This window comes from Salvia hispanica, chromosome 4 (genome assembly GCF_023119035.1).
Source record: "Salvia hispanica cultivar TCC Black 2014 chromosome 4, UniMelb_Shisp_WGS_1.0, whole genome shotgun sequence".
Taxonomy (NCBI): domain Eukaryota; kingdom Viridiplantae; phylum Streptophyta; class Magnoliopsida; order Lamiales; family Lamiaceae; genus Salvia; species Salvia hispanica.
Genome location: NC_062968.1, coordinates 24,313,014 through 24,538,134, shown reverse-complemented (window position 1 = coordinate 24,538,134; position 225,121 = coordinate 24,313,014). Strand labels below are relative to the sequence as shown.

The following is a 225,121-nucleotide window of genomic DNA, read 5'->3' as shown; positions in this document are numbered from 1 at the left end:
GTAACATGATAGATGTCGAATTCATAAAGGCTGCATTTTTCTTAAGTCTCAAGTTCATTTGAACAAAAGACTAGATATGGAAATGGGAGAGCCTGAATTGTCAATCAAAGTTTGTTTAAAGCGAGAAAAGATGCTTTGTGAGTTGGATTGACCTATTTTATAGAAGGACAATGACTTACATGACAATGCAACTTCTAAATAAGAGATCTTGATCCAGTTAGGTTTTTGTTGCAGTGGGAGCTATTAATGCTCAACTATTGTTTTATGGTTGATGCTTAAGGCATCATAGTATTAAAATAATATAAGTGCGACAAGGTTGAGTATTCAACAACACATCAACTTCTTAATCATTGAATGATAAAGTATTTATGGCTCTTAGCCTTAAGGCCAAGAAAATACTTAGAAATTGTTCGAACTGATCTAGACTATCAAGATTTTAACATTTCGTTAAATAGCTTGACAGTTGAGAAAGTCTGTTTAATGCACTATGAGTTAGAATCATTTGATTTTTCAAGAGATTCAGAATACTTATAGAAGTGCAACATAGAAAGACTAGCAAGTCTCAATGGTTTACACCATAAGGAGACGAGCAAAGGGTTATGATCAGTAGTGGGAGTCTAATCTCCATTAACGAATCCAAGCATTCATCTAATGAATGTGATAGTTATGTAAGAAGGAATCAAAGTCTTTCTAAGACAAGTTTGATTAAGAGATGAGTTGTACTCATTAAAATCTTATCATTGATGGGATAAACATTAAAGAAATTACCAACATCAGTACCTTCTACAAAACACGAGTTGTGGACTAGAGTGTCTCTAGTCTAGGACATCTCAAGGTGTAATGTTGTTCCAACACATGTTGGAAAAGTGTCCAAGAAATTGGAGTTGAGTACTGAGGCATGTTTTAAGGTTTTTCCCAAATGATGTAAGGTTATAAGTTCTGTAATCTTCAAAGATATAATTCTTGTATGAAGATCAAGAGATGAACTACAAGCCTAACAACGTGATAACTCTCAAAATAAAGAGAGAGATATCGGATTTTCCACATTACCAAGAAGTCATACCATTAGAAACTTTTGCACTAATAAAATCAACTTCAGTACCTAAGATTGTAAGAACCATATCGTAGTGGGAGCGTTCCACTGGAACACAACAAGTTCATGGGTCTAAGAGTGTCGTAAGACTCAGTCTTAGATTAACTTGAACATAATCCCTTTAACTACAATGTAGTATTGATTAATTTGAATAATCATCCTTGAAAAGGTGATAGATTCCAAATTACAATCTAAGATAGACAACATGTTTTACAAGACTTGCAAAACTACCTATAGGCTGTGTCATTCAGTGGGAGCTAGTATATTTGCAAGTGTAAATATAGATCTCAAAAGGCTAGACAATGACAATGGGTTATGCCCAAAGAGAATTATCTTCTCGCTATCGTTGTGCCAGGATTTATTTGATCCTATTGTCTATTAGAACTTACATAAATTAGAATGTATGTATTATGATTGTCAAGACAGCCTTCTGTAAATAGAAGTCTTGAGGAAATCATCTACTAGAACATTCTAATGGATATGTAATTAAGGGCAAGAAACGCATGATTGGAAGCTTATAAAGACCTTCGTGGTCTTAGGCAAGCATCTAAATCAGAGTATATGTGTTTTATCAAAATTGTCAAATGTCTGGAATTTGACTTTTGCCCATTGCAGTGCTGTAAGCACCAGGAAGTTGAAAGTGCATTAAGTATGGTATTATTGGTACTCTACGATGATGAAATCTACAAAAATTGCAAACAACTAAGATTTGCATCTGGCGTAGCAAACTGGTTGTCTACCCAGTTTAAGATAAATGATTTAAGATAAACTAATTACATTCTTAGCATTTAGAGAAACTAATTATCATATATCTACACATTGCTTGGAACATTTTAGTATTAGAAATTCCATGAAAAGGTTTATACCTCTCAAGATGGAATTGTCTTGTCTCTAGTCAAGTGTCGTTTGACGCTTAGTGAGATCAAGAATTATGAGACTGGTTTCGGAGATAGTTGTCTCATGTATGTGACAAACTCGTATTTTAGTGTCATGATTGGTATGTTGATATGCTTAATTGTTGAGTTTTTGTGCTCAAAATGGTTATTTCCAGCCAATTACTATTTGTTTCGGAGTTCACGTGTTTGTTGAGTGTTTTAGGCAAAATAGGCAAAAAGGAAGTGAAACAGAGTCTCACCCGGCCGGGTGAGATATTGGGCAGAAAAGCCACCCGACCGGGTGGCATTGAGAAGCCGCGGAGAATACAGAGAGTTCGAGTGAAGCCCCAACCGGCCGGGTGATTTTACATTACAACAATTCTACCCGGCCGGGTGGAACATTTTGGCCTGCGTAATTCCAGAGAGTGCCAAAAGAATCCCACCCGGCCGGGTGATTTTCCTGTACAATAAATCCACCCGGCCGGGTACGTATTTCTGGCGATTTTCCAAGCCAAAACGCGATTTTCTGAAAGAGGGAAATAAGAAAGGAAAGCTAGGGCAACTCTACTCATTCTGGACCGCTGTGAAAGACACGACCCATCTCTCTCAAGCACTCTTGGAAGAAGATTGAAGATTCAAGCTTCAATTCCTCCGCCAATTGTACTCCGTATCATGTTTTCTATTGTTTTCCTTAGTTTAGACTTGTTTTCTTCCATGAATATGAGTAGCTAAACATTACATGTAGAATTCTTGGTGAAGATGCATTAATTTCATAGTTTTTATCCAATTGATTTTATTCTTACCTTGCTCTTGTAGTTATTTGATTATTCTTGGGTTTATTCCTTTCAATTGCTTGATCACCACTTGTTTGTGTAGGATTAATTAGATTAATCGGGAGATGAAATAATTAATCTGGAAATAGGAATAGTTCACACCTTAATGCAATAAAACTCGGGAGAGTTGAGGTTTTGAGTGAGGTCTTTGACCTAATCGAGCTTTTGGGAGTTAGGGGTTTAGGATTAGAAGGGGACTTCAATCCTAGCGCTTAATCTGCAGGTTTCTCACCTCGGGAGGGGGTTTAATCTATAAATGTGGTCGACTTAGTAACTCTAGAGACACCAAAAGGTAAGACAAATTGATTGGATAAGAGCTTGGAATTGTGCATCGGATCCTTGAGTTCTACAATTTTCTCCATATTATCTTTTCACTCTGTGTTTAATTACTTTTATTTATCTATTTTTTTTGCATTATATGCTTTTCATAGTGTTAGAACAAAACCAAACATTTCCTGATTCTCTGGATAGTAGTCAACATTGGTTCGTGGTAGTTAAGTGGATACGAATTTGTCTCTGTGGGATACGATATACTCTTGCTTGCTATTTGCTACAATAGCCCTGTACACTTGCAGGTATTATTTGGGTAAAATAAAGTTGAGTCATGTATGCTATAATGTGTACTAAGTTTGATATTAGTTGTGCTTATGCATAGCAAGTATATATCATATTAACCATGGCAAAGGATTTTGATTGAGGTAATGAATATACCCTAGTGCTTGAGAAAGACTAGTAACTATATTCTAGTTTATCAGTCATTCATGTGATGTCCTTGAGGTTACACTGTCTTCCATGATAGAACTAAGCATATAGATGTTAGGTTCCATTTTATTAGAGATGTTGTGGAAAAATGTGAAGTTCTTTTACAAAAGGTGCATACTGATCATAACCCTGCTGATATGGGTACTAAATGTCTTTCTGTGGATAAGTTGTTGTCATGCATCAAAAAATTGCACTTTGATTTTGGTTGAGCATGTGCATTGCATGTCCCGGGGAAAGACCTTGCTGACTCTTTGAAGTCACAAGGCAAGTGAAAGTCCTGCAAGACTAATTGGCCTTGCCATCTGGAGTCTTGTTCAGGCAACCTGGTTTCTCTCTTGACTAATGAGCTTTAAAACTCTCTGGTGTCTTGAGACAAACCTTGTAGGCTGTGATGAAGCAACAGCTGACTAAGGCTCTCCCCATGTGCTCCCAATAGGTCCAAGGTGGAGAATGTTGAATATTGGTGGACCTCTAAGAGTTGGACTTATGTATTAATCATTTGGGCTGGCCCCAATCTAATTAATATTTGAGCCCAAGACTCTGGTGCAGGCCCAATGTATGAGTTTGGCCCGCTACTTACCTGCTTGCCTGGATGGCCGCCACGTAGGTGTTAGGTTTGGTATACTGAAAAGCATGTTTCGAGCAAGTTTCGCTCGAATAGAATCTTGCTTGTATACGTAAAACTCTACAATCCACTTTTAACCCGATTCGGTATTATTCGAGCAGTTCGCACGAATAGAATCACTATTATTATTACATTATGTACTAGTATTGAAGATCATCACGTGGAGAAGGCGCGAGCAATCGTCGATTCTTTGGAGAATCAAATCGGTAACTCTAAACCGTAGAATTCATGTTTTAGGATTTATACTTTCTATGAGCATGAATTATTTGCGTTCTAGCATGCAATTATCTGTTTAACATGTGAATTGATTAATCGCATAATCGGTCAAATAGATCCTATCTGATTTATTTGTTTTGTACAAGTCTTCCGCTGTGCAAGGGGCACCAAACCCCAAAAGTAGGCAGCTCCACGCGGATCCTGGAGCTTAGCCGTTGGATCTGAAGTGTGTTTGTTAAGTGAGAAGAAGTCTTCTCACTTCCCTCATTCAGTTGAAACGTCTGACTCTCTCTCTCTCTCTCTTCGAACTTGCTCTGCCTTCTCTCTAGGTTTCCGACGGCTTTAGTCAGAGTTTTCCTTCAAGCTTGTGTTTCCACCGATGATTCTCAGTTTCCTAGAGATCTAGTGGTTAGTTTGAGTGTTAGGCAACTTCTTCGGTTTCCTTCTCAAACCCTAGGGTCGATCTTCTTTCTGTGACCGATCTGCTTGCTTGGAGGTGGTGTTGTGAGAGATATTGGTGTGTGATAGTGTTTGGAGAGCCTTGTGGTGGTCCGCGTGTTGAGGAGGCCTACTGTGGTGGTAACCGGTGAAACTTAGGGTTTCTGGTGTTATGATTTGGGAAAGATTTCTGACGAAGAAGAATGTTTGAAGATGAGAATTTAGGGATCAGAGATTTGGGGAAAAATGAGAGTGAAATCTTATTCAGTAGTGAAGGGAAAAACTTGTGTTACACATCTCAATCAACAGACTATATACTCCCCGTAACTAACTTCTACTAACCAAAGGAAAAACAAGAAAAGGGAAAAGAAGCTAAAACAGAATTTTCAACTACTCTTCTAACAGCTAGTTCAAGGGTTTGAACTCTACTCTCTCCTTTCTTCTTTGCTTTATTTCTTGCTTAATGGGCTGGGCTTCTTATGCACATTACTCTTCACAATTCTCCACCTTGCACAAGCAGCTCAGACCATAGCACACACATTTATCAACTCCTTACAATGCTCAAACTTCTCTTTTGGCAGAGCCTTTGTAAGCATGTCTGCCGGGTTATGCAAAGTGCTAATCTTAACTACCTTTGCATTTCCCTTCTCCACCTCATCTCTGATGAAGTGTAGCCGCACATCAATGTGCTTGCTACGCTCATGAAACACCTGATGTCGAGCAAGACACAAGGCACTGCTGCTGTCACAATGTATAGTCACTGCATCTTGCTCCACCTCAAACTCAGCTGCCATCCCCTTAATCCAAAAGCTTTCTTTAACAGCTGATGTTAGAGCTATGTATTCAGCCTCTGTAGTAGAAAGTGCTACAACACTCTGCAGTGAGGATTTCCAACTTATGGTTGATCCAAACATGGTGAAGACATAACCAGTTTGTGATTTCCTGTTATCAAGATTGGTTGCATAATCTGCATCACAAAAGCCTTGTAGAATTTCTGTCTCAGATTCATCACAACCCTTGTATAGAATACCAAAGTTTCCAGCACCCCTCAGATACCTTAGCATCCACTTCAAAGCACTCCAGTGCTCCCTTCCAAAATCAGACATGTATCTGCTTGTGATGCTAACAGCATGGGATATATCAGGCCGAGTACAAATCATGGCATACATAAGACTGCCAATGATATTTGCATATGGGATAGATTCCATTTCCTTAGATTCCTCCACACTACCTGGAACTTGAGCCTTTGAGAGCTTGAAGTGTTGGGCAATAGGTGTTGCAGCAGGCTTCACATTGATCATGTTGAATCTCTTTAACACTTTTTCCACATAATCTGCTTGAGATAGCCAAAGAGTACCCTTCTCTCTATTTCTCATAATATCCATGCCTAGGATCCTCTTTGCTTCTCCTAGATCCTTCATCTCAAAGCTCTGGTTTAGATCATCTTTCACAATCTGTACTTCATGTTTGGATGGGCCTGCAATCAGAATATCATCTACATAAATCAGTAGATATGCTACTGGAACTCCCTCCTTTTTCTTTATGTAGACACAATCATCATACTTAGATCTTGTGAAACCATTCTCTGTCATATGTGCATCAAATTTTCTGTTCCATTGCCTTGGGCTCTGCTTGAGTCCATATAGACTTTTCTTGAGTAGACACACTTTGTTCTCATCACCCTTCTTCACATACCCTTCAGGCTGGAACATATAAATAGATTCTTCAAGATCTCCATGTAGAAATGCAGTCTTTACATCAAGCTGCTGCATCTCCCAATTTCTTTGATTCACCACTGCCAAAAGAATCCTTATAGAGGCATGCTTGACTACTGGAGCAAAAACTTCGTTGTAATCCACTCCTTCTTCTTGGGTGAACCCCCTTGCTACCAACCGTGCCTTATACCTCACACTGTCAGTCCCCACTGACTCCACCTTCTTCTTAAACAACCACTTGCAACTTACTAACTTCATAAACTCAGCCCTTTCCACCAACAACCAGGTCTTATTTCTGATCAAGGAATCTATTTCATCATTCATAGCCTTGATCCATTTCTTGCTGTCACTACATCCCACAGCTTCACTATAGGTAGAAGGTTCAGAGCACTCCATTGCTTCAGCTGTACACAGAGCATAAGAGATGACACCAGCTTCAGCATACCTTGCAGGTCTTCTTCTGTTTTCTCTTCGAGTTCTATCCCTTGCAAGCTGATAATTGCTCAAATCATCAGTTTTTGGATCACTTTCTCCCTCTGCATCAGGGTCAGCTTCTACAGGCTTGTCAAAATTACTCTCCTCATCAGACACATGAGACTCCAGAAACTGGTCAGGCTCCACCTCAACTTGAGCAGTACTTTTCCTCCCATCTTCCACTGACTTTAGGTATGGCATGAGGTGCTCAACAAAGGTTACATCTCTACTAATCACAACTTTCTGCTTGCCTTCTTCAACACACCACAGCCTATATCCCTTTACTCCCTTTTGATAGCCAAGCATCACACACTTGAGGGCCCGAGCTTCCAGTTTCCCCTGCTTAATATGTGCAAAACACTTACACCCAAATGTTCTGATTTTAGAGTAATCTCTATGCCCTCCATACCATCTAAAATCAGGTGTGGCACCCTTCAAACTAGTAGAGGGACACTTGTTGATCAAATATGCAGCAGTTGAGACTGCCTCACCCCAGAATCTCTTGCCTAACCCACAAGCAAACAACATACACCTCACTCTTTCCATGAGAGTTCTATTCATACGCTCAGCCACTCCATTTTGTTGTGGAGTGCCAGGAACAGTTCTGTGCCTTTTTACCCCATTCTCTTTACAGAACACATCAAACTCCTTGGATAGATACTCAAGGCCGTTGTCAGTTCTCAAGCATCTAACCTTAGTCCCCTTTTCAGTCTCCACTTCCACACACCAATATTTAAATTTCTCAAAAGCTTCAGATTTCTCCTTTAAGATATACACCCAAACCTTCCTACTATAGTCATCAATAATACTCATGTAGTATCTTCCTCCACCTAGAGTATTAACAGGTGCAGGCCCCCATAGATCTGAATGAACATATTCTAAAGGAGAATTTGAATAGTGGATACCTGTAGGGAATGGAGTCCTCTTTGCCTTTCCAAGAACACAGTGCTCACATGGACCAAGATTTGAAGATGTATCTCCTGGGATAATGCCAGATTTTATCAATTCTTTCAAGCTCCCTTCTGCTGGGTGCCCCAACCTCTCATGCCATAACTTCAAATCATCAATTGATACTGAGTTTGAGTCACCACTTACTGCCTCAGCTAGAAGATAGTAAAGGCTGTTCCTTCTTTCAGCCTCCATCACAGTCAGCTGCCCCTTCTTGACTTCCATCTTGCCACCAGATGAAGTGAATGTATATCCCTTTAGTTCCAGAGCTCCCAGAGACACTAAATTTCTTTTAACTTCCGGGATATACCTAACTTCACTTAGCATCTTGATTGACCCATCATGCATTTTGAGCTTCACCATACCAATCCCCCTAACATTGCATACATGATTGTTCCCTAACAACACAGAGCCACTAGCTTCTCTCATATCATAGAACCAGGACTTATTGGGGCACATATGAAAACTGCAACCAGAGTCCATAATCCACACCCCACTCAAACCATTTTCCATGACATTCAAGATTTCTGGAGTATTAACCTCTTCAATACAATCAGAGCTAGGGTGAGGATTACCTTCAGCTTGTTTCCTCTTCCATGCGTAGCAATCCTTCTTGATATGGCCTGGTTTTTTACACCAGTGGCAAGATCTAGTCTCTTTATGATCTGGAGCAGTAGGCTTCGGTTCATCAATTTTCTTCTTGAATTTTGGCTTCTTGGCCTTCTTTACATAGAGGCTTTCTGGAACATTTTCTTGAGACTTCACAGATCCATTTTGTAGCTCCTTAGCACGTAGGGCTGACTGCACCTCTGTGAGGGTGATTGTCTTCTCCCTCCCATACACCATGGCATCTCTGAGGTGGTCGTAGCTCTTTGGCAGAGCATTCAACAGCATAATCGCTTTATCTTCATCATCGATTTGAACATCGATGTTCTCAAGATCATCTACTGCCTTGTTGAACTCCTCTAGTTGCTCACTGATCCCTCGATCTTCCAAGAAACGGTAAGAATACAGCCTCTGCTTCATACACAACCGATTAGCCAGAGACTTTGTCATATACAAGCTTTCCAATTTGGTCAAGATCCCAGCAGCCGTAGTTTCTTTTGAGACTTCCCTTAATACCTTATCACCAAGGCATAAGATAACCACGCTATGTGCCTTAGCGTGAATTTCAGCGAGCTTGCTTTTCGCCTTCTCATCAGGCTCCTCTCCGGCCTTCGCATCTGCTTGCTTCTCCAGAGCTGCAGATAGACCTTGTTGGATCAACATGGCCTTCATCTTCATGCGCCACAAACCAAAATCGTTCTTGCCGGTAAATCGCTCCGCTTCCAATCAAGCAACCATTTCTTCAATCGATTCCTTCTTCAGCCGTTCCCACAGACGGCGCCAAATTGTTATGATTTGGGAAAGATTTCTGACGAAGAAGAATGTTTGAAGATGAGAATTTAGGGATCAGAGATTTGGGGAAAAATGAGAGTGAAATCTTATTCAGTAGTGAAGGGAAAAACTTGTGTTACACATCTCAATCAACAGACTATATACTCCCCGTAACTAACTTCTACTAACCAAAGGAAAAACAAGAAAAGGGAAAAGAAGCTAAAACAGAATTTTCAACTACTCTTCTAACAGCTAGTTCAAGGGTTTGAACTCTACTCTCTCCTTTCTTCTTTGCTTTATTTCTTGCTTAATGGGCTGGGCTTCTTATGCACATTACTCTTCACAGGATTATATTCATATTTAGTTTTTTCTGTAAATAAAGATGATGACCTTTTTCACCGTGGTACTATACTATATAGTATAATGTGGCTATTTTTATTAATAATTTATCATATGATCATTGGAGTGGAAGAATAACAGGAATCAAGATTTCGTTATCTAATGCCAGCTAAAAAGCGCAAACACATTGTCCCTATATCTGTTTATTTCGTGGTCCTTTCAATGAAGTTAGACTGATTTAGTTGAGAGGACTGATTATTAGAAAGAAGGTACATTTTTTTTCTGACAGTTGATCATGCAGCGCCCCTTCATTTTCTTCAAATATTTAAGAGACTGAGTGTGATGTTTTACAATCATAACTACAACTGTCTATGCAGCATATTATTAAATTATTTTGATCATAAATCATTAGTAATTTGAAATTTGTTGTTAATACAAGAAAGTAGTGTAATTTTTGTTGAAACATGAAGTTGATTATGTATTACGATAATTCGTATTTAATTATATATAGGCTCGCACTAACCGTCCTCTTAAATTATAAGTAAGACCTATTTTGATTAATTGAATCATAAAATAAATGGTGGAGAGAAGTTATAATTAACTCAATTATGTTATTTCATCTAAGGTACTTATGTAATTTTTAAAATAATTATCACGTTAGTTATGGTTAGTGAGCGAGATACTACCAAGTACGCGACAATTTTTTTTCGCATTATAATCATATTTGGTAGGGGTGATAACATTTTTGTTATAAAATTTCATCCCTAGATAATTATCACCCCTATGATTATATCTTCGCTCTATGTCGTCGTAAAAAATTAAAAACATAAGAATATCATTGACCAATTATCATTATTATATCAGTTAAATGGAAACTAACGAAGTTCTTAAATTAAGGAAGAAATCAGACTGTTAATATTATGTACTTCAAAAGAAAACAATGTCCTAAAATTAAGGAAGTAAACACGCGTTTAAAATTACATAAATAACCTTTTCATTAGAAACTTATACTAGAGTCTAGAACAAAACTACTTGCCACGCTTCAAATTGACAAAACGTTGATCAAATAGTTAATCAGTTCTTAGTTCTTATGCGGTTGATCTGGGTTTGCTGGTTTTTTAAGCTTCTTGTAGTTGCTGTGTTTGTGCTAGTGTAAGGAGTAAGGTTCGCTAGGAGTTATTTTTTTGTCTTTGCTGGGTGTGCGTAGTGCTCTAAGTGGCTGTGGTCTGTTGTTTTGTTTTCTTTGTTTTTGTTTTGTAACTCTCTGCTCGCCTCTCGCCGGGGTTTTGAGCATTTTGGGGCATCCAATTAATGCACATATATAAAAAAAAAGTTCTTAATTTTAGAGTTGGTTCTTATTTAATCACTTAATTTCCTATGATATTATTAATTCCAAATTTGATACGTATTATATTGATGAAGAATGAACGCAAATAAAATTCCAAGATACAGTAGTAGAATCGCAATATGTACTATGCGTACATTTGATTTCACACCATCATTGATTTTTTTTGTTTTTATATTAGTTGCTACATTCTTCAAATATACAACTTCAGACCTTCAATTAATGAAATATTTCATCACTACTCTTAACAACATGTCGCATTCGACATTATTATATCTACGCGTGACACGTAATGGTGAAACGAAGAACGAAAGTAAACAGATCCCACGAGACGGGATCAATGAAAAAATTCTCAAAATAACTACTTGTACCTAATTAATTAATCATAGACACTAGATACTCAAAAACCTCTTCATCACATGGAATACTAAGGCCACTCCCATGATCAAAGCCAAACTCCTCTTCTGCTTGCTGCAAGAGGCTCTGAAATTGAGGGTTGCTTAGATACGAAATAGGAACGATATATCTGGTTCTGTTCTCGCCCACGTACACTGCAAAATGGCCTCTTGGCACATCCATTGGCAGTCCTTCTTCAATCTCACCAAAGCTTTCTTTCTTCACTATTCTTGTGCATCTCTTCATAATCTGCTTAACTTTGTTGGATTTTGTGATGCCCATTTTGGTTGGATATTTGAATATATTGTAGAGAGAATTTTGATTGTGATGAAGAGAAGTGAGGAAGAGTTCACCTATTTATAGTGTGGATTTTTGGGGAGGCAAATGTAAATTGCTACCAACGCGGTCGTAGTACATATAGAATAACTGAAGCCTTTTTATATAAAAAAAAATTACCTCACCGAAGCCATATATTTATGTTATTTAATTTATTGCAAAACCAATTTCCAGTTTTAATATTGCATTAGTTTCACACACACTAATAGTAGTTAAAAAAATGTGATATGTTGTATATTTATGCATGGCTTTGCTAAATTAATTACACAATTAGACATGTAGAATCAACCATTATATGTAATTAATCATGTGCAAATTTATAAGAAGGTGGTAGGGTGAAATTAATTGTAAATTCTTCAAGAAAATAAATTATGGGACCCAATTTCTCCTAGGAAAATATCTTTTCTCAACAAGTTTGTCCTTACTAGGGGTGGGTAGGTAAGGTATACCTTACCGAAACCACCATACCGTATACCTTACCGTAAATACGGTATGCGAAAAAGTCATACCTTTACCTTACCAAAGTTTTTGGTATATCGAACTTCGGTATACCTTATATTCGGTATGACAAATTTCATACCGATACCGTACCTCATTTTCGGTATACCGTACCGAAGTTCGGTATACCTTATTTTTGCGGTATACCTGACTTTCAACATCAATTAAAATAGAAAATTAGAGTTTTTAAAATATTATTTATAATTTATAATTTTAAAAATAAATTAAATATAATTTATTCATAATTATATTTATATTTCACAATAGATTTATAATTTAAAAATATATAAAATATATTTTATATACAATTGTGTTTATATTATTGTGGTATATACCTTAATTTACGGTATATACCGTAAACTAAGGTATATACCGAATTTCGGTATGCAGCGGTATACCGCGGTATTTGAAAATTCATATCGTTACCTTACCTCTTTCGGTAAGGTATCATATTCATACCGAAAGTCACGGTATACCAAAAAACGGTATTTTCGATATGTTTTCGGTTACGATAAGACCCAATTTTTCGGTATTTCGGTATTTTTCTCAACAAGCCCTAGTCCTTACCACTTGCTTTAATTTTAAAATAGATTACAATAATGTTTTATAAATTACTTAACCAAACTCTCACTGCGCCTGTTATAAAGGGGTAAAATTAATTTAATAATCCTATTATAAGGTATTATTTACCTTAATTTTTTAAATATGATCATACTCCTATAACATTAAATTTAAATTTAATGATATTATTATTCTTACTAATTCATATGTACACTAATATTCTACACTAATGTGTTGGGAAAATCCGACAATCGTTGATGACTGGTATATAGGAGTATTGATTAGACAAGATAGAATAAAACTACTATTATAAGTTTCGAAGTATAAAGCAAGATGGGCCAAAATTATCAAGTTTAAGGTTAGGGTTTTGTGATCACTACACATCAAACTGTGCTGATTTTTTGTGACCTCATCAAATTTAATTCAACTGCATTTTCCCTCAAATTTATTTTTGAAAATTAAGGGACTCACAAAAGGTGGAAATGGACAAAAGATTATACTTCAATTAAAAAAGGTAAGGCAATTACAACACTATATGTCAAGATTTATTTTCTAAGTTATTAAACACACACGGCTTGTTAAAAAATGTGCATACTATACTGTTAGAGATATTTGTTATAAAGAAAATAGAAGTAACGTGGAAGATAATATAATAGTGTAAAGTGCAATATGTAACGTGTGGGGTAGATTGTATTTAATTATTAAGTAACAAAATTGGAGGCAAATTGAGTTGGAATTGGAGATTCAATGTGTTTGATGCCCATTCCTTATGGCAAATATGGTCCCTCCTATTTTATTACTTTTGTCATTGTCTTCCAAAAATACACTTATGCTTAGTCATTTCACCCTATCAAAACAAGCTCTAAAAATGTCATATAGTATCTAAACATCAAAACTTTTAAATATGAATCATGTGTTATAGCCATAGAGGCAGTTGAATTATTTCGATTTATATGAATTCAGTAAAGGGGAACTAGTCATCAAAGTGATAGATTATGAAGAAAACATCTAACAATGTTATAGCTAGAAATCGAGATTAGAAGCCACATTAAGTGCTAAAACAACAAAGAACATGACTTAGCAACTAGCGTCTTAGTTTTCGTTGTCAGCTACAAAGAGATCTTCCATACTCCGACACATCAGTAGAACAAGTCCGATGTTTTTGAGATCATGTATTAGGTTGCTCGGAGAATTCTTGCTCAACGTGGGATTGAGGGTATTTTTAATCATTAGAATAGATTTACTATTGTTTTGATAGATGTAGTATTTTCCATACATTGGTCATGGAGTGTGGTGATGATTATTGACTATATTTATATATTAGAGAAGTCATGCAGATTTTTATGTAACTTATGAATTTAATTACAAATAATAATTATGAGATATTAGAATAAAAAATAATAGTACCATATAAATTAAATACTTATAATAATTATGTAACATGAATCTACGGCATAGAAAAGATAAGTGTAACATGGCGAGGATAGTTCTTCCCCAACATGGATCACTTCAAGGGGTCTACCGATTCACTTTTTAGTACACTTTTTTCTTCTTCTTCTTTTTTGGATCTAATAAAACTGATTAATATTTTAAATTCGAATAGAACTTTAAAAAGTCCAAAAAATTTCAATGAAAATGATACTATCACATAGATTCATACATCTTCAAAATTTGAAGTAAAAGTTGAAGGATGTATGATGGACACACGGAGGACTAGAGGAGGCTAGGTATGGGTCAGTAGGGGTGAAATCATTTTATTGTATATTGTGCCTAAAGTTTCGATACTAAAAATCTCAAGTTATTGTATCAATCTTTTTATCTTGTCATTGATTGGTCTACCAAAGTTTCAATATATATGTCACAGTAAGTATTGGTATAACGGTATATATTGAGGGTTTGGCAGGATAATAGTGTATCACATTATTTGAAATTGTTATCAATATTGTCCCGAAAATATGAGCATTTATTGGTATTATTCGAAATGCTTCTGACATTTTAATTTCAAAAGAATTATTCACACATTGTAGGAGTACATGATAGTTGTATTGATGTCTGCATATAGTGACATTTTTTGAAATTTTACACTCATTATAATCCCATATTATTATTATTTTTTTATAATTTCTATTTAGTTTTTGTTGCAGTGAGAGCGCCACGCACTTGAAGAAATATGTGGGCTGTGGAAATCTCCATTTTCCAGATGTTTGGGCAGCATAGCTCCATCTCTTACACAAGGTATGGGACATATAATTATATTTTATTTTATGGTAAATTCATGAGTATGGTATGTTAATGATTTATATGATAAAATAATATGCGAGATGCATATTTGTGACCATGACTATACAATGGGTGGGGAAAGGGAGACTTTGTCCCTTGTGCTTGAAAAGTGGTGCATCACAAATAATGTCCCAAATAAATTATCTCATTTCAATTGGATGAGAAGAAACCCATATATTTTTTAAGTATGTGATTGGCTGAAACATGGCCTCTCAATGATTTATGGTTACTGAGTGAGTACTAACTTTTAATAAAATTGGAATGTTACATTTTGTCCAAAGACAATAATCTTGAATTAGGGTTTACACCTCAATATTGCGAATATTTTTTCTTTTGATTATTCAAAAAGATAGTTTTATGTTTGTGCCTCAAGTGTCCGTTTATGTACACGATAAAGCGTATCTTAGTTGATAAGACGCTCCCTCTTCAATCAAGAGATCAAAATTCGAAACACCACGATATATTATTGGGACCATTATAAAAGTTGAGCCTTATGATTTTTTGGAATTTGGGATGGGTTGGACATTCCTTAATCTAGGAGAATAGTGAGAGTTGAAAAGATAAGGGAGGGGTCTCCCAACTCACACTTTTTAGCACCTTTTTAAAAAAATTCTCTTTCTTGGTATAGTTATAGAATCTATATTGCTTTCAAGAAATATATTGCATGCCTCATAATTCTTATCCGAAAAAAAACAATTTAATCTTTGAATTTACTTCATCTAGATAGCATACTCTCTCAACAGGACATTTAGATAGATTGATGTGATTTGTGAATTAGTGAATTCAATTATTAATAACAATGAAATATTAATTAGAATCAAAATTGTTTAAATAAACAAAAAAATTAATACTACTAATATGAACTAATTATTGGAAACATTCACACAAGATATCACTTTGCAAACAAGAATAATTAGGATTAGTAAACCTAGAAATAGTTAGAGTTTAAAAGATAAGGACAAGAAAATATCTTCTCCAGACATTCATCACGTCAAGGGGTCTCCCAACCTACACTTTTTAGTACAGTAGCCTTCAATTTCTTCTTATTCTTTTTTCTTTTTTTTAGAAAATTATACATATATTGCATGCCCCATAAATCTTAGCTAAACAAAACAATTATTCTTTGACAAGTTTATTAATAGTTTTTCTTCTTAATCATACAAATTTCTATTTAATGAATTAGGAGCAGTTCTGAAGGGAATGCAACGACTTAATCACTTTAAATCGATTCAAAACTAAAAATATCTTTTCAAATTTTATCTCAATCATAAAAAATAAATTTTACAATGTCCTCCTCTGACATATTTTTAATTTAGAAAGTCTTGTTAATTTTTTTTACGATTAATTGATAAAAATGTAATATCCCGATCTCAAACACCAAAACTCTAAAATTTCACACTTGAATTATTAGGAATATCCAAAAAGAAAATACGTAAATAATAGACATGCAAATAGTATTCTTGCCGACTTTCTAACCTCGTAAGACGTGAAAAAAGTAGGTTTATGTGACCCTACTTTTTTTTATTTATTTTCAATTAATGTCATAGGCTCCCAAAGCCAAAATGCATCTGACAGATCAATTTCTCAAGAATTATTTACACGGTTGTACATATAGTCATGTACTGTACTACTATATTTTATGAAATTTTAGAGTCGCAATTGAATTATAATCCCAATTTAATTTAATTTTGTTCTTTTTGTTCTCCACTTGGAGATGTATGTGGGTTGTTTTTTTTTTTTTTTTTTAAGGAATTTGTAAACAAATTTGATCTCTGGAATTGCAAATGAAGAGAGAAATGATTTTCGGAGAGAGAAAAATCTTATTGAGCTAAGAACTTGTGTATGGATTCAATTACAAAATCAAGAGCTCTGATTCAATCGGCTATATGAAAGGGGAAAACCAAAAACAAACTAAACTAATTGACAGATCTAACGGCTACAATTCGATCTATCAACTAACTAATCAACGGTCCAGATTTAACCAAGCTATTAAATCCATTCCTCACAATTTGACTAAGTATTGAGCTGGGTTTGACTTGAGCAAATACTTCTACAAATCTCCACCTTGCTCAAATCATCCAGCCGCATCACATGCCTTCAACATGATCAAGTCTCTGCATAGCTCCACCTTATCTCTTGGCAAAGCCTTTGTAAGCATATCAGCTGGATTGACCTTTGTGCTGATCTTGAGCACTTCAACCTCTCCATCTTCAATCTTCTCTCTGATGAAGTGCAAGCGCACATCAATGTGCTTGCTACGTTCATGATATACCTAATGTTTAGCAAGTGCTATTGCACTGCTACTGTCACAGCCAACAACGATGCATCTTTGATTGACTCCAAGTTCTGCAGCAAGACCCTTTAACCAAAATATTCTGCCTCAGTTGTGGATAATGCTACCACATGTTGCTGACTTGACTTCCAACTTATTGCAGAGCCAAACATGGTGAAAACATACCCTGTTTGTGACCTTCTATTATCAGTATCCCCAGCATAATCTGAGTCACAGAAACCCCTCAGAGCATCACCAATATGGCCCTTATTTCCTCCATACATGATTCCCAGATTTGCAGCTCCTTTTAGGTATCTCAAAAGCCATTTAAGTGCCAGCCAATGTTCCTTTCCATGGTCTGCCATGAACCTACTAGTCAGGCTTACAGCTTGTGCAATGTCTGGTCTTGTGCAGACCATTGCATACATTACACAGCCAATCATGTTAGCATAAGGGATTACCTCCATTTCCTTCTTTTCACTCTCACTTTGAGGCTTCTGGCTAGCTGACAACTTGAAGTGTTGTGCCATGGGTGTTGCACTTTCCTTCAAATTATCAATTTTGAATCTTTTCAACATTTTCAATATGTAATCATATTGACCAAGCCAAATACTCCCCTGCTTTCTATCTCTGACTATGCTCATTCCCAGAATTTTCTTGGCTGATCCAAGGTCTTTCATATCAAACCCAGACCTCAGATCCCCCTTCACCTGCTCCACCTCTTTCTTGCAAGCTCCAGCAATGAGCATGTCATCTACATATAACAGTAGATAAGCCACTGGCACTCCACCTTTCTTCTTAAAGTAAACACAAGAATCATACTTGGATCTGGTGAAACCACAAGCTAGCATATGAGAGTTAAATTTTTTGTGCCACTGCCTGCTAGCTTGCTTGAGGCCATAGATACTTTTACTCAACTTACATACCTTCAACTCTTCTCCAGGTGCTACAAAGCCCTCAGGCTGGGCCATGTAAATAGTTTCCTCCAGCTCACCATTAAGAAAAGTTGTCTTCACATCCATTTGCTCCAGCTCCCAGTTGTTCTTTGCTACAACTACAATTAACATTCTGATGGAACTGTGTTTTACTACAAGTGAAAACACTTCATTGTAATCAATCCCATGCTCTTGAGTAAATCCTCTAGCCACCAGCCTGGCCTTAAATCTAATGGATCCATCTGCCTCTATCTTCCTTTTAAAGATCCATTTGCAAGTGACTAGCTTCCTGCCCTCCACCTTTTCCACAAGAGTCCAAGTTTTGTTTTTGATCAAGGAGTCCATCTCTTCTCTCATTTCCTGCATCCACTAATCTTTATCCTTAATGATAGGGATCGATCTGGGGGCGATGATACTCCGTTCGGCGCGCCGGCCGGGAAAAACGAGGGGAAGGAAGGGGAAGGCGGCCGGACCCAGCCCCCCCCGGCCCCGGGGGGGAGGGGATGAGAGGGGCCCCGGGGCCAAGGGGGGGGGAGGTGGGCGACCCACGTTTGCGAACAACGACGTCCTGTGGCGAAGATGGGGCCCAAAAAACCCGCCCGCCGGGAAGGGACTCAACGGAGGCCCCAAAGGGGGGAGCCCGGGCCGCGGAGGCCGTTTGGGGGTTTTGCCAAACGCCCCCCGTGGGGAAAAAGTCAGGCGGGACGCGCCGGAGGATGGGCCCATGGCCCCTTGGAGGAAGTAAAAGGGAGTTCCCCTTGGGAGTGCTTCTTTTCCGGGGATTCGGAAAATTCGGGGCGGGGCACGGGGGGGCCGAAAAACCCGGCGAACTATAGCCCCCCTCCCCGGCGGCGGCGGCGGACCCCCGCCCCCCCGGATGGGGGAGTTTCCACCCCCTCCCATTTTTTGGTCGCCGGTTGGGGACGGGCGCGGGGTGCGGGGATCCCAATCCCCCGCGGGTCCGGCCCCTCCCCCTCCCCCGCCCCACTCAGTACACTCTCCATTCGGTAAAAAGGGGGCCCGGATTTCGGGTCTTTCGAGTGGAAAAACGCCCCCCACGGAGAAGAGGATTCCGAATGCTCGAGAGCGCGTTTTGTTTTAGGTCCGGAGCACGGGGGGTTCCCACGGGGCTCGGATACCCCGGGGCGGCACGGGGCGGCGCGGCCGGGAGGGGGCAGCGACGGAAATGAGGGAGATGGGGGCTGGTGTTGAACCCCCTTTTTTTTTTTTAAAAAAAGATCATGTATTTTTTTTTTTAAAATCTTTGTATTTTTTTTTTTAATGGAATGGATTTTTTTTTTCCCGTTTTGTGTCGTAAAAAAGATATCGAAATTTTTAATTTTGGTGTGTTATTTTAATTGTTTTTATTGCGGGGCCTATTGGGGAGAAGCATACAGATAGTACAAACTACCCCTCCTCTCAGCCATCATGACCACATCTTCACCTTTCTTGACCAACATCTTTCCCTCAGAAGAAAAGAAAGAACACCCCTTCTGCACCAGGGAACCCAAGGATATCAGATTTCTTTTAACCTCTGGTATATACCTCACTTCACTAAGTATCTTAACACATTGATTCTGCAGCTTGAGCCTAATGGATCCAATCCCCCTTATATCACACACTTGATTATTACCAAGAGTGACTGTGCCATCTGCATCAGCTAAGGTCTCAAACCATTCTTTATTAGGACAAATATGAAAGCTACAACCACTATCCATAATCCAAGATGCTCCATCAATAGTTTCCATTACATTTAACACCTCAGTTGTACTATTTGATTCAGTGTAGTCAGAGGTATTAATACCTTGATTTTCAGAAGTGGCTTGTTTCTTTTTCCACCCGTAGCAATCCTTCTTGAGATGTCCCGGTTTCTTGCACCAGAAACATACTCTGCTCTCCTTTTGATCGTTGCACGGTTGCTTGGTCCCCTCACCTTTCTTCTTGAACGGTTTCTTGGCCTTAGATCCTTTGATGTTAAGACTCTCAGATGCAACTTCCACCGTTTTGGTTGCAGCTCCTTCGCCCTTAAGGCAGATTGCACCTCCAAGAATGTGATAGTGCCTTCCCTCTCGTACATAAATGCATTGCGCAAATGATCATACGCTTTGGGCAGAGCATTGAGGAGGAGAATTGTTTTGTCCTCATCGTCAATTGAGATGTCGATGTTCTCAAGATCATCGATTGCTTTGTTGAAATCTTCCAATTGCTCCATAACACCTTTTTCCTCCAAGAATTTGTAGGAGTATAGCCGTTGTTTCATACAGAGTCGATTGGCGAGGGATTTTGTGAGATAGAGATTCTCCAGTTTCTTGAGAATTCCGGCCGCCGTTTTTTCTTTTGCGACCTCTCTAAGAACCTTGTCACCAAGGCACAACACCACCACACTGTGTGCTTTCGCCGCAATTTCAGCTCGCTTTGCCACGGCCTTTTCGTCAAGATCCGCCACGGCAGTTTCTTGCTCTCCATCAAGCGCCGCCGATAGCCCTTGTTGTATAAGCATCGCGCGCATCTTCATCCGCCATAGACCGAAGTCATTTTTCCCGGTGAACTTTTCTGCTTCCAGCCTCGCAGCCATCTTTCTTCTACAAATGCGATTCCCGAACAAGAACACAATCCCTTCCAATTACAAACTTCCCACAGACGGCGCCAATTTGTAAACAAATGTGATCTCTGGAATTGCAAATGAAGAGAGAATTGATTTTCGGAGAGAGAAAAATCTTATTGAGCTAAGAACTTGTGTATGGATTCAATTACAAAATCAAGAGCCCTAATTCAATCGGCTATATGAAAGGGGAAAACCAAAAACAAACTAAACTAATTGACAGATCTAACGGCTACAATTCGATCTATCAACTAACTAATCAATGGTCCAAATTTAACCAAGCTATTAAATCCATTCCTCACAATTTGACTAAATATTGAGCTGGATTTGACTTGATCAAATACTTCTACAGAATTAATACGTGGGTTGTTGAAATCTCCATTTTCCACATGCTTTTGTGACCAGGTATGTGACACATAGTGCCGTGTAGACCATAACTCAATATTTTTATTTAATTTTATTTTATGAAAAAATCATGAATATAATATGTTTATGGTTTCTATGATAAAATAATAGTAGTACTACTTCGTATATACTCCATAAGACTAAGAGTTGTATATAGTGAGACTTTTGTCCCTTGTGCTTGAAGAGTGGTACGTCACAAGTAATGTCCCAAAAGAGTATGTCAAGAATGATTGGCCTTTTTCAATTGGATGAAGTGAAAAGCCTTTATATATTTGAAGTATTTGAGTGGCTGAGACATTGCATCACAATATCTAAATGTTTTGATCATACTAGGGATCATAGGTTTTACTATAATTGGAATGTTTTTCGTTCTTTCCAATAGATTCTTGAATTGGGGTTTCCATATGGGTAACCACATCAAGATTGCGAATATTTTCTCTTCTGAATATTTAAAAGATATTTTATGTGCACACTTGTGAAATATTTGAGGTACACATCTATAAGATCGTGCAATAGTCGTCTAAAAAAAGGAAACATTTAAAATACTCCTAAACTCCTAATGATATAATTTATCATACTATTCATACGTCACGTTAATTGTTTTTTAATGCTTTAGAATAAACACCGAGAATCATCAGATCAGTAATAATACCATATAGTATTAATTATCATAGTCTTGCCATTTATTGTTTAGTTTATCTTCATATATTAAAATTTTGATACTTTAGAAATTAAATTCATTAAAATTATAGAATTGAAATAAAAAATTATAGAATGAAATAGACTCTTTATAATATCTATAATTCGACTTTATGCAAATAAAGTACATGGAGACGACAAATTAACGAATTTAGAAAAGAAGTGAAAATCCAAACAATAAATGCTCGTGACAATTTAGCAGTGTTTTTTCATATTTTTTTTATAGAATATGTATGTACGTGTTTATTGAGTATTTTTGCTTAAATTAGATTTCAACCCATATGGTGCATGTTATAAAGTATAAACAACTAGCCCGATATATTATCATGTATACAAAACCAATTTATTAATGGATTGTAACAATATCATAATATAGTGGAGTATCAAAAAACTAATAAACTAAAAACATAAACATGTATTATAAGATTTTAAACACTATCCCTTTATGGCCCAAACCTTTTATTTTCTCTTAATTAAAATCCGTTGGGCCCAACGTAACTAACCTTCATAGTTTTAGTGTCTCATTTGATTATTTTTTCTTGTTGCCCAATAAATATTTCATTAGAAAATATGAGAAATTACGAGATCCACCACTACTTGGGCCGGTAGAATAAAATTAGATGACCACATAAAATTGTTTTTATAGATGTTTTCCAAAAATTAATTTTCTCCTATTCCTTTCCTTAGTATTGTTATTTCTGGAGTAGTATTAAATAAAGTTCCGCTATTTGATTTTCTATATAATAGTATTAGACATGAATAAGATGTATGAAGGCAAATTATTAGAGGCAAAGAAGGCTTTATAATATTTTGACGTGTTATCATATCATGTAATCTCATTATCTCTCCAAACATATGAGCTTCTAAAGTTCTAATATTGAACTACTCAAGGGAAGAGACAATGAGAAGCCACAAATATGGAAACAAATAACCGGAAGCCAAAAAATATGAATTCATATTTTAAATATATTCATTCTGAAAAAACATGAAAACATGAAGTTTAGTCATATTATAGTTTATCCTGCAATTCTTAAAATAGGTGAGTGTAGGGATCAGATCACTCGGGATTCGCCAATTACTGGGACCTCTTTATTGATTGATCTCTGAGATGGCTAATCTCAGAAGTTACAAGCCTTGTACAAACGGTGATACAAGATTACAAGTAATCTAACCCACTGAGATATCTAACTATTATAGGTATCGAACCCTAATTGAAGCCCTAACTATTCCAAGATTTCAACCAATCTTGAATACAAGTCCTTGCCCAATTAGTACCTGCACACTCAAGTAGATAGATCAGTAAATCAACACAAGATCCTTTCGGATCTAAGTAACAACAAATAAATGCAACAAAGACAGAACAGTAAGGATATGGCTCAGGTCACAACAGTGACTACACTAGGCCAAGGACCTCCCCACACGCTTCTACCACAAGTCACACGATGAGAAACCTTTGAATACTAGGTCAGAAAACCCTAGCCACACCGAATGTCACCCAGACTATTAGAACACCCCACAATCACCAGGAACTCACAAGATCCTCTTAAGTTCTCACTTCTTGACCGCCGACCTTCACCAGATTCTAACCCTAAGTAAGAATCCTTCCACCACTCTAATGGAAACCGAGAAAGTCTCCAAACTCAAGATCTAAACCGATAGAACCCACTAAAACAAGCGTTAATCGGTGTATGCCAAAGATCAGAGGAGTTCACCGGCGAAGTTGCCTGAAAAACCAGAGAGAGAGAACGAAGAGAGAAGGCAGAGAGTTCTAGAGTAAGAGAGAGAGAAAATATCGAATAGCAGCAAGTGAGAGGTCAGCCTCTCACTTAACAAATACAAACACAGATCAACGTGCAGCCTAGGTAAGTAATGGGTCAAGCCAGGTTGGGCCATCATTACACAAGCATTCGGCCACAACATTTAATCAATTGGGTCAGGCCCAATACCAGACTAAATACTTAAGGTCCAATTAAAGTAGACCACAAATATTCAACATTGAGAAAACCATTAATATTTGATGTTCCCGATTATCTCAGGACTAAATTTTTGGTGGATTTGTATTTGATATGACAATCGGAAAATCAAACGTGAGTGTCTATTCATGAAAAACAATATCGTTTGATGGTAAAAACATTAACAATGTATTGCATGTTGATGGCTAGATTTTATCATCGTTGAGTAATTACAAACGTATCAAGCTTCATGTTTTTTTCCTAATTAACTTTTAAATTTACAAAATGGATCAATATTTCTCCACACCCCATGATTTTTTTGACAATTCATAGTTAATCTTCATTATTTGGTAAAGCCCACCTTATCTATTTCATTCTTATCATCCAACCGTGTGCATATGCCTTGACAACTGAGGTTGGTCGGATGGTGGGAATTTTAGTGGGCCATTTTTTGTTTCCCTTTTATTATTTGATGTGAAATTTACTTGTCATGTCAATTTTTGGGGTTGTACACAAAATGGATCTGGCAACTTCAATCATTCTTTCTCCTCTTCCCATGTTTATTACAGATTTTAGTGAGAAATAAATTTTCCAAGACATTCAAGAAAAAGGTCAAGCGTAGTCACTCCACTTTTGAGCCTTGAAAGCAGTCCTATTTACAGTGATGAATATAGCTAGTAGGAGCAGTCCTTCACAGATGGTGATTTATTTCCAAATATAGAAAATGAGCATATTGAGTGGAATAAACTAAAAATGGAAATGTAGACATCCTGAATGAGGCGAGGCGGGAGTATTAATAGTCAAATTATTGGGGTTATTGATTAATTAGTAACTAATTAGGATTAACAAATTAAGACTAAATCTTCACTATTAGATTAAGAGGTTTTAGAGGTTGAAATAATGCCAAGTGAATTATATTTTAAAGTGAATGATTATGTTCATATTTCAAAATTTATTTTAACAAAATATTTATGTAAATTGCTAAATTATATCCAACGGGTGGATAACATGCTATTTGTTAGGTAGTCCCACACCAATGGAGAGGACTTAGCTGTGATTGCATTATATCTCCACTCCACTGGAAGATATTTTATGGAGTATGTACCAACAACACTTGGTATTTTATATTGTGTAAAAAAACAAGTAAATAGAACTCAATATTTGCTTACATAATTACATTATTGAAGCATACAAATATATATTTATAATCTATATATTTAATAGCTTATATTATTTAATTAAATCGTTTAATAATATTTTATACAGACATGCATCAATTTTTTTAAAATTTATTTACAATAATCACCTTCCCCCTTTTTATAGAAATATTATTTATTATTGTTTACTTTATATATTATAAATATCAACATCGTATTATATATACACACAAAATAAAATAAAAGGAATATAGTAAAGAATGTGTACAACACCGTACATGCTATATAGAGAATAAAAGAATTGTTAGGCGATTAAATAAATTGCAAGCTTTCTAATTAAGTTTTGATGTTTGCATGAGGATGATAAGCATGATTTATTTAAAAGGTGTAATATCCATACGTCGGCAATCATCCTTACACACTATTTTATGACAAAAGAATTATAAAGAAAAACAATATTTAGTGTACTATATTTGTAGATTGAAGGCGTCTTTACCAGAAACAGTTATACGGAGTACTCCCTCCGTCCCAAGGTATTAGACCAACTTTCCTTTTTGGGATGTCCCAACATATTAGACTCATTTCCTTTTTTAGCAAAAAGCATCTATCTTATTTTATTCTCCACCTACTTTTTTCTCTCTTCTCTCCCCTACTTTTTCCCTCTCTCATATTTTACTCTCTCCACTTTAACTATTTAAATATCAATTCCTTAAATCATGTGCCCAAAAGAAGTGAGTCTAATACTGCGGGACGGAGGGAGTACTAAATTAAATAATTTTAATTATTTTACTTCCTTCTAGTATCTTGTTTGTCGCTCTCTCCCTTCAATCTCATTCTTTCATAAATAGAACTAAATCAATAAATGAAATTATTTAATTTTAATATAATACAATATTGTTTTACTAGCTATAATGTGACATTGTTTTAATTAATAAAATCATTACAAATCAATAGTTCATATAGATAAATTAGCCTATATAGAAAGTCTTATGTATATCTAGTTTCAATTAGAATAGTCACGACGTATATATACACTATGGTATAAACCCAATCAATGAAAATAATAGAGTACCACATAGGTCATACATGACGCATTTTACAGTAGTCACAATTAAATATTTTAATTTAGTATGACAAATACCGACATCTAGTAGTTTATTACTATATCATGAAAAGCGAGGAAGCCTAATTTATTTAATTATTGTTGCAAAGCTTGTATGACTTATAAATATGGGTATTGCAACGAATAGAAGTGGTTGCTTTCTTTCTATGCTCTTTAATTAACTACACTTTCTTTTCAATGGTCGTCGAAATATTTAAATAGCTTTGATTAGGTACAATAAGAAATACTATAGCTAGTTGTTAGTGTTCACTTACGTCATGATTTAATTTTATTTTTTCAGTTTTGATATGACCATATTGTACGTGCGAATGGTGTGGAATTATAAATTAAGGTTATTATCAGGAATTGGTAAATAAATGATGATAACAGTTTTTGAAAATTAAAATTGACTACGTTTCTTAACTGAAGAATGGAGGTGGGGTTGGGGCTGCGTGGGTCCCAGACCCCATCATCCCGTCGTAAAACTTTATTAATCTCGACAATCCATATTAGCTCTACATAATTTGACCTTTTGATAGTTATGAATTCTTCTTATTTCAATTCTATTAGAAATTATTTATTTTTAATAACGACTCTGAGCTTATTAATCTCTTCGTTTAGATTTTTCTAGCTGTTTCGTTTAGGGACATACTATATCTATATGGTTGCTTTTAGATTTACAAGATTCATAAATTTCTAATTCGACAGTCTCATAGCTTTTCCTTTGAATCAGAAAATTCGAAATTATCGTTTTTGTTTTCAATTGCAATCTTTTTATATTAGTTGTCAAACTATGAATTGTTTCTTCTATGAATTATTATAACCGAAAGTGTTATACTATGTGTTTTTTCTCCTTTTTTAAAGTCTAATTTTTTTGTTAATTTATTTTATTTTGCTTTGTGTAAAGACAGTGTACCTTAGTTTCAGGCGATTCTTTCATAATTTCTTATAAAACTATTATGCCATCTCCAACCATTTACACCAAACTCAAATTTATTTTTGAGTATATGTTAACACCAAAAGTAATTTTACTCCAATCATTTTCACCAAACTCAAACCCGAAAAAATATTTCATATCCATCTATTTTTTATACCTTTTCAATTACACCTACATACTTATTTAAATTACACATTAATCCTACAACATTATATCAAAAAGATAAATTAAATTAAATAATAAAATAAATTTTCTTATTATAGATTAAATATATTTTATATTAAAAAATACACTAACTTGAAAATTAACATACACTTCACATGCGATAAAATTAAAATATAAATAAAAACATATTTAAAAATATCACAATTAAAAAAAAAAAAAAAAAAAAAAATTGAAAAAAATTCAAGACTCGAAATTTGTGTTTATTCCAACAACTGATCAACTAGTGCAAGTCCAGGAGAGCATTTCATTTCTTTTTGTGTCATGTCAAGTACTTTTGAAATCGAGCATCTATATTTGTTATTGAAGTTGTTTTTCGTACGTTAATTCACATAATGAAATAATTTTCCATAAATTTTTGCAGTAACACCATATTTGGTGTAAATCCGTAGAAAATATAAAAAATGGGTTTGACTTTGATGTATGGATGGAGATGATTTTTACAGAAAAAATAGGTTTTGGTGTATGGTTGGAGTTGGTCTTAGTATCGAAAATTGATGGTTGTTGGTGGAAAGAAATAGAGGGAAAAATTCATTTTCTAGATCCATCGATTATGGACCGATCAACATAGCTTTTCTTGAATTGCCACATATCCCGGCTACTACTATGCATTATCAGTTAAAACAAAATAAAATATGTGGAAACTTCCTAAATGGACATACTCAAATGTTATACACTAACAAGGAACTAAGAAATGGCCAAATAAAGTGCCATGCTTCGAAGAATAATTGATGTGCGAGTCTAATTAATTAAAGTTGTGTAGCACATGTGGTCACATGAGCAACTCTATGAATCAAGAATGAAGAATCTCACACTTTTAAGGGAAAATACATTCGTTCGATCCTATTTATAAATCGAGGTTTAAATAGTTTTTTTTTTAAATTTATTGTAGTATTATTTGATTTGTAGTAGGATATAAAGTGATTGAGGAAAGTTGAAACAGTGTGACACAACATGACACGTGCGTTCGATCTGGTCACGGAATTCGGCGATTGACAATTGATAAGATATTCGGATGTGAGGTGGAATATGCATGCATACATTTTTATCCATTTATTCCTACAATTTTTGATGCAAGTTACTACCACTACTACTCTTAATATAATTTTATTAAATTTTAGTTTATTCTATAAATTTAAAAAATTATTAGAAAAATTAAAATAATTAAAATTATTCACAATTATTTTATGATAAAAATACGAGATCATCTACGTGTAAAATACTGTTCATAATTTGAATCGTTGTTTTCTTTATGAGTAAAAAACATTGATTTATTTATTATCGATGTTCATATATGATTTATAGAAAATCAACTTTATCGAACAAATTCAAATTTCATAATTGTTCTAACTACTACTACTAATTTTTTAAAGTTACGGACATATGAGAATTTTACCAAACATCATAGTTTTGTGACCATTTGTCCTTTTTAATTATAAATATTACTAGTTGTTATTTTAAAAATAAAATCCCATTTCGACTTAAATGTGAGTTTCAAGAATATTATAGAGAGTGAGTAGGAATAAATTAGAGAAATAGTAAGAAGTAAAATGTTAAATACTACTGTATTTCCACAAAAGTAGGAATGTGACAATTCTCCGAAGATACATTTATTGCAATTATTTTTTTTTAAATAGGTATTTATTTATTTATTTATGTTAACATCGAGTGAGTTCGTCGGTTTGATAGTGAAGCCATGCACCAGAAGACAAATATTTTACTCCAAGCGTACAATTCTCGTGAAAAAGCTTTGGACGCAAATCAACCAACCATAAATATTCAACCCATAATATCTAAATATACCCCCACTCTCATAATTTAATTATTTTTTTACAAACTAAAACTATTATTATTGCTTTCAAAGGAGTATATATGGAGTAAAATATAAAAATGATTAATTAGATAGTTCCTTGCACACTACGATTTGATTGAGTCAGCTCAAAGTCGAAACGTTGCAATTAAAGTAGTATTAATGTAATAAGTTGATTAACTGAAAATTAATTAAATACGTATCAAAGTATGAAGTAAGCATTGATGTCATGAAAATTGAAAATTGGCACGAAGATCTTGTGTTCGTTTGGAACAATATAATAGGATTCAGAGGAACACAATCTTATTTTCGATCCACATATATATTAGACATGTTTGAAAGAGCTCGAACATATTTCGATAACATTTTTGTAAGTATTTATTAAAATTTGTATTTACAAATTTTCATGAAAGTTTAGGCCACTTCCTCTACTTTACAACTTTAGCGAAAGTTCATTACTTATTCTTTAAAGGGTGAGTATGTCATATTTGCAAATTTATGATACATAATTTATTTATTTTATGAAAATAAAGAAAGAATCTTATCCTAGTGGGAACATGCATGAATGAATATATGATAGTCTTCATCAACCAAAAAAACAATATTAATGGGGTAACGTTTGGTAAAACAACTATTCATTTTTTCCTTTTTCTTGATGCATCATTTTCCACTCTTCTTTATTTCTTTCTTTCCAATCCCATTTTCAAACTGAAATGCTATTTAAAATTCATATTCCATTCCCCCTATCCCCTTTTGGATATAAAGTTTACTATAATCTCACTTATTCTATTTCTTTTCGTTTTCTATGAAAATGAAATAAATATATATAGTCATAGTCGACATTTTGTGGATGGAATATTCCTCAAAACTTGAAAGTCTAACGTAGTAGACTAATAGCAGTTGTGGCAGGAAAACATATGCCGTTCTTCACGCTACTTTTATGTTACAATAAAATTGAAAATGCAAATTGTTTATAGATATGTTTAGCATAAAAGCATAACCAGTTCCTATCATTGTCTCTATCAATTCTCTTACCTTTAGTAATTTTGTGGATGAGAATAATTAAGGGAAAGATAAAGGGGAAATGTATATCCACATTGTCCTACGAGAATGATCGAACCAGAGAGAATTTGCAGAATTCCTAGTTTTTCTAAGACCTAGTTTATCATCAAATCCAAAAACTGACGATGATATTACATAGAAAAGTACAATAAAATTAAATCCTCTCTAAATGACCTATGGCAGTTAAAATCCCTTGAATTAATGTCAGCATTATGCCGTATCCAAGTTTTCGCACGAATTTGAAGTCATCCTGAGACTGAATATATATAATTTACGTATACTCCCTTTGTCCCATTAAATATGCAACGTTTGCTTTTGCGCCCTTGTTTTGAAAAAATTATACTCTCTTCGTTCCACAGTAATAGAGACATTTCATTTTCTGCATTCGTTTTAAAAAAATGATAATAAATAGTTCAAGCGGAGAGAGAGTAAAGTAAGAGAAAGAGTAATGTAGAGAAGAGTCTTATCTACAATATTCTCTCTCTTACTTTACTTTTTCTTCACTTTAACTATTTATAATTATTTTTTCAAAACGAGCGCGCAAAATGAAATGTCTCTATTACTATGGAACGGAGGGAGTAATAAATAACTAAAGCGGTGAAAAATTAAAGTAAGAAAGAGAATAATGTAGAGGAGAATATCCCCTTTTACTTTTATTTTTTTCCACTATTCTCTTTTTTACTTTTATTTTTTTCCACTTTAATTATATATTATTATTTTTCTAAAATATGTATGTAAAAACAAACGTTTCGTAGTATTTAATAGGACAGGAGAGAGTATTTACTAAACCCAGTTAAATTTTGTTCTTACCTCAAGAAAGCCCCATGAATTTGCATGTAACTAAAATGGGAGTCATTAACAACGTGATGTCATCACCTACTAAGATTTCCCCATTTGGAAAGTGGAAGATGAAGAAGCAAATTGCTATTTGAACACTACTTGGTATCTTGTCTTTAACAAAAAAAGAAAGATAATAATACCATAAAAAATTAAACATCTTCAAAAAAAATATCCATTTTGTTGAAGAGAGTATCTTCTTGGAAGTAGCACTGATCATACCTTTATTTGGTCCACCTAATTATAGTCTAATCACTGAAATCAATGGTTAATATCCGTGACACGTCTATTAATTTATAGCAACATTGTGTAGAAAACTAAAAGTGGTGTTTTATTATATGCAAAATTACACATTATTGAAATAATGATAAGTATTATTGGTGTGAAATGTGTTGCCCCAGCAACTTTAAGCCAAGCCACCTGGAAACTTACAAGCTTGGTCTTTATCCACTTTTGATGAATTAATTGAGTGGTCAAATTATATTAAAAAATAAAAATAAATAATTGGTTGATTGTGGGGCCATTAGTAATATATGTATATACTCTACTCTACAGGTGTACGTTTAGAAAGAAATAAAAATATATCAAATTTTATAAATATTTTCAAGTTTACAAGGTTTAAATGCAGTGATTATAAACGGAAAAAAAATAGAGTATAAACAACAGCAAAACAATAATGAAAACAATATATATATAGATAAAAATAATCGATTTATTCATAACTAAGTACTACGGGGTACATAAGAAAAACAGTAGACGAATACAAGAAATCAAAAATAAAAGATTAATAGACACTTAGATGTTATCTACCAACTAAATCCGCTAAATAGAAGTGGTTTCACAACAACTTCAAGACATATGAAAAGTTTCAAACAACAGTCACAAAATCATACGGCAAAATAACGAATTTCGCAACCTTTGTTGATAGCCTTGTCGGGTCAAGTCATTCTGATTTTATCACCTCTAATAAGAGGTGGGCATACTTTGTGTGGCAATAGGTTTAAGTTCCTTCATTCTTTTTTATTTAAATTTTATATAAATTGTTATGCACAAGACTCTACAATTACACGCGCATTAAAAATATTTTTTTGAATAATATATGATTTTTTTTTGTAATCCAAATGTACTCTGAAATTTTCAAATATGGGTCTGAAATCAAATAGTAGTTCATTTAAGTTACTGTTAAGAACACATTTTTATTGAGAATAAATGTAGTGGTAGGGTTGAGTAAGAGAAGAATTTTGGTCTGAATAGTTAAATTAAATGATCCATGTGGATGGAGTCTAATTTCAATTTCAATAATTTCTCAATATTTGGAGTTTAGCACGTAAAAGGTGTGGCCTTCAGTCAACTGCACGTGCACTAACCTCAGTACGCCACCGTTTCACGAGCGGCATTCATTCCTTGCCCCCATCATTATTCTCTATAACACTTGTATTAAAATTTATAATTATAAATTGGGCAAATTCTCATCAAAATAATTATGTTTAATCAAATTTTAAAATTTCTACGTGTAATATATGGTACTGTAATATTTTCCAACATAATGACGGGTTGCAAATAATGACCGTGAGATAATTACAAATAAATTCAGATTTCATAATTTTTCTACATGATTTTATCAAAACGATGTCTGGTTTTCACAACTATCACAATTGCAAACAAATGCATAATACTAAGCAATTAAAGCTTGTACTTAAAAGTAGAGACATGGCCGGTGATGTTTAAAAAAACAAAAGGCACAAATTAAATGAATCGAAATAGACTGACTTATTTGATCATTTTAATTCGTAAATACGATATTCGGCGGAATATTTAATTGATCAATTTTGAATTCATTGTCACGTAGTATGTGTGTAGGTGAAGTGTAGGTGAACACGAGTATTAAAATATATATTTGGATATTTTGACCACGTATTAGATTATATTGAACGACGTTATATTAATAATATGGTATGACACAATATCGATAACCAAAGTCTTAATATGTATTTTATCATACTAAAGTAATCAATAAAGGCCCAAAGAACTCATTAAAAAGATCAACTATACTCTTATACATACATTTAAGAGGATTAATCCATATCGCGTGGAATTACATTATTCAGTTTGCCATTTTTAAAGTGCATATTTGACATAAGAAAATAGAAATTGACTTGGTCTAAATAATGTAAGCATGAAACAATAAAATTTACAAGCATCTAGTTTTTTTGGCTAATTATTTTAAGGATAATTTGTCCTTAAATTCTTAAAGTTTCATTAAATTTTAATTTTGCATATTAACTTAAAAAATTTACTTGTAAATTACTGCACTATTAATTTGTTCCAATTTTCAACCTATCAAGATTTGGATTTTGGCAGTGACACATAGCTTCATGAACTTTTGTGGCACTCTCAAATATCAATCAATACGATTTCACATTGTATAAAGCAAAATGGAGTCGTATTATATTAATTTACATAATTTCATTTATTAAATTAATGTTTATATTAATACATCAAGGATGAAGTAAAACATAAAAAGATCAATAGGCCATCACTCTGCAGACATATTTAATGTGATGTAATGAAAATTTAGAAATTTATAGGAAGATATATACAGTACCTTATTCAACTCAATATTTTAAAATTTGAGCAAAATTATTTTTAAAAAATTAGAAATTGAGTCGGGCTATTTCATCTTTCGTTTTCTTGTATAAATGTGTAACAATCAAAAGTACTATAAACATAGTAATTCCTATTAAGATAACAAAATAGGAAGTAAAACACTGGTACAAGACAGGTAGTTTAGATGATAACACATGGATTGCACACTTGCACTGCATCAAACAAAAAAAAAAGAAAAGAAAACATAGGCCCGTTTGTTAATTTCCTGCGGACTTTAGGCTGAAAACGACACCAAATTGGCAAATAATATAGTTTTATTTAATCCAAAGTAAAATAATAATAATAAAAAGTAGTGAGAAATGGTTGTAGAGGTGGATAGGAATTGGATATAAAAAGGGACCAATTGCTTCCCAATATTCCTATGCAATCTCCTCATTCCTTCCTTCCTATTCCTAAACCATTCATCATTCCACAATATATTTCCACAAAACTCAAAGAAACACAAACACCTCTTTATTAACTTCAATCTTTTTTCACACCAAAAAAAAATCAGTTTGAATTATTGCAATGGAAAAGAACACAAAGGCATCAAGATTCAACAGAATCTGTGTCTTCTGTGGAAGCAGTCCTGGTAAGAAGCCTAGCTACCAGCTTGCAGCTGTCCAGCTTGGAAAAGAAATGGTAATTAATTTATTTCATCATTATTTCATCATTATTTTGTAGTTTTTCTAATAAAAAAAAAATGTGTAAAAGGTTGAGAGGAACATAGACTTGGTGTATGGAGGTGGAAGCATAGGATTGATGGGTTTGATTTCTCAAGCTGTGTATAATGGCGGCCGCCACGTGTTGGGGTAATAATCAGATTATTTTTATTTATTTATTCTTTTTAATTCTTTAATTTATTTATATTTTGTTATTCCACAGGGTGATTCCCAAAACTCTGATGCCTAGAGAGGTAAGCATATTTTAAAAAAAATATTGTACTTATATAGTAAAATGGCATGTAATTAGAATAAATGGCGATATCAGATAACAGGAGAGCCAGTGGGAGAAGTAAGAGCTGTTTCTGGTATGCATCAAAGGAAGGCTGAGATGGCTAGACAAGCTGATGCTTTTATAGCCCTACCTGGTACGTCGGAATAATTATGAAATTAGATGAAATTCTAATTCGCCCCACAATTTCAAAAATCAATTGAAAAACATCACACGCAGGCCACCACATATTTTCATAAAATCCAAGCACGATTATTTTTCTGATTGATTGTGGATGAAGGTGGCTATGGTACATTGGAAGAATTGTTGGAAGTCATAACTTGGGCTCAACTTGGAATTCACGACAAACCGGTAATTTCTAACCATTTTATTCAATATTTGAAATGTGTGATGTGGTTATTTATGACAAATTATAATTCCTTTTGGTTCTTCTTTGTTAAAAAGGATAAATAGAAATATCAACAATATGATTCCAATATGAATTATAATTTACAGGTGGGTTTGCTCAATGTGGATGGCTACTACAATTCACTGTTGTCGTTCATAGACAAAGCTGTGGATGAAGGTTTCATTGCACCATCTGCCCGTCATATCATTGTGTCTGCCCAAACTGCCCATGAACTAATGTCAAAGCTCGAGGTACAACACACCCCATGCATCAACTATAAAACAAATTTATAAATATTTTATTAACACTATAAATTTTATTTCATCGATGATCATGGTGGAGTAGTATTATTTTGTGGTTGGTGTTGCACGTTTTGTTGCCTGTAATTAATAAATTGGCATTTAAAATGCAGGATTATGTTCCGAAACATAACGAGGATACACCAAAGCTTAGTTGGGAAATGGAACAACAATTGGGCTATACCACAAGATCAGATATTGCTCGTTGACTTGGAATTTATTAAGTCTTAATTTATTTAATTAGGCAAAGTACATATTTAATTTTGACACACATGCAACGTCACATGATGCTTAGCTAGGCCTAGGGATTTACATAGTTTAAAATACTCCATTGATTTTAAATTTAGTGGAATTTTTATTCCATTATTTTGTGCCTAGTGTTGCATTGTTCCTCTGTTTGATCCTTTTTTAAAGTGATAATCTCAATTAAATTTGTTAGAAGATGTTTATTGTGTGTACTTGTTGCAAGGTGTATTATTATAAATCAAATAAATTATCATTAGATACTACGGTGTGTATACATAGGGAATGCATGTGTTGCTACATTGTTATCACACTAAAATAATGAAATAAATCAAATCAAAATAATACCAAAAAGTTGGAGCAAAGTAATAGGGCATTAGCGCGACATAAGTGACACAACAAGATTAATATTGTCGCTCTAATCCTATGTTCATGTCCCCCATCTTATCCAATTAATGCATTAACTAATCGATCTTCTTCATGCTTTAAAAGTATTCACATTTATTATTTTATCTTATAGTTTCACAATTAAGAATGCTGTGGGAGAAAATCAATAAGTCTCGACAGTTGGACGTACGTTAGTATGATTCAAATTCTAATTTGTCTCGCAATTAATTATCTTTCTTTGTCTACTTGTTCGTACCAATTTTTCTTCTCTAATAATTCATTCGCCCATAAAAAATAGTCTGTTATTTGAAAATAAAAATTATTTCATTAAGAAGAAAACATATCATAAATAAATAGAGACTAATTTTTGGTTATGGATCAAATTGAAAAAAAAAAACACTTGGGGGGAGTATTACTAATTGGTCAATTTCATCCAAATTAACTTTTGCTATGTGAACAAAGGATTCAAACTACGAAAGATAAATAAAACTAAGGTGCAACTTAAACTTTATATTGGTCAATCCATGGGAGAGAGAAGTGTTGTCGACAGAAAGTGATGTTGAAGTTATAGATAAGAACTGAAATAGAGTGTTGATTAGCAAGTAGGCTCTCCACTTTGTTTCATACTCATGTAATAATTAATTTAATTATGTAGTTGATGCCACGCATGGTTACCACCACATATGTATGTCTTAAATGGTGTTGGAGGTTGGGTGGGTTGACAACACTATATGGATACTTTTGACTACTGCCGATAATTTTTGACATAATATATACGAACACATATAAAATTAAAAGATTAATGTCAATATTTATTGTTTTCATTTCCTTATCAAATTGATCCAATAAGAATAATACTATAATTATTTGATTCATGGTTTATGTTTTTATTGTTTCACTTTTCACATGTCATATTCTTTCCACCCCGCCTTGATCATCAATTCAGCAAGCCCCGCTAGTTCAAGCCATTATATTGTGTCAACACAGATAAGATCGTGTCACTATAAATTCGTGTAGTGTACTGATGGTGTTCGAGTTTGAATGTAGTAGATCAAATTCATATTCAAATTAAGAGTTTCCCTAATAGATCGTGATCGAATTGGACCTTAACAGGTGGGTCGTCATCAGATTGACCCGATAACAACCCAACCCACACAGGCCCTAGTTAGACACTCGAAATCCATCGTAGCATAACCAAAAAACATACGTTGGTGGAAACTTGGCGAAGGGTACCCATACCCGGATCCGAATGGGCTTGATCCAGGTAGAGGCACCGTCCGGCCAGACGGTCCAACACAAGTTCGTTTCAATAACAATTAGGCACTTGTATGCAATCAACTAGCATCCATGTAAGCATACATATATAGAACAAGACAACAAGTTCAAGCATTTACTACAAAATTTACACTCAAGATGGATAGATATGCACATAAAGCACATTCCCTAAGAAGCACTCTAAATATGAAAAAAATCTAAGCATGAAATGGTGCAGCAAGCGAACGAACGGTTTTCTACGTGAAAGATTGAGTGACGGACGATGTAGTCACCAGAGCTGAGAGAAGGCCAATTATAACTGCGCTGTTGTAGGTGCTCGGTTCAGTTTGCATCGAGTTGTTTCTTGAATCCACGAATGACTCGTTGAGAAATGGCCCACCGACTAGCGCCCCCATCGCAACGTTAGGGTTTGGCTGTTCCGACTCGAGCCATTTGAAACCGTCCTTGCAACCGGTCGTTGCATCAGTTGGAATTGAGGCTCCTCTGTGATGGACATATTGGGGATACTTATCTCCATAGCCCACAAGAAAACTCATTTTCAGAGGGTTGTTTCCCAATACAAAATCTGCCTGAAAATATCAATATATATGTAAGCAAATAATAGTCACATCTCAAATAATAACTAAGAACTATTAACATCCATTTGAGTTAGATAGTGCTGATATGTATATATACATAATATTGATATATTGTACCTGAGATATTGCGAACTTTCGCAGATCTGACGGCCTGAAATCTCTTCCGTTACAAGACAACTTTGCTGTTCGGGACGAGAGCATGTAATCGCTGTATATGACCGCAAGAAAGGCTGAGGCGACGGGATGCTGTAAGGCGTTCCATTGACTTATCCATACTAATCCACCTGCATAGATAAGATTGAGTTAACATTATAAGCTCACACAAGTTTGTATTTGCTCGAGACTCATCGATGAAACGAGTTCAAGAACAAAACAAGCATATGATCAGAAGGAAGATTACTGTGTGTTCTGCTAGTGGTAGCAGTTGGAGATTTGGGTAATAGACCACACATGACTGCTTCTGCCGACTCTCTATACTTGTTGAGAACGTTGGAATTGGAGACGTCCTTTGATCCGAAGAAGGAGACTCGAGACAGGAGAACCTGCAGTAAGGTGCTTCGTTACTTTTTGGACTGTCAATAAAGCCTATTGAAATGAGAAATCGGAAAGCAGAGATGAAACGTGCCTGCACTCCCGCCAGCTTGTTGTCCCAGCTAAACCACGTTGGGCCGCCCCAATCAGCGAAATCTTCGCCATTCTTTCCAGTCAGGTATTCCATGTATGATCGATCCCGTGTTGCATGAAAGAGCCAACTTGCTGCCCACAAGAGCTCATCACCGAAGCCAGTGGAGTTGTAGAATGTTTGCACTTCGGGAATGCTGGCACTATACGATCCTCTGTATTTGTCCGCGAAAGTAAATAATTGTTTAGCATGCTTGAGAAGTGTGGCTGAGTACGCAGAATCGCTGCTCCTAAACACCAGAGATGCTGATGCTAGAGCAGCTGCTGTTTCTGCAGCAACATCGGTTCCTGGAGCAGACGTGTTCACCTGCGTGAGAGGCCTTGCCTCGTTCATGTCCTCGGGTCTCTCCCAACAGCTATGGTCCATTTTAGGGCTCCCCACCTTCCAAACCATTTCAATATCAAGAAATGGCACATAGGTGTTTCAAAGTCGTAATGCACTATGTGTCACGAGCAAATCACAAAAACGCACGAAATTGGCTAGCCAATTCGACACCACACGACTACATTTGAGGGCGCTGACAAGCCAGGGACTTTTCGATAACATTTTTGGATATAAATACATGAGAAAAGACAGCTATTTATATTGAAAACACTGCACTATGAGAAGGAAAATACTGCAAGATAAACTATGCAAAAGCACCTAAAGCAATGAAAGCAACAGCATTACTCTAGTAAACAAACTTGAGATCTATCAGAATTAGGATGAACTATGCAAAGCAGGAAAAAAGGCAATTCACCTGAATGTATAACACATTATCAGTAGGATGAGCGTTAATGAGGAAGTCTGTGATCCACTTAAGAGAGCCTTGGACGGGCTCCAACTGATCTACAGCCTTCATTTGGTCGCCATACTCGAGGATGGACCACGACAACACTGTGGCAGTGAAAGCCATGGGAAATCCAAACTTCATATGATCACCGGCATCGTACATTCCCTTGGAAAGATCCAATTTTGCCTCACTCCCGTCATCCAAAGCCGAATCCCCCCTCCAAGTAATCCGATTATCCTCCAGCTTTCCAGCTTCAGAATTCAACAAGAAAACTCAAAAACTCCAGCATTATTTTTGCTTTAGCATTCTAACACAATTGATCAAAATTTCATCTTTCTCCACTCTTCAGAAATCTCACTGTTAACTAAGGATAACCTCAAATCTTAGGAAACTATTCCACTTCCAAACCCAGTTACAGCATTATCTTTTCTATAGCATATAAATCAAATTAGTCCAAATTTAATCACTCTCCAGCCTTGAAGCTTCATAACTAATCATTTCCCAATTCCCCAGTTATTTTTTCTTGAGCATATTAGTCAAATTATTCCAACCTTATTACTTTATTTCGACACAGAAGTAACTAATAAGGAGCTAAAACCACTATCATTTTTCCAACAAGAAATCAAAAAAAGACACACACAGAGAGAGAGAGAGAGAGAGAGAGAGAATGTACATTTTTGTATGTCGAGAAACTGGGTTGCAACCTTGAGAGCATCAGCATATTTCTTGTCAATGGCGCCGGGAGGGCCAGGAACAGGGGCAGGTCCAGAGTCAGATTTGTGAATCTTGGATCTAACAGTGAAGAAAACAGCCAAAGCCACAACACCCGAAACTATGAAGGCTATAAACCAACTGCACCAACCTCCTTTCGAACTACTCTTCTCCCCCATTTTCTTCCAGAGAGAGAGAGATATGAGAAATGTATGTCTTCCCGACTGCAAAAGATTAGATTTTGACAAGACCCAAGTTCTTGAAATCTCTAAAATTCAGCAAATATTTTATAATCGAGGGAAATGAAAATGCGTATGCACAAGTAGTAGTAATTTTTAGAGGAATATATTAAAGAACAGTAAAGGTAGAATCTTGTGTGTATGAAAATGATATCTTTGGATGGATTAGGCAAATTGTGTCAACCGACACTCGCAGTTGTTAAACATGTTAGTACTATATTCCTACAATTTTTTTTTTATCATTTCTTTCAATAAATAACGAAAAATTCGGAAACATACTTATACTAATAAGTTTATTAATTTTCTCGATCGAAACCATGACAAGTTAATTTATACCAACCTTGATAATGTGATTAGCCATATGATTGAGATTGCATTTGGATATGTGTCGGTCTTCTTTCATCTATAGTACTCCGTCTCCACTTAAGATAACACGTTTTCCTTTTTAGTTTATCTCAATTAAGATGACACATTTCATTTTTTGGAAACTTTTTCTCTCCAATTAATACACTCAACTACTCTTTCTCATTCCTATTAAAATATCCATCTTTCTTTATCTCTATACTTTAATATTTACACTCACTTTTTTCTCTCCAATTAAACACCTTAATCACTAACTCCTAATATCTCGTGCCGGCTAAGCAATGTGTCATCTTAGCCGGGACGGAGGGAATATTTGTCATGTCACCTTTGTCAACAATAAATGATAATTTATTAATATATTAAATAGTACTCCCTTCGTTCTATAGTAATAGAGTCGTTTTGCTATTTTGGTACGTTCCATTATATTATAGTCATTTCCCTTTTATTAAAAGTCAACATACTTTTCCACACCTCTTTTACCTTCTCCTATTTTTTTCTCTCTTCATCTCTCTACCTTTTTCATTTTCCACTTTATTTTCTCTTTTACTTAATTCACCTAACACAATTTTTCTTAATCTTCATGCCGAAAAGAACGCTTTCATTACTATGGAACGGAAGGAGTAGAATTTTGAATTTAAAATATGAAAATAAACTGTATTTACTTTAGTAATAAATGATCATTTTCATAAATTTAAATTATACTCCTTCGTAAAAGTACTTTCTATAAATATTTATTGTTTTTTTTTCTATTTACTTTTTTAAATTACAGGACAACCTAAATATTTACCAAATTTGTTGATATTTTTGGTAATTTTCCTGCAAAAATATATCGGCATACACCATTTTTAATTAAAATAAAAGTAGGAAATGAAAGTAAATAAAGAAATCCTTAGATAGCATTTTAAGAAAAGTAGTTTAAATTTTAAAGATTAATTTGGCCCCTTTAAAATGAATGTGGTGTGAGTGTGAAAGCCCAGTAGCTTTTCAATGACTAATGAAATGTGATGAAAATTGCTCTCACTCAAATCCTAATGCTTCAATGTTGATGCTATGGTCTGATTCTGAATAGTCTCGCTCTCTGATTATTTTTTTCCGATCAGGTAGATTTTCTTCCCGCCATACCTTCGTCTCCATTTTCAGCTGAATGGCGTTTAATTTTATTTTTTAATTGTAAGCGATTTATAAAGGTTTGGAATTTGGTGGGAGAAGATGGATTTCTCTAATTTGAATGAATCGCGAAAGGGTCTGTGATTTAGGGTTTATGGTTGCAAAGCAATTTCGGATTTACTCGCTTTCTGATTTTCCGGCGTTGAATTGTTAATTTTCAATGGCGATTCTTTGTAATGAGGCATGTCGCTTGCTTGTGTGTGAATCAACTTGTTTGTTTTTGTGATGAAATAGTGTGACCATGTTAGTACCTTTGCTCGAAGTATCTACGCGTGTTGATTAGGAAGCAGCAGCTGAACCTCATCAGTATTCATTTTCCCTTTCCTCATAGATTTAGGGCACTTAGGTGAATTGATCATTTATCATAGATTAGTGAGCAGCAGCTGTATTTGGCGTGATTATAATTACAGTGGCTTCTCCTACTTTCCCTGAGTCCGATTCCGAGTCCTCATCGTCCTGTTATTATTCATCCCGTGCTCATCTATGCAAGTTTTAGAAGTAAAACGGACTTGGTGCATTGTCGAGCTCATGTTTGTTGCTTTCTAAGATGGAGAACTTTATGAGGAGCAATTTGGTAATAGTATATGTTTTATCAGTGTGCAATGTTTAAAAAGTAGATAGTGATCAATATGAGTCCATTATACTAGTAGTATTTTTCAAACTGTTTGAGAAGCTGAGATTGGAGATGTGGCACATTTGGAAAATAGTTCATAATGTAGTAAGCAGTGAAATATGAATTCTCCTTTTTCTTAAGCAGATCATTGGTTCCCGTCTGTATTAGCGGTATTGGCCACTATGTTTCTCAGTTTAAAAACTCATCGTACAGGAACTTGGCATGTCGTTATGATGGTTTTAGCATATCTGAACTTAATTTGACCTTATCAAGACATTAAACGAGCATTTGGCACAGTTGCTTACTCACCGAGCCTAATTTTGTTTCCTCAAAGAATGATTAGTTTTCCTTGCATTTGAAAATTACTGATTGTTGAAGCAACCCAGTCTAAGGTGTAAATTCTACTACTTAACTGAGACAGTGTGATGTGGGACACACTTGCAGAGGAACATAGCCAGCATTTCAATTACATTGGTGAAATCTGGGGTGAGGATCTAACCAAGGTAAGCTCATCTCTTGCATTCAACTGAAAACATATTGATGATCCTTAGTCTGCTGTTGAGTAGTACCAGATGAAAGTTTGGTTATCTTCTTCAAATGGTTTTCTTTCATGCCTTGCCGAAAATATTTTTCTGATGTTATTCCTGTCTGATGCTACAGATGGATGGTGAATCTAACGAGCAACAAACCAAGCGAGAACGATTGAGGACGAGATGGACACCTGCTCTTGATAAAATTTTCGCAGACATAGTTGTGGAACAGATTCGACAGGGAAAGAGACCAAACAATATTTTCGACAAGAAAACATGGACTCAGATCCGCGAGGAATTCAATAGACAGACTGGTCTCAGTTTTAATAACAAACAATTAAGAAAGCATCTTAATGTTCTACGTACTCGTTATCATAGTTTCCAATCCATTTATACGCAGAATGATGCAATGCCAGATCCCTGCTACGCAGGTTTTGAGATGTGGGAAGATATCGGGGTATCTCTCTTATCTGTATGTATCAAGATGATTTTGAAGTTCTCAAAGAAATCTTGTTTGATAAATCCCAACTTGCGTGCAGGCACAAGCAAAGATGGAACCAGCGAAGACAAAGGAATGCCCTATTTACGAGCAGCTATGCACAATATTTGCAGATTCAGGCGTGGATGGAAAATACGCCCAATCAAGCCACTACGGAGGATTGAACAAGTCAGCTGGAATTGATCAGTTTAGTTCGGAAGGTGCAAACCCAAGTCCTAAAACTCCATCCAAGTCGAAATCTATGCTAGGAAATGGATCTTCGCCCCAAAACGTTAGCAAGAGCATGGCTGACAAAAAGAGAAAGCGTACTTCTGAAGTTGGATCCATCTCTGATCAAAGTCACGGGCTAATTGACACTATGGCTACAGCCTTCTTAGATATGATCGAGTCCTCTAGGCTTCGAACAGCCACAAAGCCTCAAATGGATGAAAGATTCACCATCACTAACTGCATAAAAGCGCTGGACAAGATTGAAGGAGTTCATGACAAACTTTACTATGCTGCCTTGGATGTGTTTGAAGAGAATCCTAATTTCAGGGAGTTGTTCCTTTCTCTGCAGAACGACTACCTTCGACTAACATGGTTGCAGGGAAAATGTGCTCCATTTAGCTATTGAGTTCTGGTTCGATTCGTCTTTTTGACTAAGGGTGCAGTATCTCTTTTGCTTGTAAAGTACACAGATCTTTTGATCCCTTGAAGCAGTGTATAGGAATGGGATTTCGTAACATGCTCAGGTGTATATAGCCCTTAGTTTGTAGTAGTAATTTGAATTGCGCTTATTTTTATCAATGTTCAATCATTTAGTATTTAAAGTACATTTCATGATAGAGATATTTCCAACAGTATGCTGCAAGAAAATCTAATTCACATTTCACAGTTTTTGAATTATACTCAATTAGAATTTAAACTGTAATTAATTTGGTATGTTATATAATTACATAACAAAATAACAATGTGCGAGGTTTATAATATGCAAGTTGAGATGGCCGAGTTGGTCTAAGGCGCCAGATTAAGGTTCTGGTCCGAAAGGGCGTGGGTTCAAATCCCACTCTCAACATAAGTATTATTTTTTTAAAGTTAAAACTTATTATTGAATAATTATATTGGACAAATAAAACAATTCATATTTTTTGTCAAAATATAAACCGACAAGGATATTACCATAAAAAATAATTAATGTATTGTTTTGTAATTTGAGATGTGAATCTAAATATACTTGATGGAAATATTTAATGGGTAAAAATATAAAATGGAAAGGACATTACCATTAAAAAAAAAAACAATGCAGTAATTGTGTAAATATGAAAACTTAAAAGGATTCAAACGTAAATAATGAAAAATCCGAATGACCAAAACCCTCACTATATAAACACCCTTTACTAAATAAAGGCTCCCTTTCAGTCTCTCTCTCTCTGTACTCCCTCGATTGATTGAGAGCTGAAATTCTGCAATCATGTTGGTTTATCAAGATCTGCTCACCGGTAATTTGCTAGTTTTGGGTTAATTTAGTTTTAATTTAATGGTTGTTAATAATTGTGTGTAGATCTGCTTGTGAGTTATATCCTTTTCCATTACTAGGTTTTGATTATTTATTTAATTTGGTTTTGTTAGCGGGTGCTTGATCTGTAGTGTTATGATTCTGATCTAATTGAATTTTGTTTTTAGAGGCTGGTTTCTGGTTTGTGATTTAGGTTTTGATAAAAATTAGATTTATATATTGGAATATGAATTATGATGTTGCCTTTAGTTTAGTGAATTAGTTATGATATTTTGGATTTTGAATATGATAAATACTGTAATTAAGATTTATTTGGATTGCTCTTGAAGTTCATAGTGTATTTTTTAATTTTTGTTTGTTAGTTGGTTGGGTGATGGATTTGTTGTGGATTTTTAGTTGCTCTAAGAAATACATATGGTTGTTTGTAGGTGATGAACTCCTCTCTGACTCTTTCCCCTACACTGAAATCGAGAATGGAGCTCTGTGGGAAGTTAACGGAAAGGTTAGAATTTGCACTTTGTAGGTCGATGTAATGTCATTATCTGTGACTGTATGCAAGTTTATTCTGTTTCTCATCTGTCTGAATTTTCTGTTACCACAGTGGGTAGTTATGGGTGCAGTTGATGTCGACATCGGAGCTAACCCTTCGGCTGAAGGTGGAGGGGAAGATGAAGGAGTTGACGACCAAGCTGTGAAAGTGGTTGACATTGTCGACACATTCAGGCTGCAGGTTTGCTCCGTGTAGTTTTATGTGTTACTCGTGTCAAAAATGTGATTTTTGATGTTCATGGTTTGAGCCTATTCTTTTATAGGAGCAACCTCCATTCGACAAGAAGCAGTTTATTGCATATATCAAGAAGTATATCAAGACTTTGACTCCCAAGCTTGACGCGGAGAAACAAGACGAGTTTAAGAAGTCCATCGAGGGAGCAACCAAATATCTTGTCTCTAAACTCAAAGATCTCCAATTGTAAGAATCCTATCTCTCTGTTTTACCATCCTTATAGTTGTAAATTATGTTGACTGTTGGGATTTTTTGGTTCATGTTTACACCTATGTATTTATTCATAAATACATCATTTCTGATTTACCTTGTAGATCTTCTATGTTTATGATGAAATTGTAGCATTTGCAATTGAAATAGAATGATGAGTGTGTATACATTTTCTGTTATCACAGTTTTGTCGGGGAGAGCATGGCTGATGATAGCTCGTTGGTGTTTGCTTACTACAAGGAAGGTGCGACTGATCCAACATTTTTGTACTTCGCCCATGGCTTGAAGGAAATCAAGTGTTGAGTGTCTGGAAAACTAGTCACTTACCCGAGTGTTTCTCGTGTTTATCTATTATAGTACTCTTTAAGACATTATTCGTGTTCGTCCGGATTTAACTTCAAATTTTCGTTATGTAATTGCATTTTTGACCTAATTACTTATATTTTGGTTGAATGTTAATTTCTTATGATTGTGATCAAATTAATTAGGACTTAATTATTTAGAATGAAAGCTAATGCCATATGTTTGATTTTCTTCAACGTCTGCAGGCATCTTTGTTTTTCTTTGTAGATATAAGGTTTAGTAGTACCATCTTTTGATTGTGGTATAAAGGATAGAGACAATTTATTATTTGGCCGATCATTTTACTGCGATGATCAAATTAAATTAATTCGATTTCATAATTTTCATTGGACTAATTTATTTGCCTGAAACTTGCAGCCAACAGTGGGTCAGACAACTGTCAATCACTCTCGAGATATGGATTGATCAAAATTGTTCTAACAATATAGTACTAGTGATATGAGTTATTAAGGCTAGTAGTCATGGTAATTTGTTTGAGCAGTACATTTTCTTGCCCACTCCTGACTGCTTTTTATTACTCCATGTTGGTGGGTTTGCCTTCAATATATCCCTTTTGCCATAAATACCAAATGAATACAGTACCATTACATTGCAAAAATAGAAAAAAAAACAATACTCAGATTAAAATTTTAAGTACAAAAACAGATTGCTGTCTAACCAACTCCAACCACACCACAAATCTCTTCACTTCCAACAAATTCTCTCTCTCTCTCTCTCTCTCTCTCTCATTGATGGCGGTCATCAAAGCTCCGAAGAAGGAGACTTCTTGCAACGGCTCCAAACAGAAAAAGAGACAGCCGCCGCCGCCGCAATCCAAACAGCCTTCTTCATGGGATCAAATCAAAAACCTAGTAACTTGCAAACAAATGGAAAATGCCAAAATCCATCACCCCTGCGCCAGGATTTGCACCTTCATGGACGTCGCCGCCGCCGATAAGTCGCCGGAGAAAGTCAAGAGAAGCAGCTGCGGCCCCCCTCACGGCGGTGCCATGCAGCTGAGGAAACTGTCGGGCTGCTACGAGTGTCGCGCCATGGTCGATCTCCCGTTGCCGAGAGCCAACGTGTTCCCATGCTCTCAGTGTGGAGAGATTTTCCCCAAAATTGAAAGCTTGGAGCTTCATCAAGCTGTTAGGCATGCAGGTACATCTCTCTCTCTCTCATCACTCCTATTAAATTAAATGCAAATAGCTGCAAAAGTTTGGAAGTTTGATCGAATTCTGGTATGTCCCGCAACTTCAAGAATTAGTCATAAAAATCATAATATTTGGTGTTGTCTGCAATTATTCAATGTCGAAATTTTTTGGTGAAATTATCTACTCCATGATCACTGATAAACTATACATGTATGTCTTAGTGAGTTAAACAATGTCTTCTATTTATATTGAAAGTGGCGTCGTTCGACTGAAAAATGTTAGCAGTACAAGTAGACAAACAGTTTTTTTCGCCCTACTCAGATTGCGAACAAATCCAAACTCCATAATATTTCTGCCTTGATTTTTAAGATTGATTGTTAAAATTAGAGGGACAAAACAAAATTTGACGAAACATAATGATTTTTTGGGAAATTTATCCATTAATATACCATGCATCTGAATATACTAAGTGTGATAGTATAAATCTGTTAATTCTATGTAAAATATCTAATTTTGGAATAAGATTAATTTAGAATCCCATATTCAGTCCTTTCTATGTCCATGATTGATCATTTTTCTTTATGGTATACATATATGTATCTCTGTAGCACACATGAAGGTGTGGAAATGTTTGATCACTTTTATTAATTTACTAACCAATGATATGTTTAATTAACCAACATATATGTTTGTATTTCGGTTGTTGGAAAATTTAAATTTGAACTTGAACTAACTGTTGCTCTGCCATTTCATTTGTAAATGGACCAGCTTATGTTAGTAAAAATATGCAGCTGTCATATCATATAATGCATAAAGAAATACATGGATACACGTGGCATTTGGTGATTGGTTTTACATGATTAAATTTGTGTATAAAAAGGGATTATTTCGACCCAAGCCAATTCTGTTTTATCATAGACCCCACTATCATGTACATGTTGGTGATGCTTTATGCAAACTTTATTTCTTTTACTTTCTTCAATATTTTAAATATAATTTTATGATTCGTATCGTTTATTTAGATAGTATTAGCTGAACTTTTACCAAAGTTTTTAGAGAGTCTTTATCAGTTCAAATTGAAAATGGTTGAGCATACACTAAAAAGTTTGATTTGTAAATTTTATGATAAATTCATACACTATTTCCAGTGTCTGAGCTGAGTCCAGACGACTCGAGCCGCAACATAGTGGAAATAATATTCAAATCCAGCTGGCTCAAAATGGAAAATCCAATATGCAAGATCGAAAGGATATTAAAGGTCCACAACACCCATCGCACCATCCAACGGTTCGAGGGCTACCGTGACTCAATCAAGCTACGCGCCAAGCGGAGCGCAAGGTGCGCCGCCGATGGGAATGAGCTGCTGAGGTTCCACGCCGCCACCATCACGTGCGCACTCGGCGCACGCGGCTCCTCGAGCTTGTGTGGCTCCGCGCCAGCTTGTGGCATCTGCGCAATCATTCGACACGGGTTCAGATGCAACAAGACTATAGGTGTCTGCACGACCGCCAGCAGCGGTCGTGCCGACGACTGCCTCGCTGTGGGCGGTGGTGGCCCCCGCAGAGCCATGCTGGTGTGCCGCGTGATTGCAGGGAGGGTGAAGCCGCGCGTTGAGGATGACGCGCCGGCTGGCTCCTATGATTCTTTAGCCGCCTCAAATACGGCTTATCCGAATATGGAGGAATTGTATGTGTTTAGTTCAAGGGCAATTTTACCTTGTTTTGTGGTAATTTACAATTTACAAAACGCTTGAGTAATTAATAGCCATATTTTACACCTTCTATTTAATTTATGTTCAATATGTTTTAAATATAGTAGTTGCATAATAGTATAAAACCGGGATCATCCATGAATATAGATTACTAATAGGTTTAATTTGTATGTGTGTGTTGGCCTAGTAGTAGAGTGATTAATTTTTGAAGTTAATAGTCTCGAGTTCAAATTCATCGTGATACAATCTTCAAATTTCTGATCACATACGTGTAATATATTATTGATGTTTTTAAATTAAGTGATGTTGTTTTATATATGAGTAAAATATATCAGTTAGTGACATTATTTTATAATAGATGACAAATTTCTTGATTTTTTTGTACTTTTATAAATAGTAAAAACCTTTTGGACTGTACACAAAAATAGACATACTAAACGATTATAATACAACTTAAAAAAGAATGTATTTTATTTAATTCTGTTTTTAATCAATCCATTGAGTTATGGTAGTGGTCGTTAAGCTGAATTTGGACACCTATCTTCAAGACAAGGACGCAAGTTTCAAATCACTACCTAAACTACATTAACTAACACAGATTCATTCACTTGATCCTTTTTGTAATGTTACAAGTAAAATTGCTTTATTTTGCATTTGATAATATGATTGTTGAATTAATTTATTAGGCTGCTTAATTAGATTGTTTAATTAATGGGTTAGGATTAGGAAAGTGATAGTTAGGAGACATGTCGCTTCGACCAATCGTCTCCATTGTTTTATAGTCTAAAGAGTAGGTAATCAAGAATTATTGTTTTAAACATTAATTAACATGCTGGAAGAGGCATAATTTAAAATTTGTCTTTAATGACTTGGTATTTAACCAAATTTTATGATTTAAATGGTTATGAATCTCTTAAATTAATTATAAACAGATTAGTGAATTTTAGTTAGTGGAGTAGGCTCAGTCCATTTGGTATTTGGGCTAAATTCGGATAAAGCCCAGTTGAATACTTGTATTTGGGTCCATTTGGAATTAAGCAAGGAAACTAAAATAGCAACAAACAAGAAGAATTGAAAGATTTCCTAATTTCAAACATGAGTAGGTCAATTTTGGTCCTAAATATATGGTCGAAATACCAATTATGTTCAAAATATTCACTTTTTGAAAAAAGGTCCATAACATATGAAATTTGTGTCATTTACGTCCATTTTTTACGGCTCCGTCAAGTTTTGACGGTGAACCGTCAATTAGTGAAATTTTGACCCGATTATGCTTAATCTCGGATTATTAGTCATATAATTATTTTGCTAATTATTTTTCTAATTAAATTGTTTTTTAAGACTTTTTTAATTTTTTTTCTATTTCTAATTCAAAAATATTTCTTCACACTACACTCCAAATACTTGGAAATGGATCGACTCCCTCCCAAGTCTCAACTCTCCAACTCTCTCTTCTATCTATCTAACCTCTTTCTCTCCACACAAAAACCACAAAAAACACTAAGTTTGATTCCGACCTACAACGCCGTCGAAGCCGCCGATTTTATCTTGTTGCCCTGAGGAAGAAGACGACGCAGGGAGGACGATGACGAACCCTAGTTCTTCCTACCATGATCGTGGAGCTCCGCCGTTCAATTTTCTAGAAATCGATTTTCCAGAACCCTAGTTCTTCCGACCATGACCGTGGAGCTCCGTCGTTCAAATTTCTATGACCGTGGAGTACTTCTGACCATGACCGCGAGCTGCCGCCATTGCCGGAACCCCTACTACACCTTGACTCGGCCATATCCGATGGGTCAGACGATTTATGGTGGTGTTGCAGAAATTAGGGTTCTTGAGAAAGAAAGGGAGAGATGAAATTTTAAGCTTTCTCCAATTTAGTCACCTCTGAAATTGATGCCTCAACATTTGTCCCACTGAAGAAGAAGAAGAAGAAGAAGAAGAAGAAGAAGAAGAAGAAGAAGAAGAAGAAGAAGAAGAAGAAGAAGAAGAAGAAGAAGAAGAAGAATTAATGGAATGGTGTTTGCCATTGTCATGTTGTCTATTTGTGAGGATGGTTGTGTTGTAATGAATACTCTAAATACTTGTTTATTATGTTGATGGTGTGTACTGGCTTTTTTATGGTAAGTACTTGTTGTTTTATGGTGGATACTTGATTTTGATGATGGTATTGATTGTGCCAGTCACACAGAAACATGTTTTTGACATCATACACTACTGACCTTTAATTCAGTTGTAAAATGTTTGGGACCGATTTGATCTTGATTATAAATATCATGGACTACTTTGACCTTTGCCTAATCGGGTTAAAATTTCACTAATTGACGGTTGACCGTCAAAACTTGACGGAGCCGTAAAAAATGGACCAAATTGACACGAATTTCATTTGTTAAAAGCATCTCCAATGCAAATAGGCCAGGTACTCTCTCTCCTGCCACGTCAGTGACCACTAAAAATCCATTTAGGCCAGACCAGCCATAGGCCAACCACAATAAAAATAATTCAAAAAATACTACATTTACGGAATTAAAATTACGATTAAATTACTTGAATTAAATTTACGAGACATATACGAGAAAATTCATTAATTGCATTAAAAAAGGTACATAGATAAAAAAAATTACATAATAAAGAAAAAAAACTATCGCCATGCAGTCCTCCGTGCCCACAACTCTTCAATTATATCCTTTTGGAGTTGAATATGAGCATCCACTTGGCGCATGTCGGCAAATTCCTTGAGGCGGCCGGCTTCATCGAGAGGTACCCCACGTCGTACGCTAGGGGTGGCCGTTTCGTGGCTTGTGAAACCGGCGGCGGTTAACGCCGATGACCGGAAAATGTAGCCGTCACGGTAGGTTCCTAGGATTGCAGGCGCAGGCCAAACGGTCGGAAAACCCGTTGCTGTCGAAAACCGCCGATTTCGACACAAACCGCCGCGGTCCCGCCGGGGGTGGGTTGCGGCGTAGGCGTAGGTTGGTTCCCAAAAGGGGTCGGAAACCGCCGGTTTTTGGTCGAAACCGGCGGTTTTCTCAAACCGGCGGATCGGTCGAAAACCGGGGTTTTGACCGTTTTCAAAGTCTCTTTGGGTTTTACTATAGAATTTAAAAGTTATAACTATAAGATTTAAATAAAAAAATAAAAAAAAAAATAAGAACCTACCCAACACTGAAACCGCTGCAGAACCGAACCCGACCGGCAAACCGGCGTTAACGAATGGATAACCAAATCCGGGCCCGTTACGGTTAAGCATTCGACGAACCGGAACCGGCGGTGAACCGTGGCCATGTCTATTCCAGTCGTCGACTCACCGATGTGGAGGTACTCATCCCACATGTCGCGCGCCCTCCGTAAGCAACGCTCCGATGGCCGCCGGCATTTTTGAATAGGGGTTTGGCTGGCCCGCCAACCGCACGGCCCGGAAACACAGATATCGACCCCATGCGCACGATACGCATAAACAACTCCGCGCATTCTAAAACGTTCGGAACATGTTCGGAAAACGCGGTTCTGTGTCGTTGTAAACGTTGATGCCCGGGCGTGATCCCGTCAATCACCGTCGGGGGTGGATAACCCGTGGGGCAGGTATCGCCCGTTCGTTCCCTGCGTACGCTCCCCATCTTGCGGCCAGGGGCATTCATGCTCGTTCATCCTCCGTTCGTACTCCTCAAGATCCCCACCACTCCCAAACCCCCTGCTACAACCAGTTACTCATCGCCGATGATGCTCTTGTACGAAAGAAAAGGAGGAAATCTCGTTAAAACAAGCGGTGCAAATGAAAATGAAACTAAAATCGCGTTTATATCATATATTTAGGACAAAAATTGACATTTACTCTTCAAACATTCCTACATAAAAAAAAAAAAAAAAGGGGAGAGAGAGAAAAATTTGGTACTTTTCAATCAATTGATGATGGAATTGAAGTCAATATAGTGAAACGATTACCAAATCATCCGCGCAATTAATCCATCCCTCTTCAAAATTTTGTTATTGGAGCTCAGCTCACATCAGTTGTTGAAGAAATGGTAAATTCTCTCTGCTTGATTTGTATTTTAATGATGCAATTATCCTTGATTTCCTGAATCACGAATTTGTGTTGAATCTCGCAGATCCGGTTCATACTATTGCAGAACAGGCAAGGGAAAACTCGATTAGCCAAATACTACATTCCTCTCGAGGAATCCGAGAAGCACAAGGTTGAGTACGAGGTAATTCTCTTCAACTTGTTCTGTGGATTGATTCGAATTTGTGATCCCAAGCTGTGAATCTTGAGTTATAATTCAATTTTCTTTTGCAGGTTCATCGTTTGGTTGTGAATAGGGATCCCAAATTCACCAATTTTGTAGAGGTCATAATATTTTTCAACATATGTTTGTGATCCTCAGTTTCTAATTTTGCCTATTTCTTGTAATGTGAGTGTAATTCTTGTTGTGTGTGTGTGTGTGTGGATATATGGAATTGTAAGGTGAAGAGAGTGTCACAAAGTTCCTTTTTTTCTTCTTTCATTACTTTCATTGTTCATACTCTTATGAGGTGTTTACTTTGGAAGATGTCATAATAAATGTATAAACATGTATTTGAATGAACAATCCTTCAAATGCTCAATCCTATACATGTTAGTGTAATCCATAAAGTATCCCTTTATGAAATTTATTCGCCGTAGGGTCTTGGTTGTGTTATAACGGCACGTTAAGAAGCTGATGGGATCTTTTATTGCAGTTCCGAACTCACAAGGTCATCTACAGGCGATATGCTGGTTTATTTTTCTCGTTGTGTGTAGACATTACGGACAACGAGTTGGCTTATTTGGAAAGCATTCACTTATTTGTGGAGATACTGGATCACTTTTTCAGCAATGTGTGTGAGCTAGATCTCGTATTTAATTTCCACAAGGTATGCTGCTGAACCGTTTGGTTTCAATAAGAATCTGCAGTGAAACTTTTGTTCTTAAATAACTACAACCTAGTTGCTTAATATATTTATTTATGTTTTATCAGTTGTAGCTGTGCTTTGGTATGTTTTGTTTTTTTGAGGGGATGTGTTGTTTTTGTATCTGGTCTTGATTGTCAACATAGCAATATTTTTGAAATATGTGTATGTACTAAGGATGAATGATGATTTTGCACCTGATTACATACCGAGCTGGAAATCTTTTATTCATGTGTTGCCCTAGAGTATGATCATGGTACATCTCTCGTTGGCTGGCTGCATGTTACCAACTACTTGAACCTAAAATCGTGTGAGCTATGATGGCCTACAGAGATTGATTTCTAATTCTTTTTGTATATGAGAAATTGTCTCAGTGGTGATAATTGAAAACTTGGCCTCTCAATAGTGTCAGTGTGTACGCTGTTTGTTTTCCTTCTCTTTTCCCTTCTTAACCCGTTCTTTGGAGGTGTTTTGGTACTGACATTTTGGAGGGTAATTGAAACTGATCGTATAATCTGAAAATTGTGTACTTCAAAACATTGATGGATGCATGAATTTAGTTCCTTTGGTTGCTTCTTTCTATAATGGTGCTATGTGATTGTGATCTGTGTATTTCTCAGCGCATTATTCAGAATATCGTGTTTACCTTTGTTCTCATTTAGCTGGTTTCAGACCTGATGAATATTCTGTACTGTATACTGTACAGGTGTATCTCATACTAGATGAGTTCATACTTGCCGGGGAACTGCAAGAAACAAGCAAGAAGGTAATACATTTTTTTTTATAACTGTACCACAGCAATATTATCAAGAATCCTTTTGTCAAATTTATTTTGTGGGCTTTTCTAATCCGAACACTATATTTGGTAATACCCTTACACCAATTTCGGCAGTTTATGTTCGAGCATGACATACCTCATCTTAATCTCATGTGCACTTTAAAGTAGCAGTATTGTTAATATTTTGCGTGGATTTCACTGGATATAGCCGCCACTTTTTGTATACACGAATGGATGTTATTTGAACGTATTTAGCTAGACTGTAGTAGCTAAATCTGCATTGTTCTATTCTTTGTCGCGTGTACAGAAAATGTTTATTATTTGCAGAGAAATGAAATGAAAAATGTTCGTTTTTTCCGTTTTCTATGGAGAATGATTTGTCATTCAAGGAATTATCTCATTCCATTTTGTTAATCATGAACTGTAGGCAATCATCGAGAGAATGGGAGAATTGGAAAAGCTGGATTAGAGATTGCTAGGAAGAGCACAAACGAGGCTAAAGAATACCAACGTTCAGCTAAAACATACTCTTGCATCTCTCTTACACCGTGCATGCTTGCATCAGGTTATTATACCTATCATTCGTGCATTTTGCTGCATTTACTGCATTATCGAAAAAAAAAACTACCATTCGTGGTTTTTAACTTCTTATTTGTAAAGGTCCTAAAAATTCTCTTTGTTTGGTAAATTTTATTTGGATGCTTGTTGATTCAGCTTGTACTAAATGTAAAAGGATGTAGTCTGCACAGGGTTGAATTATTCATAATTGGTGATAAAATATCAAATTTTCTTCCAAGAGACAATGTGATTCAGTCTTGTTGGTCTCTTGAGGCTCTTGTTGATGATTTTTGATATTTGAATTTTAAATTATGATAGATATGTTTGTTTGTTCGGATAAATATGAGATTGTGATGGATTTTGGTCAATCTTGAACTAAATATTTAAGTGATTGTGGACTTGTGGTATATATTTGAAATGTGTAATATGAAGTCAAATTATCAAATTATTCATTCAGCGGTAACAAGCTAGTATCTTGATTGGCCTTCCCTTTTAAGAGATTAATTTAATATCGTGAAAAGAGATTTATTTAATATCGTGGGAGCCAATGACTCACATATCAAATACTATTAAACTCATAAGAACATACACTATATTTGATCTTAGTCATAAGGCCGAGAAATGTATGCTTTTTTTTTCATTCTTCCACTCCGCTATGTATTTTACTGGATCACCTCAACTACTTAGTGATTACTTCCAGTGTGGATACTCTACATGTTTTATTATTTTGAGATACTAAAACATGAGAGTTAGGATATATCATAATATTGCACTAGATGTATAAAATAACCGTATTTGCCAATAAAAATACACATAATAAATTAAATCTGAAAAACAAAATTATAGACAAACCGAGGATCTAGGATCTCATATGAATATCCTCTCCTCCTCATTATTACTTCATTCTTATTTCAAATAATGAGAATATAGTAGTATTTCTCAATAATGAAGTATATATGCAGGTAAATCCGTCTCTAATCCACATCAAGGGCACTTTTTGCGGCCGTTGTGGGTGGTCAACGAGGCATAACACGGGCAGGCATCCTGGTTGCCGGAGGTTCCCGGTGGCACACACTGGCACCGACTGCAGCACGTGCCACACGCTCGGTGACACATATTTTGCCGAGACGCTAACTGGCACCTTCTATCGCATTCCATCCCACAATCTGTATTCATTCAATTATTCATCATAATTTCACAAACAATATGTATGTAATTCATATATCTATTTAACCTATTTTTGCTTCATCCAGATTGCCTCCTCCAATCCCATCCACACCTACACCCTGCAGTTATAGCATACAAACCAAAGTATTGAAAATATAGAAAGAAAATTGTTGTGAAAATCATTCTATACATACCGTTTCATGTAATTGAGCAATGGAAACAAATAAGAGAAGTGTGATAAAGCAAACAAGAAGAGAAGTGGACGTAGGCATGGCTATTATAAGGCTAAATATATTTTGTGGGAGATCATATGAAATTGTTGAAGGAAAAATTATGGTATTTATAGTGTGAGAATGAATGTGGAAACGTCTTGGAATCTAAAACCTTTTTTTCGTAATATTCTTATTTGCCTTCCTATATCAACTTGCAATAATAGAGGAATCAACCAGCTGGAACGCCCCTTTGTGTGTAGCTTGTAACATCCTTTTCAATAAGGAAAATTACCAGAATTATCGACGTGGTGCATACATGTATATAAATGAAAGACCCGACTGACTAGATGTATTAAATGGCGTCTTATAAGTAACCGAACGTTTCAATCACATAGTAATATTTTCCATCCACCACAGCATACATAATTTCACCTTAATTTGACACAATATACATAATTTCGCCCAAATTTGAGATTATAGGATAATGAAGAAAAATATAAATATTACGATAGTAATTGGCTATGAATTCATTCTCCTATCACCGACTTAAAAATTTGTTTCTAGTTGTTATAGGTGATGGAGTGAGAGTGAGACATAAAAGAGTTTGGCAAGAAACAATTATAGCGGTAATTAGAAATAATTGTTTTACATTCCTGCACGTATATCCCTTTTAACTGCCCTTTTCATCATAATAATTCAGTAATCAATTACTTTCATCACCGACTTTGCCTTTTTTTGGCTATATATAAAGTTTGATGCCCAAGTTGAGTTCCTTTTTTTCATTCCAAAATTCCTTAACAAACACAGAACACTAAATCTTATATAATCGAGACGGAATATTCGGTTCCAACTAAATTGAAATTTAAAATTTTGTTCAATTTTGGTGTTTTCATTTAAATTTGTGATAAATTTTGATTTTTCGGTTCGTTCAAATGTATAGAAACAGAAAAGAAAATGAAAACGAATGCACAGTTGTGATAGTTTAGATTTCGATTTTTTGATGATTCAATTTACTAGTTCGGTTTGATTTTCAAAATGATCGATTTCTTGTTTAATTCGATTTGAGCAAAAAAATTAAACCAATGTTCATCTCTTGCCAAAAGAATTTTATAGTAAAGTATGTTTCACTATGCCAAACTTTGTAAAATGAAATTATTTGTATGTGACATTATATATCTTGAAAATCGAAGGCATATTAATTATGTTATGATCATATCATAGTTGCTACAGTCTTCTGGAATATACGTGGTGCAACACATGGACGATATATATCTACTTGTGAAAAATTCAAATTATGAATAATGTATATATGTGATTGATAGAGAGAGAGGGAGTATTATGGTTTTATCGCAAAAAGATGAATATTCACTCTTTTCACCATTCCTTTGGGTTGGCAATATTATTCCAAGAGTGGAGCAACTTTTATTATTCCTCACTCGAAAAATAGATTGCTGCGGGGTCCGAATATTAATAGTTTTTGATAAGTCATTCCTACCATTATGAAATGAATTATTCATTTAGTTACACTTGTATGAACATCAAATTTTTAATAATCATATAGTATGTTAAAGTATCTCTAAATTGCTTTACTGTTCTTTTTCTAGTAGTGTATGTTCACTCAATACATGACGTTCCAAAGATTTGAGTTAAATTAGAAGACTGAAAACAAAACTTATCCGAAACTTAATTGGATAGTGGATTATAACCTGGTGTTCAAATTTCCCAATGCAACAGAATTGATCAATTAGTGGATTATAACCTGGTGTTCAAATTTCCCAATGCAACAGAATTGTCTATTGATCAAGTGAATGATATCAAAGATTGAGTGAAGATTGATACTCCCTCCATTTCATAGTAACAGAGGCATTTCATTTTATGCACTTATTTTGAAAAAATAATTATAAATAGTTAAAGTGGAGAAAAAGTGAAGTAAGAGAGAAAATATTATACTAGATAAGACTTTTTTCTACATTATTCTCTTTCTTACTTTACTTTTTTTCTACTTTAACTAGTTATAATTATTTTTTCAAAACGAGTGTGCAAAATAAAATGTCTCTATTACTATGGAACGAAGGTAAGTTTGTTGTCTTGGTCCCTGGTCCCAGTTGTGTTGTGTTGTGATTTGAGTAAATTCACTGTACCGGAGTTGTACTGAATTGGAGTAAAGATTGATAATATGTTTCTTGTCTTCGGTGTCCAGTCGTGTTTTTCTAGCTTTTGCTATTGATTATATGGTGTTGGTGCCCGAGAGTTCGGTTTTATTATTGTGTTTTATTTCATTAGTTGTTCCTATTTGTGTTTACTTTAAATTGATTAGGTTGTTGGTGTTGTCAGATGTTTTGTTATTTTGTAGGATTTCTATTTTTTTTATTGGAATCTTAATCACTTGTGTGAATCTTTACTCATTTGTATGACTAGCTCAAGCGTTTTTCTCTAAATAATAAAATCTGGTTTTACAAATTACAATGATTACATCTTTAATCGAGTAGTTGTTTGTACTTGTCTTGACCAGTAACATAATAGTAATAAATCCTATTTTTTTTTTCTTCACTTTAACTGCTGTTTCTATTATTACTTCAAAACGAAAACAGAAAATGAAACGTCTCTATTAACATGGAACGTAGAGAGCAATATCTAAGAAGCCAAATATCAGCTAAAATTTAAATAAATAAAGGCCTATACTTTTCTCCACTTACTAATAAATTCCAATAATGGGCCGCAATATTCAACTAGGATACATCTCAATTTGAATTTGGATTGTCCATAAAACAAAAATGCATCTTAGGCCCAATCAACAGGCAAAAAGGGTTTGGACACTTTTGTTCACCGTTGACGGCAAGTAGAAATTGGGAATTATGAGATTAATTAGATTAAATAAGTTATTAATTTAGGAGCTATAAGGATATATCGGTGGGTTTGTGTTAAAATGACAACACCTCTTAAAGTGATATTGTGACATCATGTATCCAACAATATTATAAACGCTACACAGCAATAGCATAAACGTTATAGATTGTTGTCTAAACGCTACACGACAATAGTATAAACGCTATAGATTGTTGTCTAGCGTATTTGATATTGCTGGCCGAGAAAATTTACCATTGAGCACTTTTTATGATTGCCACATGATAGCTGATTATTCATCCCCATATACAAATGATTGGCTAGAAATGATGGTATGGTGTTACTTTAAGAGGTGTTGGTCATTTTAACGCACCCTTACATAGGTAATCTTATTTATTAACAATATTTTAAAGAAGAGGCTATAGTGGACAGAACGAGGACTCTTAATAAATATAATGGTTTTGAAGAGTTAAATTTCAACTATTTTCGTTACGTCACTATAGCAAAGAGAATGCACGATACAACACAACTCTGAACCATTTAAAAAAACTATAGCATGATTTGTTGGAGTTAAATCGTATTTAACCTAAAACGAACGAAATCTTTTCCCATTTTAAAGTAGTTAGAAATTAACCTTTAATTAGAAGACTTATAATTGGCAAATTTGAAAAATAAATATGAGCGAAGAGAAATCTAAGCCAATGGTCGCCAAGTGTAAAAGGTTATATAACAAGGCTCGTTTTTTCTTATGGTAACTACTCCATGATTAACCATAGTATATATGGCATATATTCTTGAACGTGCTAATCAAATTTTAACCAAAACAAAAACTTACCAAAGTAACCGAATAAATATCATATTTATTATTTAGTCTCTTGTGTGTGAGAGAGATTGTTTTACTGTAGAAAGTGCGAAAATGTTAATTAACATTGAATGCTAATTTATACGCATTTAAATTCTGAGTCCCTAAGTGATCTCCAGAGTCCAGACTCCAAATTTAGATATATATGAATCTTGACAATATAATTATAATTTAATTTTTAAAATTTTTCCTAATCTTAATTTACCAAAAAATAAAATAAAATCATTCTGGTGAATTTGAGAGTTGTGAAAGATATACATAAGAATTAATATAATACTATAAGATACGTAAATCTATTAGCATATATCCTCTTCTTGGAATTTCTTTAACATTATCTCAATGAAATACATATATATCTATGAGAGAAGAGGAGAAAATAAATGCATACTCTATTTATAACAAAAAACTCGGCCTAAATAAAGTCCAAATCTTGGCGCAAGTCGCTATTTTAGTCAAGAAATGTTTTCACCATTTATTGCAACCCAAAATTTCACTAATTTGGTAAAAAAAAAAAATCTCTAACTATTGGCAAATGCCAATTGTACAACAGTTATTGCGGATCAAGCAAAATGCAAAAGTTTGTAGAGATGACATGTTAGTTATTATCAAACGTAAGCAAATTGTATGTGGCAACACGACTTGGATCATAGGAAATTTACCACATAAGTAAATATTGGATTATGTAAATTTCAAATAAAGTAATCAATGGGATTGACGTTGATAAAAAAAAGTTGCTTTTGACAAGATGAGAGTGACTCATCGGTCGGTAACTTTGAAACCAATTTTGAAAAGGTATCAATTGATTAAGCTCTATATCTAGATAGTAAAAATGAATATTCTATCACAATAGAGAATAATTGATTCGACTAATTCAAGAAAACTGAAACTAAATTTGGTAGCAGACAGGCATCACAATTCACTACATTATTAGTCATAAAAGATGTCTTCCAACACTTCCAAGTCAAAAAATAAATTTCAAAACAATACTTAAAAAACAAGGGACCGAATAATCACAAATAGCAAGAAACAAAAAATACGCAAAGATTAACATTTTGTACCTTGTCATATGTTGCACCAATGACTAAGATAGATGCATCGCCATCTATGATAGTACAACAGCGAGATTAAACATGACCTGATGGCTAATACTTTGTTGTGGTATTTACCTTTCCATCTATTAACATTTGACCGACGCTACTAGTTGACCCCGTTAAGGTGTGTTACAAATCGCAATGAAAAAATATACAGCAAAAGTAAGTAACATAAGCACAAAATGATCAGGTAGATAAGTATAAAATCATTTTTGTTAGATTTTTTAGGCTTTCTTGATGAACATTTTACGTTGTAATATCGAATAGAATTTCCATTGAGTCTATGAAACAAACCAAGTTCAACAAACTAAAAATTTGTTTTATTATTTTCAATTTTTGTTGCAAGTAGGCATTCGGATGACCGGTGGGGACCATAGATCGCTTAAACCCTAGCAGACTCTCCTGCTCTACTCGAGCGACACGTGTCACAGCCACGGCATTCTCTCCCCCATAATTATTTTTCATCCCCAAAATAAAAGAAAAACAAAACCTTCCACTCTCCAGCAACTAGCTCTCTCTCTCTTCAATTCATCTCTCCCCTCAAATCCATTATCACCACCAAAATCGAAGTTCGTTCACAGAGAGATGGAGCAGAGCGCGGCTCCGTGCAGTTCTCTGATTTCTTCGCCCAATGAAGACGAATTCGCCGTTTGCCAAATCCTGCTCGGTCTCAGGAAGCTGTTGTCGCTATCTGAATCGCTCTCCGATCACAACTGGGGCTGCAGACGGAGGAGATCCTGCCTTGGCTCGCCTCCGAGCGCTTCATCCCTACCGGAAAATAAAATTGAAGAGGCACGTCTTCCTCTCAAAGCAGAGGAGGAGGCGGCGGCAGTTTCGAGCCCCGAAACGCCGCTTTCCTTCCCCCGCAGCGAATGCGATGATAGGCACAAGCATTCGTCGAAGAAAAGGGTACATACTTTCTCCTTAATCTGTTTCCTCTTTGATTTGTAAATGAATTGATTTTGACGATCCCCTGTTTTCCTGTAAGTCAAATTGACGATTTTAACCCTTGGATCTGCAGTTGAGGGAAGGTTACTTGGATATGATAAACAGACTGACTGAGCGGAAGGAGCTGCTGTCAAGGGTAAATTCGTCATAACATAACACTTGTCATTCTTCTCTCATCACCACCTTATCTCCTTCTCTCTCCCAATCTAAACAAAACAGCAGATTAAAAAGGCGAACAAGTTCCACAACCAGCTCAAGGCCTACAATTCCCAGCTCAAATCATTCAAACAAGCGGTATGAAATGGAATTATCCTCTCGAATTAATCCAAATTTTTTTTAACTTAAAATCAACATTTTGTTTGCAAATCAGGAGATGAGAAGAGATCATGTGCTCCGATTGGGAGGGGAAAGGGATATTGATCTCAACCGCCCCGCAGAAGAGGCGTTCGGCGACGTGGAGGTATGTCAGCCGTTTGATGCGGCCGCGGATAAACGGGCCAGATCTGCTGAAGCAAGGATGAAGAGGATGAAAATCATCAAAAATAAGTCTAGATTTAGGAAATACTAAATCTTTTCATTTATTGTTTTCTTTTTGTTCCACATTCACCACTAGTTCTCCAATAGAATTGGGTAGAATTAATTTCTTGATGTTTGCCAAAAATATTGGTTTGATTGAGATTGTAAAGCAGCAACATTTTTGGGTAAATTTTTGTACTAATGAATTTATCTGCGGAAAGTTTTACTTTTGGAATGGATGGAAGAGATATTTTGTTGTAGTACTACTGATTCTCTTGTGTCGTCATATTATATTTCCATTTATAAGTAAACAAACTTGATTTACAAGAAAAATATGGGTGACAAATTTGATCTCAAGATTTTTACAATGTTGAGTTTATGATTACGAGAATAATTATACCAACAGTGGTAGTTGCAGTTACAAGAAATGAATTTACGATGAATAGTCACAAAAATTAATCAATCACTAATACAGAACAAATCCAAACATATACGGAGTGCTAATTCTATCAAACTCTTATGTGATGAATGAATATAAAGCATAAATTCAAAGACAAACATTAATAAAAAGGTATCCTCTACTACTGTTTTTTCCACGGAGATAGTATATCAATTCTCATAATCTTGAGCACCGCCGTCGTCGTAGTCCTCCTCCTCGTCGGCGACGGCGTCCTGGTATTGTTGGTACTCCGCCACCAGATCATTCATGTTGCTCTCCGCTTCCGTGAACTCCATCTCGTCCATCCCCTCCCCGGTGTACCAATGTAGGAAAGCCTTCCGGCGGAACATGGCCGTGAACTGCTCACTGACGCGGCGGAACATCTCCTGTATCGACGTCGAGTTTCCGATGAACGTTGACGACATCTTCAACCCGGTAGGCGGTATGTCGCAGACGCTCGACTTGACGTTGTTCGGGATCCACTCGACGAAGTAGGACGAGTTCTTGTTCTGCACGTGCAACATTTGCTCGTCGACCTCCTTTGTGCTCATCTTCCCCCGGAACATGGCGGAGGCCGTCAAGTACCGCCCGTTTCGGGGGTCGGCCGCACACATCATGTTCTTAGCGTCCCACATCTGCAGGGACAGCTCTGGGACGCTAAGGGAAAAGTAGTTTTGGGATCCACGGGAGGTGAGTGGGGCGAACCCCACCATGAAGAAGTGGAGGCGGGGGAACGGGATTAGGTTCACGGCCAGTTTCCGAAGGTCGGAGTTTAGCTGCCCCGGGAACCTTAGGCAGCATGTCACCCCGCTCATCGTCGCCGAGATCAAGTGGTTCAGGTCCCCAACTGCCGGAGAGATAAAATGAGTAGAAAAGTGAGTGGCATGTGAAACTTACTTTCGTATACTTATTATGTAATAAAAGTTTTATAATAAAAGTAAGTTAAATGAATTAATTGGATATGAGGTTCATTTACTAAATTGTCAAAATGAAAGTATGTATTTAATAGGAATGGCCCAAAATGAAGTATTATGTAAGACATATATTAGGAAACATAAAAAATACTTATTTTCTAAAAGTATGCACATTATTTGGCTAGTGATCAAAATTGTAGAGTTTGGGTGGGTAGTTAAAAATTGGTACTTACAACTTGGAGTGGTGAGCTTGAGGGTGCGGAGGCAGATATCATAAAGGGCCTCATTGTCGAGGACCATGCATTCGTCCGCGTTCTCGACTAGTTGGTGGACGGAGAGGGTGGCGTTGTAGGGCTCGACGACCGTGTCAGAGACCTTCGGGGAAGGGAAAACGGAGAAAGTGAGCATCATTCTATCGGGAAACTCCTCTCTGATCTTTGAGATTAGGAGGGTACCCATGCCAGACCCCGTGCCCCCACCCAATGAGTGGCACACTTGGAACCCTGATCACATAGTTGGTAACAACAATTAATCTTTCCGGTACGAACAAATATGAGGCAATGAAATAGGATTAGTTGTCTCTAAAATTACGAAATCAAGCCAAATTCTGGATTTTTTCCCCAAAATTTTAATGCAAACACAAAGTTTCAAAAAATCGCAACTATCCCATAACATTTTTATTTAGCAAAATACGATATGGAGTTGGTGCATATGTATGGATTTTGGTGATACAGATAAACAGTAATGTAAATGTGTATTGACTTGACAATACGGCTAACTAAACTTTCATTTTCCTACAAATTTGATCAAATGAGACAATTCCAAACTTGAAGAACTTTTGATATGTAATTCAATTTTTGAGACAAATTAGAACCGACATATATTTTGTGATTTTTATAGACAATGAAGCCAATAAAATAAAAAGGGTTTTCAACCTTGCATACAATCGCAGCTCTCAGCCTCCTTCCTAACAACATCGAGCACCGAGTCGATGAGCTCGGCGCCCTCAGTGTAATGGCCCTTGGCCCAGTTATTCCCGGCCCCGGACTGGCCGAATACGAAGTTGTCGGGGCGGAATATCTGGCCATAGGGGGCGGCCCGGATGGAGTCCATGGTGCCGGGCTCGAGATCCATGAGGACGGCCCTCGGGACGTACCTCCCTTCGGAGGCCTCATTGAAGTAGACGTTGATGCGGTCGAGCTTCATGCCGTCGCCGCCCTTGTACTTTCCGGTGGTGTCGACGTCGTGCTCATGGCAGATCACCTCCCAGAATTTGGAGCCGATCTGGTTGCCGCATTGGCCACCTTGAATGTGAAGGATCTCTCTCATCCTTTCCCGATTTCAATCTAATTGTGGGATCAAGCTGAGGATGTTTTCATCAAACCAAAATGAGGTGGAGAGGAATGTGAGGGACTCTGATTATTTCCACCAACCGCTATTCTCTCTTCAATCTCCACACATTAATGTAATATTTACAATTAGAGGTAAAAAATTAGCTCAATCCACATGTGGTTCACAGTTAAATCGGCCAATCCTTTTCAATTTGCAATAGCTCAACATATAAACGGTTTTAACCCCTCAATTCTATTTTATACCATGCCATATGTTTTTCTCTGTACGAACCCTCTTCTATTTGTTCACAACTTTTTTTGAACTTATAATTTAGGAGTACCTTTATTAAGTTAATTTGTCATAAAGAATAATTTCAATTGAGAATATGTCACAAAATTAGTTGTGTTGTAATGCATAATTTGTTTTAGTAATCAGGAGTAGTACGAATTAGTAATTACTCCATTCGCCCATGAGTAATTGACACTAACTTTTTTTTCTTCGTACGTCCACAATTAATTGACACTCTTATTAAGAGGGGGATCCTCTGCTGTGATTAAAACCACAGCACCCCATGTTGTGGTGTAAAACGCATAAGTTTTGTAATCAAACGACAGCAAACTATTTAATACTTATTCAATTCATCCCACCACCCCCATCCCCCCTACCCCCACCACCCCGTACCCATACCTAGGGGTGAGCAAAATAACCGAAAACCGAATATCCGAACCGAACCAAACCGAAATTTTGAAATTCGGTTCGATTTTTTGGTTTGGTTCGGTTTGGGCAAAAAAAAAACCGAAAAACCGAATTATATTTTAAATATATTATTATATATTTTTATCCTATTAATTTAGTTTATTATATCATATATATATATATATATATATAACATATATTCTTCTAATATATTTTTATATAATAAATATTATATATATATTATATTAATTTTATATTATATATATTTATATTCTATTAGTATATATAAAATAAAATAAATTAGATATATTAAAATATACCATCTTTTTCCGGTTTTTCGGTTTTGTTTTGAAATTTCGGTTTTTTCGGTTTATTTCGATTTTTTAAGTTCAATTTTCGGTTTTTTGATTTTCAGTTTTCGGTTTTTCGGTTCGGTTCGGTTTCAATTTTAACCTAAATTCGGTTTTTCGGGTTCGGTTCGGTTTGGGCGAAAAACCGAACCGAAACCCGAATGCACACCCCTACCCATACCCCAATTTCTTTGAATTCATCTACATTTTGTTTGGATATATAATTAAAGATGTGTACTACTAAATTCTTTAATTCTTTATTAAGATTTCTTTATTATACATTATGTTAAACATAATTCTTTTTTCTATATCTTTTTAATTATAAGTCATTTTGATAGCTAAACTAGATTTGTATTAAAAATATTAAAAGAAAACAAAAAGTGTATGTTGTGGTTTAACAGAAATTTACTTCCTCAATATTTTTATTCTTTTCTTTTATGGTATACTTTAATTTGTTTATTTAGTAAAAACCACCTTAAATTTAATTATCGATATAAGAAAATTAAAATGGCTAGCCAAAAAGTTACTTACTTTTAAATCAAATGCATATTATTGAAACTCAATCAATAAATAGTCAATTTACAAAAAGAATTATAATACGAAACATTAGTGTTACTAAATATAACTAAAAATATTAAAATAATAAATGAATTAAAAGAAATAGTTCATGGCAAGTTTCCTGCCAAATGATGTTAACTGTTAAGTGAAGATTAAAAGAATTGTTTATAAGGCCATCCACAGCGGCAAAAAAAAATGTCCCGATCTCGTCTCGGAGGGACGAGACGCCAGCGAGACGGCGTTGTGGGCGTCGTCTCGTCCCCATCTCGTCGCCAGCGCGTCCCGTCGCGGCGAGGCACCCCGCGAGACGTCTCGCCACGCGCTTGGGCGACGTGGCGAGCTCCGGTTCGTGCGTGACGCCCACTCGCCGTCCCGCGATTGGGCGTCGTTTATATCCATTAAAATTGATTTTTTTTTATTTTTTTTAAAAATCAGAAAAAATTCAAAAAAATAAAAAATATATATAAAAAAAATTCAAAAATTATACTAGCCGTTTATAGCCGTTTTTTACAAATTTTTAATTTTTTTAAAATTTTTTTTAAGCCCCAAATCACTTCTATAAATACCAAATCATTCCCACAAATTATCCACCATAAAAAACTCTCTATTCTCACTCAAACACACTACATTCTTCATCTCAAAACATTTTTCTTCTCCCAAATTTAATCAATTCATGGATCCATTTGAGCAAATGCGTCAACTAATGGAACAATCGCTAGAAGAAGATCGACGTAGGGAGGAGGAGGAAGCCGCAGCGCGTCAAAAGCGAACCCGGAAATACATCCATCGTGACCGGGAGCAAGCCGCCGCAAGGTTGGTACGCGATTACTTCTCTAACAACCCAAGATGGGATGATACCTATTTCCGTCGCCGTTTTCGTATGTCACGCCCGCTATTTTTGCATATCGCAAATACATTGGCGGCCCGGGAAGAGTACTTCAAAGAAGGTTTCGACGCTACTGGCCGTCCCAGTCACACGACGCTCCAGAAATGTACTGCAGCAATCCGTCAGCTTGCTACTGGACAAACGGCGGATTTGTTCGACGAATACCTACACGTCGGAGAAACCACTGGGAGACTTTGTTTGATGAACTTCTGCAAAGGCGTCCGGGCAGCCTTCACCGACGAATTTCTGAAGAAGCCAAACACCGCGGATTGTCAGTTTCTGCTCCAACTTCACGAACAAGCACACGGGTTTCCCGGGATGCTCGGGAGCGTCGATTGCATGCATTGGCAATGGAAGAATTGCCCAACGGCGTTGAGAGGGTCATACACGAGCGGCCACAAAGGCACCCACCCCACCGTTATACTCGAGGCCGTCGCCGACTACCGGCTATGGATTTGGCATGCGTATTTCGGGGTCCCCGGCTCGAACAACGACATCAACGTGCTCAACCACTCCGACCTCTTCACCGAAGTTCTGAATGGTAAAGCGCCAGCCATCAACTTCGTCGCTAACAACCGCCAGTATAAAATGGGGTACTATCTTGCCGACGGCATCTATCCGAAGTGGCCAACCTTCGTGAAGACGTTCAACAGGCCTGCGAACGAAAAACAAGTCTCTTTTTGCGCAGAAGCAAGAGTCTGCTCGCAAGGATGTGGAGAGAGCGTTCGGGGTTCTCCAAGCTCGATGGAACATTATCAAAGCCCCGGCTCGACAGTGGTTTATGGAGAATATGGTCGACATCATGTATACGTGCATAATCTTGCACAACATGATTGTCGCCGACGAAGGACCTGAGGCGGGAAATTGGTTCGACCCTGAAACCCCGGGAAGCTCAACCGCAAGTAGTCCGCCTCGCAGTGGATTGCATCCGTCTTTGGAAGAGCGGATGTGTATTCGGGAGCTAGGACACGTGATTCTACCGCCCACGGCCAACTCCAGGAGTGTATTTTTATTTTTTTAGGATTTTAATTATGTGTGTTTTTTTTTTAGGATTTTAATTATGTATTTTTTTTTTTAGGATTTTAAATTGTAATTTTATTTTATTTAATGAAGTGTGTTTTTTATTAGTTGGATTAGTTGAAAATAAAAATGAAAAATGAAATTGAATGAATAGTTAAGAGATGAGATGGTTAAGAGATGGATGGATGTGGGTGCTATCTCTTAGTTAAGAGATGGAGTGAAAAGTACAGTGGAGCCCATGAATAGTGAAGAGATGAGACGGTTAAGAGACGGATAAGAGACATTGCTGTGGATGCCCTAACTTACGGTGGGAGATTAATAGAAAACGTGGGTAGGGGTGTTGGGATGAATTGAATAAGTACTACTACATCTGTCCCTGAAAATTTGATACAGTTTACCATTTTGGTCCGTCCCTGAAAATTTGATACACTTCACTTTTATCATTTTTGGTAGTAGACCCCATATTCCACTAACTCATTCCTACTCACATTTTATTATAAAACTAATACTTTAAAAGTAGGACCCACATCCCACCAACTTTTTCAACTCACTTTCCATTACATTCTTAAAACCCGTGTCGGGTGAAAGTGTAGCAAATTTTGAGGGACGGAGGTAGTATTAAATAGTTTGCTGTCGTTTGATTACAAAATTTATGCGTTTTACACCACAGCATGGGGTGCTGTGGTTAAAACCTCAGCAGAAGATCCTCCTCCCTTTTGTTAAGACTCATTTTAATCATGGACCTCACATTTCATTATTTTATCATACTCACATTTTATTATAAAATTAATATTAATATTATATAAAAGTAAGACTCATATTTCACTAATTTTTTAATCAATTTTCAACTATATTTTGTAAAATCACGTTTTAAGTTAAAATGTTCAATTCATTATTGAGGGAGGAAGTAATACAATCCAAAAATTGGTTGAATCGGTCAACGCTTTATCGGCCCAATTTTTAATCTACAATTATTCAGGTTTGGATGAAAGCCCAATAGGTTTTTTAAGCTTGCTAAACTAATGGGCCTACTGGGCCGAGGAGAGTTTTACAAAGAAGGAAAGAGAAAACCCTAATTCAACAATTCTTCACCTATAAATCTGCTGAATTCAGCTGCTTTTGCATAACAGCTCCGATTCTTTGGTTATTCTCCACATCTCATATATTTTTGTTACAAATCTAAATTTAAGTCTTATTTTGAAGAATCTTCTATCACTTTTTGTTAACTTCAATTATATTCCCCCAAATGATGATTCTGGATTGAATATCTCACGACGGTCGTCTGAGATGCTCAGTGTCATCGTTGATGTAATCACAATCCTTTGTTTCTGATGGATTTTTTATTTCTTTGATTGTTGGTTTTTAATACCTTTCGATTCAAAAATGGATGGGTGGCTCAATGAGGATAATCCTTAAATTATTCCGATAGTATATGAATGGATAATTTACCTCCTACTCATTCTGAGAGCCTTCTGCCTATTTTTCTCCATTTTTCTTATATTTTTATTCCACTATCCAATTACGTTTAATTTCCAAATTTTGATACTACTGATTTCCATTATTTTACCTTTAAAAAAAATTGATTTTGTTTTGAAAATCTAATTTTTGCAATTAAATTGATTTCTTTAAATAGCACAATGAAGAAACGCATTTGATGAGATCAGCTGCTGGTCGCTGAAACTTTTATATATAATGCATAAGTCCTTTTCATTCAGAGTGCTGTTTATGAATCCGCACCTTTTTTGTGATTTTAGTTTTTATTCATGTTAAATATCTGAGTTTTTGACAGGCTGTCCTTCATAAACTACCTAAGTTTGGACATTTACATCCTAATTTTACTATCAATTTCCAAATAATGACTACTCTGATCATTACAAATTATCAGCTGGTAAACATAATTGACTTTTAAATTTTGAAAAAATGTTTTCGACTGTACATGAATAAACACACCATATCTGATGTTCAAACAATTATCTAATGAAAATATGTACAGTACATTGGAATATTACAAATTATATTCTTCGAAATAAGTACTAGTATATGACTATGATTCTGGTTTATTATTACAACAAATTATTATTAGTAGCTGTCTGTGCTTTTATTGGGCTTGGACTAAAAGCGAAATGCTATTGGGCTTCAAGTGTTTATCTTACAATTTTTAATTATAAAAATTCTAAAATTAAAATCTCTATTGTTTTATAGTACAACAATAAATTCGTAGTACATATCAACAAAACTCTTGATTCGTTTCGTTTGATTTTCAAAATTTGTAATGTCTTGATTAATAATCATAATGGCTAGTATTGCAAAATTACGTGATAACTAAAATTGTTTGAACAAGTTTAATAAATGTATACTGTATATGAAGTAATTAAAACAAAAGATGACTTCCAAAAACAATGTAGTTCGTTGTGACGTAGTACTAATTTGAATTTTGAGAATACGTTATTAATTGAGTACATAAAGAATCCATAATTATATACTACCTTAAATGAAACTTACATTGAATTGAATATACTTTTAAAAGGTGCGCAATAGTAAAAATTGGATAATTTTCGTGCAATCTCAAATTTACTAAGTAACCGTAATTGTGTTAATGCTGTCTGATTCAGATTAGATAACGATTACCAGTTTTAAAGAGGTAAGCAAGTTATATAGTACTACTAGTAATGTTATTATTAAAAAAATTAAACCTGCATGTTATTAACCTTTTCTTCAAACCCAATCAAATGGCTATTTTTTTGCCTTATGTGTGTATGAATGTGTGTTTACTTAAAAAAGGAAAGAAGCTGACAAGACGACAGATGACTTAGCTTAGAAGAAAATGAATTGGGTGATTAATTTACACATGCTTTTAACTATTATTGGGAGCAAAAAGTTATAGAGATAATATACTAAAATTATCTGGCATTTCTCACTTTGCTGACATATTCTTTGACTTCTTTAATTAATTAAATTTCTCCATGTTGTGATAAATTAACTACTTTAATTATCACTCTACATAGATAATTTGAAAAGTCTAATATATAAAAGTTTAAAAGGCTGTATAAATTGATTATATTTTTGAAGGCATATAGATCAACTGAAAAGGTCTAATTTAAAGGGGTGGATCTATTGATTAAAAATTTAAAACTGTGTAGGATACAATTGAACAGTTGGGATAAGCTGAAAGGTCTAATTATAAAGGTTAAATCTAGAGGCCTATAACAATATTTTTCTTTTTAGGATAAAATTTGACCAATCTATTTGGTTTGGTATGGTGCATGAAATGGATAAGATGTAGTGTTAAATTAATTAACTTTGTATTTGGATTAATTGATATTTTTCTACTGTATGATTCTTAATAGTTAATACTGATTGACGTGTAAAATCAACTAATTATATAGTACAAGCATAGTATTTTCTTCCAAAATACTCCGTACACTTTATTTGGTAATTATAGTCATTGCATATTTTGTAAGTTCTTAAAGGTACAACAAAAAAGAAATTCTCTTTTTTAATTTATTTAGACATAATTTTTGAAAAATCCAAAAATATGATTTAGTAGTGATGTTAATGCATTTATAACAAAGATCTAAGTAGTTCCATTAATAGTTTAAACTTTTGCAAAGAAAAACAAAGGAAGAAAAAGGGAAAATTGAAAAACATAATGTGAAAAGGGGAAAATATGTTCATGCACGTATGTTCTACGTGGTTACTTTCTGTCATACTTTGATGTATCACACTTCCATTTGTAATATTTCTTCCGTTCATTATCCATAGTTTTAGTATTCCTTCTCTCTCAAGTCAAGTGATTGATTTTCGTTTATACCATTATTTTGAGAACATAATAAGAAATAACTAAAATGAAGATAAAGTAAAGAAAAAGAGAATAATGTAGAAGAGAACATTATCATTTTCTTCAAACACGTATTGAAATGCAGTTAATAACTTGAAATGGGACAGAAAGTAATAAACAAAGCATATTTTATTACAAGATTAATGACGGAATTGTTAATTGCCAATCTTTGATGGATTACAGTTTCATTTATAGTGTTCCCTCCTTCTACTACTATCCACATGTGTTTTAATACCGAATTGATAATTAGATTGCAATAAAACTATTTTTTGGAATACCATAATATGATAAATTAATAACAATGTTCAATTACAAGTGTATATTGTTATATGAATGGGTCCAGGGTACAAAGATTATCCTGTTGAACAGTTGGAAGATTTGAAGATTAACAATATCGTTAGAAAAGTAGAAAAAAGGTAAAGAAAAAGAAAGAAAACAATCTTTTCCACTGCTCTTTTTCAAGATTGGTACAGCCTGCGTCATTCCTAACAAAATGTTGATCAACTTTTCTAGTAATCAATTTTAAAGAGGGTTATTGCTGAATTTATACAATGAATTTTGATATCAAGATTTTAATTGAATTTAAATACTATGAATACAGTAATGGGGTATGTATTTATCACATTTCTTTTAAATAGCCTGATTTTGAAGATTATTTTTTAGTATCGAAATCAGAATGTAGTCCAGAAACTCCTTTACAATGTCCCAGAAATAAAATACTATAAAACATTCTATAAAGTTAATTTGTGAGTGCACCACAATTAAATGAGATATATATGCATAAACATTATCAACATATATGCAATTCCTTTTGCTGTGTAAGCACCTCTACTTTTCATGTCACCACCTACTGATTCTTGACTTGTTGTCATGCTTTTTTCTTTTTTTATCTTTTACTAATATCTATACTAGTTTAAATTAAAAAAGTTTGCATCATCTTTATTGAAATTCTATGTTGTAAATGCAATCTTTCGTACACCTCCTTTATTCAAATCTTATCTTCAAAATATAAAGGCTATGCATCGAAACCAACTATACATGCATGTTGGCTTATTTAATTTTAATTTTAATTTTAATTTTTTCTGATAAGAGCTATTTCATTTTCAGTTCAAACCTCAATGTTTGAGCTACAACTTGTAGTAGACATTTTATGTAGATAATATTTTGTAAATGTTACACATTAATTTTAGCCAGCAGGTGGCGCAGATTCTGTGAGAGCCAGATTTTGTAAATTAGATGATGCAACTACAGTCAATTTCCTGAGGAATATAGTATAAGATTGGATGTTGAAAAGAAGCAAGAAATTGATGAGCAATGCATTGCTGCTTTACACGACAGAACCATGTGTGTTCATATTGATCACTACGATTTAATTAGCACACAATTTCTCTTCTTTTCTTTCTTAGAAAGCATTAGAAAAAAATATTTTTTTTAGCTCTGGTCCACTAAATCTGAGAGGATATTTTGACAAAAAATCATCAATTTTGAGTAGGCCCTTCAAATCTATTTATGTATATCGCCCTACCACCTCCGTTTGTATGAGACTGTTGCAAGTCAAAATATATAAGTTCTTATTTGATCAATCAATACATAAGACACAATTCAATCGGATATTACAAAAACAATGAGCATCTAATGATAGCTCTAATGCTCCTTTTTTTTGATAGAGAAATGCTCAAAGAATGTTAAACAACCCAATACACATATCGGATGGGAATAACCTAATTAACTCTGAGTAGCAACAAAGTCATCAATTGATCTTGATCTCTCGTGTATCTCCGAAACTCGTACATGTCATCTGTTTCGGATGGAATGGAAATTCCAGGTACCATCCTCTGTTCCATTATCCCAAGAGTCATAATAGCATTTTCTTCCTCTTAGAAGCTTACCTTATTGCGGATATTTCAATAAGTTCCTGATTCTCCTTTCTAAATTATGGAATGTTTTTAAAAAATATGTTCATTTAATATTAAGAAAATGACAGTGGCTGTCACAGTCGCACATGTGTGTTATAAACATGATGGACACGCACTCATAAATAGAAAAAAGGAATTAAAGAAACTATATAGCATGCCACAAGTAAATGTATATATATAGCTCTCTTCTTTGTCTCTTCATTCTCATTTCATCAATCACCCTTCTCTCTTCTCCAAAATTGTATGGGCTTTACACTTGCACTAATCCATCCATATTCTCAAAAATATTATTCAAAATCATCCAAATGTTTTGTACTCTCTATATCACCCTCACATTCCTCGTCATGATCCAAGGTACGTACTATCATAAAATCATAATTAAATTCGACTATATTATTAATCTATTAATATTCTTGTTTTATAATTTACAGGAAGTTTAGGGACTACATTCCAATTGGTGAATAGATGTGAGTACACGGTCTGGCCGGGTACACTATCCAACTCGGGCAGCCCCGGTCTAGCCACAACCGGTTTCGAGCTCCAACCCGGTTCCACCCGCTCCATCACAGCCGAACCGGGCTGGTCCGGCCGGTTCTGGGGCCGCACCGGCTGCTCGTTCGACCCATCCACCGGCCGCGGCAGCTGCGCCACCGGCGACTGCGGCTCCGGCCAAATGGAATGCAACGGCTCAGGAGCAGCGCCGCCGGCCACCCTCGCCGAGTTCACGGTGGGGTCGTCGGGGAGTCAAGATTTCTACGACGTGAGCCTGGTCGACGGCTACAACCTGCCGATGATCGTGGAGGCGAGCGGCGGACAAGGGGGCTGCGGGGCGACCGGGTGCGTGGCGGACCTGAACCGGATGTGCCCGGAGGAGCTTCGGGCAGGGGGCGGGCAGGGGTGCAAGAGCGCATGCGGGGCGTTCGGGACGCCGGAGTATTGCTGCAGCGGCGAGTTTGGGTCGCCGGATAAGTGCCGGCCGACGGCGTATTCTTCGATATTCAAGAATGCGTGCCCAAAATCGTATAGCTACGCGTACGATGATCCTACGAGTACGTTCACTTGTAGCGGAGCGGATTACACCATCACGTTTTGCCCTTCTCTCACAAGGTTACAAATTCTTCTCATAATAAATACACAAAAATAAAACCTTTTTTTTTTTATCTACCATGCATGGAAACTAGTTGCTTTTTATATCTAAATCATTTCTAAAACTTAACAAGACACTAATTTTTTTAAGTCTAAATTGGTTGCTTTGTGTTTGCATTCTCCATATTTATTTAGTTTTCTTGTACCCTAAGATAATAGTATAGTATATTGTTATAAACATTTACGATGACAAAGAATTTGATGAATTTTGTTAGTGCTTGAATCTCTATTTTTACTTTAAATGGACATTTCATTCTAGTGTCAACATGAAGAGTTTTATAGCAATGTAATAGCGGATGAATGGATCATGTACTAATATGTATCTATATTTTTTTGCAGTAAAAAATCTTCAAGTTGGTCACCAACTACAAATGGGCAACCGGCACCTGCGGTGGCCACTGCTGGTGGCTCACACTCTCATCCGGCTGAAGATAGTCTGTCGACGTGGCTCCCGACTTTTGTCACCGGTGGCTCAGCACATCTTTCACCGAACCCTAATCACATTATCTGTGTTGCGACGACAATTTTATTGTTTGCATTTCTTTTGTTGTAGAATTCGTATTTTAGTTTAGCAAATTGTTGTTAGGATTTGGAGCACATTGCCAAACAAGAGATTTTTTTATTTTTTTTTGCAGTTTTTTTATTTCTTCCTTGGGATGTGTTGATGATACTAGTTGTTGATGGTAGGTACATATTTAAATATTTAATTTAATTTTTGGTGATGTTCTTCTCACTTTCACAAGGAGAAATACCTATGATGCATATTGAACGAAGACCGTGCATAATATAGCATCCTAATTAGTAGTAATATTTTTTCTGTTCCACGAGAGTATGCATATTGAACGAAGACCGTGCATATATAAGTGCATACTTATATATGAGACGGACTAAATGGAAAAGATTCATACTCTTATGGGAATTAATCGATCTTATTAATACTTAAATAGTCTAATTAAACAACTATAATGAACCAACCTCTCAAAAGTATTTTACTTGGTTTTATATGGCTGCAGTTGGCATATTCCTAGACAGATAGGACTCCAACTCCTTATGACTGTTGTGAGTAGCTAATCACATAAAATTTTCTTAAAATCTTCTTTTGGTGCTCCTCTCGCATTGGTGATTTGATAGTTGTTTATAGGTGGACGGTTTCAAATTCCAATTAAAGGCATCGTTTGTGCCAAAGAAATTGCAAAACAAATCATTCCATTTTCACTAAAGTTGTCTCATTACTCTAAAGAGACTTTCCAGCTTCATCTCCTTATGCTTAAAACTTGGATATGCTAATTAAATGCACTAACTAAAGTTGGTAACATAATCCTTTTTTAGCTAAATATATGTAATTTTCAAATCAACGCGTCAAACCCGACAGATGTGGTAGATAAAACAAAAAAGGCAAATTACATGAAGTTGAGCTAAATTCTGAAAAAATATTCAGTGATCCTTCCACACCAAAGTGTCATGATGAGGTGGTGTACTCAACCATTTAATTCTTGACAAATGTCAAAATAAATGACTAGACATGCCAACTAATAGAGTTATTTATGAAAGATATTCATTAAATCACTTTTATAGTTTTATAGAAGATATGCATTAAATAACTTTTATAAAATAATGCATAATTATTAATATTGAAATTATCAATATTTTTTTTTGCCTCCTATGTATACACTACATACTTATATATATAATAATCATATTTTATATGTATTCATTATCTTTTGGCAAAAAAAAAAGTAGTATAATCACGGAGTGCAATACTTTGTTAGTATTATTTAAATTTTATGATTATATGTAAGTGAAAATGCACACAAATAAAAAGTATGATCATAATTTAATTTTTCTATTTTTGTATTGCATTTAAAGAGTTATATGTACTTAACAACTTGATATGAATTTAAAAACTAACTTATAACTATTTAAGTACGTAATTATATTTATACATAGGAGCAAAAAATATTGCTAGCAATTTTTAGATTTTAAAATTATACTGTATTACGTAAAAGTGGTTTAATAAATTTTGTAAGATTTAATGCATTAAATAGGTTATATATATGCTTAGTAACTTAATATAAAAATGAAAATTAAATTATAACTATATAAGTGTGTCATTATATTTATATATACTATAAGAAGAAAAAATATTGACAATTTTCATATTTTAAGAATTAAGAATTTAAGATTATGCAATATTCTATAAAAGTGATTTAATAAATATCTTCTAAAAATAACTCTATTAGTTGGCATGTCTAGTCATTTACTTTTCCATTTGTTAAAAATTAAATGGTTGAGTACACCACCTCATTATGACACTCCTCATTATGACACTTTGGTATGGAAGGACCACTGAATATTTTCTCTTAAATTCTGGTCCGTTCCGTAACTCGAAAAATTATCCGGAAGAAAACTACTACGAGATTTGGATTTATTCACGGACACCACATAACTGAAAAAACTGATAGCCTACCATTAATATAAAATGTTGGCTCGATGAATAGATGACATATGAAATCATTTTACTCACCAATGATAATATCTGAACATGATTTTCAAGCTCCATATCACATCTTATACAATTTTATCAAAATTCTTCAATGGAATTATTGCATTTATACTTTTTTTTATCTTTAATATTGCAAGTCGAATCAAAATTGAGGTAATACAAGTTCCCTAGAAGTAGTGAAAGTGACTGGAAGTTAAAATTTAGCTTATCCCAATGATTTTTCGTAAGTTGAAATACACCATTGTAGTAAAAGCACTCGCGTGTCACGAGAATTCGCACATCATAGCTCGGTTCAACCTCGTATTTGCACTACGTTACTTACTAGACAAGAGAATTTCTAAAGATAACAAAATGAAAATTAGAATCTCCTATCCAGATAACAAAAAAAAAGACAAAAACTTGATCACAGCCTACAGCTCATCCTTCACATCCTCATCCACTGCCTCTTCCTCAATCTTGGGAGAACTCTCCGTTTCTTTTGAACTAGTCTCTGTCTCCGTCTCCGTCTCCTCGACATCGTCCTCCTCCTCCACTGCTGCATCCGGGCTGATGTTGAGGCTGTTCTTCACCGAGCTGTATATCCGGGAAGCAAAATCTTTCGGTTCATTGAGAACGAAGCCGCTCTCCATGAGGGCTGTCTGGTAAATGAGCTTCGCTGTTTCTTTCACGGTTTCATCCTGAGCAAGAGGACGGCAAACCAACGGATTACAATCAGGAAGATGTTAAAAAGACGGAAGAAGCTATGAGTTCGTGAAATGTGGATATACCTCAGGATCCTTGGCTACTCTGGCCTGAAGCTCTTTGATGATGGGGTGTCGGGGGTTGATTTCAAGGACCCTCTTCCCACGCATGTAGGCTTGCTTGCTTGCGTCAGAGAGCGTTTGAGACTGCATAATTCTCTCCATGTTCGAACTCCACCCATATTTGGATGTCACCACCACGCACGGGGAGTCAGCCAGACGGTTGCTGAGCTTCACATCGTCAACGTTTTCACTAGCAAGAGCGCCTTTCCACCATTTGGTCAGCTCCTTGAACGACTCCTTGAGTTGCTTCAGTTTTGATTCCTTCCCGAGTTTGAGCCCCTCCTTGGATACATTTTGGAATTTCTTGTCTTCATAATCCATCAGGTATTGCATCAAGTATTCATCCACGGGGTCGGTGAAGAAAATGACCTGCACAACCCAGGTCAAATACAGTGCTTCGAGACGAACAAGGATCTTTCGGAGAGGAGCTTACCTCGTAACCTTTCTTTTTCAGATTTTCAAGGAATGGAGAGTTCTCGAGCTGTTCCTTGCTTGTTCCAGTAATGTAAAAGATATCTTTCTGTCCTGACTTCATTCTTGCTATGTATTTATCCAGTGAGGTTAATTTACCATCAGATTTGGTACTGCAGAAGACATTAAAACACCATTAGTTTACCATGCATCGAATTTTTCTCCATAATGTAGATAATATGCTTACGTTTCGAATCTAAGAAGTTTTGCTAGGCGATTTCTGTTGGTGGCATCCTCGATGATACCAAGCTTGATTGACTTGCCAAACTCATTCCAGAATTTTGCATACTGGCCCTTCTTTTCATTGCTGTCACCGGATTCTTCGACTTCTGGGATCACATTACATTCCAAAGCAAAAGCAGAACCAGTTAGGCACATAGGAAGAACTTACAATGCAGAAGTTAGCCTACATCGGTCAATAATAACATCTCTTTCAGATTACCCTACCTTTCTTGTCTGTGTCGCTAGCTTCATCAGGGTCCTCCTCAGCAAGCTTGCGGATCATATCAAGGGCTTTACGGATGAGTTTCTTCTTGATCGTTTTCAAGCTGCTGTGCTGTTGTAACATTTCTCTCGACACATTAAGTGGCAAGGTGTCGGAATCAACAAGACCCTGGTAACATGCACAAGTACTAGTTAGAACAGGTCCCATATCTTTATTATTACTCCATAACTTAATACTAGAAAGGTTCAAGGAGGCAAGATTTACCAGTAAGAAGTTGAGATATTTGGGCAGAAGTTCATCGAATTCATCTGAGATAAAGACACGCCTGACGTATAACTTCAAATTGGATTTGTTGGCGTTGTAGTAACTCTCATACAAATCGTGAGGAGCCTTAGGAGGCACAAACAGCACAGCCTTGAATTCCACATCACCTTCAGCATTGAAGTGACTCCATGTCATAGGCTTCTCTTCGCCAAAGTCCTGTCAACAGAGATTAATGTTAATTCAAACAATTAAATTGGTGTAGAAGAATATTAGGTTGCACATTGTTCATGGTCCCCACCTTAGCCAGAGAGTGATAGAATTTTGTGTATTCTTCATCGGTCACCTCCCTTGGACTCCGTAGCCATATAGCTTTCACATCATTCAAAAGTTCCCACTCAGAGGTAGTTTTCTTCACTGTCTTTGTTTTGGGTTTCTTCTCGTCCTCTTCTTTCTCAGCATCCTCTTCCTCTTCCTCGGAAGATTTACTTTCAGCTGTTACATTTCATATGTGGATTAGATGAGCACCAAGAACTATATGCATGGACACTTTAATTATTGTCTTGTAATGAACCAGTAACAAAATTGCACAGTTCGAATATCAAGAAGCAGCTTAAACATGCACGATTAGTACAAAGGGTCACAAATGATGCATGTACCATTATCCTCATCATCACTGGTATCATCTTCCTCAGCAGGGACCTCCTCCTCCACTTCTTTAGTAGCCCAAAGAGATATGGGGAAGTTAATGAATTCAGAATACTTTTTCACCAATTCCTGCAACAATAAGAAATATGGAGAAAAAAGATCAGTGTTCTGAAATAGATAGTAAATCAAACACAAATTCAATGTCACTTTACATCTCTTGAAGTAGTTAACTTGCGGCATTAAGCCCCAAAAAAGTGGATAAACAACAGCACCTCCTCCAACCCACTATAAAAAGAGATGTGAGATCTACAACGGAAAAAACCAAAACGAAATAGCTAGAGCCATTTACTCCGTGCAGGATGGTTATGATGACCTTCTTTGCATACTTAAGCCAGACCATCAAACTACCTAGGTAATACGTATCTCCTCACACGGGTGGTTTTAACAAATCTTCTATGGGATACTATATCTTAACAACCCCTAAATAAATAATGGGGTTACAAATCAGAATCAGAAACCACTAGAGCGCGCTCAGATATCCAAAGAAGAAAAAGGCAGGAGAGCAAACAATCATAGATCACACACAATGAAATCACTACACCTGAAATGCAGTTCTATAGAGGGCAAAAGCAAATTCACACAATTTTTAGAAAAAAAGAAAATAACTAGGGAGTATAGCAAGTCATATGGATAAAGAAAGGCAAGGTAATCAGGGATGAATGAAAGTAATCCTTCAAGCCACCTAGTTCAAAATATAAACAGACAGATAGAAAGAAATAAAAAAAACATATAGATCTTCATGTAAACTACTAACCTTCAATTTGTGCTCTTCCAAATACTCCTGTGCTTCCTCTCTGAGGTGCAGTCTAATTTCAGTTCCACGACCAAGTGGTTCGTTCCATGTATCTTCTGAGATTGCAAAAGCTCCATCTGCCTTCGACTCCCAAACGTGCCTAGAGTTGGTCATAATTTTAAACATCAGTCATGTTATTACATTGTGCATAGGAAATTAGTAGTATAGGATTATGGTGCAAAAGAGCATACTGTTTGTCATCATTATGTTTGCTAATAACTTCAACGTAGTCAGCAACAAGATACACAGAGTAGAATCCAACACCAAATTGCCCAATAAGGTTAAGATCTCCACTTGTCTGCATCTTTTCCACAAATGCTGCATTGACAACATATTATGCCACTTTAATAGAGAAAATTGATCAAACAGAGACACCAGCAACTCAAAGAGCAATTAGCTTTAAAACAATCACCCCACTAGCTGTAACTTGAAATTGTACCTGAAGTTCCAGATTTAGCGATGGTACCCAAATTCTTGATTAAATCCTCCTTTGTCATACCAATACCTCTGTCACGGATTGAGAGTATTTTCTTTTCTTTGTCCAACTTAATCTGCATAGTCACATGAAAATATTATTAATCTCATATTACAATTCACCCTTTAACTGCTCAAACATCCCAGTCACTAAAACAAAAGTCACTTTGCACTGAAGTACCACCAGTTAGTGTAATCTATTTTATTAGTTTACGATGCTCAACATTCTTCTTTGAAAACATTTAACTAAATTACTATTTCAGGTAAATCTAGATATAGTACATTATATCTTAAGTTCTTAACCCATATCAAAAGCTTACTACACAAAATTAGATCAAACATATTCTGCAACAAAGCTTACCTGTATCTCAAGCTTGGCATCATCACCTTCTCCCAAAATTTCCTTATCAGTAAGTGATAAGAATCTGATCTTATCCAAAGCCTGAATAATCATAAAAATCACACATCATTCTCGTACACTTCATTAGATCTGCTGACCAAATACCAAAAAACACAAAAACAAGAGAGATATACTCACATCTGACGCATTGGAGATCAATTCTCTTAAGAATATATCCTTGTTACTGTATAGAGAGTTGATGATAATGTCCATAAGCCGCGACACCTCGGCTTGGAACTCAAACTTCTCCGCGCTCGAGCGGAGAGATTTCCTCGACATCGATTCAGCTTCTCTGCACCACCAGAAATAAATAAATTAAAACGAAAATCACTAAATCATCAAATCACACACTACGAAAGAATAAAACGCAAACTACCTCTTCACAACATCGGAATCGGTGGACAATCCGTGCGGTACGGCGCCGATTTTCTCCTCCACCTTCGGAGGATCGACTGGCGCATCCGAATCAGCTTCGGCATTTGCGTGTAAATTCCTACCTAAAATATTCCACAGATTTATAAAGCAAACCTTCGATATTCGAAAATCACAATATTTCAACCAATCCTAGAGCATAAAATGATTAAACACTAGCTCATACGCCGAATCAACAAAATGAATCTAAATCAATAGAATGAGTAGCACATTTTTACCAAAAAATCGTGAAAAGGAATCAGAATTTAAGTACCTTGATCTGGTAGAAGAAACAAAAGGCAGAGTAGTAACAAAAAGGAGCAGATCGTCCATTTCCTCATTTTTGCTCGCTGCGGTATCTGTGAGTGAGGTTGTTTTTGCACTCGAGTGGAGAGTGAGATTTATTCAGCTCGGGGGTTTAGGAGACTGGTTGACGAGTGCCACGATATGGAGATTTCTGATTGGTTCGATATTCCACGTGTAAGTATCTCATTGGTTGGTTCTGCTTATTAGACGTGGAGTAGCTCTGGTTGTTCTGGAAGCTTCGTCTTTGCGTTTCACATAAGGCAAAATGATTGACGAGAACATTATTTAGACCTAGGTACACGTTATTTAACGCACTAAAATGAATTAAGTATGTAAATTTGCTTTTAAAATAATTAATTAACAGGGTGTTTGTTGTATATACAACCTCTTTTGCCCAATATTTAGGTATTTTATGTAAATTGGTATATAAAATCATCAATTTTGATTTTATGAGCAAATTTTTAGGACGAGTCTTTCCATTTATGGTTTAAATTGATTATAACTTATTTAAATATGTGGTGAACAAAATGTAGATCCACTTTTTCTTTGTATTTTTCTAGGTTCAAATTCTTTTTCTCCCGCTTTTAGTTTATCTATAACAAATGAAGGTAGAGAAACTTAAATAAAAAAAATAAGTTATACATGGCAATGATTGGATTAACACAACGAGTAAACAATCGAGTCCATAGTAATGGTTGTGCAAGCAAGGCGAAAGAGAGTTGCAGAGATGAGAGTTCGGTTGAGTTGGCGACCCACGGGTGGAGAAAAATTGGTCAATTGAGAAAGTTTAGAGAGAAGGGTACATAAGCTTAGATACAAAAATAAAAATACACTACTTAGTAACTAATTTTAAATTGTTGGTGGACAAAAAATGTCTTTGCAGAACAATATCTGTTTTTTAATTTGGGGAATATAAACAAGTCGGATCCGATTGAGAAATTTGCACAATTCGTTAAATTACTAGGTGACACTTAAAAATTACGAAAAATACAAATTTCACTCAAAGATCATGGTGTTTCCAATAAATTCCCCTTAATAATAATACTATTTTATTTTATTTTTATGTATTCAAATCTATTTTAAATTTTTGTAAAAAATAATTAAATAAGTACTCCAGTATCTTGTGGCTATTGACATAAGTTCCCTTAAACAACTAGCTTGTTGAAATCAAAGTATGTGAGTTTCTCAAAAGTGATTAATGATTAATTAACCAAAACAATAGTGAAATAATAATACAACTTACATATAATATGTCAATAAATCAAAGATAATGAAAGATGGTATTGAAGTGTGATGCAAAGTAGCTAAAGATTATTTTGGCAATATATACCATTGGGATCTCCTTAATATCATTTCAGAATTATTTTAATATGTTATAAGATGGGTAAAAGTAATTTAAAATTTACAAAAATATATCCATTTAATATTTTTGATATAAGTTGTGATGAATTGAATGCACCCCCACTCATCTTCTTGAATCGCCCCCAACCCAAGCATTAAATTGCGAATTCCCCCACCCTTACCCTTACTTCACCCCCAATTCTTCCATTTTCTAGGTCACTCCCAATTCTCTCTCAAACCACCAGCAAGCTCTCATGCTCCAGAACATTCCGAGGCCATGGCGATTTCCGACGCGGTCGTGGCTAATCTAACCACTCTCTACCTTGTGGTCATTGCCGCCATCAAGGCCTACGGCATGGCGGCCAGCCGGAGCTTCAGCGGCAGCTGCGTAATCGTCCTCTCCACCGCCGCCGTCGCCCTGATCCTCGTCGCCGCCCTCGCCTGGGACGTCTCGCGCAAGGCCACGCGCGCGCTGATGATGAGCGCCGCCGCGCCCGATCCCGGCCACGAAATGTGCCGCGGCGGCATCTGCTGGCACGGCGTCGCCGTCAAATCTCCTGCGTCTCAGGTCCGATTCCGCCTCCCTCAGCACCAAAACATATGATCAAAAATCACCTCTGCTGCTATGCTACTGCACACCTAAATTATACTTCCAATTTTGGTTTTTTGTTTCTTATCTTAAACATATATTTTGCATTTTTTTTGTAATTAAAAATGCAGTAATCCTTTTAGCCTTGTGTAAATTAAAGTGTAAAGATTTTTGGGGTGGAATTTTGTGTATATAAATAATATAAATAGTGTTTTCCTAATATTTTCACCAAACTTTAAATGTATTTATTTAGTTGGTTATTGTTTGTGGGGTATTATGGTAATTTTCAAAGCGGATTGCTTTGGGAGATAAGATGTCAACATTTATCCTAGTTGTTTGTTTGTGGAATAAGAGATAATTCCAAACATTATTTTAAGGAAAAAATTTCAACCATTATTTAAGTTGTTAATTCTAAAGTATGAGTACATTATTAGCATTTTATCTCTCATTCTTACACTTTACTTAATTAAAATAGATGAAGTTGACATTATAGTTTATTTGCTTGGTATAGAATATTTCTATGTACTTTATCCCTGAGATTGTGCAATACTACTATTCAACTAGAATTCGTTCAATTCACATGATGTTGTATATATTTGATTGAAGTGAAACTCATTCAATCCGGGTGAAACTTTGGTTAGCATGAACCATTTATTCTAAACTTGAAGTGAAAAATCGAAAATCATTCAATTCGTGTGATCATATCAACCTTTGATTCGTAATGAATTTGTACTATCACGCAAAAATAATCCTGTTCACATGGTTGCATGAAACTTTGATTTTGTACAAAGCTTTTCTTTTTGAGATATTGGCGCTTAATGTCATGAAACTTTTCAAAAAATTTATTTTTTTTCCACGAACTTTAAACTTAGCATATAATATCATAAACTTAAATAGTTGTATAATTTTTCTCACCATCGACAAAAACTAACTGCATTAAAATGAGATGGATAACCAAATTTGACTTCTAGGGACTTTGTAATCTTATCACTATAATTTTTCAGTGATTAGAATATCGTATTTGATGTAATAACAAATGAAATGTAGCTGAATTTTATTCTTAGTGGAAATAATTAAAAAACTACTATTTAAATAGAAGTATAAACTTTGCACTATCACTTGAAATCATTCAATTCGAACGATCGCATGAACTCTTAATTTGCACTACGCGAATATTTTTTTTTTACAATCACAAAACGATCAATATTGCATGTACTCATAAATTTTTTATAATTAACTTACTTTTTAGTAGTATTAAATTTTGACAATATTTATATATATCCAATAATCCAATAGCAAAATAGCTATTTTTTATTATTACTACATACTCCTACGTTGCTAGAGAACCAATCTCTCTTCATCTTTGGATAGGGCATATTCAAAACTCTAACATGTACTAGTACGTACTTTTTATATATTTGTCACATTACCAAAATTTAACAAACGAAAAAGCCATAATGTAAAAAATACACTTCTTTCTAAAAATCAGGTTAGGGCCTTACATCATATTTCCGAAAAATGTAACCAGATGCCTTCACATTTGGGTTAAATACAAGATTTTGTTTCCATACTTTTGTGATACAACTAACTAGAAGTGGAATGCCCCTTAAAAAAGGAAAATCAGTGAATGAAAATTCACCATAACAATGGTCGCATGCTTTAGTTTAGATTAGTAAATTTTAGTTAATTGTAGGTGTTTTTTTTTAATTTCTTTTATGAGTAAAATTAATAGGGTGTTAGTATTTATGTGAGAACTTAGAAATTGAATGGGTCATCGACGTGACTAATAAGGGATAGGGGACCAGAGTAGTGACACTAGGAATTAAATACTAGTAATTAAATAATTCTGTATATCTCTACTAAAATCTCATAGGTTACTTTTGTGTGCAATCTACGAGAAGTCTCTATTGGTGAGGATGTTAAATTATTAAGTTTGAACAAAATTTTGATATTGAAGTTACTTTGATATTATCTATGGCCTTCACTATTGATAATCTATAATAGTGCTGATTCATATATATAAATATAGTATAATGCTCATTGGTCGTGACTTGCGAGTATCCATTGGAAGCACCGTTAATATTGCTACATCCAAAACTGTGATAAGATTCTTCAAAAATATACTCCCTCGTCCCGGCTAAGATGGCACATTCCATAATCGGCACGGGATTTTAAGAGTTATTGGGTAAAGTGTTTAATTAAAGAGAGAAAATGTGAGTATAAGTATTAAAATAGAGAGAGAAAGAAAGATGAATATTTTGATATGAGTGAGAAAAAGTGGTTGGATGTAATAATTGGAAAGAGAAAAATTTCAAAAAAGGAAATGTGTCATCTTAGTTGAGACAAACTAAAAAGGAAAACGTGTCATCTTAAGTGGGACGGAGAGAGTACAAATTATACTCCACAAAAGTCTAATTTTAAAATTTTTTGATATGTTTGATCTGAATAAAATTGGTCACCAAATTTTATTCTATATTTCGTACGAATCACGAAAACACAATTAGATATTGTCTCTTGCTATAAGAAATGGATTGGATTACTTGTTGTTGCTGGCGAAGGCCGTCGATAATGTAATGAGATTTGCCTCCGCTACCGATTGTGACTCTCATGAGTTTTACCACTAAGGTTGATTTGTCTTCATGAGTTGGAATCATTGTAAGGGTGTCTCTACCGTCGCCCTTCCCATTCGCCCGTCGCGGACGGGCGACCTGACGGGCGCCATAGTGGGCGGGACGGCCGCCCACGCCCGTCCCTTGTGCCCCTGCGATGGCCTCGCCCCTCCCGTCGACGTCCGACCGGACGTCCAAGGTCGGACGTCCGACATTTTAATTTTTTTTTCTAAAATAAACTCTATAAATAGGGCTCCCCCAACTTCATTTCATTCACACAACTTGTGTTGACAAGTTTCTCTCTCTAAATCTACAAATTTCATTTATACTACAATGGAGTATAATAGAAACTCCCCCACCACGAGCGGAGGGAACACACCCTCGATTCCCATCGGATCGGAGGGAAATTTTGCGGGGATGAATCCCCGGATAGGCGGGGATGGGCGGTATGCCGGCGATGACTCCCCAAATGTTTTACAATATGTACACTTGGATGAGTCGAGATGGGTCAGATGATGCCGGGGGCAGCGGGTTTACCGGCAAATATGTCGGGGTCGGGTGGAACTATGCCAGGGGCAGCGGGTATGGGCGGTATGCCGCAAAATATGGCGTGGGTGGGAGGGATGATGCCCGGGCGGTGGGGATGGGCGGTACGCCGCCGAATTTGTCGGTGGGTGGGTCGATGCAGCACAGGAGCCCGAGGAACCCTAGGGAATATGTCTATCGGCCATATATAGATTTGTTGGCCGATGATTCCCCTACTGCTGTTCCGGAGACTCGGTACGCCGGCATCGAGACTTTCTCCTTTGAGCAGCTGGGAGTGGAATTGGGGCTATCGCCGATCCACGAGACTCCGGTGAGGCGGGGCCTGCCTGCAAGGGCGGCGAGGCAAAGGCAAAGGCCAAGAGAGAGCGGAGGTAGGGGCAAGGGCAAAGTCCCGAGCTCTTCCTCACACACAGGGGCAGAAGATGAGGAGGGTGAGGATAAGACTGAGGGGAGGACGATCTGGACCGTGTGGGAAAATGCCGCGCTTGCGAAGGCATGGATCGGTGTTGTAGAGGATCCCTACGTCGGAGCGAACCAGTATGTTGACCGAATGTGGCATCGCATCAGTGCCGCCTACTGGCGATTTAAAGCTGCCTCCCATTGATGATTATGGCGTCGAGATCGGGGGCGGGGACGTCGGAGGCGGCAGCGGCACGGGCGACGGGGACGAGGACGAGGAGGAGGAGTGAGAGCCGATGGTATTATGTAATTTTATTTTTAAACTATGTTTTTTTTTAAAAAATTATGTAATTTTTTTAATTATGTAATTTTTTTAAATGTAATTTTCGTATTTCCCGTTCGTATTCGTATCGGATTATGTCTTCCGTGAATTTTAATTTTAATTGTGAATTAATTTAATTGTGGGAAGGGCTAGTGCAGTGGGAAGGGCTAGTGATGTGGCAGTGGAATGGGAAGAGCTAGTGCTGACGTGGCATGCAGTTTTTATTGAAAGGGCTAGTGGAGGGGCGAGTGGGAGGGGCGCCACCGGAGTTACCCTAATATTCGTTCCTAGTTATTTTTTTTAAGTTATTTTTTTTAAGTTGCTGAATCTTCTAACATCTTTTTTAGTTTTTTAAAGTTTTAGGTATGTCTTGTGTGTGGCTGATTTGCTGCCTAATTACGTTATGAGAAAATTATTGAAACAATTATGATTTAAATATGAGTTTACATAATTGCAACAGGCTATGGTACCATATTGAATCGTACATTTGAAATGCGGTCATGCAGCTTAGATAGATCTCTCATTAGGTCGTTGAAGATGTCGAGCCCTGGTCTTCAAATTGGATCTAGGTGTTCTTTTTCTTCTATGCGGGGTTTGTATATATTTGCATCTTTGCCCGATAAAATTGGTTTAATTCGCTTCATTATATGCTATCTTGGATAAAGTTGACTCATTGCTCGGGTCACCTCTCGTTCTGTTTTATGGTCTCATTTTCTCTTCTAATCATCACTCTTTGTTTTGTGGCAAATGTTATCTAGTACTTGACTTGTTCGAGTCTCTATTTTAGGGTGCACATTGTATCGATTCTAAACTTTGCCTTTTTCGTGGAAGCATTACTATTATTGCTGTTAATACTACATTATCTGTCTAGCCGTCCTTATTGCCCGATGTGTCTCCAAGGCACTACAACCTATCAGTGCTACAATACATTTTATGAATAACTATTGTCGCCATAGAATGAGATGCTATTTGGCAATAACATCTATCCCAAAATAACTAGTGTTAATCTAGTCCTTTTTGTGTCAATTAACCCTAAAGATTTATGTAGAAACATAATTTGACGCAAAAAAATGAGGAGCATATATTTGAACATACTTCATTCTCATCGGAGAATGATTAATACTTTTATTATGGGGGGAGTGTTATATTGCTAACTCAATGCTTAATTGCTAACTACAACTCAATAATAGCCATTAGCAAATTGTAGACCACTCGTTTTTTAAAATCAAGTGGCCTTAAATTAGTTGTAGTTAGCAATTAAATGATGAGTTAGCAATTGATCACTCCCCTTTATTATGGAGTATATAACTTTTTCTGATTATATGATGTAATTTATTTATATTTTGTTATTTCAATTATATAAAATTTAAAAATATAAATGAAAGTCTTACAGTATTTTTTATTATTCATACATAAATTTAATTAATAAGAAAAAGTACTACACGCTCCATTCCTGAAAATTTGTCACATGTCACGTTTCATCTTTCACCTACATTCCACTAACTCTTTTACATTCACATTTTATTATAAAATTAATATATAAAAATAGGACTCACATGCCACTAACTTTTTCAGCGAAATTTCTATTACATTTATTAAAACTCATGCCGATTCAAATGGTTACGAATATTAGAGAGGAGGAAGTACTAAAAGATAAGACTATGAATAGGGTTGGTGATGATCTGGACGTCAATTAGGAATGCTGGGCTCCACCCGCACCAATCCTCCAATCACCAACACCCTCAACTTCGAACTACGCCTTCCACTCTAATTGCCGATAACTTGATCCCACCGAACCGTAGAGAAACCCGCCTTCAACAAATTCCACTTTGAAAAAAAAATATTAATGAAAAAATACGACGATCCATAAATTCCTTTTCACACACAGAGAGAGACGCTCTCTGCTCTGTTTTTTGGGCCCCAAAATTTTGTCGACGAAAACCTAAAATCATCGGAGAGCGATCTCGATGGCAGAAACCCCAGCCGATCAGTCCCCGGCCCGATCCCAGCCCGAAGCCCGCCCCGGATCGGGCAATCAGTACTGGTGCTACCACTGCGACAAGCGCGTTGCCGTCGAAACCCTCGGGGATCTGCCCGACGTCGTCTGCTGCGACTGTAAAAACGGATTCGTCGAGCTAATTGCCGCCGCAGCCGTCCCCTCCGCCGCCGCCGCGGTGCCGGATCCTTTGGAGGATCCGAATTTCGGGAGCCAGTTCATCCAGGTGCTCCGCTTAATCGCCCAGGCGGCAAGGGAGGAGGACGCGCCGCCTCCGCTGCCTTCCGATCCGTCCAGCAACGATTACCTCCAAATCGAGCTGGACGAGTGGGACAACGACGATGAGGAGGAGGAGGAAGAGGACTACGAGGATGAGCACTCTGTGGAAGTCGTCCGCGAAGAGGAGGATGAGGAGGTGGAGAATCGCGAGCGCGGGGCGGGGAATAACAGATCCGTCGGCAGCGGCGATGAGGATGAGGAAGGGATTGAAGTGGTTGCACGCGAGGACGACAACGACAACGAGGACGAAATGGTTGAGATGATGCGCCGGCGCCGCGATGTGCTCCGGCTCCGATTGAGGGATTTCGCCTCTCGCGCCGCCAGCAGGCGCAACCGTATTCTCGATTGGGCGGATGTGCTGATGGGGCTGGAGGACCACTCGATCGAGCTGACGCTGCAGGTTCCAGATTCGGATACCTACGTCGGGAATCCGGGGGATTACGTCGACGCCTCTGAATACGAGGCTTTGCTGCAGAACTTAGCCGAGAGTGACAGCGGAGCGCGGCGTGGGGCGCCTCCGGCTGCAAAATCAGTGGTGGAGGGGTTGGAGGGTTTTCGGATTGACAAAGAAGAGAACGTAATTGCCTGTGCTATATGTAAAGATACGGTGAATGTGGGAGAAATTGCGAAGAACTTGCCTTGTGGCCATGGATATCACGGCGACTGTATTGTACCGTGGCTTGGGGCGAGGAATTCGTGTCCTGTTTGTAGGTTTGAGCTGCCAACAGATGATCCAGAGTATGAAGAGGATAGGAAGAAGAGAGTTGTGTCGGCCGGTTTAAGGGTGGCTTCGTCCAGTTCTTCTCCCTCCTCTGCTGCTGCTGCTAGCGGTGGTGATAGTCCTGATTCTGCCTTGGCGTAAATTGTATTGGTATGCCGCTAAATTTATGCACTTGATTTACATTTGTCTTGTTAGTTGTAGCTCTGCATTTGGTGATGGGTTTTATTAGTTTTTCCAATTGGGACATTGGTTATGAACTAAGCTTATCTGTAAATAACAAACTTTCTGGTTGAAAAATTCCCAATAAGTTCCGTATGATACAGCATTTGTCATCATTTCTTGATTGCGCTCATCTGTGTTATTTGTGCTGCTAATTTGAGATAAGACTTAGATGTGCATCCATTGTGATTTACTTCTAAAATCACTACTTTGAATGGCTGTGCTGTCAGTGGAAAGCTATTTAGTTTGCGATACTTTACATTGGGTCAAGGATGTGACGCACTATGCCAAACTTTGGGAGTAGTTCATTATTTATTCACTATGTAGGTTGTATTATATGTTTGGATGCTATATGTTCTATGTACTACCAACCAACATAGGTGATTAGTGATTTAGATACTGTTTTATGGATTGAACTTGCTAGCTGAGTGAATGTAATAACTTTGCCGAACTCGAGATTTTTGTGAAATAAAGTTAATGCAGGTTTTGAGGCTTGCAATGGTCATAAGTGAATCGCAACTTGGGTAGGAGATTGTTGGATTGAGAATTTTCAGATTATAGTAGGAAAGGAAAAGCATGTTATGTTTCTTGACCTGAGTGATATTGGATATTGTTGGAAGTTCTTGTTTCAGTTTTATGTGTCAGAGATAGCAACTGAGTATATCTCCAAAAATAAATAGTTGGGACCTGACAGCTAGAGCTATTTAACATTTGTGAATGTCAGAGTTCTCTGTGGGATCTGAATCTGAAATTTTTTGAAACTAGGATTTTCGAGTAGAGGCTGAAATTGAGACTCTTTAGACATTATATATGTGAACATGGTCTATATATGCCATAAGTTACAGAAGGTCAGAAGGTGTCGTGGCTCAACACTTAAAGAGATCTCTATCTTGGTGTATATGCGACAGTTCAATTTGATCCTTGTTTTCATGAGTTTGCAGCTGCTGATGATGTTTTGTTGACTGGAGGGCACAAATCAGTCTAATATTTGTACATATGTGGTTGTTTATGAATTGATGAAAAGGGAGGGAGATAAATTATGGTGTGTTCTGAAGATAGATGAAACTTCCAATGCAAATCCTTGGAAAGCTTAAGCTTTGTATGTTTTTGATTATGTTTTCTGTTTGCCTATCGTTCTATGTATACACCCTTACTCTATATCTATTTTGCATTTACTATGGTAGTAGTGATTTGCTGGTTATGGTGTTCATCTAAATCTTTGGTGCTGGCATTAAAGCATAAGCAGATTTTAACATTTCTGTGTGGTTTGACATTTTGCTTTTGAAAATGAGTTCTTTTCTGGAGTACATAACACCAGAATCTTGTATGTGGCTGTTGTGTGAATTATGTATGTGGAAGGTGGTTTTCTTTCATTGCTTCTCATCTCAAATGCTAGCAGCAGGCATGTAATGTCATGCAAGGAACAAGCATATTCGTTTTATGAATGCTGCAATTAACTATGTGCGTGGTTTTGTTACAAGACAAATTTACTCTTTCACTAAATGAAATTGCATGCTATATCTTGTTGGGAATAAAAAATATTCTGTAGTACTCCATCTGTCATCTGTCCTAAGTTAATCGCATTCGTTTTTGGGATGTTCTTGGGATTCAAAGAGGAAAAAATCATTCTATGATGAAAATAGAATAACCACCCCTTTATTTATCTTATGTACATAGCAGGTATACAATCCACTATAAAAAACATTTTATCAATCTAGAATAGAAGGGTGAGGGAAGGGGTTTGTTGTTGAGAACTCTAAAGCCGGAAAGAATTTTGAGAATTTGTAAGGTATGGAATCGTAGTCTATATAGCATTATGATAGAAAGGTATCTATTAACCCTAGTCTAAAAAACCTAGACCTATCAATATTCTTTATTAGATGATGAGATGAGTATTCGAACATTAGAACACACACCTGGTGCAATGTAACCGTAGGAGCCGGCAACCATGGACATACACTCAGAGGCGCCAGCGTCGCGCCAAAACTTGGCTAGACCAAAATCAGCGACATGAGCCTCAAAATCAGCATCAAGCAAGATGTTGTTGGACTTAACATCCCGATGAATGATTGAGGGCGAGCAATCGTGGTGCAGATAGCTGAGCCCTCGAGCGGCATCGAGTGCAATCTTGCACCTAAGATCCCACTGCAGATGAGCCCCCTTGGACCCATGGAGCATATCACCTAAGCTCCCATTCGGCATATACTCATACAACAAAAGATTTGTATCCTCATTCGACACGTATCCGAGGAGCCGCACGATGTTCCGGTGGCGGATCCTCCCCAGCGTCCGTATCTCCGCCCTGAAGCCACGATCGCTTCCACGCCCAACCACCCTCTTCACCGCAATATCCGTGCCATCAGGCATGGATCCACGGTACACAACACCGCCCCCGCCTTTTCCGACCACGTTCTCTTCCTTGAGGCAATCCACCACGTCTTCGGCTCTCATCATATCCACCTTTTGAAACGTGGTGAGTTTCCATCTCCGTCCCTTGTTCGCCTTCATTCTCCTCACCACCATCCAGATCGCCGATAGCGCGAACAAAGCCACTAACACCGCCGCCACTGCGATCAACAGAGTTAACCGCAGTGGTGGCGGTGCACGAGCTGCAGCAGCGCAACTTGCGTTGCTGCTGCAGAGGTGCGGATTCCCAGCAAAGCAACGGTCGTCCATGTCTTTCAACAACCCGGCCGTCGGCCTTCGCCCCGAGAAATCATTGTAAGACAAATCCAACAATGTCAAGCTTTTCATTAGCCCAATCTCACTCGGAATTGAACCAACCAACCTGTTCCTCGACAGATTCATCACATTTAAATTCTGAAGGACAGAGATGGCCAAAGGAATCTCACCGTCAATCTCGTTTCGACTCACGTCGAGGAACGTCAAACGGGAGCAACGGGCGACAGAGGCCGGAATCTTCCCCGTCAAATGGTTGCCGCTCAAGTTCAGCACCGATAACTTCTTCATATCAGAAATGGTCGCCGGAATGTCACCGGAGAATCTATTGGAATCTAATGATAGAATCTCGAGATTCCTCAAACCCCCAATTCCTTGTGAAATGTTCCCAGATAACCAATTGCCGGACAGTGCAAGAGTGCCGAGATTCGGAGCAGAGATTCTTGCCGGAAGCTGACCTGTCAGGTAATTACCACTCAACTCCAGCATGTCGAGCTCCGGCAAAGCGAAAAATCCCGCCGGAATCGTTCCGTTGAAGAAATTATTCCGGATTCGAACTCGGGCTAACGACCTGCATTCGCCGAGTTCCTCCGGAATCGGTCCGTAGAAATAGTTATCCATCAGAATCAAAGTCTTCAGCCTACCGCCTCTGCATAAATTCCTCGGGATTTTTCCGGTGAGATGATTGTTCTTGACGTCCACAAGCACCAGCCTCCCATTGCTGCCGAGATTCTCCGGCAGCTCAAGCGTGAAATTATTGCTCCAAATCTGCAAAACTTCGAGATTCGGCAGATCGCCGATGAAGCTAGGAAACGGCCCCTCAAATTTGTTCCCGAACAAATTAATCAATGTTAGTTTCTTTAAACCATCGAACCTCGCCGGAATCCTGCCGGAGAGGTTGTTGATCGATAAATCCAACGACATGAGGCTAACCAACCCGGAGAGCTCCGCCGGAATTTCGCCGGTGAGATTATTCACCTGAAGAAACAAGCTGTGCAGCCGTGTAAGCGACCCGAGGCTCGCCGGAATCCCGCCGCTGAGGTTGCATTTCCCTAAATCGAGCAGCTCCAGCGTCGAAATCAACCCGAATTCCGGCGGAATTCCGCCGGAATACGTGTTGTAGTATCCGAGAGAAAGTTCTAGAAGATTCGGAATCTCGGATAGACCAGGTGGAATCATCCCGGTGAGGCTGTTTCCTTGCAAGGACAAATGCGTGAGGCTCTTGAAGCCGGAGTAGACCGCCGGAATTTCGCCGGAGAAGTAGTTTCCGGCGAGATTCAGCACTCTTAATTTCTTCAATCGCACGAATCCGACCGGTATTTCACCGGAGAAACTATTATCGTACACGTCGAACACCTCAAGTTCCGTCAGTTTCGCCACCATCTCGTCGGGAATTCCGCTGCTGAAGGCGTTGGAGCTGAGATTGACCCGCTTCAACGACGAAAGCATGCCGAATTCCCTCGGCAGAGCGCCGGTGACATTGGCGGCGGTGAGTGTGAGATTCACGAGCCCCCGCAATAGCCCGATCTCCGGCGGAAGATCGCCGAAGAGGGGAGTGTTTGTGATTTCCAGAGAAATCACGCGGGCGTCGGCGCCGCATGTTACGCCGCTGAATGAGCAGTGGGCTGCCGGAGAAGAAGGAGAAGGAGCAGCCCAGTCGTGGAGGCCCGAGCCCGAGGGCCCTACGAGGGATGATTTGAGCATTAGTAAGATTTCGAGATCTGATAATGGATGAGGATATACAGGTTGGGATAAAATGAAGAAGAAGAAGATGGAAACAAGACTACACTTTCTTCTTTCCATTTTTCTTTTGTGTAGCAGACGAGATTCTGCTGTCTGTGTATGGCTGTAACAATCTTTACTTTATTTAGAGCAGGTTCATGACAAAAATACCAGTTTTGTCAAATTATGATTTGGCACATTTATTTAACTATTCAAATAGTAAAAACTAAACATGATTTTGGATTTGCAATTATTAAACTACTACTTAAAAATGTGGTAGTTTACTTGTAATATGTTTTATGTTAAGAATGGTCGACTACCACGTTAATGCTGCTCCCTTCGTCCCTGATTAATTGTTACTCTTTGATCGTGCACACATTTTTAAGAAGAGTGAATTACATAAATGGTACCTGATCTTTCACTTTCACACGAAAACGGTACCTGATCTTTATTTTATATCGTTTATGGTACCTCGTCACTAAAATACCCCCTTTCCAATTCAGAATGACATCCATGTCCCATAGGGTAGGTTTGTAATTCCAATTGATGTCATTATTATTGTGGCAGATTGCCTCACTACTATATTTGGATTTTAGCACCAAGTTATATCAAACTTTTTTTTTCCCTTTCTTATATATATTTTACTCAACTCACCTTTTGTCTATTTCTTCTCTCATTTCCTTCTTTCTTCTTTGTTTCTTCAATGTCTAGGTTGTCAAGTACTTAGGAAAGTTACTCGGGTGAAGGAAGAAACGGGTGTCGTTGGCTTAGAGTTGAGTACGAAAATTGTTGGTGTCGCCAAAGAGCAAGTCTCAAAATAGTGGCTGACGCACGACGAGAATCTTACGGTATGTTGTACTTCGTTTGCGAGAAGAAAGGTAAGGTTGGGGGTTGTCATTTTTTTCGATGGTGTTATCCAAAGTCGATGGACAAGGATTCTGTTGGGCAGATTCGTCGAGAAGACGTTGACGAAGTTGAATCACAAAGTTGTGAAGATCGAAAGTGTGGTCGGACAGTGGGAGCTGGATGTAAAGGGAAAGAATTTTTTCTTGTATGTGTTGCTTGTTGTTCTTTAGTTGTTGCAATTGCTGCTATGGTTATTAGTTTGGTAAATTAGATCCGTCTATTGGAAGCTTAGTGTAATACAATTATGTTCAGTTGATTTGGGGAAGACAACTACATTTGTTATTATTTTGGTACTACATTTGTTATTATTTTGGTAGTAATGGTGTTAATTAAATGCGAATAACATTTAGTACTATTGGTTTTGGTACTGCAGTTGTTATTATTTTGGCACTACATTTGTTATTATTTTGGTAATAGTAAACTACGACTAATTATTTTGATACTACATTGTTATTATTTTCGTATAATGGTGATAATAAAATGTCTATTGGTGTGTTAATATTTTGGTACTACATTTGTTATTATTTTATTACTGATGGTGATAATAAAATGTGAATTATATTTGGTACTATTGGCGATAATAAAACGTAAATTAAATTTCGACACCCTAAAATGATTGCGAAAAGTAAGACATATCAAACATGAAAGCCAAAAATATCTATGCAAAGTTCATAACCATAAACTGTAGATTGTTATGCTTACAACAAACGAAAGTTGGATCATAGATTCACTATAAACCTGACAAAAATCATCACCAGTTTGCCATCCCCATGGGGATACCATGTCCAAAAAATCAAAAACCACCTGAAATGCTAGGCTTCAATCGAAGTCCGTAAAGTTCAAAGTTCATGACAAAACAAGGCAGACTGCACGTGATTTTCACAAAATGAAACACAACACCACAACAAAATCCCACAATGACACCCACAAGTTTAAATCGACCGCATCACCCCGTGATCGGGGTTGCCCGTAAGTTCTTCGACCCCTTTACGATTTTGGGCCCGGCCCAACAAGCAAAATTATGGTAACTTAGTGGCATTCCCTGTTTTTTTGTAGCATAAAAAGATTTATAAAATTTAAAATGTATGGTTTTTCTTTCATTTAAAATTTGGGAAAAAAAGGGGAATGGAATGTGAGAATATCAAAAATGATGTGGCAGGGGTTAAAAGGGTTTAGGGAGTGTAATTTCCCCAAAACTTGTTTGGATTTCACTTATTTAAAAGAGGATAGAAAGCATACTTATTTCAAATTTAAATTAAATTACTCAAAGATGTATCTTTATGGTAACTTAGGCTCATGATTTTGTTCTCTTAATTTTTGGGGGGCCCATTTCCTTTTTTTAGGGGGGCCCAACTCGAAACCAACTTGATGTCTAGGCCAATTTTCCACCCCGTTGATGGGATCAAGACATCTCGTAGAGGGCCATGCGGACCCGGGAGTAATCGGCCATTTAATGGGATAATCCGTCTTAAAATGGAGGGCCTTGCACACATGGGATACCTCGAGTTGCCAAACCTCCGTGCTTTTCTTTGTTTGCAAATTCACCACAACCCACCATAAGGGCCGGGGTTGGTATTCATGCTCAAATTCCCAACGATCTCCCAGGTCGCCTAGCTTTATCAATAATCCCGATCCGGGGAATTTAAAAAACATAGTTCTTCCCCCGACCTTTGATGAGGCCCATTCGTTTCGAACTCCTCCACATTTTTTTGGCTTCTCTCAGCAGAACAATTTTTTGTTAAACGCTCACACATGTTGTTGAGTACCGACGTGTCACGATTAAAATCTTGAAATGTGAATATATAAAGGAATACCTTTCGCTTGGGGAGTAGGTTACCCCTTTTATCAAAAGAGTGTGCTCGGAAGAAGGCCTTAATCCCTTTCTCCTTTGGGGGGATCTATCGATCGGGGGTGCTTGTGTTGAACACTTGATTGCAGTGGAAGGGAGGTAGAGTGAGAGTGGTAGATGAAACGGTGGAGGTTTTAAGTGAGAGAGTGAGAAAGTGAGATGAAGTGGCATGGTGGAAGGATGTTTAGTGAAAATGAAATTGTTGACGTGTCAACCATCCATTGAAGTAAAACATAAGACAAAAATAATGTTACTGTGCATGAGATCAAATCATCAAAAATTCGCTCCTAACACTTTGCATCAAATCTTCAGAAATTCGCTCCTGACACCCTGAATATCTGCAAAAATCAGACATTTTTTATTTCCAAAATTATCCCCATCTACCTAATTTGTCCTTACGGGGTAATTTGGGGCGAAATTTATGCTAGGTACCGAAATTGTGATTAATAGATACCATAAACGATATAAAATAAAGATCAGGTACCGTTTTCGTGCGAAAGTGAAAGATTAGGTACCATTTATGTAATTCACTCTTTTAAGAAATATAAAGAAAAGTTAGTTGAAAAGGTTAGTGGAATGTGAGACCCATTTTTTTATATTGGTTTTATAATAAAATGTGAGTGAAGAGAGTTAGTGGAATGTGAGACATACTTATCATTTATGATAAAAATGAAGCGCGACAATTATTAAGGAACGGACCAAAATGGAAAAGAGTGATAATTAATCGGAGACGGAGGGAGTATAATATTGTCCGTTTTGGGTCAAAGCTGCAGAGAGTTGTTTTTGGGACACTTCTAATAAGCCTCAAACTAATTGGGATTGGACATGAATTATATATATCTTTCAACTTCTCTCACTCATCCAATGTGGGATGAGTTTGTATCCAACAAACCTCCCCTCAAACCGAGACCACATCGGGAACGCAGTCATCCAGGGCCCGACTCTAACTCGAGTCTCTCTGGGCCCGATCCTAACCGGGGATCATCCGGGCCTGACCCAAAGCCACCTTAGCTCTGATACCACTTGTTAGAATCGACGACTGCAACATTAGTTTGATATTGTCCGCTTTAGGTCAAGCCGCATATTCAAGCAAACGATATTTGTTTTTTTAATGAATTGACGATATCGGTTACATTACTCAAATTTTAAAATCAGATGAAAAAAGTATAAATTTGGATCTGTTAGCAATTACTCTCCCTTTGTACCATGTTAATAGATGCTTTTCATTTTCTGCAATTGTTTTAGAAAAAATAGTTATAAATAATTAAATGAAGAAAAAATAAAATAAAGAAATACATAAGGGAGTATCTAATGGAAAAAATTCTAATTATCTGATGAAAGATATTGTTGATATTTTTACTCAACATTTTATGTCCCAAAAATTTTAATATTAGTTAGGAAAACTATAAATTTAGTAAAGATGGATGGTTTTTTTTTGTGCCAATTTAGCCTTTTATTTAAACACTGGTTTCGCTTGTCTTGGTGTGAGGATGATGAGGCGAGTGGTTATTGGATTGCTGTCAATGAAACGGGTCGGTTGTGTCGTGACGTACCCTTACTGACTCTAATTTGGACGATAATCAAAAGTCAACTTTCATTTTTGTTTGTGTCAATCTTCATATCTTCTTGCTCAACATATTATTTATGATTTCATTATTACTTCTTGTCTCTTCTCATAGATTTGGAGCAATTCCTGCATGTGAATGCTCAAGTATGGGTTTGGTTGTATCCTCACTCTTAAATTTCAAAGTATTTTTTTACCGAGCACCAAATTAGTCAGTAAATAGACAAAAGTGCTCGTCAAAGATAACATATACCGAGCACAAAAAATGCTTTGTACAAGCCTAGCTCAAAAGTTACCAAGCACGAACTGAGTAGAAGCTCACAAACATACCGAGTATTGTCGGTGCTTAGTTATAAATAACACGACCATACCAAGACCGGCAAATTTCCGAGCATGGAATTATTTCCAAATTACTAAAAGAATATTTAAATAAAATTGAAAACAATTCAGATCACCCAAATGCTTAGAAAATTCTAAAAAATACATTTAAACTAAACTAAGCGTAATTTTGAATTTTTTTACAAAACATCTAAATGCCATTGTGCTATTAAAAAAAATTCCGACCATACAAGTGCTCGGGAAAATTTTAAAAAAATATACAATTAAAAACAACTCCAAGCACCCTCAGAAAAGTCTAAAAAAAATATTTAAATAAAATTAAAATTAATTCTGAAATTTATGAAAAATTATTTATATTAAAGTTTGGTCTTCATCTTCATGTGCCTATTATTTATGATTTCATTACTACACCTTGTCTCTTCTAATTAAATAGGAGCAATTCCTGCATATGAACAGTCAAGGGGTGGGATTTGGTTGTATTCTTCATTCTTAAATTTCTTATCTTTACCAATTTTACCAGCTGGAATTTTTATACGATTGTGAAACATTTTATAAAGCAATAAGGATTACATTTGTCCATTACTGGGATTTAATTGTATAAAAGGTTGGTAGATGGTTATCTTAGCTTTTTGATAATGTTGATTCAAATTCTGTAAAAAAACATTGCCAAAATAATCATGAAACTTATTTCAAATTTTGATATGTTCCACTGCTTTTAAAATTGTCAGAAAAATAATAAATTTTAGATTTATTCTAAATTATTCTATGGTGAAAATTTTTGGCCACTCTGTTAGTATAGCATGTTCGGTAGAATATATAACTCATCTAGGGATGAAATTCTATAAACAAAAATGTCATTTTTGCTCATAGAATTCCATCTCTAGATGAATTATCTACTCGTTTAGCACTTACTATTTTATTTATATTTCTCACTAGACCACTCTGTTTTCTTGAAGAATAGGCAAGATTATTTAATTCACCATCTTCGACATTCGCATATGATTATATAATACTCCCTCCGTCCCGGAGTATTAGACTCACTTCTTTTGGGCACATGATTTAAGGAATTGATATTTAAATAGTTGAAGTGGAGAGAGTAAAGTATGAGAGAGGGAAAAAGTAGGGGAGAGATGAGAGAAAAAAATAGATGGAGAATAAAATAAGATAGATGCTTTTTGCTAAAAAAGGAAATAAGTCTAATATGTTGGGACATCCCAAAAAGGAAAGTTGGTCTAATACCTTGGGACAGAGGGAGTATACAATTTCAAAAAAACTCACCATAAGATAACTATAAATAAATCATAATAGTAACTTCTTAGTTTTTGTGGCAGATTTCAAAATCGTGGGACATACCAATATTGTTGAAGAAGCTTTATCATTAAGAGTATGGAAAGGAAGTTTTAATCCCTGGATTGACTAGTTAACTGGAGTGGAGTAACTGCTAACTCAATTCTCAAACACGATTTTGTCATGATTAAGGGAAGACATTTTAATAGTTAAGAGTATGGAATGAAAGTTTTAATCCCAAGATTGACTAGTTATATGTGACGACATGTCTAACAAAAAGAGGAAAAAGTTGCATAGACTTCTGTGACATAACAGATCAGAAGATGGTCCAACGTTAATCCCTATGCACCAATCAATCTATTGCGTCATGCATTCAATGTTGACTATTTTATTGTACGTGTAATAATGATATGTGTCTTATTTTTGTTAGAAGATGATAAATATTAAATAGGGATTGCAAAAAATTAGTGAAACGGATCCATCCATTAAACCAGTATATACTTCTTCCGTCCCAAAAAGAAAATATGCACTTTGAGTTCGACATGGATTTTAATATGAAATTGATAAAATAAGAGAAAGGTAGTGAGAAAAAAGTAATTAAAGTATTGTTAGTGGAGAATGAGTCTCATCTCATTAGAGAATGAAGACTTTCCAAAATTCGAAAGTGCATATTCTTATGAGACGAACTAAAAATAAAAGAGTGCATATTTTTATGGATCGAAGAGAGTATAATATTAGCCATATCATATATAATTGGAATTTGATACCCACATCTATACATCTTCTCATGCAACCAACCTATCACATAAATAAACAATAAAGTGAGTATGTTAATGACACATTTTTCTCAAACTCCTATTATTGAAAATAATAAACAAATATCATGTCAATATATTATACACCATGTCTTAGACTACATTTCCTAATGGTGTAGGATAAATCTATAGAACTTAGATCAGCAACCTAATTCACATCTCCATATTTATCTAAACTAGAAGAAAAACTATTGCAGCATAAACAATATCTATGACCTCATTCAAACCAATTCCATCAATTCATACTTACTCGGATCATCAACTATCAAGCAAAACAGCCAAGAGCATCTATGTCGCGGTTCGCCACTGCATCTCAACCTGAATCCGGCCATTCCTTGAGTCGATAAGGTGGTACCTCTCGTTGATCCTCTTGTTGCTGACGACGTCTGCTAGGTTTATATCCGCGTATCCAAGTGTTTCCTGTTGATCATGTAAGAAAAAACACCTCAGCAGATGAAAAGCATCTCAACAAAAGCACTTGGAACGTCGAGAACCATTACCTTGGGGTATCGAAAGCCTCCCATTCTCTTCGAAGAGCTGGTTACTTCAATATGGATTCTTTCGTTGCTAGGCGGCTCTTCCAGTACGAACTGAAACTCCTCTTCCCACCTCGGATCTCTGTTTTTTCTCAGTCTCTACCACATTTAGAAATAGAAACACATCATGAAACTGCATATTCGAGGAGAGCTTAACAGATCATACTAACATGGTACCTTAGTTTTTCTCATCTCCCCACGAAAGTGTAGGCGTGCGGACGGATTGTTATGGTTCTTGCCTTCCAAATCCTCAGCTTCGTGCACGATAACAACAAGCACGCCACCACCCTCGGGAGTTCCCTGAGGAGCCTTCTCGACTTCGCCTATAGCAATATTGCAGCTAGCCAGTTCCTGTTCACCAAAAGGTTTGTAATTGACCTCGACTACAAGATGTCCCCGCGCCTTCTCATTCTGAGGGTCGTCCGGATTGAGATTCTTAAGCACGTCGAGAGTTACGAGCTTTGGCTCCTCAGGAGTTAGGTCCTTCAAGTGAACTACATTCAACCCCATCTTTTCATGCGATCCAACCTAAAGACGAGTGCAAGTAATCACACGTGTCGTGTCAAATCACAACGAAGAACAGAAGCAAACGAGCAAGACACACCTTTTCCCAGTCGTACAACGTGATCACCAAGTCTTGAGCTTGAGGGTCCTTGACAACGAGGCTGAACTCCTCGTTCCATTCGGGGTTCAAGTTGTTCTTCTTCACAGATGTCTGCTTCGACTGCATCTTGTCATCGTGTAGAGCTAACTTCACGTACGGATCAGCAGAGCCTAAGAGATCCTTCTTCTTAAGATTCATTGCTCGGATAACGTTCACGTGCACCATACCAACTGGCCTCTGCATTGCTCTGTCAATTCACACATCATAAATCCATGAATTAGGCAATAATAACATGTGATTAATTTCGAAATATAGGTAGAAAACAACATTGAAACTTACTTCATTGGATCCATTATTTGAACTTCAAGCCTCTTAGGCCATAAATACATGTTTGCAACTTGATCTTTGATGATTTCCTAAACAAGCATAATAAAACACTGTGTCACAAAAATCGACAGATCGCCTTAACATCAACTTCAGAAAATCGACAAATCGCCTTAACTAACATCTATACCTGCACCATTCTATACGCACCGGGGATGGACATTGCATCAGCACCGAAAAGCTTCACTCCAAAGTCGACATGAGGCTAGTAAACGATAAAACATAGCCGAACATCTGATCTTGTTACCTTTAGGAATCTAAATTTTCACTAATTAAACAAACTGATAAGCCCATACCTTCTCCATCAGAGAAACGAATATATTCGCGAAGCAAGGAAAGGTTGGGACTAGAGGCTTCATGGTGATGCGCGGAGAAGCAAAAACTTGAAAGTCGATAACCTAAAACACCCCATAAAGACAGGACAAATCACTTATGGATGGATATCAAACATATCAGTGAGAGGAATGACACAAAGGAACGATACCTGCGCAGTGGCTTTCAGCCCGAACGCCTTGACAGCAACGAGTATGTTAGGCGTACCTGCCCACTTCAAGCCTAGCTCCATCATCAGTTCCTTTTCCTCAGTGGTGTACACCTTCATTCCTGTGGATAAACTTCAAGTTTAAAACGACGAAGCAGCAAAAGAAATCCACGGCCTGACCTTGAAAAGTCGGAGGCAGGCCACCCAAAGTAAGCTGTTCGAATTCCACACTGTCGATTTTGTACTGAGGAATTTGCTCAGCTATGATAGGCTCCGCGATTTGCTTAACTGTCTTGCATATGGCCTGAGAGCTTCGTCGTGTCATCATTGTAATCGGATTGCAAATTAAGAGATGCAATGAACCAAACATACCTTATCTAAATAAGGCCACATACACTCAATGAATTTGTTCAACCAATCTAGCTGCAGCAGATGCCTTTATATGAGGCTATGAATAGAAATCTCTACAAATTTGACAGAGAAATGGAGCTCACTCTGTCATAGTCTGGATTTTTAATCCAAAGTGGTATTTCTGGAAGCAGAGTTTGGAGAAACTCGGATGATTGCTCGACTAATGGACGGACTTGGGGATCCTGTAGATTAACGCGCATACGATTGAGCATTCGAAGGATTACATATCAACACAATCTCAACACAATGTCGATCAATCCACGAGTAAACCCTCCCTAAACAACTGATCAGTTCCCCAAAACATAACTCTAAGAAATCAAGAATCAACAATGGGGTAGAATCCTAAAATAATTCAATCAAATCACCACCATGCACATTGCAATGCAAATTCACATTTCAGAAAGAAATCAAATCAAATTAACCACAACAAAAATGATATTAATCCTAAAGCAGAAAGGGGTTGAAAGCTGAGATTTCACCTTAACATCATTTGGTAGAACATAGATTAACAAGAAATATCCAGCCACAAGCCCAGCTGAAAAACCCATCCCAAAACCAATCATTCCCATTATTGTGCTCACAACACCCATATCTCTAATTTAATTTATATAAGCAAAAATCTCTCAACAATTATTGATCAACAAATTCAAGAACCAATTGCACGATACCGGAAAGGGTTAATTTATTATGTTTTTTATAGAAAAATTATGGAGAATCTGAGAAACGAAAGTTTGACAAATGGAGACTGAAGTGAGGGATTTGGAACAAAATTAGCAGGTGTTGTAATAAAAGTAGTAACATAAAAAAGGTTTCCTTTCTTGCATTGAACAACCCAGGATGGATCCATACTTAACGGTTTTCTTTTAACTAGTACTATTATAATTAGTAATCGGTTACAATGTATGTAATAAAATGGCATCATAGATGTGTGTAAATTGTAATAATGGGAACAATATACATTTATCTCTTTGCCAATGCCATTGAATAAGAGAAAGAGTGGGAAGTGTTGGATTATAATTTAACTAGTTGTTGGGCTACTATCGTGTCATCTTACTTCCTTCACTTTGATAAAAGGGAACTGGTCGTGGATTTTAAAACTATTACGTTAGGGACCTAACTGATGCTGCCAATTAAAGATTAGTTGAATTATTCTACGAAATAAAAATATATATTATTCATAAAAATAGTACTAGCTACAACATTCCTTACAAAACAACATGACGACGTCTCCTATAAAATTTAAATAAACATTCAACTTAATCAAAACTCAATGTCAGATGTAAGTTTACTATTCATTATATAGTACTACTAATCTTTATAACTTTAATAAAAGAAAGTGTGCATATCATGGAGTAGTATTTATTTTGATATAAAAAGATACTGTATGTTTCTTGTTATTTTTCTGGTTTATATAATTTGTTTGTTTTAATGTTCAATTTTTGCCATAATTTTTTTATATTATTTCGGTCTCATAAGTTAGCAGGAGATCACATTTTAATTTATTAAGGAAAATATATAGCGTAAGTACATAAAAATTATTAAAATAGTTAATATATTTTATTTATGATTAATATGAACTGTTTTCAGTAAACAAATTAGTTAATTAAAGCAATTGGGCAGTATATATTTTTCTTGTTTTTTGTGGAAATTTCAATATTTTTTCCATGAAACGCGAGGTCAGGGATTTCCCAAAAAGTCCCTAGAAGAAAATCAACGGTCAGCATCTGCATCACCGATATTTCTATAAACAGCCAAAATCCAGTGGCTTCCATCGCCTCGGCGGCGCCGCCCCACGCCATTCCACATCACTAAATCTTTCATCACCAAACCGCCTACTGTTGTCGGCTCATTTCTGTGCGACCACATTAAAATATACTACATCTCAATGCACCAATCAAATTGCTCTAATTTTAATTTATACTATACAATTCCCATCTCTCTCTCTATATAAAGGCCATCTATGTATGTGTGTGTAAAATTGTAAATACAAGAGTTATGAAACCTTTTACTAGTAATTAGTGTTCGATTTGTCTTAGGTTGTAGTAGTAGTAGTAATGGAAAGAGATTCATTGCACGATCATGTAATGGATCTCTACAAATCCCATCACAAAAACACAAACCCTAAACCTAATCACTACACATCCAAAGGCCTTCTAAAAGCTCCACCTCTCTCTCTCCTCCACTCCGCCGCCTTCTCTCTCCCTCCGCCGCAGCTCCCCCGCCGCGCCTCCTCCTCCCCCTCTAAAAACAAGAAGAAATCGACAAAACCTTCCACTTCCAAAAAAGAATTGAAAGAAATTACACCACCAAAGAATATTGCAAGATTTGATAATTCAGTGAGAGATGTGGTGAAAGACCGAGTGGATATGCTCTTGGGTTCCGTGATGTTTGCTATCTCTCCGCCGCCGCCTAGCAGCTTGCCGTTGCCCAGTTTTTGTTTGAGGCCGAAGCTAAGCTGCAATGTGGATGCCGGAGCCACTGATGATCTCCGCCGCCTTCTACGCCTAACCTAATTCATGCAAATGGATCAATAATGATTTCTCGTTTACCTGCTTTCACTTGAATCCTGATATATTGAGTGATTGAAAAGGAAACGTCTTATCAACTAAGTTGCATTTCCTCGTTCCTCCTCCTGATTTGTTGTTTTTAGAGATATATAATTAATACTACTATCTATGTAGTTTTAGAATGAGATGTAATATTCTGATTATTGTTTTAAGTTGTTTGATTGAATACTATGTGACCGACCAGGTCCACTGCCTCTATTGTTTTTATTAAACGAGGTGGTGTCCAACGGTATTGAATGTACCAAATTACATTTATATAATGCAAATGATATCGTTTTATAGAAGCTTTGTGTTTATAGAGTATATATCTCTTGTTAAAAGACGTAAAGTTTTTTTAATTGGATGAGTTCAAGCGACCCTTTCTTCTATCTAGCTAAGTCATCTTTTCCTTGATTCAATTGGAGGATCGGATTGATTATTATTTATACAAACACGAGTTTAATTAGTCGATTTATTAGTGAATATGAAAAAGTATTATCTGGACGAGTAAATATGTTGACCATGAAATACTACAACTATTAATTAGAATTGCTGTACACAAACTCGTATTTGAATTAGAAAGCATCATTGCACACCATGGTTGCATATAGACTAAAGTAATATTGATATAAGAAATTATAACTATTTATAGTGTATTAATTGATTGGTGATTCTAAAGGGTTAATACTATTTACTTATTATTTCAATCTTCGAGCATTTTTATGTCTATATTCCAAACTAAAAATAATCATACACTGATATTTAATCTTTTCAAAATTCACACATTAGATTTTGGGGCATTCGATCTCGTCCCATGTTTGATTTGCGGAATTGTATTGTTGTATGGAGAGATGCATATTCACAATTAATTAATTAGTTAACATTTGATTTACAATTTTTTAGTTAAACAACTTTTTTTATATCAATTTTGCAGTTTACTAAGTAGTACTACTATACATTTGGACTACTAAACACATCACTACAAATCTTAATCCTATCCACCAAACTACATACAAAAATATAAAGAGGGAACGTCTTTTTTGGTCTACGAACTTTGCTACAGTATAATTTTAGGTCCGTGAACTTTGATAATATCATTTGAGGTCCGCCAACTATGAGTTAATATCATTCGAAGTACTTTTTTACTATTTCCAAGATTTTATGGACGAAAATACCCTCAATACCTTGAAGGGTACATATTTTTAATTAACTTATCGCATACTCATATTTTTCGACTATTTTTCTAAATATAATTTGGCCTTCAATATTATCACTTAATTTTGTGACATGTAAGAAAAGTTTATTCAACATTTTATAATTAAAGAATTTTAAAAATATTTTTGAGGTATGGATACATGTAAAATACCAAGGTCACGGTCAATAGACGATACTTGAATGTTGATATATTATTTAAAAATAATATCAATATATCAATATTCAAGTATCGTTTATTGACTGTGAAATTAATTTTTACGAGTATTCACATCTTAAAAATATTTTAAAATTCTTTAATTACAGTTGAACAAGGAACTTTTCTTGCATGTCACAAAAGTGATATTATTGAAGGTTAAATCATATTTATAAAATTCGTCAAAAATATATAGTGAAGATATTTATAAAAAGATATGAGTATGTGATAAAGTTAATTAAAATACCCTTCAAGGTATTGAGGGTATTTTCGTCCAAAAAAACTTGGAAATAGTAAAAAAGTACTTCAAATGATATTAACTCATAGTTGACGGACCTAAAATGATATTTTCAAAGTTCATAGACCTAAAATGATACTTTAACAAAGTTCGTGAACCAAAAAAGTTGTTCAATCAAATATAAATCAATACTATTGAATCTTCATTTTTATCTCTAACACCAATAGAGCACTATTTATGGTATAATGAGTCTATAGTCAAAGGTCGGTGTTCTGCCGGCAACCTAAGAAAATAACCATGATATAATAGTAGTATAATTTATGCAATAGATTGGATAGTTTTATACGGACATAATTGTATAACTTGGACGGTTTAGAGCTTCTTTGACAATGTAATATAATCCTCTGAATTCTCATACCCAATCAGTTACATTGTCAAAATCTAATACATCACCCCAAAATAAAATGGGAAATCATCGTCTGTCCAAAACTACTACTATTATGATACATACAAGAGAGGGCCTCCTTTACGAGTTCTCAGTCTGTTTGTGGGCGCATACAGGGCAAGAATAGAAGATCGTCTGTCCTTCATCAGCTGATCGAATCTGAAAAGGACAAAGAAAAAGAAGGCGGCAAGCTGGTCAAAATAGAAATTGTGATATAAACAGCTAAATGTGCTTGTATGTAATAGCTGATAGTTTACCTGTCTAGCAACGTAAGCAAGGCCCAAGTGCTGGCATGCTTTGCATTTTGCATTGTAATCCTGTATGACGAAGAAAAACATGACATGAGCACTAGTAGTTTTATACGTACAACATAAGAGACAGCACGTATATGAATATTTCTGACCATTTGTTTCAGTTCCCTCTCCTCTTCTACATCCTCAAGGGTAGACACTCCCATCTCCCTCCTCAAATCCTGCAACATATATGGTTTTTCAATTGCATTTAAATGATACAGGAAGATTGTTTTCTGCAAGCTATATGGTTTGACAATTGCAGATAAGCGATGTAGGAAGATTACTATCCTATGTTTTCAACATCCAACTAAATAGAAATGAAATGAGGAACTCTGTAGCAGCTCGGAAGTAACAAAATCTAGCATATCCAAGGCTATTCGCACAAAGCACTTCTCTTTTTAGAAAAGAGCATCAAGTTCTTAATTCACATAATTACTAAAGACCATACGCCTGCATCCTTTCACAGCTAATTACAACACTGAAAATGATCAAACTCTTTACTTCTTAAACCACAAATCCTATGACATTAATGAATGACAACCCACACAATCAAACCAAACATCATACCTCAGCACTGACTGTATAGCGGATCGTTTTTCTCTTCATATCTGAAGACAATATAAAGGAAACATTCAATCAATAGGCAGAAACTACTAGCTCCAAGTTCATAAATGAGAAACATAAAACTCAATAATATATCTGCCACTCTTAAGAAATCAAAACTAATTATATTTCTCTCTGCAGTTAGTACACCAATTCTATAGCCAGTACAATACCACTAAATCATATCATCCTTAAACTCATGCACTACTATATCAAGTATAAGTCCAGCATCAAACCACTATGTTCAATATTTGCATCTACCTGTAAAGTGATCATATCTAAAGAGTTTAATAAGGTAATCAATCTCCTATTATATTATTATTAAGATCACTTAAATTGATCATCCCCATAATTCAATATACAAATTTCGAAGTTAATTAAAGCTGCTGTTTTATTGATTCCAATAGAACTCAAAATTCAGCAAAAAGAAACTAATTACAGTAAAACTCCAATCGTTCCTCAAGAGTTAAGACGATATAGTGGCAATGGAGTATGAAGAAAAGAGAAAAAATTGACCTTTGAGACGCTTCTGGGATTTACACAATGGGCATCGAGCATACTTGGGCGAGCTGAAGGAGAGCATTGTCCCGCACAATTCGCAGAACATGAAGTCACGCTGACGGCAGTACTCCGACATACTTTAGATTTTCCGAACGAAAATTGAATGATAAAAGTGATGTGTTGGGGAAGAAGAGAGCGCTGGGAGAAGGGATTTAGGAATAGGGTTTATCAGAAAAAGGGGATGACTGAATTCTTCAAGAGAAAAAGCGGCAATGGCCCCAATTACCGGCCCATTTTTATTTTAGCCCATTTTGGATTGATAAAAGACTTTTATTTATATGGCCTCTAAATTTATCAATTTATTTGAATCGACGTGCTACTTTGGAATTTGGGATTTAAAATTATTTCTTCATCATACTTCTATCCTTATCTAAATACCATAATTATAATTATACTACTTCTTCAAATAGAAAAATATATTAATGCTTAAAATAGATAGATATATTTCCTCAAACATTTTGTTAATTTGGTTATTCAGTCATTCGTGATTTTATTTCACTCATATAGGAAAAATCTTTTGAATGCCCAATATGCGTATGCGCATTGTGCACCTGTCACGCCCCCTCCTCTTCCCTCACTATCGCCACCTACATTCCTACCTCTCCATCCTCCCTTTCCTTAACAACCGTCTCTCACCTTCTCATTGTCATTGTCTCTCTGCAAATCCACCGACATCACCGCTGTGAGTGTAATTGTAAAACTTAGAGTACCTAAGAGTGATGTTTACATTTGATTAATTTTTTCAGCCACGCTCTTTTGTTTTTCTTAAATTAAATCAGCAAAAAGTGACACGTTTATTGATTGATAGTCATAGATCATGTACTACTTCTTCCGTCTCATTAGTGTTGAGTCGTATTTCATTTATAGATCATCTGTCAATTTTAATTGCAAAGTTGTAACATATTAATAATCTCTCTTATTCCATTCCCACTTCACTAATTCACTTAATATTTTTGTTAAATCTCTAAGAAATGTCGCAACAAGAACATTTAAGTCCAAAATGAAAATAAAAATAAAAAGGGCCAAAGCCAAAACCCATAAGCCATTTGTAAGGTGAGGTGAGGTGTACAGAATCTAAAACCCTTGTATAAACCACATAATTCTAAAAACCCTTTTCTCCAACTTTCTAGTTTTTTCATTTCACACACCAAAAAATCTCCCCATGTTTCCTCAGATGCGAAGGGCCGCCGGACTCGCCGCCGTTCGCCGCGCCGCTGGAGGCATCGCCTCCGCGGACCAGCACCACCGCCTCTTCCAGGCGGCGCTCTTCACCTCCAGCAGCGCTAACTCCTCCTCGAGATCTCACTGGTTCTCGTACAACGGCATCGCAGGCGACAAGGCCGCCACACACGCTGTTTTCGGAACAATGCTCTTCTCCACGGCCGCCACTGCCATCGTCGAAGAGGCTCACGCCAAAGAGGCCGTCAAATTCCGCCCAAAAGATGTCGTTCTCTACCAGTATGAAGCTTGCCCCTTCTGCAATAAAGTTAAAGGTATTTGATTTCGATTCTGCCTTCAGCGGTTTTCTGTGTACTGTTTCCTTCAATCAATCGGGAATTATCCATCAATAATGTTAGAATTGCAATTTGGATCCGTTATTGGTGTGACTTGATTAGTTTGTGAGCCTTCGTTATATTATACTATTGCTGAAAGTCAAACTAAGCAATTGTTAGTTTTGATTATCTGAAATTCAAAGATCGGCTTGATAGGTGTTATACGATGTATTAATTGTGACACTGTCGAACTATTTGAGCTCGATCCGTGTTGTTTATTGAAATCCAGTGTATTGAGCACCAGACAAGCTCAAACCTAATTTTGGAGCTCAATAACAGTTGAACAAGCATGTACAGTGTATTTTCTGTCTTTGTTAGAGAATGATGGATCGCAGGTTATAGACATGTCATGTTGAAAATTACTAGAACTGTTTGTGGACTGAATGTTAATATAATTCTCCTTACACATGCAATTGTTTAAGTTTCATAGAATCTGGAGGTTTTCGTCGATTGTTTTTTAAATAAGAACTTTTAATCAAGTTATTGTTCATATTTGCTTTGCCTACCCTTCTGGCTGGTGTCTATTTGTAGAACTATTTGTTACCATTAAGCATAATCACTGCATCTTGATGAGAACATTCTTTTGGTTATGATTGACCCGGGTGCAACTTACTGGTTATTGATCTCTTTGGTTAGTTATCAACATTAGACAGATTTCATGTGTGTATCAATTCACATGTAAGTACTTTTTACTAGTTAGTGATATGTGGACTTAACAAAGGGGACCCTGTTTTGTTTCTTACATTCGAGTATATTTTAGAGAACTAAGAGGCTTGATGAACTAGACAATCACAACTTTCCTGATCTTGCTTGATATAGCTAGGCTTCTCTAGGATATTTTAACCAGTGTTGTTAGAGGCGCGTGGCACAATGGGGCGATTATATAAAAATCCGGAGGGTGATAGAATGCTTCTTTTCTTGCTATACTCAAAAGAATTTGAGCAAAAGAAAGAAGAATTAATGGGGAAGAAAATAATAAGGAATAATTAATGTCTTGAGAAGAGGAGAATAGCGGTTTTATTTTTGGAGAAATTATAAAATTTGTTATTTTTGGCAATAGTTTTGTTGATTTGAATGGATTAGGATCAGATTAAAAGGAAAAGATTTCAACATTAATTATGATTGATTTATTTTAGGAAAAGAAGATTTGATAAGATTTGAAGTCTTTAGGGCTTTCTTATTTAAAATTTTCAGCCGCCCCAGGCCGGCCCCGTGAATATGGGTCACCTAAGCTAACTCGCGGCGATTCAGTTGGCGCCCCGCCCCCCAGACACTTTTTTAACAACACTGATTATAGTTGAAGTGATTCTAGCTTGATAAAAGTTTAGGATATCTCTTCCTCATTTTATTATGTAGTAAGATGCATCTTGGTGTCTAATATGAGTGACGGGTTTTGATGCACTATCTTATCGATTCTGGTGCTAATGCACCTGTTGCCTAAATTTTATCAAAGCAAATCCCTTTAAATACGTGCAAGGTTAAAAATTTAAAATTAATGCGAAGGCCAACAGTTGAAGCTAATAAAATTTTATGTACATTCAGACTGTAAATCTGCTTTCTGCCTAACCCTGATCCAAGAAAATGTGCGTTAAACTGAGGTGTGCAAGTGCAATTTAACATAATGATATAAATGACATGCCAGTTGTTGATAGTATATATGAGCAAGGAAATGACAATCTGTGCTGTTTTTAAGTCATGTAGCATCCTTTTCTGATCATTATCTTGTTAGCTGCTACTCCCAATCATATTAAGTATTCTCTTGTGAGCATGTTGATATTCATAACACGGGTACGTTTCTGTCCTTTACTTTCCAGCATTCCTGGATTACTATGACATACCATACAAAGTTGTGGAGGTCAACCCTCTTAGCAAAAAGGAAACCAAGTGGTCTGAATACAAGAAAGTACCCATATTGATGGTTGATGGAGTACAAATGGTTGACTCTTCAGGTATTGAATAAGTAGAACATGAGATCAGTATGACATCTGGTTTCAATTAGTTTATCAAAAAGGTGTGTCCTAAGTTCCTAACTCTCTTCATGTGTTTTCTAATTAGAAATAATTGATAAATTGTACACAAAGATCAATCCTGGCGCGGTCATTGATTCTGCTGAAGAAAGTGAGGAGAAGAAGTGGCGAAGGCATGTGCTTCTGACTCTTATAATGTCACGCTTTTTCTATATTGCTCTTTTCCATTCATGCCCAATTTTATTAATATTGTTATTTTGTCATTTGGACAAGTCTCTCAAGTATGACTATTTGATGAGGATTAACTGTATCCCAATTACTATCATTGCAGATGGGTGGACAATCACTTGGTGCACATTTTATCTCCTAATATATACAGATCTATTTCTGAGGCTATTGATTCATTTGACTACATCACTACAAAGGGTAAGATCTTTTTAAAATTTGTTCAGTTGCTTGCGATATTTATTGAATTTGAAAATTATGTCTCAGTTTGTCCATATTTGAGGCAGATTGTGTTGTTGTTTTCAAATTTTGTAGCCTTTTTCAATTTGCGGAATTGCGTGCAAATTGATGGTTATAATGTATATAAAAAGCAGGTGCTGAATAGGGCAGGCACATTGTAAGAGATGCACAAGATGCTTATTTTAACGTAATAGTTTCACCTACTGTGGAGAAACAGAAACAGAGATTAATAATAACATTGCTACAGCAGAGACATAATTCATAATTCATAATGTCATGAGAAAGAACAATCATCTCAGTCATTTCCTTTCACTACTATCATGTACCACTATAATTTAGTAGTATAACAAAGCAAAATATAGATCTCCAAGGTGCCTGGCTATGCAGGAACTACCTTTTCCTGATAAATGTTTATTTGTTTCTTATAGTCATGACAGTCTCTTGTGTTGATGTGTATCTTATTAAGCTCATCCCCCTATTATTGATGCTAGTAGTCTTTCTTAGCTATCATACTAGCCGTGTTAAAGAATGTGTGTTAGTGCACGTTTGGACCTTGGCTTTTGAAGTGCTTTGAGGTACTAATAATCTTACTTCCTATGAGAGGCAAAACTATTCATTGGCTGTTTTCGCTGGTTGTTACTCGTTATCCTTTGTCTCAAGATTAATGCTGATTGAACCGTTTAATGGCTGGTTTTGCTGGCTGTTACCAAAATTTCTCTTTTTTCTTTCCATTTTTTAAAAAAGAATAAATAATATTTTAGCTGGTTGTTACTCCTTATCCTTTGTCTCAAAACTTGACATTGCTTTCTTTCTCTATTCTCTTAACTGCGCTGGTCTGTGGTTTGCAGGCAACTTCAGCTTCATGGAGAAAATGAGTGCAAAATATGTCGGAGCTGGTGCGATGTATTTTATATCGAAGAGGTTGAAGAAAAGACACAACATTACAGATGAGAGGGCGGCCTTGTATGAAGCTGCCGAAACATGGGTAGATGCTCTTCAGGGTCGAGATTTTCTAGGTTCGTCTCATGACCAAGTTCGGCTGTGCTGATACTAGATTCACCTGTGCAACATTACAGCTTATTCTTATTCATAACCTTCTTGCACCAGGTGGAGCAAAACCCAACCTAGCTGACCTAGCCGTCTTTGGTGTCTTGAAATCCATTCGCTACCTCAGGGCTGGTCAAGACATGGTACAGCATACACGCATTGGTGATTGGTATGATCGGATGGAAAATGCTGTCGGAGTGTCTGCCGGATTCCGGGAATAGAAATAGGCTATTGACGTTTAATTGAATGATTGGCTTATAACAATATTGGTATCATAGGAGTCTTGATATCTCCAAACCGTTATTGCCATTTTCTCTTAAAAGTTAATTTTTTTTGAAGGTTTTCAAAATATAAGAAAATAATGTTCCTCCCATGCTTGTTGAAGTGTGGTACGGTAAATGATAATTATTCTTGGTTTTTAGGTTACCAAGTTTGTGTTTTGCGCATTTTATAATTATCAAAGCATTGATTAGTTCTGATTTTGTAGCTAATCTAGATATGGCTTGATTATTAGTGTATGTGGCATTATTGAACATTAACTAAAACGATTTCACACTATAAGTAGCGAAATGACATTGTATAAATATTAAATTACATAATCTAGGTTTATATCAAGAAGAATGGGACAGAATGGAGACGATGAAAAAATTATGAACAAAATATTTGTATTCCTTTTTGGTATGTACAATTTAGTTGCGTTATTTCATATTTTGGCTATAAGAATGACATCTAATCACTCTTATTTTATTCTTTTTCTACTTTAATGTCTCTCATCTTTTCTAAATATTGTATTCTCTTTCTTATTTTTATTTATTTCATTTAATACAATTTTCTAAATATTTGTGCTCAAAAGAAACATCTAACTCAGTTAAGACGAAGGAAATACAAAGGTTTTCACAAATGAGATGATTTAATTTAGTGGAGTATATTACAATATCATCTCACTTACATCTGATAACGCTATATTAAAATCATTCAATTATGTTAGTGACAAAATCTTGATTGACTCTAAAAGTAAACAACCTAGTAGGTTGTTAATTGACATACATGTATTGTAAAGCTAATATGTAAAATTAAAAAAAAAATGTAAGTAGAAGATTAAGGATTTACACGTACATACCTAAAAAATTGACGAAGAAATCGAATATGACATGACAATTAAATTAACGTAGTTTGATGTTAGATTTTTGTAACGAAAAGACCAGCCTTTGTTATTACGGCTTTTCGTGAGCCAGCAATTGAAACAGCCGATTCTACCTATATTGTTATTATTATATTAACAAAACAAAACCAAAAAGGAGATAAGGCCGATTTAGCTTATTAATAATGTGTGGTAGTGAGTTTCAACATTATTTGTAATAAATGATGTCACAGCGACATGCTATACATTAATACATACCACATGCAATATACAACAATCATTCAACTCTATTGAAAGCAACTTCTAGTAGTGAAGAGTGAAAGACAATCATCAAATCATTCTTTTTGGACTTCAATTAAGTAAAACAAGATTAGGTGATGGTGACCAAATTAGTGACAAATGTTAGTACATTTTTAGTTAATGTTGTGATAAATACTTAGCTAACATGATTAACACTTAGCTACTATGATTAATACTTTACCATCTCATTAATTAACACCATTAATATTGTACATAATTGGTTCGCACATTTGAGATCAACTCATCAACGCGCACCAATTTTCTTCCGATACATATAGGAGCAGACAAAGAAATTTGTTTTGGTAGAGATATATTTTAGATTTTAAATTTGGAATTTATGTCATAAACTTAATAGTATTTCAAATTTCTAGTATACGTATTAGTTATGATCTAAAATTGTACTAGCTAGTATTATGCATTTATGTGGAGTACTCACTTTGTCCTATTCTAATAGTACTATATACTAGTAACACAGGAAACAAAATAAAACAGAGATATACTAATAATCTCACATTTCAATAAATGTATCAAGCAGAGTGGACGTCCCAAATAAAAAAAAATAGTAATATCAAATAAAATGACCAAAGGTGGTATAAACATATAAGTTCAAAATAACTATTTTGGTCTAAAAATTATATAAAACTAGCCTAAGATATCTTTTGGTACGCGAATAATACGCGTGACAGACCAAAATTAACTATTATACGAATACATATAATACAAATTTATTTATTTTATATAAAAAATAACTATATATTATACAGTATTTATATTAATAACATTTTTTTAATAAATACCTAGTAAACATAATTAATGTGTATACTTATGGAGAGAGAGGGCAGTTAGGAGTTAGTTGATTGATACGGCTCGTGAATCATTTCATGTTAATGCAAAACCTAATAACCACATTTTCAGGCCTACAATTATAACGATTTTTATTCTATTTCTTGAAGATGAGTTATTTACGAAAATTTGTGAAGGCATTTGTTGACTTTTCTATTAATATGTTTGGTTAATAGTACTATTCATGATTATTCAAGGTATTATAATCATGTTTCCAATTTCGTGTATATTATCAATTGACCCAACTTTCAGCGAAATTATATAGAATATCTCATTATATAAAATCTGGTGATAGTAAGTTCATTCATAGGCTGAGGTGGGATATTGATTTATCTTATGATTCAAATTTTGTTGATACTATAATATAGTATCTCTAAAATAATGCAATATTTATTTTATCTATATATTAACAAAATTTTGTAGATAAGCCGGTGTCTTATGTTCAAAATGATGCATATATATGGACTTGTGACGTCTCACCAATATCACTAATTAAAATATCCAACGGAATTAATTGTAATTAAGTTTACTTAAATCGATCGGTTTAAAGAGCACCGTATAGATAGCAGGTTTGACAGAAAGTTATGGATCTCTTTGGTATATGAATCATATTATTATCCATTTAATCCAACTCAGAATAAAAATGGCTATTTAAGGATTCGAATCTAATTGACTTGGAGAACACAATGTTACTTTTGCATGCATCTTCATTCGTGGATTAAAATTGGTGCCCTAGTTGTTTTCACTGTCAATCACCTTATTGATAGAAGATCTGCAGTTATCAGAGATTTGAATGTAGACTAAAAAAGTGATTGGTACGTCGCTTAGTAAAATCCGGAGATATGCTTTTCTTCTTCCACTATTGTTTTTGTCTGATTTCTTGAGGTGTTCTGTTGTTTGGGTGCTTTTGTGTTGTTTGGTCAGTAGGCCTTTTTTTTAAAGATTTTGTTTGACTATTCACTCGTCATTCCTTAGTTATTAGCTTAGTCTTATTTTTGTCTGTTGTTTTTGCGGTCTTTTGAACCTTAATTTTATACACTGGACCATTGATTGCTACAATTTTTATATTTGAGCTTTTCTAATTGCCTAAAATAATGACATGAAAGAAGAAAAAAAGGTACACAAATTATAATGATTGCACCTCTCAATGCTATAAATATAATTGTTTGAATATTATTAGATACTAATTGATCAATCTTAAATATAACGTTACACCCTAGTTTATACCTTTCTATTTTTAAATATCTAATTTAACTAAGAAAATTATATATTTACATTTTTGGATTTTGAAATCATGTTTTTAGATCAAGTTTTGTTTTGACACTCCTACTAGTGGTAACATTTAGCACTAATGAAAGGTTTAATATGAATCCTACTAAAAATTGTATCAATATATTATACTCTGACTTATCTCTTTGCGAAAATACGGCAGATTTGTATTGAAAAAAGCTAATTCAATGTGGCAGTTTACCGAACTAATTAATTTCTAGAATCTAGTAAACGTAACAACTAGTATTGCAGAATTTGAATGAATATAAAAATTTAGTACTACTACTAACTAGTATTGCTGAATTTAAGGTTTATTTTAATGTTTGGGTAGTGGAAAGATATTGTGACTCATCAGATTTTTTATTATTAAGCATATAAGAGGTGTTAGCTTATTATTGATGCACTATTTTTTTTATTAAATTTATATCTACCAGAAAAATTGATATTGGGAGTTGGGACATGTTTATTAGCATTATGAAAATTCTTGTATATATTAAATATAATTATGTATAACTGGTGATATTTTTCGCATTGTGTATAGTTCAGAATACTTCCAATTATGGCCAATAATTCAGGGTATCAAATTGTAATAGTATTTCAAACTTTTTTTATAAAAAAATCCACAAAAATGAATATTGTTTAGTTTCATCAATAAAAAATACTAGTATCTCAAACTTTCTGCAATTAATAAATTTAGTGGTCTGTAGCTGAATGGAGGCAGATCACCAAACTACGTTTAATTATTACTAGTAATTTATTATGGACCTACCCTAACAACGACTTAATGATGAAATGTGGATTTTCAGACTAATTAATCAAATCTTAATTGGATTTCGAACCGTATCATAATTCAAATCTTGGATATTTTTAGATTACGCCTAAATATTGGAATATTATTTGATTTTTTCATCTACTAGTAATTAAGGCTAATATATTCATTTGATTTATCTAAGCAGTCTGTTAAAATTTTGGAGAACTACTTGACTAATTGCTTATGTAAATGAGTCAATAATAGTAATTATAATAATAATTGTTATATCAAAAAATATATAAAAAAAATATTATTTCTCGTGAAGCAGAGATCAAAGTATTATGCATGGCTATCCTTAATGAAATTGTCACATAGAATTAAATTTTGTACACCTAACTTGTGTGCAAGTGGAAATAAAGAACACACGTATACATATACAACAAATACTTTATTACTTTCCACTATTCATTTAAAAAATACAGACACGTATATGTTACTAATACTATAAGAGAAAAGATAAATTTACATAATAATATGTTATGTCGTAATTAAATATCCCCTATTAATAACAAATATAACAAATTAAGGTAATTTAAAATACAAACACAAAATTCTGTAGTTGGAAGCATAAAAAGCAAAGGAAACAATAAATAAAAAGAAAGGCATGCATGGAGTTTAGAGTTTAGAGCAATTAAAGGCGTACAACAATATATGTTTACAAGTTACTTTTGTATTAATTAATGTATTATTCCATAGTAAAATAATGTCATGTTCGGAATTAATTAGAGGCACGTGAGTATATATATATAGATGCATTTTGGAGGGCAAGGCAAAAAAAGAGAGAAAGAAAAGGAAAAAGGTTGTGAAGATGAGGAGGAATTCATGGAGTGGGTTTGGTGTAATTGTGTATGTAATGATGAGTTTTTGTGAAGGGCGTGTGGATCTCCCGCCAAACGTAACGGTTCCGGCAGTATTTGCGTTTGGAGATTCGATCGTTGATCAAGGCATGAACAATCATATGGCAACACTTGTCAAATGCAATTTCCCGCCCTACGGAAGAGATCTCAACAACGCCGTTCCCACCGGCAGATTTAGCAACGGCAAGACTCCTCCGGACTTCATCGGTATGTTTAACAACATAGCAAAACTGTGATATCTAATGACACACTTTGAACTCAATCAAACCATCTGATTGTAACAAAAATTGATTTCTGCATTGCAGCCTCAGAACTGGGAGTGAAAGAACTGATACCAGCTTATCTTGATCCCAATTTGAAGCCTCAAGACCTTCCAACTGGAGTCAGCTTTGCTTCGGGAGGATGCGGCTTCGACCCGCAAACTGCTCAAATAGTGGTACGAGTTTCCATATGTGATGCAACCGTATATACGTACAGTTTTGTCCTAATGTTTGTGAAAAACGTGCAGTCAGCAATACCTCTGTCTGATCAGTTGAATCATTTCAAAGAATACATTGGAAAGCTGAAAGCAGCAGTTGGGGAAGAAAAGGCCAAGTTTATCTTGGCCAACAGCTTATACCTGGTGGTGGCAGGCAGTGATGATCTTGCCAACACTTACTTCACCATCGGCATCCGTCGCCGGCAATACGACGTCAATTCATACACCGATCTCATGGTGTCCTCGGCTTCCAACTTCATTCAGGTAGTAGAAAAGATGTTGACAAATAAACACACATAATCATATACAAGTTGTTAAGCCAGCTATAATATTCCACTGCAATTTACAAGAAACAGATCATAGTTATAACAGGATATTGGGCCTACTAAAACACTGAAAAACATCCTTCTTGAATCATGAGTTTTGATTTACCAATAAAACATAGGAACTATACAAGCTTGGAGCGAGACGAATCGCTGTTTTCGGCACCCCACCAATAGGATGTTTGCCGGCTCAGAGAACCCTTGCAGGCGGCATAGCGAGGATGTGTTCCGAGGAAGAAAATCAGGCTGCCCAAAAGGTTAACGAAAAGCTCTCACCGGCACTCGCTTCCCTCGCCAAACGCTTGCCTCAGTCCAAGATTGTTTACGTCAACATCTACGACCCTCTTCTTGATCTCATCCAACACCCTCAAAACCACGGTTAGCCACATTCGATCATTTCTTTCCAACACATATGCACATACATACCTTACTACTACTGTCTTTCTCAGGGTTCGAGGTTAGTGACAAAGGCTGCTGCGGGACAGGAAACATAGAAGTGGTCATACTGTGTAACAAATTGAGCAGAACGTGCAGCGATGACTCTAAGTACGTGTTTTGGGACAGCTACCATCCCACTGAGAGAGCATACCGGGTTCTCGTTGATCTAATCCTACACAAATACATCAACGCCTTAGAATGAGGCCTCCAACTGCCTAAAACAATTTTATTTATTGGGACCAATGTTTAAACAGAGGGCTTTTGTTTAACATGTTTTCTTTCTTATGTAAATCATCTGCCTCAACTCATATGTTCTACTTCTCAATCAATTCAGTGTTATGATTAATTTGCAACAAATTGAACAAGCATTTTTTATATGAATGATCTCAAGCTCTACCAAACATTTGAGGACAGTGTAATGCCATAATTCATCCACTATTACGAAAGATTTATTGTTCTAAAATCCTCTTCACAACTTCAACCTGCAGGCGATTATGAAATGAGATCTTTTCTAGCAGTACAATATAATATCTCAAATGAAACAGAGCAACTTTCAAATTTATTGTATATCCTATTCTAATCGTAGTAGATAGTAACATAGGAAAAAAAATAAAATAAAGACATATACTAATAATCTCACATTTCAAGAAATGTATCAAGCATAATGGACGTCCCAAATAGAAAAGTATAGTAATATCAAATAGAATGAACAAAAGTGGTATAAACATATAATTAAAAATATCTATTTTGTTCTAAAAAGTATATAAAACTATTAAACTAGCCTAAGATATCTTTTGGTACACGAATAATAAGCGCGACAGATCAAAATGACCTACTCCCTCCCTCCGTCCCACCACTGACGGATCCAGAAAATCGAACTCGTGGGATCGAAAAATAATTAATAATACATAATATAATATTTAAATAAATATTATATATATTAATAAAATTAAAATATTGCATTATTTTTGTTAAGCACGGTAATTAAATAATGCTAGTATCCATATTTTTGAAAATATAAAAAAAAACACATCATACAATAATTTAATTTTATTTGTAATTTTACGAATATTATTGTTGTGTAACTACAAAAAAGTTACAAGTCAAATTAAATCAAATTATTGAATCATACTAAATGACAATTATTTTTAATATTTTACACATTTTCAATTTACTTGGACTATTAATAAAACATTAATTAAATCAAACAAACTGCAAATACATATTAAAAGTATTTCGGAGTAGTACTATTTAAGTTTACAGTTAAAAGAAAGAAATAAAATAAATTTGTATTAAAAAATTCCCTTGGTTTACTCAAACAAATTTACGGTGGTGTGCCGCTTTCTTCTTCGTCTTTTTGAACTTCTGCAATTTTCTTCTTTTTCAATTTTCTCATGAAGCTTTTTCTCTTTGGTGAGACTATTTCACCTCTCTCCTAATCTTTTTTCTTCAAATTCTCTTCCTCATTTCTCTTTCGTGGACACGAAGCAGCCAAAGCGTGGGGTCGAAACTGATGCAGTGCTGGGTCGACGAATGATTTTGTGAGGTTCTCGGAGGTATTGACGGACCGCCGGTGGGGTCGGCCGACCCCACCCGACCCCACCTGGGTCCATCATTGCGTCCCACGTTACTTGAGTCACTTCTTTTTCGCACTCGTTTGAAAAATAATAATAAATAGTTAAAATGGAGATAAAATAAAGTAAGAAATAGAATAATATAGTTAAGACTCTTAATTATATTATTTACTTTTTTGCTTTACTTTATCTCCACTTTAACTATTTGTTATTACTTTTTTAAAACGAGTGCGAAAAAGAAGTGAATCAAGTAACATGGGACGGGGGAGTATTATACGAATACATATAATACAAATTTATTTTATATAAAAAATACTCCCTCTCAGTCCCCTAAATATTGTCCCACATTGATTCGGTACGAGTTTTAAGAAATGTAATGAAAAGTGAGTTGAAAAAGTTTATGGAATGTGGGTCATACTTTTATATATTAGTTTTAGAGTTAAGGCCAAAATTGGTCCTAAACATATGGTCATTTTATCTTTTTGGTCATAAACTTTATCTTTTGAATTTTTTGGTCCTGCACATATTGAAATTTGATCATTTTGGTCCTCCGTCAATAATTCCGTTAATTTTTTAACAGTCAACGCGTTTTGCCCAATTTTGACCGGATTAGAATCATTTTAGGTCACTAATTATTTCCTAATTAAAGTGGCTCAAATCACATATTCTCATTCCCATCAAACCATCGACCTCTTTCTTCATCATTTCACATTTCCCCCAAATTAGGACCCTTAATTGAATCTGGAGAGCAGCGGCGTTGATTCCTCCCCTCGCCTCCTCCGGCGAGTTTGCGACTTTAATTAGGAAATAATTAGTGACTTAAAATTATTCTAATTCGGTCAAAATTGGGCAAAATGCGTTGACTGTTAAAAAATTAACGGAACTATTGACGGAGGACCAAAATGATCAAATTTCCATATGTGCAGGACCAAAAAATTCAAAAGATAAAGTTTATGACCAAAATGGTAAAATGACCATATGTTTATGACCAATTTTGGCCTTAACTCTTAGTTTTATGATAAAATGTGAATAAGAATAAGTTAGTTAATATGGGGTACACTACCAAAAATGGTAAAAAGTGAAATGAGACAAATTTTGTAGGACGGACAGAAATAGAAAAATTGGATAAACTTTGGGACGGAAGAAGTAATTATTATACAATATTTATAATAATAACTAATTTTTTCTAATAAATACTTAGTAAACATAATTAATGTGTATACTTATAGAGAGAGGGGATTTAGGAGTTAGTTGATTGATACGGGCTCGTGACTCATTTCATGTTAATGCAAAACCTAATAACCACATTTTCAGGCCTACAATTATAACGATTTTTATTCTATTTCTTGAAGATGAGTTATTTACGAAAATTTGTGAAGGCATTTGTTGACTTGTCTATTAATATTTTTGGTTAATAATACTATTCATGATTACAGTATTCAAGGTATTATAAACATGTTTCCAATTTCGTTTATATTAGCAATTGACCCCAACTTTCAGCGAAATTATATAGAATATCTCATTATATAAAATCTGGTGATAGTAAAGTTCATTCATAGGCTGAGGAATGAGGTGGGATTGATTTATCTTGTGATTCAAATTTTGTTGATACTATAGTATCTCTAAAATAATGCAATATTTATTTTACCTATGCTAGTATCTCTAAAATAACGAATTTCTAGTAGATAAGCCGGTATCTTATGTTCATAGTAATGCATATTGACTTGTGACATCTCACCAATATCACTAAAATATCCGACGGAATTAATTGTAATTAAGTTTGTTTTAATCGTTCGGTTTAAAGAGCACCGTATAGTTCGCAGATGTGAGAAAGTTATGGATCTCCTTGGTATATGGATCAAATTATTATCTATTTAATGCATTCGGATAAAATGGTTTTTTAATAATTCAAATCAAATTGACTTGGATTACACATTGTTACTTTTGTATGCACCTTCATTCCTGGATTAAAATTGGTGCCCCAGTTGTTTTCACTGTCAATCACCTTATTCATAGAAGATCTAACGGAGACTAAAAAAGTGACAGGTATGTCACTTGGTAAAATCCGTAGATATGCTTTTCTTCTTCTACTATTGTTCTTGTCTGATTTCTTGAGGTATTTTGTTGTTTGGGTGATTCTGTAGGCATTCTTTTTTAATAGATTTTGTTTGGCTATTTGCTCATCATTCCTTGGTTATTGGCTTAGTCTTATTTTTGTCACTTGTTTTTGCTGTCTTTATTAGCCTTTTGAACCTCAGTTTTATAAGTTGAGCCATTAATTACTACTTCCTCTGTTCCATAATAGTAGAAGCGTTTCTTTTCAGCACTGAATTTAAAAAAAATTGTGTTAAGTGGGTTAGTTAAAGGAAGAATAAATTAGAACATAAAAAAAGGTATTGAGATGAAAAAATAATAAAGTAAGAGATAGTAGAAAAGTAATTGAGAATAAATGTGTTGACTTTTTTACTAAAAAAGGAAATGAGTCTACTATTATAACACCAAAATAGCAAAATGACTCTACTACTATGACACAAAGGAGTATAATTTTTTGCTACAAGGAGTATAATTTTTGGGTTTGAGATTTTCTAATTGCATAAAAAATTACCTAGAATAAGAAAATAAGTACACAAATTAAAATGATTGCACTTATCAATGCTATAAATATAATTGTTTGAACATTATTAGATACATATTGATCAATCTTAAATATTATTTCCTCGGTCCCATAAAAATATGGGCAATAGATATGGCATGAGAATTAAGACAAATTAGTAAAATAAGATATAGGAGGAAATAATGTAAGAGAGATGAGGAGAGTGATAGTTAAAGTAGTATTAGTGGATAGTTGGACCTACATGATTAAATTGATATAATTTTTCAAAAATAGAAATATGTGGAACGGATGAAAATAAAAAGTGCACATATTTTTATGGGACGGAGTAATAATGTTACACACTCATTCATTCCTTTCTATTTTTAAATATCTAACTTAACTAGGTAAATAGTATTAGGCATGAATAAATTAGTGTAAAATTAGTCCTATTTATATATATTAATTATTGGAATATGGGGTCTATCAACTATTTATAATAAAAATAAAATAAAATTTTTATTATGTGACTGACGGAAAAAAAAAACAGAACTCTTGAGAGTGTATATATATTGCCTATTTTAAGGTTTATTTTAATGTTTGGAAAGTGGAAAGACATCGATCGTGAGTTCGTGACTCATCAGAGTTTTTTATTATTATGCATATAAGTGTTAGCACGTTATTGATGCACTATTTTTCATTATGTCAACCAGAAAATTCAATATTGGGACATGTTTACTAGCACTAAGAAAATTCTTGTATATAATAAATCATACAAACTGGTGATATTTTTAGCATTATGTATAGTTCAGAATACTTCCAATTAAGGCGAATAATTCAGGGTATCAAATTCTAATATTTCACCCTTTTTATAAGCAATAAATATATGTTTACAACTCACTTTTGTACTATTAATTGTATTATTATTCCATAGTAAAGTAATGCAGAATGACGTGATGTTGTGAATTAATTTTAGAGGCAGAGAAAGAAAAGGAAGAGGTTGTGAAGATGAGGAGGAATTCCAATTCATGGAGTTTGTTTGGTGTAATTACTGTGTATGCAATGATGAGTTGTTGTGAAGGGCGAATCGTTCTCCCGCCGAACGTGACGGTCCCAGCGGTATTTGCGTTCGGAGATTCGATCGTTGATCAAGGCGCGAACAATCATGTGGCAACATTGATCAAATGCAATTTCCAGCCCTACGGAAAAGATCTCCACGGCTTCGGTCCCACCGGCAGATTCAGCAACGGCAAGACCCCTCCGGACTTTATCGGTAATGTGGCTCGCATGTTTATTAATACGATTCACCTTATTTTCTTAGTTTATAGAGAGAATTTTTTTTCTAAAAATGAAAATGTGCTAAAAAAAAAAAGTGTGACATCTTTTTGGGACGGAGGGAGTAGTAAAATTCCCACTTGGATGACATAATTTAAATAAAAAAGCAAAGGTTTGAAATAAATGTAACAAAATTGATAGGAGTATTTGCATTGCAGCCTCAGAATTGGGAGTGAGAGAACTGATACCAGCTTATCTTGATTCCAATTTGACGCCTGAAGACCTTGTAACTGGAGTCAGCTTTGCTTCGGGAGGATGCGGCTACGACCCGCAAACTGCTCAAATAGTGGTATGATTGTAATAAAATTTGAGGAATTTTTTGTCGTAATAATCGAATACTATAATGTACTCGTGCAGTTAGCAATATCACTGTCTCAGCAGTTGGATCAATTCAGAGAATACATTGGAAAGCTGAAAGCAGCAGTTGGGGAAGAAAAGGCCAAGTTTATCCTGGAAAACAGCTTATTCCTGGTGGTGGCAGGCAGTGATGATCTTGCCAACACTTACTTCACACTCGGCATCCGTCGCGCCCAATACGACGTCAACTCATACGCTGATCTCATGGTGTCCTCGGCTTGCAACTTCATAGAGGTATGTATGTTAGTACAAATTAATAAACACAGATGATGTATACTATATAATAATATTCCAATGCAGGACATATACAGGCTTGGAGCGAGACGAATTGCTGTTTTCGGCGCCCCACCTATTGGATGTTTGCCGGCTCAGAGAACCCTTAAAGGTGGCATAAGCAGGTTTTGTTCCGAGGAACAAAATGAGGCTGCGCAATTGGTTAATTCCAAGCTCGCACCCGCACTTGCTTCCATACGCCAACGCTTGCCTCAGTCCAGGCCTGTTTACATCAATATCTATGACCCTCTTCTTGATCTCATCCAACACCCTTATAACCACGGTCAGCCCCTATTTTTACTTGTTCATCTCATCATATATATTCACACTATCTCCATGCGCTTGTTTTAGGGTTCGAGGTTAGTGACAAAGGCTGCTGCGGGTCAGGAGCCATAGAAGTGGTCTTACTGTGTAACCGATGGAGTAGAATGTGCCGCGATGACTCTAAGTACGTATTTTGGGACAGCTACCATCCCACTGAGAGCGCATACAAGATTATCGTTGATCAACTCCTACAAGAATCCGTCAAGTACTTCGAATGAGATTGGGAAACAATTTCATTCTTAATTTCTTATGTGAATCATCTGAGGATGCCTCAAGTGATGATATGTTCCACTTGTCAATAATGGTGTGTGCTACCTAGACTAAGGGAGATGCTGTAACAACCCTATAAAAGGGGCTTCACTAAATATTCAACATACACAATAAAACAATCAAATATTCATCTCTCGATTACCAAAGTTCATTTACTGATTTTTCCAGGTTGAGGTATATCACAAACTAAATCATCAAGCTCTACCAAACATTTGAGGATGAACTATACTACTACTATAATTTAGATACAAACATCAGATTCACAAGTACCATAGCACATTCAATTTCACTCACAATTCGAACAACACTTAAACTTGAAAACATAAGACAAATTCATGCGATAGCAAATATTAACATTCATTTTCATACGATCCCAAACACAATTAAGAGACGTTCATATCTCCTTTTTTTGTTTCCCCACCAAGGATGCCTTGAACCACGGCACCCAAAACGACGTCGTTTCCTGATACTCCTTGTAGGCTTCAGCCCTATAGTCCTGTTTCGACATTCGCTCCTCCACAAGAACAGTGACGATGCCCAAGCACACACTATTGACCAACGGCCCAATAAACCACCAGCTATAATCCAAATTCCAGGCGAAAAGGCCGACTCCCGACCACCACAACTGCTCTCCAAAGTAGTTGGGGTGGCGGGAATAGCGCCATAGCCCTTCATCCAGAACCGGCACTAGTGCCTCACCGTCCTTCTTCAGCCTCTCATTTCGACCGATAAAGTTGTAAAGCTGCGTGTCGGCGAAATATGCGATTGTGACTCCGGCCAAGCATGTCGCCGCCGCGACCGCGTCCCAAATACTTAGTTGCTTTTGGTTTGAGTGGATCACGTAGAATGGCATGGTTATTGCCATCAGAAACGCCTTCACACCATAATATAGTTCGTTACATTATTCATAGCAAGTAGTAATAACTCAAATATAGTCAATTAAATCATACTACTACTATTAAATTATAGTAAATTTTAATTCTGACATCGCAAATTTTGGAATAAATTTTAGAAGTGGCATGAATTTTGATTTAACTGTTGAAATAAGTTGATAGTTAAATTTTGATTAAAATAAGAAACGAAAAAAATAATACCTGCTGAGCAACATAGACGGTGAAGAAAGAGAGCCACCAAAATTTAGCGCCATACTGTTTCCGCATGTCGTTAATTCTCCAGTCTTCTCTCTCTCCCAACTGCCATTTCTCCCGCCGTAAGTAGTTGTGCGTCATCCTCACGAACCACACCCACGTCAGCACCACCACCAATCCCGATCGCCGCCCCTCCCACTCTGCCGCCGGGTGGTTCCTGTAGTAGTGAAGCGCCAGCACCGGTATCACCGTCCAGTACAGGTCGATCAGCTGAAAAATTAAATTGAGTCAAATCAAATTAGGGCTTTTCCGATTTGGGGGAAAATTGAGGGGACGAACGAACCCAGTTGCTTGACTGGAGGAGGGCGAGGGCCCAGAAGAGGACGTTGATGTTGAGGAAGAAGAGGAGATTGGCTAGGAGGACGGGGTGGTGGTAGCACCACGCCGCCCACGGAGAGTCGGGCGATCCGGCGTAGTGGCGGAGGAAGGAGTGGTAGAAGAAGATGGACGGGAGGGGAGCGAGGAATGCTAGCGCGGTGCAGAGCATGTTTTTGGCGGGAGAGTGGTTGCTGGTGGAATTCGCCATTGGCGATGAATCGGTGATGGTGAAGATTCAGAACGGTTAAGGTTGTGTTTAGAGAGGTAGCTGGTTTTATAGAGCTACTGTTCTTCATCTTGCTTCACCTGTTTTTGTTTACTTTTATATTTAACAATTCTTTAGATATTCTATTTTGATTTTGGATTCTCTTCTTCTAAAGTTGGTACACATCTTTCATTAATACACTCTAAATATGAAAACTCATTTTCAGAAATTCATGTTAAATTGCAATTGGTCCTCTTTAAAGGTTAACGTCACCCTTGGTCCTTTCCACAAACTCTCATATTTCGTGAGAACGTAACAATCGGTCTTCCTTAAGGGCCAATGTCACAATTGGTTCATTTTCCGAGCCATCATTAGATGGCACTGCGATTTGTCATATTACCCACATTTACATATAATTCAAACTTCAAAATATTTTTTTTACATTACTTACTTCCAATCTGGGTTTGATTTGTTACATCACCCGATTTGAAATCGTGTACTCGTGAGTATGAGGGTCAACTCCGTTAACCACCATTTTTGACTAAAAATTAGTATAATTTCTGTGCACTGTTATCCTATTCTATTTTTTTATAGCATTAATTTTACCAGTCTTGGGTTGATATTGACTAATTTTGCCAGAAGTGGACAAACTACGTCGACTAATAAATACTTTATTGCAACGTCAATATTATCAATAAAAATATAGTAGTTAAATAATAAATACTCTTACTTCTACTCATTTGTGTAGAATTAACTAAAAATAGAAAAAATCGCCAAAAAAAATATTAGCAATTGAAAATATTGACAAATTGCACTAACTTTTTTTTATCCTATTTTTCTTTATATTTTTAAAATCTTAAAATCCTTACCGAGGAAGTATATTTGATTTCTTTAGCCTCACTAATTTTATGGCACGGTTGATGGGCCAAAAAATATATGAACATCAATTTAACTAAAATGTTAATGAAATCGGAAAAATAATGTTAACATGTTATATTTATTCGGTAATGTGGGGGATGTTTTAATCAAGATAAGAATTTTAATTAATAAATATATTATGAAATCGATGGCGCCGTCTAATGGCAGTAAAAGTAAAGGGGTTGGACCACAGAATCAATTAGTTGGATGGTTAGTGGGCTAATGATTGTAGTTAGTGATAATTTTAATCCGGTGCTCCATGCCGGCATAAATCATGATCATCATCATATGCTTTATTCCCAAATCAAATGTATCACACCAACATTTTTTTTATTTTTTTTTAACCAATGAATGATCACGAGTGTGAAGCGCAGATCAAAACCCAATTCGCATTGAGGGGTAAAAGTTATTATAGTTATATGATATGGAAGTTGTCAAATCTGCTAAGTACTTTACAGGATATGAGATTATGTTTCCATTTTTCTGTTAGTCATATTAAGCTGTACTGTATTCATATATTATTTTCAAATATACATTGTCTCAAATAAAATATGTTGGGATAAACAATTGCAATGAGCTGAGTCATTTCTCTAGAATTGGGCCTCAATTGGGCCAGTATATAAAAGCTATGCCCAAATGAGATGTACTAGTAATAATTTTGATTTTGGTGAAATTAGCAAAGAGGTTGGGCTTTGATATATGTATTGTTTTGCACACACTTAGCCCAAAAGAACTGAGAAAATAGAGATAGCGCATGAGATGGAGACAATAACAAAAGTAAAAAATTTCCAATTTCTAAAGACAAATGTCGACAAACGAAGCTGGCAATTCGACAACGACTGACCTTCGATAACTTACTTCAACTTATTTATTTCCCAAACCAACGACAACAACGACCTTCAAAGTTTTCGACACTGTAGGTTTTATTTTCAGGATTTGTCTGAAGTTAACAGATTATGAAGATTTATATACATGGTACAAAGAAATGGCAGTTCAAATATCAAAATCTTGAGTTGACGTTTTGAGGTGGGCCGAGAGCTATCAGGTCATGGGCCAAATTTGGCCCATCATTTCCAATTTTCAGTTCAGATTTGAATTGAATCGGCCCATATAGTTATCTGATTTAATATGATACAATATGAAAGTAATTAATATTTCATTCAATTCTTTATTTTACCGGACGTACCAATTAAATAAAATAAGTCGTTCCAGTCTCACCTAATTAAACAGTCATACCTATGCTAATATGCTATAACCAATCAATTCCTTATGGAGTACTAGTATTAAATAAACAATTTTCAACGCATCCCTCCAAAAAATCAAATGCCTGATAACTAGAAAGAAATGATGATATAGAGAAGTAATTAATGAAACAAATAAGTAATTAATTGACAAGCCCTAATATCTTCACAACTTGGCTCGAAACATGTCGTTACATGTAAAGTTCTCATTTCTTAATACACCTTGTTTCTGAAAAGGAAAATAATCACTTGCATAATCCCATATAAAATAAATTTTATATGTGTTTTTTGATAAATTAACATCAAGATAATTAAATAAACTGAAATAGAATCATGATCGAAAATTCAAATCCTCTCATGGACTGTTTCCGGTTGGCCCAAACCTAAACTAGGCTTCTAACAAGTTTGGGCCCAAGCCGATCCTAGATTCCTAGGTTTACAAAAAGTTATGTTAAAATTTGTTATCGCCACTGAGCCTCGTCATGACCTAGCTTTGTATTATTTAATGGATCGATTCTAGAGGACCTACTTGAAAGTCCAGGTTTTGAATGTAGAGGAAGGGGGGTTGTTGTTTTGGTCCCGAGCCAAGGGACTAAGAGCCGAGACAATGGTCGTTTTGTAAGGTTGCCGATCGAAACATGCAACAATGGGTAAATGTGACACGAAAATGTTTCAATAATGTGAGTTCAATGTTTGCGAGTGTTCAATTTAGAAGGGATCGATGACAACAAAGCAAATGGTGGCAGAGATCCGAAGAGGAAAGAAAAGAAAAATTAGAAAAAAAAGAAAATAAATAAAATTTACCTTCCGTGAATTTTGAATTTTAAGTAGAATTTAATAATTTGTCATTAAAATTGAAGAAGAGGTGATATACCAGAATCTACTATTTTCACGGTTTTATTTTAGGTATATTTTCCTTTTAAAAAAAATAATTAAACAATATCTTTTCGCCTTCCGCGTGCGATATATTTGGGCTTCCCCCTTATTTATATCTCTGTAGCAGAAAAATCCCCCATCCCCAATTTCGAGCCCTAATCCAATTTCCAAACCCTCTCTCAAATCGAATTCCATGGCTTCCGCGTCGGAGAACTCCGGCAAGAAGATCATCCTCCGCAGCTCCGATGGCGAGGTCTTCGAGGTCGACGAGGCGGTCGCCGTCGAATCTCAAACCATCAAGCACATGATCGAGGACGACTGCGTCGACAACGTCATTCCGATCCCCAACGTCACTGGCAAAATCCTCTCCAAGGTCATCGAGTACTGCAAAAAGCACGTCGACGCCGCCGCCTCCTCCGCTTCCACCAAGGCCGAGGACAAGGTTGCCTCCTCTGACGACGAACTCAAGGCTTTCGACGCCGAATTCGTCAAAGTCGACCAGGCCACGCTGTTCGACCTGATTTTGGTACATTTTTTTGTTATTCGGTGTTCTGGTGTTTGTCTAGGGTTTTTGATAGCTCTTTGTGATGTTTTATTTGCTGGATTTGTTTGTGCGTTGTGGTTTAGGGCTTTGTTTAATGCTACTTGTTTGCACGTTTATTTGCCTTCTATTCTCCAATTACTGTCATGATTGCTATATTACTTACTTGCGTTTGCGTATTGGACTTGTTATGTGCTTTCAACTTTGTGATTATTGGTTTTGTAACTCACAACTTGTTGTTGTTGACTGATTTTATACATTTTTATTTGTTTACTGTCTTCACACAGTACTAATTTGGGTCAGATAGTATTGCTTTGTTGTCTGTCTATAGAATTTGAGGTTTACAACTAACTGTGGATTTAAATTTTGATATTCCTCTCTGGTTTTGATATGATTACCCATCAAATTTTGAAATTTGAATAATTTGAAATTCTCCCACGACTGCTCCATATCTTAGCAGAGTTGTTGAAAGCTTATTCCATATGTATAGTTTCTTGTATTTGTTTTTTGATCATTTCATATGTTTATTGAATCATGATTCTTCCAATCATTGTTTGTTCTGCAATCTAGTGGAACAACAATATGATAACCAGTGAAGATAATAGCTTTTCTTCTGATTTTTTGGTTCTCTTGTGTTAAATAAACCTTGTAAATCTAACTATTGATGATTTCACTTTCAATAGAATACAATACTCTTGTTGTAGTTATACCCTTGTGAATATTTTTAGATCTTTTTGAAAACTCTACTGTCTCTATTGATGATTGTTCAATCCTGTTTTCTGGCCTCATTAACACTTTATTATGTCTTTGATTTTGAAAGTGTCGGTTTAACTACTTTAAACATTTGCAGTCTGCTAACTACCTGAACATCAAGAGCCTTCTGGATCTGACTTGCCAAACAGTTGCTGACATGATCAAGGGAAAGACTCCGGAGGAGATCAGGAAGACGTTCAACATCAAGAATGATTTCACTCCCGAAGAGGAAGAAGAGGTCCGAAGAGAGAACCAGTGGGCTTTCGAGTAGAAGTAAAACCATTCTGGCTTGTGAATCAAGTGCTACTTGCTGTTTATGGCTTATTTTGTTAACCTTTGAATCGAATGTTTTGTTAAGTTTGGTTTCCCCTATGTTTGGCACCAACTTAAACTGTGACTGGGTAATATCTATTCTACTATGGTTGTTATTATTATTATTATTAATATTCGTGTTGCATTTTGGTTTTGTTCTTTTGTTGATCTTTCTAAGAGCACACAACATTCCAGCAGGGAAAAGTTTTAAATAAAAAAGTGCTTACCTTTTTTGATAAGTAAATGTTGCGCAATGAATTCAATATGGGGTGAATCTAGTTGAAAAAACTCATTTTGTTTTGCATAACCAAACAGCCAATTATTGTGAAAGACTGTGAGCCTTTCGTATTTGACTAGCCCTTTGGCGTTTTAGTTAGCTGCAACTGCAATTGAGTATTGATGTGTATCGATGGTGAGACCTTCCAAGTCCCCCAAGCCTATTTATGGGTGTGTTATTGGTGTATCCTCGGCTCATTGTATAAATAAGTTCATCGATGCCTAGCGGGCGTGGGTTTGATTGAGGCACTTCTATGCCCTAGGAAGATAATTGTCTTACAAATGGAATGTTTCTCCTAGACTTGACTTAAGGTTCTTTTGTTTAATCTGTGGTTTACATTATTGTTTTCCATTTTTGTTGTTTTGAATTTCGTTTCCTTTTAAGAGTATTTCAATTAATTTGTCATCCCACACACACACAAGAAGCATTGTTCAAAAGTTATTTCTTTCCACAAAATCGACTTAATAAACATCACAAATGAAAGCATATCAACACCTTGCAGAAAATACAACAGATGATGTCCTGTTATTCATCAGCATCTCAGTTTTAGCAGAGGCCAAAGAGGAAACGAATATCTAAACAGCACGACCTACTTATGTAAGAGCTCATCGAAGCATCATAACAAAAACATTCAAAATGGATGTTCATCAATAACATATGCAACTAACTAACAAAGCATCATGAATTCAAGAAGATACTTAGCAAGAAGGAATCCAGTTTTGAATAACATGAAATGAAAGGGCGGAGCTGTTAGCTACTAGTTCAACACCTTTTTGGCATACGACATAACAATTCATCAGCATCTCAGTTTTAGCAGAAGCCGGAGAGAAAACAAATGTCTAAAGAGCACGACCTACGTATGTAAGAGCTCAACAAGGCATCATAACATAAAGGTTCACAACGGAGGTCGACCAACAACTTATGTAAGAACTAACAAAGCATCAAGGTGAAACTGCACAAGAAGGAATCCAGCTTTTAATACCATGAATCGAAAGGGCTGAGCTTTTAGCTACTCGTTCAACGCCTTCTTGGCAGCGTCCTCTTCTGCTTTCATCTTCCTCTCCCACCTTCTCTTCTTGTAATCATCCAACATCTTGGGCATCTCTTCCATCAGTCGAGCAGTATTGGCTCGCTTCTCGGCAGCCAACCTATCAACCTTGTGACCTTTCCTCTTTGTCTTCATCTCCTTCCTTTCCGGATCAAATTCCCAATCACCTCCAGCAAGGAGGACCTCTTTGCGGATCCGAGCTCGGCGGCGTGCACTGATAGCTAGAGGCTTCCAAGCACCAAGCTCCCAGTAACCCCACACACCCTTTGACAGCTCATCCCTGTATTTTGTCAGCTTCTCTCTCCATGGGAACTGGTATTCCCCAACAGCTTTTGCAACAGATTTCACTGCTTTCCCAGCCATGACTGAAACCATAGTAGTCACAAATTTGTACAAAATGTGAGTGGTTCGTGGTGTGGCATCATTGGACATATAGACAAACAACTATTCTTCACAATGAAGCATTTAAATCATGTTAATGAAACTTCAATCATAATGCAGCAACATGTGGCTCTCTAATTAACGCTATATATATCATATATGACACACATCAATTTGACATTTTCACAAACAGCTTAGCTGCATATCTTCACAATCTACCATTTCAACCACAATGAGGAAAATTCAATCATAATGAAACAACATCAACCATTTCTGGCTCTTCTAATTAACGTTATATATATGATACAATTCAATTTGACATTTTAAAAACAGCTTAGCTGCATATATTCTTAATCAAGCATTTCAACCACAATGAGGAAACTTCAATCATAATGAAACAAAATCAACCATTTCTGCTCTTCTAATTAACGCTATATATATGATACAATTCAATTTGACATTTTGACAAACAGCTAAGCTGCATATATTCTCAATCAAGCATTTCAACCACCACAAGGAGCAGCATGAAGCATTTGTGGCACTTCTAACTAACGCAATATACATGAAACACTTCCATTTGCGTTCGATTTTAACTATTTTCCCTCTGATTTACCAGATAATTAAAAAAAAAAAGAAGAAGTCAATGTCGGAAACAATACGAAGCCTTTTAATCGTACATCAAATTTCAATTAATCAGATTCACAACAAAACAATAAGAAAAATGAAAGATTAGCTGAAGATTAGACCTTGGAGTTTAAGAATCGCGAGCTGAGGAAGATGGAGAACAGCGGCTCTGTCACTTATATTTGGCAAAATCTTGAAACCCCAATTTATTAATCGAAACAGAAAGGAGTCTATTTCTCAGAATTATAGCAGTATGAAAAAACTAAAATACTTGAATATATTAGTATAAAATTACATACCACAATATTATTAATTTTATTTTTAAAACAAGAAAATTAGTCTAGGATCATTGTATTGAGGCATAAATATTTTGCATAAGTTCTGTAATTTAATTATTAATTGGGGTAAATATGTACTAGTTCATTATAGAATTAAAATAGAGTATCCATTCGATTATAAATCAACATTTCAAATATAGAAATTTTAACTAATTATAAAAATACTATGTGACAATATTTAAATTCATTACTACTTTAATGATTTAATCCTATTATATTTGATAAATTTCATTGTCAAAACTAGGTTTTATGCAATGTTTTTTCGAGTTAAGTGGAGAACAATTCACATAGTAGAAAGAGTAGTATTTATAATCATTTAGGTGCAATGTCCGGGAAAATTACACTCCATCGATCTGCCATTAGTAGTCTCATTTCTTGATGGCACGAGTTCTAAGAAATGTTAAGAAAAGTGAGTGAAAAAAAGTTAGTTGAATATTAGTACCACTTGTATATAACTTTTAAATATAATGTGAGTAGAATGAGTTAGTGAAATATGAGACTCTATATGGAGTACTCCCTTGTCCGCCATTAGGAATCTCATACCTTGGTGGCACGGGTTTTGAGAAATGTTAAGAAAAGTGGGTGGAAAAAAGTTATTGGAATATGGGTCCCACTTGTATATATTAGTTTTAAATGAAATGTGAGTGGAATGAGTTAGTGGAAGCTGAGACCCTATTACCATTTATGATAAAAGTGAACTGGGACTCCTATTCGCGGACGAAGGGAATACCATTTATGGTAAAAAAGTGAACGGAGACTCCTATTAGCGGACGTACTTAAATAGAAAAACGCGACTCCTATTTGCGGACGGAGGGAGTATCAATTAGTCCTATTTGTGGACGGAGGGAGTATCAATTAGAGTGAGACAAGTAATTTGTAAGGAAACATGTGAAACTTCAACAAGGTAATATATTTGGCATGTTTGATAGGGGTGATAACTCATCTAGGGATGGAATTTTGTGAAAAAAAATGTCTAGATGAGTTATCACCCCTACCAAAGTGTTTTGGAAATAAATTGAATGATGGTGGTGGTAAATATAAACCAAACACATTTTTACTTTGACTATTGAGCCAGGGAAGACGATATTATGAACCTCTTCCCCAGATTGTTCACACTTGTTGTTCCATAAAGATGATCACGTTGGGGAAATGGAGATATGGGAGGATAAGGTTTGGAGATAGAGACTTTGTTGGAAAAGGAACATGTTTGGTCAGAAAGAAGAACTTGTATCATGTTGTGATAAAGAGTAAATAGGGGTGAGCAAGGGTGTTGTCTTCCTATAGGTCTAGTTTATTATATAGAGGTATCTAGCTTTGTTTTACAAGTTGGTCGATGTGTGGATAATCAGTCATATAGCGCAAGTTTGAGATAACTAATGTGATTAATTTCGTGGTCCCTTGGAAATGATTTGCTTGTGTGCGCTTTTTCAGTACTAGTTTCAATATCCGTTCTTGTTACCTCATGCATGCGTTTGTATTACCAGAATTTAATCAAGATAAAAACATATAGACTTAAGTATGATATGCCCCAAATTGGAAGCCACGAAAGAATATTCAAAAAATAAGTTAAGAGCACAAATCATAATGGCATTCAAGAGTCATTTGCAAAGTATCAACAAAACCACGAAGAGCTCACTCTCAATTTTGGGCAGAAAACCAATATCGTTTTTTGTTCACGTAATGCCCGTGTAATGAGGAAAGTGCACCTCATATCATCTCTCTCGGATGCTTCAAAAAATCAATTAGTCAACAGGAAAAGAACAATCAGTTGTTCATGTTGTGCAATAAACTAGGGTCAGCTCCACTCCATATTCTTCTCCAGTCTTCTTGTGTCTTGATAAATTACAAAAACTCCTTCATCCCGCTCCTTGTGCTGCATAGACATTACTGTGTTTAAGGGGAAAAGACCATCACCAAAGCACAAATAGGGCGTAATGAAGGAGTAAATAACCAAACCTTGGCTGTGCAAAACTTTCGTTAATGAAAGGTCACAAGCTATTCGAATGGTCATCAGCGTGGTCTCCATTCGCCAACCCAGACTGGATGGTCGAGTCCTCAGGCAACTGACCATCAGCCATTTCCAACCGACCTTCTCTTGCATCATCAAGATTGCCATTTACATGGGCTGTGGCATCATCCAGTGAGACCTCATTTAATGAGGTTGCCAGAGCATTTTCCGGAGCTGAAATGTTGCCACTGGTGCTAGGATCACCATTTGAACCTATCCACAAACTCCAATCGTTACGCCTCCTAATCATGTCACCCTGTGAAAAAAAAAGGAAAAAATTAAGTTGTTGCTTTCTACCCGGTCAGGGATTTTCAGATTAAAAGATTACTTGGTAACATCAAAAGAAGTCAAGAAACGAGAGCTGGCCTGTATTTCCACAGCCGTAGAATGATGTCTCAATGATTCCACAATGAGAGGGATATCATTTGTTAAACGCAGAACCTGAAAAGGCAGACATAGAGAAAACCTTGATATTTGCGTTGAAAAACCAAAAGAAAACCTTAATATTTGCGTTGAAAAAACAAAAGAAAACCTTGATATTTGCATTGAAAAACCAAAAGAAAACCAAACCTAGTGAAAGATTTATGTGATCTCAAGAGGGGTGAAGATGTAACAACCACAGCTTGTCCACTTTCTAATATACGGAGTAATTTAATAACCAGAGAGTTTCTTTCAAATATCATGAAATCTCTTGAGAGGATGCTTTGCAGCAAAAGGTCAGAAAAAATAAGCAGTAAACATTCATTTTGAACAGTCAAATTAACTTTCATTTACAAGAATATTGTTTGCAGCAAAGGGTCAAAAATGTCTTGGTAAATTAATAAAATATACAATATGCATTCTCCAATTGAAGAAAAGTTCATCATAAGACTTTGTTTCAGAGTAATTAATGTGAACAAATTTCATTCTTGTTTTAAGACTACAGAAATAGACTTTGTTATAACTTGAGAAGGTATAAAATAGGTTACATAATACATAAAACATAAGAATATAAATCCAATAAACTTACTCGTGGAAACGAAGCTACCAAAGAGATGGGCACCCAGCCATTATCATCCATCTGAGACTTCAAAAAGGGATCTTTCACCAAATTAGCATCGCTGGAACAACATCCGTACTTGATTCAGCATCATTTGCATAGTGAGTTCAACTTCTATATAAGTTTTAAATGAAAATAACCTGAAGTAATAGTCTATTTGGTTGACTATCATATTTGGTAATGGATTTGGAGATAGATTTGGATTTGGTAATGGATTCTCATTAGCAGGAGGGAAAATCACAGGTGGCGGAGGAGGGACCATGGGCATAGTCCTGAACGTTTCCGGTGGCATAGGTGGAACATACACAAAGGGAGGCTCCATATCTGAAAGTTGAAAACAAACGTTAAAGAACATAAAGAGTCATACTGTAACAGAAACTAAACCACGTCGTGGACTCACTAAAGCCCATTTGTCCAGGAAAAAGCATCATGGGTGGTGGTGCCATAAAGGAGGCAGCACCAGGCGGCAGTGGAGGCGGCATATATCCCATGGGTGGGGGAGCATAAGGAGGAGGAGGGGGGTGACGGACTTCTCTGCGGTCATGATCACGCCTTCCACCATGGTTGTTGTGGTACTGTCCATCTCCCCGAGGACGAGGGCCATAGTTGTTGCTCCTCCTTGTGTTAATCCTCTGAGTAGGATGGTCATTTCCAGAATGAGATGGCCCAACCCCTCCTCCGATAGGTCTCGGACCTCTAACAGAGTTATCTAGAACAGTAGGAATAGCCCCAAATGGTACTTCAATAACAGGAAATGGGGGTGGCATTGGGAGAGGTAGTGGATTAAAAGGACCCTGAGATGGTCCACTCACTGAGAAGCTACCTCTTCCACCTCCACCACCACCTCCACCACCACCACGATTCCTCCTTAGCCTAGCCGGATTTGGATTATTTCCCCCGGAATTACCATGAACATTATTAGCATTATTATGAGGTGACCGTTGAGGAGGTTGTGATATTATAGGAGCCTGTTGAACAAAGTAACATATCTCAGATTAATCAGAACAGCCCCTCAATTATCATAAAATAATATAATCATTCCATTTATTGAAAGATCAAAGGTTGTAATTTCAAAATGTGCATATTTACAGAGCATTAGACACAATTTCAAATAGCATAACTTGTGAAGAATTTTATAACTTGTGTAATTTCACTGAAACCCAAAGAAGATATACAGATTAATCAGAAAAGGCATTCATTTATCATACAGTCAAAATTTCAAAACGTGTATACAGATACAATTTTCCCTAAAATATACATTCAAAACCAATGCACACAAATTAGGGTAAAAGCCAATTTTCACTGAAGGTGTGAATTGATTAATTTAATGGCAATGCACACAAATTAGGGCAAAATCACATTAAAGTACGAAACCCTAAAAAGATGAATTAAAATCAAAACGTACAGTAACCTGTGAAGAGGGGACTGATCCGTCAGAGACGATTCTAGAAGCATCCGAGGACGACGACCTAGGAACAGAGCGGGTGGTTTCAGAGAGCGCCGGCCAGGAGACGGCTCCACCCATAACAGTAACCGGCTCAACGACGCCGTTTAGCGGCCGGTTCCAAACCGGCCTCCTCGCAATGCTGTCGCCGTTTTCCGGCTGAGATTCCGAGTTATCAGAAGACAAAGCCTCCTCCATCGGCGGAGAAGACGTGGAGGCTGAGGCGGCGGCGGCAGACGAAGATTCCGGAGAGGTAGCAGCGGCGGGGGGTGCGTTTGGCTCGGGATCTCCGCGCACAACCGAAGCCCAGGGAGAGGGGAGGCTGCGGCGGCGCGATTGGGGACTGAGATGCGCTCCGCCGTTGGCGATGGGGTCGGTGTCTGATGGAGGGGGCGAGGAGTCAGTCACCATCAAAGAGCCGAGAGAAATTTGGAATTTTGAGAGTGAAAACCAAACCAAATGCGTGAATGTGTGAGAGGGTCAATATATAAGGGATGGAAGAGAAAAGAGGGCGAGAGAATTAACAAACGGTTAGGGTGGTGATCGGAGTGAACATTAGGGTTTCGGCCGCTCTCTTTCTTTCTTTTCTTATTTTTTTACTTTTCTATTTCTTTTTCCATTTTTTATTTCCTTTCTTATTTATTCTAACCCTTTTCACCAGCCTACTATTTCAATAATTTGTTACGCAATCTGAGTCAAAATTTAGGACCCTAACAGATTTGCCTATTAATTTACAAAATCTATATACATTTTGTAGATTTTATTTACATAATCCAATGGTAAAATATTTATCGAGGTTATGTTTCTATTCGCCTGTATCATGCACCACGATTCATGTACACAAGAAGACAACTGATGAGTATAGTATTAATTAAAATGTAGGTTACTTCTCAAACCAATGTGCCTATAATTTTGATTTTCAAACGTGAATGAGGGGTCTTTTAGACAATAAACCGAGCTTCATACAATCTGGATCTGTGACATAGAAGAATATCGGAGGCGAACACCGGGATAGGCTTATACAGAATGAGCTGTTTGGTATCTTAATTACAACCGGGTAAGTGGTTGAATACCGGGTCCTTTTGGAAGAATATCAGGGCAATCAAAGACGAGCTACACCCCAGATACAATGTCTTATCTCACCCTATCAGGAAAATCAAACGAGGCCTAATAGTGTCCATCTAAGGTCATCCCCTGAAGCTAACACACAAGGCTTATGATTCCTCATACTCTTTTGGTGTTTCTTTCACCTCGTATATTGTCTGGCGTTTTAGTTTATTTTCATGCTTTTGTTGTTTTTTCTAGACTTATAGGAATTAGAGAGTGATCAATTGTTAACTCATCATTTAATTGCTAATTACAACTAATTTAAGATCATAGGATTTTACAAAACTTATGGTCTACAATTTGTCACGTGTAATTTTCGTTTTTATTAATTAAATTGAAAAGGATAAAAAAAACTATCAAATTTGGGTTTTGGATGAAAATGTCAATATAGTGTTTCGAAAATATCAACACGATGCTTTGAGAATGTCAACACAATGCTTTGATGATGTTAACACATTGTTTATATTGACATTCTATATGTATTATATTGACATATTTTATATAGTATGTTGTCATTTCTACTGTACGAAAAAATTAAAAAATTTCGAAATTGTTTTCAAATTTTGACGTCGGAACATATGCATGTAGGATATCGTTGGAATTCTTATGAAATTATGTTTAATTTGATATATGTTATATGAATTTAAAGTTTTGGGATTTCTTTTAAAAGTTAGTTATAACTAAACATGTAGTTAATTAACATTAATACCCCTATTGATATTTTTTGGAATTAATCCTATGACCTTATTGACGTTTTTCATTGATCATATTGACATTTAGAGATTAATATGATTTAAGCCCTTAATTTGAATATACAATGGCTATTATTTAGTTGTAGTTAGCAATTAAGTTATGAGTTAGCAATATAACACTCTCCTTGTACTATAAATATCAAAATATTTTTTATTACTATAAAATATCTAAATATTTTTCGCTAGTAAAAAGGATAGAAAAGGACATCCATAGTAATTGACTTTATTTCAATTACAACCATACTTTTCGGTTGTGATATCATCCAGCAAATGGAAGCAGTCATATCTAAACCATAATTTAATTGCATAGTAATTTCTAAGAACTCGTGTTGAGTTAAAATGAGACTATAAATGGCGTACAAATAAACTCAAAATAAGATGACTAAAATTTTCATAAGCCGAAGTCATAAATTACATAATATAACTTGCCAAATTACTTAAATTTTTTTCCAAAATTACTAAATACTAACATCTTCCTAAATTTATCTCAAGGAGCGTGATTAGTTAATGACATTGGTGTTCAATGGTAGCAGTGGCGTATCCAGAGTTTTTGATTTGGGAGTGTTCGAACTCAGTCCACAAGGAAGATAGTGTGAGTTAATTGCCACTAGAGCACTTTGTCGTTTTATTTTACTAATTGAAAATAGTATTAATATTATGATTTTTGGGGGTACAGTTGTATCCCTATTTACCCCCCTAGATAAGCCACTGAATGGTAGGACATCAGTTGTCATCGAAGTTTTACCAACTAATAGGGAAAAATATTTTTTTCATGGCCATCGCGACGAGCCTCGAGCCGTTAAACGACCTCGAATCAGTAAAGCAGTACAACTTTTTGACCCACACTTGGTGGAAATCGCGGCGGGCCTTCATCCAACAATCCTGCACTTGAGTCGCGATTCCACCTCGCGCCCCGAGGCTCCACTGTGCATCTCTATTGGATCGTTATTCTAATTATTACACAACATATGATAACTATAGAATAAAATATATTCTAAATCAATAAGTATGTATCATTTGATTTGATTCTTCTGTATATTTCCTTGTGGCTCAAAATATATCTTCATTTTTTATAATTCAAACCTTTATAATGTTACCGAAGCTTCTCTATATCTTACACGTAAACAATGTTAACGTGGAAGGAATACACACAAAACATGTAAAAGACTATAATTGTGGGTGTAGTATTGTAGTTGCCAACTAATTTCTTGTTCATAAATACTTCACGTCTCTTCTTATAAACTCTAACCAAACCAAGAAAATTATAAATAAGGCTTCTTCTTTTGGAAAATAAATTTTCTTATCCATTAATTTGTTAGGATCATTTGTCTGATTAAGATGAGAAAGATCATATGTTGTAAGCTCAAAATACCATTCGCAAATAACGGTTAGTTCTTTTTTTATTACATAAGTATTATTTATAATTCACCCTATTTTTTCTAACAACTAGCTTGATATGTTTAATATTTGAGAGTTTTATGGTTTATGTTATGACTAGATGTGTACATATCTTTTACAAATTATATGAATGATTTTTAAAGAAATAACAATCAATTTATTAAAACAATTGGGAATATTGTATGCTTGTCATCCTTGTGCGCAACCTGATCATGATAATTGAACTTTGTATCGTTCCAAATTTATTCTGAAGTTGATACTTCTTTCAATCACGCACTCCAAAATTGATACTATTATGTGTTATTTTTGGGTTTGTGATGATCAAAATTCAAAATCGATAAATTTCTATTTTTAGTAGTATTATAGGAGTAGTATATAGTTTCCTTCTTCGATACTAAAATTTCTTGTATTAAGCATTGGCCGATCGACATACATTCCCACAAACCTCTATTACTATAAAAAAGTTATTATATCAAAATAAAAATATAACGTCGAAACTCATAAATTTTGATTTATCTCATAATTTATGTTCTAAATGGAGTATGTACTCAGACGTTTGAAATGTATGCTTTTTTAGGTTCACATCGAAGAGAAGAGTATGGAAATACCTCAACCACAAAACCAAATGTGAAGGAGGAATACAAGGAAGCCTTTCGGACCAAGTCTTACATAGAAATATCCGACAAAGTCGAGAGCCATCTTATGAAAGCAACAACTCATGACGTGGAGGAGAATCTCACCGCCGATTCCACGTCATCACCTCCGCCGCCATTTCCTCTCATCCATCTCTCCCCATACTCCTCACCCTCCACCTCCGATTTCAACCATTTCTTCACCAACTACTTCGAGATCACTCTAGAAGCTTCCAGAATCTGCGAATCCCTTCTCACCAACATCAACCAAGCACGCAAGAATCATCTCCGAGTGAAAAAAGCCATCAAAAGAATCTCCGGCACCGACGAATCATACCACCTCCTCCACAAGAATCTCACCCTTTTTGCAGCGCAGCGAAACCCCTTCTCCTCTGCCACGAACCCCGAGAGATTCCTTGATTTACGCGAAAGCCACGTGGCCATGTTCCAAGAGCTGACACGCACGTGCAAAAAGCTCAAGAGGCGAACTCTGACCATCAAGCTCATCAAGAAATCCCTTGCCAGTCTGGTTCTGATGGGATTCGGTGCATTAGTCGCAGTCGCCCTGGCGCACTGCACAGCAGGGCTGGCGGTCGCCCCAGCCCTCGCTGTGCTGGCGCTAGTGGCAAAGAACATGAGGCGATTGGAGCGGAGGTGCGACGAGAAACGGCTTGAGGGCTTGGCTGCAAAGCTGGATGTCGCGGCGAGAGGGGTATTCATAATGATCAATGACTTCGCGACGATGAGGATGATTGTGAAGAGACTTGAGGATGAGATTGAGCATAGGAGATTTGTTGCGGATGTTTGTGTTAGGAAAGGGAGGAAGGAGACGTTGAGGGAAGTGGTGAGGGAGTTTCAAGTGCATGAGTCTTGCTTTGTGGAACAGTTGGAGGAGTTGGAGAGACAGATTTGTTTGTGTTTCTTGGACATAGATAGATCCAAAAGGCTTCTTGTAAGAGAGATGGTTAAGTGATAATTAGTGCCAAGTTGTGTTTGAATGTAGTTTATTATGTGAATGTCAATAGTTGGGCTAGAATTAGCTAGTTTTATGAATTATTTGGATAAAAGAGAGTTAGTATATATAAATATCAGGTAAGTATACTATAGAATGTATAGATATGAATAATGTTTGTTGATGCCTAGATCTTATCACTTAATTGGCACTCCGTTTGTCCGCGATTACACATTTCATTTTGTTGTTTTGATCTATCAGTTATTGTTGGTCTCATTTCACTTTTACTATGTAGGTTAAACTAGATAGTTTTAGGATTTTGGTTTAGCTTTAGTTTCCTTCATGGGTTTTCTTTTTCTTTCTACTAGCTTGTGGTCTTCGGATCTCGGTTTGAGAAGTATTGTCGCTTGAATTTGTTGTGTACTGCAAAGTCGACACATACACGTATTATTCTTGTTATTTTTTGGCTTGAGCATTTTTCACTCTTTTATGGATTGATTCACTTTCCTTTCAGACTCCTTAGTCCAACAAATAAGAGGCAAATTTCCATAAATAATTTTTAACGAATTATTGAAATTCATAGTGAGATTGAATGAGCATTGGTGTGTAAATTGAAATCGATTTTGGTGTGGTTAGATCATGTTGGTGGGGGGCTATTTATTAGTATTACTCGTATAACAACTATTCATTAATTTAATGAATTCAAAAGAATAAATGCCCCCACTTCTTGGTGAAATTGAATTAATACTAGTAATTTTGAAATTGAACACCCATTGTTTCATGATGCATTTACAAATTACAATCGCATATCATCAGTACATATCAGGCGTATATACCGACAAACTACAAAGCCAATCTATACAACAATAACATAGCATAACAATCGAAACATCCTGTTCAATATAGTAATCAATTAACAACTCTGCAATTCAACCTTATCTCAGTCCCACCACCACTACTAATGGAGCTCATCTTGATCATGGACTTGGCAAATGCCTCAAAAAAGTGCTCTTGAGAGGCTGCATAGTTTCTTACCAATCCTTTGGTTTTAGAAGTTGTGAGCAGCGCTTGGTCGGAAGAGAAAAGGCTCTTTCCTTGAATAAGCAGTTTGTAGTATGCATTGTCGAATACAGTTGGTGAAGAGTCCATGTTGGCTCCCGCGCTCCTGACCTTGTTGTGCATGGGGCAAGTCCTCTTCAGGGCGCCTGCGAACGCAGGGCTCATTGTTGGGTCGACGTCGTTTAAGCTGTCGAAGTTGTGGATCCTGTTCTGGAAGGATGAGCAGTGGGAGAATCCGAGTGTGTGCCCTCCTGCATAAATATGTTATGCATGGTTTAGTATACGGACAAACTAAACATGAGAACTCATTTTAGAACTCTATTTATTCTGTTTGGAGAGAAAACTCCATATAGTCTATAAACCCAACATCTGTTGTTTTCGCACAACCGACGTGGGACAACACTAGAGTTCGTAAAATAGAGGATGAGTGGCATTGCTTAACTACCTGAGAGTGCAACTAGGTCCTCCCAAGAAAGGCCTCTCTTGGAGAAGCTTTGGTGCAATTGAGAGATGTTGAATGTGGGAAATGGCAATTGCAATGAGTCATTGGCCTTTGAGATTCTTCCATCTTTCCTCCCTTTAGGCACATCCCAAGTAGGTCCTCCAGACTAGTTAATTTAACATAAATCAAACCAAACCAATTAATCACACTATAATACACAAATTCCCATTTTAGTAATTAATCACGGTAAATTGCCATAAAAATCATGAATTCTGATAAAAAAAACCAATTGAAAAAACCATGAATTTTAAGATTGTTCACAATTGTCCCACATGTCTGATTTTGGTGAAATGATATCTAGCGTGACAATCAAATTAGGCAACACACTTAACACCTACTTAGCTACACCATCAGTTTGAGATATGCATGTGTCGCATCAACAAGATATTACACATACAAGCTTTCATGGTTCTTCTAACTAATTTTTAGAGTTGTGGGACGGACCAGAATTTAACCAAATTTTATGGTTTTCAACAATATTCCCTAATAATTAAGATGAAGCACCACATCACAATAACTTAATGAACTTACAAGTGCAACAGCATCTCTAGCAGCAAGAGCCAAAATGTCAGCACAAGAGACCACACCAGGGCACATCCTCTCCAATTCCTCCTTTGCATTATCAATCACATAAAATGCATGCAATGAAATATTTGGAGCACCATCTTTTTCAGCCTTCTCTTTCCCACTTGAATTCAGCAGTACAGAAGCATCACAACCCTTCAAAACATACACAAAGTTACACACATGTATAACAATTCTATCAAGAAAAACAAAAAAGAAATTTATTCATACCCTAATGAAACAGTCATGGAAGTGCATTCTGAGTAGAGCTGCTGGCACAGTCTTGTCATTGATCATGCCCTTATGCACAATCTTCGAGATCACCGGCTCCGCCTCCGGGCATGTTTGCTTATAGTAGTCCACACTCATTGAATTTGAAGAGCTCATGAAAATAGATGAAATGATGAGAGTAATAGTGATCAAGGAAGCCATTTTTTTTGTTTATACACTTCTTTGACCTTGAGTGAGTATTTGTAAGGACACCCCCCACCCCTCCGGGGGGTGGGGTAGGGTAATGGCATGTTAGTTGAGCTAGAACCACTTTGAGATTCACAAGAGTGGTTAAGGGAAGATAAGAACATTATTTATAGTAAGCTTTATATTGCAAGCCATTATGCTTGAGAATGAAATAATGTAGTTGGGACTTGGATTAATTGCTATAATTAAGTGTGACTTGATGAGTAGTTCAATGTGAGGCACATGGAATTTGGTTAAAAAAAGAGGAATTTTGGTTAGTTACTAACAACTTCAACTGACCCTACTGATCATTAACCACTTCACATAAAAATTCTTAGCAAGAAATTCAAAAAAAAAAAAAATAGACATGAAACTATTTGGTGGATAGGGTAGAAGAAATGAAGAGTCAACGTGAAATATACAATAGATAGCCACATAAATATGTATGACCTATATTTGGTAAATAATAAAAATAATTATAAAATTTTACGACTTAGAATTATTGAGTCATTAACATATTAATTAAATGTATCATCATAACGTGAGTAACATAAGTAGTTTATACTGTGGTGTTCGCTTTGTTAGATAAAATAATATCAAGATATAATCTATGATTAAATTGTGATATTACCGACCTTATCGTACCGAAAATACTAAACTTTCGGTACGGTATGATACTTTACCGAAAGATTCCGGTAAGGTAACAGTATGAATTTTCAAATACCGCGATATACCACTGCATACCGAAATTCGGTATATACCGTAAACTAACATATATACCACAAAAATATAAACATAATTATATATAAAATATATTTTATATATTTAAAATTATAAAATCTATTGTGAAATATAAATATAATTATGAATAAATTATATTTAATTTATTTTTAAAATTATAAAATATAAATAATATTCTAAATACTCTAATTTTCTATATTAATTGATGTTGAAAGTCAGGTATACCGCAAAAGTAAGGTATACCGAATTTCGGTACGGTATACCGAAAATGAGGTACGGCATCGTTATGGAAATTCGTCATACCGAAAATAAGGTATACCAAAAACTTTGGTAAGGTAAAGGCATGACTTTTTCGCATACCGTATTTACAGTAAGTAGGGGTGTGCATTCGGGTTTCGGTTCGGTTTTTCGCCCAAACCGAACCGAACCCGAAAAACCGAATTTAGGTTAAAATTGAAACCGAACCAAACCGAAAAACCGAAAAACCGAAACCGAAAAACCGAAAACCGAACTTAAAAAACCGAACTAAACCGAAAAAACCGAAATTTCAAAACAAAACCGAAAAACCGAAAAAAATAGTATATTTTAATATATCTAATTTATTTTATTTTATATACTAATAGAATATAAATATATATAATATAAAATTAATATATAATATTTATTATATAAAAATATATTAGAAGAATATATGTTATATATATGATATAATATACTAAATTAATAGGATAAAAATATATAATAATATATTTAAAATATAATTCGATTTTTTTTTTCGCCCAAACCGAACCGAACCGAAAAACTGAAATTTTTGTATTTTTAAAACCGAACCGAACCGAAAAACCGAAAAAACCGAACCGAATTTCAAAATTTCGGTTTGGTTCGGTTCGGATATTCGGTTTTCGGTTATTTTGCTCACCCCTAACAGTAAGTTATACGGTATAGTGGTTTCGGTAAGTTATACCGTACCTACCCACCCCTAGAGGAGGTTGGCCATGTCTAATTATCATATGATGTTCATCTTAGATTGAGTTTTGGGATTCAATCTTATGAACAAACACACTACATAAGTACGCGTACTGCTACGACTTGCACACCCTCTCAAAAACGTGGGCTTATGTTTAGGGTTTTACATAGTTGAAACTAAAGTAAATGACTAAATTTTAGATTAAATTAATATGACTAATTAAGTTTGTCATGGCATGTTTAATGTATCTACATTGCCAAGAAATCAAATAGATATTTATAGTTCTTAGTTATGATTTGAATTATGATTATTATTTGCGTATAACTATGTATAAAAATTAATAAAATATTCATATGGATTATGGACCCACACTAGCGGTGTTCATAAATGTGGGGCTCAATCATTTGTATGTAGCTTATAATAAAAGATTTCAACATTTATATAGTTCTAGATTAGTGTAAACATATAAATGAAATAAATTGCGTGCAATTAAAGAACAAACATATATCCTTGTTTCATTTAGTAATTAGTCTAAATATAAGGTATGACACAGTTTTGACGCAACTGATTATTATTGACAAGATTCGTTAATTTATTCAATTTGGGGAAAAGGGAATATTGGAGATAATGGTTTCCTAATTAATAAACTCCGTTATTAGTGCTAAAACATTCATTTTCCATTCAATAATTGGTGCGATTTAGGTGTGTCGTTATCTCATATAAGTCGCATAGTTGTTAATATTGATAAAACAGAGATTTGAGTGGTACTTAAATTACAAAATAGATAGGTCATAATTGAGATTTATTTGGAAATTTCTCTAATAACTAACCGTATAGTATCAATTGATCTGCGTGCATATTTATAGTAGTATCTTAATTTAATTGTAACTTTTCTTTGGTGCAAAGTTAAAAATGGTTTGGACTACAATTGAATTAATATGTTGCAAAAACAAGAGCAGTCTCTTGAAAATGCTCTTAATATCTGCAGTTGCAAAAGTGGAAATTGAGGTGGGAATGTACTTAGAATGTCATTTGTTAGTAATATTATATTTATTTACATGCATTAAAATATTTGTAGCATATATTAATTAATTTTTAAATATATATGTTAATTGTCTTCACTATGTAAATAAAATAACATAATTAAATTTATATAATATATATTTGGTATTTACTTTATAAAAGACTTTGTATTTTAAAGCAAATAAGACATCATTGTTTATTTTTAACACAAGAGCTCAACCACTTCAATGATTTTGTTTGTTCCATCATCAATGTTTACAGAAGTCTATTTCTAAGTTCATTTCCTTACGAGCATTTGGGCCTACTAGTATTATGCTAACCAAACCCAATCATTTAAAAATTCCTCATAAAGCACATTAATGTGAAAGATAAAAGGTGTTTTATTAAGTGTGCAATTGATTGGTCATACAAAGAATATTACGATTAGCGGTTTTGGGCTCATCTACCGCCTAAAATGAGTGTTGAGTTTTGATCATATTTGAGTGTAAATAAAGTTTAAAATATAAGAAGTTATTGCTGCATTTTTCAAATGTTTGTGCTGGTTTAATTATAAGGAAATCCGGAATATAATCTTTTTCTTAATTACGCAATTTATATGTTTGATTTAATTATAAAGAAAGTCATTTGATTCCTAAATTAATAAAAGATTACACTTTTAAAATTTGGAAATTTTAAACGATACTTAACTCTCTTAGGCCAATGAAAATTATGGTTTCAGCATTGTGAAATATAACTAACGTAGCTGATATTCTTATCGTACCACTTGTTATTAATAAATTAATCGTCGTTTCATTCACATGATATATATATTTTTGCTGAACAAACGACTGAACGAGCCCAAGATGAAAAATAGTAGTAGTAACACTTTTATTAGAGTTATTCATCAAATTATATAGCCTAAACACTAAATTACAAACCAATAATTTATGTTTCAAAAATATAAAATTTGCCATTCCTCTCAATCACCATTACCAAAATGCATATCAATTCCTTTAGCGGGCTGCTTTTTTGTATAAAAGCACGCCACGGCCTTTTTAAGAGTAGCAAAGCCCAAAATGCATTGAGCGAATGTACTAATGGGCCTAGAATTGGGTTGGGCTTGAAAACGTCTGACCAAAAGCCCAATTAGAGGGCACAATGTTGTTGAAAATCTTGGTGATTCCATCACTTGTTGTGACCTTGAATGAGATTGACTGTCCATTTAATTTTGAGTTTGATTGCCAATTTGCACCCCAATTTCTTGACATGGACATCCACCCTGTGTTGCTGCCTTTAATTTGGACCGATTGTACTGAACCGGCGTTGGCGACATTGCTGATCATCACTAGCTCGAAGTAGTCTCGGCCATTGATCGTGAACCGAACCCCACCGTGCTTCTTGCATGGAACCCTGAAGTATTTTTGGAATTTCGACAAGAAATCAGGAATTTACACGGAAAGAAATTGAGAACATCGATCGATAAGATTTTACTAGACGATAAAGTTCAACTTAATTAGTAAGATGTTTCGCCTCCAATTAGAAAGTTATTGACGAATGAAATAAACAAATATCTTAAATCGATCTAGTTACTTCACCTATTGCCATTTAATTAAAAAGAATGATACTCCCTACGTCCCACAAAAGATGTCACACTTGTGGGACAACACGAGATCTTAGGAAGTTTTATTTTGTGTGTTAGGTGAAAAGAGAAAATATAATATATTATTACGAGAGAGAATCTTTTATAAAAATGAAAATATGACATGTCGTGGGACAAACTAAAAAGAAAAGTGAGACATTTTTTGTATTACCTCTGGTAAATGACGGGGACAATCCCGCCCCTATATATCCCGATCTTTTCCCAAGCCGGCTGCGCCATGTCAAAGTGCTGGCGCGGTGGGTTGCACCACCCACCGTTGTCGCTCGGGAGATCGAAGTTGGGCGGGCAGAAGTTGGTGGCAGTGACGGTCACTGACACCCCCTTTTTGCACCACTGAGGATCCGCATTGTAGTCACACATTATCTTGTAGCATTGCCCACACGACGCCCCGTCGTTGAACAGCGCCGTGCTCAACGCCGCTGTCCTCGTCCCGTACCCGGTCGAGTACAAGTTCCCGTACCCACACGCACCTCCTATAAACAAAACAAAACAAAACAAAATGATAAATTAAACATCACTTCACTATTCCATTTGACTCAAATATAACACAATCTATCTATATCTATACATATATAAAAACACAATTATTACACACCCATGGTTCCCGAGGCGTCGGCGCCACCGTAGAACGTGGCGTGGGCCGACGTCCAACCGGAGGCAGTGAAGGCACTAGCATTGATGATGAAGCAACACAACACCACTCCTACCACCACTGCCGAATCAATTTTGGAATGAATCATCTTGAAATTGTGTGACACTTAGAATTGATAAATGCTGTGGGATTTATAAGACTGAGAACAGAATCTGTGGGGGAAATAAAATAAATTATCTCTGTGAATTCTGAATCTCATTCAATTATTCCCACGTTCTCATCCACATGGAGGGAGGCTGTGAATGGATGAAATAATTTGGTACACACACAGAATTCAATGCAAGGCTCTATAGATAGAAAATTGTTCAGAGTTGAGACAGTGTGAGAGGTGGTGGCATGTGGCTTGCTTTGACCATATGTAACGCAGACACAGTCCATTCTAATCATGTGTAACCCACGTGCTTTTTGAGGTGCGACTTTGTCTTCATATGCTCTAATTATATCCATCTACACCCTCTTTGTTCGCATTCTTTTCTTACAGTTTTTTCTTCTTGTAATCATGGTTACCGGCGGATTACTACGACAAGGGCGGATTTAGGCGGGATTGGAGTCGATCAATCCCATTTGACCTTATGGAAGCTTCACCTCGACCACATCGTCGAGGCATGAGTACTGCCCGATATATTTCTCCTACTATTCCTAATGAAAGTATTTTAAGTCTATTTTCTAAATATTGATGTTCGTAACAAACAGTTGTCGCACACACTAAAAAGATAATGTTACTTAAACCATTTTTGTGAAACAAAGTGCAACTCGACGTTTCCCTTTGTGAGCAATAGATCAGAAGTTCGAGTCATAATTAAAGATAGAAATTAACAAAAATTAAAAAATAATTAGATTTATTGGTTATGTACAAAAATAGTATATATATGAGGGAGATCTCATGCTACAACTTTATTGTTCCTTTCCACTTTAAAAAAGGTGAAATTATGATGGTCTTCAACTTGCAAATAGTATACCTTTTGTTGGTATGGAATGTAATGCAATTTAGAAATGGAAGTGGACAAATGGGCGACTATTGTGATTGTTCCATAATTGAATATAGTATATGATGATTTAAGAAAAATAAATAAAATAGTGGTGTAATTTCTCCATTTCTTCGTTTTCCATTGGGATGCGTAAGAAGGAATAACATATCTCATGTAAAAGGGATTAGGTTTATCACAAGTTGTCACGTTCTCGAACTATCAAAAACTTATCCATGTGAAGACACCAACGTAGGCAGCAATCCTAGAGACACTACCAATACATCATACATAAAAGCATATTCTGATTCTCAAAGTTCCAATCATTGCTTCAAACTATTTAACTTTGATAACAGTCCCTCCGTGAATTAAAAAACTATTTTTACAAACAAATGGAGTATATAAGTTATACTACTAGTATTCAATTAACCTTTTCAAGCAGCATGTCCCAGTATCCCAAAAGAATAAGATATAATTTTCTAGACACACTTATAACTATTTTGATTAAGAACCTCAAAAATTTGGTAGAAAGTTTTGAAACCAAATAACATGGGTTTTAAGCATCAGAAAATAACAAGAAACCCATACAATTCAAGATTCTTTACCTAGAGAGGAAGTCAATTTATAATAAATCAGCCAGCAAACTTATCCAATCCAAGCATACAAATTAAAGAATGTGCTTCATAACAATCAAGTCACACTTGATCAAAGCAACTAAAAAGCTATGGAAGTATATAAGGTGAATGAGAAAACAAAAAGGCTCACCACGCAGACGCGGCACAAGTTAGTCTTTCTACTACGAATCATTACACAGATGACTTCCTACTGTTAATTCTAGCAAATAGTATCTCGGAAATACATAGAAAGGGAGATGAACAACGTATTGTCCTCACGCAATAAACACCGAGCTCTGGCACTCAACTAGTGGCGGCAATGGCAGGGCCGTTAGGTCTGAATCCACGACCTCTGCCACGGAAACCCCTACCACGACCACGGCCTGCGTCAAAAGGAACTCATCAATTACCATACCATAGAGCTCAACACTAGCAAAACAAATAACTGCTCTACTATTGTTTTGAGATGCACGCAATTGAGAAAGAGGCGGAGATAGGCCAGAATCATTGTAGTGAAAAATCAAAGGGTTCTTGAACACAAAAGGACAATGAATAAGAGTTGCTGACCAAATATATGTCAAAATTTGCGAAATAAATGAGGTTAGTGTTTGGGCCATATTGAAAAATGCATGCAACACAATATTGGAAATCGACTAAAACAACTCTATGAAATCAAATATTTCTGAGAAAACAGCAGTTAAGAGCCATGAAAAAGAAGAGCATCGGGAGTGGGCGTGCTTGGGCTCAGCCAAGAAGTGCTTCTTATTATCTAACAAATCAATCAGAAACTATTTCCCAGCCAAAATTAATAAACTTTTAACATAATAATACTAAGAAGTAAGAATGACAACAACAACAACAATAATAATAATAACAATAATAATAAGGGAATAGTTTAAATGGCTGCAGTACCTCGAGGTGCATCTTGGTTGTAGCGAGGTGCATCTTGGTTGTAGCCACCAGCATCATTCTGAGCATCTGACTGATAATATCCACCCCTGCCACCACGGCCACCAGACTCATACTGAGCATCTGACTGATAATATCCACCCCTGCCACCACGGCCACCAGCCTCATACTGAGCATCTGATTGATAATATCCTCCCCTGCCACCACGGCCACCAGCATCATTCTGAGCATCTGACTGATAATATCCTCCCCTGCCACGTCCACGGAAATTGCGGCCTCTACCTCGCCCCCTGCCCCTAGGGTAACCACGATTCCGGTCATAGCCCCCATCGTCAAACTCAGCAGTCATGGCGTATCCATTCCCTAAAGTAGAATGCAGGAAAAACAGATTATACAGCTGCAAAATTATAAGTTTCTTTAAACTTTAATTGTGTTTATCTAAGAACAAGAAAGAAAAGGTTTCAGCTGTAATACCAGCAGGACCGCCTCTAGGCCGTCCCCTCCCTCTACCACCTCTGCCTCTTCCACGGCCCACAGGTGACCCCTCTACAGAGTAAGAATATTGCAAAATATAAGCTGTCATCAAACTAAAAGGTACGGGACAAGACTAAATCAAAAAATGTCACACCACCTCCTTCATATTCAAGCTCTGTTGACACCTTCACCTGGTCAGCTGGTATGGGGGGTTGATACCTGTATCACATAACAGACAATTATCAAAACAGCTTCCATAAATTAAAACACGATAAAATAATGGTTTAGAAATCATATTTTAGATATCCATAATTTTGAAGCAGATCTATCAAGTTGCTAAAAATTAGATAGCACCTCAAAGTATAAATCAACATAAAGATCAAGTCAACAAAAACGTATAGATGCTACTCACCCAACATTATTCAGGTCCAAGTCCTTTTTGGAGAGAGTAATAGTGACCATTGACACTTTCCTCGTCGTTTCCAGACTGTATGATCAGTAAACAGTGTCAATTAGTCCAGTAATATATGTATGTTTCACTGTGATGATATAAGGATAGGAAATAATATTTTGAACTCCTACAACATAAAACATTTGAAGTAAACTTACGTTTGGAGGCCTTCCTCCAGAGGTTCCCATGTGTCAGTGATATCAGTGGACTGAATTGATGTAATTTGGTGAAGACCAACAATTCTCCTCTGAATTAAGAAAGATACAATAAATTCAGACCACCATCAGCAATAAAGAACAAACAGTTAAGGAAAACCATGAAAAATCATCAGCTAAGGAGACCTTGATTAACTCCACAATTGTGACAGTTTTATTGATGGCTCTGCCCATTGCCTTGAATACTACTTCATCTGAGCCCTTTTCCTACAGTTATCACATAGTACATGAAATATATCAGCATCTGTATGAAACTATGGGCATAGATCCAAACATTGAGTGTTACGAAAAATGACAAAGTATGTGAATAATCATGTCAACAAGACAACAAAAGTGCAGGAGAGCATGCAATCCCACACAGAACAGTTTATAATAAATATCACATCATTACTCCATGTAACAAGATAATTATTCCCGGAAATCCTTTCTATGTATCTTTCCTTCATAGCAAACTGTATAAAGGCATTCACACAATCGGCAATTACATGGATTTTACTACATATTTGAAATTTCATATATATACACTACAAGCTGAAGCTATATTATTCATCACGAAATTTAAATCATACAAAATCTACTTAAGAATCATATAACCAGTTTTGAAGCTTTTAATACAAATAAGTACAAAAATCATACACTACTAGTCTAACAAAATTTGCATAAACAAATGCAAACCGCAATAGTTGAGACTGTGAAACTACACGCTAAATAACCTCACTTCATCAACAACAAACGCAGTGCCGATACATAAATTCACGAACCAATACACTATCACAAACAGTACCGCATATTCATACCTGAAGCAGAGTCATGGCGTAAGTGATGTAGCTCCGCATCCTGCCCTGGCTTGTAATCCGAATTTCATTCTCGTCGATCGGCGTCTCCACCTTCGGCTTCTCCACCTTCTGGTACCGATCCATGCTCTACGAAATCCAAAAAACATAAATTAAATCATCTAATTAGAATTAAATAACAAAACCTCGAAACTGACAAACTAAATTCAAGCAGTATGTGAAACAAAAAACTGGAAATAAAAGCGAGCATCAGCTAGGGTTTTGCTGGTGAAAACAGGAGGAACGGATCCGCAAAATACACACATGGAATACCTTGACGAAGTGTACGTGTACGTATTTGTGTACGGAAGGATGAGATGGTAAAGGGATAATCCCTCTTCTCCGGCTTCGTTACTTCTTTGCTTAGCTCACGAAGATTTTGCTGCGTGCTCCGTAGCTATTTATAGTCCGAGCCCAAAAGCTGTGCCCTAGCTCAATTTAATTGGTCAAACCGGTTTTGGGTAGTTGCTTTTTTATTTTTATTTACTCTTAATTAATTCAAGGTGTCCTATAATTTTAATAATCAGTTTTAAAAAATTATAATCTTATCCAATTTTTGAAATATTCTGATTTCTCATTCATTATTAAGCGTGTTTTTTATTTGGTGACACGTGTTTCAAATTGACGACATTAGTATTTGTTTAGTATATTTAAAATATAATAAATTTCGCACGTTGATCTTTTTATAGATTTTTTCGAATGACACACTGGATAAATTTTTATTTTACAGTCAATTTTTAAAATCGGATCACAAACGCCAAAAATCATGATTTTTCTGCATATTTTATAGTAATTGGTATAATATCATTCATTGATATATATTTCGTGATATTTTGTTACTATCACAATAATTTGCGTTCATATTGATTTTTAGATTGTCTTTAAATTTGTTGTTGTAAAAGAAAAGAGCAATATTTTCTGCCCAAAATCTGGCAAATATGCGCATTGATGGCAATTTATTAGACATGATTATGAATTGTAGTCTAATTTTGTATGGTTCACATAATTTGAAATAATATTGAGTATGAAAGAAATAAAACAATACAAAATCTACATTTTATACAATCTATGCTGGGCTCTTAATGGAGTTATAGGCATAGAGAATTGGGCTGGGCTCTTGAATCTACTTCATATTATAAATGGTTTCTACAAAATGGGTTTTGATTTTGAAAAATGAAGTTGCCCCATAAGACAATGTAGATGTAGCCCAATAACACTCGGTCCCAGTCCCATGAACCTAGTATGTAGTTATATTTCGTTATGATAATACTCCCTCCGTTTGGTATTAGTAGTTCGTTTTTCCACTTTGGTATTAGTAGTTCGTTTTTCCACTTTAGCATGTCTGTTAATAGAAGTCTCATTTGAATTTTCACTAACTCGTCTCATTAACATTTCATTACAAAATATACTTATAGAAGTATGACTTGCATTTCATTACTTTATTCAATTCACATCGCTCAAAACATGTTTCATAAAGAAATGAGACTCTTCATTGTGGATGGGAGAAGGATAATTTATTCTGATAGAAACTTGTGTTTTGATATGCAAGATAAATTACCACCACATATGTGTTAGTCTTTCAGCCTACCCCTCTCCATATTTAGTTGGATTAACATTAACCTACCAAATTGGCGAGCATCCTTAATTTTACGAATGTTAATAGGGTCAAGCCATAAGTTTTATGAATGCTAATCAGGCCAGTCTATCAACTTTCAGATCGGCCCTCCTTAAATTACTTATATTAGACTATAAATTCATTGAACTATAAATTTCAATTAAAATCTTCTAATTTTATAAGCTGTCCAGATTAATCCACGAATTTCGAACCGAACTCACATTCCTACATCGCCAAGTGATATGCATGCTAAGAAAGTAAGACATTATGCATCATTTTAATTTTTGCACTCCTAATTACTATTATAACGAACAATATCATTCGCAACTACCATATTCGCACGAGTGATAAAATCATTTAAAATAATCATTGCTTATCAATTATTAATACTAGTGGACGGCACTATATGACTATATCATCGTCGTGTAATATATATATATATATATATATATATATATAAAAGTCAATTTTCCTATGTTCAACATTTGGATATTATCAAATTTAAAGTACTACTTGTAATATATATATATATATATATATATATATATATATATATATATATATATATATATATATAAGTCAATTTTCCTATGTTCAACATTTGGATATTATCAAATTTAAAGTACTACTTGTAATTGTATAATAATATATCACAATTTAAATAACCGATCCACGAGTAAAGTTCAAAGCCTGCCGTTTAGTATGACTTTGTTTTATCCAATAATATTAAATCACCAAATTGCAGGCCACATCCATTAATTTCTATATTATCATCACGTTGAAAAAATCAAATTCAATTATCTATATTTAAAACATTGGAACCACTTTCACGAATATTGTGGCAAATAATCTTGAATTCTTTTTCAATTTTCCAATATAAACACAACTACGTATAGACTATACAATTCAGTCTAATACTATGAACTAGTATTATGTTGAATTGTTGATTAATTAGGCAACCGATTTGCATAAACTAATTGATTTGGTGGATTTAGCCCCGAGATATTAACATTTCAATTACTCCATTTATTTATCATGTGATACAACTAATTGCAGAAAGTATATACTCCATGTATAAAAATGTTATTCTACATACATGTAAGCAATCATTCTTTACTATCCCCTTGTTTGGTTCACATTAGCATTGTATCGTTTGTTCTAATACATTATAGTTTATTTTGATGCAAATATCTCAAAAGTGGCCATCGATGTCTTATTATTTTAATTTTCTCTATAACTTTAAATAAATGGATGAAATACCATAATTGGACTTTACATGGTATGTAGGTATAAAATTTAATACTATTAATCATAATTTTTAATATATTAAATTAAACTAAATATATAGAATAAAATAAATAACGGTAAACATGCATAAGCGACACACCTTGGCCTAAAGGCCCTACCAAAAAAATTATTTTTCAGTTATATAATCATATCAATTGGTTGGTATTTTTGGTGTAAGATTATCATGCAAAATCCCCATTCAACTAAAAAAAACAGAGACATATTATTCTATAGTAATGTGTGACAAAGACTAAGGAGTACTCCCTCTGTCAGTCATTAGGAGTGTCATTTCTTGGCAGCACAGGGTTTAAGAAATGTTAAGAAAAATGGGTAGAAAAAAGTCGGTGGAACAAGGGTCCCACTAGTATATATATTAGTTTTAAATGAGATGTGAGTGAAATGAGTTAGTGGAAGATGAGAGTCATATTACTACTATTTATGATAAAAGTGAACCGAGACTACTATTCGCAGTCGTACTAAAATGGAAAAACGGGATTCATATTCGCGGCGGAAGGGAGTACTATATTATTATTATTAGGAAATATAGTGCTTGACCAATTTAGTTACCTATTACACCACCCATACAGACAAGTCAAATATACATCCCCAATTCCATTATCTCGTCTTGTTGTACTCCTCATTGATACACACACACCCGCATGTATGTGTGTGTTTTTTGCGCACACATATATACACAAACATACACATTGAGAGAGAGAAAAAAAAAGAAAGAGAAGTGGTGTCAAATGGAGAAAGCAGCACCAAATAACAAGAAGCTCAAAAACAAGATTCTGAAGCTTCTTCCAAAGGCGATCTCCTTCAGCCCGCGGCGTGACACCCGGCCCGAGAGGCCCAAAACCCACCACAACAAAGCCTTCTCCGGCCCGATCATCCCGGCCGAGGCCCGTCGCAAGCTCAGGAGCTTCGAGACGTTCACGCACGAGCCGACTTCTCCGAAGGTCACGTGCACGGGGCGGGTCAAGCACAAGGGCAGGATTTCCGAGAAGACGAAGAAGAAGCAGGTTTCTGTACCGAAAGAGTTGAAGCCCGTTTCTGATCTCCCGCAGGCCGTGAAGAAGGCCAAGAAGAAGAAGAAGAAGGCGGGGATGATAAAGAAGTTTTTGAGGGGAGAGAGGAAGTGCGTTGAGGTTGAGCCCGAGGGTGGGAGCGCGCCGAGCCTGTGCCATATGAGGAAATTCGCGAGCAGCCGCGACACGTTTGCGAATTTCGATTGGGCGACGGCGGCGCAGATTGCGCCGGAGGATTGCTGCGATGGAGAGAGGGCGTATAGCGATGGTGACTATGATGATGACGACGAGTGCGGCGTACCTTTCTCGGCGCCAATATTGAGCGGCGGCGAATTGGAGCCGAAGAAGGAGATTAATTTGTGGAAGAGAAGGACCATGGCTCAGCCTAGGAGTCTTGAGTTGGATTTGGATGAATAGATCAAATTAATTAGGATAAATTATGCAATTCTCTTTTTCTTTTTCTTAATGATGATATTTGATTTTGTTGTTGTAGGTTCATTTAAAAGTTTGTACTATAATTATGTTGTACATATGGGTAGATATATTTTTTGAAACTATACTTTTTTGGTTTGAACGAGTTTGAGTTTTGTTTACTTGATCTCGTTCGAAGCTAGACTTTTTTTATTTAAGCAAACAAGTTTCAGCTATATATTCTTTAATTGGGTTAATTAATTGTCAAGTAGCAATGAATTTTCATCTATTTTTTAGTTTAACGTGTTATTTAAAAAATTGTGAATATATTATCATTCTTCAATTTCTTGTGATTAATGTACATAACGGCATCCCTCTATCATTCCCGATCATTGAAATATTGATATTTATTCGTGACATATCAACTTGTTAATTTAGGAGGATGATGTGTCCTATGAATTTTTAAATGGTGACATATAGCACCGTTCAAATCGGTATTGGATCTATAAAATTGACAAAATCAACAAGTACAAAATTTCATTAAAAATATTAATAATTTAAATATTCAAGAAGATAAATAAGAAATATATCTTCTTAATAAAGTTATAAATTAAGCAAAATAGTCAATCTAAAAGGATAAAATAGTACTTAATAACTTATTTATATTTGTACAGTAATGGTTCGCTAGAATATGGTTATAATATTTATCGAAACAAATTACATTTAGTTATGTGTAATATAGGGAAATAGTAAAATGACAACGCTATTTTGGATGACACTGTACCACTAATCATGACCATTAGATATAGGAATAGTATGATACACAAACTGCCACATGGCATCATAAATATATACAAAAAGTATGGGATTAGGCGTGGAGGGGTATTAAAGGTATGCCACTAAACGGTTTTATTCTTTCCTAAATTCAAGCAATTAATGTGGTAGATAAGGTAAGTTATTATTCATCTATTATTATGGCACGTTTGTTTTGTACCAAATATAGTTATTTTCTTATAATGTATTATATGATTTTCTTAATTATTATTTTTCATTGCTTAATTTTTTTATATGCAGCATATTGTTTCCTTTTATTTAATATTGTTGTAGTATTATTTTATTGGTGGAGTTTATATTTAATGATTTATTGTAATTTATTGATTAGTTGTTTGTATTACCAATTTCATATGTCAGATTGTTTGATTAAATATATTATATTGCTTGTTTATGAGTATGAAGTTGCATATCATTGTTTAGTGATTCCTTATTTGTCATTTTTGTGCTAAAAATAATAATAGAAGCTATATTTCATGCCTTATATACTTTATTGCTTATTAGTAATAGATATCGATTTGTGCTTGTTGTGGTGTAAATTTAACAATGACTTTGCATCGCATTTTGCTTGATAACCATATAGATTTCAGGTAATATTCGCAATTGATTTTGAAACTACAATTTCGCTTGGTTACATTTGATGAATTGTTTGGGTGTGCATTAACATATGCTTATAATAATAATTGATCCCTTATGTGTGATTAATGTTCTAAATCTCAATGTGCTGAATGACAAACATAACTCGATATCTACAGTTATCTTCTCCAGGATCTTCGTTTGCCTTCCTTTTCTAACCATCGTAATAAGCGCGAGTCCTGTGTTGAATGACCGAAATTATTAGTCTATTGGCTTGTTCTCAAGTTTGACAAGAAACAAGCATATATGTATATATGTAGTAAGCAGATATACGATAGAACACAAGCAATTGAATTAGCAAGCATATATATGGAATCACATAAGCATTTTTCATACTAGTGGCAAGCAATCTGGAATCCTTTTTGTAACCATTTTAATTAGACGACCAAAACTATTAGACTAAAAGCTCAGTCTTAAGTATGTCAATTGTCAAGCAGCAAGCAAATACTCCCTCTGTCCCATTAGAAATGAAATGTTTTCCTTTTTAGTTTGTCCCATTAAAAATGAAACGTTTCCTAAAACGGAAACATCTCTATCTCTACTTTTTCATCTCTCTTACTTTACTCTCTCCTTATTTACTCACAAAACAACACTACATAAAAACATGTGCCAATTCACAAATGTTGCATATTTAATGGGACGGAGATAGTATATAGTAAGCATATGCACAGTAACAACATAGGTAATTGAAGTAGCAAGCAAATATATTGGAACATACTAGCGTTTTTCGAACTTGTGTCAAGCAATTCGAGATAATTTTTTTAACTATTCTAATAAGCAAGTCTCATATTCAATAACCAAAATTATTACATTGTTGGCTTATTATCGAGTATTCCAAGCATCAAGAGATATGTAGAAAGCAGATATATACTAAAACACAAGCAATTTTAGTGGCAAGCAGATATATGGTCACACACAAGTATTTATCCAACTTGTAACAAGCAATTCGAATTTATTCAAAATTGAACCCAAACAAAATCAAAACTCAAAATCAATATAGTAACTGATAGAGATATCAAAGCAAACAATTGCATACACGGCAATTACACTCATCAACAATGTCAAATCAAAAGAATTACCCAATCTGTCGCACCGGAGCAGGAATCAAGAACATTAGAGGAGCTATGAATAGATGTAATGAGAAACAATTAGAGAGAAAGGCTGGTAGTTACTGTAATCGATGGAGAGAACTGGTGGAATTGAGAATTGGGGGTGACTCTGGAATCCAGAATTGTGGCGGAGTGAATTGGTAGAAGAGCACTAATTAATTGAACATTTCTTCCTAGGGTTTTTGGATTGAGAGAGCGTTGTGATTAATTGGATAATAGGGGAAAGAGAAAGATGGGAGAGAGTTATGGCAAAGTGGGAGAAAGAAATTCAAAATCAAAGTGCAAAATAACAGGGATTTTCAAATCATGCATTAGTTTCTTATATGAAAAAATGACTAAAATACCCATTCAAGCAATATTCTGTTAACAAGCAAGCAATCCGGACTCTATTTCTGTAATCCAATCTCATCTATTCATTTAAGAAATCGGATGGCTTATAATGATGATAGGTTGTCATTTTAACTATGTTGTCACCGCAGTGCACCCCGTGTAATATAACATCAAAGAGGGAGTATGTATAGTACTACTATAACTTGCCACCACGTTACCGATCTCATTCTAGTTTATTATCAATCTCTCTTCATAAATATGCTCCAACAACGATAGGCCAGGAAGAACATCTAAAAGCAATGCCTAAATAGTGATCTTTTTTCCTTCTTCTCTTCTCATCCCAATCTCTAGCTAGACATCTTCAATTGATAATTACAATATCTAAATCAGGTATGCTATTCACTTTTTTTCCACCGCTCATCCCAATCTCTAGCTAAAGTATCATCGATTGACTACAATACCTAAATCGTTTTCTTTTTCACTTTTCTCTCTTCTCATCCAATCTCTAGTGAGAGTATCTTTTCAACATTTTCCTTTTTTATTCGACGATTGATAATTGTAATATCTCAATTATGCTTCTTTTTCACTTTTCTCTCGTGTCATCGCAATCTCTTATATGAAAGGTTCTTACTAGTTTTGATGAAATGCCTAAATATTTAAATTTACTAATCTAACTTTGTGTCTATGGTAGTAACTCCCTCCGTTCTGTTTTGTGTCAAATTCGTCAAAAATATATTGTAAAGATATTAATAAAAAAATATGAGTATATAATAAGTTTATTATGAATATATACCCTTTAAGGTATTGAGGGTATTTTCGTCCAGAAAAACTTGAAAATAGTAAAAAAGTACTTCAAATGATATTAACTCATAGTTGATGGACCTTAAATGATATTTTCAAAGTTCACGGACCTAAAATGATACTTTGGCAAAGTTCGTGGACCAAAAAAGATGTTCCATCTTTTTCAAAATGGTGCAGAAAATGAAACGTCTCTATTTACATGGTACGTGAGGGAGTACTATTAAAAAATAATTTCTTATAAAAGATTATTAATAATAGTTTCCAATCTATTTTTGTAATGACTCAAAATCTTATTCTACTAATTGAAAGGAAAACTTACCAGCTGAGTTAGGCATTGCCCAAGTATTTAATGAGTTTAAGGGAATAAATTTTATGCATTAGTTGTTGATTACCCGTGCTTATGTGGCCGACACGTTTACTAGAAAACATGCTAAGAAATCAATCATTCTTTTTGCGAAATTATTGGGTAATTTAGTGAAGATTCTGGTGGCAACCATGGAGTTATTTAGGATAATTTTCAAATTTAACACGCAATTTTCAACATTATGATTAATACCATCTTATACAACTTTCTACCAAATGCCGTTGTCTCAATAAAAGTTTCTCACAATCAAGAGATTGTTTTCAATTTCGGTAAATTCTGTTTTTACTTTCTACCGTATAACTTCTATTGATAGAAATAAAATAATAGTAGTACGGAGGAGTACTATTAAATAGAGGATTGCGTATGTGTAAATAAGAGATGAATAATTAAAAATGAATCAGACTACGAATTGGAGTCACAGATGGAGATATCCTTGAATCAAAATGCATAGGATAAATTGATGGAAAAACTATGGAATTCAATTAAATTTTGGGCAAATTTAAAACTAATTTGAAAATTTGTGAAATTTTTATTTGTATTTAATATAATCGTACGTACATTACCACAGTTAAGTTAAACAGTAGGAGTATAATTTATCTGTAAAGAAAAAAACATCATTTAATTGAAAATATCAGCAATTGCAATATATATATATATATATATATACAATGCAAAAATTCCAATAATTCAACAATACATCATATGTTGCCTATTAAATATTTCGTTGTGGAAGAATAATTTTGAACTGTTCCAAAATTCATGTTTGTTCCACTGATTTTTAAAGCTGCGTGATGCAACAGAATTCCACTATTTTTGCATGATTAGCTTACTTAGCCCGGCCTAAAAATACTTTAATTCCAAATTATAGAATCTCCGGCTATATAAAAACAAAGAGTAGCAAATAAAATATACATAATCCGATAAAAATAAATGTGTAATAAATGCAGAGGGCACACCACCATGATCATCATAATCATCATCTCATACATAGAGTTCAAATACAAAAATGAGACGATTCACATGAGCATTTAATTTGCGGTGGCACGACACGACGTCGTCTACTTAACGGTGACCTTTCCGACCATGCCGGCCCCTTGGTGAGGAGAGCAGTAGAAGGAGTAAGTCCCGGGCGCCGTGAGAGTGACGGCGTAGGTCTCCCCCTTGGCGTTGAGGAGGTCCTCCTCGGACATCGAGATCTTGGAGGCGTCGACGCCGGCGGGGATCTCATCCTCGTCGAACACCACGTTGTGCGGGAACCCGGCGTTGTTCTTGAACACGATCTTCTCCCCCGAGGCGACCTCGAAGTCCTGCGGGATGAACACCAGCCCCCCGTCGTCGCTCCCGAGGGTCACCTCCAGTGCGAGGGCGTTGCTCGCCACGATGGCCGTGGCGGCCGTGGCGGCCACCGCCAGCCCCAAGTCCCTCAGGGACGCCCGCACGGACGCCCTGGGGGCGGCCATGCGGACCGAGGCGGGCTTGGCGGAGGAGCTGGAGGACCCGGACTTCAAGCCGGTGAAGGATGGGATGGAGACGGCGGCGGAGGTCATGGCGGCCATTTTTTCTTGTTAGTGATAGTGGTGGTGGGAAATCAAGTAAAGTTGGGATTAAATATTTGGTGGGGGTTTAGTGTGTGTGGTGTGTGTTTTTGTGGATGAGATAAGGAATGTCTGGTTGAAGATATAGGGATTCATCTCATTGGGTGGTTTGGATACTACTACTATCCAATATCATGGGATGTGAGGTGGGAAATAATTTAATTAAATCATGTGTATATTGATTTGTGGAAGAGGATATGAGATGTGGATTTCATCTAATTAAAGGTGGATTTTATTTTGAGATTTTAGCTATGTAAAAAAAGAAAAGTAGTGAAAAATTACTACGTATAAAAGACTTGTGGCATACCACGATTTATCAAATTATATTAAGAGTAATTGCCAAAAAAAAATTTGAATTCTAGTTTAACCAAAATATCTAAAACCAGTAAAAAAAATCGTAAAATTTGTATTTTCCCATCCAACACAGTGAAATTTTTGGGTGAATAATATCTACTCATATACACACTAAACTACATTGTTATACTTAAACACAATTTAAATAATGAAAAATCCAATATTTCAAAAGAGTGTGAAAATAACCCGAAAGTGAAAACAAGCCCATATACGAAAAAACCCTCTTACAGGAAGTAGAAGTGGAAATAGGCTTCATTTTGAAAATAAAAATAAATTTAAGTAGAAGCAATGCCTCAGAAAGAAAGAATATAGAAGTGGTGGAAAGAAGTTCTACTAGTAGAAGGAAATTGAAATATTTTGAAGAAATATATAGGGGATTAAGCAATAGATTTTTCAAGTACAAACGGGCAAAGGTGTAGTACTTAGTGGTACAACACAAATACAACATTGTGGTTTTGCCAAAAGAGTCGTACAATTCGAACAAGGACAACGTTTATTGTGAAATCGTAATTAACCACAATTTATTCCCTAATAATTTCTATTTATCTTAATTATGGAGTAATTAATAAACCAATTGCAAACGTTGGTAGTTCAAGGTTTTGTATAAATATATTTCCAAAATTAACTTTTGGTTCATGGTTCCTCGTAAATTTATAAGTTTTAACAACTGCATGCGTGCTTATCCGTCAGCCACCATCATATCGCGTATAGAGCACATCGATTTCCTATTCCTTTGTGACAAACAAATTCTGGTTCGTCCCATAACTTCAAAACGATATCGTTTAACTGAAAAACACCAACAATAGAGGTAATTCGATTTTTTTCTTGTGAAAGTTCCTAACACTTTTGTAGCTCATTTTCTTTTAAATTTGCAGGAGGCCAAATTTGACCAAAACTCATGGTTATTCGGCCAAATTGTCTTTCAACAAAACCCCAGACATTATTTATGTGAAGAATAGAATGGTGCAATACCTAAACTGGGAATTGGAGAAACCCAAGTATACTGATATATATCAAACACTAAGCTTTACACATGTATGCTATTTATTGTGGCAACACCAAGATCACATTATCACTATCTACAAACACTATGTTACAGTCAATAGAATGTAGAACAAAGTTGAGTATACAAATACAAGTCACACCTCTCATATACCCGGAAAGATATCATCGCCCTTGTCCTCGTCCTCGTCCATGTCAAAGAACTTGAAGCTCATGCCATCGTTCGCATTTGGATTGAAGCTTGGATCCACATAGCACTTCATCTCGTGGAAAAGATTCAAATTGTCCACCAGTTTATGGAATACATTGCATCCACAACACTATATCCACAAACAAGAACAAGTGAACAAAACCATATAAGTGCATCTTCACCCAATGAATCAACACCAGTATTGCCTAAAAACTATTGATCAAAAAAGGTTTTAACCTTCCAACTATCAAGAATACTATAGTACTATGTTACTATATACAAGTGCTTGAATTGTAGACAAGGCTTTGATGAGTATGGAGCCTGAAAGAAAGTGAATAGATCTACGACCACAATTTAGGCTTTCGTATAGTTTATAGAGTAAAGGCCAAAAGTGGTCCCTAACATATGGTCGTTTTATCAATTTGGTCCTAAACATTATCTTTTTTATTATTTGGTCCCTCACAAATGAACTCCGACTCCTCCAATTGACGGAACCGTCAATAATAGACGGTCAACGTCATTTCTGCCGCCAACCTCAGCTTCGGCAACTCTCCAACTCCATCTCCGCCCTCTTCCGGCGCCACCTCCGCCGCCTCGTGTCCCTCCTCTCGTATCCCACCCTCTTCACCCGCCGCCCTCCGATTCTCCGCCTCCGCCAACGGCACCCAATCCGACCGCATAACGTTTCCGTCGAGAGTGACGAGGACCTCGCGGTAGACGCTGTCGGAGACGTAGCCGGCGAGGATGGCGCGCCACCACGAAGGCAGGGCGTCGAGGAAGTTGGGGTCGTGGTGGTGGAGCTCGCAGAGGAGGAGGAGGACGGCGTCGAGGTCTCTGAGCTTCATGTAGGCGGAGAATCGGAGGGCAGCGGCGGGGGAGGGGCGGCGGTGGGGTTGCGGATGGCGTGGGTGAGGAGGGTGAGGTTGGAGAGGAGGTGGCGGGCGACGAGGAGGGACTTGTGGTGGAGGGAGAGGGATTGGAGGTGGCGGAGAGTGAGGGTGAAGAGGGTGGGATACGAGAGGAGGGACACGAGGCGGCGGAGGTGGCGCCGGAAGAGGGCGGAGATGGAGTTGGAGAGTTGCCGAAGCTGAGGTTGGCGGCGGAAATGACGTTGACTGTCTATTATTGACGGTTCCGTCAATTGGAGGACCGATTCAGGTCGGAGTTCATTTGTGAGGGACCAAATAATCAAAAAGATAATATTTATGACCAAATTGATAAAACGACCATATGTTAGGGACCACTTTTGGCCTTTACTCTAGTTTATATTTAGGTCCAACTCATTCATATTATGGATAGGATTATGGTTCGCTTTTTGTATGTATATTCCCTCTCTCACTGTAAATTGAATCCAAGAATATATAGTGAAATCTTAGGCTTCACATCACCCCGACATAGATACCATACCTATCATATCGAACTAGGTAAAAAATTCTTATGATTATTTCGATTATGTTCATGATTAGCTTCTCCAAGATAATAGTACTAGAAAATGGCAGCTCTTTTGGTGCACCAACAAATTGGGAATCGTATAATTGCACAAAAAACATGAAGTTTGGTTAAATTCTGCCACCGAATTCTTTGCCCGGAAACAATTGTAAATAAACTTAAACTTCATAGTTTTGTCGACTAATTATCTAAGCTTCGGAAAAAGCAGAATTTAACCAAAATTCATAGTTTTTCCGGCAATTTGCACTTTTCAAAATATACCTGAACAAAGACGGTGCCGTCGGTATAGGCATGTGGGTTGATCGCCCGGGTTGTGCGCTGGCCACAGACGTTGCACGTGAAGGCCACGCGCATCCGCCGCCGCGGAGATTTAGTGAAGAGTGACCACGGGAAAGTGGACACACGCTCCATTCCCGAATCAAGGCCCGACCCGGCCGGCGACGACGGGCCTTCCATACCCGACCCGGTCGTCCATCCCCTCACGTTGGCCGCGCTCAGAACCAGCCCCATCGCCGCATCCTACAAATCCCCAAATTCGAGATTAATCAAATTTGCAGCTCAACTGTTCGACCAAATTACTGAACCAACTATTTCAACTCAATATAACGAATCTTACCTCCGAAAGCGTATGATTTCCGAGGATTGGGACGAGCTTGAGATCGGGATCGCCGTTGCCGTTGCCGCTGTTTCTATCATCTACATCACAATAAGATCAGAAAAATCCGATGGTGTAAGAGGGGAAGAAAGAGAGAGAGAAAGGTGCTGACTTTTGGCGGAGGTGGAGAAGCGCAGAGCTCGCCGGGAAGAAGGGTCTCTGAATTTATCGGTGGAGAACATCGCCAGCGATACGGCGGCGGCGGATGTGGTGGTGAGGGCCTCCATTTTATGCGTGATTGAGTGTAGAACGCTTCTATGATTCTAATTTGGGAAGGGAAATATGTGATGGAGAGATCGAAGATTGAAAAGCTGAATTGGATTGGGTTTGTGTTTTATATACAGTTGAGGAGGTGGTTGATCGCCGCCTTTGATCGGAGAATGAAGATGATTTTTTGAGAGATTTTTTCTAGGAATTTTGGAATACTGGTGTTCTGATAGAGACAGGAATACTGGATCTGATGTTGGGCTTCATTTGGGCCCGATTTAGTATGTAATTTTGGGCCTTTTTTTAATGGTTAGTGACTCATAAAACAGTATGTCTCCACCATTGACCAATTTATTGGAGGGAAATGCCTAGATAAGAGTGGCGATCATATAAATTGAAACTCATTTTCATTTTGGCTTCTTAAATATTGTGAGGTTTGGAGAATATTTTTAATTTTTCGATCAACAAGATTCACAACGAATGCATTAACCTGCTAGATGAACGTATCATTAAAGTTCCAACACTTTTAGCGCTAAAAATTCCACTTTAGCACTTAATTTCATGGTAACTGATTGATTTTATGAGTACAGAGAGCATCTTTCGTGAACACCTATATCAAGCATCACTGACGTATAAACTATAGTTGGTGCTAAAATATTTATTTATTTGGGCAAATACATGAAAGATAACGAAATTTGGCCAAATTCTGCTTGGTCCTTTAGCTTTAAAAATCAATCGAAAAGACTATGAAATATTGATTTGTGTGCATATCTCATAGCAAAACAAATGGTGTCAAAGATAAATAGTTAAATGATATCGTTTATTCATAATGAAAAAAATGACGTCGTAGTTTAACAATATGTTACACATGGACGGTCGATTCATAAAATCGTAATTCATATAATTAGTTTTACAAAAACATAAAGCATTCATTTTATTCTTTGTTCATTTACTAACAAATACTAGTAAAGTATTTACTAAAAATATAGAGAATCAAACTTTAATTAAATGCACCTGTCCCACTCTTCACTCCTACCTCTTCTTAAATGCCCATATTTCCTCCCATTTCAACTCCACCGTTATGTTATCACTCTCCATATATATCTATATATCTCTCAACATTCTCTGTTCATCATCCTATATACCACAAATATTAGAGAGAGAGAGATAGTGTGTGTTTCTGTGTGTGAGAGATGTTGAAATAGTCACTATGATGTTGGCTCGGCTCACTCAGAAATGACATTATATTCATCTTGACATTCAACGTTTCTGATTGAGCCGTGTCAATATCTTAGTGCGTTTTTCACTTACCATAATTGTTCTTCATTTTGCTACCATAGTATATTCTCAGCTTCATCAGGTTTGGGTTTTATATCTATTTAATTTTGAAGAAAAAACACAGACATATTATAGGAGTATGTATTTTAATGATTCCTCCTTCGTTGTAGTATTATTTTAGAAATTGTATACTTCTACATGTTTGTTTATTTTGCTTGAATACCATGGCTGATACAACCTTACTACTTACTACTGATCAAAATAATGAATATAAATATATGGATTTTTCTTAATTACAATGCTAAAACATTATTCTACCGCTAGATAAATAGTGGGCACACCTTTCTCTTTACAATTGATTTTAATTGGATTCGTTTTTTACTACGCTTTAAATCTATGGATTTTCAAGATATAAATGACCAAATTTCACTCTAAAAGTATATTTTATTGTATATTTGTGATAAAATCATACTAAAAATTGACGCATCCTATCTTTATTCCAATTTATTGCTATTTTTATGGTGAATATTTATTTCAACTTTTCAATTTTCAACTAGTATTTGTTATGTATTTCACCATCTCACGCACTTCCTTTATGTAGATTTCAAATTTTATTTTTTTATAAAAACAAAAGAGTTAGTTGAAAAGAGTAAATGCGAGAGGTGGTATTGTTGGCACAACCATAAATGTTAAGAACAACTTACACTGCAATGATTTATGACACAAAAGAGAATCTCTGCAAAAAATTTGTTTGTCAAACCTTAATAAAATCATGCAGACAAATTATCGCTGTGAATATAAATCTTATTTTAATAGATATATGGAGTCTAAATTAATAATAGTCCACCATTGCTAATTTTGCTCAGATATTATTTATAGTATTATAAAAAATAATCTAACAAAACCTTTCAATTTTTATACAACAACATTTGCTTTCATTGAGAGTTGAACTCAAGACCTCCCGCTTACTAAACGGGTGCTCTAACCAACTGAGCTATGAAAGCTTTTGGTCAAAAATTTGATGTTTACGTTCTTCATTTATTAGAATATATGAATGCCAATTATAATTATGATTTCATTTAATTCTTTATCAGTGTTACAAAATACACACCGACCGTATTTTAAAGATTTCTTTTCTATACAAACAATGTTATAGATTACAAGGCCCAAAAGATAAAATTGAGATGTAAATATTTCATGTGACTAGGCCCATGATTATAAACGAGCCCAGCCTAACAATACGAGCCCTATTTCCTCATATAAAAAGAGCCGAGCATATGAATGTTGAAATTATATTAAGTGGGCAAAAATTGACGACAAAATTTTAAAATTTGGTCCAATTCTAATTAGCCAGAAAAATCATAAAATTTAGGTATTATCACACAATGAAAATATAATTTGCCTATATGTATTTTTGATATTTTTCAATTAAACGACGTTGTTTAACTCACCGATGGTTGCGTCAACATATGATTCCCGGCCCCTGACTGCCATATCAAACATAATATCATCAAAAAAAATTTGTAGACTAATTGGAAACAAATTCAAATTTCAAGATTTTTCTAGCTTATTTTTGAAATTGTGTCAATTGTGGAGTAAGTACTTCATTTCTCCGTCAATTAAAATATATGTTGTCATTTTGATCCATTCTATTATTATTATTAACTCATTTATCTAGTAGTATATTTTAGTACTCCCTCCGGTTCTTTATAGTTGAGTCATTTTTTCATTTCGGGAATTTTTTCATGCTTGAATCATTTCCATATATGATACTAACTTTTTTTTCTTTCTTACTTTACTCTCTCTCTTATTTTATTCTCTCAACTTTATTTACTTTATATTTTATTCTCTCTACATTTTTCTCTCTCTTATATTTTTATCTATTTATTTTACACATTCAATATTCATTTCTAAAACTTAATGCCGAAAAATTCTACATTCAACCATGAAGAAACAGATAGAGTAAGTTTTTCAGCCCGCTTTTCACAAACATAAAAAAGCGCAACTACAATAGGATGAAGTAGTTAATATTTTTGCAGGAAACAAGGATGATATTATGAAAAAGAAGAAATAAACATCGGGTATTGGAAAATGAAGAGGAAATCTAGAGCGATATGGAAGAAAGAAAATATATTGAAAAGACCAGTCGAATAAAGGCTACGAATTAACTATGATCACTATAAACAGTCATCGTCAATGTACTCATCATTTAGGTGTTAGAACTCCATGCACCTCTCTCTCCACTCTCTCAACCATTTTTTAATGTTACAATACAAAAGTGTCGATCCTATAACTACATCATTCACTAGTGTAGTAGTGCCACTTTTTTATTCTCTCACGTGATAGACACAGTATAATCATTATGCATGTGAGATTATTAGTGAGAATCAATTTTATTCATTGGTTCATACATTTATAATGGAGCTCCAATCCTACTCAAATTTTAAAAAATTCTACTACTACGACTACTTTAGATGTAATTAATCTCAGATTCTCAGAGCAAAATTCATTGTTTATAATTAATGTAATTAATGCTTATAGTTTTGGAAAAACACTAATTAGCGCAGTATTCCCTCAAGAAATATACTTATTGATGAAAAATAATTAATATAGAATCTTGAGTAATAGTAGTACTGTTCATGAAAAGCCACTGGTCATTTTATTTTAGGGTGTCAAAGTTGTTCTGACACAGGTGACTGAAATTGGATTTTACAACACAACTGTCTACCGGATTATTTAAAAGTTACCCACAGCTATGCTTAGCTGATCTTTCTTAAAGTTAAACAGAAATGAAAATTTTTAATTTCAGTATTTTAATGAAATCCATTTGAATAATCCATATCAAGACTATACTCTTGATATTTTAAAATTCAATAGATATTCGATTACTTATAGTACAAGATATTTTTTAATCTATTTATGGAAAAGTATAATTTACTGAAAATATGTTCAAAATAAAATAGGTATATATCTTACATAAATTCATAATGATGTAGCAGAATATTTTTAATAAAGTCCAGCAATTTGATAGGATACTTTTTCCTATTTTATTATAAAAAAACCCTGAGTTTTTAGAGGGATTACACCAAAGGGAATGGATTTCCTACTGTGCTTCGTACACAATAGAGGGTGTTGTGAGCTATCGTAACAGTGTAGCATTTTATTTATAAAATAAAATATTAAAATAGACATTAACCCTCTTTCATGGAGGAAGCACAACAAGGGATCTATGCACTTCAACTTCACCAAGCCTTCAAATTAACATGGGCCTAAGAGAGAGACTTCTCGCACACCAAAATTACTAGAGTATTAGAATAATCCATCAATTTGATAGGTAACATTTTTCATTTGAAGCCTGAGTTTTTAGAGAGTTTTCACCGAGCTCCAAAATTAACATGGGCCTAAGAGCATCCTCAATGTGGCTCATTGAAAGCTCGAACTCGTCCCGCCGGGACGAGCTAGCAATGAGACCGGGTTGCATGCGTCCAATCTCGCCCGACAACTCGCGATGGAGGGGAGGCCGGCGAGCCAGTGCCTCCACCTCTCCACGTGGTGAGCTGGGATTGGCGTGTGACGCCCAGTCGCCATCGTAATTTCGGATTTTAAGTTTTTAAAATCCAAATATTGAAACAAAATAAAACTATTTAAATTAATTTTTGAAAAATAGCCGTTAATGGGCGTTGGAAATTTAAATTATGTAACTTTTATTTTATAATTTTATCAATGGAGTAATTTCTAGAATTTAATTATGTAATTTTTTTTTCTAATATTTTGTTAATGCACTTTCTAGTTTTTTATTGTGTCTATTAAATTATGCTTATGCAATCCGTGAATAGCGAATGAATGAAATGGTTAAGGGATAGGATTGTGGATGACCTAAGAAAGAGACTTCTCCCACGAAAATGAGCCCAGATAAAGACCCTTATCTTGCTTTAATAAGATATCTATCAAATGCTACATAAAAATATTTAGAACTTAAAAGTCTCATGTGAACTTTATTGTAAACATTAAACATGTAATTGACCATTCATTTTTCCTATTCTCACATCTTTCTTCCCAAACCCCAAAACCTATTATGTTCCTTTCTCTCTATAGAGATAGAGATAGAAGAAAAAGTGGGGTGGATATAGAGATGGTGGTGGGCGAGGGTGTTAATAATGACACAAGCAAGAGCAATAGGGTTTTATCATCAGAAACGAGGACTTCACAATCATCATTCTTTCCTTCTAAATAGAGTATACCCCAAAGAATGAACCATCTAATCTGATTTAATCACTCATATATTATATCCCTCTCTCTCACTACCACTCCCATTAATTATACCCTCTCTCTCATTTACTGTGCCTCACCTCTCTTCTTAAATAGAGCCACCAACTACTCCTTTTCTCCATCTCTTTCCCCATCTACTACTTCTCTCTCTCTCTCTTGTGTGTGTGAGAAAGAGAGAGGGAGGTTGAGGGTTTTGTTAAGGGCAAATTCATGGAGGGCTTATCAAAGGGTTTCTAACAGAGCTTATTGGCATTCTGTCCACCTCCTCCTATCATTTTTTGAGAAAAAAACATTACATAATGTGAAAATTATATATAAAAAATTGTTAGTTAGAGGAGGTGGGCATACTGCCAACTGATCTATGTTGGTTTCACTTTGTAAAACCCTCATGAATAATTTTCCACAACTGTCTCAAAATCAAGGTATGTTTGATCTCAAATTTTGTTATTTATTTATTTTATTGTAGTGGCTATAATAATGGCTTGTTACAAGTCATGAACCCTATATTTATATTTCATTTTGTTTGTGAAAGTGTTTCAAGAGTGCTGACTGATTCAGTTTTTGTTGAATTTGTTTAGGTTTTGTTGGAATCTCTATGTGAAAATCCAATCAAAGGCAGATGAATATATATGGAGGCCTATTATCGTTCATTAATTTCCTCTAATGGTTTTTGTGTTTGTTTTCTACAAAACTGAATATTCTAAAAACATCAAGAAATATTTTTGAGTACAGAAATGTGATTGCAGGAAGGACGTTGATGAAGATTTTGCCCTTTTCCGGAAAATAAAAGTTAAACATGGAAAAAGCTTATGCAAATTACACAGAGTGGTAGGGCAAAAAGGAAGAATATATTTTTAGTGCTTTTGGTTTTACAGTGGTTTTAATGTAGGCTCATGATTGATTTTTCTGACAATTTAGATAAAATAATCGTAGCATTTAAGGCGTTTTAATTTGTATAGGTTATTAATCTTCTCAAATACTACATGGCTAGTTCAAGATCATTTGACATCCATTTTTAAATTTCAAATTTTAAAATATTCATTAATTTCAGAAGTAGTATCTTCTTGTTTAATGTGGATTTGAGACCAATATAAACTATTATTGCACTTGTTATATGTGAATGCATGTTAATTGGGTGTTACTTCAGTTGATTAATTTTTTTGAGCCTGATGTTCTGAGGAAGTAATTAATGTTTTTAATTTTATATATCTGTATTTTCAGTTTACGTGTAGGGAAAGAATTTCTTGTTTAATGTAAATTTGAATAAGACAAGGACTAGAAATTTTTCTTGGATTATTTCGAGTATTGGCAAAAAAAAATGGCAGGGATGTAATTCAAAATAATTCTCAAAATTGTGTTTCATGTAAATAGTTTTGTAAATAATCTTACATAAAAAAGGGAATAGATAAAGGATTAAGAAGTAGCTAGTAGTAGGAAATTGGATTTAGAAAATAAATATTTGTACATTCCTTAAAGGAAATTGTTTTTTCCAAGGAAAGAATTTTACTCGAATTAAAAAGTTCACCCCATATAATCTTTCAAAATTATTCCACTTTATTTTTCAGCATGTTTATTTTACCTATATGATTTGCATATAATTATATTATATCCGTAATGAACTTTACCTGGTGTATTAGTGTATATATGTAATTATTTCCAAAAATATTTTTTCAATCTCAACCCCATGAAGTTCAATTATTTTGTCGAGTTATCAGTGGCTGAAATCATTTTAAGTGAGTTTGGAAGAGGTAAAAAATTTCTTTATTGGTTAAATAGATGATAGAAATAGAATCCACTCTATCAAATCATTAGGGCTTCTGTTGTTCCGATTTTTTCCATAAGCACGCACGCAGCTTTTATTCATATTTAAACCTTCTCTGTCAACTCATAATAACTTTCCCCTTAAATGTGGAGCCAAATCTCTAATCATATATACACCTACCCCTTATTAATATCGTATATATATTGATCGTTACCATTTTCATTATTTATGCACAATAATGATGATTTTAGATAAAGCATTCATTTCAAACTGAAGTGTGGCCCTTGATTTCATTCTTGATATATAATGTCTTTTTTTCATTTCGACCGTTATCATATAGTATAGATTAAAAATCAAATTTTGTCATATCTTAATAATTATTTTTATCAATATCTTGTTCGGGTGTTAGGAATTATATATTCAAGGTTATTAAATTGACACAAAACATATTTTCACATGCAATTTCATGTGGCTACAGCCTACAAAGTTAACTTATTTTATTTGCCAATTGCTCGTGTAATTAAATGTGGCTTAATTATTTGTTTATTCAACAGTATTATTCAGAACTAATGATCAATTAATGCATGAACTTTCACCTATTTTATGTTAGCATAATATCTGAAACGTTGCAGTAATGTGACATTTCAGTTTTAGTTGGCAATTTTATGGTTATGATTATGAAGAATGACTATCTCTATCTCTTCATTGTGGTCCACAATTTGAATTTTCTCTTGGTTTGTTACATTCATCACATTAAAAAATTAGGTAGTTATAGTTTGTTTTATAATTAAGAACAGCTGTGCAGTGAGAATTTCCGCAATTAAAGGTCGTTCCAGGTCTCAAACACACTAATACTAATTTACACGCCATGTATATATGATTTACAAGCTATTATGAATTTACCTAAACCACGCCAAAATAACGGGGGGAATAATCTAGTACTTGCAAATCTTGAACATATCAATACTATCAACGAAGTGTGAGTCACGCGTCATGTATGTTTTGCAAGCTATTACACACGAACGTGATTTTACCGAAACTATGCCGAAATAATGGGTTAAAGCAAACATTTGCCATGGCGTAAACGGACCAACTTTCCCTAACAAGGCAAAGCAATTTACAAGCTAGCAAGTGTAGCCATTTTCCATTCTTATATATAAATTCTGATGAAACATCATTCAATTGAGTAAGATGTTTGCAAAATCCATTTCTAATAATCCTACCAATTAAAGCCCCCATGACTTTTGCTCATTAAATGTCTCAACAACTCACTACATAATATTCTTTCATGAAAAATACAACACATCATCTTCTTATCAAGTAAAAATAGCTTCAAATAAACAAACATGCCAACTTCAACCATGATGATGCGTGGTCTATTTTTTTTTTTTTTGATATATATAAAATTCGACTTACAAATATTTTGGTAGTATATAAAGTCTTTGTGAAATTTATAAAATCACCACTTTACCATGTTAGTTAGTATGCGTTATATCAAGAATTGCACAAATATACGATAAACAGAAGCAAACGAACAACACACATCATGGAAAGTTATCGTAATAACTAGACTTCGATTACCTAGGTCGATCTCAAAATTATCTATAACCGTGGATTACAAACTATAACGATCGTCACTTCTAATCCGTTGATTCAGATTCACAAAATATCGAGGAAAAAAAAATTATAAAAAGAGAGCGAAATTCTGTTAATTCTAAGCACGAAGGGAATACATAGAGAAATTCCATTCGGATTACAAACTATAGCCATCACTGTGTCTAATCTGTTGGCTTTGTGAACGGCGTAATCTACTGGGCCGCTGCGTTACAGGGACTGAGTAACGGAACGGAGACCCTACGAGCGATGATGATGATGAGAATGAGCTTTGATTCGAGAAGAATTTCTGGTTATACAGATCATGGTGAGCACCCACTGATCCTCTGCGGCTGAGCATGGCGTGTGACTCTGCCAGAGCGCGTTGTCTGGTGGCATCGTCTACGTACAGAAGATCATCGATCCTTGCCAACAAGTTGAAGGCTATGCTCTCCAGCACCCTCGAGTAGCTTTCAAGAATCGACTGCCCAACATCCTTCATCATAGCAATAAGCAGAGCCATTTGAATCATTACTCGGACAAATTCAACATGTGTTTAATGCATCGGATTCATAACACGAAATCCTTACCATGTTATATTGAATCTTGTTCGTGTCGAGAGATGTCTGAGGGAGGCCGGGGAAGTGGAGCTTTAAGTTCTTGAGGAGCGTTTCAGCGCGATGAGCAAAGAGTTTGCTCTTTTCAGCATCACCTGTGGGGCCCTTCACCGTGCTTCCCCAGAATAAGCTCGTTTTCGAGTGGTTTAGCTTCTTCTTCTTATTCTTCTTCTGATATCTCAGCTTCCAGAAGTGAATGGCGGCCTCAAGCCTATTTGCTACTTCCATAGTAGTATATTCTGATGAAAGATCGAAGTAGCTAAGAAGACGATCCGGGGAGAACTGATCTGCAGTTATGTAACGGTATAAGACATCGCCTAAACACGCCTTGTCTGTCTGACAAATAGAACAAACAGTAGATCAGTAAACAGCAACATAAGATTCAACAGAGGATTCAGCAATGCATAACTAACAAATCGAGTTTAGATAGTAGCCGAAGAGACATAAATGAGATACCTTAGGCAAGCTGTCGAGGTAGACTTGTGGCACTTCCATATCTGAAAGAACACTGCCATTGATCGCGAGAGCAGCTTTGAATATCTGCTGCGTGCATTCCTTGCACTGCTGCAAAACCATTCTTGACTCATCCGAAAGACCATTTGCCGGAACCTTTGGGAAAGGCAGCCACCATTTTTCCTCGAGTGTTGTGGAAGGCCTACTTGAAGGTGGCGAACTTTGATATGGTTTGATGTGTTCAGCATCACCAACGATGATACCTCGATCAACATAACGAAACTCAGTGTCGTGAAACCTGTCTAAAATGCTGATCAACATCCCGTCTAGCTTCTTGAGCGCTGGAAGGTTCAGGTACAGGTCGGATCTCTGCTGAGTCACCATGATCTCGAAGCTCCCACCACCAGGGAATTCTTGAACAGACGGAATAAGCTCAACAATGGAGTCGCTAACGCACAAAAGCCACTCCATCTCTCGCTGCCACATTGATCTCCTCTGTGGAGCCAGTGGCTCCAACTTCCAGAGCTCTCCAAATACACTAGCTGTAGATTTACAACGAACGAGTGTAAAGAGTAGATACAACGAAACCATCACACGAACCACATTGTGAAATCGAGTTAGTGAAATGTACTGACCAGCAAGATTAGTGATTGCGTTGGAGATTGCTAGAGCACTGCTTACTCCCTTCCCTCCACCAGACATGTCCTCACCGAGTAACAACTTTGCGAACCGTTCCTTCATGAATTCAACCTCTGTAACCATTCAATCAGGAAAGACTTAGCTAATCCACAGATCAAATCATCATAATTTTCTATCCCAAACCAAAATCAAGACCAAACTGTTTCACACTGCTCATTTTCTAATCGATTCTTCCTCGAGAAGAGACAAAGATCTAGCTTCAAACATTTTGCATATCGACATTGTAAATCTAACTAAAACCTAAACAGCAAACAAACATTTTCCTCGAAGAAGATGATATATGGACGAATTCCACACAATTCTTCATGTATAACACTACAATTATACGTACAATCGACGATTCCATCAATTAATCAATTCAACAATCAAATCAACTAAAAACCTAAAGTGAATCGGAAGCTGAAAACTCACCGGAAAGCTCAGGCGGCTCAGGCTTATCCGTATCCCGCTTCTCCGCCGCATAGACGACGTGTCTACCCCCGACAACCGGCAGCATGATCGGCGGCGGCGTCAAACACTCGGAAGCCAAATCGCGGCGGCGATCGGAAGAAAACGTGGCGGCACTGGAAGTGGAGCTCTCCGACTCACTGACGTCGGCGTCATCGAAACGGCGCGATTGCAGGTCCTCGAACTCTTCATCCGACGGAGAAACGACGCTATCAGTATCAGCCATTTCACAAAGCAAAATTCACCGATCTTCTTAAGCAGTCGAAATTGGGGGAAATGTGGCCAATGCTAAGCTTCAACGGCACAATTTCGACAGCGGCGTGGAGAGCGCATAAAAAAGCAAGTGCGTGTTAGTGTGTGAGAGAGAAAAGTAGAGAGCGAGAGGAAGAGGAGGAGGAGGAGGAGCCCCACCGTTACATGGTGGAGCTCGACTTTATACCGCCATTGTCGTCTCTTTAATTTCTTTCTCTTTTTCTTTTATTTTTTTTTCTTTTTAAGGGAATTAACTGAAATTGTTGTTGACTAAGATTACGGTTTTAGTCAAACATGCTAATGACTTTATATTTTGGGATAAATTCCTTGTTTTGCCACACAAAATTTCTTATTACTATATCTATCCATTATCCATCATTTTAATAATGAATACCATCTTTTGCCATACAATATTTCTTTTTTTAAATATTACTTAATCTATCCACTATGAATAATTTAAATAATGAAGAATAGGAGTTTTAATCAAAGTTAATAGTTTTAGCAATGAATAATAGTATGAATTTTAATAAAAATTAATTAAGTATGAGAAAAATAGAAAGAAAGATTAGTTAATACTATTAGTGTGAGTGAAGAAAAAAGCCCACTTCATTAAGATTTGAGAAATATAATTAATTGAAAATTGGAAAACATAACTATTGATTGTGGTATTAACAATACAATCTTCGTCCAAAACTCTAATGGAGTTATATCTTTTTTATTTCATTTTGATCCTTCTAAAAAATTTAATCCATTTTCATTTTCATTTTCAATGATATTGCCCTCCACTTTCATTTTTTAGGTTCTCTTTTAACTTTACTCGTAATTTTATTAATCAGATAATGTTTCACTCCAAGAATATTATTCTAATACTGTTTTATACCATATAGCACAACACTATCATTTATAATCACCATTTAATTTATTAACTCAAAACCAAAGCAAAAAAATTATAGATAAAATTTAATCTATTGAATAATCAACTTTAATAAGGGCATCCGCAAATGGGGCGGACGATGCATCGTCCGTCGCATCGTCCGCCACTGCATCATCGTGGACGATGGGTAACCCATCGTCCGCGGACGATGCGCAGAGGATACCCATCGTCCGTCGCATCGTCCGCCACTGTGGACGAGGCGGACGATGGGTCACGGACGATGCGACGCGGTTTAGTTTTATTCCTCTTTCACTTCATTTTTCTCACTTCACTCTCATCAAATTCACTACATTTTCAAGCAAAATGGATTCCGGAGATTATCCGAATAGTCCGATGTTCGGTGGTGCACGATGGCCGGGTACAGAACCCGACGAATACCGGCCATTCGACACCAACGCCGAGTACGATCCCGACTTTTCCACCGACTCATACGGGCTGTCCGACATGGAACCGTCTCCAAACCGCCCCTCCGCTGCCGCCGCCGCTTCTGGGTCCGCCTCCAATAAGAAGCCGACCAAGGCACGAGCCCAGAAGTTGCCTACAACGGAGGTATGTGAAGAGTTCGCCCCGGGAAGGACGAACTACTCCGACCCCGAATCCATCGTCTTGACGAGATGTTGGATTGATGTTTCGGAGGATCCGGTGTACGCCAACAACCAGAGGTGACTGCGTATTGGGAGCGCATCGCCGAGAAATACAACGCGGCCAAGCCTACGAACGCGCACAAGCACCGGGATCAAATAAAGAAGCAGGTAAATTTGTTCGTGGCGGAGTACGAGAAGTACGAGAGGGAGCAGGCCAGTGGCGAGAGTCTCGCGGATGTGCGGGACAAAGCGATGCAGTCGTACTTTTCATTGTACGACGATTTCAAGCACTACCAGTCCTGGGTGCTCTTGAGGGACAAGCAGAAGTTCGTTGGTGGTGTGATTCCCCAATCGACGGCGGCGAGGAGGAGGACGTCGAAGCGCACCTTCAATGATTATACAAGTAGCGATAGCGGCGCGTCTCCGATGGACCTCAACAGTCCGGTGTTCTAGGATGAGAGTTCCGGCACACCGATGTCCTCCCGGCGTCCCCCTGGCGTCAAGGCTGCCAAGGGCAAGGGCAAGGCCACATCAACCTCCGTCGCGCCGCCTGACCAGGCCCCGTCGCCGACCCCGAGTTCGACGCCATCCGCGACTTCGACTGCGGCCCATGCGTACGCGGATTTGGCGGCCTCCTCCGACTACCGGACGTTGTTGGACGCGCACACCACCCTCATGCAGGCGACCAACCCGGCTCAAATCGAGGGGATCCAGCGGATGATCGATGGTCTCAGCCGCAAGTTGGGACTTCTCTAGACTAGCCTCCTTTTTTTGTATTTAGTGCTTTTTTTATTTCTTATTTTGTAACTTTTTTTTAATTAAGTAAAATTAGAATTTCCCTTTAATTGTGTTGTTTTTATTTGTTTATTATTTTTATTTACATTTGCAAACATAAAAATATAAATACAAAATAGTAAAATGCTTAGGGCGTCGCTTAGAGCGGACTATAGTCCACCCCACTGCAGGTGGAATAGGAGGAGGATAAAATGCTGATGTGGCGGTGCATAGGGCGTCGCTTAGGACGTTCCATTGTGGATGCCCTAAGTTCTAGTATCAACAAAATTTAAAATTTGAAAGCTCTGAAAAGCAACATTGATGTAGCACTTCAGCACTATCTTTGTTGTAGATGAAATTATTGCCAACTTTAGGTGAAATTTTGATATGCAAAACTAAATGCATATTCATAGTCTCAGCCATTATCAAAAAGCATCTAAATTTGTCAATGAAGTTCTTGCACGAATTGTGTAACGGTTCATTTATTATCTTTGGGTAAATAAGATCACATAATATAGAAGAAGATATTAATTCAAGAAAAAGGGACAAATGGTAACACCGCACATAAATATAGTTGGGCTACTAAACCTAACTAAACATAAACATACCCTAAAATGAGAGTTTTTACGAATCATGGGCTGATTAACTAATTTAATTGGGGGAAATGTGTTGAATTGAATAGCACATAATTCTGACTGCGTAGGTTTTCAAAAAGAAAAAGAATAATTAATTAGTCTATAACTAATTGGTAGTATTTACAATAGCGTTCTACCAATGGCCACGAACATTTGTTGAACATTTTGAAGTACTATATTATTTTTTCGCAAATTTCAAAATTAATACTATACATAATCATAAACATATATTTTACATATCGATGATTGATTCCAACTACATTTAAATGTTTAAATATGGACGATTGAATTACATACAATTGTTTATGATTTAATTAATTAAGGCTTCAATTTTTGACTGATTGAGGCTTAAATTGAAGTTTGCATCATCAACTAAATGTCATCTAATCGGCCATATTTCGTATCATTAAATGAATGTCACTCAATTGCCCGCATCCTTTAATCTACACCGGAATATGTCATCGATGTGTAATTAACATCTCAACATAAGTTCATGATACTTATTATATACCAACTTCTAAATTTGTGTAAAAAATCAATATTTCCAAAAATTACATGATATTAGGCGCTATAATCCTTTTTTATTTGAGGAGAGATTTTACAAATTCATCAATGTAATGCAATTATTATAATTTATATCATCAAATTTTGAATTGCATAGTAATCAAGTACCAATATAATTTAGTACTGTGTTTGTTGAAAGTTTGTGGATTCAATCATAGAGAAGAAATTATTGTTTGAAAATTAACCCAAACAAAAAGGAAATTTCAATTACAAAAAGTATTAACTGAATGACAAAGTAATAATACTACTCTCACCTACAACGGAATTAATATTGTACTCCATTATATACAGGTGTAACAAACATATACATAAAGCATTTAATTTAAATTCAGAAATAAACACACATTACACCAAATAATATCAAATATTCTGCACTCAATGAATAGTGCATTATTGCAAATTTAATTTGTGGAGCCATTGCCTATTGGAAGGTTGATTTTAGTGTACCAAGAATTTAATTTTTGAAGCCACCATGATCACTAAGAATTTAAAGTGCCATTGAATTTCTGAATTATTATTTTATTATAACAGAGGGTTTGTTGCAAAGTAATTGAGGGCAGTTATAAAATTTAAGCACTCATCAATATTTTAGATCCCAGCATTATATTTTTGTTGATGCGCTATTTAATTGATTGTAGGGTTCTTCTATATATGTTAGCAAAATGCCATCAATGCGTACCAATAGAATTGAAATATTTATTGATCGATAATATATTGAAAGGGAATGATATACTACTCCATACTAGGAATGTTGTAATTTTTTGGGCTATAAATTCTTAATTATTATTGTTGTAATCTTTCTCTTGATGATTTTATATTTGTGATAAATAAACACACCCATGTGTCATTTAAACTAGAAAATAATATGCAACTCTTGGAGAATTAAAAATCACATTTTTCCTAAATGATTATTGGTTTTTATTTGTACATAGAGAACTCACTCATTTTTAGGATGCCGTCTTATCATATTTTCACAAGATGACATGAAATAGTTATCTAAAGGCCCCGTTTGATAGGCCGGATTAGCCAAGATAAGGCCTTTGACTATTGGTATCAAAGCGAGGCTACGTTTGGGGAGGGCCCGAGGTAGAAAGCCCTCAAAATCACGGTTTTGGGCTGATCGCGATAGCCAAGCTAGTTCACACATTAAACCAAGGAAAGGACTTCATAAAAAGTCCCAATAAAATAGAACCAAAATTGAATGTTTACGTTTGAAATGAAAAAAAGAGAGTCTGAAATGAAAGTTTGGCACAAAGAAGCATTACTCAGGCTTGGAAGCAATCCATCTTCACATCTGTGACATCAAGTTGCAATATTTCTGCTCTGCATCCTAGGATCGAACCGACACTGAAAAAATAGTGTAAAATGGGTGAAATGAACTGATGTTGGGATCTGTCGAACAACTTGAAATTCGATATAATACTAAATTTTTAGAGTAGCTATTGAGGTTTCAGACATTATACGTATCCAACCAAGTACTAAGATAGTAGAAAGAAACACTGGTCTGGAGATTTAAGACGAGCGAATCCAGCTAAAATCTAAGATATAGATGATGACTACATAAAAGTGGTTTCATACTTGGGATATGTACGTCCGAGATCTCCATGAACGAATTCCTTGATGTAAGTTCCAGCCTGGCCGCAGATAAAAGCATCAACTTATCAGCTTTTTTTCCCGAAAATTCAAGAAAAAGAAAGATGCAAATTTCTACTATAATTATCACTGTAATGGGATAAGTCAATCTTACACCAGTGTAAGAGATTACTTAACCTGAGTGCACAAGTGCAAAAGAAAATATTGAGAACTACCAGCTATCTTCTCTATTTTCATCCTGAAATATGAGATAAATGTAAATAAATCTGCAAAGGAGAAGTATAGTGAAACATTTATGTAAAAATATTCTTACCAATGTATGATTTTTTCACGTTCTAGTGGACTTCGACGATGGAGGACTCTCACTGGTGTTTTCTGCAAAACTTTCTGCACAAGAAAATGGAACAGCTAACCAGCTGTTTTGCCAAAGAACAAGCTCGAGAATAAAAACAAAAAACGACGTAGATAATAAAGCAAACCAGATCCGTGAACGATGATAACTTTTGCTCATCTTCATTTTCAAAGGGGCGAGAAATCCACACCAGTGCAACATACTGTTTCTGCAAATACAAATTGAAACCTTTTAGGACTACTGGTCATTGCGAGTCTACCGCCCAACTATTAAAAGCTAAAGGTATACCTGCTTTTCTGCTTCTCCTTCACGCATCAGTTCCCAACCCTGACTACCCAAAAACCTAAGATTCTTCACTTGCACCTGCACAAGCCAGTACGTTTTTCTTCATAATTCATTACATGTATGATGAGCAGGAAATACATGATCAACTTTACTAGGGCATACAAGTTTGCTTTCCAAGCTATTTATCTTCGTTTCAATCTCCTTTATCAACAGATCAGAAGGGAATTGGCGTGCATTTAGGATCTCAACCAGAAAAGGTCGCCCAGTACCCAGCATGCGCACCTGCGTAGATATTTACTACATGCATGTAAGAGAGCTACAAAAGAGAGGGGCAGATGTTCAAATAAGAACTGCCAACTATTAGTGGTGATGATAAGATTGAGTTCTCTACATCAATGTCTTCTCTCCCGGCAGCATGGAACTTGTACTTGTCACCCTGGCAGATGGGGAGGATGTTGCTACCAACGATTTCCTGCAAAACAAGGAAAAAATTTATGTGTCTAGTCTAGATAGTCCAAAATAATCCCCAAATTTCAATCTTGAAGCTTCTTCACCTCAACAGATGCTTCACCCATTCGTTCATCATCTATAATCCAGCGTGACTGGCTGACATTTCTAGAGTACTGTATCAAAATGAGTAATAGCATAATTCAGGGAATTTTCGCCCAGGTTAACCCAAACTGAATAGACCTTTTAACAATAGCGAACATTATGAATAAGGTGGACTGCAGATATGACAAATAAGCATCTAAGTCAACTAAATCCTAGAATGATCTATCACAAAAGATCTCCAAATACCTCCCCACCCCACATCTTCAAAAGAAAACGTTGACCTTTGTAATACATGGACGCTATTTTATGCAAGTAATGCTTATACTAATTGAACTTGATATGATAGAGCTTATTCATATGGGTTTATATGCTGGTCAACTTAATAGATTTAATGAGCAAAATCTTACATTTGTAACTATCACTGTTCCTGCTCAAAAAATTCATATTCAGTGAAATAATGAAAAGTGTAGAATAACGCCAAAGTGCCACCAACCCATCATTATAGATGAATCTCAAATGGCATAAGAAAATGAACCCAAGGCTTTTAATGATCAAAAGATTGACTGTCATCAGAATTCAGCATCATACATATTATGTTTGTGATAAAGTTGTTGCACCTTAAGATATCTCCCACCAACATAGACAGAAGTCTTATAGCATTGAAAAACCAAGGAGCAGCACCCATTTCCATTGACCTGAAAATAAATCATCACCCATAAAGCGTTGAAATTTGAAATTCAGTAGGCGTGGCAGTAAATAAAATAAAGAACTTAAGCTCCTTATACAGGATAAGTTGGAAAAGAAGGAAAGAAGGAAACAAGAAATCAGGACTCACACACACCTTCTCTAGTGGGAATTTTGACAAACCCGCCTGATCACCTTTGCACCCATTTGAAGATTTGGAAGTGAGGTCATGGCTTTCAACCTTTTGCAAGTCGGAAGAGTTCTTCAAGGTATCAGTGTCATCTGTCAATTTAACAGGAAGAACATATATAATGTGCAGAATCCAAGACAAAATATTTCACACGACCATATTCACTGCTATGATGATTCAATGCCTATTCTACAACTATAGTGCTCAGTTTAACATATGGCATAATAAAGAGCGTTCTCCGAAGCATTTATTGAGTAAATACTTCACAAGTAGTAATTGATAATGCAAAAGGGACCAACCTTTTAATAAGCATATGCTAAATACGTTTAATACTACAGTGTTATAATTTCAATCACATATACAAGTTCAGATTATTATGACTCTGCTAGTGCACCGGGATGATATTTGCACTACTGCGTTGAGGATATAACTGGAAGGAGAAAGGAAAGTGACTTGCCTATTTTCCTCCTCTTATAGCAGCCATTGCTCTCACTAATGGGCTCTTTCTCGGATAGTGCATCAGAAAGTGTGTATGTTAATTGAACTCGGAACGAATTCTCATTACATTTTACATCCTGCAATAGTCACCAAAATATAAACAGTATACTGGGATAACTACGAAAGAACCAACAGAGCGCCAAATGCAAAATAAGATTTAAAACACCACTAAGGAAAGACTCAAATAATACCAACAACTTCTCCAAGGGATTTGTAATTGACAATTTCAAGAAATCTTTCACTGTAATGCCTGAAGATGGGAACTTTTCTGTGAACCAAGATTCAGAACTATACTTCTCTTTTATATATGACCTGAAAACGAGCAATCCATGGTTACTTTTACATGAATTATATCTTTAACAATACAAAGATTTTCCCAGCCATAATGATATTGCATATCCAAGAATCTAGATCACTAACCAAACTGCCTGCTCATTATCGACCACAACCGGGGGCAGGGACACTTGGAGACAGAAGCTATCAATTTGATAGCCCCCTTGGTTTACAGGGTCTGCAACTGCTGCAGCAAAATCGCAAGCATGACTCTTTTTCACCGAAATTCCATTGTCATCAATATATAGGAACTGCAAAATGCCTAGACAAACCCTGCAAACCTCCTGTAAATCTTGTTCTACGTTAACCATATCTTTACTTTCCCCAACACTACCATTAGCAGCTCCAGCATCACCATGCTCTGCCACTTCGCGAAGAATCACATCCAGAAGAGGTGTTGTAACCGAAGGACGAGAACATATATGCTCGTGTAGACCAAATTGCTTAAGTATACAGCGTGCACAAACCTGCATCAATAATGAGAGCTTTAGCATACAAATCATACATCATGTGCACCACCACTATGTAACAGTCAATCAATTTCGGGATCTAAAATTAGGTCAATTACAATTTCCAGTCCATATAATTGGATTGCATAGAGTGAATTTGGGAATAGTTTGTCTAATTTCTATAGAAGTATTTCCAATTGCAATAGCAAAGCGATCAATTACAAACTGCTGCGCTCTTGTGAACTAAATTGGAAATTAATAAAGCAGGAAAAATAATATAAATGGTGAGGGAAGAACTAACGCCATTGGACAGCAAGTCCTTGAGGACTGGCGGCGGCAGAGAGCGGGCGGCGCGGCGGAGGAACACTAGGTCGTCATTGTCAGTTCCAGCGGCGGAGCTAACGTGCGCGGTTGTGGTATCACTGTGAAGTGCGGCGCCGTTGCTGGCCATTTGATTCCGACTATAGGGAGACGGCGGTAGTTATTTCCCTCTGTAAATTTTGTAAACGAATTTTACCAAGTCAACAAGAGATCACCATTTTATATAGTACACGTCATATTTACTATTTTAGCCTCCTTAATTTCACAACTCCTAATATAAGAGCATCTTCAATGGTGCTTAGGCCAGCCATAGGTCAACCGCAATAAAAATAATTCAAAATATAATACATTTACGGAATTAAAATTGCGATATACGGAATTAAATTTACGACACATATACGGGAAAAATAATCCATTCCATTAAAAAAAAAGTACTAAGATTTTAAAAAAAAAGTACATATTTTTTTTAAAAAAAAAGGGCTTCAACAAACGAGCCCCGCCACTCTCTACTCCTCATCGCCGTCGCCGCTACCGCCACCCGTGGTATCCGAGCCCACGTCGGAACCCCCACCGTGACCTCGCGATCTCTAAATCAAGCACGCATGCTCTCGAGCATCTCGTAAAGAAACCTCTTCTCCGTGGGGTCAAGTGGCGTTCTTCCACTCTCGGAAGACCTGTAACATCCTGAGCCCGCGTTTGGTTACGCGAATGGAGAGTGTACTCGAGTGGGGCGGTGCGGGAGGGCGGAGGACTGGACCCGCGGGGCGATAGGGGGATCCGCCTCGCAAAACAGCCGCGCCCGTCGGGCTGCAACCGGGCGGGGGCGACCAGCGAATGAAGGAGGGGATGGAAACTCCTCAGCATCCGGGGGGAGGTCGTGGGACCGCACGGCCGCTACGGCCGTAGTCGCCGCTATAGTTCAGCCGCCGCTTTTTGGGCTAACCCAAATGGCGCACCCCGCCCGGAACTTCTCGGAGTCCCTTCAGCAACAAGAAGCACTCCTATAAGGTGAACTCCTTATACTTCCTCCCCGACAAGGGGACCTGACTCGCGGCTATCCTCCGGGCGTCGTCCCGCCTTGGACTCGTTGTTGTGATCCATCACTCGATGATGCTCTTGTACAGAAAGTTAGAGAGATAGAAAACTCGTTAAAACAAGTGGTGCAAATGAAAATGAAACGAAAATCGCGTTTATATATGATTTAAAAAAATAAAAAAAATATCGAAAATCGGCGCTGGCCGATCGCTCGCCGATCGGCCTCCACAATGGCGGCTAGCCGATCGGCTAAGCGCCTTCGGCCAGCGACGAGCGATCGGCCGGCCCACGCCGATCCGCTCGCCGAAATCGCCCTCGCCGATTGCAATGGTTCAGCTAGCCGATCGGCTAGCGCGACGAATCGGCTAGCCGGTCGCTAGCCGAGCATTGCGAATGCTCTAACAACTCTCTCACTATACATTTTTTATTTGAAATAAATTTTAATGGATAGTTAATAAAATAAAAAAGATAATTATTAGTAAATAATGTATCATATTATACTTTATTAGAGAAAAATAATTTCTAAAATTAAAAAGAGCGACTAAAAAAATAAAAGAATGCGTACTCGATAAAAAGTTAGGAGATTTTAATTACGAAGTATGATTTACAGTTAGAATAAATATAGTACTAGTAGTACGATTTTTGCCCCCTTAATGTACGATGCGAAACGTGAACTCGAGGATTGAGGTGAAAACAGAGCTAAGATGTAAAAATCATTGCAAGTCCAGACGCATCTAACCAAGTCGCTGAGTCGGGCAACATCATTGCAAGTCCAGACGCATCTAACCAAGTCGCTGAGTCGGGCAACATCATTGCAAGTCCAGACGCATCTAACCAAGTCGCTGAGTCGGGCAACCTGTCGTACGCACGACTAGGCTGCAATTGGCCAGTTCACACAAACATGTTTTAAATCAGTTTTTCGAGGCAGTTTTTGGCATTCTTCCACGGTGAGACAGAAAGAAAACCCAATGAAGAAAAAAGAGGAAGGAGAAGGAAGACTACTCCGGCCAAATCCCATCCAACCAGAGACAGATAGAGTACTAAATTAGGAATAAGACTTGATATAAAACAACGTTTTTGAAGACCATCATATAATAGTTTTCACACACACAAAGTCGAAGAAATTAGAAAAAAATAATTCGACATGCCCTAGTTAAATGAAAAAAAAAAGAAGAGAATAATCCCAAAAGCACAAGCAAAAATAATGTTTCGGTGAACAAAACTGCACGTCCCCCTGATATTTGAACTTTGCTGAAACCACCCTAACACATCAAGAGACAACTGCGCACATTATCTTCACATCCTGTCTTCTCTTCTTCGTGGTGCACAGGTGATGATTTCGTCAACCCTTAGGATCATCTCAGCAGCTTCGGTTGCTGAAAGCAAAACAGCATGCTTCACTTTGAATGCCTCACATATCCCTCTCTCAGCCATATCTCCGACCTGTGAAAAACAAGTGAACCATGACGATTGAGAAAAGCACACAATCATGTTCATTTTTGAGATTACAACAAAGTTTTATAGCATGTTGTGAAGGGGTTTTAACTTATCGGAATCGTGAGATAAGCCAATGATAACATGAGACTTACAGATCCAGAGATGACGTCAATCCCAGCATTGGTCCCTTCCTTGTGGTGCTCTGCTCGGAGTTGAGCAACTAACTCAGCACTGTCCAAGCCAGCGTTGTCAGCAATGATAGTTGGAATGGCCACAAGCGCCCTTGAAAAAGCTTCAATGGCATGAGACCTCTTTCCCGGAGTTCGCCTAGCAAGTTCATCAACTGCTTTTGCCATTACCATCTCAGGCCATCCACCTCCAAGCAACACCCTGCTGTCAATTACCGTCTGTGATAGAACGCACAAGGCATCATGCAGAGATCTTTCAGCTTCATCCAACATATGAGGGCTGCCAGAAGTACAAACGACAAATATATTAAATTTGAGATGAGATGTAAAACCATAATTGATATGACAAGGAATGCTTCAAAGCAGAATGTAACACTCGTCGAATGACAGTACCTTGCACCTCTCAATACAATTGTACATGCCTGGCCCATTTCAACACCAGAAAAGTGAATCAACCGGTCCTCGCCAATCATAATTTCTTCAATGAGCTTGCATTGCCCAAGCTTAACTGACTCTGGATTATCGAAAGTTGATGCAATATCACCACCAGTAACAAGTGCCAACCGCTCAATACCATCAAAATCAGCATGCTCTATTGCAAGTACTCCAGCATCAGCAAATAATTCCTCTGGAAAATTGTAGATCAGCTGGCGATTAACGAAGCAGTTTATCCCATGATTTATAATCTTTTGCACCTTCTCCCTCATCTTTTCCTTTTCAGCCCCTTCAATCTCAGCGACCTTAGCCATCGAATCAACTCGTACACGTGCCCCATAAATTTTCACTTTATCTGTATCCATTGCCGTATTTGCCACCAAAATCTTTGCATTCTCAATACGTTTTGGTTGGCCAACACCAATTTTTTTGTCCAAAATAAATCTGTGGAGAAGTAAGAAACATTAAATTGGAATTTAAACAGCTTCTGAACCCAATCTAAAATCAGATCACAGCTGAAAGCTGAATTATCACAAAGCAAGAAAAAACATGTAAATTCTGAGAAGAAGCAATAGTCCGTTAAAAAGAAAGAGAATGAAAAGAAATTTGGAATACGACTTACCCTTCATCCAAAAAGGAATCTTTTAGCGACCCTCCAGGCTTCTTTATGATTTGAATGGATTCCAAATTCGTACTACCCTGTAATAAAGAAACGACTAATTTTTATTAGCCATATATTAACAATTATAAAGGCTGACAATTAATATATATATATAGGCATAAGAACCCAATACCCTTACAAAAAACATCTATAGACACATCTTTACAATCAACTAAGTAAAACATGATCATACCTTCAGCCTCATAACTGCATCAACAGCCAGTTTGGCAAAATGTTCTTTGTCCTGAGAGAGAATTTTGGAACTCAAAGTAGTCATTGCAATCTTCATTAAGTCGGACTTAAATTTGTCTGAAAAATATACGATGTAATGAGAACAATTATAAGGGTTCAATATCACAACACAAAAATAGCAATGCTCAACTAAAGCTAAAAGAATATAATCACCTGCATCCGATTTATTATCTACAACCTTCTCGATCAAAGCATTTAATGCACATTCAGCAGCCATACGGTACCCTGTTATAAACAGAGAAATAAAGGAATTATCAACTTTAATGAGAAGGATTATAGACAAACCATTCCAGCCTCTAATTAAAAAAACTTACTATTACCTCGAAGTATTCAGCGTGGATATATTACATAATTATAACCAAATCATACATTCAGTTTGTTTCATTTCTAAATTCTAACTCACCAGATATAGCGAAAGGAATAGAATTATATATTCTATAGTATGATTGAGTTAGTATAAAAGCATGTGACAAACCTGAAATAATGGTCATTGGATGAATTTTGGAATTGACAAGCTTCTCTGCTTCCCTCAAGAGCTCCCCAGCTAAAACAACAACTGAAGTTGTACCATCACCAACTTCATCATCTTGTACTTTTGAGATATCTGGCAATGTATTTAAGGCTTTGCCAATGATCAAATATTTTTCTCTAGGCCTCTCATTCAAAAGAATGTTGACCTCTGGTTTACTCCAATATTATAAAAATTTACCTGAAGCATATTTTATTTAGCTGACAGACTCAACGTCCTGATCATGGGATCTTAATAATTAATTCATTATTATGAGCATAAAGTGAGAATTTGGAGTTCGGTAATGGTTGAATACTTGGCTGCAAGCAACACAAAATTTTACCAACACCACCACCATTGTATATAAAAATAATGTGCCCAAGAACACAAGCAAAATGAATCCTATACTAACCAAAGCCAAATTGAACTTAACTAATGTAAAATGCAATAGTAAAATAACATCAAGGATACCAACAAGGACTTTAGCCGCAGGGTTGTCAATGTGTAGGGACTTTAAGATGGTGGCCCCATCATTTGTCACCGTGACACCATGGCCTCTGCCAGTGGATTGCAAAATTTTGTCCTACAACAGAGAAGAACTTTTCACTACGATTACAATAACTACAAGAGGTATTCCATACTAAGAACAAGCTCTTATACCATTCCCTTAGGTCCCAAGGTTGTCTTAACCAAGTCAGCTATAGCCATGGCTCCAATAAAAGAGGCCTGTTACAAAAAGACAGAACTTAGATGTTAGATACTCTTTAAACATAGAGCCGACAAACTCATTCAGAATCACCCTCTTCACTCAATATGGTACACTATGAGCAGGACTCAATCAGCACATATTGCTTGTTGAAATGTGATTGGCAACACATCACGAACAAAATAACACTTACCATTCGGGCACGCTCTCCCTTCTCCTCTGTGGCCTCATCTTTGAAAAGATTTTCTACCTATTCAATCACATCCAGAAGCATTGTTAGAGAGTCTGGAGGTTATAGATAACAAAAATAATCTAACAATGCAAGAGCAGTCAGAATACATCATACCGCCATCTCAGCAAGCGTCGAGAATGAATATGGTAGGAGCACTCAAACACAGCAACCAATTTTCTGGAAGAAAAAGAATAAATCTTTAATCACGAGCGCACAAATTATAACATTAATAAAGACCAACAAAACCTTTAAAACTTGTGGTTTTCGCTCGAACAATTCCACAGAAAATAGATCTTAAACCCTAGTAATCAGTAGCGATTTTCAACATACATGTGCCCTACAAATAATTTCACCATGTGCACCCCAGCTAAATAATAGAGTAACCAGAGATCCACATCTACAAAACATTCCTTGAAATGTAATCTCTCTCGTTCAGCATCAGTACTAACAAAACCACACCTTAAACCCTAGAACAGTCTGAATACTATCCTCAGACTAAAACAGTGAAAACAACAAATGTTTTGCTAGATTTTGATGGAGAATTGAAATTAGCAGTTTGAGAAACCCTAGGAGAAGAAATCGCACCTTGTAGTTGAGCGAAGAGAGCTGGAGACTGGAGTGTAGAAGAGGCTGCGGGAGAAAGGGGGTTTCTAAATATTTCTCACTTTAAGTAGAGAGGCTTCGGGTTTTTTAATTATTTTATTAATGACTTGTTTATTTTTCTCTCAAATAAATAAGTACGTACAGATTAGTATACCAACTTGTTTCGGTTATTGATCAATTTTATTTTTATTATTTTGGTTTATACCCCTAATAAAACTCTAATTTCACTTTACTTTTACATAGATTTCACAATCAATTAACACATTGTAATTACATTTTACTATTAAAAAAAAAGTGAGATTCACATTTATTAATTTTTTTGAATTCATGTTTCTTAAAATTAGTGTCAGTAAAAAGCAATTTTTTAGTAGTGAAAGCATGAGCAACTCACATGGCCGAGTAGGAAAATTACAATTTTTTTTACAATGGATATTTAGTTAATAGAATATACTTATAGTGATAAGTTACGTGCAAAATTACAGTTTTTTCTAAATTTTGGTTTGTCTTGGAGTACCTTTTAAAATTTGAATATTTTAATGAAATTTCAAAAATTTACAATTATCTGCGATTTTTTCTCTCCAAGCTATGCAATGTTGATGTGGAGCACGCATGTAAACATTAGTGGTAAAGAGTAATGCTTATATGAATTAATAGTATGAAAATATATAGACAATTAAACAGCATTTTAAGCCTAATAAATTAATAAACACCTTTCGTTTTTACCAATTTAGTAAAATGAGATAGTAATTGAAAATTTTCCGTTTTATTTTTATAATTAATAAATTTATATGATAAAAGATTATATCTATAGTATTTTCGAAAATTATCTTTTTCAGTATATAATAAATATACTTCAGATGGTTTTTTGGAACCAACTAATAGGTTTTTTTCATATGAATGATGCTTGCTTAAATTTGTCTTTTTGTCTATACAACGCTGACGAACTCTATTTCGCAATTTTTCTGGTATTAATTTAGACCATTTGATCTGAGATAAATGGTACTGAAAATGCTCTTTTAACCAGTTTTTCCATTGATCTGTTTCATAGCCCGGAAATTTCTTATTTGCTAATTTCGAATGAACCATTCCTTGTCTTTCAAAAGAATCCTTTATTTTAGACTTAAGAAAAGGGTGTATTCTTTGATATTGAACAATAGATCTTACCGAGTTACTAATTTAGATTTGTGATAATTTGTAAAATTATCACTAATTTGGATTTGTGATAATTTGTAAAATTACCGAGTTACATGTGTTTGTGACATGTAGGATAAGTGATAAAAAATAACCAGATAAATATAAAATACTAGTATTAAATTCATCACATAGTAACCGTACAACTTCATTGAATACAAAAATAATTGTACTATATAACATATGAAACAGAGATACAACATCCATGCTCAAATACAAAGAATAAGGTAATCAAACCCTGATATATATAGATAACAACATTGCTCCTAAAACCTCATGGTGCTGAGCTAGCACCTCCAGAACCCAACAATTCAAAAACCTTCTATTTCTAACACATACACCAACTCATGGCATGCCATATATAGCAAATCAAAGCGGCCTCGTGCGCCTTCCGCTCGCCCTCCCACAGAGAAGCGCGTTCCTTGGGATGGGGTATTCGTCTCTCAATGACGTGGACAGCGTGTATACCCTCAGATACAGCTGCTGCCCCAGGTACTGTCGGGCCCAGAACTCCGACCTCAAGTTCCACATTCCCACGTTGTCCAACGCCAGATATATCGTGGTCCATGACTTGGGATACACCTGTCCGCACAATACTGATAAGGGTTTTTGTACAACGATTCACATAAAATACAAAAAATTCGACAACATTTTTTTTATAAAAAAATATGCTCCATTTTTTAGTTTGTAGTACTCGTTTCTCACCTGGACCGTGCAACGGGAGACTGCATCACGTAGATTGTATTCGTTACGACTATCGGAACGCCATTGCCCTCCGTCCATTCTGATATTCGTACAAATCAACTCAGTAAGAAAACGGGAAAGACACAAATCACACACACGCACACACACACTTACCCGACTACGAAGAAGGAATAGCCACTGAGGTGATAGCTCTGCGCGATATCTTCATCGTTTTCGAACACGATCTCGATGTAGCTTCTGTAGTCAGCACCTATCACTCCCGTGTCGAGGTACACTCCTCCATAGCTAGGAGCATCCGACACACTCCCAACGCGAAAAACCCCATCTATCTTGAAGTAATCCGCGACTTTCAAAGGGGTGTCGGCCGGTTTATACGACACACTGTTGATAGCATACCTCTGCTTATTGTCCACCTGACCAGCCGAGCTAGCCAGCCTTATGGTTCGTGTCGTGTTGATCATACCGTAGTGGTAAGAGCCCTGTGGGTTCGGTCTTGGCCCGCTCGCTGTAAGATTAGTCCTGATGGAACGAGCTTGGTTGAGGGACCAGTCGATCTCAACGGTTGGTCCCCCGGGAAGGGGGCCCGAGGGCGGGCTGTTCGAGTATGAGTAACGGAGGAAGCCAGTGGTGAGGAGGACCGGGGTGGTGAACCGGCTAGACACAGCAATGTAGTAGCTCTGTGACGGCTGATCAGCCGTGACGAGCACGGACATGCACTGGCCGACGTGGATGTCGAGAGAGGAGTAGCTGATCTGCAGAGTGTGAGTTCCTTCCACCTCAACCACCTTCATCTTGTGGCCTTGAATCCGGAAGTTGAGAGAGTTCTGCAATCCCACGTTGCATATCCGGAAGCGGTATGTTTTGCCTTGTTCGACGTTGAAAGATGTCGCATTTGGGCCGCGGCCGTTGATGAGGATCGCGTCCGGAAAAGGCAACTTGTTGCCGCCGTCGAGGATTCCCCTCAAGACCTAAGCAATTTGCCATGAAGTTTAGTCAAATTCTGATTCGTTTCTTAATTTTAAAAAACAGTTGGAAAAACCACTAAACACAGAGTTTGAAATTTGAACTAATGGGCCCAAAGACAAAAGCTGGACCAGAAAAGCATCCAGCTGTGGATGGCTCAATGGTCAAAGGTTGCTGCATTCGTAATTAAGCTTTTCAGAAAATGGGCCTACACAAAGCTACCGACACTCCAAAAAGCCCATATCCCGAGATGACATGGCACACGAGACTAGTTGAACTTTCTTTTAATAGATGAAAATGCAAACTCAATGTCTAATAATTATTAGCAATAAAAATAATCTATCATAAATATGATAAAATTACAATTTCGGTTCAAATAAATGGAGTATCATTCATTTGTAGTGGTTTAGCAAATTTAATTCATTTATACTCTTTATTTGAGTAAAATCGTATTTAAAAAGTTTTAACAGTTAAATAAAATCATTAATTTATTTATTATCAAAATTATAGTTGCATGTGGCAAGAAAGTAGTAAATGATTTCAATCTAAAATCAAATCCAAATTATTTTCTGTGATGTGACTGACAATAATAAATCAACAACCGCTATAATGGAAGTAGCTCAATTTCAAATTTCAGATTTAATACTAACAAATTTCACATCAATATTTTTGGGCCAGATTTTGAAAAAACAAGTATGTTTAGCTAAAATGTGGGGTCATTTATTGAAAGAATTTAAAAGTTTAAGTTACAAAAAAATGAATTATAGTGTGCATTATTTGACAAAAAAATTAACATGAGTGATAGAGAGTAGGAAGGGAGACTTACAGTGTGATTCGTTGCATACCAATCTCCAATCAAGACGGTGAAGTCATCGGCAGGATTATCGAAAGGGACCGGGATTCCCGGTCTGCTTAAGATTTTAATCCCGCCGAATCCACCAGCAGCCTTGTGGAATCCCAGTGATGGGAAATATGAAAAGCTCCCTATTTGATCCTTCATTTGTAGAATGTATGTGAAGTTCCCTCCCGGAGGGATCGGACATGTTGTTCCCAACACTCCATCTTCGTAAGAGTTCCTCCTATTCTGAATCCCATTCCTATCATTCAAAGTTTACAGGCTCGAGCTCAGACACGAATACTAGTAATATTAATTAAATACACTAACGATTTACTTAAAAAATATCACAAGACTTGGATCAATAATTGGAGACTATTTGGGGCAGAACTGGAAATACAAGAAATAATGGGGTTAAAATCTATTTCTGACAAACACAAGGACTAGGATAGTAATTTTAAAATTGAGTGAATAGAGAGACAGCTCCATGTGTTCGACTTTATGCCACTGTCAGAAACAGAGGCAAATCCAATTCATTAAATTATTGATGAATCAGAATCCTTGTCCTTTTTATCTCAATCTAGGTCCCTCAATTTTTCGCTTTTTTAAATAGAACCCACGTTTATTTTATTACTCCCTTAATCCAACTACACATAAAGAATAAAATAAAAAATTAAATTTATTAATTTTTGTCGTAAACTAAATTTACCCAATTATAGTATGAACATAAAAAAGAATACGATTCGTAGAAAAAAATGGAGAATATTTTATACTATTTGATAAATTTAGACAATTTATATAATTCAAAATTGATAATGGCTGGAAATAACATAAGCTTTAGAAAATGTATGTCACTACAGCCCATGTGACTTTTATCTTGTTTCCTGAATAAAAATGCATGTGGCCTCTTTTTCAAACTAGTAGTACAACATTTCTGCTAATAAACATAAAAAAGTACTATAACATTCAAAATCAAAGCCATTCCAAGGATAATAAAAGTTCAATTTTCATCTTTCCTCTTAATCCAAATATAATGCTCCAAAACTAGAAAAAGAGCCTGAGAATTGTGGCACTAAATAGAGTATAAGTTCTTATTTCAATTACTGTATAACTACAATTATTGGAATTCATTTATTGCAAATTGCATTAGTGGGTGAATACGTACTTTTTTTCTAGTTTACTGAATCGAAAATGAAATAAAATACACATGTTTTCCTATCCCTCGATTCTTGTATTTTTTGGATTTCACACTTATCTTGTTAAAATTCAGGACCCTATTTATCGTAAATGAATATCAACCATGTGCTTCTATCCACTCCACTAAAAATTCTTAAATGAATTGTATTTTCTAAAAATAATATTTTGACATAATGCTCTTATTTTTTACAGTTCATTATTACAGAATAATTTATGCTTTAACTAATACTAGTATATTCTTGTGCTATTTGGGATGCAGATTACTCAAATTATATAAGTTAAATTTTAATCAAACACCCTTCCTAAAAAATCAAATTCATTAATAAGCTTTGGATTCTAAAATTACTAAACATAATGTCTAATAAACGACGAAATAATACCCTAAACTTAAGGCGGAAGTAAATCACTAATTGGTGGCTAATCAAGGGCTATATTCTCAATATCAAGGCATAATAACTACGCACATATACTACACATAATCAATAACTCCAATTCATACTACTCCACTAAAAACGTGCCTCGTATTTCTTTTTTTCAGTTCCTATTTACCTTTTAATACTTATTTAATAAATACGTCTACATTCCATTAAAACTAGTTAATATCCGAAATAATAGGATTACATTTGGTATACAAATTAGAGAACTAAGTGAGTATTTGGTAAGGAGACTGATCTCACAATCCATTGTATAGTTGAATTGTAGAGTACATAAAAGTCGAATTCACATTTCAATAATATTTGAATAAGAGTAATACTAACTTTTTACTAACCACAAACAATTAAATCGTCACAAACCCAATAAATCCAGTAAATAAAAGCAATTTAACTTGATTAATGCATAAAAGCATTTAAATGCGCAATAATCTCAGAAAATAAAATTACCAGTGAATGAGGAAGGGCTCGTCCAAGCTGTTGAAGACATTGACGATTATGTTATCGTTGGTAACAGAGTTGATATTCGGCCCAGGAAATTGCCCATTTATCAAAATACCCTATTACCCAAACAAAAACACCAAATTAAAACGAAAGTCACCCACATTGCGTCGCGAATTGGAGAGAGAGAGAGAGGGAGAACCTGCTGGGGGAGGCCGAGCGGCCAGATGGTGCCGTAGGTGACATTCCAATTGAAGAATCGGTAGGGATCCTCCGCGGCGGCGATGGCCAGAAACGCCAAAACTACCGCTAATCTTAGCGGCATGTTTGGGAGAGTGGAATAGAAGAGAGAGGAGAATGGATTGGGGATTTTGGATTGGGATTTGGAGGTGTATTTAAGCATTTACAGTGGCTGCCGAGAAAGAGCCTCGTATCTAGCTGTGATAAATTCAATAAATTAATTTAATAATAAGACCATTATTTTATGGATAAAAAAAGAGTAAAGTTATGAGATTTGATTAAATTTTTGTCCTACCAGCTTTGAAAACTATTGGAGTTTTTAATATGTAATCAATCATGTTATTACAAAAAAATTTAAAAAAAATGGTGAAATTGCATCCGATATGGTGGCCTTGAAATTATACGTGGACGTCGATGTTGATTAGCTAATAAACAACGTCGCTTATTTGCAATGAAAACGATATAGTTTGGAGGAGTATATCAATAATGTATTAGACGAATGAATTTTTTATTTTTTTTATTTTTTGTGTCGAGAATTTTTTTGACTGATATTTCAAGTTTTAAAGGTGGTCAGTGCTTAACCAAATATTCTAATATTGAGACAATATGCATTGAAATAAAGAAATTTTTGGAATGTGTGATGATACTACTTGCTAATTTTATTACTGCGACTCTTTTCGAATAAACGCGTAGATTGACAACTCATACATCGATAATAATAATAAGATGGAAAAAAATCGCTATGAGGATATTTATTTAATGATAAATCTCCTAATAATTAATGATGGACTATGATTAGAATGTATTTAATGGTCAAAGAGTCAGATTCTGAGATTTTTTTATTTCCCGAATTATAAAACCAGTATGTTTGATTAATGGTTCATCTAAGGGTAAGTTAAAAATACTTACTAGAGTTAATTTATAGAGATTATGTTTTACTTGCAAATCAAAGTACGTATATGATTTAGGCATTAGTACTAAAATTTAAAATATGAGTACTATTAATATCATATTTAAAATTAAAACAAATGTGTCGGTGGTGTCCCATGCACCCACCCCACATGACTTGTTATCCTCATGATAAAATACTAATGTGTTAATTATTTAAATTAAATGCGATTCATAATAAACTTTATGTCTTACCTTTATATATTCCCATTCAATATTTATTTGCATAAATTTTTACTACTATAATTTTCATAGTGTGGTATTCAAACATCGATTTTATAGTAACTATCCAAAAAATAATTATTAATTCGCTGATAAATGGTAATGCAGTGAAGATTATTTGTTTTATATCTCCGAAATCAAAATTATACTACTACGATTTAAAAAACATTTGGTCAATCATGAAAATACAGGTCAAAACCGTCCCTTTCCAAATCTATCTCACTTGTAATATTCGCAATAGTTTTACTCAAATTTTCAACTCAATCTACCAATTTGGTTTCGATCTTAAACATTTTACTTAATACAAGTTGTAAAAAAATGGCACTCCATAAGATTGATACAATATTACAATTGATAAAATTCATAGTTGATAGTTTGGAATATAAATGATAAAATTATTAAAGACCGGATATATAGATACAAGTATTATTTAACTATGGATTTGCGTTCCCATAGGCCATAATACAAGTTGCAACTTGCAACTACATAGTACTATTATAAAAGTACTATAATTATTTTATTCACAATTCAATATGACATTTGAGTTGTTATTATAGTACTAATCTTCTTCTTTGCTGACCTAACAGTAGACTACTGTCTGAATAAAGAAACAAAGCAAGCTCTTTATATAATTGCAACTTAAATTATTAGATGGTAAATTAGAAAAGGAACAATGAGAATCTAAATCTGACCTTTGTCTTTTAATATAAAGTATGTGTTCATCCTTGTCGAGTGGTGTTTTAATTTTTGGAGGTATTACATATTTAAACTAATACAAAACAATCTGAAATTTTCGATTCCGAAAAGTTTTACTTTAAAATTTATAGGATTTTAGTAATTTAGTCTAATGCAACATTTTGTATTTATCCTAAAAAAGCAATTTTATTACTTATAGTATTATGTAATTTTAATATTTATCTATTACCAAAAATTTTAAGCAACATTTGTAACAATCTTTAAAACGGCACAAATTCAGGCGAAAGTAATGGCGAAGCAATTGCCATAAATAAAACGTTGGACGGCAGGCCTTGAAATTGGCTTAATTTGCTGAAGTCGAAAATGTGATTCAAAGCTCAAAATGTTGCCATGATCTTAAAATATTGCAAATATTTTAGTGTGAAAACGTGAATTTTTTTCGTATGAAATCAGTGATTGGAAATTTTTATTGACTGGTATAAATACCACTCAAATTAATTAAGATTTTTTTTTGCTCAAATTTAAGCAAATAAGTGTAGAAAAATAAAACAGAACTAGATAACTAAAGAGAAAATAGATAGTTATTTTGCTAAAAAATGAAAATATATGATTCATTTAACTTGGAACGTATTGCAAAGCGACTTCAATAGAAAAACAAGACTATTTTCTAGACTATAATAAAAAAATAAGACTGTTTTCCGTGAATGAAAACAGAGCCTGCTTTTCCACAACTCAGTATGGAACATGGGCCCTTTCATGCTGCAGTTCACATTATCATTATTGCTACCTTTCTGACAACATAACATTGAAAACAATAATGCCAAAAGTGAAAATATACCCATTAAGAAGAAAACAGTCATTCTTTTAATATTAATAAACAAAAAAGAAGAAAAGATGGTATACATGTTTTCTAGCTAACCAAAATTTCATTAGCCCAAAGAATCCTAAATAGTGTTTTTAAAAAGTACAGAAAATACAAAAATATCCAAATAAATATATTATGCTTCTGCTTCCCATTATAAACAGTACATAGAGAATTTCAAACATACCAAACTGCACCACTGAATCAGAAGTCAAGTGATCCACATTGCTTGCTCTGCAAACTCTGTGTTCCATTAGTTTCTCTCGAATCCTTGTTGCGCTCGGCATCCACGCCTCGCGTCCGACCAATACCTTGCTTAGGCAAACCTCGATTAAGTCCATCGAGTAGAACGCAAGCTTTACACCATTTCTGCATTTATAAGACATGTGTAAGAAACTTTAAACCCTCTCAATCTTCTGTCGGGTGACATGTTATGGGTTGCAAGATGATGAGCTTAACTGCAGTTATTTAGCGCCTCAAGTAGAGACTATCGAAAAGCAAATGTAGAATATGCCAAAGAAAGGGAAGTGTTGAAGGTTATATGCATCGTACTTTTTAATTTAAAGTATAACATGCCTAGTAGTATTAAAGTAAATTCAATGCAGAATAGTCGAGTAAAATGAACAAATACGACCAACTAGATACTTCCTCCGTCTCATTCAAAGCGACACACTTTCCTTTTTAGGATGTCTCACTCAAAACGACACACTTCTAAAAATGAAATCATGTCTCCTACTTTAATCTCTATCCACTTAACATAGCAAACAAAATTGTAGGAGTATTAAATTCTGTGCAAAAATGGAAATGTTTCACTTTGAAAAGGACGGAGGGAGTAGAATTTGTTTGAGATATGTGCTCTTCTAAAGATTAAACTGAAGGCAAAGCAATTTACACTCTTACCTGGCTGGAGATGTAACCACACCTTTCACAGTTTCCCTGCTCTGGCATTTTTGTATGGGTTGCTATCCTAAAATCTTCACCAGATTTTATGATGTCGAGTATAGCTCTTGGCCTAAAATGACAACCACGGAATGCAATGTTACACCAAAATAAAAAAATATTGTGCCAAAGACAACACCAATATCAGAACAGATTGTAGGACCTGATCCTCTCCAAATCTTTAATGAATTCCCGAGCAAAGCCACGATAAGCATTGGGAGAGTATATGCCTGCAATTCAAATTATAACATAATGATGATCAAAGAATGTGTAAGGGAAGACAAGTAGGCTTAAAAGAAAGTCACTAGATACCAAGAGAATTTCAATGACCAAACAAGAAACCAGTGAATATGCGAGGAAATGTGCATTGAATACTTACACTCGGTTGAGAAGTAATCCAACCGTTTGAAGTATGCATACGTAAAAGTGTGTTAAGGGGACACGACTGCTAATAAAACGGCTGCTACAAGCATACAATTAACAATGAAAAGAAAGCATAAACTTCTAATTCAAAAAGGATATATCACAATTTCCTTCTCATAGGTGTACTTAAAAGGCTTGCATCTTGGAATAGGCCCATCTTCACCCGTAATAATAGAGGTGCATCTACTCAGCCTGCCATTTTAACAAGGAGTTTCCACTGATCAAGCTGACAAAGAAAATGGAGCACAAAAGTACAAACTTATCGAAGCTTTCTTCTTACTTTCAAGATCTTAACATATACTCCCTCCGTTCCATAGTAATAGAGTCATTTCCGTTTTTAGTAAAAGTCAACACATTTTTCCACACCTACTTTACTCTCTCTTACTTTTTTCTCTCTTCATCTCTCTACCTTTTTCATTTTCCACTTTATTCTCTCTTTACTTAACTTACCAACACAATTTTTCTTAATCTCCGTGCCGAAAATAAATGCCACCATTACTATGGAACGGAGGGAGTATTACCTTGCAATGTCGCCTCTCAATATGTTTAGTAGAACTGTCTCAGCAATGTCATCTGCATTATGCCCTGTAACTATCTTGTCCACTTTTAAAAGAGAAGCACCCCGGTCGAGAGCCTTAAACAGAAGCAGCATCACCATTTTTAGATTTGGATAACTAAGTACCCAATGTGAGGATTCTAATCGTAGAAGTTGTTCAATCGAAACTAAAGTTATGTTCTTTTCAGGTTCCTAGTTTCATCATTCTTGTTACCTGGCGACGAAAAACACCACAAAAGGTACAATTGTTCTTGAGACCTATCAGCTTCACAATCTCATCCATCGTCCACCCATATAAGTCTTTATACGAGACAACTTTAAGAGGAATTCCATACTGAAAGCATATAAAACGCATCAATCGATTAGACATTACAGAATCACTGAAAATGTGAGAGGAAAACCAGTTCATCTAGCTGGACTCTCCTTAACCCTATAAGCCTATAGCTTTAATTCGAACAAACACATTGCAAAGCTAAACCCTAAACCCTAAATCCTTAAATCGGCATATAAAACGAAACAAACTTCATCGCCAGAAATGAAAGAGGATAATCCTGCAAGCAAGCAATTGGTGATACAACACACCTGAATTTCATTTCTTTTAACAGTTTCAAGTGAATCATCTCTGTATCCAGTAATTCCTTCATCAACCGAAAGCAAGAAAAGATCGAGCCCGTAATCGTGTCTACGATTCAATTCGGCCATCACATATGCAAGCACAGTTGAATCTGCCGAAACACAATCCAATTAGTACCAACCGATTGCAATCCAAATTAGGGCAAAATTAGAAGAGGAGAGCAAATTTTCTGCACCTTTTCCTCCAGAAGCTCCAATAGCGACGCGTTCGCCGCGCTTGAAGAGGTGATTGTCCACAATCACTCTGTGAATTTCGTCTTCTAGAACTGCGTAGAAACACTCTTTGCATATCTATTGCAGAGAGGAAGAACAGCATGTTTATTCAATAATGGTTTGAGAATTAAATTGAGGATTATAGCAAAAAAAGTTTACTTGTTCGAGTGTTTTAGGGCGCTTGAGGGCGGCTTGCTTGGTGTTGCAGATGGTGCAAAGCCTATCGCCTCTTGGCTTCGCCGCTGCTTCCGACGCCATATCAGCACGAGTGATGCGGCGGCTTCTTAAGCCTTCAAAATTATTTGTGCATATTTAGGGAAAATCTTACAAAATACAAAGCCATCAATTAATTAATAATCTTAGGCCATGTTTGATGGATGTGATAACTCGACTTCCATATTTCCACAAGAGCTCTATTAAGTGTATAAAAAATGCTTTTATATATGTATGCGTATATCATTGAATTTTCGATATCTTATGAACATTTGTGCAAAATAAATATCATCATAACAAATCGTATCATTATTAATATTATTTAAAAATTTAGGATTTGAATTTTATAATGTACTATAATATATTCCTAACAAATCTAACTTTTTTTTTCCATCCCAAAATAGTTGGAAACTCTTTTTTTATAATAAAATATACATGCAAATACACTCTATGAATAATATCATATCAATACATATTAGTGTTCGTAATATACTATTTTACACCAGTAACATACTTATTCGACACACTAATATGTAGTACTACTCATTAGTTTCAACTTATTCGAAATGCTAGTATACTAGGGGTAATATCTTAATCATTTTGTTGCAACGGTTTCCTTCTTCTTCTCCTTCTCATCAACTTTTTTTCTCCCGAGTGGCGGCGCCCTCAGCTGCTGCTGCCGGAGCCTTCTTGCCGCCGGGAAGCTTCCCTTTCTTCTCTTCAGCCTCTTGAGTTGGTTTGTTGTCATCACTCTTCTCTTCTATATCCTCTACCGACTGCAATCATCAATCAAATAATATTATTTTCTCATTTTTTTATTTTTTAATATTCCCTCTCTTTGAGAAAGATGAGTTTGTATTTTATTAAAAATGGTAGTAGTCTGTTCATAACCTTGATTTAGATAAATTAATATAATTTGATTGATTTAACTAATTTCAAGTGTTCTCTAGTATATCAAAAGATTCAAAACAATTTTTTTTATATGTACGCAATTAAAACTTCATTTGATTTTTTATTTTGGATAAATGTACTCCCACTCCATTAAATATTTAATTATATTTTATTACTCCTTAATTAGTAGTACTAGTATATTTTCATATAACAAATAATGAATAGACCAAAAAGAATTAGAAAAATGTACTCCTAACACAAAACGATTAATTTTTTTATTTCCAAATAGACAAAAGTATTTAAATAAAATTTAGAAATGGAGAGAAACTCACAACGGCAACATGCAGACGAGCAGGCGGAGCCTGTTCTTCATTTTGAGGAACCATTTCAAATTTAATCGACTTTATAACTTTCAAGTCATCCGACATTTTTCTGCCAAGGAAAGAGAATATCAGTGGCTGGCGGAGCCAGAAATTTCATCATGGGGGGTCCAAAATTAAACTTCAAAAAAATACATAAATTAAATTATAAGGTTCAAAATGTAAAAGTTAAATATAATCACATCATAACATTTGTCTTATATTCTTCATCTTCTGAAATCGCTGCATAATAGTTTCATTAGTAATTAACTTTAACAAACACATCTTTTTCGATGTAAGGAACTAAACGATCATTCAATAGTTGGTCTCCCATGCTATTACGTAGAGAAGCCTTTATGATCTTCATTGCTGAAAAGGCTCTTTCTACTGATGCAGTGGCAACATGTAAGATCAGTGGCAACTTAACTAATAAATAAACCATTGAAAAATATTTGATATTTTCTATACTAAGAATAGCAAAATATAAATTATACACAAAAAGGATAAAGTTCATATTAAATACACTACAACTAAAACAATAAAGAGTAACTAAAATATACAATCTGCTCAAATCTAAAAGTTGCAGTTACGAACAATAATTAATAAAAATAAAAAAAACTATTAACACATACACATCAAATAAAGAATTCCAACGACAGAACCGTCATAGCCATTGAATTACATAAGCTTATCTTCTTTCTCCCCCTTTGAATTTTATGTGTACCGATTTAGAGCTTTAAATGTGATTATTTAGGTCTCAATTTACATAATTATAGCCGCCAAACAAAGAAACAACATATGTAGAAAAATCAATTGAATTATATTTAAGTTTTAAAATATATCTAGTTCTAGATAACCAGATTTCAGATTACAGACTTATAGAATAGCAGAAGGAGAATTCAGATTACACTTATAAAACGGCAAAAGGAGAAAGCTAAGTTAAAAGGAAATGATTCATATAAATTTTGCTGAGAGGAAACAATTCATATAATTTTTGCTGAAACCTATCTTTAATAATATACTATATATTATAAATTATAATTATTGTGAAATTATTAAATACCCCTAGGTTTTTTTAAGAATTGTGGGGGACATGGGCCCCCTGACCCCACCCTCCTTCCGCCCCTGTCTGGAGATATTTTTTTTCGTTAGGGGTCTATGGTGCAACAACCCTAAAAGTTAGGAACTAATGGCATAGTTCTTTCTTTTTAAATATAATTTAACTTTTCGACTTACAATTGTCATCCCTTATTAAAATTTTCCCACCTTATTAAAATTTTCAACTAAACTTTCAATACCCTCTTTTATTCCACTCAACAGCTCCATCTAAACTTGTCATTCAATAATGTGGTAATTTTATTATGAAATTATATTTCGTACAAAACTATCACCTCATTATATTACTATCAATTGATTCACTCAATAATGTGGTAATTTTATTATGAAATTATATTTCGTACATAACTATCACCTCTTTATAATACTATCAATTGATTTAGGGTTTAGGGTGCTATTCATTCAGTAATAATTTCGTACGCAAGTATCACCTCTTTGTAATAATACTATCAATTTATTAGTCATAAAAGCATACAAGAGCCTATATAGATGGAAACTGAAAAAAGAAAAATAAAAGAAATCCACTTGTCAATAGTGGATCACAAACTAGAAAAAGAAGCATGTAGAATAACATAGAATGTGGGCAGCGTCCACTAACAAGCTGACACAAGGTGTTGCATGAAGCTCGACGAGGTCGTCGGCCTCTTATATTAGAATATTTAATTTTGTGAAAGTCCATAGACACTTTCTTCCTGATACGTATGTGCAGAATTCTTAATGAGGTGGCTTGCTCAAAAATAGGCATTTCCTTCATTTTAAGGAATTTGAATTACTTCTTTTTTGATGTGTTTTAAAAAAAAGGTTTTTGGCTTTAAAAACCATAAACTTTCTCCGAACTCCTCGATCGCCTTGTCCATGAGCTGAGTAGATGGAGGAGGCGCAGTCTGCGGGGCGCTGCCAATCCAGACGTGCCTGCTTTCGCCTTCCCTTTTGCCTGGGCTTTGGCAGCCTTGGTACCAATGGAACGTCTAAAAGTAGAAGTAGGCGTGCCGAAACTCCCTTCTGGCTCAGCGTTCAGATCCACAGGAGATGGGCCGATGTTCGTGTAACCGCCAGTGGCGGTGATCTTCGTTCGCTTCGCAGCCGAGGATCCAGCCGGTATCCCTCCGTTGAACTTCGCCTTGTCCTTCAAGATCAGCCAAACATTGTACAGCTTGAACTGCCCGAACTGCCGTTGGTACTCGGACAACGACTTGTTGAGGACATCCTCCATGCTCTCACCACTAGCCCTTCCGTCCATGTTCCTGTTGTAGATATAGCAGAAGTTGTTGACGTGGAGCTTGATCCAATCCCAACACTTGCGCAGCTGAATCTTGGTTCGCTTGAACGCCTACCTCGGTTTCACCTCGTTGTAGCGTTCCCCATTGCGATCCCACATCCTGGCCGAAGTCTGGTTGTTGGAGGATATCGAATCCTCCGATACATCGACCCAACACTGAGCCACCTTCAGGTACTCATCAAACTCGTAGTCAGTACGCCCTGTTGCGTACTCCTCGTTCGGCTCGTCGGGTGGGAGTGGGACTGGGACAGATGGCGCCTTTTCTTTCCGCGTCATCTTCTTCTTCCCTTTCTTCCGTGGCGCCGCGCAGGGGCAGGAGGTTGCCCACAACTAGGGCTGGGAAAAAATACCGAAATACCAAAATACCGGCCTTATCGTACTGAAAAATACCGAAAATACCGAATTTTCGGTATACCATGACTTTCGGTACGATATGATACCTTACCGAAAGATTCCAGTAAGGAAACGGTATGAATTTTCAAATACCGCGGTATACCGCTACATACCGAAATTCGATATATACCATAAATTAAGGTATATACCACAAAAATTTAAACACAATTATATATAAAATATATTTTATATATTTTAAAATTATAAAATCTATTATGAAATATAAATATAGTTATGAATAAATTATTTTTAAATTATTTTTAAATTATTTTTAAAATTATAAAATATAAGTAATATTCTAAACTTAGAATTATCCAGATCTCATTACGGTTTAGCAATTTTATTGAGCACCTAAACTTAGAAAGAAATGAATTTTGCGGACAAAATTCTTAAAAGGGGAAAGAATTGTGACATCCCTAGCCCGAAACCTGCATCATTTTTCACAATTGCAGATTTTTATTATCATTTTAGGACTAATTGTTATATCATATCTGAACAGTTAAACTAATAGTATATAGTATATGACATATAATGCCACGGATTGCCAAAGAATATATATAGGACAACTTTTGACTAATAAGACCTATGAGTATATACAAAATCATCTATTTCTTTGGTTTATGAATGTATTTGTGCATTTAAAACATATATTGTATGAGGGTGTCTTTTTAGAAAATGTATAAATAGAGATAATGCATGGAAATATAAAAACTACTCTATACTTTGATAAATGTGAAAGAAAAATAAAAGAAAATTCTTAGTAGTGACGTGTAGTTGAAACGTGTCTCGTATTTGATTCATTTGAGGATTAGTGTATTTTAAAGAAGGTTTGGATATAAAATCATTTCCTCCATTAAGTCTGGCTATAGTGTTGGATAAAAGAAAAAAAAAATTAAATTAATAAAACCAAAGGGGTGAACTCCTTTGTAAGAAAAATAGTCCGGTATTATTTTTGTTGAAGGACCAAGGGCTATAGATCGAGAAACGGGAACAAGTGATCTACCATATTATCTATCTTAATCTATAAATCACACTTTTAATTTTATATATTTTATGTGCTTTTTTGTTAGGTGTTTAAATAAAGTGAATAATTGAATTATATGATTTGATTATGTGTTTGATTGTGTAATATGACGAAGATATGTGATATGTGCAATTGATATGTTTATCTATAGTATTGAAATTATCGGATGAAATATGATAGAGATATGTAATTGATGCAATTGATATGTTTACACATGGTTTTAGAATTATTTGAATCATTGGATTAAAGAGGATCTGTGACAGTCATGCCCTGGGTCTGATATCAATGGCAATGGACCTACGGGTCATATACAATGGCAATGGACCTACGGGTCATATATATACAATGGCAATGGACCTTCGGGTCATATATATGTATACAATGACAATGAGACCTACGGGTCATATATACAATGGCAATGGACCTGTTGGTTTTAGGGAGTTACAAGAGATAATCAGGCGTAATACAACCCAAGAAGGAATACATAAAAGAACTGAAACGAAAAATACAAATGGAAATCGAAACTACAAACTGTAGAACAGGAAATAGCCGAGTCGAGGAGGCCTCTTTCCGCAAGACGAGATACGCCCCGGTAGTGCTCTTCGGATTGGCGTTTCGTCCCCAAAGATAAAACGGCTGCGTCTCTCGGTGAAGCAGCACCGCTATCAGCAGAGCTCCGGCGAACCGGATGGAGGACGGGCAGAGCTTCGACAGAAGAACAATGCAGAGAGAGAGAGCTTATGATGCAGAATGCTTTCTAGTGTTTGATGTGTGTAGAATGCATGAAATGGCTAGCCTATTTATGGGCTCGGTCCACTGCAGGGGGTCAACGGTCATAATGGCCGTCATTAATGCTAGACCGTAACGGTCGTCAGTTACGAGCTGTTACACGCTCTGAGCTAGAGAGGCTGAGTCTAGAAGCTTCTAGACCCACTAGACTTGGGCCAATCCCGCAACTAGGCCCAAGCACCAAGCCCACGACCAGGCCCAAAGAACAGCCCAAAGACCACCCAAAGACCAATTGCCAAGATCCAAGGACACGGACACGAGCACGAGCACAGGCGCGGGCTCGGGCTCGAGGCATGCAACTCACGGCGGGGCGGGCGGCGCGCGCGTGTGCGCGCGTGTGGGCTCTTACAGCCCATCTTAGTCCACTATAATTATTACATGTAATAATCCTTCTTATTAAATACTAGTTTAATAAGGTTGTAACTTCCAATGTGGGATAATTAACTCTCTTAATTATTCCCTAAGCTTCTCTCATAGCTCATTAAGTTTGCAATTTTGCACAACTTTAATCCATTCTTTCTCACTCACCCAGAATCGGATTTGAGAAAATAAATATACCACGGTCATCTACTCCGAACGTAGATCGACACTATATTATTTAATTTCACAAAATTAAATATCTCGTTGAAATTATAATTGGTCAAAGTTCATTGACCGGACATAGATTCCAACAGGACCTTCGGGTCATATATATATATATATGTGTGTGTGTGTGTGTGTGTGTACAATGACAATGAGACCTTCGGGTCAGATACAATGGAATCCCGGGCAGATGTCAGGCTTGATTTGTCACAGAATAATAAACTGAATAGTGTGGCATATACATATGTACATGAAATTGTTTCTAATATTTGTTGGTTAGTGTTATATATATTGGTTAAAGAATATATTGAAATCTGGGATGTGGAATTAAAGGTAAGGTTTATATACACTGAGTTGTGACTCATATAAACCACTAATATTTTTCAGGAATAAGATATTAGTGAACCTTTTGGGTCAACGTGAGTCATAGGAACTCTATATGTTATCAGGGTCGGCGGCTGATGCATTTTGGCAACCTTCTCCTCCTCATCTTTTTTGCATATAGATAAATGTACAATATATAGAATGGTGAGAGGGTCCCACTACAGTTTAAAATATTTTGAAATATGTACCTGATTTAATATGTGGATTTTATGTAGTTGACACATGGATTATTTATTTTAAAATTTTGAATTTATTTATAGTAAGTGCATACGTGATAAGGGTTGAGGTGTGACAGATCGGGCATGAGATCGGACATCCATTGTGGATGCTCTAAAAGTATTAAAGGATGGGAGTTTTCTTCTACACCATATCCATCATCAGAATATTTCCAATATTGCGAATATGAATAACAAGAATTTTAAATAAAAAATATGTAAATGTTACGTATAATTTATTCACAATATGAATAAATAAGTAATTTATTTATTGTAAATATAATTGTAAACCTCATTTAACGGTAACTACGGTGCCAAGCCTACCGCCTCTAGGCTTCGCCGCCGTCTCGGCCGCTGCTTCCGAGGCCATATCAGCACAAGTGATGCGGCGGCAAGCCTTCAATATTATTTATGCATACTTTTCAACTTTAATTATTTTTAAGGGAAAATCTTACAAAGGCATCGATTAATTAATAATCTTAGTTTATTGAGGGAAAAAAAAGAAATCTTTAACTAACGAAAATGTTAACAATCAAGTGACCAAAACTTTAATCAATGACATACATATTACCACAAGGAGCCATGTTAAGTGTATAATATAGAATATCATTGAATTTGCGATATCTTATGAACACGTACTTGTGCAAAATAAATATCATTATTAATATTATTTAAAAATTTAGGATTTGAATTTTATAATGTATAATATATTCCTAACAAATCTTACTTTTTTTTCTCCATCCCAAAACAGTTGGAAACTTTTTTTATAATAAAAAAAATATATATAAATAATATCATATCAATACACATGCAGTGTTCGTAACATATTTTACACCAGTAACATACTTATTCGAAGCAGTAGTATCTTAATTGCTATTTAGTTGCAACTTATTCGAAATAATAGTATACTAGGGATAATATCTTAATTATTTTGTTGCAACGGCTTCCTTCTCCTTCTCATCAACCTTTCTTCTCCTTGTCGTCAGCCCCCTGAGTGGAGGCGCCCTCAGCTGCTGCTGCCGGAGTTGGTGGAGGTGAAACCACCACCTCCACCTTCTTGACGCGTGGAAGTTTCCCTTTCTTCTCTTCAGCCTCTTCAGTTGGTTTTTTTTCATCACTCTTCTTTTTGTCCTTCTTTTTCTTCTTCTTTTCTCCATCTTCCCCTATTTCTTCCTCACCTGACTACAATCATCAAGCAAATAATACATTAAAATATTAATTTCTCATTTTTGTATTTGTAATATTCCCTCTCTTTGAGAAAGATGAGTTTTTATTTCTAAAAAGTTACTATGAACTTAAATAACCTTGATTTAGATAAATTTAATAATTTATATTACTTAATTAATAGTTGTATATTCTGTGAATGAAATATAAGCTTATGTATTCCCTATTATATCAAAAGATTCAACAACAATTTTGTCATATGTCCGCGATTAAAACTTCATTTGATTTATTATTATTTTTTGGGAAAAATGTAGGGCTGGGGAAAAATACCGAAATATCGAAATACCGGCCTTATCGTACTGAAAAATACCGAAAATACCGAATTTTTCGGTATACCGTAACTTTCGGTACGGTATGATGCCTTACCGAAAGATTCCGATAAAGTAACGGTATGAATTTTCAAATACCGCGGTATACCATTGCATACCGAAATTCGGTATATACCGTAAATTAAGATATATACCGTAAACTAAGGTATATACCACAAAAATATAAACACAATTATATATAAAATATAGTTTATATATTTTAAAATTATAAAATCTATTGTGAAATATAAATATAATTATGAATAAATAATATTTAATTTATTTGAAAATTAAAAAATATAAATAATATTCTAAAAACTCTAATTTTCTATTTTAATTGATTGATGTTGAAAGTCAGGTATACCGCAAAAGTAAGGTATACCGAACTTCGGTACGGTATACCGAAAATGAGGTACGGTATCGATATGGAAATTCGTCATACCGAAAATAAGGTATACCGAAGTTCGGTATACCGAAAACTTTGGTAAAGTAAAGGTATGACTTTTTCGCATACCGTATTTACGGTAAGATATACGGTATGGTGGTTTCGGTAAGGTATACCGTAAATACCCACCCCTAGAAAAATGTACTCACAATCTACTAAATAATTATATTTATATTTTATGATAAAATAAGGCTTATCTTATCATATACTAACAACTCATGAATAGAACACAAAGAAATTTGAAAGATCTCCATAAGAAACTAAAATTAAAAAAAAAAAAAAAAAAAAAAAAAAAGTAGGAAAATGGAGGGAAACTCACAGAGGAGCTGTTTGATCGCTGAAGTTGTGCAGCTTGTTCTGCAGTTCGAACATCCACTTCCAATTCAGCCGAAATCGGAAGAATCCAATCAATAATTTGTCCTGCCGAATCTAAAAGTTGTTCTGCCATTGATATTTTCTGGTAATGATCGAGATTATACAGATTGATTGCACTTTTGAAAGTTGAAAATGTTTGATTTTGAAGAGTAGGGAAATGATGGGGCTTATTTATACGAAGAAATTCGATAACAAAGGTGACTTGACGTATTAAGATTAATATTTTTAAATATAATTGGAATTTTCGACCTACACCCTTACGGCGATGCACGCTTAATTAGTTTTCCAAAAATTAATTTAACATCATTTTATCATTACATTAATTTAAAATATAATACTATCTCCGTCCCATAATAGAAGTCACGTTTCTTTATGAAACATAAAAAATACGATTAAATAAATTAAAAACAAACAAACAAATGTATTGATTTTGACACGGTTAAACAATAGATCTTATTTTTGAAAAAAAATTATACATAATAAAATAATAAAAGTAAGATTAGGATAGTGCAAAGGGGAAATGTGGTTGAATTTATTTATAAAAACTATAAAACACAAGTAAATACTCACTCCTCCATTAAAAATAGTCTTATTTGTTAACGGCACGAGTTATAATAAGAAATTAGTAAAATAAGAGAGATGAAAAAAATGGGTAAACTAAGAGAGATGAGTAAAAAGAAGTGGGTAAAGAGAAAAAGTGAGTAAGTATGAGATGATAGAATAAGTGGAAAAAGTGTAAGAGAGAATATTTTAATTTTAGGAAATGGACTACTTTCTCTGGACATTTTAAAATAATAAAATGAGACTATTTTTTTCGTGGACTATCAAATACAAAATTAGTAAAAATTTTCTTCAAATCTTTCCATTTTAGGAAATGTGACCATTTCATCTTTTAATCTTTGACCAATAAACGTGTAATGACATTTTTAATTTTAAATATAAAATAAAACTTTAAAATAGATTCATGTCAACCTACCATCTTAATTAATAAATTTTTAAATTATTTTATTAATAATATGAAATAAACATTTTTATAAATGGTCCAAAATCTCTAATTTTCTATTTTAGATCACCTATCACCTATTTCATAGGTCGGCAATTCCTTAATTTCTTTCCTTCTTCTATGCTTTAGCTAGAGTCCATGATTCTCAAATCGTTTTATATCATCGTCATGTATTATCAAGTTTTTTCATTATTTTATTGTTATTATATCTGGTCAACATTAATAAGAATGGTTCGTAACTAGTTTGAGCTTGACAAACTATATATAGCGGTAACAAGTCGACCTAATAGGAATCTAATTTATAGTACGATTTGTCAACCACAGTTTTTAGCTATTTAACACTTCATCCATTTCATTCAAAATGACTACTTTATTTTGTCCCAGTTAAAATGATCATTTTCTACATTTCGGAATAAATCATCTCTCTTCTCCTTTTGTATTTAAATATTCAACTAACTTTTAATAGTACTCTATTTTACTTTGGTCAACAATTCCATGTAAAACGTGTCACTCAAGAATGTTGTCATTTTAATTTTTGAATGAGATATTTCATAATAAAGTGTGATCTCTTTATTACTCCATACTCCCTTAACTAATTTAGGGTTTAGGGTTTCACCCTAATCCCATCTTGAGCTATGAAGAGAGAGTACTATTGAGTTAGCAATATTTCGTACGTAAGTATCATTTCTTTATAATAGTACTATCAATTAAATAGCCATAAAAGCATAGAAGAGTCTATAAATGATAATTGAAAAAAGTAAAATAAAAGAAATCCACATGTCGACAGTGGATTAACAACCAGAAAAAGAAGGTGGGCAACGTCCGCTAACTAGCTGACACAGCTAATGGGGCAAACAGTTTTTTATTTGACAAACTATAACCCTAAGTTAATATTGAATGGGAAAACTGAAATATATAAAATTAGATATATCTGCGATGCCTACATGTATAATTTTAATATTACTCCGTATGCGAATGTAACATAAGTTATGTTATTAAATCGTTTGTTTTGTATAACTCGATTTCATTGGGTGTATCTCTGTATTATATTTTACAAATAGGTGTATCTTTTTGTTATCTTTTCCAAATAGGATTAAGACTTATACCGCCTATAAATAGCCCTTAGTGCTTCATTATGTTGTATCACAGTTTCTCCTCATATTTTCTTTAGTCTTAATTAGATTTCTTTAACGTATATTTTTTGAGATCTACGCATTCTTTGTGACATATTTTTTGAGATTCCTCCTACGGATTCTTTGTGACAAGTAGATGACTTACGAGGATAGTTGTGACAAGTCGATGACCGATAAGAAATGTGAATGGAAGTTTATTATGTGGCTTTGTGCTGCCATGATAATTGGAATAATTATGTACATCTTAGTTTCCAAGGTCATGGTATCACATATCTATATACAACGACTGCACATTCGAGAAGGTTCCAGTAACTCTTCGTACCCTAATCCCTCCATTGTCATAAACCTCAAATTCGAATATCCTCTCACTTCCGACATCAATATTACTTTGTATTATGCCTCCTCCTATCAAAGCTTCTCCCCCATCGGGTACTGCATTGTCCCAGGATTCAACGATGGCTTCAAGACGACGCATCGAGAGGCGGTGGTGGTACCACATGGTCCGTCGTGGGACAACGCGCGGCGGAGGCTTGCCCAAGGGTCAACGGTGGAGTTGAGGGTTGAGATGAACACCAACTTTATATACAAGGAATATTGTCGTCATTGTAACAACATTAGTGGGAGTGACAAGTACCGTTGTAGTTATTGTAGGGATGCGAGGCCGGTGAAGGTGGTGGCGGATTTTCTTCTGGATGGCTCCGGCAAGGTTTTGAGAATTAGTTGAATTTTGAATTTTTTTTATTTCGTTTAATTTCATTCCTATTGCTTTTAGTTTTCGGATGATATTATTTGTTTTAGTTTTATTCATATAATTTACGTTTTCGTTATGTTCGAGTAGTAATAGAATATCG

The 225,121-nt window shown here is 35.8% G+C and overlaps 39 protein-coding genes, 1 long non-coding RNA gene, 3 other non-coding genes and 1 pseudogene across 58 annotated transcripts; 19 read left to right on the top strand and 25 right to left on the bottom strand.

Annotated features, from left to right (window-relative positions):
• Window positions 1–11,415: 11,415 nt before the first annotated feature.
• On the bottom strand, window positions 11,416–11,718 carry LOC125220739 (auxin-responsive protein SAUR50-like). Its single transcript, XM_048122886.1, has one exon. The coding sequence runs from the start codon at window positions 11,716–11,718 to the stop codon at window positions 11,416–11,418; it is 303 nt and encodes a 100-aa protein (XP_047978843.1).
• A 22,424-nt stretch (window positions 11,719–34,142) lies between these two features.
• LOC125219554 (cytokinin riboside 5'-monophosphate phosphoribohydrolase LOG1-like) lies at window positions 34,143–35,831 on the top strand. The gene is made up of 7 exons (XM_048121565.1): window positions 34,143–34,391; window positions 34,464–34,561; window positions 34,635–34,665; window positions 34,740–34,839; window positions 34,984–35,054; window positions 35,199–35,342; window positions 35,504–35,831. The coding sequence occupies exons 1-7, from the start codon at window positions 34,278–34,280 to the stop codon at window positions 35,597–35,599; spliced, it is 654 nt and encodes a 217-aa protein (XP_047977522.1). The 5' UTR covers window positions 34,143–34,277; the 3' UTR covers window positions 35,600–35,831.
• A 1,493-nt stretch (window positions 35,832–37,324) lies between these two features.
• On the bottom strand, window positions 37,325–40,371 carry LOC125218256 (endoglucanase 10-like). The gene is made up of 6 exons (XM_048119892.1): window positions 40,001–40,371; window positions 39,295–39,578; window positions 38,499–38,936; window positions 38,274–38,415; window positions 37,991–38,157; window positions 37,325–37,864 (listed from the first exon to the last, which is right to left on the bottom strand). The coding sequence occupies exons 1-6, from the start codon at window positions 40,215–40,217 to the stop codon at window positions 37,532–37,534; spliced, it is 1,581 nt and encodes a 526-aa protein (XP_047975849.1). The 5' UTR covers window positions 40,218–40,371; the 3' UTR covers window positions 37,325–37,531.
• A 1,237-nt stretch (window positions 40,372–41,608) lies between these two features.
• LOC125219019 (L10-interacting MYB domain-containing protein-like) lies at window positions 41,609–44,266 on the top strand. 5 transcript variants are annotated; one of them, XM_048120862.1, is made up of 4 exons: window positions 41,609–41,740; window positions 42,865–42,923; window positions 43,081–43,422; window positions 43,490–44,266. In XM_048120862.1, the coding sequence occupies exons 3-4, from the start codon at window positions 43,081–43,083 to the stop codon at window positions 44,063–44,065; spliced, it is 918 nt and encodes a 305-aa protein (XP_047976819.1). In that variant the 5' UTR covers window positions 41,609–41,740; window positions 42,865–42,923; the 3' UTR covers window positions 44,066–44,266. The 5 variants fall into 5 exon arrangements, with proteins under 5 accessions (XP_047976819.1, XP_047976818.1, XP_047976815.1 ...); XM_048120861.1 differs by having other exon boundaries at window positions 41,617–41,740; window positions 42,842–42,923; window positions 43,081–43,407; XM_048120858.1 differs by having other exon boundaries at window positions 41,617–41,740; window positions 42,842–42,923.
• Window positions 44,267–44,425: 159 nt separating this feature from the next.
• TRNAL-AAG lies at window positions 44,426–44,506 on the top strand. The gene has a single exon. It is a non-coding gene; the product is annotated as a tRNA-Leu (tRNA).
• A 294-nt stretch (window positions 44,507–44,800) lies between these two features.
• On the top strand, window positions 44,801–46,407 carry LOC125222887 (translationally-controlled tumor protein homolog). The gene is made up of 5 exons (XM_048125754.1): window positions 44,801–44,930; window positions 45,376–45,449; window positions 45,549–45,677; window positions 45,760–45,917; window positions 46,127–46,407. The coding sequence occupies exons 1-5, from the start codon at window positions 44,903–44,905 to the stop codon at window positions 46,242–46,244; spliced, it is 507 nt and encodes a 168-aa protein (XP_047981711.1). The 5' UTR covers window positions 44,801–44,902; the 3' UTR covers window positions 46,245–46,407.
• A 144-nt stretch (window positions 46,408–46,551) lies between these two features.
• LOC125222886 lies at window positions 46,552–49,238 on the top strand. The gene is made up of 2 exons (XM_048125753.1): window positions 46,552–47,444; window positions 48,586–49,238. The coding sequence occupies exons 1-2, from the start codon at window positions 46,766–46,768 to the stop codon at window positions 49,188–49,190; spliced, it is 1,284 nt and encodes a 427-aa protein (XP_047981710.1). The 5' UTR covers window positions 46,552–46,765; the 3' UTR covers window positions 49,191–49,238.
• A 3,771-nt stretch (window positions 49,239–53,009) lies between these two features.
• On the top strand, window positions 53,010–55,648 carry LOC125219581 (AP-2 complex subunit sigma). Its single transcript, XM_048121599.1, has 6 exons — window positions 53,010–53,170; window positions 53,255–53,353; window positions 53,443–53,493; window positions 53,865–54,038; window positions 54,781–54,840; window positions 55,280–55,648. The coding sequence occupies exons 1-6, from the start codon at window positions 53,168–53,170 to the stop codon at window positions 55,319–55,321; spliced, it is 429 nt and encodes a 142-aa protein (XP_047977556.1). The 5' UTR covers window positions 53,010–53,167; the 3' UTR covers window positions 55,322–55,648.
• A 270-nt stretch (window positions 55,649–55,918) lies between these two features.
• LOC125185705 lies at window positions 55,919–56,037 on the bottom strand (annotated as a pseudogene).
• A 130-nt stretch (window positions 56,038–56,167) lies between these two features.
• Window positions 56,168–56,884, bottom strand: LOC125218226 (gibberellin-regulated protein 11-like). The gene is made up of 3 exons (XM_048119859.1): window positions 56,772–56,884; window positions 56,645–56,696; window positions 56,168–56,576 (listed from the first exon to the last, which is right to left on the bottom strand). The coding sequence occupies exons 1-3, from the start codon at window positions 56,847–56,849 to the stop codon at window positions 56,395–56,397; spliced, it is 312 nt and encodes a 103-aa protein (XP_047975816.1). The 5' UTR covers window positions 56,850–56,884; the 3' UTR covers window positions 56,168–56,394.
• A 5,186-nt stretch (window positions 56,885–62,070) lies between these two features.
• LOC125218225 lies at window positions 62,071–63,285 on the top strand. 2 transcript variants are annotated; one of them, XM_048119858.1, is made up of 4 exons: window positions 62,071–62,495; window positions 62,608–62,670; window positions 62,757–62,828; window positions 62,905–63,285. In XM_048119858.1, exons 1-4 carry the CDS (start codon window positions 62,172–62,174, stop codon window positions 63,100–63,102), a joined length of 657 nt encoding a protein of 218 aa, XP_047975815.1. In that variant the 5' UTR covers window positions 62,071–62,171; the 3' UTR covers window positions 63,103–63,285. The 2 variants fall into 2 exon arrangements, with proteins under 2 accessions (XP_047975815.1, XP_047975814.1); XM_048119857.1 differs by having other exon boundaries at window positions 62,754–62,828.
• Window positions 63,286–63,505: 220 nt separating this feature from the next.
• On the bottom strand, window positions 63,506–65,811 carry LOC125223470 (tubulin beta chain-like). The gene is made up of 3 exons (XM_048126633.1): window positions 65,339–65,811; window positions 64,637–64,906; window positions 63,506–64,336 (listed from the first exon to the last, which is right to left on the bottom strand). Exons 1-3 carry the CDS (start codon window positions 65,730–65,732, stop codon window positions 63,660–63,662), a joined length of 1,341 nt encoding a protein of 446 aa, XP_047982590.1. The 5' UTR covers window positions 65,733–65,811; the 3' UTR covers window positions 63,506–63,659.
• A 4,673-nt stretch (window positions 65,812–70,484) lies between these two features.
• Window positions 70,485–70,582, top strand: LOC125185780. The gene has a single exon (XR_007170278.1). It is a non-coding gene; the product is annotated as a small nucleolar RNA Z161/Z228 (small nucleolar RNA).
• A 4,615-nt stretch (window positions 70,583–75,197) lies between these two features.
• On the top strand, window positions 75,198–76,872 carry LOC125219342 (thaumatin-like protein 1). Its single transcript, XM_048121292.1, has 3 exons — window positions 75,198–75,353; window positions 75,431–76,106; window positions 76,485–76,872. Exons 1-3 carry the CDS (start codon window positions 75,305–75,307, stop codon window positions 76,696–76,698), a joined length of 939 nt encoding a protein of 312 aa, XP_047977249.1. The 5' UTR covers window positions 75,198–75,304; the 3' UTR covers window positions 76,699–76,872.
• A 1,959-nt stretch (window positions 76,873–78,831) lies between these two features.
• Window positions 78,832–83,846, bottom strand: LOC125221918 (endoplasmin homolog). 2 transcript variants are annotated; one of them, XM_048124248.1, is made up of 15 exons: window positions 83,689–83,846; window positions 83,380–83,500; window positions 83,142–83,295; window positions 82,965–83,045; window positions 82,569–82,680; window positions 82,321–82,447; window positions 82,091–82,229; window positions 81,288–81,405; window positions 80,930–81,123; window positions 80,632–80,847; window positions 80,370–80,535; window positions 80,110–80,251; window positions 79,885–80,035; window positions 79,416–79,820; window positions 78,832–79,325 (listed from the first exon to the last, which is right to left on the bottom strand). In XM_048124248.1, exons 1-15 carry the CDS (start codon window positions 83,753–83,755, stop codon window positions 79,059–79,061), a joined length of 2,460 nt encoding a protein of 819 aa, XP_047980205.1. In that variant the 5' UTR covers window positions 83,756–83,846; the 3' UTR covers window positions 78,832–79,058. The 2 variants fall into 2 exon arrangements, with proteins under 2 accessions (XP_047980205.1, XP_047980206.1); XM_048124249.1 differs by having other exon boundaries at window positions 80,110–80,248.
• A 1,352-nt stretch (window positions 83,847–85,198) lies between these two features.
• On the top strand, window positions 85,199–85,872 carry LOC125224011. The gene has a single exon (XM_048127340.1). The coding sequence runs from the start codon at window positions 85,339–85,341 to the stop codon at window positions 85,663–85,665; it is 327 nt and encodes a 108-aa protein (XP_047983297.1). The 5' UTR covers window positions 85,199–85,338; the 3' UTR covers window positions 85,666–85,872.
• Window positions 85,873–91,379: 5,507 nt separating this feature from the next.
• On the top strand, window positions 91,380–98,364 carry LOC125220156 (E3 ubiquitin-protein ligase CIP8). Of its 7 annotated transcripts, none has more exons than XR_007176325.1 (3): window positions 91,380–92,672; window positions 97,854–97,990; window positions 98,092–98,364. XR_007176325.1 is itself a non-coding variant. In XM_048122303.1 (2 exons), exon 1 carries the CDS (start codon window positions 91,494–91,496, stop codon window positions 92,661–92,663), a length of 1,170 nt encoding a protein of 389 aa, XP_047978260.1. In that variant the 5' UTR covers window positions 91,380–91,493; the 3' UTR covers window positions 92,664–92,672; window positions 97,854–98,364. The 7 variants fall into 7 exon arrangements, 5 of the variants coding, with proteins under 5 accessions (XP_047978260.1, XP_047978259.1, XP_047978261.1 ...); XR_007176324.1 differs by having other exon boundaries at window positions 97,854–98,020; XM_048122303.1 differs by having other exon boundaries at window positions 97,854–98,364.
• LOC125220738 (receptor protein kinase CLAVATA1) lies at window positions 94,605–97,223 on the bottom strand. The gene has a single exon (XM_048122885.1). The coding sequence runs from the start codon at window positions 97,221–97,223 to the stop codon at window positions 94,605–94,607; it is 2,619 nt and encodes an 872-aa protein (XP_047978842.1).
• Window positions 98,365–103,934: 5,570 nt separating the features above from the next.
• Window positions 103,935–106,924, bottom strand: LOC125224084 (synaptotagmin-2-like). Its single transcript, XM_048127434.1, has 12 exons — window positions 106,798–106,924; window positions 106,402–106,500; window positions 106,280–106,330; window positions 106,088–106,211; window positions 105,911–106,029; window positions 105,723–105,824; window positions 105,557–105,631; window positions 105,382–105,458; window positions 105,043–105,289; window positions 104,616–104,966; window positions 104,403–104,537; window positions 103,935–104,322 (listed from the first exon to the last, which is right to left on the bottom strand). Exons 1-12 carry the CDS (start codon window positions 106,906–106,908, stop codon window positions 104,191–104,193), a joined length of 1,623 nt encoding a protein of 540 aa, XP_047983391.1. The 5' UTR covers window positions 106,909–106,924; the 3' UTR covers window positions 103,935–104,190.
• A 1,387-nt stretch (window positions 106,925–108,311) lies between these two features.
• On the top strand, window positions 108,312–109,169 carry LOC125223998. The gene has a single exon (XM_048127326.1). It carries the CDS (start codon window positions 108,373–108,375, stop codon window positions 108,829–108,831), a length of 459 nt encoding a protein of 152 aa, XP_047983283.1. The 5' UTR covers window positions 108,312–108,372; the 3' UTR covers window positions 108,832–109,169.
• A 1,723-nt stretch (window positions 109,170–110,892) lies between these two features.
• Window positions 110,893–112,650, bottom strand: LOC125223367 (DNA-directed RNA polymerase I subunit RPA12-like). Its single transcript, XM_048126489.1, has 5 exons — window positions 112,368–112,650; window positions 111,816–111,856; window positions 111,359–111,427; window positions 111,213–111,272; window positions 110,893–111,114 (listed from the first exon to the last, which is right to left on the bottom strand). The coding sequence occupies exons 1-5, from the start codon at window positions 112,486–112,488 to the stop codon at window positions 111,037–111,039; spliced, it is 369 nt and encodes a 122-aa protein (XP_047982446.1). The 5' UTR covers window positions 112,489–112,650; the 3' UTR covers window positions 110,893–111,036.
• An 863-nt stretch (window positions 112,651–113,513) lies between these two features.
• Window positions 113,514–117,870, top strand: LOC125218089 (prostaglandin E synthase 2). The gene is made up of 6 exons (XM_048119688.1): window positions 113,514–113,905; window positions 115,780–115,914; window positions 116,021–116,105; window positions 116,264–116,358; window positions 117,246–117,413; window positions 117,505–117,870. The coding sequence occupies exons 1-6, from the start codon at window positions 113,575–113,577 to the stop codon at window positions 117,663–117,665; spliced, it is 975 nt and encodes a 324-aa protein (XP_047975645.1). The 5' UTR covers window positions 113,514–113,574; the 3' UTR covers window positions 117,666–117,870.
• Window positions 117,871–122,569: 4,699 nt separating this feature from the next.
• On the top strand, window positions 122,570–124,233 carry LOC125222819 (GDSL esterase/lipase EXL3-like). Its single transcript, XM_048125649.1, has 5 exons — window positions 122,570–122,872; window positions 122,971–123,101; window positions 123,174–123,407; window positions 123,589–123,844; window positions 123,916–124,233. The coding sequence occupies exons 1-5, from the start codon at window positions 122,617–122,619 to the stop codon at window positions 124,104–124,106; spliced, it is 1,068 nt and encodes a 355-aa protein (XP_047981606.1). The 5' UTR covers window positions 122,570–122,616; the 3' UTR covers window positions 124,107–124,233.
• A 3,162-nt stretch (window positions 124,234–127,395) lies between these two features.
• LOC125222818 (GDSL esterase/lipase EXL3-like) lies at window positions 127,396–130,768 on the top strand. The gene is made up of 6 exons (XM_048125648.1): window positions 127,396–127,524; window positions 129,047–129,341; window positions 129,562–129,692; window positions 129,761–129,994; window positions 130,061–130,316; window positions 130,385–130,768. The coding sequence occupies exons 2-6, from the start codon at window positions 129,077–129,079 to the stop codon at window positions 130,573–130,575; spliced, it is 1,077 nt and encodes a 358-aa protein (XP_047981605.1). The 5' UTR covers window positions 127,396–127,524; window positions 129,047–129,076; the 3' UTR covers window positions 130,576–130,768.
• Window positions 130,769–130,886: 118 nt separating this feature from the next.
• LOC125222820 (uncharacterized protein C594.04c-like) lies at window positions 130,887–132,378 on the bottom strand. Its single transcript, XM_048125650.1, has 3 exons — window positions 132,059–132,378; window positions 131,722–131,985; window positions 130,887–131,501 (listed from the first exon to the last, which is right to left on the bottom strand). Exons 1-3 carry the CDS (start codon window positions 132,299–132,301, stop codon window positions 131,022–131,024), a joined length of 987 nt encoding a protein of 328 aa, XP_047981607.1. The 5' UTR covers window positions 132,302–132,378; the 3' UTR covers window positions 130,887–131,021.
• A 3,070-nt stretch (window positions 132,379–135,448) lies between these two features.
• Window positions 135,449–137,084, top strand: LOC125222717 (SKP1-like protein 1A). Its single transcript, XM_048125482.1, has 2 exons — window positions 135,449–135,859; window positions 136,725–137,084. The coding sequence occupies exons 1-2, from the start codon at window positions 135,527–135,529 to the stop codon at window positions 136,896–136,898; spliced, it is 507 nt and encodes a 168-aa protein (XP_047981439.1). The 5' UTR covers window positions 135,449–135,526; the 3' UTR covers window positions 136,899–137,084.
• Window positions 137,085–137,914: 830 nt separating this feature from the next.
• Window positions 137,915–139,504, bottom strand: LOC125219188. Its single transcript, XM_048121095.1, has 2 exons — window positions 139,392–139,504; window positions 137,915–138,629 (listed from the first exon to the last, which is right to left on the bottom strand). Exon 2 carries the CDS (start codon window positions 138,625–138,627, stop codon window positions 138,226–138,228), a length of 402 nt encoding a protein of 133 aa, XP_047977052.1. The 5' UTR covers window positions 138,628–138,629; window positions 139,392–139,504; the 3' UTR covers window positions 137,915–138,225.
• A 1,669-nt stretch (window positions 139,505–141,173) lies between these two features.
• Window positions 141,174–144,703, bottom strand: LOC125223233 (la-related protein 1C-like). 3 transcript variants are annotated; one of them, XM_048126279.1, is made up of 7 exons: window positions 144,060–144,703; window positions 143,055–143,622; window positions 142,795–142,978; window positions 142,625–142,715; window positions 141,982–142,056; window positions 141,564–141,871; window positions 141,174–141,494 (listed from the first exon to the last, which is right to left on the bottom strand). In XM_048126279.1, exons 1-6 carry the CDS (start codon window positions 144,507–144,509, stop codon window positions 141,596–141,598), a joined length of 1,644 nt encoding a protein of 547 aa, XP_047982236.1. In that variant the 5' UTR covers window positions 144,510–144,703; the 3' UTR covers window positions 141,174–141,494; window positions 141,564–141,595. The 3 variants fall into 3 exon arrangements, with proteins under 3 accessions (XP_047982236.1, XP_047982235.1, XP_047982237.1); XM_048126278.1 differs by having other exon boundaries at window positions 141,174–141,480; window positions 144,060–144,701; XM_048126280.1 differs by having other exon boundaries at window positions 141,174–141,480; window positions 144,066–144,701.
• A 2,511-nt stretch (window positions 144,704–147,214) lies between these two features.
• LOC125217504 (UPF0496 protein At1g20180-like) lies at window positions 147,215–149,178 on the top strand. Its single transcript, XM_048119021.1, has 2 exons — window positions 147,215–147,344; window positions 147,933–149,178. Exons 1-2 carry the CDS (start codon window positions 147,296–147,298, stop codon window positions 148,958–148,960), a joined length of 1,077 nt encoding a protein of 358 aa, XP_047974978.1. The 5' UTR covers window positions 147,215–147,295; the 3' UTR covers window positions 148,961–149,178.
• Window positions 149,179–149,811: 633 nt separating this feature from the next.
• On the bottom strand, window positions 149,812–151,496 carry LOC125223964 (peroxidase 64-like). Its single transcript, XM_048127286.1, has 4 exons — window positions 151,296–151,496; window positions 151,032–151,220; window positions 150,444–150,606; window positions 149,812–150,249 (listed from the first exon to the last, which is right to left on the bottom strand). The coding sequence occupies exons 1-4, from the start codon at window positions 151,494–151,496 to the stop codon at window positions 149,849–149,851; spliced, it is 954 nt and encodes a 317-aa protein (XP_047983243.1). The 3' UTR covers window positions 149,812–149,848.
• A 3,598-nt stretch (window positions 151,497–155,094) lies between these two features.
• Window positions 155,095–156,666, bottom strand: LOC125219309 (expansin-A11-like). Its single transcript, XM_048121251.1, has 3 exons — window positions 156,486–156,666; window positions 156,042–156,363; window positions 155,095–155,640 (listed from the first exon to the last, which is right to left on the bottom strand). Exons 1-3 carry the CDS (start codon window positions 156,628–156,630, stop codon window positions 155,334–155,336), a joined length of 774 nt encoding a protein of 257 aa, XP_047977208.1. The 5' UTR covers window positions 156,631–156,666; the 3' UTR covers window positions 155,095–155,333.
• A 1,441-nt stretch (window positions 156,667–158,107) lies between these two features.
• On the bottom strand, window positions 158,108–161,418 carry LOC125219307 (5'-3' exoribonuclease 2-like). The gene is made up of 9 exons (XM_048121249.1): window positions 161,277–161,418; window positions 160,968–161,093; window positions 160,297–160,377; window positions 160,114–160,202; window positions 159,917–159,991; window positions 159,662–159,723; window positions 159,505–159,576; window positions 159,034–159,393; window positions 158,108–158,504 (listed from the first exon to the last, which is right to left on the bottom strand). The coding sequence occupies exons 2-9, from the start codon at window positions 161,088–161,090 to the stop codon at window positions 158,425–158,427; spliced, it is 942 nt and encodes a 313-aa protein (XP_047977206.1). The 5' UTR covers window positions 161,091–161,093; window positions 161,277–161,418; the 3' UTR covers window positions 158,108–158,424.
• Window positions 161,419–164,608: 3,190 nt separating this feature from the next.
• Window positions 164,609–165,507, top strand: LOC125219308 (uncharacterized protein At1g76070-like). The gene has a single exon (XM_048121250.1). The coding sequence runs from the start codon at window positions 164,652–164,654 to the stop codon at window positions 165,348–165,350; it is 699 nt and encodes a 232-aa protein (XP_047977207.1). The 5' UTR covers window positions 164,609–164,651; the 3' UTR covers window positions 165,351–165,507.
• Window positions 165,508–170,376: 4,869 nt separating this feature from the next.
• Window positions 170,377–171,133, bottom strand: LOC125223331 (plastocyanin-like). Its single transcript, XM_048126435.1, has one exon. The coding sequence runs from the start codon at window positions 170,969–170,971 to the stop codon at window positions 170,474–170,476; it is 498 nt and encodes a 165-aa protein (XP_047982392.1). The 5' UTR covers window positions 170,972–171,133; the 3' UTR covers window positions 170,377–170,473.
• Window positions 171,134–172,348: 1,215 nt separating this feature from the next.
• Window positions 172,349–175,062, bottom strand: LOC125217944. Its single transcript, XM_048119525.1, has 4 exons — window positions 174,773–175,062; window positions 174,622–174,701; window positions 174,267–174,524; window positions 172,349–172,686 (listed from the first exon to the last, which is right to left on the bottom strand). Exons 1-4 carry the CDS (start codon window positions 174,885–174,887, stop codon window positions 172,513–172,515), a joined length of 627 nt encoding a protein of 208 aa, XP_047975482.1. The 5' UTR covers window positions 174,888–175,062; the 3' UTR covers window positions 172,349–172,512.
• A 2,013-nt stretch (window positions 175,063–177,075) lies between these two features.
• On the bottom strand, window positions 177,076–177,149 carry TRNAT-AGU. The gene has a single exon. It is a non-coding gene; the product is annotated as a tRNA-Thr (tRNA).
• Window positions 177,150–180,509: 3,360 nt separating this feature from the next.
• On the top strand, window positions 180,510–181,453 carry LOC125185702. Its single transcript, XR_007170214.1, has 3 exons — window positions 180,510–180,836; window positions 180,993–181,080; window positions 181,161–181,453. It is a non-coding gene; the product is annotated as an uncharacterized LOC125185702 (long non-coding RNA).
• A 2,300-nt stretch (window positions 181,454–183,753) lies between these two features.
• Window positions 183,754–186,502, bottom strand: LOC125218369 (rop guanine nucleotide exchange factor 1-like). Its single transcript, XM_048120023.1, has 5 exons — window positions 185,950–186,502; window positions 185,475–185,591; window positions 184,843–185,381; window positions 184,360–184,722; window positions 183,754–184,265 (listed from the first exon to the last, which is right to left on the bottom strand). Exons 1-5 carry the CDS (start codon window positions 186,209–186,211, stop codon window positions 183,930–183,932), a joined length of 1,617 nt encoding a protein of 538 aa, XP_047975980.1. The 5' UTR covers window positions 186,212–186,502; the 3' UTR covers window positions 183,754–183,929.
• Window positions 186,503–190,874: 4,372 nt separating this feature from the next.
• On the bottom strand, window positions 190,875–195,175 carry LOC125218914 (tRNA pseudouridine synthase Pus10-like). Its single transcript, XM_048120717.1, has 15 exons — window positions 194,966–195,175; window positions 194,303–194,682; window positions 194,074–194,194; window positions 193,842–193,959; window positions 193,352–193,476; window positions 193,128–193,205; window positions 192,513–192,581; window positions 192,350–192,430; window positions 192,121–192,240; window positions 191,962–192,036; window positions 191,801–191,881; window positions 191,635–191,708; window positions 191,499–191,559; window positions 191,307–191,362; window positions 190,875–191,075 (listed from the first exon to the last, which is right to left on the bottom strand). Exons 1-15 carry the CDS (start codon window positions 195,113–195,115, stop codon window positions 190,994–190,996), a joined length of 1,671 nt encoding a protein of 556 aa, XP_047976674.1. The 5' UTR covers window positions 195,116–195,175; the 3' UTR covers window positions 190,875–190,993.
• A 1,903-nt stretch (window positions 195,176–197,078) lies between these two features.
• Window positions 197,079–201,134, bottom strand: LOC125222608 (T-complex protein 1 subunit beta). The gene is made up of 12 exons (XM_048125317.1): window positions 201,025–201,134; window positions 200,554–200,616; window positions 200,401–200,457; window positions 200,162–200,227; window positions 199,973–200,084; window positions 199,469–199,597; window positions 199,147–199,218; window positions 198,935–199,050; window positions 198,703–198,779; window positions 198,039–198,524; window positions 197,610–197,925; window positions 197,079–197,463 (listed from the first exon to the last, which is right to left on the bottom strand). The coding sequence occupies exons 2-12, from the start codon at window positions 200,557–200,559 to the stop codon at window positions 197,317–197,319; spliced, it is 1,584 nt and encodes a 527-aa protein (XP_047981274.1). The 5' UTR covers window positions 200,560–200,616; window positions 201,025–201,134; the 3' UTR covers window positions 197,079–197,316.
• Window positions 201,135–202,384: 1,250 nt separating this feature from the next.
• LOC125222891 (L-ascorbate oxidase homolog) lies at window positions 202,385–207,203 on the bottom strand. Its single transcript, XM_048125759.1, has 6 exons — window positions 207,008–207,203; window positions 206,815–206,924; window positions 204,728–204,998; window positions 203,092–203,906; window positions 202,939–203,017; window positions 202,385–202,815 (listed from the first exon to the last, which is right to left on the bottom strand). Exons 1-6 carry the CDS (start codon window positions 207,128–207,130, stop codon window positions 202,603–202,605), a joined length of 1,611 nt encoding a protein of 536 aa, XP_047981716.1. The 5' UTR covers window positions 207,131–207,203; the 3' UTR covers window positions 202,385–202,602.
• Window positions 207,204–209,752: 2,549 nt separating this feature from the next.
• Window positions 209,753–212,855, bottom strand: LOC125217834 (cytoplasmic tRNA 2-thiolation protein 1). 2 transcript variants are annotated; one of them, XM_048119383.1, is made up of 10 exons: window positions 212,697–212,854; window positions 212,501–212,615; window positions 212,274–212,416; window positions 211,906–212,025; window positions 211,657–211,769; window positions 211,235–211,327; window positions 211,092–211,132; window positions 210,876–210,942; window positions 210,674–210,785; window positions 209,753–210,142 (listed from the first exon to the last, which is right to left on the bottom strand). In XM_048119383.1, the coding sequence occupies exons 1-10, from the start codon at window positions 212,793–212,795 to the stop codon at window positions 209,978–209,980; spliced, it is 1,068 nt and encodes a 355-aa protein (XP_047975340.1). In that variant the 5' UTR covers window positions 212,796–212,854; the 3' UTR covers window positions 209,753–209,977. The 2 variants fall into 2 exon arrangements, with proteins under 2 accessions (XP_047975340.1, XP_047975341.1); XM_048119384.1 differs by having other exon boundaries at window positions 210,000–210,142; window positions 210,670–210,785; window positions 212,697–212,855.
• Window positions 212,856–215,927: 3,072 nt separating this feature from the next.
• Window positions 215,928–216,671, bottom strand: LOC125220737. Its single transcript, XM_048122884.1, has 2 exons — window positions 216,451–216,671; window positions 215,928–216,360 (listed from the first exon to the last, which is right to left on the bottom strand). Exons 1-2 carry the CDS (start codon window positions 216,669–216,671, stop codon window positions 215,928–215,930), a joined length of 654 nt encoding a protein of 217 aa, XP_047978841.1.
• A 3,908-nt stretch (window positions 216,672–220,579) lies between these two features.
• LOC125217961 (dehydrin ERD10-like) lies at window positions 220,580–222,262 on the bottom strand. Its single transcript, XM_048119541.1, has 2 exons — window positions 222,079–222,262; window positions 220,580–220,964 (listed from the first exon to the last, which is right to left on the bottom strand). Exons 1-2 carry the CDS (start codon window positions 222,205–222,207, stop codon window positions 220,743–220,745), a joined length of 351 nt encoding a protein of 116 aa, XP_047975498.1. The 5' UTR covers window positions 222,208–222,262; the 3' UTR covers window positions 220,580–220,742.
• Window positions 222,263–225,121: the final 2,859 nt, after the last annotated feature.

Coding starts and splice junctions, on each gene's coding strand:
- LOC125222608 (XM_048125317.1), bottom strand. Junction 200,228..200,400: donor AGGGAGAGCGTGCCCGAATG/GTAAGTGTTATT, acceptor TTTTTGTAACAG/GCCTCTTTTATTGGAGCCAT. Junction 199,051..199,146: donor AGATAATAAATCGGATGCAG/GTGATTATATTC, acceptor TATATTTTTCAG/ACAAATTTAAGTCCGACTTA.
- LOC125222886 (XM_048125753.1), top strand. CDS start 46,766: ATGGTAATTTGTTTGAGCAGTACATTTTCTTGCCCACTCCTGACTGCT. Junction 47,445..48,585: donor TCAAGCTGTTAGGCATGCAG/GTACATCTCTCT, acceptor CACTATTTCCAG/TGTCTGAGCTGAGTCCAGAC.
- LOC125217944 (XM_048119525.1), bottom strand. CDS start 174,887: ATGGAGGCCCTCACCACCACATCCGCCGCCGCCGTATCGCTGGCGATG. Junction 174,702..174,772: donor CTTCTCCACCTCCGCCAAAA/GTCAGCACCTTT, acceptor ATTGTGATGTAG/ATGATAGAAACAGCGGCAAC. Junction 174,525..174,621: donor GAAATCATACGCTTTCGGAG/GTAAGATTCGTT, acceptor GGGGATTTGTAG/GATGCGGCGATGGGGCTGGT.
- LOC125218369 (XM_048120023.1), bottom strand. CDS start 186,211: ATGGCTGATACTGATAGCGTCGTTTCTCCGTCGGATGAAGAGTTCGAG. Junction 185,592..185,949: donor TGAGCCGCCTGAGCTTTCCG/GTGAGTTTTCAG, acceptor GAATGGTTACAG/AGGTTGAATTCATGAAGGAA. Junction 185,382..185,474: donor CGCAATCACTAATCTTGCTG/GTCAGTACATTT, acceptor GTAAATCTACAG/CTAGTGTATTTGGAGAGCTC.
- LOC125218914 (XM_048120717.1), bottom strand. CDS start 195,115: ATGGCCAGCAACGGCGCCGCACTTCACAGTGATACCACAACCGCGCAC. Junction 192,431..192,512: donor TGGGTGAAGCATCTGTTGAG/GTGAAGAAGCTT, acceptor CTTGTTTTGCAG/GAAATCGTTGGTAGCAACAT. Junction 192,037..192,120: donor ATAGCTTGGAAAGCAAACTT/GTATGCCCTAGT, acceptor TGGCTTGTGCAG/GTGCAAGTGAAGAATCTTAG.
- LOC125222717 (XM_048125482.1), top strand. CDS start 135,527: ATGGCTTCCGCGTCGGAGAACTCCGGCAAGAAGATCATCCTCCGCAGC. Junction 135,860..136,724: donor CGCTGTTCGACCTGATTTTG/GTACATTTTTTT, acceptor AAACATTTGCAG/TCTGCTAACTACCTGAACAT.
- LOC125219554 (XM_048121565.1), top strand. CDS start 34,278: ATGGAAAAGAACACAAAGGCATCAAGATTCAACAGAATCTGTGTCTTC. Junction 34,666..34,739: donor AAACTCTGATGCCTAGAGAG/GTAAGCATATTT, acceptor TGGCGATATCAG/ATAACAGGAGAGCCAGTGGG. Junction 35,055..35,198: donor TTGGAATTCACGACAAACCG/GTAATTTCTAAC, acceptor TATAATTTACAG/GTGGGTTTGCTCAATGTGGA.
- LOC125222887 (XM_048125754.1), top strand. CDS start 44,903: ATGTTGGTTTATCAAGATCTGCTCACCG. Junction 44,931..45,375: donor TTATCAAGATCTGCTCACCG/GTAATTTGCTAG, acceptor GGTTGTTTGTAG/GTGATGAACTCCTCTCTGAC. Junction 45,450..45,548: donor TGTGGGAAGTTAACGGAAAG/GTTAGAATTTGC, acceptor CTGTTACCACAG/TGGGTAGTTATGGGTGCAGT.
- LOC125220739 (XM_048122886.1), bottom strand. CDS start 11,718: ATGGGCATCACAAAATCCAACAAAGTTAAGCAGATTATGAAGAGATGC.
- LOC125220738 (XM_048122885.1), bottom strand. CDS start 97,223: ATGGAAAGAAGAAAGTGTAGTCTTGTTTCCATCTTCTTCTTCTTCATT.
- LOC125218225 (XM_048119857.1), top strand. CDS start 62,172: ATGGAGCAGAGCGCGGCTCCGTGCAGTTCTCTGATTTCTTCGCCCAAT. Junction 62,671..62,753: donor GGAAGGAGCTGCTGTCAAGG/GTAAATTCGTCA, acceptor TAAACAAAACAG/CAGATTAAAAAGGCGAACAA. Junction 62,829..62,904: donor TCAAATCATTCAAACAAGCG/GTATGAAATGGA, acceptor TTTGCAAATCAG/GAGATGAGAAGAGATCATGT.
- LOC125219019 (XM_048120858.1), top strand. CDS start 42,846: ATGTGGGACACACTTGCAGAGGAACATAGCCAGCATTTCAATTACATT. Junction 42,924..43,080: donor GGGGTGAGGATCTAACCAAG/GTAAGCTCATCT, acceptor CTGATGCTACAG/ATGGATGGTGAATCTAACGA. Junction 43,423..43,489: donor TCGGGGTATCTCTCTTATCT/GTATGTATCAAG, acceptor ACTTGCGTGCAG/GCACAAGCAAAGATGGAACC.
- LOC125222819 (XM_048125649.1), top strand. CDS start 122,617: ATGAGGAGGAATTCATGGAGTGGGTTTGGTGTAATTGTGTATGTAATG. Junction 122,873..122,970: donor GACTCCTCCGGACTTCATCG/GTATGTTTAACA, acceptor TCTGCATTGCAG/CCTCAGAACTGGGAGTGAAA. Junction 123,102..123,173: donor CGCAAACTGCTCAAATAGTG/GTACGAGTTTCC, acceptor AAAAACGTGCAG/TCAGCAATACCTCTGTCTGA.
- LOC125220737 (XM_048122884.1), bottom strand. CDS start 216,671: ATGACGCGGAAAGAAAAGGCGCCATCTGTCCCAGTCCCACTCCCACCC. Junction 216,361..216,450: donor TACAACGAGGTGAAACCGAG/GTAGGCGTTCAA, acceptor TATCTACAACAG/GAACATGGACGGAAGGGCTA.
- LOC125217834 (XM_048119383.1), bottom strand. CDS start 212,795: ATGGCGTCGGAAGCAGCGGCGAAGCCAAGAGGCGATAGGCTTTGCACC. Junction 211,770..211,905: donor GTGGTGTTTTTCGTCGCCAG/GTAACAAGAATG, acceptor CTTCTGTTTAAG/GCTCTCGACCGGGGTGCTTC. Junction 210,943..211,091: donor GGATTACTTCTCAACCGAGT/GTAAGTATTCAA, acceptor TTTGAATTGCAG/GCATATACTCTCCCAATGCT.
- LOC125219342 (XM_048121292.1), top strand. CDS start 75,305: ATGTTTTGTACTCTCTATATCACCCTCACATTCCTCGTCATGATCCAA. Junction 75,354..75,430: donor ATTCCTCGTCATGATCCAAG/GTACGTACTATC, acceptor TATAATTTACAG/GAAGTTTAGGGACTACATTC. Junction 76,107..76,484: donor TTTTGCCCTTCTCTCACAAG/GTTACAAATTCT, acceptor ATTTTTTTGCAG/TAAAAAATCTTCAAGTTGGT.
- LOC125222818 (XM_048125648.1), top strand. CDS start 129,077: ATGAGGAGGAATTCCAATTCATGGAGTTTGTTTGGTGTAATTACTGTG. Junction 129,693..129,760: donor CGCAAACTGCTCAAATAGTG/GTATGATTGTAA, acceptor GTACTCGTGCAG/TTAGCAATATCACTGTCTCA. Junction 129,995..130,060: donor CGGCTTGCAACTTCATAGAG/GTATGTATGTTA, acceptor ATTCCAATGCAG/GACATATACAGGCTTGGAGC.
- LOC125217961 (XM_048119541.1), bottom strand. CDS start 222,207: ATGGCAGAACAACTTTTAGATTCGGCAGGACAAATTATTGATTGGATT. Junction 220,965..222,078: donor AGCGATCAAACAGCTCCTCT/GTGAGTTTCCCT, acceptor TGATGATTGTAG/TCAGGTGAGGAAGAAATAGG.
- LOC125222820 (XM_048125650.1), bottom strand. CDS start 132,301: ATGGCGAATTCCACCAGCAACCACTCTCCCGCCAAAAACATGCTCTGC. Junction 131,986..132,058: donor TCCTCCAGTCAAGCAACTGG/GTTCGTTCGTCC, acceptor TTAATTTTTCAG/CTGATCGACCTGTACTGGAC. Junction 131,502..131,721: donor CCGTCTATGTTGCTCAGCAG/GTATTATTTTTT, acceptor TATGGTGTGAAG/GCGTTTCTGATGGCAATAAC.
- LOC125220156 (XM_048122303.1), top strand. CDS start 91,494: ATGGCAGAAACCCCAGCCGATCAGTCCCCGGCCCGATCCCAGCCCGAA.
- LOC125219581 (XM_048121599.1), top strand. Junction 53,494..53,864: donor AATTCACCAATTTTGTAGAG/GTCATAATATTT, acceptor CTTTTATTGCAG/TTCCGAACTCACAAGGTCAT. Junction 54,841..55,279: donor TGCAAGAAACAAGCAAGAAG/GTAATACATTTT, acceptor CATGAACTGTAG/GCAATCATCGAGAGAATGGG.
- LOC125219307 (XM_048121249.1), bottom strand. CDS start 161,090: ATGGATCGGTACCAGAAGGTGGAGAAGCCGAAGGTGGAGACGCCGATC. Junction 160,203..160,296: donor CAATTGTGGAGTTAATCAAG/GTCTCCTTAGCT, acceptor TTCTTAATTCAG/AGGAGAATTGTTGGTCTTCA. Junction 159,724..159,916: donor TTGGACCTGAATAATGTTGG/GTGAGTAGCATC, acceptor TATGTGATACAG/GTATCAACCCCCCATACCAG.
- LOC125223367 (XM_048126489.1), bottom strand. CDS start 112,488: ATGTCGGAGTACTGCCGTCAGCGTGACTTCATGTTCTGCGAATTGTGC. Junction 111,857..112,367: donor ATCCCAGAAGCGTCTCAAAG/GTCAATTTTTTC, acceptor TATTGTCTTCAG/ATATGAAGAGAAAAACGATC. Junction 111,273..111,358: donor AGAGGGAACTGAAACAAATG/GTCAGAAATATT, acceptor TTCGTCATACAG/GATTACAATGCAAAATGCAA.
- LOC125222891 (XM_048125759.1), bottom strand. CDS start 207,130: ATGCCGCTAAGATTAGCGGTAGTTTTGGCGTTTCTGGCCATCGCCGCC. Junction 204,999..206,814: donor GAGCCCTTCCTCATTCACTG/GTAATTTTATTT, acceptor TTTGAATGATAG/GAATGGGATTCAGAATAGGA. Junction 202,816..202,938: donor TCTCCCGTTGCACGGTCCAG/GTGAGAAACGAG, acceptor TTGTGCGGACAG/GTGTATCCCAAGTCATGGAC.
- LOC125218089 (XM_048119688.1), top strand. CDS start 113,575: ATGTTTCCTCAGATGCGAAGGGCCGCCGGACTCGCCGCCGTTCGCCGC. Junction 113,906..115,779: donor CTTCTGCAATAAAGTTAAAG/GTATTTGATTTC, acceptor TTTACTTTCCAG/CATTCCTGGATTACTATGAC. Junction 115,915..116,020: donor ACAAATGGTTGACTCTTCAG/GTATTGAATAAG, acceptor TTTTCTAATTAG/AAATAATTGATAAATTGTAC.
- LOC125223233 (XM_048126279.1), bottom strand. CDS start 144,509: ATGGTGACTGACTCCTCGCCCCCTCCATCAGACACCGACCCCATCGCC. Junction 142,979..143,054: donor TCCTGGACAAATGGGCTTTA/GTGAGTCCACGA, acceptor TTCAACTTTCAG/ATATGGAGCCTCCCTTTGTG. Junction 142,057..142,624: donor TGGTAGCTTCGTTTCCACGA/GTAAGTTTATTG, acceptor CTGCCTTTTCAG/GTTCTGCGTTTAACAAATGA.
- LOC125223998 (XM_048127326.1), top strand. CDS start 108,373: ATGGAAAGAGATTCATTGCACGATCATGTAATGGATCTCTACAAATCC.
- LOC125217504 (XM_048119021.1), top strand. CDS start 147,296: ATGAGAAAGATCATATGTTGTAAGCTCAAAATACCATTCGCAAATAAC. Junction 147,345..147,932: donor AATACCATTCGCAAATAACG/GTTAGTTCTTTT, acceptor ATGCTTTTTTAG/GTTCACATCGAAGAGAAGAG.
- LOC125219309 (XM_048121251.1), bottom strand. CDS start 156,630: ATGATTCATTCCAAAATTGATTCGGCAGTGGTGGTAGGAGTGGTGTTG. Junction 156,364..156,485: donor CGACGCCTCGGGAACCATGG/GTGTGTAATAAT, acceptor TTTTGTTTATAG/GAGGTGCGTGTGGGTACGGG. Junction 155,641..156,041: donor GTCCCCGTCATTTACCAGAG/GTAATACAAAAA, acceptor AAAATACTTCAG/GGTTCCATGCAAGAAGCACG.
- LOC125223964 (XM_048127286.1), bottom strand. CDS start 151,496: ATGGCTTCCTTGATCACTATTACTCTCATCATTTCATCTATTTTCATG. Junction 151,221..151,295: donor TCCATGACTGTTTCATTAGG/GTATGAATAAAT, acceptor TATGTTTTGAAG/GGTTGTGATGCTTCTGTACT. Junction 150,250..150,443: donor GGACCTAGTTGCACTCTCAG/GTAGTTAAGCAA, acceptor ATATTTATGCAG/GAGGGCACACACTCGGATTC.
- LOC125219308 (XM_048121250.1), top strand. CDS start 164,652: ATGGAGAAAGCAGCACCAAATAACAAGAAGCTCAAAAACAAGATTCTG.
- LOC125218256 (XM_048119892.1), bottom strand. CDS start 40,217: ATGGGGGAGAAGAGTAGTTCGAAAGGAGGTTGGTGCAGTTGGTTTATA. Junction 39,579..40,000: donor GTTTCTCGACATACAAAAAT/GTACATTCTCTC, acceptor TGAATTCTGAAG/CTGGAAAGCTGGAGGATAAT. Junction 38,416..38,498: donor ACAAGCTGGCGGGAGTGCAG/GCACGTTTCATC, acceptor ACCTTACTGCAG/GTTCTCCTGTCTCGAGTCTC.
- LOC125224011 (XM_048127340.1), top strand. CDS start 85,339: ATGGCGATTTCCGACGCGGTCGTGGCTAATCTAACCACTCTCTACCTT.
- LOC125221918 (XM_048124248.1), bottom strand. CDS start 83,755: ATGAGGAAATGGACGATCTGCTCCTTTTTGTTACTACTCTGCCTTTTG. Junction 81,406..82,090: donor TGGAAGAGCACAAATTGAAG/GTTAGTAGTTTA, acceptor TTATTGTTGCAG/GAATTGGTGAAAAAGTATTC. Junction 81,124..81,287: donor CAGTGATGATGAGGATAATG/GTACATGCATCA, acceptor GAAATGTAACAG/CTGAAAGTAAATCTTCCGAG.
- LOC125223331 (XM_048126435.1), bottom strand. CDS start 170,971: ATGGCCGCCATGACCTCCGCCGCCGTCTCCATCCCATCCTTCACCGGC.
- LOC125223470 (XM_048126633.1), bottom strand. CDS start 65,732: ATGAGAGAGATCCTTCACATTCAAGGTGGCCAATGCGGCAACCAGATC. Junction 64,907..65,338: donor GAGCTGCGATTGTATGCAAG/GTTGAAAACCCT, acceptor CTATGTGATCAG/GGTTCCAAGTGTGCCACTCA. Junction 64,337..64,636: donor CAAGCTCACCACTCCAAGTT/GTAAGTACCAAT, acceptor TCTCTCCGGCAG/TTGGGGACCTGAACCACTTG.
- LOC125224084 (XM_048127434.1), bottom strand. CDS start 106,908: ATGGGTGTTGTGAGCACAATAATGGGAATGATTGGTTTTGGGATGGGT. Junction 106,212..106,279: donor TGTGGCCTTATTTAGATAAG/GTATGTTTGGTT, acceptor CGAAGCTCTCAG/GCCATATGCAAGACAGTTAA. Junction 105,632..105,722: donor TCGTTTCTCTGATGGAGAAG/GTATGGGCTTAT, acceptor ATCGTTTACTAG/CCTCATGTCGACTTTGGAGT.
- LOC125218226 (XM_048119859.1), bottom strand. CDS start 56,849: ATGCCTACGTCCACTTCTCTTCTTGTTTGCTTTATCACACTTCTCTTA. Junction 56,697..56,771: donor TTGCTCAATTACATGAAACG/GTATGTATAGAA, acceptor CTATAACTGCAG/GGTGTAGGTGTGGATGGGAT. Junction 56,577..56,644: donor TCTGGATGAAGCAAAAATAG/GTTAAATAGATA, acceptor GAATGAATACAG/ATTGTGGGATGGAATGCGAT.
- LOC125219188 (XM_048121095.1), bottom strand. CDS start 138,627: ATGGCTGGGAAAGCAGTGAAATCTGTTGCAAAAGCTGTTGGGGAATAC.